The 241,947-nt window shown below is 34.9% G+C and overlaps 20 protein-coding genes and 1 pseudogene across 41 annotated transcripts; 11 read left to right on the top strand and 10 right to left on the bottom strand.

Annotated features, from left to right (window-relative positions):
- Window positions 1-10,193: 10,193 nt before the first annotated feature.
- On the bottom strand, window positions 10,194-14,726 carry LOC117920895 (formin-like protein 6). Of its 2 annotated transcripts, none has more exons than XM_034838585.1 (5): window positions 13,994-14,726; window positions 13,767-13,866; window positions 12,567-12,681; window positions 11,130-12,134; window positions 10,194-10,831 (listed from the first exon to the last, which is right to left on the bottom strand). In XM_034838585.1, the coding sequence occupies exons 1-5, from the start codon at window positions 14,145-14,147 to the stop codon at window positions 10,571-10,573; spliced, it is 1,635 nt and encodes a 544-aa protein (XP_034694476.1). In that variant the 5' UTR covers window positions 14,148-14,726; the 3' UTR covers window positions 10,194-10,570. The 2 variants fall into 2 exon arrangements, with proteins under 2 accessions (XP_034694476.1, XP_034694475.1); XM_034838584.1 differs by having other exon boundaries at window positions 13,767-13,878.
- A 3,904-nt stretch (window positions 14,727-18,630) lies between these two features.
- Window positions 18,631-22,120, bottom strand: LOC117919687 (protein yippee-like). 2 transcript variants are annotated; one of them, XM_034836912.1, is made up of 6 exons: window positions 22,030-22,120; window positions 21,690-21,836; window positions 19,917-19,960; window positions 19,172-19,280; window positions 19,015-19,070; window positions 18,631-18,918 (listed from the first exon to the last, which is right to left on the bottom strand). In XM_034836912.1, exons 2-6 carry the CDS (start codon window positions 21,786-21,788, stop codon window positions 18,837-18,839), a joined length of 390 nt encoding a protein of 129 aa, XP_034692803.1. In that variant the 5' UTR covers window positions 21,789-21,836; window positions 22,030-22,120; the 3' UTR covers window positions 18,631-18,836. The 2 variants fall into 2 exon arrangements, with proteins under 2 accessions (XP_034692803.1, XP_034692802.1); XM_034836911.1 differs by lacking the exon at window positions 22,030-22,120 and having other exon boundaries at window positions 21,690-22,000.
- Window positions 22,121-23,537: 1,417 nt separating this feature from the next.
- Window positions 23,538-27,261, bottom strand: LOC117920453 (mitochondrial inner membrane protease subunit 2). 5 transcript variants are annotated; one of them, XM_034837992.1, is made up of 6 exons: window positions 26,796-27,261; window positions 26,443-26,479; window positions 25,399-25,612; window positions 25,246-25,318; window positions 24,811-25,031; window positions 23,538-24,045 (listed from the first exon to the last, which is right to left on the bottom strand). In XM_034837992.1, the coding sequence occupies exons 3-6, from the start codon at window positions 25,562-25,564 to the stop codon at window positions 23,975-23,977; spliced, it is 531 nt and encodes a 176-aa protein (XP_034693883.1). In that variant the 5' UTR covers window positions 25,565-25,612; window positions 26,443-26,479; window positions 26,796-27,261; the 3' UTR covers window positions 23,538-23,974. The 5 variants fall into 5 exon arrangements, with proteins under 5 accessions (XP_034693883.1, XP_034693882.1, XP_034693886.1 ...); XM_034837991.1 differs by having other exon boundaries at window positions 26,340-26,479; XM_034837995.1 differs by having other exon boundaries at window positions 24,866-25,031; window positions 26,340-26,479; window positions 26,796-27,236.
- A 703-nt stretch (window positions 27,262-27,964) lies between these two features.
- On the top strand, window positions 27,965-29,112 carry LOC117920451 (chlorophyll a-b binding protein CP29.1, chloroplastic-like). Its single transcript, XM_034837990.1, has 2 exons — window positions 27,965-28,531; window positions 28,618-29,112. The coding sequence occupies exons 1-2, from the start codon at window positions 28,028-28,030 to the stop codon at window positions 28,978-28,980; spliced, it is 867 nt and encodes a 288-aa protein (XP_034693881.1). The 5' UTR covers window positions 27,965-28,027; the 3' UTR covers window positions 28,981-29,112.
- A 1,289-nt stretch (window positions 29,113-30,401) lies between these two features.
- Window positions 30,402-31,232, top strand: LOC117920661 (annotated as a pseudogene).
- Window positions 31,233-37,886: 6,654 nt separating this feature from the next.
- Window positions 37,887-42,333, top strand: LOC117919878 (high mobility group B protein 1). Of its 3 annotated transcripts, none has more exons than XM_034837159.1 (8): window positions 37,887-37,991; window positions 39,245-39,336; window positions 39,551-39,675; window positions 39,777-39,834; window positions 39,950-39,994; window positions 40,897-40,977; window positions 41,067-41,150; window positions 42,027-42,333. In XM_034837159.1, the coding sequence occupies exons 2-8, from the start codon at window positions 39,262-39,264 to the stop codon at window positions 42,066-42,068; spliced, it is 510 nt and encodes a 169-aa protein (XP_034693050.1). In that variant the 5' UTR covers window positions 37,887-37,991; window positions 39,245-39,261; the 3' UTR covers window positions 42,069-42,333. The 3 variants fall into 3 exon arrangements, with proteins under 3 accessions (XP_034693050.1, XP_034693052.1, XP_034693051.1); XM_034837161.1 differs by having other exon boundaries at window positions 42,030-42,333; XM_034837160.1 differs by having other exon boundaries at window positions 37,908-37,996.
- A 2,494-nt stretch (window positions 42,334-44,827) lies between these two features.
- On the bottom strand, window positions 44,828-47,951 carry LOC117919877 (E3 ubiquitin-protein ligase AIRP2). 6 transcript variants are annotated; one of them, XM_034837157.1, is made up of 6 exons: window positions 47,661-47,951; window positions 46,695-46,845; window positions 46,486-46,552; window positions 46,084-46,318; window positions 45,360-45,405; window positions 44,830-45,213 (listed from the first exon to the last, which is right to left on the bottom strand). In XM_034837157.1, exons 1-6 carry the CDS (start codon window positions 47,723-47,725, stop codon window positions 45,175-45,177), a joined length of 603 nt encoding a protein of 200 aa, XP_034693048.1. In that variant the 5' UTR covers window positions 47,726-47,951; the 3' UTR covers window positions 44,830-45,174. The 6 variants fall into 6 exon arrangements, with proteins under 6 accessions (XP_034693044.1, XP_034693045.1, XP_034693046.1 ...); XM_034837153.1 differs by lacking the exon at window positions 45,360-45,405 and having other exon boundaries at window positions 44,828-45,213; window positions 47,661-47,947; XM_034837154.1 differs by lacking the exon at window positions 45,360-45,405 and having other exon boundaries at window positions 44,828-45,213; window positions 46,985-47,946.
- A 1,436-nt stretch (window positions 47,952-49,387) lies between these two features.
- LOC117921244 (protein root UVB sensitive 5) lies at window positions 49,388-59,303 on the bottom strand. Of its 3 annotated transcripts, none has more exons than XM_034839081.1 (15): window positions 58,884-59,294; window positions 57,994-58,053; window positions 57,623-57,774; window positions 57,054-57,154; window positions 56,317-56,387; window positions 55,806-55,852; window positions 55,654-55,732; window positions 55,494-55,566; window positions 55,054-55,143; window positions 54,863-54,922; window positions 54,635-54,748; window positions 54,252-54,312; window positions 54,053-54,171; window positions 50,348-50,440; window positions 49,388-50,270 (listed from the first exon to the last, which is right to left on the bottom strand). In XM_034839081.1, the coding sequence occupies exons 1-15, from the start codon at window positions 59,042-59,044 to the stop codon at window positions 50,040-50,042; spliced, it is 1,512 nt and encodes a 503-aa protein (XP_034694972.1). In that variant the 5' UTR covers window positions 59,045-59,294; the 3' UTR covers window positions 49,388-50,039. The 3 variants fall into 3 exon arrangements, 2 of the variants coding, with proteins under 2 accessions (XP_034694972.1, XP_034694973.1); XM_034839082.1 differs by having other exon boundaries at window positions 58,007-58,053; window positions 58,884-58,925; XR_004652310.1 differs by lacking the exon at window positions 49,388-50,270 and having other exon boundaries at window positions 50,355-50,440; window positions 54,053-54,152; window positions 58,884-59,303.
- A 454-nt stretch (window positions 59,304-59,757) lies between these two features.
- LOC117919591 (thylakoid ADP,ATP carrier protein, chloroplastic) lies at window positions 59,758-65,827 on the bottom strand. The gene is made up of 10 exons (XM_034836782.1): window positions 65,402-65,827; window positions 63,990-64,046; window positions 62,527-62,589; window positions 62,353-62,409; window positions 62,163-62,246; window positions 61,826-61,894; window positions 61,635-61,747; window positions 61,368-61,537; window positions 60,938-61,016; window positions 59,758-60,161 (listed from the first exon to the last, which is right to left on the bottom strand). Exons 1-10 carry the CDS (start codon window positions 65,738-65,740, stop codon window positions 60,047-60,049), a joined length of 1,146 nt encoding a protein of 381 aa, XP_034692673.1. The 5' UTR covers window positions 65,741-65,827; the 3' UTR covers window positions 59,758-60,046.
- A 1,604-nt stretch (window positions 65,828-67,431) lies between these two features.
- Window positions 67,432-72,146, bottom strand: LOC117920528 (vacuolar cation/proton exchanger 3-like). 2 transcript variants are annotated; one of them, XM_034838124.1, is made up of 12 exons: window positions 71,707-72,146; window positions 71,523-71,590; window positions 71,387-71,415; window positions 69,630-69,826; window positions 69,314-69,532; window positions 69,035-69,163; window positions 68,778-68,894; window positions 68,606-68,659; window positions 68,386-68,502; window positions 68,179-68,269; window positions 68,031-68,095; window positions 67,432-67,798 (listed from the first exon to the last, which is right to left on the bottom strand). In XM_034838124.1, exons 1-11 carry the CDS (start codon window positions 71,968-71,970, stop codon window positions 68,034-68,036), a joined length of 1,347 nt encoding a protein of 448 aa, XP_034694015.1. In that variant the 5' UTR covers window positions 71,971-72,146; the 3' UTR covers window positions 67,432-67,798; window positions 68,031-68,033. The 2 variants fall into 2 exon arrangements, with proteins under 2 accessions (XP_034694015.1, XP_034694014.1); XM_034838123.1 differs by having other exon boundaries at window positions 67,432-67,937; window positions 71,707-72,145.
- Window positions 72,147-86,184: 14,038 nt separating this feature from the next.
- LOC117919652 (protein N-terminal and lysine N-methyltransferase EFM7) lies at window positions 86,185-91,417 on the bottom strand. 3 transcript variants are annotated; one of them, XR_004652115.1, is made up of 8 exons: window positions 91,303-91,417; window positions 91,143-91,204; window positions 90,046-90,179; window positions 88,852-88,997; window positions 88,173-88,244; window positions 87,642-87,749; window positions 87,196-87,556; window positions 86,185-86,798 (listed from the first exon to the last, which is right to left on the bottom strand). XR_004652115.1 is itself a non-coding variant. In XM_034836859.1 (7 exons), the coding sequence occupies exons 1-7, from the start codon at window positions 91,361-91,363 to the stop codon at window positions 87,351-87,353; spliced, it is 789 nt and encodes a 262-aa protein (XP_034692750.1). In that variant the 5' UTR covers window positions 91,364-91,417; the 3' UTR covers window positions 87,045-87,350. The 3 variants fall into 3 exon arrangements, 1 of the variants encoding a protein (XP_034692750.1); XR_004652116.1 differs by lacking the exon at window positions 86,185-86,798 and adding an exon at window positions 86,845-86,906; XM_034836859.1 differs by lacking the exon at window positions 86,185-86,798 and having other exon boundaries at window positions 87,045-87,556.
- Window positions 91,418-92,021: 604 nt separating this feature from the next.
- On the top strand, window positions 92,022-95,426 carry LOC117920091 (GDSL esterase/lipase CPRD49-like). The gene is made up of 6 exons (XM_034837446.1): window positions 92,022-92,324; window positions 93,056-93,133; window positions 93,283-93,423; window positions 93,504-93,580; window positions 93,669-93,818; window positions 95,036-95,426. Exons 1-6 carry the CDS (start codon window positions 92,214-92,216, stop codon window positions 95,247-95,249), a joined length of 771 nt encoding a protein of 256 aa, XP_034693337.1. The 5' UTR covers window positions 92,022-92,213; the 3' UTR covers window positions 95,250-95,426.
- A 607-nt stretch (window positions 95,427-96,033) lies between these two features.
- On the bottom strand, window positions 96,034-114,492 carry LOC117920090 (LIMR family protein At5g01460). Its single transcript, XM_034837445.1, has 14 exons — window positions 113,855-114,492; window positions 113,441-113,526; window positions 102,617-102,732; window positions 102,342-102,452; window positions 101,970-102,068; window positions 101,717-101,839; window positions 100,556-100,618; window positions 100,399-100,463; window positions 97,307-97,416; window positions 97,102-97,216; window positions 96,943-97,008; window positions 96,675-96,785; window positions 96,518-96,584; window positions 96,034-96,434 (listed from the first exon to the last, which is right to left on the bottom strand). Exons 1-14 carry the CDS (start codon window positions 114,202-114,204, stop codon window positions 96,387-96,389), a joined length of 1,530 nt encoding a protein of 509 aa, XP_034693336.1. The 5' UTR covers window positions 114,205-114,492; the 3' UTR covers window positions 96,034-96,386.
- A 7,722-nt stretch (window positions 114,493-122,214) lies between these two features.
- Window positions 122,215-127,910, top strand: LOC117919773 (phosphoinositide phospholipase C 2-like). The gene is made up of 9 exons (XM_034837020.1): window positions 122,215-122,614; window positions 123,903-124,099; window positions 124,299-124,434; window positions 124,527-124,853; window positions 124,943-125,175; window positions 125,682-125,799; window positions 126,640-126,792; window positions 126,891-126,977; window positions 127,160-127,910. The coding sequence occupies exons 1-9, from the start codon at window positions 122,294-122,296 to the stop codon at window positions 127,451-127,453; spliced, it is 1,866 nt and encodes a 621-aa protein (XP_034692911.1). The 5' UTR covers window positions 122,215-122,293; the 3' UTR covers window positions 127,454-127,910.
- A 6,500-nt stretch (window positions 127,911-134,410) lies between these two features.
- On the top strand, window positions 134,411-139,126 carry LOC117920241 (receptor protein kinase TMK1-like). Of its 2 annotated transcripts, XM_034837665.1 has the most exons (3): window positions 134,411-137,211; window positions 137,797-138,310; window positions 138,644-139,126. In XM_034837665.1, the coding sequence occupies exons 1-2, from the start codon at window positions 134,838-134,840 to the stop codon at window positions 138,303-138,305; spliced, it is 2,883 nt and encodes a 960-aa protein (XP_034693556.1). In that variant the 5' UTR covers window positions 134,411-134,837; the 3' UTR covers window positions 138,306-138,310; window positions 138,644-139,126. The 2 variants fall into 2 exon arrangements, with proteins under 2 accessions (XP_034693556.1, XP_034693555.1); XM_034837664.1 differs by lacking the exon at window positions 138,644-139,126 and having other exon boundaries at window positions 134,412-137,211; window positions 137,797-138,599.
- A 1,531-nt stretch (window positions 139,127-140,657) lies between these two features.
- Window positions 140,658-151,627, bottom strand: LOC117920946 (vacuolar protein sorting-associated protein 60.2-like). Its single transcript, XM_034838658.1, has 7 exons — window positions 151,346-151,627; window positions 150,477-150,628; window positions 147,682-147,775; window positions 142,895-142,966; window positions 142,692-142,803; window positions 142,364-142,524; window positions 140,658-140,869 (listed from the first exon to the last, which is right to left on the bottom strand). Exons 1-7 carry the CDS (start codon window positions 151,412-151,414, stop codon window positions 140,816-140,818), a joined length of 714 nt encoding a protein of 237 aa, XP_034694549.1. The 5' UTR covers window positions 151,415-151,627; the 3' UTR covers window positions 140,658-140,815.
- A 1,157-nt stretch (window positions 151,628-152,784) lies between these two features.
- Window positions 152,785-187,024, top strand: LOC117919583 (testis-expressed protein 10 homolog). Of its 3 annotated transcripts, XR_004652099.1 has the most exons (21): window positions 152,785-153,004; window positions 153,095-153,167; window positions 153,593-153,715; window positions 154,729-154,898; window positions 159,511-159,660; window positions 160,083-160,229; window positions 167,175-167,235; window positions 169,915-170,237; window positions 170,638-170,769; window positions 173,597-173,716; window positions 174,873-174,959; window positions 175,146-175,268; window positions 178,375-178,495; window positions 178,574-178,699; window positions 179,603-179,737; window positions 180,095-180,246; window positions 180,455-180,595; window positions 184,010-184,333; window positions 185,217-185,358; window positions 186,277-186,514; window positions 186,647-187,024. XR_004652099.1 is itself a non-coding variant. In XM_034836769.1 (20 exons), the coding sequence occupies exons 1-19, from the start codon at window positions 152,948-152,950 to the stop codon at window positions 185,325-185,327; spliced, it is 2,676 nt and encodes an 891-aa protein (XP_034692660.1). In that variant the 5' UTR covers window positions 152,785-152,947; the 3' UTR covers window positions 185,328-185,358; window positions 186,277-186,938. The 3 variants fall into 3 exon arrangements, 2 of the variants coding, with proteins under 2 accessions (XP_034692660.1, XP_034692661.1); XM_034836769.1 differs by having other exon boundaries at window positions 186,277-186,938; XM_034836770.1 differs by having other exon boundaries at window positions 153,613-153,715; window positions 186,277-186,938.
- A 7,223-nt stretch (window positions 187,025-194,247) lies between these two features.
- LOC117919941 lies at window positions 194,248-196,651 on the top strand. Its single transcript, XM_034837253.1, has 4 exons — window positions 194,248-194,759; window positions 194,846-195,037; window positions 195,124-195,358; window positions 196,173-196,651. The coding sequence occupies exons 1-4, from the start codon at window positions 194,547-194,549 to the stop codon at window positions 196,307-196,309; spliced, it is 777 nt and encodes a 258-aa protein (XP_034693144.1). The 5' UTR covers window positions 194,248-194,546; the 3' UTR covers window positions 196,310-196,651.
- Window positions 196,652-202,391: 5,740 nt separating this feature from the next.
- LOC117920824 (exocyst complex component EXO70A1-like) lies at window positions 202,392-223,925 on the top strand. The gene is made up of 17 exons (XM_034838471.1): window positions 202,392-202,771; window positions 203,052-203,147; window positions 205,452-205,657; window positions 205,932-206,189; window positions 206,521-206,659; window positions 206,767-206,979; window positions 208,001-208,206; window positions 208,621-208,818; window positions 208,899-208,998; window positions 210,024-210,277; window positions 210,370-210,483; window positions 217,790-218,270; window positions 218,595-218,646; window positions 218,739-218,787; window positions 222,293-223,097; window positions 223,190-223,280; window positions 223,382-223,925. The coding sequence occupies exons 1-12, from the start codon at window positions 202,613-202,615 to the stop codon at window positions 217,863-217,865; spliced, it is 2,019 nt and encodes a 672-aa protein (XP_034694362.1). The 5' UTR covers window positions 202,392-202,612; the 3' UTR covers window positions 217,866-218,270; window positions 218,595-218,646; window positions 218,739-218,787; window positions 222,293-223,097; window positions 223,190-223,280; window positions 223,382-223,925.
- Window positions 223,926-228,753: 4,828 nt separating this feature from the next.
- LOC117921063 (NDR1/HIN1-like protein 1) lies at window positions 228,754-229,739 on the top strand. The gene has a single exon (XM_034838832.1). The coding sequence runs from the start codon at window positions 228,852-228,854 to the stop codon at window positions 229,476-229,478; it is 627 nt and encodes a 208-aa protein (XP_034694723.1). The 5' UTR covers window positions 228,754-228,851; the 3' UTR covers window positions 229,479-229,739.
- A 5,180-nt stretch (window positions 229,740-234,919) lies between these two features.
- On the top strand, window positions 234,920-235,930 carry LOC117921261 (NDR1/HIN1-like protein 10). Its single transcript, XM_034839105.1, has one exon. It carries the CDS (start codon window positions 235,008-235,010, stop codon window positions 235,686-235,688), a length of 681 nt encoding a protein of 226 aa, XP_034694996.1. The 5' UTR covers window positions 234,920-235,007; the 3' UTR covers window positions 235,689-235,930.
- The last annotated feature ends 6,017 nt before the right edge of the window (window positions 235,931-241,947 follow it).

Here is a 241,947-nt window from a genome sequence, read left to right on the forward strand (position 1 = left end):
CCTTGTTATTCCTTTGTGATACATAGTCTGTTGCTAGCCCATTGAGCCTCACATGCGTATTATAGCCTTTCTTTCTTATCGCCTTGCTCACATTCTCACACCGGGACAGGGGCCCTTTAATGTATGCATGCATTGTTTGGGAGTTTCATGAGCCTTGGACCTAGGGCCATGTTTTTCTCATCATCTTTTCCTATCATTGCACCTTTGCATTTTCATCTCATCTTATTGGTTGTGTTATTCATCTCTTCTTTCCTATCCTATCTACTATTTGTTTGTCTCATATTCTCTCCACCCTGAGTGGTGAGCCTCCTCAGTTCATCACATGGAGGATAGTCACATCATTTCCACCATCTATCTCGCGGACACTGGTTTAGAGATCCTTAGTTTGAGAAGGTCATCTTGTCAGAGAGAGTTTGTTTGTTACCTTATCACTTGGGAGTGTGTCCATTCGTTATTGATATCATCTTTGGGGTCCATTTGTTCATGTTCAGGGTACGCGTGTTTGTATATATGTAAAAAAAAAAAAAAAAAAAAAAAAAAAAAAAAAAAAACAACGCAGGTGTGTATTATTTTTTATCATTGAGTATGTATTGATGTTCGGGGGTCATTTTTATCGAGTATGTTCGTTATTGGGAGTTCGTATGTGAGCTCTCTGAGATCCCATGTTATTTGTATTGCTTTGTCATATCTATTTGTGAGAGAGATGAGTGACCTTCTCCTAAGGACTCCGAGTCATTGTCCTTTTCCATCATTACATTCATTATTGATGTGACTTCACTTCATGTTTGATCTGAGTCGATCACCACCTTTCTTCACATATTCATTGTTTCACTGTCGTTTTTATCGTTGCTTGTGATTCATCTCATTTCTTTCACATCTTATTCTCTCCTTACAGCAACCCATCTCGGGTTCGATACTCACTTCGCATCTTCATTACACATATCACTATCAGTTCATTTTGCTTCATTGGTCTCCTTATCGACATCATATTCACGTTAGGCATCCTCAGGTCCATGGCACATGAGATTTACTACACATGTTGCATTTCATATATGAGGGCATGAGTTTTGATCGTTGGGTATTTGAGCCTAGTTTTCCTTCGTTTCTATCACCCTATCACCTTGGCCTACGTTACGTCCCGTGTCTTAAGACCACCCTGAGGCCATGGAATCAAATGTCGTCTTCGGCAGCCTCTACTTGGACAGGTGATTGAGATCTGGTTGATATTTAGATATTGTCATGCTTCTTCTTCTGGGAGTCACCTCTTTGATGTGTAGGACTGATTCAGTTGTGTTCGGATCACCGGGATCGTGAGTTTGACGATGATTGATTTGGTGTCACCTGATTTTTGACCTATCATACCTCTGGTGCCACACTGGGGCATATCCCATTTCATTTGGAGGTTCATGGATCCTCACAGACTTGCACGATCATCATCACTTACTGGATGCTCACTGAGACGTGGACATGACCGTTACCTTACGGAGTCCCCGAGATCCATCCAGCTAGTTCCGCACTTCTCGACGCTTGGATGCCATCATGCCTCTCCATCTGGGAGGTCATCTTGGATATATGTGCATGATTTAGTTATGGATTCGGATGACCAGTATTACATGTTCGACGATAGACGACTTCATGTCATGTTGTTCTTCGGGCCTGTCGCGTTCGATGCCCATACTGGGGCATATTTCCTTTTCGATTGAGATTTATGGATCTTCATGGAGTTGCACACTCATCCCCACTTACGAGATACACATTGACACGATGTTTCCTCCGTGGAGCCTCTCGGGAGTTACCCAGTTAGGCCTGCACCTCGCGACGCTTCGATGTCATCATGCTTTTTTTTCCGAGAGACACCCCTTTGATCTATAGGTCTGATTCAGTTGTACATGTGGATGACTGGGATCGCGCATTCGATGACGGGTGATCTGAGCTCATCTGGTTCTTTTGACTCATCATGCATTGTGTTTGATAGCTCTTATGTGAGCGATATCTGGGATTGATTCGGGAGCATTCTGATTGTGATGGACCAGGAGTTATGGTATGGCCTTACATTGGGGCATACCGTCTCAGAGAGTTTTATTATCGGATGACCATTATGTCGAGGCATACTCTTCTCAGTCGATGACGGATTTTTGAGCCATGTCCATTCCTCGGGGGATATCAGATGTCCTTTTTCACATTGGAGCATGAGACAGGATTGGCGCATTTCATTTGGTGTATTTTACACAGGGGCATACCCCTTTCGGTCGATGATGGTTTTTAGGCATAGTTGTTCCTTGGAGGCGATTAGATTCATTTCACACTGGAGTACGAGATATGACCGGATGTTTTCTTTGATGTGATCACGGGAGCATAGCCCACTCATCATTGTTGACAGATTTTCCAGATGATTGGATCAGGACACAGACACTTATGAGAGCATGTAGTGGAGTTTAGTCATTTTAGGGTTTGCCCTATACTGGGGCATAACCCTTTCATTGGCGGTTGATCTTAGAGATACCAGTTCACATTGGGACATGCTCTTTCTTTAGAGGAGGTCAGATACTCTCTTCACATTACCACGATGACTTCGAGGAGCGGAGATTCGTTTTGGATCAGATGATGCATGATTGGTTATATTTTTCTCATGGATGTTTGATTTGGAGATGCTTACACTGGGGCATAGCCCTCTCATCGATGTTTGATTTGGGGATGCTTACACTGAGGCATGGCCCACTCATCGATGATGATTTTGTGAGATGACAGTTTATGCCGGACACTTACTTTCCGGAGATCATTCTGCACTGAGAGTTTACCCATTCTGAGATGATGCATTCACACTAGGGCATGGCCACCTTGCTGATTTTGACATTAAGGCTCCATTTCGTGTTTATGATTGCTGCTTTCGATGGATCATGGAGTCATTGACACCCTGGGCTCAGTCTTCTCAGCGTACCTAGTTTGATTTGGATATTCACTTATCTTTGTTACGCACCCATACATCCTACATTGGATACCGTTATACTTACACCCATCTTATCAGAGCCTTACACCTTTTGAGCTTACATATTTCATCATCTTACCTGACTTTATCCTCTTCTCTTGATCAGAAGAAGATGCAGACTAGTCTCGGGCTTTTTGGTTGAGTTTTCACATGCCTTTGGGCATTAGGTTCAACATCTTCCGTGATGGTAGGACCTGTTAGATTATTGATATATTTGTGATGATGTACTCATATTGATAGTTGCCATATTGTGTCTTGATTTGTTTACATTTCAGACTTAGGGTTTTGGTCAGCATTTGTTTGATCCCTTATTTTGGTTTTGCTTTGTCAGCATAGTTTTGGTGATGTTTGGTCTTGTTTTAGCGTTTGTTCATTGAGGCTATGTATATCCTGTTCATTGCATCATCATTGAGCATATTCCAGAGTGTCTTGTTTGGTGACATTCTATGTCTTATGTTGGTTACTATCTTACACTGGGACATACCCCCATCCTTGAGTCCACTAGATCTTTTGCGACTTTTCTCATCACTTGATCCACTTCTTGATCTTTGCGAGTCGTCACACTGGGGCATACCCCCTTTAGTGCTTTTCTACTGGGGCATACCCCTATCCTTGAGTCCGCCAGATCTTTTGCGACTTTTCTCATCACTTGATCCACTTCTTGATCTTTGCGAGTCGTCACACTGGGCATACCCCCTTTAGTGCTTTTCTACTGGGGCATACCCCTATCCTTGAGTCCGCCAGATCTTTTGCGATTTTTCTCACTACTCGATCTATTTCTTGATCTTTGCGAGTCGTCACACTGGAGCATCCCCCTTTAGTGCTTTTCTACTGGGGCATACCCCCTCTCTTTGGGTTTACCGTGTCTCGTTTTGATTTCATGGTTGTCAGACCCATTTGTCGATCTTTACGAGTTATCACTTATGGCATCCCCCTATTTTCAGTTTGTTTAGGGCATCCCCTTTGTTTCATATTCACCATCATAGATTTTCATCTATGAGCATTTGTTTCAGATTTCACCACCATAGATCGGGCATCTATGGGCATTTCAGATTATCACCACCATAGATCGGGCATCTATGGGCATTTCAGATTCCACCACCATGGATTTTCATCCTTGGGCTTTCGAGATTATCACCACCATAGATCGGGCATCTATGGGCATTTCAGTTATTTCACCACCATGGATTTTCATCCTTGGGCCTTTGAGATTTTCACCACCATGGATTTTCATCTATGGGCTTTGATTAGTTTTTCACCATCATAGATTTTCATCTATGAGCATTTGTTTCAGATTTCACCACCATAGATTTTTATCTATGGGCATTTCAGATTCCACCACCATGGATTTTCATCCTTGGGCTTTTGAGAGTTTCACCACCATGGATCTTCATCCTTGGGCTTTGATCAGTTTTATCACCACCATATATCAGCTATCTATGGGCATTTCAGATTCACCATCATAGATTTTCATCTATGAGCATTTGTTTCAGTTATCACCACCATAAACTGGCATATATGGGCATTTTTATTGTATCACCACCGTAAGTCTTCACTTATGGGCCTTCTAGTTTAGTGTTTAGAGTCAGCTTTTTGGTTTGGCTTCCAGAGCTATTATTTTTCTTAGTTTAGTGTTTAGAGTCAGTCTTGTCATTCAGAGTCGCGGCTCCTGACGTTCATATTCGCTGGCATTGCACATCATACCTTCAGGGATTTGCATTCCTGCTCGGCTTTCCTCACTTCGTTACCTGGTGCTTATTGCATATTCATCTCGTACTCCAAGGTGGTTCGACCGTTACTCATCTTTGACATTGATCTCTTGGGTCACTTTTGGAGACATCTTAGAGAGAGATTGGGTCCTTAGTGTGGCTTCAGAGGCGCTTTGAGATAGGTTTTCTTTTGGGATTAGAGCCTTTGTGTTCGTCTGCTAGCCTGAATGAGTTTGTGTTTCACTAGTGTCCCTGTGGGGGTCTCCTTGGTTCTTCGGTAGAGTTCACTTCATTCCACTCACTATTCACACTTTCTTTTCATTCCAGTATTCATATTCCTTGCACTCGTGAACTCTACCGAAGATGGGCATATTTGTAGACCTCCTTTCAGGAAACCAGAAAACTATTAGTTTTTTTAGGATTTTTATAGCATGGGAGGAATGCTATTTCCTCATCACCAGCAGCGGGCAACACTGGAGATAAATGGAGGGCCCCCTTTTCCCTATACCCGGGAAATCAGCTGCGGAGACAGGAGCAGCCATGCTGATGGTCAGAGACCCCATCCTTGCTGACGAGGGAACAGGAAATGGAGGGTTGGGCTGGCTGAAGAAGACACCCACAGAAGAGAAAAAAGAGGGACCCGTGGAGGCTTTGCCGAGTTGGTCTCGATCTGGTCAGAGAAGATCACTCACAGGTATGGTTCTTTTCTCTTCCTCTGTCCATTCTTGGGTGATGTTTGTGTGTTGAGGTAAGCATATCCATATATCCCTTCTTAATGGTTCTTGCTTAAGGTGATTTCGTCCTTGTTTTTCGCCATAATATATCTGCAACCATGCTCTAGTTTTGTTTGATGATCTTTTGGTTTCATCCACCTTCACCTAAGCCCAGGGATTGATGCACAACATGAGGTTGTTATGGGTTCCATCTGTTTCGATTATCCATGCTTGGTTTTGCCTTTTTTTTCCTTTGCTCCGTTTGCCTCCATCCTGAAAGCCAGCGTCATGCTTGGAGTGATGCAGAGAACACAACATTGAAGACATTGAAATCTGAGCATCCCATGCTATCTCTACTAACCCTTTGATCCTCTGCCGTCTCGTGTGCATGGAGCTCCATGCGCATGGTCATCCCTACCTTCCTATCCATAGTATACTCCATGTTCATCCATCATATTCCTCTCAAGCAGCCCATGTATATCATATCTCTAAACTTATCCAAACCCATTTTCCTTGTCCATGGCACTCATTCCTCTCGTTCTCGCGTGGCCATGCATAGCCATGAGTGGCTGCCACCCTTCATACCTGCCTCCTCAAGCTTGCCCAGCCAGCTGAATCAATGGCGGCATTGGAGCTCCTCCTCCTCCACTGCTCGTCTCAGAGGCTAGGAGAAACTTCTCCACCGATCTCCATGGTCGCCAGGCGCATCGCTGCGGCAGCAACGCTCCACTCCGGCGGCTGACTCCCTGCCGCATCGCGAAGCCGCCTCGCACCAACGAGCAGGATCGCCTCCTCCTTTCTTCCTTAACCCCGATCGGAAGGCCCGTCTCCTTCGTCTAACCTGAGAACTGAGCCGACACCCATGCGTTGATGTCGCCGCGGCTGTCCAAGACTGGTTCAACCCTTGGCTTCAGCAACCGGAGCAAGCACGCGCGAGTGCGCCTGGGTGGCGGACCTTGAAAGAGGATGACGAAATGTGGGTTCCGCTGAAGACGGAGATGAGGTTGACGGTGAGCTCAAGGACGTGGAGTGTTTAGATGGTGCCCAGGCGGAGGTTGGAGATGTGGCTGTGAGAGAATTTGGTGTCCTTGGGTTTGCTTTCAATTTGGGCTTGAGTTGGAGCCCAACCCAAGCTTATGATGGAGTTAGAGTTAGAGGCCAGTCCAAGATGATGGATATGGGCCTGGTTNAAAATCTGAGTGTTAAAGCCTTCAAGAGGTTTGAATCTTGAAGAAATTGTGTAAAAACCCATTATAACCGGAATCCAAGTGTAAGAAGGTTGGAAACTTGGTTGAAGCTTCAAGTTAGTGGAACTTTCACTGGGTTAGGAGATTGATGAGAGTGGACGTAGGCAAAGAAGTGTCGAACCACTATAAAACCTAAGTTTGAATTCTCTAACTCATCTTCAACATGTCAAAACTTGTGCCAATGAACTTGCTATCTTGGAAGCTCCAATGAATGAAGAAGATCTCATCAAGAAAATTTTTTATGATTTCAATGATGAATATAAAGAATTTGTGTAGGTTATGCAAGCTTGTGAAACTCCAATCATGTGTACAAAACTACATGAAAAATTGTTGAATTTTGAGGCCTTTCTATAAACTCTATCATTTCCGTCATTTTCTTTTTCGATCATTGCAAATCCAGTCAATCGAAAACACTATTGGGTGGCGTCCTCCTATCTTCGATAACAATCTAATGGATTGGCACTTGTCACTCTCCTCGATAACAATCTAATGGATTGGCACTTGTCACTGTCCTTCAACCAACCATCATCGTCGACTACACTTGCACCTCAAGGAGACTAGTCTACATGATTAAGGTGATGGAGTTTGTAGATTATCATTGGCTCTCTTTTTAACTATTATGTTGTAGACTACCTCTTATGAGGAATAAACCTCGGGGAGATTGACTTACATCCCTACCTTACCTAAAATACTACCAACCATATGACAAAATTGAAAATTGATGGTGGTGGTGGGAGGTTGAAAGAAGTTGATAGGTGCCAGCCCATGGGGTTGTTATTGACAGTGGGAGGATGCTACCTAGTGGCGTTTCAGTTGATTAGATTTGCAATGACCGAATTATGGAGCTTGTAAAGAGGCCTTAAAATTCAACAATTTTTCATATAGTTCCCTAAATGTGATTGGCTTGCATAATTTGAACAAATTATATTCATCAGCAAAGTTTTGACACACTAAAGAAATTCAATAACACTTTGAAAACCTTGGCTAATTTTTTAGATGAATTTTCACTTGTTTAATTTGACCACGAGATGATGTAACATATGTGTCACAAAGAATGGTCTATGCCATGTGAGAAATGATGGCTCTAATAATAAACGACATAATAATCAAAGAGAAAGAGTGTTGATGATAGCATTAAGAATCAATTGATCTTGACGAATCTAAAAAGAGAAGGTTAGGTTTGGTAAGGTGACACCATTGACACAAATGGTAGTAGGTGGGCAAGGCTTAGTGCTATCAATATAACCAAGTAGATCACAGTTAATGAAGAGATTGAAATTATAGTTTCCATGTGAAATAGTTCATGGATGTGAGTTTGAGGGGATGTTAAGTGGTAACATTAATAGTGATAAGATCGAGGTGAGGTGTGTTGATATTTTGAATGATTAAGGCATTAATTTCGCCGTTGGCCTTGAATGGAGGGTATAGAGAAATTGACAAATAGGGATAAAGGTAATTGATGGGAAGAATAGTGATCGACAAAAATGACTTTGAAAACAGTAGTATGGTTGGTAGCTACTTTAGGACTTGAAGACCTACGAGCTTAGTGCTCTAATATCATATAAGGAAGGAAGAAGATTAAGAAATTATGACATATTAATAAATATTTATATACAAATAATGTTGAAAGAATAAACTCAACTAACTAAAATTAAAATCACAAGTATATCTTCCACTATAATTCAAACTAATAATTATTATCTTCTATACTAAAGTTAAACTAATAATAGATAAATATTACTATTTAAATTAAGGATAAACATTAACTTTTATTAACAACTCTAACAAGTTTCGAAAATATAAAATATTGCGGGAACCCAATAATTGTATTTTCTATATTGTAGTAGAATAATTATCTCTTATCCATGAATGTAGGTATGGTTAATAGAATAATGTTAAAATGTTATGTATCTTTATATGGATTATTTTATTTTTTGTGTTCTTTCATTAACATATTTATATTAAAGCTTCTCTTGGCACAATAATTGTATAACTTGAATTGAGAATTCTAAGGGAACTAAAGAGAATAAAATAAAATAAAATAAAAAATAGTTGAAGATGGAATGGATTGTTATTTGGTGGGGATATGATAACAAAAAAAAAATGGATCACAAAGAGATGAAAAGATTGATCTAGTATAATTTGTTTAAGATGGAAATAGTTAGAAAATGTTTCAAATTTTTAATTAATATAATTTTTTTTTAAATAATATTATATAAAAGATTTTTTACTGTAATATTATTTGGAACTCAATAATTATTTTATATGTTATAATAAAATGACTATCGTTTATTCTTGGATATAGGCATGGTTAGGCAAATCACATTCAAAACTCTGGTCTTTATGTAAATTAATTTATCTGGTTCTTAAATTAAGATTTTGCATTAAAACTTGGACCGCTCCAACAATATCATCGCCATAGTTGGAGAAGTTGGGCCCCAGTCTCCAACAATACCAGATGGATTACAGTAATAAATCTATGCGTTTTGAGCCAAAATAATATTATTGTTTAAATTTTCCAATCCAGATTCTCAGTAACCAAACAAAGATAGAAAGAACAATAACGAATATTTTTACCCCATTTCGAGAACACGAGAAATTCCGAAAGAAGAAGCACCGGAAAATGTGGTTGAAAAGAGCAGAAAAGAGAGGAAACTTGGCGTTTGATTCGCAAATGAGTGGTTACCATCTTTAGTCTTTGGAGATGAAGGAATCGCCTCCAAGAGCGCAGAGAAGGAGAAAGTAGCTTTTTAATGGACAAAATATGAGACACAGCTACTTTCATTTTAGGGGAAAAAAGCCTCTTCGGGTGTTCATGGATTCGGGAGCGGCACGTGAACGAGACGTGAGAGGCAGTTATTGCTGGACACGTGTCAAGGCTATGACGATACACGACTGATAATATCTGGTATGATAGTTGGTGGTACTTAATCAAGGCGTTTTCTTATTTATAATAAATTAACAATCCCGCAGGGATTTAGGGTTCGGAAATTTATTCTTCAAAAATTATATATATATTTTAAATTTAATATTTTCTTATAAACCTTATATATAAATATTTAAAATAATTAAAAGTATTTATATAAAAAATAAATTATTTTTTAAATAAAAATATAAAAAAAATTAAATTCATAAATATAAAGATTATTTTATCCCTTTTAACCTATTAATTCTTGGATTTATTTTGGAAATTACTTTTTTAAAAGCTTTTGAAACAATGTCTTGACTTATATAATAATTATTTATTAACATTTAATAAAATTTTCAAAGTAATTGATATAACTTCAACTTTCCACTAAACAAAAAATGGAAAGTTATACCCTCGGTCCTGAAAATTAAAAAAAATAATTATCATATTTGGTTATTTTATAAAAAAAATGTTAAATAAAATTAAATATAATTAAAATTAGTTAAAAATATATATATTTTAAAATTATTTAATCCTTATATTGATGAGCTAAATGGATGAAAAAACATGCATTCAATGATCATCCCAAGCTCATTTCGTCTAATGTGGTATATGGTCCTGAAAGGATGCTTAAAAAACTTTAAACCTCATGGAACACATGAGAGCTGCATAATTGGAAAATATAATCAATTAAGTTTTAAGCGATAGCATTCTAGATAGGTTCTAATCAAGAACACTACAAAAGGTGACCCAGAAAAATAATTCAAGAAATACCTAATTGGCTGTTCCACAGACATAACAAAGGATATTGCATAAATATCATATGCAGCTGCAGCCTTGCTGAGATTTCATAGAAATATTGGACGCCTTGGTACCTTCAGCGCCTTTGTAGGTACAGTTTGTCTCTTCAATACCTTGCCAGCTGCCTTCCATACAAAAATAGAAAAAGGCAGGAACAACAACAGCATGCAGAACCAGTTTAAATTTTTGGCCAAAGGTCCCATGGGTCACCCACCTTGCCGGCTGGCCGGGGAAGAGTGTCCTCTGTCACTTCCAAGTTCATCATCTTCTATTTCACTCCCATAAAAACAATGGTAGTTTTCATTGACACTTGGCTCAGAACTCGTAATGCTGCTTGTAGCAAGAGGAGAGCCTGAAACACTAGCTGTGTTGCTCTTTGTGGGCCCTGATCTCACACTGTACATAGAGGAAGCTGGAATATTTGTCATTAGTGGGCGGAGATTGCCCTGAATGCTTCGTCTTATATCCTGCTTAAAAGAAAACCCTGAATCAAAATGTGAATCACTACATCATTGCACAAAATGGCACTCCATTATTGCTACATATAGAACCAATGCAGCTACCTCTTTAGGTAGGGCATAACAATGATATCTTAACTATAGATTGCTCTAATATGAGGTTTTTCTGTGTCAGGTGTGCAAGATCGGTGATAGCATGCAGTAAGGTGAACAATGTTTATTATCCATTTCACTATCCTAATTTTTCAAAGTATTAATTCTTCATTATGGTGAATAGCGTGCCATGCAATACGGAAAGGATGTGTACCATATGCCTCAAAGCCATGTCTAAAGATTTCTTTGAGAGGGTTCTTCCAAAGCCGGAGCTGTCTGGAGCTGAAGAGGACTTCCCAGCTGGATGAGCAGAGCGATGATCATCTTGCTTAGGCGGTGCCAATTTCCTCATATTTACCACTCTTTCAACCATCTTTGTCCCAATAAGGACTGGACTCACATTGTCACTGCCATTGGAATGTGCTCGTCTCATGGCAGGGATGGAGTTCCCATTACTAGAGGAACTACCAAGTGAACCCCGTCCCCTAGAAGGAGAGCATGATTGTCGTCTTGGTCTTGCATCAGAACCAACTTCAGTAGAAGTAGATCTACCACTGGCTGCTCCTGCCCTACCCCTAGATGCAGAAGCTGGCCTTTCTGGCATTGATTTCTTTAAATTTGGAGGAGCATCAAGTGAGAAACCAGGTTTCTCAGAGGGTTTCTGTGGCCTAGACTTCACAATAGGAGAACTGCCACGTGATGGCACTGTGCTTTTTGATGCTGTGGGACCTGACTTTACCACTGAAGAAGAACGACCTGGAGGAGCAGCTACTGTGGGACCTGACTTTGCCACTGAAGAAGATCTAGCAGGAGGGGCAGATGCCCTAGATGCACTCGATGGGGTTGGGGTTGATGATCGACGGGATGGCGTTGCTGATCTTGATGTTGATTTGGAGGCTGTGACGGATGGTCTGGTAGTTGGTGTAGAAGAACGTGCAGTAGATCTAGTAGGCGTGGAGGATCTCACAGGAGGAGCTGTGAGCTTTGTAGAAGGCAATGTGGCCCGTGAAGTAGGTGTAGAAGGTCTTGAGGACTTTGATGTTGCTGGTAAAGTGGGCCTTCCAGTTGGCGTAGCAGGCCTACTTGCCGTTGATTTTGGGCCTCCTGATGACAACGGTCTTCTATTTCCAGCATGAGAGGAGTTCAGTCCAGAGGACATAGCTGGTTGCCTAGCTGCATCATTACTCCTTGAAGCAGGTTGTGGCTGGAGGTTGGGTAGCTGCAAATCCAAGAAATATAGAAAATAGCAATACAAATTAACAAGTTATCGCACTGTAAATAAACTCAAAAGTTCCAAATAATTGTAGTGAAACAAAAATCCCATTGACCACATGAAAAGTATAATTGACAGCCATAATTAGCTTAAGAGGAAAGTGCCAAAGATATGATGCCATTAGTAATAGAAGCCAAAATTACAATATCAATGGAGCTAGTGAAGGCATATGGCACAAGCACAGTAAACCACCTAGTTTCCAGGGCTCAGAAACATCCATGACTGATTGCTCAAAATCAAATAAGGTCCTTACCCTAGATTTCAGAGCACCAGGATGGATATTTGAAACCCCAATCTGATTCATTACAGTCAATTACACTAGTTTCCAAGGCTCAAAAATATCTATAACACGGGACCAGAAGCAAAGAAAGCCCTTACCCTAGATTTCAGAGTAGCAGGACGAGCATTTGAAACCTCAATCTGATTCATTACAGTTTTCTGTGATTCCATCTCCAAAGAAGGAAAAAGTGGGGTACCAGGTGGTGTGAGAAGCCTGAACACAAGAGACTTTCAATGAATACCAATCCCAAGAAACAATTTTTTTGTCAGATTACAGGATCATCAAATAACGTGATTCAGAAACCAGAGGATGTACTATATGCATCTAAATCTGTACGTACACAAAAACAAAGTTCATCTCCAGTAGCAATAATATAGACTACGAAAAATTACAGTATAAACAATAAAATACCTAATGAGTGTTAAAAGTAATGAACCATTGAGGTATTAGACACTTAACAGTGGAAAGTTGCCATAAGAATCACTTCAACTTGGTTAGGGAAACAAGAATTGTAACTGGAAGAGGAAACAGATGATGGAATTTTCCCTTTAGGAGAGCAAGAAAACAACAAGAATTTAGACTAATTCTCAATATGCAAATCCTTTTCTGGGGGAGTTGAATATGCTATCATTTTTAATTTGCATCTTCAAAATACTTCAGAAAAAAGGGATGCTCTTCAAAACTTAACAGTAGAATCTGCTTTCCTGCATCTGCTCATTCTTGGAGATACTGGGTTTACATAGGAAATATGAAAAGTAAATGACATCTCCAAATTTCAATGGAAAACCAGAGTTGGGTACACCTAATACAATGACAGCATTTAATTGATTGAGACATTTGGGTTGTTTCCTTCCACGGTTAAAAAAAGTCCCAAAATAAAATTTCTCAAACATCCAAAAGGATGCCAAGATCCTCACTGCTTTTCAATATCAGTAATCTATGCCAAACGGCTCATTCACTTGCAGCTCAAAACTATATCCCACCCATCTTAACTAAGTTTAGAGTCCTTAATTGATGTCCTATTGTCCTCTTTCATTAGCAAAAAATGTACTCTCTCCACTCTCCGTAACTCAACTGTGACTTGCATACAAAATCCTTGATGCCGGCCTTCCATTATGTAACTACAGTAAAAATACATCAAGATAGAAGAGCACCAAAGAATAAAAAAAAAACCATAGATAAAAAATGGAGACTCACAACTTGTTCATAATCATTGCATACTTTAACTCAGAGATTACCAAAACAAATCATACTATTCAGTTGGCAAGAAAAGAAGTCAGAGAGAGTTTAAGCATTACCAATCGTAATCGGTTCTGTCGTTTTCGGAATCCAGGAACTCATCGGGACCAGTTTTGCGCACAGGCATAGATGACACTATCTTGGATATAGGAGAGACATCTGGTTTGGACCCTGCAGCCATGAAATCATCATTGCACATAGAAGGGGTCCCTATTACTCAAATTTTTTCATTCAATTTGCTCTAATTTAAAAACCCCAAACACCAAACCCGAATAAATACACGTACCCAATGGAGCATCAGGGCTATCAAGAAGGAGAATATCATTCTTCTCCTTTTCGCGTCTCCGCATCTCAAGGAACAACAAGAGCTCCTCATCCTTCTCCTTCATCACCATCCTCAGATTCCTTTCCGGTTGCTCTCCCAGTACTGACACAGGCATTAACTATTCCTTGGACCTTAAAGCTTCGAACCCATCATCGAATCTCCCAACTAAAACTCAAAATCTTGTTTCTACGACTTCTGGAAGCTGTTTTTATTACAGAAATTTTTATTTCAAAACGAACAAAAATCAATTCATAAAACAATAACTAAGAACTTTTTTTCCCTTTTCTGCAGAAAACAATCATTCGCCCACCAAAAACACCATTTGCTTCAACAAATCCGAAACAGAGAGCAGCTATAGATCCAAGATAAAGTTGAAAATTGACTCAGTAGATAAGAGATCCTGGCGATATCGGCAAGAAAGCTTAAAGATATGCCATGCCCAAAACGACACCGTTTCGAACGGAGGAATCAAATGGAAACGAATCAAACGACGCCCACTTGTCGCGTAAAACGGCGGAGCTGAAGGGGAGAGCAGTGGCAACTCGTGTGATATACCCTTCGTTGTTGCCGGATGTTGGAGATAGAGGAGTCGTCCGAGCGTGGAAATCTTGCGTTGGCATTCAAGGGCGAGGCTTCTACTCTCTGGCTGAAGCCATGGAGGGAGTACTCCTCGCTTCTCACTTCTCGGATTTTCAAATTGGAAGGGGAGGTATTTGAAACATTTAGTATGCAGAGCAGCTATGTAACTGACCACAAATGACCTGGAAATTACGGAAATGCCATTCTACCATAAATACGAGGTTCTCCTATTAATTTCACCATTTTACCGCAATTAACTCAAAATTAACTCCCGGAGTTGAGCCGCCCTCACAACCAATGATGGTGAAAGATGCCACTCTCCAACTGCTGATGCATCACATGCACAATTACTTTAGGGCGTGTTTGATAAACCCATTTAATATGCATATATTTATTAAAATGACAACTTAAATTTGTTCTAAAATAATAATTTAATTTTTTCTAACAAGATTTGGTAAAATCTAAATGAAGTTATTAAGTGTGGGCAATTATGTAGTTAGGAAATAAGAGAGGCCCATTCTGGAAATCAGATCAATTTACAAAAAAAAAAAAAAAATTTGAGAAAAGGGAGGTTGGGCATCAGGGCACATGCCGTAAGATTGACTACTCGATACAGAGCGCCACGTGGCATTAATCCGCCCGCAGATTCAAACTTGTTCTTTAAAGTTCAAAACATGCAGTGAGTTCAACGTGGCCTGTCGGATTCCTCGGGATGTACTTCGCCATCCATATCATCTGATGCCCTCCATTTTCAAATTTTAATTTATTCAAATTTTAAACAAATTTAAATAGTATTCAAAATTCAAATAAAAAACAACCTTCATCTTCCAAATCCTACAACATTGAATTTTTGCTGGAGATCAAAGAAATTTCAGTTGAATGAATTCTCGGATTTGATTTTTCAAACCGACACTGTATCTACTCGCCGTGTATAATTTATAATAGCATCTCTATCAAGTAGGTGTTTTCAATCGACCAAGCTTAAAAATTCCTTTGGACAAATTGAGGGCGCAATAAAGAAGGGAACAGTGACATTGATACGGGCATGGCCGGATATGGCCAAAACCACTTCACTTAAAAACTAGAAATAGGCGATATCTAAAATTCAAAGTGGAACCACACCCACATGCCCAGCCATGTGCCGCCCTCAGTGTCCATGTCCCCCATGGCCCATGGACCCCATCCTACACCTGCTCGTATGCTCACTGTGTGTCCTTTCCATAAATCCAAAATCTAGAAATCTTCATGATTGAGGGAGTCGGTGTCAGAGTATATAGAGACAAGGATGTCTCGAACATTTTGCACATGACCTGATATCAATAGATCATATCAGTAAAGGAAACAAACTTGCTTCCTTAGTTCTTTTAGATCGGACGCAACAGGTTTTTCATCAACAGCTTATACGATGAATCATTCAAACGGGAAAGAATTGTTTCGGGCATGACCAGGGAAATGTCGTTGGAGAGTGACTAGTGTAGTGTGTGACAATTGAGGTTTTATTTGTTCCGTAGTACTTGTTCTATTAGTGTTCGTGGTTTGGTGGTCTGTGTTGTGATATTAATCTGGATTTTAAGAATTAAAAACCTTTGTTTAGTATTTGATTTCGAAAATACTTTTGAAATGGTACAGCAATTGACATGACCTAAAAAACCCATCATGAAGAGCAATGAAAAGGCAAACATATATCTCCTAAGTACTAGATTAGCTGGGGATTAAGGTAATTATTCTAAAGATAGCATGTCCTAGGTCACACAACAATCATCACTAAAAAGGGGTCCGCATTGATGGCATATGTTAGGTCAAGAAGAGATTCTAAAGATAGCATATGATTGGTAAAGCCAGAGTCACTTGAAAAAAAAAAACATATGGAGCTCAATATCATGCCAGAAGAAGATGTGAAAATAGAAAATGACAAACTAAAGGTGGCACTAAAAAGGCAATCCAAAGTTGACACAACTTTAGATTCAATGTATCTAAAACCACCATCCATCTCGTAATATAGGAAGTGTGAACAACTAAATTCGATGTATCTAAAACTACTATCCATCTAGTAATATAGAAAGTGTGAAATAAGGTTAATTAGATTAAGAAAAATTTAGAGGGGTGAATTGAGTTTTTAAAAGCTTTTCAAAAACACACTTAATTAAACATTAAATAGAGCATTAAATATAAAGAGATAAGGAAAACAAAGAATGCAAATATAAGGTTAATAGTGGTTCGACAATTCTCGCCTACATCCACTCTTCTTAAGCCCTTTTCGATTGAGAGTTCCACTAATTTAAAACTTCAACCAAGTTTCCAAGTATTTACAATTTGATTTTTAGCTCTAATGGATATTACAACTCCTCTTCAAGTATATTTAGTTAAACCACTTTTGCCTAAGATTTTTAAAGAAATGCTTGGGTTTTGATCAAATATATATTTAATTCAAGAATCGAATATAAGATGATGCATGATATTAAAAAAATAAAAAATAAAAAAGAAAAAACTTTATGTGCGGTATTCATTTTCTCTTAATCTTACATTTCTTAGACTCCTTGATAATTGACTTGATTATCATTTGAATCTATTGATTAATACCTAAAGCTTTTCTTAATTTTAAATTATTAGTATATTAACTATAATTTGTTATCATCAAAATGTGATTAAGAAAATCATTAGACTAATAGAAAGTATCTACCAAAAAAAGATTGAAATTGAATACAGGTGACCCATATAATCAATTAAAACTATAAATAGTAGAGGGGATTGATTATTTACCTTCTTCATCGATCTCAATTGAAGACTTTTTTTTCTCCTCAATTGACATCTTTTGTAGAAAAATCCAAGTTTCTTTTCAGTATAGTCAAAGTGAAAAAAAACAACTTGAAGGGTCAATGACTTCAATTGAAGTTGAATATACACAAGAGGAATTGGATACTACATATGTTTTTATCTAAAACCATGTCTTGGTTAAAACATTATCTAGAATATTAACATGAAACACATTAATAATAAATAAAAGCCATGCACCACCAATAATCTAAGTTCTTCAAATAATTGACTCAAAGTGATGAGGATTTCATCCCAACTAGTTCAACAAGAACTATCAACTCGACTTGATCGAGATGCTAAATTTAGTAAAATATATAGCTATAATGATAATGTAAAAATGTAAAAAGAAATCAAGTATCAGTTTAGACATTCACCTTGACCCAAGCACAAAGAATACATACATTCTTTCACATTTTTAAATGATCTTAATTTTATTTTATTTTACTTTCAAATGGTCCAAAATAAGCACAAGACAACAATCCTCTAAACCTCCTTTTACCATTTTCTGATAAAAATTCCATGCCAACTTGAACACTAGATGAAACCACTAATCTCCTTTCCCCTTTATCCCTTTACCCCTTTTCCCCTTTCCACCTTTCCTTTGTTCTTTGGGTACCACGATCAAAATTTATCACCCCGCTCTTAGAAAACAATGTCTCCTCCTACCTTTAGAATTCAAGATGAAACCACTCTTCTCCTTTCTCCTTTCCCTTATTCTTTTTAAAACAACTATGACTCGATATGAATAAAGAAGAGAGTCTAAACTTTCAAAATTCAAGATAAACCACTCTTCACCTCCTTTCCCTTATTCTTTTCAAAACAACCATGACTCAATTCAAATGAAGGAGAAAATCTAAAAACAGAGCAAGGCATTATTATGCATTACACAATGATAATGAGTCTAAATATAACACTTCAGTTTCTTTGTTCACAAAAACTCCTAAAGAAATCCATCATCTCATTCTCACAAAATTCTAACAATTTTAGAACAAAGCCATGGTAAACTTATCCATTCCTACCTTACCTAGGTGAAGGTCAAAAAGACTTCATCCTGGAAAACGCACCTCCAAACCCACTTCAATGACACCCCCCCTCCCCTCCTTAATATCACTTGCTTGTGAAATTCACGCTATTAATGTCTAATTAACAATAAAATCATGTCTTCATATTTAAGAATTATCCTTGGCAAATAATCTTGTTAGATATGGTCAAAAGGAGACTAGCATTGATGCAATAATGCAATTTGATAATTAACCAATGGAAAATGCCATCGTTCAACCCCCATTTTGTGAGACCTGCAAACTAACCAATTTGAGAATCCGGACTAGCAGGTCCCACAAGAAGGTAGGTGTTTTATAAGAGGATGTACAATTAAAGAAAAATAATCAAATTTTCCAAACTGAATGGCTCATCATGCGTCTTCCACATCACTTCCACCAGCCTGAATGTCCTGATTAACATAGGTGCTTCCATCAGGACCCAACACCTTGAACCTGCTCAGCCACAAAATCTCTCTCAGGCCACCTCAAAATAATAATAATAAAACTAAAGATAAAATAACTTTACCACCACAGATCGTAATTGAATACCTCTCAAGAATAAATTTTCCTTCCTTGTATTGTTGGGACTTCTCATGTGCAGCCTCCTGATTTCGATAATCAAAATTAAAATCCCAAAATAGATCAAGTAACAGGCATGAAGTTAAAAACTCAAGCAATGCAACAGCATTTCTGAACCAGATCTTACATATTTCCATCCAACAATGGAGCCACACCCAACGCAGAATATGTCAACAACAGTGTGCATTCCAGTCATCATCAACCGATCTTCCTTCTCTCCGACTGTGACATTCACACTGACATACATTTCGAAGCAAACTATCAATTAAATGATGCATGTGACTGGCAAAATGCAAGGGAATTTATTTCTTAGACATTGATAAAAGGAGTGAAAACAATGGGATTCCTTTTCTTTTCAAAAAAGAAAAAAAAAATATGGTTTTAAGTTTTATTTTTATTTTTCACACAACCCAGGCTCATCACTTTATTGGTGGAAATCAAATCAATCCACTTTTGCCAACTTCCTGACAAGCTGATTTCATAGTTGCCACATTCTCCATGTTACTAATACAGATTGGGAGAAAGACAAAAGAAATGAAGTCAATCCCCTATTGCCAACTACCAGCAGAGATGATTTCATGGCTACCATATTATTACTTATCAGGATAGGAAATAGTGGCAATTACAATATGTAGTAACATATTTTGGGCCATCTACAGCCATTCCCTCATGACAAGCATCTGATGCTCCCATTTGACGCATCTCCAACTTAAATGTAACCAGGTCAACACCGATGACTTAAGAGAAACAGTTCATACGCATAAAAAACAACAGCACACATGCATACATAATCCCTTCTTGTCATCCCACACTGTAAGAGACAAATGCTAACAACCTACCATAAAAGATGAAAATTTTCATAGAATACTTACACCTTATCAAAGAGATAAGCCTTCCCATGTTTGCTGTGAAAAGCCTGCAACATGAAGATATATGAGCTTAAGTACATGCCTCTGCCAATCCTGACTGAAATGGACACAAAGAAGGATACAAAAAAAGAAAAGGGACTACAGCCCCCAAGGGTTTCAGTTACAGCAGGTTAAAGAGAGAGTACCCTTCTCTTTTGCAATTTTCTGTATTCTAAACTCCCTAATCAGGGAAGAATATGATAGTGAAAGATTGGTTAACGGTTGATTTACACAGGTGTTTTACAGGTGACAGTATCAGAAAACTAAATGGCAATAGATCTCCATTACGAAGAAAAGCTTCATAGGATAGTAATAGTAATATATTCCATCCATATACTCAAACCTAGTTAAGCTAAAATCACAATATTGAAAAGACATGAATAATGTGAAACTGAATATGAACTCATAATCATTTTATTTACCTTGATAGGTTGGAGAATAAAATTCAGGAAGATTTATCCCTATAGATAAGTCATTAGGATTCCAAATTGAAAATCCCATTTTTTCAAATCATTCTTCCTGTCAAAAATTCATATTGTAAAGTAGAAATCCCGGAAGTGTTATTCATTCACCATCATCAGACTAGGCAACTTTCTTTACCACATATGTGAAAAGCTAATCTCTTTTCTGGCAAATTATTGTTAGCACATTGTGACAAACATTTAAAATCAAGGAAATTCAACCATATAATTCTAATCAGTAAAAATAAACAACACTTAAGCCTGTAAGAACTTCAGTTCCAACAGAAAATAGAAGTAAACATTGGTGTCCATAATCAAGAGGGTCAAACATATTGAGCGTCCAATTTGCTTTTATTTTCATATTTTTATGGTTTGAAATTAAAGATAACTCAATAGTTCATCAAAATTCTTTGAGGCATTGGATGCTCCATTCCTAAATTTAGGATTCTATACCATCACCATGTTTTGGGATGTGCTGTTGTACTCTACATCACTAGGGTGCAGATGGTAGAAAGAGGTAAGAAGATTTTTAGGAATTGATAAGCAAGAAAAAGGTATTCAATCACAGCAGGAGAGAGGGAATATAAAGGATTTTCGGAATAAATAAATCAGTAAAGGAGAGATTTTCATAAAATTTTAATTTCCTTTTTCTTTCTAGAGTTTCTCATAACCCAAAAACATAAACAGAAAAATAGTAACAAAACAAAATAATGTGAATGACGATTTACAGTGAAAAAAAAAAAAAAAGAGTTCCAAAAAAAGAAAGAAAAGAAAATCTACTCGAGTCATCGATGACAATTGAAATTGGACATAAAAACAGAAGGGATGGATGAGTTCCTGAGATTGAACTCTTCCACTCACACGATGTATCCCGGATGCAATTGAGACTGCTAAACTAATACAAAATCTTCTATATTAGATGCGATGAAGAAGACTAAACCTTCCTCTAGTTGGATCATTAAAAAGGGAAAAACACATGTGAAGTACAACAAGCCACCAAATTTCAATAACAGATATCGCAGTGAAATTCGCAAAAGGATCACAACAACAGATGGAAATCGGGTTCCTTCAATTTACAGATTTCTGAACAAAAAAAAAATCCTGTAACTGGAATAATCCTCCAGAAACAGAATGGAAATATCAAGATCAACATAATGCATCAAAAAAAGTACAAAGGCAATAAACAAGATAGGCCTTTTCCTGTTCTTTCTGAATTTCCTTTCCTGGGTGTATATAGAAAAGAGAAATATGAAAGGGTGGTGGCATTGGGGGAAACCTTGGAAATAATTTGATTGGCATACGCAAAATGGGTCTTGCAATGCTTGCAGCTGTAGACTCTGCCGCCATCAAGAGTAACCACAAAAAGCCTACCCATTCTCACCCACCACCTTCGTTCAATCGCACTCCCCTTCTCTCCCTTTCCCTTCAAAACCACAAAAAATACCCAAATCACACTGTCACACCAAACAAATACCTCGTTTTGGTCGCTACAACTTATGTTTTCCAAGCAACCAAACAAACCGCGTAAAACGCGGACGATAACGGAAAAAATGGATCATTATCAGGAATTTTTCAAAGAAAAAAAGTAGAAGGAAAAACTGAAAAAGCGATCGTACCGGCGCTGTGAGAGTCAAATTGTAACGTCTTCGCTGTCTTCATTTATACGCCCCACCGACGCAACACTACTTAAACTTCCCATATCCTCAATTAACCATTTCGGATTGTTTTTAAAAATAGTTATTAAAAAAAACAAAAATAAGATAATTCTCACCATTTATTTAATCTTTACAATTTTTTGGAAAAGATAAATTCACTCTTCTAAAGATCAATTTTTAAAAGGAAACGTTTATTTAATGCCCATATAAATATATGAATAAAAATATTACCTCATTTACCTTCTTTTTTTTATTTTTATCTAATTAGAGCAATTGAAATAAACCAATATAAGATATCATTTTTTTTCCCATTTTATCTATGATAAAATCATTTTTCTATGATTTTATTATATTAATTATTTTTTTTTATAATTACTTTATTTGGTTAGGTTTAAGAATAATATACTAAGATAGTGTTTATTTTTTTGTTAAATAAAAAAAGTCAAAATATTTTACTTTTTCCATTCAACTAAAAATAACTCATTAAAATTAATTAACATAACAAAACTAATAACAGATTCATCTTAATTATATTGATTAATATCAATAAAAAATTTTAGTTGAAAAAACCAAATATTTTAATTTTTTCTATTAAATTAAAAAACAAACACCACTTAAGTATTAAGATTCTATACTTGACAAAAAATATTTGAAAATAAATTCACCAATAGATCACTTTAATTAAAATAAATTTTTATCATGTGGTTACAACTTAAGTTAAATTATTTATCTTTTACTTTTAGCTCACTTTTTTATTCTAATTTCCAAGTATATTTTTTAATATATTAATTTTGAAACCAAAAAAATATCTCAAATGACTCACCATATAAATAATGTTAATGATATTTACAAATATAGTTGGGTTAAATTATTTAGTCCCAAAATTTTAAATTATAATAGAGCTTTTATTCAATTTTAATTAGAAGCGGTGAGTTTGATTTCCAAAAAAAGAAAAAAAATTGAGGAAAAATGGGAAGGAAAAAACTAGACATAATGAAAAAGTGAAAAAAAAAATTTAAATTTTAAAAATTATATTTGTATACTACTTCAAACTTATTTAACTTATTTAAATTATTTAAAAATATGTAATTTTCATACTAATTTTAATTATATTATGAAGTATGCTTCCATATTATGAAGCATCTTAAGTTTCATTCCAACTATGACAAATTTGAGGAAAATATGAGAAAAATAAACAAGGAAACTTGGAAAGACAAAGAAAAGTGACACAAAATAAAATAAAAGTTTTGTCACAACAATTTTCAATTTTATACATCTTTCGGAAAATATACATTAAAAAAAATTAACAAAAAAATATTAATGATTATTTGAATTATGATTTGATTCCTTAAAAAAGAAGAAGAAAAAAAAAAGGAAAGAATTTGAATTATGATTTGATTCCTTAAAAAAATAAAAAATAAAAAGGAAAGAAGTTTTGGGGGATGGAGGTGAGCGTCCAAGAGTGGGAATGATATCAAGGCCTCTGGAGGAGCACCCTACCTACAGCACAAACAGCAGCACCCCGGCCAAATCCTCAAACAAATTTTGGCTAATCTACTCATTTGTCCTAAATTTACACTCCTATGGCTGCCTTACAAGGTGAGTGTAAAACCAACATTATCTTTCTATTTCCTGAATCATGCTATTCTTATATTTTGAGCATGCAAAAACCAAATGGGATCGCACCAGGGTCAAAATTTGACTGGGGGGTATATTGTTACATTTGTTACAGTAGACACCAGCTTGTTTTCTTGCTCAAGATAGCCCTCCAGTTCAATGATAGAACACTGCCACAGCAAATGCTCAATAAATAAATTAATCAAGGATAAGTTTTCCGGAGCAAAACAGGAACCTGCAGCTCTAACACAATTAGCCGAAAGAAATTCTGTCATGAGGAATTCTTCTCTCAACTTCCCCTATTCGCTGAGGAGGCCACACAATGTGGGTAGCCCTTCCGCAAGCTAAACCCAAAGGAACCTGCGTTGGCATCACATTCAAGTTACAGAAAACCAAGACTCTGGCTAACAATCACACAGTTCAGTATATATATTAACATAAACAGTAAACAGTGTTGATTCTCTAAAGCAGCTTCCAAGGGGTAAAACTTGATTCCTGGAGGCAAAAACCAACTACTCTATTACAGAAATTAAAAAGAGTGATCGTAAAGTGTCACAGAGAGGTTATCTCTGAAGATAACATAGATAATCAGGAACAACATGGCCTAAACTTCAAACCAATATTAAATTGAGTTGTTACTCACTTACTCTTAATATATTCTTGGTATTAAGATTGATGCAGATAAGCAATCTAAATCATCATCTTTCTATGTGCGCAATTAGTTGAAACAAACACACACCACATTTGCCAATATCGATAGAGAGAACAAATTAAAATCGTCACAAATTTTGTTCTTCCTTCGTACACTAATTCTCTACCAAAAGCCTCATGCAACACCTATTCTCAGTATTATTATGCTAAGTCTACATCAAACTGCACATTTTATCACCATTGACTGGTGCAGTAAACAACCTAAATCAGTATCATAGGCACTAAGTTGGCCAAGGAGTGTGTCTATTTGTGTGTGTCTCAGAAAGCATGACATTGGAGAACAATTATTCAGAACTATTATGCCAAAGTCTACTTCAAACTCAAATGTTTCTATATTTTCCAGTATAGACTTCTAAATTTGTGATCATGCAAATACCGAAATAAAATAATGAAGAATATAATCATCATTTAAACCTCCAAAGCTCCCCTCCTTCAAGTAATATAGGAACATGGTGTTAAGGCAACATACTGGGCCAAAAGATCTTGAATCCAAACTAGAAGCAGAATTGTCTCCCTCAACCCAACAATGCCCCTCTGGAATCCTCAAGACATCATATGAATGTGGTGCTGTGATCCAATCCCCTGGCAAGGCAATTATTCTCTTTATTTGTTTCTCACGGTGATTATTTGGGGAGCTGAAAAAGATTTCAACTACAACATAATCAGAATCAGTAATTAAAATTCCGCATCAATAGCATGCAACACACATATGCAAGAATGAAGAACAGCATTCAGATCATATAAAACACAGAACTCTTGCTGAAATGATATATTATAATGTAGGTATACAAATTATCCAGATTTTTTATTTTAATAAACATGGTAATAGAGCATCAATAAAAAGATTACCGGAATGCTATCACATCACCATGAGAAAACTTGTACTTTTCAAGGCAAAATTTTTCCAACAAGACATAATCATCTGCATAAAAAAGAATGATCATTGCAATTAATTTTAAAACAGGGGCAGAACTTGTTTAAGCTTTCTCTTAACTATGTTACCAGTCAATGATCCCATAAAAGTTCTAGCATTGGGATTGAATGTGGGATGCATGGAGAGGCCTTGCACATGGGCAATACTGGCATATCGATCTGAAATGGTAAGGCCTATGAGCCCAAATGTGAAACACTTCTTACCAAAGTCCCATAAAAAGTTTCGAGTTCCCATATCCAAGTCTCCTCAACCAGATGCATGTCAGGCATAACCCGATGCCATCTGCACCAATCATCAACATCCATTAAAGAAAATCAAGAATAAAAAAAAAAAAAGAGAGAACAAAGGACCAAAATCTGCGATCTCACTGCCACATAGTAATATTCATCAAGCATTATGCATTTTTAACTAGACAATAGTAATCATGGATCTATCAGCCAGTGTCCTTATATCACAAACATTAGCCAAAAAATGTCTACCTTAAGGAATACATGTGTTTTCTTTATTTATCAAATCTTAGTGTTAGCTTCAGTGCTGTTGAGTTAAAATATGTTGCAAATTTTTGTGCTCAAAAGAGCATAATTCTAATATAGTTGCACCAAAAGGATCACCAAAACCTTCAATGAAATTTGCTTGGATGTTAGGAAAAAAGAAAAAAAGAAAAACCATTCACCAATATGCAATTAAACCCAAACAATAATGATCTTTAAACTACTGCAATGTCCATATCCTCTCATAATTCCAATCAAACCCAAGATATTGGGAAAAAAAAACCACTGGAAACCAGATTAAACTATCTTTTGAAATAACTAGCACATATTCATAACTTAAGTTCATTGAGATTTGCTTGCTGCAATATGACAGGGATATAGTCATATATGTTTCCCATCCTGTACGATAAGCCCAGGAAGCAACCTATCCCTGAATGACTACCCCAGAAGATTATATGGAAGTAAATGTTTTTTCCCCAACTATAAGATATCAAACAGGTATAAAAAGATTTAGTTACTTGTACAGTCTGACAACTATCCAGAAATGTATGGGTGATCAGGTGTCTACGTTTCTGGCTTACAACCAAAACCCACAAATTGAAAGAAAACGGCTCACATTACCATTGTACTTTAGCTGATTTTACAATGTAAATGGAACCTGCGTACGAAACCCAATACAGAAAATTCAGATTGAGGGAGTGTGTGGTGCAGAAAATTGTAAAACACAACTCAGAAATTATCATTTACAAAGAAATATGGTCACGTTAATCGACCTCAATTTCCCCTAACAGTTAGGTACCGATTTTTTCTCCCATTTTCTTTCAATAAAATTTAAAAAATAAATATATAAAGAAAAACCTCAGTAAAACACCATTTACTCAACAAAGCGATTTTCTCTCTCAGGTAGAATATGAAGAATCCAGTTTCCAAAAAAAGGAAAAAAGAACCCTGAGCAAGTGTTAGAAAACCTTTACCTGATCCGGAAGATAGAGAGCTGCTATGGGTTTTGCTCTGGGGCACAGTCCTACCATGGCTGTTGGATCGTTTTCCTCTTGTAAGATGAAGCTGGGGGCTGCTGGGCCTAACCCTCCTTTTCAAGGCCCTAGTCCAGCCCATTCAATTATTGGGTTTCCAGCTCAGCCCATCTTAATTTTAACCGTTTTTGCAGTTTCAGATTATTGTAACGATCGCTCTCCCGTGGGGCCGAAGGAGAGAGCGATGATGGGTTGCTTGGCAAAGTCAGAGATGGGGGCCGTGGCGGCAAGGCCAGGGACGATATGGCGTTAGTCCGTGGGTGTGGTCGGATGGGATTGTGGCTGTGGGAAAGAGGGAAAATGGGTATGGAAATATGATGAGGGAGTGATGAAGAGATGAAAGAAGAGAGTGTTGGCAAGGGAAAAGGTGAGCCCCGGTGGAGACACGTTCAGTTGCAGAGGAGGTGGTGTTGCGTTCATCAAAGGCAAAAACGGAAATAATTATAAATCACACTGTTTCTGGGCTGCTAGGGGGATTAATTATGTTATTGGGCTCTTGGCTCAGACTCTGCAGAACTTGGCCACCAATTTCAATTCTTTGGAAATTGGGCTCGAAAATTTTCCCTGTCTTCTTTATTCATTTTTTTTTATAAAAAGTCATAATTATTTCCAAGTTATTAAAATATAAATAATAGAAAAGCCATAAGCATTTTGAAGTTATTAAAATATAAGTAAGATATTGAGTTATAAATATTAGAAATATTTCCTACCATCAGTCAAATATATTTAACATTCAATAATAATTTTAATAAATTATTTTTAAAATTTTAATATTTAATAAATTTTATTATTTAAGTATTAAAAATAATAAAAACTCTCTCAAAATCATTATTTACTCTAAGCATGGGAATGATTGACAAGGTTAATTGGAGAAAGATATTGCATAATAGGTTTACGATGTCAGCCACAGAAAAAGCCACGAAACGTGCAGACCTGTGGTCATCACAAAACGGTGGGTCTCAAAAATCAGATAAGGCGAAGATAAGGCCGACGCTCCCACACCCCTCAGATGGATACGCTCCTCCAATCCAACGGCCACCAAGCCTCACCCTGGATAGACCACAAAGCCTTCACCAAACCAAATATATCCCCAGTCGAGATCCTCACACCACCACAATTCCATTCTCACTCTCTCCAACATCTCCACACCCGCCACTCCTTACACAACAGCCATGGCAACCACCACTGCCGCCGCCGCCGCTGCTACGTCCTCATTCATGGGAACACGCCTTCCCGACGTCCACTCAAACACCGGCCGCGTTCAAGCCCGATTCGGGTTCGGTCGTAAGAAAGCCCCCGCAAAGAAGGCCGCGAAGCGGGTGTCCGATCGCCCGCTATGGTTCCCGGGAGCCGTAGCTCCAGAGTGGCTGGATGGGACCTTGGTTGGAGACTACGGATTTGACCCCTTCGGTTTGGGCAAGCCCGCCGAGTACTTGCAGTACGATTACGACTCCTTGGACCAGAACTTGGCCAAGAACATCGCCGGAGACGTCATCGGAACCAGGTTCGAGGGCGGCGAGGTGAAGTCGACCCCGTTCCAGCCTTACACCGAGGTTTTTGGGCTGCAGCGGTTCCGTGAGTGCGAGCTCATTCATGGGAGGTGGGCCATGTTGGCCACACTCGGTGCTCTCGCCGTGGAGTCACTCACCGGAGTCACATGGCAAGATGCCGGAAAGGTATGTACATATTTGCGATACAGGATGTGTGGTTTTTTGGGTGGATCCTATTACTAATAATAAGGTTTGGTTGATTGATAATTCAGGTGGAGCTGATCGAAGGATCATCGTATCTAGGGCAACCACTTCCATTCTCCATGACCACATTGATCTGGATTGAAGTTCTGGTGATTGGGTACATTGAGTTCCAGAGGAATGCAGAGCTGGACCCAGAAAAGAGGCTGTACCCAGGTGGAAAGTTCTTCGACCCATTGGGATTGGCAGCTGACCCGGAGAAGAAGGCGGTCCTCCAACTGGCGGAGATCAAGCACGCTCGCCTTGCCATGATTGGTTTCCTGGGATTCGCCGTCCAGGCAGCCGTCACAGGAAAAGGCCCTCTCAACAACTGGGCCACCCATTTGAGCGACCCACTTCACACAACCATTATTGACAACGTTTTCTACTCTTAAGCTCTCCCAGTATTTCTCCCTTGTGCCAATATTTTATAATAGCTGAGATGTCGTGAGGTATCTGTATTTTCCATCTTGTAAAGAACGTAACATTCGACCCTTAAGCACAACGCTGTTGCCCTCTATTATCAATTTGCCTTCTACTAAATGGCCCAATGCCATGCTTGCTGTAGCATAGATGGAATTTGAAAACACCAACTAAAATTAAAATTTCAATATTAATAACTTACAATTAACAATCTTGGTCCAAATATTGAGATCCCTTGCATAATTATGGATAACACAACTAATGTGATCCACTAAACCTGAATTAAGATTTTCGATTCAAGTGCTTAACAAATGCAACTATTTTTTATTTTTTATTATTTTATATATATATATATACATAATATTCTTATTTTTTGTTGCAATTAATGTATGATAACTTATCATTAGGTTATATCATACTGTCTGTATAAATGTTTAAAGTCAATTCAGTGTACGATCATTTAGTATGTAATGCTTGATGTTTAGTGTCTACGGGATTTACTAAACTTGATCACAATATAATGCAAATAAAAACAGAAACAATGCAATATGTTTTGGAAAGATAAACTCACTAAATAACAACAGTATGTGTTAGAAATCCGACTTATCCTTTTTCTAACAGACTGAGGGCAAAGACTAGGAAATATACGGGCACGCAGAATTTGGGGGGAGACAGAAGAAAGGAAAAAAAAAACAGAAACAAAGACAGGTAGAAGAAACGAAAGACCATAGAGAGCAGAGTGAAAATACCCGTACAAGATCGCAGCGCTGCTCACTCCACAGGGAAAGGTCTAGAGAGAGAGAGAAAGAGAAAGAGAGAAAGCTTAGGAAAGTTGGATCGAAATTGGGGAGATTTTTCTGGGGTTTGGGGAGGTTCGCTACTACCACCCATTTTAGGGTTTCAGATATTAAGACGGTTTTTTGGAAGGAAGACTTGCGTTACGTTTTGAGTAGACTCCTGTTGTTAGGATGACCTCTCAAAACTTTAGAATAATAATTAAAAAAAAACTTAGTAAAACTTTTTATTCAATTTTTTTCCTTATTTTTTCTCCTCATAATTAAAGAATGAAGAAAATAATTTTTTAATATTTAATTTTAAAATCCTAAATATATAATACAAAACCATATTGTTATGCATTGTACTAAAAGATAAAATTCACTTCTCGCTGATCAAACAAAATCATACGGAACATTTTAGTACCAGCCTTTTCGTGCTTGTTAGGATGCAACTTTCATCTTCCATAGAACACAAAAGTTTGTTAAGTTACTAACTTTTTATCATGGTTTTAAAAATTGGATTGATCAGTCGATCACAGTTTCGTCTGATCAATTAGACTGGAAATAGGTTAAATTGGAATCGCACTGGCTGAACCGGGGTCCGACCGGTGAATCGGATGAACCGGAAAGTTCGATTAATTTTTTTTTTTTGTTTATCAGCATCAAAACGACGTCGTTTTGATGTTTCTAGCGTCAAAACGACGCCGTTTTGGAGGACCTCCTTCCAAACCCTCCCTCTTCAGCAACTGCCACCCACCCCCAACGCGCCGCGACGGGCTCCCACCGTCGGCCGTTTCACCTCAATGGCAGCCACAACTCTACTTACTCCTCCAACAATGGCAGCAAGAGCATCAAGTTCCTCAAGAAGACTCTCTTTCAGACACTAGTTCAATGCTTTCTACCAAGGTCGTCCCAAAAGGGTTTCTGGCCGTGTGCGTGGGGAAGGAGTTGAAGAGGTTCATCATCCCGATAGAGTATCTGGGTCACCAGGCAGTTGGGGTTCTGCTGAGGGAAGCCGAAGAAGAATTCGGGTTTCAGCAGGAGGGTGTGCTCAAGATCCCATGTGAAGTGGCTGTGTTTGTGAGGATCTTGAAAGTGGTGGAAGAGAAGAGAGATGTGTTCTTCCTGCATGAGTTTGGATTGAATGCAGAGAGGGAGATGATTGGTTGTTGCTCATCCTCAGATTGTGAGCTCACACCTTCTCACCATCCTCAAATGTGTAGGTGATCAGAAGATGAGAAGATCAGATCAGATTTCCTCAGATTGTTGCTTGTCCCACCCAATTAGTGATTTAAATTTCAATTTGTAATAATAAATTGGCCGAGAAGAAAAGAAATAGGCACCGGTTGTAGATCGCACAACCCCCCTCCCTTCCCTTCCCCAGCTAGTGGCAGTAGCTGCTCCAACGATTTATTTATTTATTTTTTATTTATGTTTTATTACTTTTATATTTATTATTTAATGTGTTATTTTTAATTAAATTGATCATAATTTTGATAGATATTATAAAAATTTACATAGAATTTATTTTAATAATGTATAAAATAATAAAATATAAATTTATAACGTTATCGATTTAACCGTCCATCCGACCAGTGAACAGTAAATCAATAATTTTTTCGGTTCAATAATTAATTTGATTCTGAAAACATTGTTTTATATCCCTTAAGTAATAAACACTTTACTTCTTATTCGAGGACTCCTTAAACTCAAATTCGTTAATCAGCATACAACTTCTTACTCATCCCCTTCAATTAAAAGTCTTTTTATGTCATTAAAAATATCCAAGGCTTATTATATCAACTAATTGGTGATCCAACCGTTAGTTTTTTTATTGTGGGCATGTGCCTTATTTTATTATCAATTATTAAAAGATAATTATGATGCACTTATTTTGTTATTAATTATCTTTCATTTAATTTAAAAGATAATTATGATTAATAATATTAAATGCTAAAATCCTATTAGTTAGTTAAGGAGATATTTTTTAAAATTATCGTTGATGTTGATGAAACTCAAAAAAGAAAGAAACTCTATTTTAGATTTGATGTTTTTTTTACCCAATATACATACGGTTTTCCATGCATCAAGAAACCAAGTTTTTTCTAATTTGCTATTCTCCGTAGAGAATTTTTCTTGAAGATCAATCTCATGGATCAAAATATGTTTTCTTGATTATTTATTTTATTTATGAAAAATCACAAAGTTCTAAGATTTGTGAATTAGGGTTATGATTGTTTTGCATAAATTAAATAAATCATAACATGTGGTATTAGAGCACAAGATTTACTAACTTTTGATTTTCTTCTAAAGATTATTTTATGTTTATCTTATGATATCAAATCTTTTAACAAGAATATTAAATTTATTGATATTTTTCACTTCAATTGTGATGGTATACCTTTACGAGTTGAAAGGTATGTTCTACCTTTCAAATAATTGACTATTTAATAACTATTATTGACGTGATTTCTTTTGTATCTTATTGTTTATCATTTTTTTAAGTTTGTTTCGGATCTTCTTTTAGTTTCCTCTTGTATATTTGTTGATGAAATCTTTAAGAGAATTAATTGATATATAATAAGATAAAAGTATTGCATGAAATTTTGAGTAATATATACATAAAATGTATTGCAATTATTGTATTATTATTTATGTTTATTTGATATTATGCAACTTAAATATATATTATGAATGGTTTGTTAATCACCAAAGTGACAAAACACTAAAGTTTTATGTCTATTAAATTGCATAATATTATTAAATAAATGTTAACTATCTAATTTGATATCTATATCATGAATAATTTGTTAGTCACCAACGTGGCTACATTAGAAAGTTTTCATAAAGGTCAAATTAAATAAAATTCAATTGTTGATTATTATATGATGCTATATATTAGATGACATAATGATAGGTATACATTTTTTTTTGTCACAAGTATATTGAACTTCATTGATTATAAAATCTTTAGGATTCACCCAAAGGTTGATTAGTTAATTTTATAATTATGAATATGATTGTGGTTAATTAATATACTTTATTTGATATGTTTAATATATCTAAATATGGAGAACATGTCAAGTTAGAGTATATATAATTGTCAATAATAAAATAAATAAATAAATAAAATTAAGCATTAAATTTATTTATTGTTGTACATTGTTGGATTACCCAAAAGAGAACTTCAATGTACAATTATTGTTTATGTTAATGTTAATATTTGAATATGTATTATGTATTTAATTTTATGACTCAAAATATTAATGTATAAGCGGCGTTCTATGTTTGTAGTATTTGTTCCTATTTCTCTTTATTCGCAAGTTTTGTTTGTTTTGAAATATAATGGGTTTAATTCCTTTGAGTAGTGTGAACAAGTCCAATTTCACCTAAATGTTTTAGATCTTGATTTGACACTCCCAACTAATAAGCCTGTTGCTAGTATGAATACAAGCAATATAAAACAAAGGTATTTTCATAAGGCTTGGGAAATATCAAATAGACTAAGCTTAATGTTTATGCAGATGATAGTTGCAAACAACATCAAGTCCACAATTCCCAAGATTAAAAGTGTAAAAGAATATATATATGAAATCTATGGAAGAATGGTCTTAGTCTGACTTTGTTGATAAGTCATAAGCTAAAACATTATTGGGTACATTAACCACCATGAAGTTTAATAGTTCATGTACTATGTATGAGCATGTCATTGAGATGACAAATATAATAATAAAATTTAAATCTATGGAAATTAAAGTGAATGGAAACTTCCTTGTGTAGTTCATTATAAACTCCTTGCCTTCTTGGTATGCCTTTCCAAATGGGTTACAATACTATTAAGGATAAGTGGAATGTGCATAAATTATAGCATATGCTCATTCAAGAGGAGACCAAGTTAAAGAAACAAGGAATTCATTAATTAATCTCATGGATCAACAAACATCCGAAAAGAGACCTAGAAAGAATAATGGAGATGGCAAACAAAGACTACATAAGGTTAATGTGTCATCTACTCAAATCCACAAGAAAGAACACAAGAATGATAAGTGTTATTTATGCAAAAAGCCTAAACACTATTAGAAAGATTGCCTAAAACGTAAGACATGGTTAGAAAACAAAGGTAAGCCTAGTGCTTTCGTATGTTTTGAATCAAATTTGGTAGAAATTCCTTATAATACTTGATGGATTAATTCTGGTTATATCACTCATGTTTCTAACACAATGTAGGGATTCATTACGACCCAAACCATAAATCCAAATGAAAAATTTGAATTCATGGGGAATTGAGTCAAAGTTCCAATTGAAACTATTAGAATCTATAATTTGATTTTAGATATTGGTCGGACATCATATAGATGTTTTTTTCAAACCCTTTATGTTCTTTTTATTTTTAGAAATTTAGTTTCATTGTATAAACTTGATACAACTAGATACTCTTTTAAATTTGGGAATGAATATTTCAGTTTGTTTAAACATAATCATTTCAATGGTTTTGGTGATCTATGTGATGGAATGATTATGTTTAAACAAACTGAAACATCCATTCCCACATTTAAAAGAGTATCCATTTGTATCAAGTTTAGATAGAAAAAATAAATTTCTAGAAACAGAAGGAACATAAAGGGTTTGAAAAAGATTTAAATGATGTTTAGTATCTAAAATCAAATGATAGGTTCTAATGGCTTTAACCAGAGTCTTGACTCGATTTCTCATGAAGACAAATTTTTCATTTGGATTTATGCTTTGGATCATAAAGAATCTCTGCATTGTATTGGAAATATAAGTGGTATAACTAGAATCAATCCACCAAGTATTATAAGGAACTTTTTCCAAATTTGATTCGAAACATATGAAACCACTAGACTTATCTTTCCTTTTGAACCATGCCTTGTGTTTCAGGCAATCTCTTTGATAGTGTCCAAACTTTTTGCAGAAATAACACGTATCATTCTTGTGTTCCTTTTTATGGATTTGGGAAGATGACACATTAATCTTATGTAGTCCTTGTTTGCCATTTCCATTTTTCTTTCTAGGTTTCTTTCCAACTCCTTATTGACTCATAAGATTAATTGAATGAATTCTTTGTTTCCTTAAGTTTGACCTCCTTTTGAATGAGCATATTATGCAATTCATGAACATTCCACTTATTCTTAATAGTATTGTAACCCATTTGGAATAAGGCATATCGAGAAAGTAAGAAGTTTATAATGAACTACACAATAAATTTTTCATTCACTTATTTTCCCATAATTTCAGTTTTGCTTTTATATTTGTCATCTCGGTGACAATATGGTACATAAACAGTCAAACTTCATGGTCATTAATGTACCAATTAATGTCCTAGTTGATGACTTATCAGTGTAGTTAGACTAAGATCGTTCTTCCACAAATTTCATATTTTCCTTTGTACTTTTAGTTTTAGGAATTGTGGACTTGATGTTGTTTGCTATTGTCATTTGTATAAACATTAAACTCAGTTTGTTTGATATTTTCCAAACCTTATGAAAAGACTTATGTTCTATGTTATTTGAATTAGGCATATCAATGGACTTATTGGTTAGGAGTGTTAAATCAAGATCTAGAACACCGAGGTGAAATTGGACTTGTTCACACCAGTCAAATAAATTAAGTCCATTATATTTCAAAACAAACAAAGCTTGTGAATAAAGAGAAACAAAAGTAGATACTACAAATACATAGAACGCTCATACATTAATACTTTGAGTTATAAACTTAAACACATAATACAAATTCAAATATTAACATTAACATAAACAGTAAATGTACATTGAAGTTCTCATTTGGGTGATCCAACAATGTACAACAATAAATATAATTGATGCTTGAATTTTTTTAATTGATAATTATATATACTCTACATGTTTGCTATCTTTGGATATACTAAACATATCAAATGAAGTATATCAATTAACCACGATCATGTTCATGGCTATAAAATTAACTAATCAATCTTTGGGTAATCTTTAAATATTTTATAATCAATGAACTTCAATATACTCATGACAAATTAAAAATGTATACATATTATTATGTCATCTCATATATGACATCACATAATCATGAGAATTGAATTTTATTTAATTTGAAATCTATGAAAACTTTTGAATTTGGCCACTTTGGTGACTAACAAATTATTCATACTATAGATATCAAATTAAATAAACATAATAATTATTTGATAATATTATACGATTTAATAAACATAAAGCTTTAGGGTTCTGTCACTTTGGTGATTAACAGATCATTCATAATATCCGTTGAAGTTGTATGATTTCAGTAAGTATAAAAAATAATACAATAATTGCAATAACAATAAATATTATATATATGCTTATTTACAAACTAAATACGATAAATTATTTATATAACCTCCTTTAAAATATCTATATATATATATATATATATATATATATATATATATATATATATATATATATATATATATATATCACTCAAAACTTTATGTATTCATTATGTGCATATTATGGTAAAAACGACTTCACAATAAAATAAAACAAAACTTTGTAAATAAACCAAAGCTTTATAACAAAAGGAAACCCTTTCACATTAATTATTGAATAGTCAATTATTCAAAAGGCAAAATATATAATCAATTCACAAAGATAGGCCAACACAATTGTAGTGAAGAATATCAATAAATTTAAATCTCTCATTAAAATATTTGATATCATAAAAGAGTAACATGAAACAATCTTAAGAGGAAAATCATAAGTTTGTGAACTTTGTGCTCCGATACCATATGTTAGGGCTTCTTTAATTTATGCAAAACAATTATAACCCTAATTCCCAAATTTAAATTGTTAAGGTTTCTTTTAATTTGTGCAAAACAATTATTACTTTAATTCCCACATCTTAAAATTTTGTGATTTTTCATAGGTAAAGTAAATAATAAAGAAAACATATATTGATTCATGAGATTAATTTTGAAGAGAAATTCTTTGTAAAGAAGAACAAATAGAGAAAACTTGATTTTCATCCCTTGACCCCTTTAATTTGATTGTATGTTTCTTGATGGAGAGAAAATTGCATATATGATAAAGAGATGATTAAATCTAACTAGGATCTCCTTTTTTACCTTTCATCAATGTAAACAGTTATTTAAAAAATACATCATCAATTCACCTATAAGAATTTAACACTTAATATTATTAATCCTAATTATCTTTTAAATTGAATAAAAAATAATTAATAATAAAATAAGGCACGTGGGCCATATTAAAAAAAGTAAAATCTAACAAGGTATGTTGTTTGTGGTCCTGAAAATAGTTTCATCCTCGATTGAAATTGACATTCTACCTTCAAAATTCGACAATTATTATTATTTGCCGAGGTACAACTCCTCAATAGAGTAAAGATAACAATTCTCACCTAAGGATTCAAAAAAAATAATAGAAGAAAGAAGCAAAATCAGTCTTAAGTGAAAGTAGAGAAAGCTCGAAAGACCTCATGAATGACAGAATAAGAGAAGACAGAAGCTTCAAAAAAGGATGTCAAGAGGCTTGGATTGTAATTAATGAATTAAGCCAATTGAGAAGGGAATCACCATCCGATTGAAGCAGAGTCAAGTCTCAAATTTGGTGGTACAATTTGACTCTCACAAAAGTTGAAAAATTAAGTTGTAAAATGTGGCTACAGCTGATTGAACAAGGTTGGTTTGGGCCAAGCAAGGTAGTGCTTCAATATATATGCCCCGATTAAATATTCATTACTTTCCTCCGCGTGCCACTCCCAGCCAGCTAGACAAAAACAAAAACAAAAGAGAGTAGGAGTCGCATCGCATTCTCCACTAAGTCAGATGTGAATGCCAGGGTACAACTAGGGATAGCGTGCATGGGCTCCCACGTGTGAACTTGATGGAGACAGCACACATATCTCCCTGTCATTGCCACCACAGGATCACTTGGCGGCAATTTACCGTCGTCGCTTTATTCAACTTCCCCAAAAATTCAAAAAACATAAAGAAAAAAAGAAAAGATCCCGTTGTCAAACGTCATCAACCGGCAGCAGGCGGTAAAAGAAGTCTCCTCGTCGTTGCGTGGCGACGAACTTCAACGGTTTACCGACTAGTCCGGTCGCCCTATCAAGTCCACTCAGTCGATCATACCCTATTCGATATTCTGTTTGCTTCGGTTCTCCGTTTTGGGTCTTCTCTGTTTCTCAAACAGGTAACGTGAGTTTTTTAAACCTTCAATTTCTCCTCTTTTGAAGATCTGAGGTTTTTATTTTATTTTATAGATATTTGTTGCTTATTACGAAAACTTTTTCCGTTGATTTTTTGGCGATTATTTTGGAAACGCTGGTTGTTTTCTCAAATTATTTTCTTGTTTGAATTATCGGCTTTGATTGTGAAAACTTCTGCTACTTTCTTCTGAGTTCTGATTTTGATTTGTCCTGAATACCTATTTGTTTGGTTTGTAGGATCAATATTCAATCAAATTTGTTCTTTCTTTTTTGTTTTGATAATTCATATTTGATCCTATTTTTCTTTTTCAATTATGGCATCCGTACTTCAAAGTTTCCTGTTCAATATCGTTTTTCTAGCTCTCTCTGTATCTGATGCATGCATTGACCTGTATATATCTTCTAAAATCATCAAAACTGCTAAAGAGGGTGAAAAAATTACAGTGAAAAGCTATGCAAAGCATTAAATTATTGAGGTAACCTGTTCTTGAGATTATAAATAAGTATTGGAAATTTGAGAGGTTTGGTTTATATTAATTTCTTCAATTCATTTCCAAACAAATTTTCTCAAGGCGAAGAATCCAAAATTTCCTTTTTAGTTGGTTGCTAGGGCTGTACGTGTTTCAGGTAATAAAAAATTTCATTCCATATTGTTGATTGTAAGATCAATGGGGAGTGAGCTCGATACTTTGAATGTTACTCAGTGTGTATACAGTATACATGTGTTGACTCTACTGTAATTGGAGTGTTTGATACTATTCCTACTGTTATGCATTGAAGTAAGAAGGAAAAAGTTTTCAATATCAATTTGGCATGGCAGGAAGCGTGAAAGTAGAAAAGAAAGAGTGCATAAGTCCATGAGGATTATATGAGTTATAACATAGAAAATTATGATGAAGAAATCGATATTATTCCTACTTCAACATGTTAAAACATAAATAACAAGTATAGACATTAAAAAATTCAATCTCAGCGATATCCTTAGAGACTAAAATTCACTATAAAATCCATAGAAATGACTAAAAATAAGGGAATAGTGCATTCATACACTTTTAAAAGACGGGAAACCAAACATGAAAAATGTAAAACTTGTTCACATTGGCAATAGGTCTAGGTGACTTGTCCATCGTTCATGTTGATCCACTTGTATATCTCACACTCTGTACAGGGACCTGGAATTGCTTTCAACTAATTCTCATGTGCATTTCTCCAGCTTAATAGTCTTTGTCATTTTCAGGAATTTCTCTTCTAAACATGAAGGCTGCCAAGGGTAAGGGGGCAGCAAGGAGGGACACAAAGGAAGCATTGAAGCCTACTGAAGACAGAAAGGTTAGATTGTCTATATTTTGTCTTGTGAAAAATTCTTACATTCTTTGGGGAGTTTGTTTAGTTTGAGATGACTCTATAAAGCTCTGTTCCTTGTCATGTTCTTAGCTGTCAGTTTTGTGGCTGAGTTAATGAGTTCTATTATATTTGACGGTGGATACGGTGGTTACAGGAATTTTGTAGTTATGGATCATGTATCTCTATTCTTTTCAGAAAGGTTGGGAAGCGAAAGGCTGCTGTTAAGGCAGAAAAGAGTAGCAAAAGAGCGACCATGAAAGACAAAAAGGCCATGAAAGACCCCAACAAACCAAAGAGGCCTCCCAGTGCCTTTTTTGTATTCCTGTATACATCTCCTCCTGTTTCTCAGTCAAGTTGAAATTGCTTCAACTTGTTGCAACTGAATTTTCAGATTTCCCTTGACTTACATCTTGTTAAAACTACAGTGAGGAGTTCAGAAAGGTCTTCAAAAAGGAAAATCCCAATGTGAAGGCTGTCTCAGCTGTAAGAAAGCAATGTTCTTCAAATATTTAGTTTTATAGTTTTTTTACTAGTTCTATTAGATAAATTTATTTTTGGAATAAGAAATTGATTTAGTCACTGCATTTGGCAATTGAAGGTTGGGAAAGCTGGCGGAGAGAAGTGGAAATCCTTGTCTGAGGCTGTAAGTATTTAGAGATTTTCCTCTTCCCTTTCTAAAAGTACTAGCTTGGACACATCCATTATAATGGAGGATCACAAGCCTTTTGAAATAGTTGTCTTCCACTTAGAAATCCAGTGAGGCCCTGGAAAATTTACAGTGTGTTGAAAAGAGGAGAGAAAAATAAAGAATGATGAGAAAGGAAGAGAAGGCTCAGAAGACAAAGGTTAAGGAGTTTAGTCAGCTTCCTTTATGGGAAAAAAAATGGAAGAAAAGAAAAGAGAAAAGGAATGATGGGTTCCAGGAAATTTACAGTGCGTTGAAAAGAGGAGAAAAAGATAAAACAATTAAGTGAAAGGAAGAGAACACTCAGAAGGAAAGATTGAGTATTTTCTTCATCTTCCTTTATGGAAAAAAATTGAGAGAAAAGAAAAAAGAGATGATGGATTCCACCCAAATCCCTTTTCCCATATACTTGTACTTCGTGTATAAAAAGGTGAACCAAATGTATTATTAGAGCTCCAGTGACCAATTTGTTTTGGTCTTGCACCTGCACTGTTTCAGCGACTTTAGCATTCAAAAAGAGATGGTTCTAAGGGTGCAAAGTCCATAATGGCATGGCCAAATAATTTATCACATGCCACATAGTCACATACCACTTACATAGTAGATAGTAGATAATAATGAGTCAGGTTAAAAGCACTAGATGAATAATGGTGTGAGTTGGGATAGGCTTTCACCTTTTGAGAGTGGTGTCATGGTAGAACTTTCCCATGGCTGGTATTGGTCAAGGTACTTGGTTAAGGGAAAGACTGATCTTTTAGTATGTAAGATCAGTAAGCTTTCATATATAAATTGACTCTTATAAAAAATGGCATTGATTCACTGTATTACTGACCTGAAAAATTCTTGACCTGGTTTGGAAGGAAAAAGCTCCATATGAGGCTAAAGCTGCAAAAAAGAAGGCTGAGTATGAAAAAATTATGAATGCTTACAACAAGAAGCAGGTGAACACATGCATAAGCCTTTTTCTCATCAAAGAAATGATTCTTCATTGCTGATATCACTTGCCTGACTTTCTTTTGTGTTATTGCAGGAGAGCACTGCTGATGATGGTGATGAAGAATCTGACAGGTCAAAATCTGAAGTGAACGATCAAGATGATGAGGGGAGTGCAGAGGTAATAAAACTTATCATTTGGATTGAATTAACTATCGTGTTCTTCATGTTACTGCATATGCTTGAGTAGATAAAAATAATAATAATAATAAAAATTTAAAATTTTAAAAATTAAAAAAAAAAATACTTAGATTATTATTTTTAATTTTAACTTCTTGTTTTATGATATCAAACTTGTCAAGCTGGGGTATGTTGGTTGATTATATATATATTTGTGTGTGTGTGTGTATTTGGCATTTCAATGTTAAAAATCATGGTCGAAGCAGTAGTCACTAGTGAAGGATCGTCCATATTACCTATTGAGGAAATGAAATGGGAGATACTGAGATGACATAGGAAACAGGGGTAACTGACAAAGAGTGCTCAAAATGCAATATGTGAAATAGTTTTAAAAAAATTGTGAACCCACACAGAAGCCTATATCGAGGTGTCAAAATGTATGTGAAGCTTTAAGAAAATGTATGAACACATAAATATGAAGGAATTTTATGAGAAAATTTTAGGGCCAAGTTTCTTGACATTTGGAAGTTTCAGAAACATTTTGCATTGGTGAATATTTCATTTTATGATGATTGGAAACACTAGTTGAGGACAAGCTTTGTTGATTTTTTGAAGATAGGTTTCCCATTAGTACTGGGAATGGTTTCACACTTTTACCAGGGACTAAGTTTCCCATCCACATTGGGGAAAAGAGTGGGGGCCTGGCATGACTGGTGCATGCATGTCTCTGAAATTAAACAATTAGGTCAACTATAAAAACTCTACACTACCCCATATCACAATATTGAACCTGTTTTTGTTTTTCCCATTTGACTCATCTGGCTACTTCTCATATTACTGATGCCAAGACTACTATAACTGCCTTGTGTCTCTGAAGCAGGAGGAAGAGGATGAGGAGGAGGATGATGATGAAGACTGAACTTGCATGCTTTCTGAATTGGTCATTCTGGCTGATCCAGTGCAACAATGCTGCATTCTGTATGTTAACACTTACAGTTGTGGTGCTTCTTGAAACAGGAAAAGAAGCACCTTGTGCCATTTTATCTTCTTAAGTTATTTGTACACTTTGCATCAGCTCTCTTCTTTGGTTGAATATAGTATTCTAGGTTCCCACAATGCATGTCCTGGAGTTCTGTTTGAGTTCTTATCTTCAAACGATTAAAGCCAAATACATCTTTTTATCAGGTACAGATACCAATCATGCTGTTACATATGGAGATACTACTAACTTTTGATAGACAACCTTCTAAGATCTTTTTAGCATCTTATTGAACCTTGTTGAAATGCTTCAAATATCAAAAGATGCATGGGCAAAAAAAAAAAATGGAATTGAAAATACTCTGTTTTGTCACCATCCTATGAAGTTGTTGGTAGTTAAAATTTGTGTTGTGAAGTTATTGGTTGAAATTGGTGAATAATTGTTGGGCTCTTGGTGTGTAAAATTTACTGGCCTAGAACATTGGGACACTAACATTACTGCCTCTATAGTTTAACAGAGGGCCAAACTTAAAAGGATTTTAGAATAGATTATGTTCTAGGAAGGTTTATTTCACATAATTAGGGATGTGAAAGAGGCCATGCTTGATCAAAGATTAAGATCTGGATTTTGATTATTGGTAATGGAATATGACATTAAAAAGAGTGCATGGAATATATTAACTGTAAACTAAAGATTGCAGGTATGACATATGAGTAAATGCTAAAGCAGAAAAGCCATGGTGATTGATATTGGCCAAAGACTAAATGAAATAAGCTTGGGGGGAAATATCATTTTGTGAAGTTTTTTAATAGAATTTTTGAGGACTAAAGTAATGTCAAATGCTTGGGAAATGGAGAAAAAACTTAGCGTGCTAAGCATAGAAGTAGATATTTGAAGTGATGGTCAACTGGGTGCTAATTTTGGTTAGCAGGATATAGAAACAAAAGAGCAGAGAAAACGTAAATTTGGTCAAAGGCAGAATAGAAAGAAGGGAATAATGAATGTTTACAGCCAGTTGATTATTGGAAGAGACTTTCCATTGGATTGGAATATATATACGACAAGGAAGAAGGGATGATTGAAGGAGATGTTGGTCTTAGATTTAGAGTTAGATGGACAAATGAAGCTCAATGGAGAGATGTAGATATGATGAGTGGCATGATGAAATATAGAATAAGAAATGAATGCAATAAGGGATGACTTCATTCAAATTGAAGGCATCACTAGGGTTTGGTAAGAAAGGGCAACACTATACTGCTACAATTTATTAGACGAGATGGTTCTAGATGAGCTAAATATTGAAAAGAATTTGTGCAGCTGACCCCCAGATAGTTGGCATAGAACTTTGTTAAGTTCAGTTGAACCATTAACTATAGTATTCTAAGGCATAAAACCTAGATACTTTGTTACTTATGTTGATTCCATGGAAAGTAACCATCGAATAACATGTAATAACTGTACAAAAATTTCAAATACTGAAGAGGACAGATGGACAGTAGGGGAGGCAGTTGTCAAGTCACGGAGATGGTTGGTTGGTTAATAAATACAAAACGAAGTGAAGAAATAACTATTAACAGAGATATGGCAAAGTAGAAATATTGTTGTTATTTTTATAATAATTATTATTAACAGTCAGGTCACAATGCCCTTACAAATTAGAATGAATAGACAGCTTTGGGATTAACCTAGGTATCACTGTTCCCATTGCTCAACTAGTGATTCTCTTTGATCTCCTTGTATGCAAGCTCAGCAAAAACAGAAGCAGTGCTGATGCTTATCTAGAAGTATATTTGATACGTAAGGATACTTTTCTTTTTGTCTTCTTTGTGGCCAATCGTCCATCCTTCTAACTTTTACATGTTTTTGGGATGTTTAATGATTTCATAAATCAAAATGTGAGATGCTATTGTGCATGTTCAGTTGTCTGGTTTTTGCAATCTTTTGATTCTGTTTTGAGAGAGATGAAACTAGTAGAAATGAGTGGAATGCTGTTTCCAGAGGCATTGAATTTATTTTGTCATATATCAACAAAGAGAACTATGGATTACATTAAATTTATGTTAGGAGTGAAACAATATTTTTCAAAACCCTTTTAAGCTCAAGAGAATCCAGTTCCCCATTTAGAAGTTGGTATTGAAAGGTAGACCTTGGACGTTGCCTGTTTTGACTGACTTCATCATCCTGAGTTTACAGGTTGGATTCATTGAGCAATTTGGGGGGTGTTATTTGCTTCTACTGTGCCAAAAATTTGGAAATCTCAAAGAAGAAATCTAACCGGAATTACTACCATTGCAATACTCAATTCATAACATGAATTCCCATTACTTTCCCGATATAAAAAAATCTAAATCCTTAAGGAGTTTTTGGACAGAGTGTATGAGGCCATTTATTTGCGGCTGATGCTGGCACTCTCAGGAGGAAATTAATCCCCTACAATATCTGCAATAGACCCCACTTAAATTTAAAATTTGAAATTTTAGCCTGCCTTATGTTATTGCCTGGTAGAAGAAATTCAATTTCGATGGGTAGAAAAAAATCACAGGCCATATGCAACATGTGAGCAGTCAGCGTGTAGCCAAAGACGATACATGAACGCATTGGCCCCATTGTTCTCCTTTTTACCGGTTCCTTCTAATCTAATCCTTTCACCCGTCGTGCATGCCAACATGCAAGCAATAATGAGCAGTTGGAAATTTGTAAATAGCAACAGATGAATTTTGGGTTGTATTAGCCAAATGTGTATTCACAGACTTCACATTCAAGCATCAAAGGCCGCGGAACATAATTACAATTTCAATGTGTTAATATGGAAGAAATCTTTATGTACAGCCAACCAGGTTTTTTATACACAAATCTGAAACTGAAGAACAGCCCTTACCTGAAAGGAGGATCATAGGACATGAACATAGGATCTGGAACAATTAGAGGTAACTTGTCTATGAACATGAAAAGTCTCTTCAAATTCTCCCTGGAGATTGAAGACAGGTCGTCAATCTCATGGCTGTTCATGTAGATCCACAGGTCACCCGAGCTCACTCTTTTAAGGCTATCCCGACAGAAGGGGCATGACTGAGATCGTGGACGCCTAAAGCAACCAGCAAACATTGCATCAGAATAAACACCAAATTTTTCAGGAAAAAGAATGCAACTAAAAATGAACCACAAAGAAGACATCTGAAACCCAGAATTCAATAAAAGAGTGGTAATCTATGTATGGTACTTTTTTCTTACTGGGGTAATTGCCATGAGACAACTAGAACAGGTGGGTCTTTCCCAGCTGGAAGATCACAGAAAAACCAAATCAAATAACCGAAACAAACAATAAAAAATTGTTCAGCATAATGATTTTGGTAGCTACAGGACAGCGGTATTTAATATGGTTCTAACACGTGGTCTTCTAAATTATTCTCCCATTCTCTATCTGAATCATTTTAAAAGCCAATAATGTCCCCTCCACTGAGGGCAGAGAAATCTTTTCCTTTTGCAGTTTGATTTTCCCTTCTTAATTTTGCATGAAATGTTGCAACGGAATCATTAAAAACATAATCTTAAATAAATGCCAATGATAAATATGTTCAATGGCATTGCTATTTTCATCTCTTGGGATGAGAAAAATATTGAAGTCTAGAGGTTCTGAGCTGTAGACAGTAGATGGGATAACTAACAACATATGGGAGAGAAAATTTATGGGTAGGATTCGAATTCAGAGCTGATGCAGTTGAATATACAGAAATAAGTGCTTCTGCAAAGAAAATATAGACGAATGTTTCTTGTGGTGTTCCTATCAAAGAATTTCAGAAAGAAATCAGTGGGGCATTCACTGAAAAGGGAAATTAAACTAAGGTTTTGGCAGTGTTCTATATCAAATAATAATCAGTGGGGCATAAACTAAGGTTTTTTTAGCCAATATGACAGTTGTAAATGAAATATACAAACTATACACTAGTTTGCTTACCAGTTCCGATAGCATTTCATACACAATGAATGATTGCAATTGGGCAAGACGACCTTGCTGCTTATCTCCATGCAAATGCCACATTCTTCCTCTCTCTCCACATCAACTTCAGAGAGCTTCCCCTTGTCCATATCATCTTTCCTTTTGTACTTGGCAGCACAAATTTCTCTCTGTTTCCTCTCTTCCACATCGGTTATTCCTCTTTGAAGTTGCAACAAAGAGGGAAATATTACCCCTGTCAATGGTGGGGCATACTAGTGAGAATGGACAACTAAAGAGTTGATAAATTTCCTTAGAAGGGCACAAACACAAATCAGAAGAAATAATAATCTTGTTTCCTGAACATGATGGGAAAACTTTTATCTCTACAAAATAATATTTATTTCCACAAAATCTACACACCATAGAACTCTCTTAAACTGGCTTTCCTTTCATGAACAGACATTGTGGTCTTGCCATCCACATACGCCTGCAACAACCCCATCATATAGTCACGCCCTTGAAAAGAAAAAGGAGGCATTAAGGAGAGGGGAGTAAGCATATAAAACAGGGACAAGTTTCTGGGGAGTCGAAGCAACGCTAAATTTGGTGTGGAGGACCAAGTAATTCACCTTATAAATAAGGATTCTAAGCAATCCAAGAGCACCAGCAAGGTGACAATCAGTCCACTGAACAAGAAAAAGAAATAAATGAGCAGCTGGACTATAAGATAACCTCATCTGGAAGCAGGCACCATCATACTCCCTCTGATAACCAGAAGCCCTGGTATAAGTCAAACCCAAAATCAGAAACCAAATCAGAGTTGAAAAAAAGAAAACCCCTTTCTCTGCAAAAGAGAAAACTAGCTTGTAAGCAATAGATCCACATATCCAAATTAAGGAAGAGCCAAAAAAGAAAGAACCTTTAATATGTTGTATAGCACTCGATCAACAGAATGAAAAATCATTAAAAGCTTAGATAGTACTCCAGTGTCCCAAAGTTCGATTTGTGTACAATTGGACCCACTAATTTCCCCACATTGCCTGGGATGGGAAAACGGATGTCCGTTAGCAATCCCATCCAAAATAGAAACTAGAAAACGGATTTTTCCCCCTCGGAAAACAAAGGGCATGAATGTTTCTAATATGTAGAACTTCATAATTTCCATTTGGGTCTGAATCTCAATTGGTTGCTCCAGTATGCTTAAAACCTCAAATTAGGCAAGATATAAGTACACAATCCAGAAGTTGAAACTTCGTTCCAAACAGAAAAGGCAACAGTCGGTCTTACCACCAACCAAACACCTATAAACCCTAAAGATATCCTTCAAATTTAGGCAAAATAATCCCAAGGTGGAATAGATTTGTGGGTCGCAGCAGATTCTCTTTCAACAAAATCAGATATGGTTTCGATCCTAATGAATCTTTTCCACCATATATCAGACAGCTAAAATCCAACAGCATAGAAAATCAAACACAAAATCTCAAAAATAAACGACCTCAACATCCCAAAAACAGAAAATTCAACAGAAACCTCCATGCCCCCAAAGAAAAAAAAAAGGTAGAAGAAGGAAAAAATTGTAGAGAAGGAGAGAATACAGAGTATTGGCATATTGAATATCGGCTTCAAGGGCTTTAAGGGAGTCTTTAAATGACTTGCGCATGGCTACTCTCTCTTCTTCTCCGCAATCCAATTCCCATCCAATCACAACCAACTCATATAATTCAGAGCCCTCAAACCCTAGATGTGTCTTTTTGAGTGTAGAGTGTGGGTGTTATCTACACTGTGAATTGAGAAGAAGAGTAATTGTCGGCGTGGGAATTTGATTACTTGTTTGGCTTCGAGAAAACATCTTCCTTTACCCTTAATGCCCCCACCCTTCTCGGCCTCTTTCTCCAGTCCCATTTTTACTCGCTCACTTGCCTCTACTGTAACTCGCCTGCTGCTGGGCCCCACTTTCCCCACTTGTTTTGTTTTTTTAGTTTATTTAGTTTTTATTTTCGATTACTCCTCCGCATGCTTACGTGTCCTCCTGCCAACAACCAAGATGATAAAGAGGAGCGCTATTTTATGACACGTGGCGTCCATGCACGATTCCTAAATTTGTGACTGTGAGATCTGATTTCATGCGGTCGTTGGGTTTAGTTTTGGACCCCACAGGAGAGCATGAGGCCCATTCCAAGGCCCAATTGCTAAATCATTAGTTCCAAGAAATATTTGGTTAATGATTGAGAGGATGATAGACAGGATTCAGTGTACAAAAAGCCTTTCTTTTTTTTTTCTTTTTTTTTCTTTTTTCTATGATAATTAATGTACCATCCTTGGACAGGAACGACGGAATTTGGGAGGGGGAGAGGCTAAGAAAATAGAAAAAATAAAAAAATAAAGGAAAGAAAGAATCATGGGGGATTGCCAGTATTATACCCCACCTTATCCGATCCGAATAAATAAATAAATGTAGAATTTAAAAAGATTGGTGGCTCAGAGAAAGTGACCACCCACCTACCAGTTGCATGATGAAGAAGAAGAAACCAAGTGAAAAATTGTGCAGGCATCATTGGAGTCAGAGGCAACCACTTTTTGCTTATACCACAAATACTTTAATACATGAATCGTAAATGCTAAGGTTCATGAATTGTAAATGTTAAGGTATCTTAATCTAACCTATCGAAATTTCAAATCTTGAACATTGAGATCTAAACTATTGAAAGTAAAAAACCTGAAAACTTAAAATATATGGATGATACCTTGTGGTTGTTGACCCATTTTCATTATCTAAAAAAAGAGTACTGTTGACTGAACTATATGTTAATAGGTTAGGTTAGGAGGAGCAACGTTTTCAGACCTTGTACATAAATTGAGCCTATTTTTAATTCCAATAAATACCAAAAGTGAAGGCTCTAGATGTAGGGCATATCAATCAGTTTAGCTAATAGGTGGCACTCATAGGCACCCCACTTTGGTGGTGTTTGTTTTTTGGTTGAATAGAAAAAGTTAAAATATTTGATTTTTTCTATTAAGCTAAAAGTAACTTGTTGACATCATCAACATAGTTAAAATGAATTTATTATCAATAGATTCAGATTAGTTATGTTGGATGATATCAACATGTTACTTTTAACTAAATAAAAAAAACCAAATATTTTGACTTTTTCTATTCAATCAAAAAACAATCGTCACTTAGACTCTTCAGTCCAAAAAAATCATCTTCCATTTGACACGAGTGCCCGCCAGGGCCGCCACTCACCACATTTCCATTTGGATACATGGGAAGAAGCTATATCAATTTTATCATATTGATGATACGCACTTTCGAGAGGATACAGACTTTCTGATAAGCTCAATAATTAAAATTAATCTATACATATAACCCATTTAGGCAGAATTTTCTACAACTTTATATAAAAACATTCTAAAGGATTTAGAAAATTAGGTTAAAAGAGAGAGAGAGAGAGAGAAAGCATGGAAGAGTGAGAAACAAAAATATCCTGAATATTCTAGCAAAGATGGGGAAGACTAAAAAAAGATGCAAAATAGTTTTGTAGCTTTTCTTGGGAATTAAACTAGAGGAATAGCCAACAACGAAACTTCCAGAGACATGGAGAAGAAAGATGAACCAAATGGATTATGGAACATTTTCTCAGCAACAAAAATCAACAAAAACGGTTTGAATAAGAGCTAAAAAGGGCACAAGAAGAGGGATTTACATGCTCATTCCGGATTTGAATGGATGAACTAAGGTGAGGAAGGCTAACTGGATTTTTCCACTCGGTAGGTATAAATTGCCATGTTCTTCTTCATTTCTTCCCCCATTTTTTAGTGTGCAAAACTGGCAGACTGTGACATGTAATAGCAGCAGAGCTCCTTGCTCAAACAGCAGCCCAATGCGGACAAACGTTCCATGAGCAAAGCTATCTTGTCTCAACACAAGATATTTTGCCAGGCATAAGATGTTTTGGCAATTGATAAGCAAACAATCAAATAGCACCCACTTCTTCAATGGATTGTTTTTTGGGCACCTTCAGATTGATCTTTTGCAAATCCCATCCAGAGCTTTTCAACTGTTGGGTAAAATCCCCAAAGGACTCCTCCAATTCTAACAAGCTTTGCTCCAGCTGAACAAGGATATTATCTGATCCACACCAATTCTCCTGCAGCCAGTAACTCTGCCATATACTTCGCAGGACTGATAGACTCGTAGCTCCCACCTGTAGAGAAAATTTAGAGTTTAGCTAAATTAGAAGGGTCAGTTTCACATAAAACCTCACAAGTAGTTAGTGTGTACCTTGAATGAAACGAAGACCTCAAAGTCTGTCCCCTGTTGCTTCACCACTAGAATATATTTTTCCTGGGAATATAATTTGAGAAGAGTCCTCACCTGCATTGAGAAAACATGATTAGAAGGTACATATTCCAAATGCATTTTGCATGTTGACTAAGTCAACCATTGATAGGGGTATCATTATTTCTGTTTTATGTCATCCCTTCAAAAAATATGATGCACATTTGCTCATCAGTATCAGTCATTTTGAACTGACAAATTGTTGATAAAAACAGAAAAATGGTAACAGCTAAAATGCTAAAAGTTCTATAGGCCAAGACATGCCATAAAAGGTTTCAGGTTAAATCCTGTCCCCAAATGGTAAACTACATGCTGCAATCATGTAATACCAAATTTGATTCTCCTTAGATGTTCATATTGCACATATGGCATATGCAGACAGTATGAGCTAAGAGCAATCATTTTTTGCATGTGTGATCTTATGTGTTTGCACTTTGGCTGGACAAGAGAGAAGAAATTAAGCATAGAATAAAAGTTATTTCATAGGCAAGCTGGCAAGACAAAAAGATAAAAAATGTCAAAAGGAGACTAGAGGTGGAATAAAATTGAAGGGAAAAACTAATGAGAGAAAATATACCAAGTTTTTGCAAAGTCACTTGCTCAGACTTGGAAGCAAAGATCTTAATGCTAAGAAGTTAGAATAGATTCAAAAGAATTTTTCCTTCTTTATTACACAAGTAAAAGAATAACATTAAAAAGCCTCTAGAAATAAGTCCAATATAAGAAATTCAGGAAATTAGTGGAAGATATGAGTTATATCGCAACAAATGGAGGTGTCAGTCATCAATAACCAAAGAATAACAGCTCAACAGTTAAAAAAATACCCAAAAATATTCCAAGCGATGTATTTCTAGCTATCAGCCATTATGCAGCTAGCAATGCCACATTGGGCAAGCTGGCTGTGCGTAGTGTCCAATGTCCATGAGGTGCTGGGATCACAAGAACACAAAGTGTGGCCAAATTACATGGCATAGATACCCTTTTTTTTTTTTTTTTTTTGATAGGCAAAAGCAGAAATATATTAGAAAAGGGCACCAAGAGGAAAACCCAATAGCATACAGGAAGTATACAAAAGGCCCCTTAAGGCACACACAAAAGAAGAGGAAAAAAAAAAAAAAAAAACAAACCCGACCCTCATCTAGCGCCTAGCCAATCAAAAAAACTAGGTAAAGTAAAAGGACTTTCATTTACAATTGTTTTTGTCCACACCCAAAGATTACAAACAAAAGAATTTTTCAACCTATGAACCGAAAAGTCCTCATTATCGAAAGCAATCCTGTTTCTTTCCAACCAAACCGCCCAAAAAAGGCACAACGGGGCTGCCTTCCACACCTTTCTATGCTTCTTGCCCAAAATAAAGCCCCTCCATTCAATAAGGGTCTCTCTAGCCGAAGAAGGGAGGACCCAACACACTCCAAAAAGGGCGAACAATAATTCCCATAAAGCTCTTGCCTTGGAGCAATGTATAAGAATATGATCAATTGACTCCTCTTCCTCACAGCACAGAAAACATCTGTTAGCAACAGCCCACCCCCTCTTTTTAAGCTGATCCATAGTAAGCACCTTACCCTAAGAAGCCTCTCAAGCAAAGAAACTCACTTTGGAAGGCACACTAGGGTTCCATATCAAACCATGAGGGAAAAGACCAGCTCTTCTTGAAGAAAGATCATTATAGAGTGATTTAACTGAAAAAATCCCATTCGAATTCACCTTCCACATCATTCTATCTTCCATAAGAGGACTAAGCCTTGCACCTCGGATTGTCAAAAGAAGCCTCTCCACCTCCTCCACCTCCCAATCATTGAAGGGCCTAGAAAATCTAGGACTCCAAGCCCCTTCCCCTCCCGAAGTGTCCCAAAACTCCTCTACCCAAGCCTCCTTAGAGGAGGCAAAAGCATACAAGGAGGGAAAAGAATTGCATAAGGCGAGGTTCCCCCACCATATATCTTTCCAAAATTTTACCCTTCTACCATTCCCCACTAAAAAAGCGACTTTATTTTGCATAAAGGCACCTTCCTTCCTTATTTCCTTCCAAAATCCTACTCCATAACTCTCCCTAACTTCTCTAGAACTCCAACCCCCTTCTTCCTCCCCGAACTTCCTACTAATGACGTGCCTCCAAAAGTTCTCCCTTTCAATCGCAAAACGCCAATTCCACTTGCAAAGAAGGGCCCTATTAAGGATGGACAGGCGTCTAACTCCCAAACCCCCCTTCCTTTTATCCATGCAAACGGTATCCCAATTAACTAAGTGAGGCTTCCTCTCCAAAGCACCCCCTCCCCACAAGAAATCCCTTTGAATTTTCTCCAACCTTAGACTAACCACTCTTGGTATTCGAAGTAAAGACATCAAGTATATGGGCATACTTGACAATGTACTCCGAATTAGAGTAATTCTCCCTCCTTTGGAAATAAATTGTCTCTTCCACAAGGCCAGCCGTTTCCGAAATCTCTCTTCCACCCCATCCCAAACAGCCACAGACTTGTGATTCGCCCCCAAAGGGATCCCCAAATAAGAAGAAGGCAGCCTGCCCACTTTACAGCCAGCCTCAAGAGCCAAATTCTCCACTCTACCAACCGGCAAAATTTCGCTTTTGTCCAAGTTGATTCTCAAACCTGATATGGCTTCAAACCACATCAACAACCAGCTTAAGTGGACCATCTGATCTTCAGAAGCTTCACAAAACACTAACGTGTCATCGGCAAACAGCAAATGAGGGACCAAAGCCCCATTCCCACCCCTTCCATTAACCCTACAGCCTGATAGGAACCCTCCCCCCACTGCTCTATGGATCAGCCTACTAAGGGCCTCCATTCCTATCACAAAAAGGTAAGGGGATAGGGGGTCCCCCTGACGCAGCCCCCTTGAACTGTTGAAGTAGCCTTCCGGGGTGCCATTGATCAAAACTGAAAACGTTGCTGTAGAGATGCACCAGGAGATCCATCCAGTCCACTTCTCCCCAAATCCCATGCTTTGCAATACAAACAGCAAAAAATTCCAGTTTATGTGATCGTATGCCTTCTCTAAGTCCAATTTACATAACACCCCACTCTCGTTTCGTTTCAACAAAGAATCTATTGCCTCATTGGCATAGATACCCATGCCACAAGATCATAGGTAAACTCGTAGAATGTGCTAAACAGCTATTGGATCATGCACCAAAAAGATCATTGAAGTTTGGGGCCAGGCAAGCTCAATACCCTTGATCAAAGGAAAATTTAATGCAATTACTAACTTCTTTAAGGCAGCATATTTTTACTGTGACAGAACATTTAAATTCTATTCTAAACAAAAAAAAAAAATACAGCTCTCTGCTCTCTGTCAGAAAGCATATCTATAGCTAATGCACACCCTTAAAAAGGGTGTCTTTAAAAAAAATGACCCTGTTTATTAAAATTCCAGTATTTTTTAACAAAAAATTTAAAAAGAAATCATTGTTTCATTTGATGAAGAAACCTTAAAAAGTGTTGTCCCTTTAAAGAATAAAGCTTAAACGTTAGGAAATCCAAACTACTGATTAAAGTAGTCAATCAAATTGGACTCATATGGCCTGCCTTGTATCTAAAACTAGACAGAAAATTGCTTTAAAGCTTAAATGGCTGCATTAAATTCTTATGCATGCCAGCAGCTCATAAAATTAGGCAATACCTTGGAAACAGGTCTCTCACCACCAATAAGCTCCTCCAAGGACACACCAAAAACGATTCTTGGCTTTAAGAATCTTTGCCATGACAAAATCTTCTCTTTCCTATTGCAATCAACATATCCTGGATCAAGCACATTCAATATTCATTCTAGTAAAACAAAGGATCTAATACAAGCTGAGGGCCAGAAGCAGTATATTCACCTGGGACAATCGAGTGTAGAACGTGTGATTTCACCAATATACGGGCACGCTTTAGGTTTATCTGTCAAATAAAATACAATAAAAAGGTCCATCAGCAGACAAGACAATTTAGACATTTAAAAACTTGATGCCTCCATCAGATTTCTTCTCTCTCTCTCTCTCTTTTTCCCTCCCTCCCTCTTTCTTTTTTCCTTTCTTGTTTTCTCCACTAGCATATCTGTGATTGTTTAAAAAAAAGTTGATTCAAGCAAAATGAAATGATGGCAGGACTCAAACCAAACTTGATCCGACCAACTCTTCCCGTGAAAAGGTTCTACTCCAATAAATCTAAGTCCATATTTTAGAAGAAAAAGAAAATGGAGTTGAATACATGAAATTCTTACACTCTTAAATCGTAGCACTGAAAGAGACTGATAACGTAACCACAGGTGTAGGAGCCGCATGCTCATCCATGTGAATGCCAACACTGGATATGATGTTGCAACAACAGGTGAAGTCTGCAGTGATGATTCTATACCTTAGTCTAATACATTAAATTACGAATTTTATTAATAGCTAGTTCATGTTACCAAGATAATCATAGAACTATCTTGGAAAATTACATAACATACCAACACCATTATGCCAAGAGCAAGGCCTAGCAGCTGAGCAGCTACTTCCCAAACTTCCTCCTGAAACATTTGATCAAACAATCTAGAGCTCTTTTTCTTACAAGTGGAGAATAGACAGATGAAACACTTCCATATTTAGAGGCATCATTCCAGCATAGATGCAGCAAATATACACAGATAAAATAACATACCTTTGCTGCCACCTCTCCTAAATTTCCAGAAATAGCAAAATGGTTTTGAATCACACGAAATGAAGGATCCTTTAGTCCTCTTGCTACAGCCTGTTTAAATATAAACATCGAGTAAAAATAGTAGTAGATCATCCTGTACACACACACACACAAAAATTTAAAAAAAAATAAAAAAATAAAAAAATAAAAAAATAAAAAAATACGACTATCAAACATTTGATCCAGAGAATATTATGCTCCTATAAAACAAAATAACTACCTAAAAGCACTGCATCTTTTTGATACTGGTGATAAATATTTACCAAAGGATGAAGAAAAAAGAAATTGTTCTGAAGGTGAAAACTTTTTAATGGAATGTAGTTCTATAATTCATCCATTGAAGCAAACCGAGTAAAATGCAATGTACATAGTCTGGAAAACAATACAATTAGTCAGAATACCTTGGCAAGATTCCCAAGAGATGCTAATGGCAGGAAATAAGCAGGATACAACTGTGTGCTGAGGTCAAAGATGCTGCAAAACAGATTAATAAATTTAATGGGTTTTTAATAAAATTTCATTATAACTTTTAACACTTTTCAAACAAAAAGTTACAAGGACCTTCCAGCACTGCCAATGAGGTCGGCATACATGCGCCATTGTTTTGGATCATCATCAAAAAGATTTCCAAATTGTCCACCTGGAAAAGATGGCACCTGTTAGTAAGGTGGACAACCTTTTATATCCCTTAGCTCTCTTGATGACTGACAGACCAATAAATAAGCGACCAACAGCGCCAATGCCATCCTTTGAAACCCATCTGTAGAAACAATCAAATAACCGATATTTCAATCCAATGAAAAGATTAGTTTGACATCCAACAATCTCCCTGACTTAATCTATATACAAATTGACACAAAAAAAAATGGACTCCCATCTATGCTTTAAGGTACAGGATGCTTGGCAGTCAAGAAACAAGGATAAAGTGAGCTTAGTGAAAGGATGAATGGGGTGAATGCATTACAAGATGAAAAAAATTCATTTATGATGGTTTGGTCTTAATTAATGATAATTGATGATGACACTACTAAGGAGGAACAAAATGACACTAAAGGGAAGGAATAACTTGCAAGAACTTAAAACTATGTCAGTGTGGTCTGCCTATCCTTCTGAGTTCCTTATAAAGGAGCAAAAACCACAATGAAACTTCCAAATATGAATCAACCACAAAAGAAGAGAAAGGAACAAAGAAATCCATGACAGCCAATGGAAATAAAAAGTCACCTGATGGCAGCAGCAGAAGCAGCAGCAGAAGCAGCAGCAGTGGTTGCTGAAAAAGAACCAACTCCAACAGCCTGTATCATTAGCACATACAAGTTAGTGTAGAATCTATTTGAAGTAGAACTCCACTGAAGAATAGTGTATCGCCCAAATGAAGACAACTAATTTAACATCAACAAGAATGTATTAGAACTGTTCTTTTTTAATATTTTAAACATACCACAAATTTCTGGTTCTTCAACTCCATATAAGCATAGAATAGGAATACTAACAATGAAAAGCAAACTCAAAGGAACTTAGTGGATTAGTTTTCCCACAACATTCTGTTGAATTAATAGTGGAAATATTACATATTTCAATCAGGAAATATTACATATTTCAATCAAGAAATCTTAAGCCTCAACTCAACCATGAGGATATAACCTGGGGTCTAGTAGAGCTGAGTTTTTCATATTTGCCAAAAAATAGGAAATACAAGATCCCAAATCTAAATTCTTTCCTCCATCTTCACAACAACCAAATGGAGGTACATGTATCAAAATGGCATTTTGTGATTAAACTAATGTGATTTAGAAAAAGATATATATAATACATAAAAGTCCAGTTTCACCAAAAACCATGCAGGTGGGCTTCAACAGAAAAACAAAAGTAGTCATAAGATGATTCTCAGACTGATTGACGCAATTATCAACTAGTTCATATATCCTAGCAAATTAATGGCCTGAGTTGGATTGACTTGCCTTTAGGAGACTTGATGTGACCAATGTGTGACAGATCCATGCAGTAACATTGGTGGGGAACTGTAATAACATGTATTCCAAATAATCATCTGAAACTGATCCTGCATTGATGTGAAAAAGAGTGAGGAAACAATCATTTCTAGACCACTATAGAAATCATGCATGTACATTAGCTGCATGGTTGCAAAATCAATTAAATACTCTAACTACACTTGGTTATTACAATCCAAATCTTAATGCTAGGTCAGGTTTTTCTTGTCCCACACCATCAAATAGCCCTCTCGGAAAGTTAAAGACTAAGCTTCAATAAGGAGTCCAGATAATATGTTTAAACGTTGTTGTCATGTTGTGTATAGATATTTTGTTTCACATGAGCCACTTCAGGCTTGCTCTCATGCCACCAACTGCTAATCGATGTATTTATAAATGTTTTTTAATGCATTCATAGCATGTATAGAACAGATATATACCATAATGGGCCAGAAGGAGATGATTGACAAACACATTCCATACAATTAATTTTGAGAATATTAAAATTGAAAATAAATAAATAAATCAAAGTTCATCACCAGGGAAGCCTGCTGGCAAAATAAAGTCTTTAACGATGATAGGAAGCCAAGATAATTGCATATCTGAGAAGCTAGAGCCTTGGACCCTCTCAGTTTTGGATCCTTGTTCCTCGAGGAAGGTTTGTATTTGTATGTCATCGTCTAATATGAACCTGCTTGCAGAACCACAATTAAACAGAAAAACTCACAGACCTGACAGTCAAACTACTTTGTCTAATAAATAGACCTTTACATAAAGTTTCCACACCATATTGAACCCATGATGCAAAAACATTATTCAATTTGCATATTCTATTGAAATTTGAACTCAAAGATGTACTCTAATTGATAAAAAGAATGCCAAGCAATGAAGAGATATGTTAAATAAAGACCTTTTTGCAGTACCATTGTTATATTTCTCCACCAAAATCACATGTTGTGGGCATTGACCTCTGCAACACACAGCACCAGAACAATGTAAATAAAATATGAGATTGCTGAAGAAAGAGACCACTAGCTTGGAAGGAGGAAAAGCACTAAGTCACCTACTATTCTTTGGTTGCCAAGAGTTGTGTAAAGGAAATGAAAATAAAATTTCAAATCTTAAGCTTTTCAGTATTTGAGAAAACAAAGCCAGCTCCCACTTTGCTAACATCGATAACAAACCTTTATATTGCGACTATTTGGGTCAATGACAAATCCTGATATCCCATGGATTTGGGTTTGGCTCCATGGATAAGTAGTATTCACCATTCAGCTCTATCTAAGAAAATCATCTCAATATTGTTTCTGAATACTCTGTGTAACCTCGCCAAACATATCAAATCCTGAACCTAGATTATTTTTTATACAATCAAAATTTAGACATTTAAGGCTTATTTTTATTCTTGGGATGCTATTTTCCAGGAACTGTGGTGGGAATTCCAACCACAGTTTCAAATCATGTTGTGTGGATTCTTCAATTACATAGCTTTCTAGTACCATAATTACATTCAGAGGGATCCGCCTCATTACATCTCTTTTCTTGATTGTCTAATCCATATAAACAAATGGGCACCGAATCCATTTATGTGATAATAAACTTGCTTGCTGAGAAAAAACGTAGGAAAAAAAATAAAAAAACCGACATTTCGTATAGTTTTTCAGCTTTTTCTTGATGGAGTTAGGGGCCGAGTTTTGACATTTTGAAGAAGCCGCCGCCCAAATATGAAGGTTTGCTTTCTCGTTTGTGGGATTTGTCATAAACCGAAACAGAGGATTTGGAGATGGAAATGATGGTTACCTCGTATTATTACCAGCATCCCCTATCTCCTGTCCTTCTTCTGGAGAATCGGAGAGCGTAGAAGAGCAGACAATTCCAAAATCACCAAATTTCCTTCTCCTAATCTTCAATGGAGTCTGAAACCCAGACACCGGAAACGAGAATTGCAGAGCGTGAACCATTCTGAAAACACAAAAACAACTGCGGGTAGGCTTAGGGTTTAAGCAGAAGGGCTTCAACTTAGAGTTATGTTGGAGTTTCAAGAAGCGGTTATCATTAATTCATTATCATCTTCTATTTCTTAACTAGGTAAGGCCCTGTCTGTAGTGACGCCACAATTCTCTCCTTCCGAATCCAAACTAACACCTTCCAAGACTTTATGAATAATGCTAATTGCTTTCCCCAAACAGCCTTTTAAACGTCTTTAAGCATTAAAAATTAGAGGGGAAAAAAAAATCCAACTCTTTCTTTTTTTCTTTTTTCCTTTTTCTTTTAATAAAAAGAATTTAGTCAGCTTCCTTTTTTTTTTTTTCAATAAATTAATAGCGACGTATAATTATCCTCAGGCTTCTTCTTTTCTCGATATATGTCGGATTGTAGGAGGGTAGGGAAGCCGTTAATGGAGCCCACTGGGACCATAAAGCAGTTGATCAACAGCAATAAAATAATGATTATAATGAAAGATTAGATATTGAGGTCCAGGGATGAGGCTGAAAGCTCACTCTACCCCGGTGTTCATTGATTCCAACCAAACCAAGTAATCCACCTACAAGAAGAAGCTTAACTGATCAAATTTTGAAGTAATATCTCAATGCCCAGCATCACTCACGTTTGCATTCTAAATTAATTTAAGGTTGCAGGCTGAGATTGTCCAAACAAACTTCACCACCATGGCTTCCTCAATGCATTGCTTACTTCTGCATGTGAATTTACTATAGATGGGGAAAAAATCCAAGTTGATAAACTTATATATTCGAGACTACCACTAATGATTATCTGACCAAAATATAGCCCCAGGACACCAGAACTGGTGGCTCAAGAATCACTACATATCATCATACAGGGCATTCTCCTTATGGAATATAATACCCATAAAAGAAAATGGTGGGACATCATGTCCACAAAAAATGGTAGTCAAAAAGAAAATCAAGCAAAAGAACCGGCGTGATGAGGAACTGGTTTCTTCAACGACTCTCCTTCTGGTTTTGTTTCTTGCTATTTTCCTCAACAATTCTTTGGAACTCTTTCTCACCAGCCGCAATCAGTCGTTTAACTGAATCAAAGGTGGTAAGCCGAATGCTGCACCAAAAAATTGAGGAGTTCATCAAATAATGTAACTAGGCATTATGCCACTAAACTGCAAGCTCATGATGGGAAATGCTCATTCATGCAGCAAGTAGACTCATCATTTCTGATTAGTCAAGAAACATGGATCTGGAGTTCCCAAGGAAATTACTGCACTTGTTTCCACAACATGGTAGGCAGAAATTCTTCCCCAAGTATGGAGTCAATGCTAAGAATGTTTCAAATATTGAAATCACATAACCCTTAAGAGAGGATTTAAGGTTCCCATATACATATAACATTTTTAACTCCCTTATAATCCTCAACTCCACAAAGCCTTCATTCCGACCGCTGGGGACCAGCCATATAAATCCTTATTCCGTTATTCACCATTCAGCTACATCTATAGCCATATCCTATTATACATTATTAACACCAACTTCTGAGGGTCGGCCAAGAAATGCTCAGAAGTCATGGGCTATCAAAAAAATAGAATGGACAATGCAAAACACCATGATGGAGCACTACATGAACATCCACAATACTGGTTAACTTTCTTTGCTGTTAAGGAAAACCTTATAATGAAATTGTTAAACTGATATTAGCTCAATATATCAACAAAGTCATCATGCAAATCTTTCAAAAACTTGACTAGAGGGCATCCCACAACTAATTCACCAAATAATCTAGACATAAGGTCTGAAGGAACCTAGTTTCAAACTACACCACAAAACCATAAAGAAGGATTTCTAAAAGAGAATAGAGAAAATGGAACAGGAGTTAACATGAACCTGCTGTTTGGTAGGGTTTTCAACGCATTGGGAACAAACCCCCTGTATAATCCAATAAAACCATCCCGTTCCACAATACCTGAGACGATCAGACCAAGTCAGATATAAGCAAGGAGTTATCATTTAAAGCAACATTTACATCTTTGTTAAAAGAACCTAGACTGTTAAAAAATTTATAGCCCCTTCAAAAGGGAGAAACCAGACATGGAAGTTGTGAGGATTATGAGGCCCTAACAACAGACCTAAAAAACAGAGAGAGAGAAGTAGAGATATAAATCAAGAATTGCAAGGATGATTATAAAACTTTTCTCCATCTGGAAAAAAGGGCATAAAACGAACTTATTACTTTCTTAGAGGCTCTTCCATTCAAAACTTATCCATGTTTACAGCTGATAAAATTCATGCTTTACTAGTGATGGCATCTATTTACCTGGAATAGCATCCAGCACTGTTTTGTAAGGTGCACCCTTCATTTGCATTTGCCTTCTAACTGTGTCCAAAGGATAGCACATGACTGTGGCAATGGTAGCTGACACTAAACCAGTCAATAGAGAGCTTTCAGTCCTCTTTTGGTACTTCTCTGGCAAAGACTTCTTCACCCTGATTACCCATAGAAGAGATTCATGTCTCAGATGAATATATTCTGTTTGTGTTCTCACTCACTAAGCTGTAATGGTCATGGGAAGAGGAAGCTCACAAATCAAAAACACAAAAGTTCACAGCAATGTAAGGTGCTATTCCAAGAAGAGAAGGTCCAAGACCCTTATAGAAGGATGCAACTCCTTCCTCTCTTAGTATGTTTAAGGCAACCTGAAATCAGCTCATAAATGCATCTTCACATAACAAGGCCTTCTTGCCATAAACACAATCTGAATCAGTTGATCATACCTCAGACATAGTTTGATGGCCTGGCTCAACTGCTAGCCTTAACCTAAGTACATCTAGAGGGTAAGTTACCTACAAAAAAAATACAGAGCCAAGGATAAAAGTTTTAAATGTATATATAGATTGATAACAGAATGGATAGAAAGAGAAGTGATATGAATAACACATGAAAAATTCCAGACAATCGATGATTATTTGCAAGATAGAATTTATAAGTGAAATATATGGAGTATATGGTAACCAAGCAATAACCACATTACCACCTAGAAAGGCACATTGCAAACCAGTATGTAATAAACTAAGATTCAGCGCCTTTGTTTGCTGTATTTGTATTACTCACAAAAGTGGACGTCATGCCAGCACAAGCACCTGCTGCAAGTCTACCAATAACAGAGAGCTCACCATCCTTTCCCCTAAAAAGTTTCTAGAAATTCATGTGTAAAACAAAAAATCAGAATGTCTCAAACACTAATCATTGAGATCCATATAACAACATGCTAAATGATGCTTAAAGATGGCGCCACCATTACCTTGTAAGTTTCATAAGCAAACAGCTGGACGGCACTGTAAGGTATGATACGTATCACCTGGAACAAATCAAAAGAAATCCTTAAGTACATTCAATTCAATAAAGAATTATCCCAACAATCTTGGAAAAAGATACTCTGAAACAGTGAAGAGAAAAGCTTATCCATGCAAAGGACCTGAGGAAGGTTGCCTTTCCAGTACCCTTTAAGTCCTTCTTCCTTTCCAATCAATGTTATGGCCTGCAGTTCATGTCCAAGTAGGCATCATCATTAGACATAAAAAAGTCATCATCGAGGATGAGTTCAGGGAAAGATAGTTCCTTAACAAGAAATCAGACATGGGATTCAAACGAACAAATATCCCAGCATCTTAATACAGGTATACTGAAGCAATTGAAATTTATCATCTACAAAACCACTATCCATAGTTAATAGAAGCTAAAATAGTCACAAATATATTGCTTTAAAAGTAATATACTTTGTCTGGCAGGCTGGCAGCTCTCTTGTGAACATAGGATACCTATCAATTCTTTCTTCCTTAATGTCTATTATGTTAAATGTTCCAATAAAAAATAATTTGGAAATGAAAAAGATTCCCCACAGAACTCAATAGGAACAACTATCCCCAAAAACAAACCTTTATACCTTTTGAAATGAAGAAATTCAGGATCATTAAGAAGCATCTTTATGCATTTACCAGGGACTAGTACATAGATGACTAACAGATAAGGCAGCCAGGAGCTCTCATAACACCCAACCTATCATCATGTTGTTGGAGTAGACATATAAAACTATAATTTGACAGACATATTCAACTACAGTACCACAATCTGTGGAGAAGTACAAGATCAAGTTGCTGGGCAAATGGAATCCTACAGGTCCTTAAAATATACATAATGGCTGTCAATAAACAAAAAAGGTTCCAGAATAAAAATGAGAATATGAAAGAAAGGAGAAAGGTTTCCAATTAAGAAATTTTCACTACAAGATTTGGGACTAGGAGTGTTTTTCCTTTTTCTGGTAGGCAAATGAAAATATTCATGAGTGCCAAAGGGTGCACAACAGGGAGATACAAAATTAAAACACAAAAAAGAGGGAGAGAACAGAAGAGAAAAAGAAAAGCAAGAAAAACAAACAGGCCACAGATCCAGTTACATAGACACAAAAACCACCTAGACTAAGAAAAGAGCAAAAAAGGAGCATCTAGAATTCAAATCAGAGACAATCTCCACCATCCATACATACAAATACCTCAAGAATATATCCTCTGTCTCCAACAGCACGCTTCCACTCCCATTAAAGTCCCTTTTTTTTCTGCTCCCTCTAAATACATTGGAGCAAACAAGGGAGCAATCCTCCAGGAGAGAATAGCTATATTTATATTCCTATTAAACTAAAATTTTAATTTATTGATGAAGTTGGCTCCCCTATGGATGTGAAATAAGATAGGTCAACATAAATGAGATCCTTGGCATGGGAAATGCTTATGTAGTCAAGATAAAATAGCTCACACAAATTTTACAGTTCAAGCAATAAGAAGTAAGATTACATCATAGCCCATATTACCAAAATGCATAGAATCTGCAATAAATGAAACAATTATGAACAACCAAAAGCAAGAAAAATGAAACATAACATACCTCAATAAAACCAATTGCCTTCTTAGCACTTTCTTCCCCAACTCTCAAGCCATGAGTCTATAAACAGAGCAAATTGATTAAGAATATAGAGTGACATTTCCCTATTTAATTAGCAAACTCTTCATCAGTATCATAAATTTACAAATGTGGTTCCCAGTGGAACCAAAAAGAACAAGCAGGGCTCATCTAGATTATATATACACACATTTAAAAGAAGAGAGCCCATAGACTGATCGCAAATGGTAATTTTCATGTTCAACAGCAAACTATTCCAAATTACAGGAAAAAGCAATAATGATCTACATTACAGCATTTGTTCCCATCTAGTGGGTTTTCACCCATTTCCAAGAGGGGTTATATTTGAACTTTCACCTCTAATTTCCTCTGTTTATAGATTTTACTGGCCAACTTACTCATTGTCCCTAGTAGTTGAACCTAATAAATCTCATGTTATGTATGTTTTTTCTATGCTCTGTATTTTCATATTCTTGTTTTCTCCTTTCTTGCATAGACCACTGTTATTTATATTCTGTTGATGGAGTTTCTTTCCCCCAAAGATTCCAATAAATCCACAATGCAAAAAGCTTATTGCTCTGTGATACCACTACAGCTCAAGTTAAAAAAATACATGAAATTAAAGCACAGCCACTTGGATAATTAGTCATCATAATTAGAAGCAAATGTAACATTAAGGCAAACAAAGTTTTAGATTTACAGGAAATAAATAAATTCCAAATCTCACGTTTTGGTTTATCTAAAAATGAGAACTCACTTCAAGTGACTTAATTTGCTGGGCCGGACTTAGTGGAGTGTAGGTTTGTGTGTTGTCCTATTCCAAATAAACGAGAAACTATATTCAAATTATTTGCTGTTCTTCCTCCAAATTTGGCCAGTAACCAAACGTAACATTGGCCAAGTCAAGAATCCAAGATTCCATCTCTTAATTTTTTTCCTTTTCGTATATTTTCTGCTTGACAAAAGGAAAGATTAGGGAAGCGCAAGATTCAGATTCAATACATCAATTCCATTTTTTCCTACATTTTTTTCACTAACCAAACGGAACAGTAGATGGACCTAGTTGAGTGCGGGGTCGAGTGTTGTCCGATTCAAAAACAACAAACTATATTCAGATTATTTTCTGTTCTTTCTCCAAATTTCGCCAGTAACCAAACGGAAAATTGGCGAAGCCAAGAATCCAATATTTCATCTCTTAATTTCTTTCTTTGTCCTATATTTTCTGCGTAACAGAAGGAAACATTAGGGAAGTGAAAAATTCAGATTCAATCAATCAATTTTTTCCTCTTTCCGACATTCTCACCAACCAAAGGAGCAGTAGATGGAACAATAGCTAGAAAGAAAGTCAATACTCATAAATCATGCATTTGAAAAAGATTACAAAAATAAATAAACACCTGCATGAGAAGCTTGATACGGTCAAGAGGCGCCGTGACGCTCTTGGCCGCCGCTCCGGCAACTGCGCCGGCAGTAAACAGAGAGATGTCTTTGGGCACCAAAGCCACCAAAGCTAGGGGATGCTTGAAGACCTGAGCCGCCGTCGGGGTGGACGTGGGTGGCAGCTCGTTCTGAAATCCCCTGTCTAGCACTGAAACAGAGGCAAAATTACAAGAAATCCCACTGAACCCGTTCTTTCTCCATTGCAATTGCGGGACTGGGCTTCCAACGAGACCGGTGTTGGAAGCTTCAAGGCCTGGGATACTTCGCCAGACTAAAACACCCTTCTCCTCCCTCATCTCTACACAGCCGAGACCTGTAATTTCCAGGGTTTTGGAATGGCAAACTCAAAGATAAGGCACCCAGGAGGAGGTCCCGTTGCAGAGGAAGAGGAGTTGAAAACGTGAAACCAATGCATTTCTCCCTCCTCTTTTATATTTGTCTCTCCCTATGATTTGGTGAATAATGGGCCTACCATATGGGGCTTATTTCTGGGCTCAGATATTCAATGGGTCCTTAATCCCTGTGGGCCCTAGATTTTCATAGTCATGAAATTTTTAAAATTTGATTCGTGTGGTGTTGCATAGTTATATACATATGATTGAATATTTTAGGTATATAAGTCGGCAGTAAAGGCATGGGAAGGCAATAGTTTTTAAGAATATTTGATTCCTCAAAGCTACCATTCCTTCCACGCCTGCTTACAGGGCCAGCCCACTCTCTTCTCTACTCGTACTTTTATTTACCCAATCAAATCAGGCTTAGGCGCCATTTCTCTTGGTTATATAAATGTAAACAGTACGAAGGAAAGAAGGTTCTAGATATAAAACTCATCTTTATGAAATTGGAATCAAAAGTTTTATGGGATAGATTTTGGGAGGGGACTTCAGAAAAGGTTTTTAGGTGGGCCAAACCAAACTGGCCCAATACGGTTTTGTGGAAATATATAAACTGGGCTTCCTCAGCATTCTGGGTCATCTAAGCCCAACACTGAACTGACCAACACCCTTCCTTCTCCTGTTTATTGCAACTTGCAACTAGGGTTTAAATAATACATTATGCAATGAAATAGGGTCCTCTGATTCTCACCCTTTATTGAAATGGATATACCTTACTACTCCATAAGTCCCCTTTGTGACTTCTCCCATATAATAATGAGAATTGTGTTTTGAACCCAATTATGCCTAAAAATTAATATTTGACCTAGAATGATATAAAATGTGAAGAAATCAATATATCTTTCAAAATTATTTTGAGTATTTTCTACCATAATATTTGACAAACTTTTTTATCTTAATTTTTTTTAATAATTATTTTGAAAATTTATTATTTTTAGAAAATTATATTTTTTTAAATATATCATTTAAAAAAAATAATTTTGATATATTTTTAGTTATTTTTTATATACACAATTTTAAATATATATATTTTCTAAGATGTTTGATTTTTAAAAAATAATAATAATAATAATAATTTTATTTTTATTTTTTTGAAAAATGATGTATTTTTTTTTCTAAATCATTAAATTAAATTAAATTTTATTGAGGTTTACAAAAAAATAAAATTTAAATTAGTGTTTTTTTATTATCTTTTTTCTCATAGTTAATAAAGATCATTCTTTTAAAAATAAAAAATTTATATTCTTTTTCTTAATTTTCATACTTCTTGAGCTGAAACGGATTTATACCGAGCAAAGTTTAATTTTTGTACCCACCTACTAAGTACAATTTTCCCGATATAATATTTCAGCCAACCAAAAGGTAGACATGTCTCCCAATGGTGCCCACATATTCACCCATGATTGGAGACAAGAATATTATATCCAGCAAATGACTTCATTCTTGATTTGACCTTTTCAACCCCTCTTCAAATTCACACAAAAGCGCAACCTTTAAACCGCAATAGTTCTAAAAAATTGGAGGAACTCACTGTGCATAGAATATAATGACGTTGGGGACTATGTCAATGTGTTCATTCCCCATGCAAAAGGTGACAAATAACACTGTATTATCATTAGATTTAGATACTTATAGGGGTGCCGCATTAGGAAACAATAATAGAAGTTGAAATCGTTCCAGAATTTTACAAAGATACAGCAAACTCAAAACACCAATTTCCATTTATTGATAATAGAACTACAGAAGGAAAGAAGCCCTGTGCGGTGCCCCGGCCACCACTCTACTAGCATAACAAACCATACTCAGTTACCAACGAATATACATGACCATATATGCTTGTATGCTGGTCTTCTTCATCAAGTTGTAACGCTACATCCACCGCTAATATCCTTCTCGACCTTGGAGCCTCCACAATCTCTAATGCCAAATGTAACTTGCATGTGAACTTCACGCCCTACGCTGCACAAGGCCAATCCAAATGAAAGAATAACAAATATTGCACTTGATCCTCCCATTTCCAATCAAGGGATTGTTGGAAAAATAGCATTACAACATTGCTTTCTTCATCAGGAGAGAAACGACCCCAAAGGGCCAAAGCCTGCATATGTCAAATAGCTCATTCTTCATTACACTTTACTTTTTCCTGCATGTGTGAAAATATATTTGTATATGTTCTGGAGAATGTACTTGCCTATTAAGCACTGACGACTCCTTCGGTTGGCAACTTGATCCCCGGGGTGATGCCATTTCCTTGGTCTAGAAAAAAGAAAGAGGTAAGAATGAGATGGGCGTTGGATATATTCTGATTAAAGCCGAAAAACTTCATTTTATGTACTCACCGGGGGTTGTTTTGGAAACGAAAAAGCAGGCCCCGATAACAACATAGCACAGCAGAAGGACCAATCCTTTCATGTAGTGAGATGATCCATCCTATATATAAATAATCAACAGTACCAGATTTGAGTCTCATTCAACAATGATGAACAACTTCCTCAGGACTTTACATAAAATTAGGCATGTGAAATTGGTGTTCATGAAAACCTAACCTGTAGAGTGAAGGCTGTGACAATTATGGCTAAAGCAAGAGAGCTTGTCTCAAGGAGACTGAAATCAAGATCCATCCTGATGCCCATTATCCAGGCAACCAACACGCATAATGGAACCTGATCAATCATGTTTACACAGTGAGTAAATAATTTTCCAACTGATTCAAAGACAGGTTTGATTTGATCAAGAACTCCCATTTCTTGGGTTGTAAATTCTCACCACAAACATTGCAATTTGAGTTGCAGACCCCAAAGCAACACCCAAAGATATATCCTGCATTTGTGTCCAATGAATACATTCAGCAAGTTCAATATGAGAAAGAGGGTTGTTCTTATTCAAAATAGCTGTTCAATTGAGAAAAAAAAGAAAGAAAGATCACTGCACTACTCACCAACTTGTTCTTAAAGGCGAATATGACTGCCCCAGCATGTTCTGCAGCGTTTCCAACTATGGGCAACAAGATTATGCTGATGAAGGTGACAGAAATACCCCAAGATTCTGATGCAACCTGGTAATAAAAGAAAGAGAAATTCGAGTTAGCTCCACATGAAATTAATCCCAGAAAAAGCTATGTAAAACAACATGATCAGATTTAAATTTGTTGGGATATTTAAAGATAGCTGAATGCCTAGAAAATGTTTTGATTACCTCAATCGTGCCGACAACAAACTCAGATAATAAAGCAATGATAGCCGTCATTAAAATCAGCCAGACAACTGAACTCCAAAATCCTATAACAGGCTCTTCATCAGAACTCACAGTATCATCATCACCATCCTGATCATCAAAGTCACCATAATTAATCACATAATGTAAGGAGGCAGTCACCAATTTCTGGACTCTGCCAAAACCAATTCATACGGTATAGATTTGTTTGTTCAATGCATGGCCTTGCACCTAAGACAAAAAGAAAATGAAGAGAATCACCTCTGGTGCCTCAAACAATTGCCTGTGGGTCCACAACTGGAAAACTAGGTAAGCCAAGTATGCTACGAGCATCACAATGCTGCCAGCTCTTGATAGAGAGAGAGTTGAGTCTGCAATAAGAGCGGCACCACTGGGGTTTGCTGCATACCGAAACATCAATGGCAGCATGTGGCACAACAATCCCAGAAGCAGAAGGAGCGAGTTTATGTCGGATTGTTTCTGTTAAGAGTTAAGACCACAAGTAATATTTATAAATACAAACTTTCACAGAATTAAATTAGGGTTTGAAATTAAAGATAAGTGATTAGGGCTTTACCCTATCATATTTCTGCTCCTTTCTAAGGTTGTAAATGCCACCACAGAAGAGAGAAGTCCCAAGAACCAGAAGAAGATTGGAGAGCACAGAGCCCAGTAGAGAATACTTCACCACTAAAATTTTATTCTTGCTCAAAGCGAATATTGCAATTATCAGCTCTGTGGCATTACCACATGTTGCATTTAGAAGCCCTCCAACTGAAAGCACAATTTCAAGGAAAACATCAAACAACTTCCATCACTGACTGACAATATCAAAGAACCCACTACATTCAAAAATCAGGTTAGCTAAATTTGGCTCTCACTACACCCATTACAAATGGAGACTATTACATTGGGTTTGTACAACCACCGTTTCATTAAGTCCAATTGTAAAACCAATGATTTTTCTTATTATCAATGTAACAACACCCAACTATATATATAGTGTCCAATGTGGACCCAAAGAGACCCTCACAACTTTAAAACGCGGGATCAAACAAATAAACACTCCATACAAAGTTAAACAAGTCCCACATCGGAGTTGAGAATCGACTCTAATACCATTTGTTACGACCCATATCTAATTGTGTGGATATTATCCACTCTTGATTCAAAAGTGTTATGACTTTAAAACGCATTTACAAGGTTAAGAAAAACTTGTACTTGTATAGCATCAAAAACTTTTTCATCTATCCGATGTAGGATATCACAATATAATATGCATAACAAGAGAAATTACAACCCTATAAAGAGTTTGAGAGCAATCATTCTTATGAGGCATTAGCCTCACATAATTTTGTGACAAATAAGATATTAATATCAAAATTGAGATTTGGAAAATCCTATGGACCATAGAGGTACCACATCTTTGATGATTTGAATCATCATATGCTTGAAAAGCAATTTCAAACACTATTTCCAAGGGTTCTATACTCCAAAAAGGTGAGGCATCATAAAATGTCCTTAATAGAATAACATACAATCAACCGGAAGGAAGTACGTGATGAAAGTGCAATAAACCCTAGGGGAGCTTTATGATCATTAAAAACTTAATCCAGTATTAATACTGAGAAACTCATCTAAATTCCAATCTATAAATAAATTAATCAACGTAGTTAGTTTAATATCCAATAATTTGATGGGAATGAAATTTTAGAATGAGAGTTTCATTGTAAATGGATCTTTCCAACGTCTGGTTTTACATGATAGCCTATGGTTTCATTCATTTTCATTCATCTCCACTCATTAGTTATTCTCATTCACTCTTCAAAGAAAGGAAATTTTTGTTTGATTATAAGATAAGCGAGAATTTCACCTCTTGTAGCATTGCTGTGAATGCTATAAAACAGGAAACAACGAAATCAGAATTTCCTTCTCTTTTTTTTCATGTTAGAAAAGTGGAGGAAGAGAGTAGAAAATGACTTTTTTTTTCTTTCAAATTCATGTTTTGCATTCTTTGATTAGTAAAAAGGATGAAAAATTTTGTTTGATGGCCAAGAAAGTGAGGAAAGGGAAGCAACAGGAATAAAAATATCTTTTTCAATTACTTTGATTGATGAGGGAGAAAAATTGTTATCCAAATATCTTAATTCATTTCCATAAAACATTGAAATGAGAATTGGACTTGTTCCTCTACTTTGATTCCTACGCATCCAAATACAGAAATAATGTTTGAAAAAACGGGTCCCCACCCTCTTCACAGAGAAATTAAAAAGAAATTTGGGCCCCAATCTTTCATTTCAATTTGATCAAGCAAATGAAGGTTCCATGATTTACCTGTTGGACCAGTATAATATGCTATTTGCCTTCAATTTGTCACGAGAAGAAAGAAAAAACAATGTTAGATCAATTTATGTGAACAGAAAACGAAGAGCTATAAAACTAAATAATTGAAAATCAAACATTGGCTTACTCGGTCAGAAAGCCAAGCCGTTCAGCAAGCGGGGTGAGTCCAAGCAAGCTCAGACCGAAAATCCAAGGCTGTTCCAGAAAACAAACGTAAAGAATTATTAATATCATACGGGAATTCCAAATTCGATTCATCCTTGGATTAAAATCCAGAATGACAAAGTGATGAATATCAGTCGAAGACTTACCCCGGCAAAGCCGTAGTACTGGGCGACGATGGCAAGCGGGATAGCCGGAAAGAGAACGGAGAGCTTAGTCCCGAGGATGACCTCCTGGAGATTGGCCAATAGCTGCCTCACCAATCCGCAGGGAACTTTGTTGACAAGGGAGAGATCGGACTTCTTCCGAAGGGAAGAAGAGGACATGTTGTGGGCGGTCCTTCCATGTTTAATCTCCTTGCTGGAGCCCTTGAGGTTGCCGTTCTCCATCTGCCACGGCTCCTGAGACGCCATTCTTAACTTACCGGTGCAACTCTACTGCTGTTTCTGCCGATAATTAATCTACAGAATAGATAGCTAGTAGATAGATTTCCAGCGCCGTTATCTTTGTGCTATACAGGTGTGAGAGACATCATGTTTATAAATAGGAGCGCATAGCGCCCGTAGTATACTAAGCCTAAGCTAACTTCCAGGAAGCTTCGTCTTTTTTGGTTTGGTGTGGCGGTTACACAGACTACAGAAAATGTAACCTACGGTTTTGCTTAAAATTCTTCCTTTTTTATCTTCCGGGTATAATGCAGGCGGAGGTGAATTTCTTTATTTATCATTTTTTATTTAGTTCTTTCATTAATTCAATACCACGACAACAGTGTCTTCACGTCACTTCCGTCCTCTTTACTCAAGGAAAAACACAACGGCAACATTTATATAAATATATTAAGATAAATTACGTTTCCAAATTTAACTACATGTAAGATAAATACTAAAAATAAGAACAACTTATCATGCTGTCGTAAGGTGTACTGCTGTACCCACCACCCCCTTTGTTTCTTACTTTACACTTGATTAATATGGACACCGGCCCGCGGCTATAAGTGTTTTTGATATGGATGGTTTGACTGTAGAGTAAAAGCATTTATTTCCATTGGAGTCATTGGCCCCGACACGAGAAGAAGAAGTAAAATTATTTTGAAAATCTGCTTAGCACAACATTTTTTATACATAATTATGAAATGATGAATGGTGAATCATATTTTGGCTGTGTACACGTAGGATTTATTGTACGTGTGTCCTCCACTCATGTGACAGCTCTGCCATGATACATTAATCTTTAATATTTGTTTTGATTAAAATATTTTTGACTGTCACACTTAATGCTGATTAAAAATGGTATGTTTTCAAATCACAGTTGGTTGCCAATATTTTATTGTTGAAAAACAATACATCAGCCGTCAAATCTTGGTTGCCGATTGGGTGGATGATTGAAGAAGAATGGAGAACCTTGACGAAGGCTGAATTGATGAAGTAGAAAACAAAGAAATAAAGAGATAGCGTTCACGTGGGACTAGTGTCCATGGGAGTCGAACAAACTCAAAGAAGCCAAGCTTCACTCTTTACCCAAGCAATCAAAATGAGAAGATCCGGTTCACGAAGCAGACACAGAAATAAAGTTAAATTGTCACGTACGATCCTTAACATATTCCCGTTCTTTCTTCCAAATCATTGCTTGGGTAATCAAGACGTTCCAAAGGACTACCATGTTATATGGTTCGCTAACATAAAAATCACTCAAATCATATTTTTGGTAACTTGTTTTTAAAGTTTTGTCTTGTTTAGAAAGAAAAGTTATCTACGGTTCCTCTTTTGTCCATCGACATTCACATTGTGAAACTATTCATTCCGTCCTCCGATGTCGGTAGACATTAACATGGTGAAACTATTTATTTCTTTCGCTGCAACATAAAACAAATTATTTTATTACTTATCTTATCTTAAATTTAACTAAACATATATAGGGTAAAACTAATCTATCTTACAATGTTCTAAACCCAACTCACATTCTTTATTGGTGGATGAACAATTCATAATAAACGTAAGTTATTAGCTCTCGTCGATTACATCCATACCCTTTGTACACATCATTTGTCACTCCTATCGATTAAATGATTTCATGAAATGTTCAAATCGCGACAATGTAAACAGTCTACCACCTGTAATGTATCATCATCGTATATTTTATCTCTCTTTAATATAACATATATCAATTCAAAGTTAAAGAGAAAATTCATTTTCTTAAAATAAAAAAATATTGAAATATATTATAAATTTTATTTTAAATATTAAAAAAATAACATTTATTTTATTTTATTTTTTATTCACTTTACAAATTAAATATAAGTATAATATAATATATGTAATTGAATATGCTATTTTAAAATATCATATTCATCATATTTGATATCCAAATGTATCACATCTCATTAAAAATTATATCCTAACTAATAGAATATGATATCATATTATAAACATATCTTATCCTATCAACCAAGCTAATCTTAGTTACCCATAATTTTGGTCATTAAACTCAAATCATTTACGTTATGCTTAGACCTTTCTATCTAATCATGAGATTTACTATTATGGTATGGTTGCGATATTTTCCTAAATTTAAGTTAAAATAATAATTTAAAAAACAATAGCAGTATTATAGAATTTTTATTAAATATGAAAAAAAATCAAAATAATTTTTTTTATAAAAAATAATATTTGCTTATTTTATGTACAAGTTTCTTTAAAACCATAAATTGTATAAATAAAAATAACTAAACAAATATAAAAGTTATCACTGAGTTTAAAAAAGGGTTTTTGCTCTCTTATAAATCTTAACAAAAATAGGGCAATTGAAGTCATGAAACATGATCATTCAAAAATTTAGATTTCGCAATAATTAAAGGATTTAACTTAATTTGGAAATAATTGAGGAAAAATTTGTAATAATTTAAAGGGGATTGAAAATGGACTGAGGGTTCTTTCTAATCATTAAAAAAAATGTTTCAAAAAAAGAAAACCATTAAATTATGACAAGAAAGGGATAAATAATTGCCCTATTTTGAAAATAATAGGAAATTTAGCAATAATTTTTAAAAATTTAATTTTATAAAAGAAAATCAAAATTACCCATCACTGAATATCAACATTACATAATATGATCAAATTATGGTATCAATTGATGTTAATATGACATATCACTGTTGGTCAATGTTTTCAATTAACACAATGCACAAATCAATATACCGAATGCTTCTTATTTTTCATGCCTCAAAATACATATAGAGACATTATATAATTGAGAAAAAGTGGATTTATTGAATTCTTTATATATATATTTCAAAAATTTTAAGGAAAAATTCTCCACCAAAGACTATTAGCATGGCATGATTTGAGGAGATAGTTGTATCAGTTAGTAATCATTGTATTGTGTACTTTCTTCTAATGATAAAATGTTATTTTTTAAATAAAAATGCTATATAAAAAATAAATATTCCAAAATTGGGTATATTCATTATTTTCATTTATAAAAAATAAATGCTTTTTTTTAATATATATGCCCTCTTTTTTTACTCCCAAATAATTCACTTTTTGGTCTCCACCTAAGATAATAAGAATATGACATGAATGTGATATACAAATTTATTTTATCTTTTTGCTTTTATTTGTTATCATTAATCACACATCCTAAGTATATATTCATACACTTTATTCAAATTAACTAGTATAAAAAAATATAAAAAATAAAGAATAAAATAAAAAACAACCGCAACAGTAATACGAGTGAATATTTTATTATTTTTTTAAAATTTTTAAGTTTTTTGATTTTAATTGTATTTAAAATTTAAGTATTTTGGTTTTAATTGTATTTTAAATTTTTTTAAATCTTATTTTATTGTTGTTCAATATTCAGATGTTTGTTTATAAAGAGAAAAAAATCCTAAGTCGGGTCTTAAAAGTGAGATTAATTCTTTATAATTAAGCATCTATAGATCTCTATTTATGAATTGGTGTTATTTATATAACAAGTAAAAAAGTCATTTCAAAAAATACATCTACAAAGTTTCACCTTTTCGGTTCTTAATAAAATTAAACTTCATAAATTTCTTTTTTAAAAATGAAATAGCATGAAAAATCATAAAAAATTTGGATCATAAATGAATTTATTATATTGTTTAAAGATTAGACAATTATAAAATGAAAACCAAAATAAATTAACCATGATCAAATAAAATAAATTTTGTCTAATAGAAACTTTAGAATATTTTATTCAGATTCATCTAATATTCATTTTAATATATTTTTAGTTCTCTAAATTAAAAACTAAAAAAATAATTAATTAATTAATCTTAATAATTGAGTAGACATTTCACCGATAAATTTATAAATCTAAATATGCTCCTCCACATACAAATCACTTAGTAATAAATGAAATTTAATTTATAAAATTTTAAGATATGTTTGGACATATTTTTTTACTTGTTTATAGAAACTATTTTCTATTATTTAACTTAAAAACAATTTTTAAAAACAAGTTTCAAAAAATATGGTCAAAACAGGTCCATATTTTTATTTTGTTTTTAAAAACAAATGAAAACAATTTCTATTCATTTTCTAAAAATTGTTCTCTATTTTACTTTATTTTTTAAAAAATATTTTTAGATAAAAACAACTATACAATGTTATAAATTTTTAAAAACGGTTTTCTACTTTTGAAAATAAAAAACTAATTTTAAATGAAACGATCAAACAAACTCTTAATATTTTCTCAACAACTAAATATAATTATAAATTCTAACTACTATCCAATTTCCTATTCCTAACCAATAATATAATTTATTATTATAATTAAGTTTGGTATTTTGGGATATTTAAAAATATATTAAATTATTATCATTGGTTATTATAATGCATGCTGAAATGAATCATTAATAAAATAAAATAAATTTTCATTGCCGCTAAATGAATGGATCAAAGATAAACACTAAAAGGGGTAAAAATGACTTTTCATGAGAAAGATATTATAAAGTTTTTGCATTATTCATGATAAAGACATTTACGGCTATTCTTCATGATAAAGACATTCACGGCTATTCTTCGTTCTAATTTCTAAGAGACTCCACGTGACACAAAAAGACAAAAAAGGGGCGCCTAAATTTCTGATATCCAACCCTACATGTCCTGAATAAAAATATTAATAATTTTTGACATTTCAGGATATTTGTTTTAAATTAAGCCTGAGAAGTTGGGGAAGCATATGTAGTATTGACACGTAATCAAACAACTGTGCTAATCTAATATTAAAAAATAATGGCAGTCCTAAGAAGGTTGGCAACAATCAAGGTGTGGGTTCAATGATTAAGGGATACAGGGGAGACATCCTTGTAGGTGCCCTATCATCGTTTGCCTTATTTTAGAACCTTTCCTTATATATATAATTAAATAGTTTTCCATGTCATATTTCTATTGGTTTAATAGGATTTGGGATGAGATTGTGTTTGTTTGCATTAATATGATCATTTTCGAGTTTTTTTTTTCTTAATGGATGATTCAGAGTTGTCACGGACGTTTGGTTATCGTATTCATCATGGTACAAATATCTAAATTGGATATTTTTAAATACTTTTTTAGATTTATTATCAATATTAAGTAGAAGCTTAAAATTTGTATCTATTTTTCGTGATATTACGTATGGATTAGATATATTATGATGAATTTTTTAGAAAAAAATTATGTTTTCCACAAAGGAATTTGATAAGTGAGATTACTGAACCCCACTTAAACCGTTCTCATTATTATTTTTGAAAGGAGTCTTTATATTTTATTGCGAGGAAAAAAAAACTTCAGTGAGAAGCTTCGGAGAAGCTACCAACGTACAAGAAGAGCGGTTATGGCGGTTGTCCTTTTCTCATTTAGTACATTAAAAACAAATAAGAATAAAAGGCCAAACTGCTCCACTCCGGTTCTCAATTAGGGCATATTCATGCTTACCATTCATGCTTTAGGGGTAAACAGGTGACACGTGTAAGAAAAACCAATTTGGGCTCTCCAATTGTACAGCTGTCTTCATCTAGCCGGCGTAGCATAGGAAACCATGCAACCCGCGGCTACGCACATTTAGGCCGCTCCGTCCCTGCCAAACAACTGGGAGAAAGAAGTTTCCTTAAAATAGTAACACTAATCCATCTGGCTTCTGAGAGCGCCATTTATATATATATATATAAGTCCACCGATCGTCCACCTGATTTTGCCGACTAAATTTTCGGTATTTTCTTAGAGAATTGTTCTGAGGTTAATTACCATTTTTCTTCTTTCTTCTCCTTTTATTTTTATTTTTATTTTTCTGGCTCTGGAAGTGGTAAAAGTAAGTTTAGCGCTGGAGGTAGATTCCAGGGTTTAATTTTAGTTTTAATCACAGGGCAGTTTGTTAGAGTTTCTAGTAAGGCTTATGCTTACAGTTTTTACCATCTCTAAGTGTATTAGTACTTCGTAAGAGTTTCTAATATGAACATTAATCACAACACCTTCCCTAGCTTTCTTAAGGATTCTTATAATAGGTTTTTTTTTTTCATGAAATTTTCTTGATAATTTTTCAGGTGAAGAGTACTTAGATGTTGGGATGATCTTGTCTGGAAAATTAATTTTGAAAGGTCAAAGAATTCGAGGAAAGGTACTTTTTTTTTTCTTTTTCTTTTAAGGGTTTTCAAAAGTTTATTTGGGAGTAATTTTGAAAATATTTGAAAGTATTTTCTACTATCTAGAAATGATTTCTTATAACGATTAAGGATTTAATAAACTTACGAAGGATCATTTAATAAATAATTCTTTCTAAAATTGTTTTTTATTATTTAATAGTAATTTAAAAAAATATTTCTAATATTTTTAATACTTAATTTTTTTTTATTATTTAAAATCATTCACTATCAAACACGCTTTAAAAATATTATCCAAAGAAATCACCCAAGAGACTTTTAAATAATGTACTATCTAAGAAAATCAACAAATTGGATATCAAAATAATTTAGTCACACAAATTATGACTAATACTTGTTTAGGAAACTCTCGCTATCTAGTATGTTAAAAATATGTATATATTTTAAAATATGCTAGTCCTATTCATACCTTGAATTTTCTGGTGTCCAAACAATGTAAAGTTATCTAGTATCTTTTTTTTTTTTTTTTTTCTTTTTTAAGTAAAAGAAAGAAAAGATTAAAGTCTATTTCATCATGTGATTTAAAAATGGTTTTTTATTTTTAAAAATAAAAAATTTGTTTTTAAAAAATTTCTAATACTATAAATTTTATAAAAATAAAGTGAAATAAAAAATAATTTTAGAAAATAAATAAGATTTATTTTTTACTAATTTTTAAAAACAAAAGAAACATATAACCCATTTAGTCGTATTTTGTAAAATTTATTCTTAAAAATTGTTTTTAAATTAAAAAATAAAAAATAATTTTTAAAAACAAATTAAAAAAAAAATGACAAACCGGGGCTTGCTAACTTCACATGAATGCTACCATAGATTTAAATTTAAATGTTTAGTAAATTGAATGTGAATTCATTATGCCATATCATACATTATAGTTGCCGTAATTTTATATAAATATAATGTGTAGGTTGTTGATTGAGACGCAGAAGTAAAAGGCGTGAAGGAGAAGTGATCCACATAGCCCAGAAGATGATCGCTCGCTTTCATATAATTTGTTTTTGAAAGGCAACCAATAATCTACCCTCTGGCCTCATATGATTACACAAGAAAATAACAATAATGCAGTTTGAATAATTTTTCACGGACAAGAGTGCGTTTGAAGATACACAAATCCTGAAGATTTTGGACGCCGTCCCATCCCAATCTGGGATACATAACCAACAATTCAGCATCCTCAACCACATCCAAACACGGTCCCCACCTGCATGTGCCGAAGCCTGAAGCCTGAAGCCTGAAGCCTAGAAGACACCGTCCATGAAGCTTCCCCCAAAATATCTTGACAAATTAAAAACACAAAAAAAAAAAAAAAAAAAAAAAAAATCTCTACATGTATCACACATAGATATGGGTATAACAGCATAGCTCCATAATTGACAAGAAGACAAGAAGAGGGAGTCGTATCCAAACGAAACAAAATCCTGAAATTGGTGCTTCCGTCCAAAGCTATCCTCTGCGTTGCATACTTGCATGTGCCATCACCCACGCACAGTGGCTTGCAATTTCCGCGAAGTTTCTCCCCTCATACAGGCTAAAATAGTCAGGTGTCGCCATGCGCCGCCCGTTTTTGCTTTTCATCAAGTTGGCGGTGTCATAATGGAGTAGAATTCCGTCCTCTTCCGTGGCTTAGGACTTAGGAACATGTTACTTGTCAGTGTGATAAGCATGCTAGTGGTGGATGGGTGGTTAAGATTTATATGAAAGAAAATATGGGAGACTAAGAATTTGGTTCGTAGAGAGATGGCTGCTGCGGCACGGAACTAGAGAATGTGGTTCGGCAGTGAAAGGGACTACAAGTACGGAGGGTTCTGTCATTATATGCACCCAACAAGTGTAGTAAACATCGAATCCGTACGCATGTACTCTCACAAAGTTTGTAGAACAGATGTGAGTAGATGAGTGGTGACTGGTGTTCTGCGGAGGCAAGTAGGTGTGATATTTTTTGTTGTCCTTGGGAATTTCTGACCGGAAAACAGTAACGTCACGGAAAATAATATATATGGTGGCTGGGTGTCAGTGGTGGGACTGATTCAATGCTGATCCACAATTGCAATAATGTATGTACGGAACAGCTTTAGAATTTGGGGTCAAAATGGCCTTTCCTCAAATAAAATATCATCTTTACCTACTTTGACGTGAAATTCTCTGTTATAATTCAAGATATGACTTAGAGTGAAAATTGCTTGACTAAGTGTGAACTGAAATTCTCGTTGTCATTCAAGATATGGCTCATGTGACGTACTATTTTTACTTGATTCCTTGGGTTTAGTCCTTAGTCCTTACTTTTGGATACTGGAGAGTTTGGAGGGAAAATGTACGGCACAGAAAATTCAAACAAAAAAAAGTGAAAAAAGAAAGAAAAAAAAAAAATAAAACAGCATTTTTACGAATAGGGTTTTTTCTTTTCTTATTTGAAGTATGTTTAGTTATTTTGTACGTAATATTATGAGATATTTTAAATAACTTTTATATTATATATGAGCATATGATATTTTTATAGAGAAAAAAAAGAGTTAAAATAAACTATTTTTTATATTTGGATTTTCCAAATAAAATTTTATTTATGAAAATAAGTAAAAATCATTTGACATAAAATTTTCATATTATTTGTAAAATAACATTCCTTTGTTGAAAATAGTTAATCAAAAGTAAGAGTCAAGCCATTTATGGCATAAAAAAACTCGATTCAATAAATAAAATTTGTTAGGAAAAACATGTTTAGTTATTAAAAACTGTTTTTTTTTATTTTATTTTAAAGAAGAGAAAATAAGATGTTTTCGGATAATATTTTTAAATTGGTTTTTAAAAATTGTTTTAAGAAATAATTATATAAATATGTAAAATAATTAAAAATAAAGCATTAAATATAAAAAATAATTTTAAAATATATTTAAAAATATTAAAAATTAATTAAAAACATTTTAAATTTTCAAATAGACTTTTATTTTTATAACTTTTAAAGATTATTTTTCAAAGGATTTTCGAATATTAATCTGACACTATGTTTCTTTAATTTCACTCCTCACTTATCAAAGGAAAATTAAGGAAATGATTAGCATTGCTGATCGGACCTTCCTCGTTATATTTTTTCTTTATAGAGAGATAAAAACTACTTTAACCTTTCCCAGGGAAATAGATTCCAAGTCTACCAGCTGGAAGCTGTAAAAAAGATCCTTCTTAGGGCAAAAGCTTCTTCCACTCTCTAATAGGGAAGAACTTTTCAAAACAAAAAAGTAAAAAATTTATTTGAATAAGTTGTTTGTAAAAATAATTTTCTTTTTAAAGTTAATTCCAACTGTTAGTTGTTGCCAAATTCAAGAGCCAAGATTAAGTTTGGTCTTGATCTAAGGACTAGAAATATAGCCGTATTTTTAAACCTAATCCCAATGGCTAGCTGCCAAATCCAAGGGTCAAGATTAAATTTGACATTGATCCAATTTAATATCAAAAATCATATATACACATATCAATTATTTTCAACAAGACAACTTTAAAATATTTATTATACTTCTAAATTCATTTATAAGAGTTTGTTTTATATTTTCATGACTTTTGATCATTTTTTTATCTATCGATATTTTGTGTCAAAATATCCATCGATATATTTTCGATATATTCATAAAATCAATATACCGATATATATCCATCATTACTGATACTTTTATCATTGGGTGTGCATACTTTTATCATTGGGTGTGATAAGATCACTTACTGTAAATTACTTGCTTGAAAGAAGATTTATAAATTTAGTCAAATCTAGAGTTAAGATAAATTTTTTATTTATTTTTAATAAATGTATTATGTTTCAAGGAATAATTATTCTCAAATAAATATTTATCATTATAAAAGTAGTGTTTAAATTATTTAATAAATTTCAAATATTTGATAAAATTTTTAAATATATTTTATATAAAACTTTTAAGGATGGTTTCATATAATTTAGAGTAGGTTTAAAGTCCAATGTTTTTAAAAACCACTTGCCTACAGGGTGTTCTGTTTTTTTTTTCTTTTTTTCTTTAATAAAAAAGGAGAAAAATTAAGTGTTTGGCCATATTTAATAAACATTTTTAAAAATTTTAAAAAGTATTTGTGGAGTTGAAAAATTACTTATAGTGTTTTATGAAGAAATACTTGATAAGTGATTTTCCTAAAAATATTTTTACTAAAAAAATTATAGATATAAAATAAAAAATAAATAATTATTTTTATTAAAATGGTTAATCATAACTATTATTATTATTATTATTATTTTGTTATCTAATAAACAAACACACGTTATTATTTGTTATGTTGGTGAGTATATAAAACACTGACATATTTGGCCAAATATTTTGATGCACATTTAAAAATGAAAATATAGTGAAAAGTAGTTTATTTATATATTTTTAGATAATTTATACAATAAATTTTAAAAATAATAAAAGAATTAATCTTTTTATTATATATATCTATCTATTATTTTATTTTCCTTTTTTGAAAATAGATAACTATTTTTGAAAATCAAAACAAAAATCCAACCTTTTAAAAAAATACAAAATTTAAAAAATATTTTTCCCTAATTTTAATTTGGACTATAGTTATAATGTAAAAATAAATAAATATAAATGTTGTAATAAAATAAATTCATGCATAACCATAAAATATATAGAAATTATTTTCTTATAATTTTTATCAAATAATTAAAATCAAATATAGATATAGCAAAAAAAAAAAAAAAATCATTATTAGGCTATTAGCTAGCATGTGTTGCATGTGGAACTAAGGGTCTCCAAAAAGCCCGTGGCCCGCGGCCCGGCCCGTCCGTGGGCCCGCCACTTAAAAAAAAAAAAAAATATATATATATATATATATATATATATATATATATATATATATATATATATATATATATATATTCAAGAAATAGAAAATACTACATTAATAAAAATATTCATTGCTAACTATTTTATTCATTGAATATATACATTACATTTGAAAATGTGAGAAAAGTTTACATCACTACAAAATAAATACATCCCAACTAGGTTGACACCTACTTATTTGTCAATCATTTGTACTTTTCAACCACAAAAATAAAAATAAAAATATGACATACATTTAGTAAAATATTTTAATCATTATCTCTTGGCGGTGATGGTGAACTATCGCAAATCCATGAAGATCTTGATGATTTTAGTTTTTCCATATCGACAAACATATTTTCTTCTTGAATAGAATCAAATATCCTTTTATCTGCTATTGCCTAGTCTTTCACACATATATTTGCTTCAATAGAATCCGGCGCTAAGCTACATTGTTTATCACTAACTACTCTTCCACCTGCACTAAAAGCAACTTTTGATGCAACTGTACTCACATGAACTATTAGTACATCACGAGCAATGATAGAAAGCACAGGATATTTGTGTTGTTGTGATTTCCATCATATTAAAATATCAAAATTTTCATCATCTTCAAATGAAATTAAATCAATAATAAGATATCTATTTAAATCAGTTGTATTGTTTGGAGAACTATTTGTTGTCTTCTTTCGACTTTTTAACATTTCTAGAGTTCCTTTATAAAAAGATGAAAAACTTGTAGATGTAAGTGGTAATTTAATAGAACTAATATCATCACCATATTTTTCTTTATAATAGTTATATAAATTATATAATAATGAATTTATTTCATTTTTAATTTCTTCAATTTTTATTTGGTCATTAAAATAAATAATTGTTAACCATTCATCCAAAGCTTCAAATTTCAATATAGGGTCCACAATTAAACCAAGATAAAAAATTAAAGGTATTTCTCCCCAATATTTTCTAAATTTTTCTATCATTGCAAATATTGCATCATTAAATATATCAAAATTTAAATATTTTTGAAGTACAATAAAAATATTAGTTATTTGCATAACAACTCGGTTTGAAGATGGATAATATACACCACAAATTTTTTTTGTTGAAGTATCAAATAATTCAAAAAGATCTCTTAAAAGATCTGCAATATGCCAATCATAATCATTTAATACATCAATATCTGCTTCACAATAATTGCTAATTAATTGTATTTCATATAGTTCTACTACTTTTCTATATTTTATAATAGTTTGTAAAAGTTTATAAGTGGAATTCCATCTAGTGGGCATATCCAAATTTATATTTCTTTTTTTCATATTTAACATTTTACAACAATAAAAAAATAATTCATGTTTTGCTTGAGAACTATTAAGACCCGCAACAATGCCTCTAATTTTTTATAATGTATCATCAACGTGTTTTAATCCATCTTTTACAATTAAATTTAAAATATGTGCACAACAATGCACATGAAATTATTTACATTGATCTTCTTTTATTTGTCAATATCGTTTTAATCTAGATACTGCTGCATCATTATTAGAAGCATTATCTAATGTTATTGTAAATATTTTATCACGAATTCCAAAATCTATAATTTCATCATTTATTAAAGATGCTATATTTTTACCATTATGTGGAACATTTATTATTTTAAATGAAATAATTCTTTTATTTAATTTTCATTCATTATCAATATAATGAGCAGTTATACATAAAAAACCATTGTGAGTTAAAGATGTCAAAATATCAAATGTTAAACAAATTCTTCCTTCAAAATTTGCAATTTCAAAATTTTTTATAAGATTTCTTTTAACTGTATTTCCAGAGCAACCTTGAAACTGAGGATTAACAGCTCGTTGCATTGTTCCTGTAAAATCATGAGTTTCCATGAAATTGAAAGGTTGTTCTGCTCTTATTATATAACCAATCATTTCTTCACGACAATAGGATTCATCATAAGAAAATGTTTTTAAATTTCCACTTTCATCTTTACCTAATTACATATAATTTCTAATATCTACATTATTTTTAGTTTTACAATTTTCATGATGCCTTTTTAAATGACTTGTACCTGCATTTGAACCACCATTAAGAAGTTTGTTACAAATTTTACATTTTGAATTTATTTCTTTTTTATTATTTTCTAAATTTATTTCTATTCTATAAAAAAAATTTCATATATTTGAAGTAAATTTTTTGCTATCACATGCATTAGATGAAGAACAAGAACCACTTGCCATAATTATAATTATTGATAAAAATATTATGCTAAAAATAATAAATGTAAAATTAAAATGTAACAAATAAATAAAAGTAAAGGTGAAGTATGTTACTAAATTGGAGAACCGAAGCAGAAATTCCTTCAAATTTGAACTCTTTGAACCACCGATGCTTGTTTTTCACCACCAATAATATTGAATAATTTGAGACAGAATGCAATAATTGAAAATATTGTGGAATGAGAGAGAGCTTAAGAGTTGAGAGAATAGAAAAAAATTGAGGGTATTTAATATTTATAGGGAAATATTAAGATTTAATTTTTTTTTTTTAAATATTATGACCGTTCAACGGTCATAATATTGAATTATGAGTGACAGGCATGTTCAACGGTCACATGACCGACTCACTTTTATTTTTTTTCAAAAATCATACAACATTTCTAATATATATATATAACTAATGCAAAATACTTACACAAAAGAGGGCTAGCTTAGTTGGTGGCTAGCTCCCTTATGGATCCATAAGGGAAGGGGTTCAAATCCCTTTCCCTTCAAAACTGAAAACTATTTTAATTTTTACCCAAGCCTGCCAGGGTAGCCCTCCATCCGACCCGCCGGGCAGCCCGCCCAGCTTGAGGGCCCACGGGCTAGGCCACGTGCCTTAGATATACGAACGGCCCGGCCCGGCCCATTGGAGACCCTTATGTGGAACAAGCCTGGGATATATAAAGGGGTGAATTATCAAAAATCCTACCTTTTGTTTTCATCATTTAGGTGCGGATAATTGACCGTCTTCCATAATTTCAGTTACACCTTTTTTTCCCCTCTTTTTCCATTAATTTGATATGCAAAACGAGTTTGGTTGGGAAGATGCTATTTGTGGATGTGGGTATTGTGGTAGAATGGCTCAAAATCAAGTATGACTAGTATAAAATGGCCTGCATCCCTAAATAGTAGTTGAAAACAATGCAGGGAGTAGAAATTGGTAGAGATGGTTGATATGCACAGCACGTACCTAATTAGAATGTGACTTACCTGTTATGTTATTTTGGTTTCTCAACCATATGGCTGATGCAAAGCGCAAACATCCAAAAACAGCCCTGCAAATCCGGACAGAAGTTCATTACCAATAACTGATGCAGAAACCATGGAGATGTGGTTGGTTTATTGGCCTTTGGAATTTGGATGGACTGATAAGTAAAAACAACCCAACTGACAATAATGTTGATAGAGGACTGCAATAATTTCTGTATGGATGCAAAGCGGGTAGGTCCTCTGTCCTCTTGCAGCAGAGATTGGCTTTGCCCCACATCCTATTGGATATGAGTGATGATCTTGTCAATTCATAACATTAAAGAAGAAAAAGGAAGGGAAGAAAGCATGAGAACCAGAGAAGCAAAGGTGAAAGCTGAACAGAACCCAAGATATTGAGAGCTATTTCAGGAGCCTAGGGTTCCCCCACGACCCCTTGATGATTCAGACCTTTGAGAGGGGGACATCGTCAGAGATTCCGTGACCTGCATGAAATGCCAAACAGAACTTACAACCTGACTAATGCAGATCCCCAAATTATTCCAGCAATCACAGGCCCCAGTGGTTGCAGTTGGTCCTCATGGAGCTTACACCTTTTGATCAGACACTATGCATCAGAGACTGTTAATCCATCTATAATTATCATACCATAGACAGGAATAAGTTCCCTGACAACCACAATATGGTAAGGAACAGCACGAGGTTATTCCATTTGGGAAAGCAGGAAAAGATATCAGAAAATAGAGAGATTCCATTCAGGGAGCCAAGAAATAATAAGAGAGTAATATATTTAGTGTTTCGGATCAATTTCACATGCAGGCCACAGGCCACATACAGAAGCATTCTGTAATGATAAAAACAAGAATGAGAAAGAGGACTCACAAAGTTAATGAACTGCAGGGAAGATTCAGACTCCACTCAAGTTGGTATGAGTTTCTTAACTGGGTACTGGCTTCAACTGTGAAGTATCCACTTGCTTAAGGGTGATTCAGACTTCAAACAAGTCAGACAAGTCAAGAGGGTCATGAGTGTTACAGCTAAGTGCTGGCATCACTGGTTAATTCTTCCATTGCTGTTCTTGCAGTTGCTTCTCTAGGCGTGATGCAAAAAACACGGGAACCCATGTGCTTTACTTCAAGACCAGCATTCTTGCAACCAGTAAAGAAGAGTGACTCATCCTCCTTTCCAATTCTGCGTCTCCAACTCATTAAAAATGCTGGCCGGGGCAGCCCCTCATATGTTTCTGTGGCAAAAGAAATATATAAATCAGCAAAGATGATAAGCTCCTGTCTGCTAACATAAAATTATAGAAGCAGCTTGCATTTTACCATTTTTGTGTTCATTCTCCATGATTGGAATTGCTGAGTCATCTTTTGGTTTGTAAAATTTGAGGAGAAAGGAAAGAGTCTTTATCAAGTTTGGGTACTGTTTCACATCTACAAGCAGCAAAACAGATAAACATGTTAAAACTTTTTCCCTTTTTTTTTTTCTTTTTTCAGTGCAATTTTTTTGGTGAGGAAATGGAAGTCAGAGGAACTTGCAAGCTAAGTTTTGGTGAGAAAGAAAGGAAGCAGCTGTCTTGATTTTGCCTTCTTAAGAGAAAAAGCAACTCAGCATGAGAAGACCCTATCTGTGCTTGTTCAATCAATAAAAAATCAAGCTGAGTTTTGCCATCGCTGCTTCCAAACCTTCTCTTCATTATGCCATTGACAATCTTAAATTCCAAATCCAGAATATGAATTTATAGTCACTGGCAGTTATCTCAATCACACCATTATGGATTCAAGTCACATTTTTCCCTGACCAATGAAGTACACTTTTGTATTTGTAAAAGTTGATATTGAGAATCAGGTGTTTACACAATAAGATATCACTTGCAATAATCAGGTCCCAATCTGGGTCAGCAATTGGAAAGTTGTCTCCCCATGAATCTGAAAATATAAGCATGTTGCTGATATTAGAATCCTATAAATAATAATAATAATAATATCAAGTGAAAAACAAGCAAAAAAACAAAAAAAAAACAAAAAACAAAAAAAGTGAAAAGACTTGAGTAATTTGCTTTGGCAACTTAAGCCAAAACATTAACCAAAGTATAAGAAATAGAGTCATTTGAGAAATCCGACATAACATTTGCGATTTGGAACTCCTCTTACAATGTAAAAGAACTTGTGCTTTGGCAACTTAAGCCAAAACATTAACCAAAGTATAAGAAATAGAGTCATTTGAGAAATCCGACATAACATTTGCGATTTAGAACTCCTCTTACAATGTAAAAGAACTTGTGCTTTGGCAACTTAAGCCAAAACATTAACCAAAGTATAAGAAATAGAGTCATTTGAGAAATCTGACATAACATTTGCCATTTGGAACTCCTCTTACAACGTAAAAGAACTTGTGGATGCTTTCTGATAAAGAAAGAAAGTGGCATGGCTGAAAATGTCTGATTCCAACAGCACATGCAATGATTGCTTGGATCTTTTCTCCTGGGCAATTAACAAGACAAGAATCACATAAAGGGAGGAAAAGAGAACTCACGCTTTATATGAGGAAGGATAGGTGTAATTCCATTCACCCGGCAGTTATAAGCTATATTCTCTTCAATTTCCTGGTCATTATAGTCTGAAGTTGTGATGTCAAGTTGAAATGATTTTCTTAGAAAAATGGCTAAAGCTCCAGTGCCACTGCCAATCAATTGGAGAACAAACAATCAGCAAAACAAATTTGGCATAAACCTTGAATTAGCCTTCAACTTTTCTACCATTATACAGATCAATTTGAAACTCTGAACTGGGAAAGAAAAAAATCCGAGGCTTTACAATATTCTATCACCAATCATTAAAAAGAAAAAAGAAAAATAATACAGAATGAAGTGTTTTGAGGACTAAGAAGGGTAAACAACAATAACTTTGGGCCATTATTTCTAGAAAAATACTTGAGTTTAGCACCTCAAGGAACGAGCTCCACTTTGGACATCAGGTCTCCAGAAAAGACTTTTTAAAAGGGTGCATTGGGGTGACTGTAGCAGGTAATTTTTTCTTTCTCTTAGAGGTGGTGAGCTAAATCTGATTTAACTGAGATGGAGATCTGCCTTCTGGATGAGCTGTCACAAGTCTCAACTTTCCTTGTTTTCAGAGCTCCATAAATAAGCTTTAAAATAGGTTACTCCTACACAAAGCAAATACCATGAGAAGGAAGCCTTGACTGCTCTAAAGGCCATTAAATCTCTGGCTGTTTAGAGGGATGGATACAAGTGCCCTGGATGGACCCAATTTTCTTTATCATGGACTAAGTTAAAAAACCAAGTAAAAGTCATCCCTCAAAATTATGAAATGTTCATGAGGCATATATCTCACGCATTGTGTCACCTTATGTCTTAGATATGCGTTTCATAAAAATCAAACATAAAGGGCCCTCATCAAAATGTAAGACTCAGGCACAAATTTTTATATTCATTCCCAAATGTTGCAATATTTTATTTAAACAGCAAAATAGAGTTATAAAAAATACTTTAAAAACTTTATTTTGTATTGACTAGGGATAGGTACAGTTGCAAGAGGGCAATTCAAGTTCTAGTAGCAATGGTAAAAGAAGGAAACAATGGGATGCGACCAGGAATCATGAATAAGATCATATAAGGAGAAAACGTGAATCCATACTCCAGCAATTTTGGAGAAATAATTGTGCTAATAAAATAATCTACAGCTTTAACATACAACCAACAAAACATGCCTGCCCAATTCAAAGCTGCGCCGTCCTTCTATCCAGGACCGATGCTGAACTAACCATTCTGCAAATGCAAATGTCCCTGGCCAGAGTAAATTAGCATTTAGCTGGTGAAAAGAAAATTCTCGGATCAGCAATTCCTGCAGTGGGAGCCAAAAGACAGATGTAAAGAAAGCCATTTTATGCTAAAATCTACAAATGAGTATTGAAGAACCAGAACAAGCATTTTGCTAAAATATAAAAACAGAAACAATTATAACAATCTCATCAACTGCATCACTTTCTTTATCACAAGGAATCTACTAGCACTGCTATCCAAGACCAAGGAAAATCACAGATTCATGACCCCTCATGACAAGATTCTAACTCCAGACCTGTTCCTGTGCAGAAGTGCCTACCACCTGAGAAAAACACCACCCTTCTACTAGACAATCACAATTTGTTTGTATAGAACAACAGTTGCTCAAAGCTATGCTTCACAAACCCCCCTACTCGCTAATGGCAATTAATCACTATGAAGCTCTTTTTCCTTCCCATCCTCCAATTGTCTGGTTCATTGACAATGCATAGGTCTGTTTCACTTCTCCAGTATCAAAAGATAGCACAAGGCAGCTTCAACCCGTCTTATAAGGTCTCCTACTCAATTCAGTCCATCTGTCTTAATTGGCTTTACATTAAGTGAATTGGATTCATCTCCAAGACCTCAATCCTTGATCATAAAATCCAAGGTGCCAACCCTTTAGAACAATTTGCATGATTTAAATCCTAGCCGATCCCTTCTATACCAATTTTAAAATCTACTGACACTAATCTTGTAAACATAAACTCTGATACTGGATATTGTGTATCACCTCTCCCTCCACTAGAAAAATCTGCTTGGCATGAATCAACCAAATCATAATAGTTAAAGTGGTAAAAAATGAACATAAATTTTCGTCATTGTTCCTAAATTGCACAAATTTTTCCCACTTCTTTTCAAATAAAACCAGAATTACTGGAAGTAAACGATCTCAAACCGAAAATTAATTATTGTGTTACCATTATCTCTCTGGTGACAAGGACAGTGGAAGACCAGTAAACAAATACAAGAAGAAGGAAGTTACCGTTCCAGGAAAATCGTGCTTTCTTTCGACGTAGCTCTGCTGGGTCTCCATCTTATCCCCATCTGCAAACCCAATATACTCATTATTACATATTGGCCTATGGAATCAATCATCAATCATCAATTAATGAATCAAGAAGAGAAAAGAGAGAACAGAGTACCAGAATCGCAGCCCTCATCGTCTGCAAAAAGCGAAGAAGGGGAGAAGAGCGCAATATCCATGTCTCTCCTCGTCAGAATTTTTGTTATAAACCCTAAACCCTGCAAAACCAAGCCACAGACCTCACGTAACGCACGTGCTATGCTTTTATAAACGCTTCCCATTTTTAAAGGAGATGGGTCATGGGCCTACCAGGCCCAACCTCTTAATGGTCTTGCCGCATTGGTCCGAATTAATAAAACCAGCGTTGAACCGTTTTCAAACAAGGGCATTGCTTGCAGGTTTCGTAAATTAATTATGATTAAAAAAATAATGCATCCACTTAGGCTAAAAAATGTTATAAATAAAAAAATTATTGTATGAAAAATATATTAAAATTAAATCTAATTAAAATTATTTAAATTAAATAAAATGAGTTTGAAGTAATATATAAAAATAATTTATTAATAATTCTCTTTTCTTTTATTATTTCTCTAGGAAACATAGCCTGTTTGTTTGGCATTACGATGCTACCTAAGTTTAACCAGAAGGTCTCAAGTGGGCCCAATCCAATCACAAATAAGGGGGTCGTTTGATTCCGTTCTCTACGGGCTGATCATGGGCTCCTGGTGGGATGATGTGATGGGCTTAGTTGAACGGCTGATGAAGAAGGACGGGTGTTGTCAGCTACAGACGATTATTACAAATATACAATCCAATTCCAAGTTTCCAACGTGATAAGGATTAAGGAGGGCTACCGCCGGACACAGGTGATGGCGCCTTGGTCAGATCGAGGGGAGAAGCGCCTGGCCTGACAGCAGTAAAATCAACCAAATTGCCCCTGCGTTTCCTCCTCATAGATTCTCACGCCCCCTCTTACGTCTAGGTACGGAGCAGTAACTCAGTGCGGAAACAAAAGCGGAGGAGAGAGAGATGGTTGGGCCACCGAGACCCCAGTTTGTGCTGTTCGGTTCATCCATAGTACAGTTCAGTTACAGCAACCAAGGATGGGGCGCGATTCTCGCTGACCTCTACGCCCGTAAGGTATTCTTCTTCTTTTCGTTTTTTTTTCTTCTTCCATTGATCTTTTCCTCTGTATTTATTCCATTAATAGGGTTGGCGTCCCCGATATCATCGAAGAATTAGGTGGCTCTGATTTCATTTATTCTGATTTTTATAAAGAAAATTCCATTTCATTCTACGTGTGTCACTTCACCTTCCACTTTTGATAGTCTACAGTGCCGGTGTTGTTGGTGGTGGATTCCACACGTCAGAATCTGACTGGATTTCCATGAATTCCTGAATTACATGATTATATCCATATTGAATGGAGAACCCACAAATGAGGACAAAAGTTTGTGAGAAATTGCAAAAGTTTGCTACAGTCTACAATTCATTTATAGGCCAAGTTGGTGGCGGCGGTGGCGTTAATTCTCACTCTCCATCTGGCTAATATTACTATTCCAGATAAAGGGCATATCAGGGCAGCCATGACCCAGGGCGTACTTGTCCTACTTTTCCCTTTGTCTTCATTCAGAAATTAATCAGAAGTTAAAAGAATACTCTTTATTTTTTTGGTTTATGTTGCAATTTTACTTATATTTTGAAATATGTCTGATTCCAGAAACACCTAGACCGCTTGATCCAAATTGACTAATTAAGAGATTAAGATGAAGCTAATACTCAAATCAATGTGAAATGGTCAAACAGTTGTATGAAATGGGTGTTTGATCCTATGTTTAATACGACTGATTTTGGCGTGGAATTGTTCATAGGCGGATGTAGTGTTGCGTGGATATTCTGGGTGGAACTCAAGGCGTGCTCTCCAAGTTCTGGACCAAGTGTTTCCAAAGGTATTGTATATCTGGTTTCCCATCATCATCCCCAGTCCACACCATACAGGTCATGTTGTTTGCCAGTGGGTTGTTCTTGAACAGCTTTCTTCTGGATGGATTTTTGGGTGGACATGGTACTGATGTTGTGCAAATATTCTAAAATACAGGATGCTGCTGTGCAGCCATCTTTGGTGATAGTCTATTTTGGTGGTAACGACTCGATGCACCCTCACCCATCTGGTCTAGGCCCCCATGTACCACTTCCTGAATATGTTGAAAACATGAAGAAGATTGCTGTTCATCTCAAGGTAATCTCTTTGGAAAATTTTCTATCACCTGAATATGTCATTTGGGAGTAGATTCTAACACAAATCTGAAACATTAGCAGAGCCTTTCAGAGCAAACACGCGTTATCTTTCTTAGTGCTCCTCCTATCAACGAGGCACAAATCCGCGAGACACTGAGGTGTCCTAATGCTGATACTGTATTTGCTTACTTGGTTTTATGTAGTAGTATATTTCAATTCTAAAATGGCTACTTCATCTGAAACTAGTGGAAGACTGGGGACCCTGGGTCGGACAAATGAGTGCTGCGGAATATATTCAGAGGCTTGTTTAGAGTTGTGCAAAGAAGTGGGCGTGAAGGCTATTGATCTTTGGACTGCAATTCAGCAACGGGATGATTGGTTAAATGTTTGCTTCACGTAAGTTTGCCTTAGTCTCTCAAAATCAAGAAAATAACTCTCCTTCAAAAGCCTCTAATATCATAGATATTAAAAACTTACCATACATGATCTACTACAACAATACTATACATTCTTTTATAAAAATCTATAGATTATTTTAAAGTGTATACAATACACGAAATGATACGATTAATATTACGATAGATACATCTTAACTATTTTCTATAATTTTTTAAAAAAATTAAATTAAATTTATTTTTATTAAAAGAATTTATTATACCAATTGCTTAAAATATACTAAAAGATTAAAAATTAATTATAGAAAGGAGAAATAGGTGAATTGATGTTATATGAAAAATTACATTCTTATTGTCAAATATTATATTAAAAGTCAAGAAATTTATTTTTATAATGAATATTTGAGAATTTTTATTTGAATTGTTTAAATGTTGATAATGGAAAATGATGTTAATTAGAGAATGAAATTTTGTACTTATTATATTAACCTTTTTTTTAATTTCTTTTCCACCAAGGAAAAGAAAGGACAACAAACCTAAAAAGTTGCAACGGTGAAAATGACATATATTTATATATAACACTATAAGTATATATATTTAGTTAGAATTTGGAACTAAAAATTTAAAAAAGAAAATTATTTTTGTGAATTATACAATAAATCTTGTACATATTTATTTATTTATTTATTACTATATAAAAAAACTTATAATACATAATTGATAATACATACGGAAAAATAGAAAAACAATGCAGATACGTTACACCAAATAACAAATTGTAAAGCATATTTTGTGGTAACCAGAGAGATCCCTTGTTGATGGCCTGAACTGTTTGAAGATTTGTCTCATTAAATGATTGGGGGAGCGACTTCTTCGGATCGTAGTGGAACGAGGTTATTGCATTTCATGGGTTGTCACCTAGAAAAGTTTAGAACAGAATGGTGTTATTGGTCCATCAGATGAACTAAATGGAAAATAAATAGCTTTAGTGTCATCACTTCTTTTTTGGGTGAAACCATAGGAAGTATCGTTTCCCTACTGTGACAAGAAGCGACTATCTAAGAAATAGCTGGCCTTTGCCATTTGTATAGAAACTAGATCTATGGTGGTGGAGTGCCTTTTATCCTCAAATATTCTATCATCGTTAATGTTAAAAACGAAAAGGAAAAAAAATTATGCTTTGTTTAGCGAGGACTGATCTGTGTTGAATGTGTGCAGGGACGGCATCCATTTGTCAAGTGAAGGGAGCGAGGTAGTAGTGAAGGAGATACTGAAGGTGCTCGAAGAAGCTGAGTGGGAGCCCAGTCTCCACTGGAAGTCATTGCCTAGTGAATTCGATGATGATTCACCCTATAATCCTGGTAGTCCTGTTGGCAAGACCACCCTCAAGGTTGCTGACATCAACTTACACAGGGAGATAGAGTGGGACTAAGGTCCCCTATCCCAGATTGTTTGTCGCGTTCAATGTAAGCATTCTACCTGGCTTTACAGCTGGTGCCATAAACGGGAACCACCTCTTTTTTGGATTAAAAGTTGCAATGATATCTGTTATGGGGAATAAAAGGGCTTTCTTGAAAAAATAATAATAATAACTACACCTCGGTACACTGAGACTGGACCACTTGATCCATGGCGCAGTGATGTTATACATATTATGGTAAGAGTTCAATAACCCATCAAGAGGTTTAGCACTCTCAAAGCGATGGCGATATCAAATTGCATCCTGAGGTATTACTGATTGACGTACAGGATGTACCATCAAACCGTAACTGCTCGAACTTGCTATTCCCAAACTTAAATCAATCAACTTTCAAGTCCAGCCAATCTCCTCCATAATAAGTTGTCCTACAATTTAGACCTCTGCAAATCCTATCATTGCCATCCAACCTGCACAATTTTTTCCCATCAAGCCAGATGTAATTTGAACTTTTATAATAAAAGCGTGAATTTTTCTTAGGCTTTATCATAGTGACAATTTAAATACTGCAGTACTGCTAAATAATTATGGAAGAGGAAAGTTGGAATCTGTCTTCTCAACATTAAATGTGCAGTACAGGGAATTAAGAGCATCACGACATAATTTTTAGAGCAAAGTGGTGAAAAAAATTTTGAACAAGAACTAACAATTGTTTCACAAGCTTCTCACGTGGAACTATTGATATTTTTATCAACCAAATCGGAGAATCTAAGCAGACTGAAGACATTCAACACACAAATACATGAAAATGAAATGCTGATCATAAAACTTCTTGTTCTCAAAGATTATATTACATTGAAGGGCAACCCAAAACCCAGTCCCCATGTTACACGAGATATCTCAATCACACGCCCAAGCAAATGTATAACATAAATCAAACAAGGAACAATACATGCATGAAGTGAGGAAACTTCCACACTAGAGCGACTAAATTTCATCCGGATGATTTGTGCCTACTGTAGACATCTCAACATTAAAAGGAAAGAAGGGGGCCATACACATCCGAATAAGAAATTCTCTCCGGAATAAAGATAAAACTGTGAACTACAAAAGCTCCAGGTGGGTGTGTGCTCTCCCGGGCAAAGATACAATTCAACTGGACAGCTGGAACCTGCCACTAGGTCTTCTTCTTCTCCATCCCTGAAAGTTCCAAGAATAATGAAAATTGGCATTGGTCTTTACGATCAGACTACACAAGAAGTACCAAGTCAAGTATCACTTACAAAGGCCGCATAATATATGAAGGTCAATCCGGCAAGAACAATAAATGCGATTTGAAACACATTATACCTGCAGTTCAACAATGGGCATACACAAAGAAATCAGTAGACCATATCTCCAATCAGAGGACATCAGTAGACATGAACAATTGTTACCGACTTGTATAAATATTTAATTCCTCTGAGAGATTCCAGTGTGTGGCCAAATATTTCCTGTGCAGCAGTTGCTTGAGCATAGTATCCAAATGCTGTGGCACAGAATTGAATCACACTGAAATAGGAGGAGCCAACAACAATGATTATAGATAAACATCTACCAAGGTCTGGAAATATATTCTACATAAATTAACAGTAAGAGTCCCCCCTTGTGGTGCTGGTCCCAACCCAATTATATCTGTTAATGAATTTAGAGGACTAAACATGCAAACCTGATGGAACACAGGAGAATAAGTCCCACATTAAAAAGAAAGGAGTTCATAAGAGTGGCACCCCACCTGCCAAAGAAAGTTGGTTCAGTAAGCAATCACCAAAAGATGACAATGACCAACCAAACATAACAAAATGGCAACACCAATAATTTTCATTACTTCATGGGATGGATTGTAATGAAAACTAATCTAAGTCCAAGCATCATTGCCCCTGCAATCACCGCAAGCAGAAGGTAGAAGCAGAAGAATGCAAATGCTGCAGTACCCAAAAGACCTGACGAAGAAGTACAAGATACATCTCAGAATAAGATCATCTAGTGAAAGGAAATAAAATAACAGAGATAGCAAAAATCTAGAGCAGTACCCCAGACATCATCTAGCTTGATGAAAACCTCATTTAAGAAAGGAGATAGAGGAGGATCAATCAGCAAATATATGACGATATGAGCAATCCAAGCCACTGAAACAATCAACCTAATAAACAAACAAAGAGAAATGCAACTTGTAAAGGTCCTTCAGAGAATAGACACATAGTAAATAAGAAGTAAAAACCACACCAAACTAGTAGGTGAGCTACAACAGAAAGCATACACTTTTTTTCTGGTACATAAGAAGAGCAAAGATACATGATAAAACAAAAGGTCAAAAGAGGGAAATTCTCAAATCAAATCAAAAGGAAATTAGGAGTCCTCCATTCCTTCTAACCATCATTAAATAAATTCATCAGAAAGATAACACATGATGTTGCCATCAAGACAGACAACCCTCAACTGCACAGCAGAGATGAAGAACATAACACGAAGTGCCTAAACGCCAAAAGGGGAACATGTGTATGTCTGATTAAGAGAGATTCAAATTCCTCAACTGTGCAGTAAGTTTACTGATATCCAAGATTCTCTTTGTAGCCAAATGAATGTAGTGATGCCATTATGACTAGCAATATGTTATTTACAAATTCAATCCAGAGAACTCTACATAACATCCTTCATTCTTTTACATGCTCTCCCTCTCTCTCTCACACGCACAAAAGAAGCTTCCTCCATTTATCACACCACAAATCTTAAAGGTTTCCAGTCACATTCATGGACAAACATCAACACACTTGCAGCTCTAAATAGCCACATTCACACAGATGAGAGCACAAATTGAAATGCAATCAGAATAAGAGCATATGCATATTTCTTATCTCAGAGTTTAATCTGTAGTCCTCAAAATTACTAAAAATTAAATCTTATGAAACACAAACCTTGCTATTATTCCATCAGCCTTATGTCTCTAATTTTATGTTTACATTTATAAATGCAGGTCAACAAAATGATCTTCTAATTTCTTGTTGGCCATGAAGCTTTTCATGATTATAGTGAATCTACATCTTAACTCTCATTTAAGGCTCTAATGCTTCTTTCCATGCTAGAATCTTACCAAGTTAATGTAAGTTTCATGTTCAAAATAAAATCTTTCAAAAATCAGGATAACTGTAAGTCACAAGTTACATCCACATAAGATTGTGTTTTTGTATGGGAAGCTGTTTGGAGGAAGATTTTAATTGTAGATATTTTAATGAAGAGGGGATGGAGAGCGGTCAACAGATGCAACCCTTGTCAAGACAATGAAGAATCAATTGATTATATTTTGATTCATTGTGAAAAGACGAGTGCTATGGTCATTTTTCTTTGCAGTCTCTGGCTTGAGTTGAGTGTTTCCAACTTCTATGAGAAATCTCCTCTTCAAGTGGAAATTTAAGGGGCTGGATAAGAAGGGAAGTGTTGCTTGGCCTATGGCTCCCCTTTGCTTGTTTTGGTGTATATGGAAAGAGCATATCCGAAGGGCTTTCAATGAAGAAGAGTTGTCACTTCTCAGATCAAAGGTTGAAGGCGTTCTTCATTAAATCCCTAATTGGAGTGTTCTCATGCTTCATTGGAAATGGAAAGCCTCTCAATTATGGATTTATTAGATAGTCTTCCTTGTGGATAGCATGGCTTTTTTGTATGTCTTTGGCCGTTTGTGCCATGATGTTTTGTGTATACTACATGCATACATAGGGGATGCCTCCTCTCTTTGGTGCTTTTTTAATACATGTCCTTGTTATCTATCAGTATATATATATATATATATCTAGAGAGAGAGAGAGAGAGAGAGAGAGAGAGAGCACTGCTGAAGAGAGAGTAAAAAATGCAAACCCTACCTCCATCCTAAACATTCAATAAATCTAAAGATGAATCCCACATCAATATGTAGTTAAAACTGTAAACAATAAGAGCAGAGTATTTAAGTGCTTCTCACCACCATGTCCGATTTTCCTTACCCTCAGGACTTCTTCTACTTCATTCTTTCCAAATGTACCATATGAAGCAAGTCTCCACAACCTCCTTCCTCTCCTTCCTATAAAACTTGTTCCACCTCAAAACTCTTTCACAGGCCTCGGAAGCACCCATGAAATTTCAAAATAGACCCAATAAAGCCAACAAACTTCGAACTAATCTATAGTGAATGAAGCTACGGTTAGCCAATTCCTCATCATATTTACAAAGACAACACTGGTTAGCAAAGGACCACCCCCTTTCCATGAGATGGTCCATAGTAAGGATTTCCTCCCCCACAACTTCAACAAAAAACTGACTTTAGATGGTGCCAAAGGAGATGAAAAAACGTCAACATCTCAAATTCAAAAAGCTATAGAAAGGTTTAACAGAGGAACTACAATTCTTCCTTGTCATCCAAACCAACTTATTGCTTAAACACAATGTATACAAATGTACCAAATAAAAAACAAAATCACTACCAAGATAACCAATCTCCATACCATCCAAAAAGTCCAAAAACTACAAACATCATGCAGCCAAATCCCCACTCACCCACATAAATAAGGTCTTAAGAAGTACATCTTTCATCACCAAGCTTGATTGCTCCTTACTTCAAAGGTTCCCTTACTATGCTCTTTCCAAGTGGTCCAAAAGAGACAAAGGAATCAACCTCCATAATGGTTAGCCCTTAGTTCCCCCAACATCACCATGCCAACTTAAGAGAACATTCCTAAATAAGCAGTGAGGAACCAATGAAACCATGTACAATGAAAGCATCTCTAACTGAATGTGGAAGTGATCAGTTGACTCATTATCTTCAGTGCAAAGGCAGCACATATTTACCATACTCCACCTCTCCTCATAAGTTTCTATGAGAGTTTTTCAGTTTTAAATTTTCAGTTTTATTATAAGTAACTTTTTTTTCTTTACGTATTGTTGCTTCTAACAATCTAACCACATGCTGTTTTCTCATAGTTTTTCAGGAATCTGGTCTTCTAAATGTCATTTATATATAGTACTGTCCCCATGGATAAACACTAGTTTGTGAAGTAAAATTGAATAGAAAATGAATAATTGTGAACAACTATTGTAAAAACCAACTTTGAGGATTACTTTTTAAGTTTTCATGTGAAATATCAACAACTACACTCACCCTAAAATACCCAACACAAGTTTTGCCAAGTAGCCAAGGACGGTCAAAGCCCATGTAGTCTCAGCCTGAAAGAATTAGGCAGGGAAATTAGTAGAAGAGGTTGAAATATCAAAAGAGAGTTTATTTGATATAATCAGAAATGTATCTCAGGATCCACCTTTTCTCCCTGCGGGTACATCTCTTCTAAAGCCTTTACATCATCTTCCAACTGAAGCAACTCCTGAAAAATTAAGAAGCACGAAATAAGTTCCCATAATCAAAAAAGGAAACAAAGGATCAGCCATGAAACATCAAGTTTTTAGTAAAAATATATATAAGCACTCCCCCCACCAAAGATGAAGAAGGCAAGGGAGAGAACAACAACGAACCACCAAATCTTAAGTAAAAATACAATATAAGTTCTTTCTCCTAGAGAGAGAGAGAGAGACAAAAAGTGAACCACCAAATTTTAAGTAAAAATACAATATAAGTTCTTTCTCCTAGAGAGAGAGAAACAGAACAAAAAGTGAACCACCAATTTTTCAGTAAAGAATCAGTTCTCACCCCCTTCCCCAGCCACACACCCGTATAAGAATTTCAGGTGTAACCCATTAGACAAGAGAAGCAATAATATTAAAGGGCTTTAACAACGAAGAACAGTAAAACCAAATTAACTAAGAATCATGAGTTTTCCTACAAGGAAAAACCTGAAAAAATCGAGCAGGGAATTGATAGATATGCAGCAATTCAAGAGCCTTAAGTAGCACAAAAATATTAAAGTTTTTGGGATAAGAAACAAAGGTGGAATGAGGAGCTGACATCTTTCAAGGACATAAACTGCATTTAAGTCTTTGGTTTCTCAAGGACCCTAACCTGATATGAGGTATAAATTTAAAGGCAAATGACCACCAGAAATAGACTTCTTAAAAGATTTTTAGTAAGAAAAACCATCACAATTATATGATATCTAATTTGGATAGCTACTCAAATTAAAACATATAAATAAATAAATTGCACCATCAAAAAATTTTCTTTATTTTTCAGGTGGGTGAAATCCACCAAATAAATGAGGTGTATTGTATTTGATTATCATAATCTAACAAATTTATCAATGGTTTACGATATTGTATTTTCCAAATAACAAAGTTCTGCATTAGAGAGCTTATAGAAGCCTAAGCACTCATACTCAAGAAATCCCATCTTAGAATCTTTGAAATTGAAGACGAATAAAAGAAGAAAAACTGATACTCGAATGAGAAACAAACTTTACGCATTTAACCAAACTGATGACTGAATGTGATCTGAACTTTAGACAAAAGTAATCAAAGGTAAAATATACCTTCTCTACTGCCTTCACATTTTTACGCCACTTTCTACCCTTGGAACCACTTCTTTCTTCCTGATGGAGCGCATCAGCCGCTTTCTTCAAGTCTCTTGCCTTTTTACCTAGTTCAGTGGCTTCCTACAGGATATCAATGACAACCATCCATAAGTGATTGAAACATACAAATATCCATCATCACATAACCAAAAATATTTAGATAATTTCAAATGGATACACGATGCACTATTAAAAAGAAAAAAAGCAGCACCTTAATATACTGTGAACGTGTGATAACAGCCTTGGGACGCCGAATGAATGAAAATATAAGTCCCAATGGCAAACAAGCAATACCAACCCCTCCAAATATCTGGATAGAACATCAAATGGAAAAGTAGTGAATAAAATACTTTTATAAAAAGAAAAAAAAATCCAGATCTAAAAGATAACTTTCCAATTTTATCCTATCTCACACAATTCAATGTCACTACTCACCTCCCAGTAGAGGATTCTTTTTTCCTTAATACAATTCCAAAAGAAGCAGAATACCACATTTAAAATTGTATCTACATTTAAGGTAAGTGTAACAAGAGTAACTCAGAACATTAAATAAAGGATTAAGGGTTTGCAAGAATGAACATACAGAGAAAAGTACAGATCCGACAATGGTAGCAAGAGCAACAACATATTCTGGAAAAGTAGTGCGCATTGTCCATGTTTTCTCAGATGAAGCACTTGCAGAATAAGCAGAGCACTGAAAAAAGAGAAGCAAAGGCACAGGATAAGGATATTTATATTTGTGATGACCAAAAATATGGCAAGAGATAATCTCAAAAGGGAAATAAGAACGAGGTACAGAAAGTATTATCTCCTGCAACAATGGAACTTCAGAGATAATCAAATGAATGGAAATAGAACCTGGTGTGTGCCACTTCCAATACATTGTTGGCTACTGGAAAATTCCCATGACGTTGGAAAGGAAGTTGTGGATGAAGAGAGGTGCCTAATAGTGAAGTCCACCTTTCCGACTAGCCCTGATCACCAAGTAAAAAATTCAGTGAGAAAAGGTTCAAGGTGATCCACACAAGTAGACGATGTTATTGTCACTGACCGACACAAAGCAAATAATCAAAATTAAAACACTTAATAAAACAAAGATCTAGCAAAGGGACACTTTCTATTGTAACTAGAGAAGTACAAATTAACAAACAAAACATTTATAAAGGCATAAAAATAGGTGATCCAATAATTCTTTTAAAACCACATATATTGATGTGTTGAATTTACGTCCTCAAACATTAAGGATATCATGACCTCACCTAGCAAAGTGACACTTTCTATTGTAACTAGAGCAATATGAATTAACGAACAAAACATTTACAAAGGCATAAAAGTGGGTGATCCAATAATTCTTTTAAAACTACATATGCTGATGTGTTGAATTTACATCCTCAAACAATAAGGATATCATGATCTAACCTAGCAAAGTGACGCTTCCTATAGTAACTAGAGCAATATGAATTAACAAATAAAACATTTACAAAGGCATAAGTTGATGTGTTGATTTTACATCCTCAAACAACAAGGATAACATGACCTGACCCTGATTTATTTCTAAATTTAATCTTTTTTCCTGAACTTCATTACACCAGTACGCATTGCCTAGATGCTAGTTGCTGAATGAATAACTTATTTGCAGTTTGCAGATGACACTATCTTCCTTGCTAATGCCAAAGTGGAAGAGTTGCATAATCTTAAGCTTATCTTGCTGATTTTGAGGGGCATTTCAGGACCTAAGATCGATCTAGACAAGAGCACATTGTCAGGAATTAATGAGACAGGATCAGACCATTACATTGGCTTCATCGGTAAAATGTAAAGTTTCATATTGCCTTTTAACCTATTTAGGTCTTCCTTTAAGGGGGAATCCTCATGTTAGAGTCTTGTGGGACCTAGTCATAAATAGAATTTCAAGGAGGTTGGATGAGTGGAAAAAAGCATTTTTGTCCTTAGGTGGAAGAATAACTTTGATTTAGTCTTGTTTGTCTCACATTCCTAGTTATCTCCTTTCAATGTACAAGATTCCATCCTTAATGATGACAAAAATTGAGAAAATGCAAAGGAATTTCCCTTGGTGGGGGTATAGGGAGGAAAGAAAGACCATCTCATTAGTTGGATCCAACTATGTAAACCAAAGGTAGAAGAAGGGTTAGGGTTTAGGAGCATTTCTTTGAGGAATAAGGCCTCTTAGGGAAGTGGTTGTGGAGGTCTCCTAGGGAGAGTGCCACTCTATGACACAAGGTTCTCTTAAGCATCTATGAAACACATCCAAACAGTTAGGACACAAACATTTTAGTTAGGTGGTTGCGTCATTGCCCTTGGAAGACCATTGCTCAAGTGTTTCAAGATTTTTCTATTCACAATTGATTTTTGGTTGGGTAATGAGACAGAGATCCATTTTTTGAGAAGACTTCTAGTGAGCGGAACAACCTTTGGCTTCTTGATTCCTGTATAGAGTCACATCAGCTGAAACCGCCCTTGTTTCATTTATCCTTAACTTTCTTCCCCTTCATCTTGGAACCTTTACTTTCAACGAAACCTTACTAATTCAAAGATAACGGATCTTGAAATTTTGATGCTTATTTCAATCATGTCAACCTATCACTATCTTCCCCAAATGTAAGCATCTAGTCCTCATCACCCTCCAACTTATTTTTTGTCAAATCTTTCTTCTTAGCTTCATCTAATCAATCATCCCATGTTCTCTTCCCTCCTGCAATTTTCATATGGAAATCAAAAACTCCATCAAAGGTTAAGGCATTTGCTTGGTTAAAGGCCATAAGAAGGTTTTGGGTCGCCTTAAAAGGGAGGGGAGATGGGCTGGGTCATTTAGGCCCAATAGTTATTGGGAGCCCAGTACCCACAGGGCCAAAAGTCTTTTTAAGAGAATGGGTATGGGCTGCTTTAAAAAGGAGGGGAGATGGGCTGGGTCAACTAGGCCCAATAGATCAAAAGAAGTTATAAAGGGGTCAGCCCATGTATCAGTCCTAGGGCTCCCTTCCTCTGCTGCTGGGGAGAACAAGGAGGAGCTCCCGACGCCAAGGTGTACCAGGGATTTCTCGATGCAGGAGGCGCCGGCGCTGGGTCAAGATCGAAACGCCCCGCCGTGGAAGAGCTATACATCAGGTATGTACCCCACCTCGACTATTCTTGGGGGGGTCTCAGGGGAATCGTCTGGCCCTTCTTCTTCTCCTCCTTCTCTTCCCGGGATGGGGGATTCCATGGGGATATCGCAGTCAAGGCAGCTTGAGGAGACGACTGAAGACCCCCTGGAGACTGAACTGCCGCTTTGCATGGTTCTCAAGGATGGACGTTCCTTCTCTCTGCCAGGTAATGAAGGGGCCAGTTGCCAAGAGGGAGGGATAGGGGCGGTATCCCTTCGGTCTCGAGAAGGTGAGGTCCAAACGCCACATCTTCAGATTATTGGAGTAGGAGAAAAGGAAAACGACAAATCCCCTTGGATAAATAAGAAATTCCTAGGCTTCTGCAAGTCGGTGGGGGTCTCGATTGAAGGTTTTGAGGAGGATATTTTAAGAATTCTCAAGGAGATTGAGAATAGGAGATGCTTCATTAGAAAGTCTAATGAGAAAAAAAGAAGCACATTGTCGGGTTCAAGGAAGGAAAGAGAGTTGAAGAAGCTTGTCAGCACCATTAACTATGATGGAGTGGCTGGAAGAGAGACAGAGAAAGGGGAGTTGGGAAGGCAAATGACCGTGGTTCCTTATGAAGCTTAGAGTACTGTCCTGGAATGTTAGAGGCATGCATGACCCAGATAAAAGGATGGTCATCAAGTCGATGGTGAGAAAACACAAGCCAGATCTGGTTTGTCTTCAGGAGACAAAGATGAAGGAAATGTCTGATAGGGTTGTCAAGAGTGTGGGAATTGGGAGGAATTTAGGTTGGGTGTCTTTAGATGCTAGGGGTGCTGCAGGTGGGGTGCTTGTAATGTGGGATAAAAGAGTTTTGGAAGGGTTGGAGGTCGAAGTGGGGTCTTTTTCTATCTCTTGTCGTTTTAGAAATTGTGAAGAGGGCTTTGTGTGGGTTTTCTTTGGGTTATATGGTCCGAGCAAAGGAAGGGAGAGGAGGGAGTTGTGGGAGGAGTTAGCCGCAATCAAGGGGTTGTGGAATGATCCCTGGTGCATAGCAGGGGATTTTAATGTAGTGCGGTTCCCAACTGAAACGAGCAATGGAAGGCAGATGTCAACTGCGATGAGAGGGTTTTCAAGCTTTATCGAAGAGTTTGAACTAGTTGACCCACCTCTGGGGGATGGAGCTTTCACTTGGATAGGAGGGGAAGGAGGGGCCCTTAAGGCTCGGTTAGATCGTTTTCTGTTCTCAGGAGACTGGGAGGAACAAGTGACCGGGGCAATGCAATGTCTTCTGACTAGACCTGTTTCTGACCATTGTCCAATTCTGTTGGACTGTGGTGGGGTGAGAAAAGGTAAAAGCTCGTTTAGGTTTGAGAACATGTGGCTAAGGGTGGAAGGATTTATGGATAAGGTTAAAGAATGGTGGCAGTCTTACATTTTTAGGGGGAGTCCAAGCTTTGTGATAGCGAAGAAGCTTCCGGCTTTGAAACACGACCTGAAGTTGTGGAATAAAGAATCCCTTGGCGATGTTTCAGTTAAGAAGAATGCAGCCTGGGAGAAGTTAAAATATTGGGACAATTTAGAAAGTCGTGGCTCTCTCTCTAAGGAAGATAGGAGGAGTCAAGGGGCAGCCAGAGACGAATTTAATCATTGTGCCATCCTCGAAGAAATCTCTTGGAGGCAGAAGTCAAGGGCCCTTTGGCTGAATGAGGGAGATAGCAACACCAAGTTTTTCCATCGGATGGCTAATGCTAGGAGAAGGGGAAACTTTATCAGTAGCCTAACAGTTAGGGGTATTAGGCTGAGTAAAGAGGAGGAGCTTAAAAAAGGAATTGGGTCTTACTTTAAGTCTATGTTTGAGGACCCCATAGTGAGAAGACCAGAAGTGGAGTCTAGTCTATTTAATACTCTTGATTCCTTGGATAATGATATTTTGGAGAGGCAATTCTCGATCGAGGAGGTGCTCAGAGCTCTCTCTGATCTGGGGGGAGACAAGGCGCCAGGGGCGGATAGCTTTATGCTGGCTTTCTGGAAGACCTGCTGGCCTGTTGTTGGGGGGGAAGTGATGCGGGTCTTTGAGGAGCTCCACTCGCAGAATGTGATCTTTCGAAGCCATAATGCAACCTTCTTAGTGTTGATCCCGAAGAAAGAGGGGGCTAGTGATGTGCAGGATTATAGACCAATCAGTCTAGTGGGGAGTCTTTATAAAATTATTGCTAAAGTTCTAGCAAATAGATTGAAAGGAGTAATGGGAAAATTGGTTTCGAATAGTCAGAATGCTTTTGTAGAAGGGAGGCAGATTTTGGAAGCTGTTTTGGTGGCTAATGAGGCGATAGACTCAAGGAAGAGAAGTGTTGGGACAGGCTTAGTGTGCAAATTGGACATTGAGAAGGCTTATGGCCACGTAAACTGGAGGTTCCTCATGTCAGTCTTGGAGAAGATGGGTTTTGGTCCAAAATGGCGTAAATGGATTTTTTGTTGCATATCGACTGTGAGAATGGCAGTGTTAGTGAATGGTACTCCCACAGATTTCTTCTCAACGTTTAAGGGCCTAAGGCAAGGTGATCCACTCTCACCTTACTTGTTTGTGTTGATCATGGAAGCGCTCAGTAGTTTAATTTCAAGAGCTGAAGAGAATGGTTTTATTAAGGGCTTCAAGGCATCGGGAAGACGGGGAGAAGGGGTGTCAGTCTCCCACCTATTGTTTGCTGATAATACTCTCCTTTTTTGTGAGGATGATAGGGATCAGCTGATTTTTTGGAAGTGGGTTGTTATCTGCTTTGAAGTAGTTTCAGGTCTAAAAATTAATTTGCAGAAAAGCGAAATTATTCCAATTGGGGGAGTGGAAGAGGTGGATAGAGCTGCTGCAGTTTTCAGGTGTAAAGTGGGGAATCTCCCTACGAATTATCTAGGCCTACCTCTTGGAGCAACCCACAAGTCGTGTAGAGTTTGGGATGGGGTAGAAGAAAGATTCAAGAGAAAGTTGGTTATGTGGAAAAAACAATATCTCTCTAAGGGATGTCGTCTTACCCTCATAAAGAGTACACTCTCAAATCTTCCTATCTACTTCATGTCTCTTTTTGTTATCCCAAGGAAAGTGAGACTCAGATTGGAAAAAATTCAAAGGGAGTTCTTGTGGGGAGATATGGAGGAAAGAAGGAAGATCCATTTGGTGAGATGGGAGGTTATTTGTAAAGATAAGAGGCATGGAGGGTTAGGGTTAAGGTACTTGAAGGATTTCAATCATGCTTTGCTCGGAAAATGGCTATGGAGATTTCCTATAGAAAGGGAGAGTTTTTGGAGAAGAGTCATTGTTGGTAAATTTGGGGAGGTACAAGGTGGGTGGACCACTAGAGAGGTGAGAGAGTCTTATGGGACGGGGCCTTTGGAAAGACATTAGGAAGGGTTGGGAGGAATTCTTTCTCAGAACTAAGATTCATATTGGAAATGGGAGACGAACTAGATTTTGGTGGGACATGTGGGGAGGAGATTCTAAGCTAAAGGATCTCTTCCCTTTGCTGTTTAGAATTGCAGCTAATAATTCTGCAATAGTGGCTGATCTGTGGGGAAGACAAGAAGGTGGAGGTGGGGCTTGGGAGGTGCACTTTAGAAGACCCTTTCAAGATTGGGAGTTAGAGGAGGTGAACCGCTTTTTGGGTTACATTTCTGCAGTAAGGGTGCAAGAAGGGGAGGATTTTCTGGTTTGGAAAATTGAGAGAAAAGGAACGTTTAAGGTAAATTCTTATTATAGGTCTTTGAAGGAAGACAATAGCCCTTTATTTCCAGAAAAGGAGGTTTGGGGTTCGTATGCCCCTTTAAGAACTCGTTTTTTTTTGCTTGGGAAGCAGTTTGGGGTAAATTTTCCACTATAGATATGCTAATGAGGAGGGGTTGGTCTATGGCTAATAGATGCAACCTGTGCAAAGAAAATGAGGAAACGGTGAACCACATCCTAATTCATTGTGGTAAGACAAGGGATCTTTGGAACTTATTGTTTTCTTCGTTTGGGGTGGTGTGGGTGCTCCCGGATTCGGTGAGAAATTTGCTTCTTGAGTGGAAAATGAAAGGCATGGGGAAGAAAAGGAGTGTAGTTTGGAAAATGGTGCCTATTTGTCTGTTTTGGTGTATTTGGGGAGAGCGAAATCGAAGAACCTTCCTAGAGGAAGAGATGACAAATACGAGCTTGAGGAAACTTTTTCTTCGGTCCTTGCTTGAATAGTCTCAACAATTTGTGGACTTGGACTTGGACTATCTCTCTTTTCGGATTTTGTTGAGTGATAGGGTTGTTGTTTAGCTAATCCTTATTAGACTTTATTTTTCTCTTGTTGCCTTTTTTTGGGCCTTCTTTGTATACAGCCTGTGTACTTAGGGAGCGCCCCCTGTTTTCTGGCGTTTTTTTAATCTAATGGTTCTCTTTGTCTATCAAAAAAAAACTTACTTCAAATGAAAAGGTCTTTCAAAGCGCTTAACCCAAATGTTTGCTCTTTATGTATGGGTAGTGGAGAATCAATAGATGACCATTTTTCATGCTACCCAACAACTTTAGAGTTATGGTACAAACTATTCAAACTAGACAATTTGGCTTGGGTTCCTCCTAGAAGTGTTAATGACATGTTGATTATTTCTTTTAGGGGTATAGGGACACTTTTATAGGCAAAGTGCCACGAAAAATTGTTTGTCTTTCATTGATTTGGATAATTTGGAAGGAAAAAAACACAAAGATCTTTGAGGACAAGTGGAAGTCTACCGAAATGATATGGGATCTACTCTATTTCTATTCCTCTTTTTGAGCTTCTACCACTACACCTTTCTAGAGTGTTCCTCTCAACATAATTCAACTTGATTGGATATCAATGTATAGATCCAAAGGGTTAAAATTGCATTGTTGAGTTGTTCTGATGTATTTTGGGGAGGATTATTTTTTTCTCTATTTTTTATCAAGTTTTGTATTATAGGGAAGGATTTCTCATCCTTCTCTTGAATCTTCATTTTTAATGAAAATGTGTTTGTTTCTAATTAAAAATAAAAAAACCTTGTCACATTATATATTAGTTTTCATTATGGATGTAAACAAGGCGGGGTCAAGGTCGATCTTAGGAAAGGCTCCCCCATTCCTATCCTTGTTCTCACTTGTAAATTTATTTGTTATCCCAACCCTATTCTCCATCTTAAACTAGGAGGGCAAGGATAAGGAATCCTCGTTTTTTTTTTTTCTTAATTTCAAAATTTTACATTTAGTTTATAAATTTATATATATATATATATATATATATCAAAGTGGGGTGACGACGAGAGAAAGGTGGGGCAAGGAATAGGGTTCCCATCTCCAATTCGAGTTTTTAAAGTTTTCCCTGACCCCGACCTTGATTATTACCCCATGTCCCCACCTTAATGGGTTTTTTGTCATCGCTAGTTTTCATGTCACTCTTAGCAAGAAATAATATTGACTATTTAACTTTTTACATTTCTTTGGTTTTTCTTTTGATAGGCAAAAAGAGGGCATGTATTAAAAGCGCCTAAAATGAGGCATAGCAAGTACGCACGAAGAATACAACCAAAGCCCAGTAAAGGTGAAAAAGTAAGGAGCAACAAACCCTTTTCCTTACTTGGAGCTCAACTAATCTACAAAATCTATCATAGACAACATGAGGTCCTCCATATACACTCTACCCCAATACACAAAAGCATACATAAAAACAGATTTCATAGCTTGGTCGGATTGTTCAACTTCATTAAAAGCTCTTTTGTTTCTTTCCTTCCAAATAGACCACAACGAGCACAAAGGAACTACCCTCTATTCTTTCTTTCGTTTTTTACCCACAAAAGAGTCATATCAACCAAACAAACTCCTAATTGAGGAATGCAAAGCCCACTTCACTCCAAAAAAGGAGTAGATCAGGTTCCGTAACATTCTTGCTATGGGGCAAAACAAAAGCAAGAGGTTTATTGTTTACATTTCTTTGGTTATAAACAAAATTCTTGACAAGAACCTAAAATTATAATAAAAGACTAAGCCATCCATGTATTCCAAATCTAGCCTGCTTGAACTCCAAAAAAGAAAAGGTATAAAAAACAAGAAAAAGAAAAATAACAATCAAAGAAGGAGCTATTGCAGTATAAATTTAACATTACTTGTAACTTTGTAAGTCCGATAGCATCAACACAAAGTTTCAACTGCCAATCTTGTTTTCAGCCTATAAATCAAGTTAAAAGATTCTTTTCGTAACCTCTATGAACCAAGAAAGAGAAAAAAAGACAGAAATTGAGAAGGAACTCAAGGGGGGACACAATGGTTTAGATCGAAACCAATGATGAAGTGAGTGATATGTATCTATGTCTACAAACACACACACACACACACACACACACCCATATATATATATGCAAAATATTATCACAAATCGGTTAATATGCTCACCAACAACCAATATCTAGAATATTAGCAATTTGTTAAACTGCAATAGAAGTATGTAATAAACACTACTCAGCCACATGCAAAGCATCTTGCAACATTCCAAAGGGTAGCTAAATTGCTTGTCATCCATTTTTGGGTATGCCTTGTGGTCCACTTTTTCTCAACTAGGAATTTTCCGGGGTGCTCCATTCCTAAATTATAGATGTTTTTCCTTTCATATAGAGGCCTTTATCGCCTAGTAGTAAAAATTATGGAGGCTGGTGGGCAGTTTGTATAAAATCCTAGCTAAAGTTTCGGCATAGAGACTAAAGAAGGCAATGGGTAAGGTGATCTCCAACTCCTAGAATGTTTTGTAGAGGATTGAGAAATTCTTAATTTATGGTGCTGATAGCAAATGAGGACATGGATTCTATGTTGAAGAGCAATGCTTGTAAAGTATTGTGTAAGTTAGACATTGAAAGGCGTATAATTATGTCAACTCGAATTTCTTAATCTGAGTTCTTAAAAATATGAATTTTAGCTAGAAATGGATAGGATGGATTAAATGTTTAATACCTTCTTCAAAGTTTTGTGTGACTGTTAATGGTATCCTATTTGGTTCCTTCCAAAGCTCCCAGGGCCTTGAAGCAAGGGGACCCTCTCCCTATTTATTTGTGGTAGCAATGGAGGCCCTTAGTTGTTCTCACAAAAGGGCTAGGGAGGGTGGATACCCCTTATGAGAGTTAGGTTGAGAGGTTGGGGGGAGGAGGTGTTCCATTTGTTGTTTGTAAATGACACTCTCATTTTTGTGAAGCTTCCCAAGACCAATGGTCCATTTAAGTTCATTACTAATATGGTTTGAAGTTTTGTTGACCTAAAAACAAACTTAGATAAGAGCAAATTGATTCCTATTGGTACGGTGGTCCATGTTGAGGAGTTGGTCTCTGAGCTATGATGCAAAAGAGAAGAGCTTCCGTCTACTCACCTAGGTCATCCCTTTGGATGCTCCTTTTAAAACACTGGTAGTCTAGAATAGGGAGGAAGAAAAGTTTCGCAAAATGCTCTTGGTCTTAGTGTGGAAAAGGCAATATATCTCTAAAGTGGGATAGACTTAAATTGACAAGAGTACATTATCTAGTCTTTCCATATACCTTCTAACTTTATTTGGTATTTTGAGGAGAGTCAAATTGAGGCTGGAGAAATTTTAAAACTGAATTCCTCTAAGGAGTTGGGCGTTGGAGAAAAAGATGCATCTTGTAAAGTGATTGATGACGTGTATGGAGAAGAATTTTTTTTTTCTTTTTTTTTTTCTTTTGGGAGGGGGGATGTTGGTATTGATGTCTTTCTTCCTTGAATAAAGTGCTTTTGTGCAAATGGAGTTGACGATATGCAACTAAAAAAGGAGCATTTTGGAAACAAATCTTTAGTGGCAAATATGGGAAGGAAGAGGGAGCTTAGTAGTCCCATGAAGCGAGAGATGGATATGGGATTGGGTTATGTAAATCTATGAGGAATGATTGGAACACTTTCCATAGAAGATCTTCCTTTATGGTGGGTAATGAGAGGAGAGTAAAGTTTTGGAAGGAAAAATGATATAGAAATAAGCCTTTGTATGTTTTCTTCCTTTCTTTATATGCTTTAGCCATTTCAATAAAGGCTGGGATAGCAGATTTATGGAATCAAATAAGTGAGAGGGGTCACTGGAACCCTTATTTTTCTAGACTTTGCAATGATTTGGAATTGGACAATGTAAAGGAATTATTTTCAAGGTTGCAATGAGTGGTAAAATATGTCACCTAATCATCTCAAAGAAAACACAGAAAACCAAAAGGATGCATGGAAAAAACTATTAAATAGCAACTAAGACATACAATGAAACTATAAGCAGGCAAAAACAGCTGAACATGATAACAGCAACTGAACTCGAACAGTTGGGATAAAACTTTCAACATCTAAAAATATGAAGAAGCTACAAAACCAAACACCTGTTCTTTCCTACTAAACACACGGTTGTAAACAACAACTCTGCTGATGCTCGTGCTCGTGAGATCATGAAACATGTAAGTCCTCTCTAACTGTTAGTTAAACGCAATGAATATAAATCATAGCCCTGGTCAATATAGACTGCCATTCAGCACAGTCAAAGCGAAGCCCTGGAGAAAACTTCTCATAAAATTGAATATAAACATAACAACTAACCATATAGAATGCCAAGCACAAGAGCACAGACGATGGCTGTAGTGATGACCCATAATAAGGCACTTTTTATCCGCTTGCCAACGCTCCTGCAAACAAAACCCAGTACTTTTCAAAAAATAATAAATAAGTAAATATGAAATAGAAAAATGACCAAAACAAAAGTAAATTCGGTTCCGAGAAAACTGAAGAAAATAAGATGAAACTAAGGTCTTGCATTTTTCATCAGCGTCTTTTAGTAACAAGAAAACCCAAAATTCATTAAGCCTTTAAGAATCAAGAAGTGGAAAAAATAAGGATTGGATTTTAAATTCGTTTTTCTTTTATTTTCCTTCAGTCTCGCAGCAACCAATCAACTCTAACAAAAGGAGAAATACGAAATCTCAACAATATTAATAGAAAACCTAAAGTACCGACTTGTCCTGGTCTCCTTCGTAGTAGAACATGGCGAAGGGAATAACAAAGAATACGAGTACAGCATCAACAATGTAAATGGCGAGCCACAGATCCCTCATCGGCAGGGTAAAGTTACATGCGCCATTATATATCGCATGCCGACAGGCTTGCCGATTGGCAACGTCGGCGGGAAGCATGAGGATTGAAATGGAGGCAATGGAGAGCCCCAAAACGACAACGAATTTGGGAAAATAAGCCTGGTTTGCATCGTCGGGATGCTGGTAATTCACGAGAAGGTAGATGTTGAAGAGGAAGACGAGAACGCACACCACTATGGCCACGATCACTAGGGCCAGATTGAAATCCCCCATCGTTGAAGCCCTCGAATTAGAGAGATTAGGGTTTCTTTCTCGACGATGATGGTTGTACGGACTCAAAAGAGAGGGATTCGTAGATCTGGATTTTTGAAAAACAAGGGAACAAGGAGATCAGCGTGTGAGGCTAGGTGTAATTACGGTTTTGTCCTTGGGGACTGGGCTTCCCCTGAGAAGAAGAGAGGAGGGCTTGGGGTTTGAGGTCAATTCACGCGCTCCGTGTGAGCAACAACGAGAACAGCCTGTAAAACCGAGGCAAGGTTTTTTACCTCAACCTCCCTTGGGCGCGTCTCGAATAATCCGCGGCGAAGGGAAAGTAACTTAAAAGAACAAACGACGCCATTCCCACTTTTAGGCAACGGGAGGTTCGCCCAAAGTTTTTTAACCTTTTTTGTCCACTCACGCGGTCACAGCAGCTAGTATTGGTTGCAGTTTTATTTTTAGTAGTGAATACATACAACATGCCATGACGCTATTGGAAAAAATAATACATAATATATTTTTATTTTTATTAATAAAAATTATAAGTACTACTACCATAAAAAAAAAAAACAAAAATAATAAATAAAGTAAAATTTTATTTATTAATAAAAATTAAAACAAAAAATATAAAACATAATAAAAAAATCAACTTATTATCAAATTTTCAATTATGGATACTTTTTCTCATAGCTAGCTCAAGACATAAGAGGCATGATGACTTGACATCATCCTCACCTTTCTTCGACTCAATTTGTTTAGGATTCCAAACTCAAAGGTGACAACTAAATACTAGGGGTGCACTTGTTGCGAAACTTAACCCAACACCTTATGGCACGAGTTGATGATTGTCATGTACCACATGTGTCCGTATTTTTGAAGGCACCCATTTTTATTCAAGATGATTTACAATATGTCAATTCCTGATAAGATTATTCATTTTGCATCGAATTAAACCATATGTTTCATCGCTGGTAAGGTTATTAAAATTTTTACAAGAAAAAATACTTAGAAATAATAAATAATTTGTTATTATATGAGAATATTTTATATAAATAACTAATTACTTAATTACAAAACATACATAATAATAGGTAAGTCCTAATAGATAAGAAAACATAACAAAATATGTATATATATATATATATATATAAAGAAGAAAAATGTAAATAAAATATAGAAAGAGAATATTGTAATAATAAATTATAGATGAAAAATTAATTACTTACAACAATAATACAAAATTTTTTAATATATATATATTCTAATAGAAAAAAATATAAATAAGTTATTTGGTATATTAATTCATGGTATTTTTATATAAAGGAAAATAGGCATATTGATTAAAGTTATTTTTTATATAGAAAAAAAAAAGCATAAAACACTTGGTATATATATTGATAATAAATAATAAATAATTTGAAATTCTTTATAAAAATAAATATTATATTAAAGAAATATAAAAAATGAAATTCAATACTTTAAAAATACAATTAAAGCTTTAAATTAATTGATGAGTAAATAAATGATTTCAAATTTTTATAAAGAAATTATATATTAAAAAATATGAAAGAAAATCTTTAGAGAAATATGGAAAATTCCTATTTAGCTAGAATATTTTATCAAGTGGGATAAAAGAATTCCTCAATAGAAAAATAACCTAACATTAAATATGACTTAATTGGGGGAAATATATTTAATAAGTTTTGTCATACCCACCTTATATTAAAGGTAATAAAAGAGAAAAGGTGAGGAAGAAAATAAAAAAGATAGGTTGGACGACACATTTAGTAAATAAAATTAAGATCTTATTTGAAATTTATCTTAAAATTAGTTATCTTGTCTTTGAAACAAAATATAATTTTTAAATTTAAAAAAAAATATTTCATAAACTTTGATCAAAACCAATTTGTCAAAAATTTGCTTTAAAAACAAGTTGCAGTTTCTAAATAAATTTTATGTATTTTTAGTTGGTTTTTGTGAAGTATTCTTAGTAATAATTAAAAATATAGGGAATATTTTGAAAACTTTTACCTAAAAGGAAAAAGCTAATATTCAACCACCCTCATCCCTTCAAAACATGGTCATCATCCTAAAACCATTCGAATGCATCACCTGAAAATGCTTGGATTAAAATCAACAATTAAAGGATATGAGAAGTTAGCCGACACAAATAAGTTTTGTTCATGACTCATTTCAACAACTTTATCACGCCTAGTAGATATAGAGTAAGTTAAAAGTACTATTTTCATATTTAAGATTCTAAACTAAATTTTACTTTAAAAATTGTGAAACAAAACTGATTAACTTAAACAAAACACAAAAAATGAGAGTGAATTGAGTTAATAAAACTTTTTCAAAAACTAATTGAACTAAACAATAAATAAATTAATAAAAATAAATAAAGAGAAATAGAGAGATGCAAATACAATTTTATGGTGGTTCGATAACTCCCACCTTTGTTCACTCTCCTTGACTTTCTTTCTAAGTAAGGGCTTCACTAGTTCAAATCTTTCAAAGTAAGCTTTCAAACTTTATACTTTAATTCAACAACTTTACCTATAATGTACAAATCTTTTCAAGTTCAAAACTAACTTGAAGCTCTAAACAATCAGTCTTTTATCAAATAATGAATTATTAAGCACACTCACCTAACTTAAAGATAACTTGATACAGAGGAAACTAAAATGAACACAGATGGGTGAATTAGAGATGATCTGCAAGTGAATAATCAATGTACAATAGAATGAGAGCTTTAAAAGAGAAAAACGAGTAAGTAGAAAATTCAATGAATGTGTTATCTTCTCAATAAACAAACATAAACTCTTGATTTATAAGAAGGCAACCTTGGACATCCAAAACAATAGAAAAATACCTCAATTGATTGAGCTTTAATTCAACTGAATTAGTTGTTGAACATTAAATGCACTACATGTAATTGTTAATCTTTTATGAGTTTTAACCGACCCTCAACAGGGCTTTAACCAAACCTTAATCTGAAAAAGGTGAAGCTTCGATTGGGAATACAAACTTTTTAAAAGAAAGAAAAATAGATTTTGAGTCTGGTGCGAACCTTAACCAAAAAATGGTAACTAGTTGAACTAATTTAGGTCCCCTTTAGACTGATTTGACCTAAAGTGGCTAAAAAACCTTCATTTATTATCCCATAACTTCCCAACACTTAAGCAATACCTTTAAGGAACTTTGCAACTTAAATTGAATTTGATTTACCTACAAAATTTTAAAATTAACTAAGTTTCAAATAAAATATGGACATCTACGTTTGTTTTTAATCTGAGTATAAAATAATGTATGAAAAATATTTATATTTTAAGTGCACCCAAAGGGTTAATCTTACAATATTTTTCCTAAACTTGATGAGTCTTCATGCATCCATATTTTCACTTTCCTTTAATTTTTTTAAGCGAAATTGTCTTTTCTTTTTATTTTCTTGTTTAAAACTTGAAATTTAACTTATTGAAAATGTTAGTTCATTTAACTTTGTTTTATGATCATCAAAATGTACTTGAAAGAACTCTTGAGCTAATAAAAAATAATTGAGAACTATTTTTAATCATTGTTTTCAAAATTATTTCCGAGCATGCCCATAGATTTCTTGCAACCGTTATACTATATAATATTTGAAAATAAATTAAAAAAACATAAAAAAAATAAACTACATATTAAAATATAAAATTACATTTGCAAGACATTTTCCATCTAAGATCATCTCTTTCATTACCATTAATTTTTCATTTGTGAAATTATATTATCTATATTGTATCACTCTATTACATTTTTTTTCACTTGTAGGATTTTTTTTTCTATTACTTTTATTTTTTTCATCTATCAAATCTTTTTCATTTTTTTTTAAATATATGTTATTTTGTTTTTTAAAGTTATTTATGATACTTGATGGATTAAAAAAAATAGCAAATGCAAATATGACATAAAACATACTTTTTTCTAGAAATAAAATATAATATATCATCCACTTCACCATTATCATTTGATAGAAGTTTGTAAATAAAAAATATTTTTTTATTCATTAAAAAAGGTTTATTTTTTAAAAGACTCCCTTTCTTAAAAAAAAAAAATTGAAAGATATTTCATACATTTTGAAAACATTTGGCTAAATTTTGAATTTATGAAAAATGATCTTGTAGGTATAATTATAAGTTCTCTTGGTTTGTCCAAGTATCCATCAGTCATTGATTTCTTTACTTAAGTCATGACTAAACCAATTTATTGATCTATATGTTCGTCAATGACCTATTATAAAGATGATTCTATCAAGGTAAGAGAGAAATAACAATCGACATATGTTTGTTTCCTTATACTTTCTATTAGTACAACATTGACGTTTGCTAATCTAATATAGAATATTGGTAAAAATATGTGGTCAATCGAGTCAAAGTTTACTTATTTTAGCTCATAAAATGTCTTCCTGATTCCATTAACATCATATATCATCAAATTAATATTTATTTTAATTATTTTTTGAATTGTTTCATTTGTACCAAGTATTTTTAGTGTCTCTAGTTTTGTCTCTCTTCTTGATAATATGATATAATATAAGTTAATATTAACTTCTAGATGATATACAAAAAATATGAACTTATCTTATATTTTTAAAAATCATATAAAAAATTATAAATTCTAGGTAATAATTTTTTTTTTAATCCTTAAAATTTTAAACCGTTTTCAAAGTCATTATATTTTTAAGATAAATTTCAAAAAGTTCTATTCGTATGAACAGTACTTTTATTTTCTAATTTAAAATAGAAAATAGCACACATACTCACGTATATAGAGTTTCCAATCAAAGTTATTTTTTTTCTAAAAAAAAAAAAATTCAATCTAATCTCATGATGAAAATATTTGTCAAAATAATGTGTCCATACAATATCAAATTAAACTTTATTATTATTATTATTATTATAATTATTCATTTTAAAATCATAGTTGGTAATTATGGTTTTATACACTCAAAATATATATAAAAAAAAAATCACATGACTGAAGATGTTATGAGAAAGACTAATTGACAAGTATTTTTTAAGATGGCCTACTTCCATTATTTTTTTCTTCAAAAACACTACTTTGACATTAAACTCCATAAATATATAACATGACACCTTATTTTATTTATTTGTTTATTTACCGGGTTTGGTTCAATGTTGATTCACTTGAAGAGAAAAGACAATAAGGATTAAAAGATATATTTATAAAAGAATATTAAAAATCTAATTTCAAAACAATTTTTTGTAATATAACACAAGAATGAAAATATTGATAATGATGAATATATTGTACTTTGATTTTACGAATATATCGGAGATGTATTGGCCATGCAAAATATCGGTGACATAAAAATTAATGAAAATTCTAAAAATATTAAAAAAAAAAACTTAAAAAATTATATGAGAAGTAAAAATAGATATTTTAAAGTTATTTTTTTTTTATAAAAAAATTGATATATATAATTTGTCATATTTGATAATAATATCTTCTACATCGATAAAAAAATATAAATTTTATAACTATACATTTATTATTAAGTTGCATTATATATTGTTTTATAATGATACTATGATAACATGTCTAATTTTAAAATATATTTAATATTAAAATTATAATCCATTTTAATTAAAATGTATTCAATGATATCAAATAAATAATAATGTATGTATATTTTTAAAATTTTTATATTTAATAAATATATAAATTATATAAAAAAGAATTATTAAGAAAATTATGTTTTTATGTTTTTTGTAATAAATTAAATCAGATATAAAAATAAAATTATTAGAATTAATTTATTTAATAATCGAAAAAAAAATCAAAAAATAGATTAAATATCCAAAAATATTGATTAAATATCAGTGCGAAAAAATTGAAAATTCAGGAAAATATAAGTAAAACCGGAAATATCAATTGATGGACATATTTTCCTAAATTTTGTATTGGGATCCATGGACTTTAAGTTGAATTATTTTTCTTACTTCCTTATTTGAGAGGTTTTTTGCAAGATAAAGATTCTCAATCATGATTTTGACAAGTTCAAATTTAAAGAATAAGATGGATACAAAACTATTTTTTATAATTATAAAGACGTTAGACAAATTTAATAATAATTAAATTATATAAATCATTATTTTCAAAATACAAATCAATCAATTTTTGTTTTTTTTTTTTTTTATATAAGGAGGGAAGGTAGGAAAAACATCAAAATCAACTTCCTTTGTTTTTTTTTGTTTTTCCTAACTTAATTTGCATTCTTTGAGCTAAATATATTTCCAGAAAAATTCCATACCAACATACAACAAAATAAACCAAAAAGAACCTGAATAAATTGAGGGGAAAAAGAGGGGGAGAATTGCATGCCAGCATAGCATTACATTATGGTGTTGCTTGTAAACCTAAATGTTAAGGCTTTGACGGAGCTTGTACCACCCTTTCTTCCAAGCGCCGACGGCCTTCCATCCATGCTTGGTTACAGACTTCACCTCTTTAATCCTTTCCTTCACCTGCTTCTCCACCTCCCCCATTGCCCGCTTCAACCAGATCTTCACATTCTCTCCCTTTTATATTCTTCCTTTTTGCCCTCCTTTCTCTCTTGCATCGAACCTGTGATTCCACCACCTTAACTTCCTTTCCTTCCCCGTCAACAGATTTAGTTTGAGTCATCCCTTTCTGATGGGATACATTTCCGGTTCTTCTGTTGGGACAGCCTAATTTATTCAGATCTTTCTATTTTTTATCTTTAGCCTGATTGTAGTGCAACAATGCATTCCATCATCCAAGTTGGAAGCCAAATTTGAAAATTTAATTTTAGCCTTTGTTTGTTAATTAGTTTTTTCTTTTTTGGACTTAATCGGTCTTACGTGTCACTTTTTTAATACGAGTAAAATAAAAAAAATTATAAAAATTTATAATATTATATTTATTTTAATATAATGAAAATTAAAATTAAATGGTTTACGACAGGATGAGAACAAGTTGAAAGTGTAGAGCCGTGTTGAAATGGGATGTTATGGCCTTAATTATGGGAGAGTGATTGATCTTAATTCTTAACCATGTAGTAATGGCTTACAAGGCATGTGACATCTCGCAATACGTCAAATCATGAGACCTCGTTTTATTTTGAGAAAGGAGAAAACTGATCGATGGTCCCCTGGTTGGTGTGAAAAGGGGGCTTTCATCAATGCAACTCATTACTAATTTTCACTAATCCGCACCCGCCCTACCCAAAAAGATTGAGCTTTGAACCTGTCCCTGTTACCAGCCTCTTCTGTCTATATCAAATTCGACATTCCAGACTCCTTGAGAAAAAGTGATTGCAGTACTCTGTACTCCAGATCCTTCAACCATTCGGTTACTACTTTCCACCGACAAGGAGAATGGGGTCCATGAGACGCACTACTCCAACAGTAACTAGGACGACGGGGGAATAAATTGATCTTCTCAGTCAGCAATTGAACTATATTTATCAAAATGGCAGCCGCCCTTATGCAATAAGATGAGGGAGGTTGGCGCATCCTGAAAGTGAGATGAGACTTGAGGTGAGGTCTGTTAGTGAGTCATTCCCCTTCGCATCCCTCTATTCACGGCTCTAATCACTCCACCACAGGACCACCACTTTGATAAATACCTTATTGTTTCTGACCTGTTCTTGAATAACATATTTGAGAGATGTAAACTGATCTGGGTAACGACCAAAGAGAGAGAAGTCTTCCAAACAGATCTATTATATTAATGCATTAATCACGATGAGCATGAGTTCACATCTTATAGTCAACAGATTCAGGTGGAATATTAAAAACGATGACGATGATGAATAAAATAATAAATAAAAGAATTAGTTAGCACTACATGTCATAAAGAAATTCACCAAACGTAAGATCCAACAGCCGAATTTGTCATTCCTTTAGGGAGATATGGGGCCCATCGATTTGTCTCTCCTTCTCCCATGGAGCCAACGCAACATGTTTCCTATCTCTCTCTCACACAAGTCAAACAGAAAAGTTGTGTCGTCTGTGGCATCATCAGTTCAGTACTACTTGGTAATCTCGTCTGCAGTCTGCACTGTGTAAGCGAGCCAAGCATGTCGAAGCAAACTTACAGAGTATGCTTCTGCTTCCGTCGGGGGTTCAAGCTTAAAGTTGCAGAAGCTCCTTCCGAGATCAAGGCTCTATTCAATGATTACTCGGAGGAAGGCGTCATGAGCCTTGAGCAGCTGCAGAAATTCTTGATTGAAGTTCAGGGAGAAGATGAAGCCAGCATGGAAGACGTGCAAGGCATTATGGATTCTCTCCATGAATTCAAACACCTACCCATCTTCCAATTACGCAAGGGCCTCAACCTCGAAGCCTTCTTTCGCTACCTCTGTCATGACCTTAACCCCCCCCTCTCCCCTCATAATACGGTAATTTCGTCTTCTTATATTACCATTTTTATGTATACATACATACAGAGATGGAAAAAGTGAAAGGTGTATGATAGGTTGAAGGCCAAAGCTACTTAAAATGGATAGAAACTAGTTTTCATTATTTCCTTTTGATGATTTTTCCCTTTTCGTGTTGCCAACTGGTTGCAGCTTTCTTTGCTAATACCCTAGTTTTTACTTTTACATGCCATCATCTGCCTACCAAACCCACTTTTTCTTCTTCCACCATTAATCCCCTTTCATTTTTAGGGAAATGTTAGGGTATCAGTATTATCAAGAAATTCGGAAGTTAAACATGTATGATGAAATCAGGCCAATGAACGAGGCTATAAATGAATTGATTAAATTACAAGGTACAAATAACAAATAAACAACATCATGGTTCACACAAGATACAAATAAATGAGATCCTGAGACTTGAAAATTCATACATGACACTACCTATTAATGATATCTTCTTACTTGGTTTTAAAAAAAAGTTTATATTTTGTAGTTAAAACCTCTTTTTTATTATATTCATTTTGCTAAATTTAGCCGGTTGGCCGGAAGTTAAAGTTCAAGGTTAAAAACATGACCTTCTCCACACAAATTCATGTTGGAGAGAAGTATATCTTTGCCATATTTTTTTTTTACTTGAATTTGATATAAATTATTTTTTTTTTAAATGTTTTTAGGAGAATCACTCATATAGTGCTTCTTCGTGAAACATTAGAAGCGATTTTTTATTTTTTAAAGTGTTTTTTTAAATTTACAAAAAACTTGATTTTTCTTTTAAAATAATTTTTATAATAGTAGTCCTTTCCAAATGTGGTGCCAAATGGATTTTAAAAGGGTGTTTGACAGTGTTTCCATTTTAAGTACTTTGAATGGATAAAGTGTTTTATTTTATAAATATGTTTTGAAAAATCATCTATCAAGCTCTTCTTGATTTCTACTTTTTAAAAGTGTTTTCTAAGTTTTTATGCGTACTTGGTTTTTCTTGAGAATGCTTTACACTTTACCAACTCTTTAATTAATCAAGTGCACTTCCCTTGACATGGGATCTACAGTAAAGTAATCCCCCCTCTCACTCTGAAAGGAATGCAAGAGAAAAGCTTGTACAAGGTGGCCACATTCCAACTACACAAGAGGAGAGGTTACGAGAATGACAAGTGTTACTTACATTAGGTCTAATTTGATTCTGATTTCAGAGTTCTTTATTATGCTATCTTGATTCCAATGCCACTTTGTGATAAAATTATGTGGGAGCTCATCTCTTCCATTTCAGGTGCACCATGACATGAATGCTCCATTGTCCCACTATTTCATATATACAGGCCACAATTCCTATCTAACTGGGAACCAACTCAGTAGTATCTGCAGCGATGTTCCTGTCATAAATTCACTGCAGTGTGGTGTAAGAGTTATTGAACTGGATATGTGGCCAAATTCCACTAAGGATGATATCGATGTCCTTCATGGAAGGTATTGTGTTCTCATGCATTACAATATAGCCAAATCAATGTATTTCACATTTGACAATAATGATCTAATACAAGCTTACAAAATTGATCAGCATATCTCATAATTGTATTGTATTAGCTCATTTTGGCAGTGAAATTATATTTAAGATTTTTGTTTCCTACTCTATAATTGTAAAGATCTTTTTTGGTCAAACATGTAGGACATTAACAACCCCGGTGAAACTCAGCAAATGCTTGATATCTATCAAGAAATATGCTTTTGTGGCATCTGAATATCCTGTTATAATAACTCTAGAAGACCACCTTACTCCAGATCTTCAGGCTAAAGTGGCTGAGGTGAGTTGACAGTACTTTCCATTATGAAATTGAAATGTGGGTATGTTTCTAAAATTTTCCATCTCTGTGACTGAAAGTAAACTGATTTCTAGATGGCCACTCAAATATTTGGAGATTTGCTCTTTTCCCCTGAATCAGAATGCTTAGCAGAGCTCCCTTCCCCAGAATCATTGAAGAGGCAGATTATCATCTCAACCAAGCCACCAAAAGAATATCTTGAAACAAAGATCAAGGATAAGGATGAAGGCCCACAGAAGGAAACCGCGAGTATAAAGAAGAAGGACAATGGCTCACAGAAGGCAACAAAGAGTGCTAAGAAGAAGGATAGTGACTCACAGAAGGCTAAGTATCCTTCTGAGGATAAAACCTGGGGAAAGGAAATCTCAGATCTTAAAGACGAACTTGAACCCTTTGATAAGGTACTTCCTGGGAATTAATTTTGTTGCACAATATAAATTTAGTAAACATAGTGCCATGCTTTAATTTCTGAATGATCATTTGCAAAAAGGATGAACCAGAGGAAGGAGAAGACATCAATGAGGAAGATATGGAGGATTGGGATCACAAGTTGCAGCAGAGTGCTGCTCCTGAATATAGGCGATTAATCGCAATTCAAGCTGGGAAGCAAAAGGGTGGAATAAAAGAGTGGATAAGGGTGCACCCTGATAAAGTTGGACGCCTTAGCTTAAGTGAGCAAGAGCTTGAAAAGGCAATCATAACTCATGGGCAAGATATTATCAGGTTATCTGTCTAAGATTTTCCACAAGCTTGTTTTAATGAGACTTTATGAATGTCTTTGTTTCCTATATTGTTGTGACTTGCTATAGCATGGGCATTTCTCACCATGCACAAGGTCTTAAACTTCATTATCATTAAATATCTAGCACTAAGTAGATAGTATTAGAATATAAGATTTTGAAATCAACTTAGGCTAGATTTTAGTCAGAAGTGGAATTGATTCATGGAAGCTGATACATATACTCTGCCTAAAAACAGAAAACATTTATGCTTCTGTTGTGCAGATATTTCTGCAATAATATGTTGGTTCTCATTGATAACAAGAAAATTTAAATTTAACTCAGAGGTGTCTTCAGTATCTTCTTCCATCTGTTTCTTGTTGGATTCATAAAATGTTTAAACCAAACAAGATCAAGCTTGTTAGTAACTATTGCATGTTTTTACTTCCTAACCACTGGCTAGTCGATCAATCTTCGCTAGTTTTTGATTTGGTGATTGGCTTGCTATAGATTTACCCAGAGGAATTTGCTGAGGGTCTTTCCAAAAGTCATGCGGGTAGACTCATCAAACTACAATCCACTAATTGGGTGGATGCATGGAGCTCAGATGGTTGCATTTAATATGCAGGTTTGGATTTCTTATTTCTTCAGTTCCCACACTCAGTCCATCTTTATATACCTCCTAAGGTTACTTATCGTTCAAACTGTCGATTCCTGATTAGTATCTCAAAATTCAAGCCTGTTTTGTTGAGCTGTATAAACATTATATTTCTGCTATGCTTATCTTACTATGCATTATTTCACCACTGCTCAATAATAACATTTTTATCTTCTCTTTCAAGTATAAAATGGTTTGAAAGGGGAATGAATTAAGGTGTCTTTGCAGACTAGTTATCAGGAGTTTTTAATTGTTGAGTCAGTACCTCTTGAGGTTTTGGCACTTTCACTTTTGTAGTCTCTGTGATTAGCACAGCTGCTTTCATATCCCAGGTAACCATTAAAGAAAGCCAACTATTGAGACAATATAATAGGTGGTTGCTGGTAAGATATTTTCTCCTTGCTCTTATTGACAGCATCTCCACATCATGTGGTCATTACTGGCTAATCATTTTCAAAAGAAACGAATTGGCTAACTATTTTCAAGAACCAATTGGGCTGGTTCTATCAACATGCATCTGGGGTTTGAATTCAAATTCAACCAACAGAAGCTTCTAAAAGAATTCATATTACCATGACTTTAAAGTCCGTTCACCAAAATGTTGACTCCCAAAACACAGAGACTCCCAATTAAACGAGGATTTGAAGTTTCTGAAAGAATATTAAGCACCAGTGATGCATGATACATTGAAAAGATTCTTTTTCAACATTGTCCATGTCCCCTTCAATTCTATGTTCTGTTTCCTATAATTTTAGATTGGGAGGAAGTATATGCATATAAATGTACTGAATTGATATGTTCCAATAACAGGGATACGACAGGCCACTTTGGTTGATGCAAGGAATGTTCAGAGCCAATGGTGGGTGTGGCTATGTGAAAAAACCAGATCTTTTGCTGAAGGTTGGTCCCCACGACAAGGTCTTTGATCCAAAAGCAAATTTACCAGTGAAGGCAACTTTGAAAGTGAGTGTAATATTGCCTAAACTTTTAGTCATATTTGATCGTTTGTTCTCCCTGTCCTGTTGAATTTAATCAGCTGTAGCTTTGATGTTACCTAACAGGTTAAAGTATACATGGGAGAGGGGTGGCACTTGGATTTCCATCACACACACTTTGATATATATTCCCCACCAGACTTCTATACAAGGGTATGATCATCACAAGGTTTTCCAGCTAAAATTAAGTTGATATTTAGTTTGCTGCTTTCCATTACTGCTAAATTTGCCTATGCAACTAGTTGTTTCAGTCTTTCTATATCTCTAGAGACCATGATATTATTATATTGGGACTCAAAAAGAACAGATGTGCTGTAAATTACCGATATTTGCAGGTTGGAATAGCCGGGGTCCCAGCTGATTCAGTGATGAAGAAAACAAGGGCAGTAGAGGACGACTGGACACCAACCTGGAATGAGGAGTTTGAGTTCCCCTTGACCGTTCCCGAGCTAGCATTGCTTCGAATTGAAGTTCATGAATATGACATGTCTGAGAAGGATGATTTTGGAGGCCAAACATGTCTTCCTGTGTCGGAGTTGAGAACAGGAATCAGGGCTGTACCCCTTCACAATCAAAAAGGGGAGAAATACAACTCTGTAAAGCTACTCATGCGCTTTGAATTTGTTTGATAGTGAGTGGTGCAGCATTTTTCTGGTTATCCAGCCACCATATTGCTGCTGCCATTTTTCTGGGTCTAGAGATGTCAATCTAATTGACGTCAGTTCTAAATGTGGGCTGGATTGGATTCTTTGTGTTTATATGCTACATGTGTCCTATATGTTCAGTTCTAGATAGGCATAGCCTCTAGATACATGCTTCGGATCTCAAACTTTAACCACTAGGCATCTTTTGGTGGGACATTGGAATAATGATTGGGGTTATAGAGCTTAAAAATGCACTGTTTTTTCTGCTTTTAATAGGTGCAACTTTCAATAGTCCCAGTTTGCAGTCTGCTAGTCCAATCCTATTCTTCTATAAATGAGATTTGTCAGTGATTCCCCACAAAGAATCCTCCTGAAAATCAAGCCATTCTCCATAGGAGAATTGTATAATCGCCTCAAATGCAACAGTGACTTTCCTTCTCTAGCTCCATTTCCCAGAGTCTGATTTTGCTAAACCAGATGGAGTTATTGTAATTATTTAGCCCACAGCTCAACCCTCTGGGCCTGGTTGGACACCTCCATCCCTCAGGGGTTGGAGTGTAAAGCATATCTCATCAAGCCATCTCAATCTGGACTTGGACGTACTGAACTCCTTTTCGAGAAGTCACTGTGGATTGAGCCCAGTGGCAATAGTGGTATGGTGTCAAATTCAAACTGTTTAATTTTGTATAAATGGTTTGCCACTGAAAAAGGGCTAGTGTCTCATTCAAGAGAATGAGACTATCCTTTGAAAAGTATTTTTAAAACAGTTCTATAAAAGTCAGTTTTTGAAATTTGTTGTTTTGTGTCCCATGAAATAAAAACTTCTTTGAAAATTTTAAAAGTTTTTGATTTGTTTTTAATATTTCTAAATATGTATTAAAAATAATTTTTATATATAGTATTTATATAAGCATTTTTGAAAACATTTTTTAAAAAATAAGTAAAAATAATTAAAATATGTTATTTAAAAACACTTTATTTTCAAAAAATTTAATAATAAAAAACTCCTTTTCTATTTTTTTTTAATTAAACGTTTTATATTTTGAATAACAAAATATCATTTTTAAAAACATTTATCAAACAAGCCTAACTGATTGGGATTTTGAAATCAATAATAAGTAGCAATATGAATGAATGGATGTTCATTCAGTCTGGATACATCTCCAACACAAATACAAAAACACAGAAGGGTAGTGTGGGTGTGTTTGCTGGCTTATTGAAGCAGCCTGTCCCAGGTCCCCAGCCATACTTTCCAGCGGCTTCAAATTGCATGTGTCTGTGTTTAGAAAAAAACAGAATGTGGATGAGACTTATCTCTTCAATAATTAACAAAAGGACTTGTGGGCTTGGTTAGCAAGGAATCTTGCCTCACATGCATGCTTTCTTTTCTTGATGTAATGGCCCATTGGCCCTAATGGGTGTTGCTGTCTCAGTAAAACTTTGTTGAGATTCTCTCTTCGGTCGAATATTTGTGTTACTATTCCACTTTGTTATGGGATGGAATCCAAAACCAGAAGAATCCATGTGGGGGAAATGAGAATTAAGTTGAAAATTCTTGAAATTTTGGAAATTGCAGGCCACATTGTCATGGGAGATATCCTTTCCCCCATACCCCATCGGAATTTAAACGGAATGGGCAGATACCCATTTCACACAATAAAGAGAATAGCAGAAAAAGGATAGTGGGGTCATTTATAATTCCTCCTTGCATCAATTGGGTGCTTAATTTAATACAAATAAATGATACCAAAGATACGAAACAAAATGACTTGTCATCGAGCTTGAAAGAAGAAAATAAAGGTATTTCCCACATCGACTAAGAGAACTAAAAAGTTGATGTGGATGAAACATAACGACTCAACTCGATATCAGTAATCAATTCATATATGATCGTGAATATTAGAAGAAATAATTGCAAATCAAATCATATGATAAAGCCACTAAACCTATATGATGTATTTTTTTTATTTTTATTAAAAGAGCATTGTGAAAGTGAAGGGAGGGGCCACGACTTTTTCCAATTTCCACTCTCGCTACCATAAAAAGGCCAACTATAAGATAGGGGTGCCCATTTTGTCTCCCCTCAGCCAAAAAGCCCACTTTGCACCGCCACAGCTTACCAAATCTGAGGAATCAATTGACAATAAATTAAAAAATCACAAGAAACAGATTCATACGCGTCACCTTCTGGAACAGGGATGTATAATGCTAATACATATGGAAGGTTTGATTTTGATGTTCCATTCAATACGTCCAATGCACAAAACAATAGAATATGCCTGTTTAAGTAGGTTTTGTCTGCAGGGTTGGTAGTACTTAAAGAAAAATATTCAAGTACGCTTGTCCATTTCTCGAGAAAATAATTTCCTTATTGACTGGACCAAAAATAGTTCCCGAGAAAATTCATATTTACTGAAAGACTGGATTGATTTTTCTTCCCCCCCTGAAAGGATTCTCATGGGTAGCTATATGGCCTATATTGAAGCTTTAAAATATGATTTTTAATGGTCTCAGGGGACGGATACCAAGAAAATGAGCTTGTTTGACCAGAAAGAGACTTTGGACTCATCTTAATTCTTAAGTCTAAATCAGGTAGCGAAGAACAAAATTATTCACGCACATGCAATAAAGTGGGTGGGTGTGAGTAAGGATTTTTCTTTGCCGACATATCAACTTTACCTAATGCTTTTACTTTTACAAGCCTTATACTAATCAACATGTTAATCGATTAATTAACACGTTACCTCATTTTTCCTTTTACTTTTTTTAATTCTCAACCTAAGCAATCTTTCTAATAAGAATAGTCAATAGATTATTGTCTATTTTAATTTTATCCCACTACTATAATCTTATATTTAGTTTCGGGAAGGTGGCAAAAAATTAAAAGTATGTTAATTTTTTTTTTATTATGAAAAATATAAAGTAAAATCAGATATAATGAATAATAGTTAGGTTATGTTTGGTCGCGGAAAATACTAAGGAAATAAAAAAAAATATAAAGGAAAATGATTTTTTCATATTTGGTTGTCCTATGAAAAATATAAAAGAAAAATAAAATATAATTAAAACTAAATAAAAACTTATATATTTTTAAATTATTTAATCTTTATATTGATGAGTTAAAATAAATAAAATAAGTTTGAAGGAACAAAAATAATAATTTATCAACTTTTAATCTATTTTTTATTTTTCTTCTTTTTTTTTCTTTCTACTTTTCCTTTATATTTTATTTCTTTTGCATTTCCCCTCAAATTTTATGGGAACCAAACATAGCCTATAATTTTTTTAAATTATTTAATTTTATATAAAAATTTAGTTTGAATAATATATATTTGTTATTATTTACTCTCAAAATTTTCAAAAATCAAATATATAATTAAATTTTATTGTAATAATTAATATTTTTGTATTGAAATAATAATGTTAGGATTTTATTTTTTTATTTTTTTATTCAACAAACACCTTACCCAATACTCAAGTAATTTTTGGAATGCTTCAATACTTAGGTTTCATATATTAATATGCTTGGATTGTGTTATGTGAAATCAAGGTTTAGTTATTTTTTATTTTGATGATAACAAAATAAGGTTTAGAACTAATGATTATATTTCAAGTGTGATTAGGCAAGACGATTTTCAAAGTGGCAATCACAAAGACAAATCAAGTCAAAGAGAAATCATGAAGAAGAAGACCACCTTAAAGAGAAGAGTTTTTCAAGACCCAAGCTTTATAAGATCTCTTTGTAAGGTTGTTGGTGCACTAGAACTTTCATGCATTTCACTATTTATTTATGCACCAAAATCATCAAAGAGTAATATTATTTTAAATATCTTAAGAATTGGATGATTTCATGTTTTCAACTAAAACTTTATGTTAAATATTCTTCAAACTTGTTTTAAAAGGTTTTAAGTCGAAAAAGGTTGGGTGTTGAGCCAAAAAATGGCTCAACCGGTTCAACCGATGGACCGATTGTGCTCGTCTGATCGAGGGAGGTCAAAAAGTTTTTCTTTCTCTCCCAATGGCTTTCTCTTCCCAGTCAAGGTAATTCTCTTCCCAATCGAGGTAATTCTCTTCCCAGTCGAGGTCCGGTTAAGGCTAACGGTCACCTGTCAAACATTTAATGCTAACGCCTAGTCAACCGGTCGACTCTTAACTCGATCGGTCGAACCCCCAAACGGGTAGTTTGACTTTTCTCTTCTATAAAAAGACTCTAATCTTCATTGTTTAAATAGCTTAACCTTCCCAACCCTTTATTAAATATATCTGAGCCTTGGAAGAGTGTTTTTGAGTATACCGTTGTTCTAGAACTTGCATATCTTTTGTGCACCTTTCAATCCTAGTTTTCTTGTATCAATTGAGCTTAAAGTTCTTGTGTTAGGATTTTTGTGAGATCTTTTATTTGTAAATCCTTAAGAGGAAGTTGTTCAAAAGTGGGATATCTTTTAAGAAGTGTAAAGGGTGCTTGGAGTCAAAAGTTCAAAAGGGTGAATTGAAACCATAATCCAATTGTATAGTTTGAAGGCTTGGTTTGGAAGCCTTGATTTTAGTGGAACCTCAAGCTTAGGATTGAAGTTAGAGAAGAGTGGATGTAGGCCGGGTTGTGCCGAACCACTATAAACTCTTGTATTTACATTCTCTCTTCCCTACTCTTTTAACTTATATGCAATTATATTTATATTACTTATTATATACTTGCATATAATTGTCTCTTCATTCACATAGTTTAAATTTACGAAAAGAGACCATCACCCTATTCACCTCCCTCTCTAAGGTGATTATCATAGGTTGGATTAACCTCATATTTCTAACATGTTCTATAATAGTGTAATTTGCTTTTATTATTCCTATTTGCACGTACCATATCCTAAAAAACCTTAAAACAATTGTAATCTTGTAAAAAAAAGAAAAAAAAAAAGAAAAAGAAAAAAAAAACGCGGAAAGCATAGAGAGACATATTAACCGTCTTTGCAAAAGCAATTCAAACCATAAAGAACTTTAAGAAAGAAAGGCTCCCTTCTCATGCCACTTATTCACAATCCAAGATACCTAGTCAATGCTACTTCGACCGCATTTCCACTTATTCCCGGACAGACTCCTCAGCTTCTCTTGCTTTTAGCCTTTTTACCTCCACCATTGTTTCTTACCAAGCGGAGGGGTATGGATTCTATTTGAGGTTCTTTTGATGTCTACGAAAGGGATTGCAAAGGACCTAAAATGGTAGCAAATTAAATTTAGTAAAATTAGGATTAAAACCTCTCAATGTTTCATTTTACTCCTCTCCTTAATTTTAAAATTATTAAAATAATTTAATATTATAATTTAACGTTAAAAATAATTTTAGATATTAAGTAAAAATAAATCATTTATTTTTATTTAAATCTAAAATTATATTTTTTAAAAAATAAAAAATGAATATAAATTCAACCACTAAATTATTTTAAACCATTAAATCCATTTACCAAACATCCTTATCTTGACCTAATTTAATCAAATACCTTATAAAAAACAAGGTTGAAAGACGACTATAATGGATCTCACCATGGACTTCAACGAAAATAAAAATATTATTGTAATTTAATTATTATATAAATAAATAAATAAATAATAAAAGATGCGCATGGATGATAATGGATTGGGAATTAAGTAATAAAAAATAAAAATAAAAATAAAAAGAATGAAGGGGATAGAATACCCTTAATTTTAAATTGGAGATGCGTAAGTTAAGCTAGTGGGGATGAGTGCGCGAACAGTCTTCATGCCCCCCAAACAGCCGCTACTTTCGCATCACTCCTCCCAACGTCCCCCTCCTCTTACTTTTATTTACCTCTTTGCCATTTCATAATCCTAATATATTTTCAAAAAAGATAAAATAAAAAATAAAAATTAAAGGGTTACACGTAACATATTATTTATCAAATGATAGTAAACGTGGATTAATCACTCATTATTTAATAAAATTTAAACAATGATAGTAAAAATGAGTTTTTTTTTTCGAGTATCCACTTCATTTTATAATATTAAAATAAATTTAAAATAAAAATAAATAAATTTAAGATATATTTCAATTTTGCTTAACCTTGAGGGTTATAAAATTTAATATATATATATATATATATATATATATATATATATTATTTATAATATAATTAAAATTTTTAAAAAAATTAATCAAACTTAAATAAGATTACTCGAATCTCTCCCATTATCAACCTTAAATTTAATAAATTATGATTGATTCCAAAAGTGTTTTGTCATGCTAGGGTCATGATAATGCAACATTTATATTAAGAAAAATTTATTAAGAAAATGGCTTATGTAATAAAATTATGAATTATTATTAGGCAATTGAAAGAAAAATAATTTAGAGGGCATGGGGGTTGATGGATGCCCTACATGTTGCGTCAATGATGCAATGAAAAAGAGGATAAAATCAGTAAGGACAGATGGGTCACACATCTCCCTACTCCAATAATAATGCTCACGGGAGTTTTCAAGTAGCTCGATAAGTAACAATTGGCGGCAGAAAATGATAAATTAAATTAAATAAAAATATAATTATAAGAATATGATTTAAATTTCAATTACGGAATATAAGGAGAGGGACATGAAATTCAAGGATGGGTCTAGGTTAATCGCACAAAACAAAAGTGGGTCATCAAATAATATTAAAATTTACAGTAATCCCTTGAAAATGGAATGACAGGTTCCATCAGACAGAAACAAAAACCAGGTCACTGATTTCCACATGAAGCCAAGAAACTTCCCACTCAAGACTAATTTCAAGATTATGAAATTCATTCATTATTTATTTATATATGGAATAAATGAATAAATGAATAAATATTGTAATATGGGGAGCCCCATCGATCATGGAACCAGGATGGATGAAAAGACAATGATACCCTTCTAGTTAGTGATGAGAGAGAGAGAGGGGAGGATGTGTGAGTGAGGACAGCACTGGTGCTGGATGTGAGGTGAGATATGAAGGAATATATAGTTCCAGGAAATTGAAGAGGGTGCAGAGATAAATTTCATTTAAGTCTCATCGGGGAAAATTTTTCCAGTGTTTGTCTTCTGGGTTGAGTATTTCTCATCAGAGATCCACCTTTCACGGTGCTACTCATAGCTTGGAGCTGAAGTTTGAGGGGTTTTGTTATTTTATGCGATTTTGTACCGCTAGTGAGAAGAAGCCTCTGGTGCCTCATCATTCTTTTGAGGTGGCGTTGGGCTCTGAGTTGTGGGTTTTCTCACTTGTTCATGGGAGTAGTTTTGAGGTGGGTATTTGGAGGAAGGGGCATTGGAGGTGGAGTGAGGTTTTCTGTAGTGCTAGTAGCCTAGTACTTGGGCTTTTCAATGGTTCTGATCAAGTATGGTGAAGCGTCACAGATCTGCCATGGAAGCTGACCAGACAAAGCTTGTTTTTGGAGTGCTTTTCTCTCTTGTTGCTGTGGTTTTTACTGCAACAGACCCAAATGACCTTGCAATTCTGAACCAGTTCAGAAAAGGGTTGAAGAATCCAGAGCTCTTGAACTGGCCTGAAAATGGTGATGACCCATGCGGTATCCCACGCTGGGATCACGTCTTCTGCAGTGGTTCAAGGGTTTCTCAGATTCAGGTTCAGAACCTGGGCTTGAAGGGTCCTCTGCCTCAGAACCTCAACCAGCTCTCCATGCTCACAAGTCTTGGCCTTCAGAGGAACCAATTCAGTGGCCAATTGCCATCACTCAGCGGCTTATCGGAACTGCGGTACGCTTATTTCGATTTCAATGAATTTGATTCCATACCATCTGATTTTTTCGATGGTCTCGTCAATTTAGAGGTTCTAGAACTGGATAACAATAATTTGAATGTCACTACTGGATGGTCCCTCCCGTCTCAGTTGCAAAATTCAGCTCAGCTGAGAAATTTGACGTTGGTAAATAGCAATTTGGTTGGTCCTTTGCCGGAATTTTTGGGGAACATGTCGTCGTTGGCAGTATTAAAACTGTCAATGAATACAATTTCCGGTGGAATTCCAGCTAGTTTTAAGGACTCCAATTTGGAAATTCTTTGGTTGAATAATCAGAAAGGGGGTCAGATGACAGGTCCTATTGATGTGGTGGCAACAATGTTATCTCTTACCACACTGTGGCTTCATGGGAACAAGTTCAGTGGGCCAATTCCTGAGAACATTGGAGATTTAACTTCTTTGAAGGATCTTAATCTCAACAGCAACCAACTGGTGGGGTTAATTCCTGATAGCTTGGCAAGTTTGGAGCTTAACAGTTTGGATTTGAATAATAATCAGTTGATGGGTCCAATTCCAAATTTCAAAGCTGTCAATGTGTCCTATGATTCAAACCTATTATGTCAATCTAAACCGGGAGTTCCTTGTGCCAAGGAAGTAATGGTCCTCTTGGAGTTCCTTGGTGGTTTGAATTATCCTAACCACCTTGTTTCTTCCTGGTCTGGTAATGACCCCTGTGAAGGGCCATGGTTGGGATTGTCCTGCGCCGACCAAAAGGTTTCCATCATAAATTTGCCTAAGTTTGGTTTTAATGGTACCTTGAGCCCTTCTCTTGCAAACCTAGAGTCTCTTTCTCAAATTAGACTTCCATCCAACAATATAACAGGTCAGGTTCCCACTAATTGGACTAGCTTGAAATCTCTGACATATTTGGATTTGAGTGGCAATAACATTTCCCCTCCATTTCCAAACTTCAGCAAAACAGTAAAACTTCTCCTATATGGCAATCCTCTATTAAGCAGTAATCAGTCTACTACGCCAGGAAACAGCCAGTCATCTGGAGGTTCACAATCATCCTCTGGCTCAGCTTCACCAACCATGGGATCAAATTCTGGCACCAGTGATTCGTCTGAAGAACCAACCAAAAATAAAAATTCCAAAGGGCCCAAGTTAGTTGTAATTGTAGTCCCTCTTGCGAGTTTTGCACTTCTTCTTTTTCTGGTTGCTCCTCTTTCTATTTATTACTGTAAGAAGAGGAAAAATACCAACCAGGCTCCTAGTTCCCTTGTGATTCACCCAAGAGATCCGTCTGACTCAGAAAATATGGTTAAGATTGTAGTGGCCAATAGCAGCAATGGAAGTGTTTCCACACTGGGGGCTTGTTCTGGAAGCAGAAATAGTAGTGGGACAGGTGAATCTCATGTCATTGAGGCTGGAAATTTGGTCATATCTGTTCAAGTTCTTCGAAATGTAACCAAGAACTTTGCCCCGGAAAATGTGCTTGGAAGTGGAGGTTTTGGTGTTGTTTATAAGGGAGAACTGGATGATGGAACAAAAATAGCAGTGAAAAGAATGGAGGCAGGCATCATTAGCAGCAAAGCTTTGGATGAATTTCAGGCTGAAATTGCAGTTCTTTCAAAGGTCCGGCACCGTCATTTGGTATCTCTTTTGGGGTACTCTGTTGAAGGAAATGAGAGGATTCTGGTATACGAATACATGCCTCAAGGGGCTCTCAGCAAGCACCTTTTCCATTGGAAGAGCCATAAATTGGAGCCTCTATCTTGGAAGAGAAGGCTAAACATTGCTCTGGATGTTGCTAGAGGGATGGAATATCTTCATACTCTGGCTCATCAAACCTTCATACACAGAGATCTTAAATCTTCAAATATCTTGCTTGGTGATGATTACAGGGCGAAAGTTTCAGATTTTGGATTGGTGAAACTCGCCCCTGATGGGGAGAAGTCTGTGGTGACCAAGCTTGCTGGGACATTTGGATACTTAGCACCAGAATACGCCGGTAAGCATTCTATTTTAAGTACTTTTTTAATCTGCATTGCCTTGAATTTTGAGACTAACACTGATTATAGCTTCATGAATTCTTGATGCACTACACACATGTAAGTTATAAGAATTCCTGGAAAGGATTTGTGCAATCATTCTCTAGTGGTCAGATACTAGGATTTCTAGAGTTAGCCACCTTCTCATAGACAAAATGCTGAAGTATCTGTTTTAAGATTTGATATATGAGATGGAACCTTGATGAAACTTCAAAACTTATTTGATTTTAAGTCATTTCAATATTCCAACAAACCTTGGTTGTCTGTGAAACTTTTTGTTGCTTGATAAAATTTTCAAAGAGAGGTTTGAAATTTGGAGCAGAGTTTCAATTTTGAGCAGGTTGACGGTTTTCATGCCGAAAATGAGATTTCAAATCTTGATTTACATCTCTTAGCTAGGAAATCATGTAATTCATCAGTATGTCTGAAATGTCTGAGATGTTTATGCTGTATGCCAGAGTACCACACATTTTTAGCCCCTTCCCATTAGTTGCATGTAAAATATTGGACTAACTAACTCAAGACATTGAATGCTGATTGTTCAGTGACAGGAAAAATCACAACTAAAGTGGATGTCTTCAGTTTTGGGGTTGTGTTAATGGAGCTATTGACTGGATTGATGGCACTAGATGAAGACAGGCCTGAGGAAAGCCAATACTTGGCGGCATGGTTCTGGCACATAAAATCTAACAAGGAGAAGTTGATGGCTGCCATAGATCCAGTCCTTGACAAGAAAGAAGAAACATTAGAGAGCATCTCCACTATCGCAGAACTGGCTGGGCACTGCACAGCGAGAGAGCCGACCCAACGACCTGAAATGGGCCATGCAGTGAACGTACTGGCCCCTCTTGTTGAGAAATGGAAGCCATTTGATGATGACACAGAGGAGTATTCTGGTATTGATTACAGCCTTCCCCTGAACCAGATGGTGAAGGGATGGCAAGAAGCAGAAGGAAAGGACTTCAGCTACTTGGACCTAGAGGATAGCAAGGGGAGTATCCCAGCAAGGCCAACTGGATTTGCAGATTCCTTCACTTCAGCTGATGGTCGATAAATGAGGTATTTTGTGGCATTCCATTTATCACACCATTCTTCGGTAGGGTCATGTAGATAGCACGTCATTTTCTTTGTGGTGTTTGAGAATTTAATGTACGTGGTAAGGGTGTTTGAATTAAGTTGGGGATTTGGAATGGTAAGAGATGCCATGTTGAACTTTGATCATCAGCTGTGCATGGGGGTGTAGATAAAGAACCAAAAATGGAATGTGAACTGCTTTATCTGTTGTTCCTGTATGGAATCCTGTAAATTCCTTATCCATCCATAATTTCATTTCTCTTTCTTAAAACCACAATTTTTTTTTTTTATAGAGATTGTGTTGTAATGATGATGCAGGGGGGTAGTGCATGAGAAGTGATATTTGGGTGGAATAGAGCTGAAACCTTAAATCCTCACCTTCCCAACTGGACCACTCTCCCAAAATTATTTGGGCCAAGCAAACATTTCGGTTTTAACAACACATGACATAGACATGGATAAATATGGAAAACTTTTGTGATGTTGGAGACACGCGTAACGCAAAAGACACAATGACACGACGCCCCGCCCCATCTGGTAGTTAGCCGTGTCGGCACTGCACTGGTGTATTGGCACATCACTGGACCGTCCACTTCATTGGGCCCAATGATAACGAGAGATCCTAAGAGGATGCATCGTGTATGGTAGATAACTGTGAGGAGTGGTGGTCCTGGTCCTGGTCCTGCTGGAGGTCATTTTCATTTTTTTCAGTAATCGTAATGCCGATAATCACGTAACTAATATCATATTTTGTATTACCTGATGTGACTACGTGAGTTTTCAGATCTGTTGGTTCCTCCATCTTGCCATTTGCCTTATTTAGCAGCTTCAAGACACCGAAGAGTATATTTATTAGGGTTGTTGCTCCGGTGGGAGTTGTTGCATACGTGCAATGCCGATTCACATGCCGCACTACTTTTGACAGTCCCACCACCATCGATGGAGCTACTGTTGCATTTCAAATATTAATTTCCACCAAACACTCAAATAATAATAATAAAAAATATTTACGTTAGCATTTTGAATTCATAATTTGATATTCTTATTCATCCAAGGTGCTCATAAAAGGAATCAATCTATATCTTTTTCATGTCAAGATTTCGTATCTTCTTTTTCTTTTGAAAGTGAAGAGATTTAATTTGCTTTATATATTATATTACATTCACCGCCCACAACCACCATGCAATTTGGTCATCAAATTTCTGGGCTCCCAAGTTGATACCCAAAGGACCCACACACAATACACATAGAAACTCTTTGGAAATATTTTGACAGATCCTCTCTCTTAAAAGGATCGATTGGCAGCCTAATAATTTTTTCAGGCTAGTGAGAAGGAAATAAAATAGGAGTCATAATATTAAGAATTTTATTGAAGGTTTTACAAAATTATGGAACGGGAATGAAATATATGTTTATCATAACACCCTTATTAGGAATGTTTTAAATTTAATATTTAAAAACCAATAAATTATAATAAAGAAAATTACATTACAATTATATATGGGGATGGTAAAATTTGATATAATTCGTCAATACAATTCAACATACTTTTCATGAATTGGATTGAGTATAAATGGATTTAGGTCAAATTTAGATTGACTTATATGATCTGTTTAATAAATATGTAATTTTTGAGTCAACTTGTATAACATAAAACTTATTTAATAATCCCATTTTAAACCTAATTATATATATATATATATTTAAATAATTTGGATTTTATTTTTATTCAACTTCCTTCATCATGGGACATGAGAATTGATGAGAAAAAGAATGATATATGGATTCCCGGTATTCTTTCCTACAGATTAGCCATGAATTACAAATTTACTTTTAAAATGGTGTACTAATCAAAGATGTGTGCAAAAATTTCCATTCATTTTAATTTATATATACACAACTTTTGCGTCAAAAATTGGCTAACATTTGCTTCCCATGCGAGGCCAAGTGAGAATTTGAAGCTCTTGTTTAAAAATATTTCTCTTAAATTTAACATTTGATTTTTATTTTCTTAAAATAATTTTTGTGCTTGAAAAATATTTTAAGATTTTTTATATCACATACAAGTATATGATACCTTCGTCAAGAACAAACAAAAAAACTATTTTTCATATTTAAATTTTCAATCAAAATTTATTTCTGAAAATAATTACAATATTTAAAAACTGTTTTTTAATAGCTATTTTCAATGCTTTTACGTTCTCTCGCAAAGTAACGAGAACGGTCATGTAGCGCCAATATTCTTATTATATATACTGTTGAAACACAGCTCTAAAATTCCTCCGGATCATTATTTCAAAAAAAAAAAAAAAAATTCCTCCGGATCATAATGGGCCACAAAACAACACATTGTGTCTGACATTGCCTAGAACTATTACCCCCGCACGATGGGTATGGCAGGCAATTCTCAAATATCAATCAAATGCTCCTTTGTACAAGACATAAAAATATATTTCTGCGTGTTTCAGTTACATCCCATTGGCAGCCTCCCTAATCACGAAGTGATGCTCGGGGCACTGATGGTAAACCCAATTCATCCTCAGGCTGCAAAGGAATCATAGTTTGGGTAGAAAAAGTAAGCATCATTGAACTCATGGCACCATAACTTAAAACAATACAAAGATAAATCTAGTGATATAAATGCAGTAAGTTAGCAGTCTATAAATGCTTGAACATTTTATTTAGTGCATGGGTAATGCGGCCATTGGGAACATAGATATATACAATATGCAATTTTCTCAACTAGGAAACTAGTAACAGCTAATAAGCTGATCTCAGGAAAATTCCATAGGCATAATTTTCAAAGAATTCAAGACAAGATATTTTTACATCAACTGATCTCTGTTTAAAAGAGGAATGGGGTATAAACAGTTCTATCAATTGGACAACTTGGGTGATGAGAGCAAACTCATTAAACCAAAATCATAAAGCCCATTCCTGGTAGTCTAATACATTAGATTAAGAAAAAATGTATATGTTTTTCTAGATGATTAATCCAGTTTGATCTGCCTTAAAATTCTAGAGGGGAGGGAGTTATTACTAGAATAATTCAGTACTTCTAAAAAAATTGTGAATAACAAATTATGCAATCCAAGGAAATAAAGGAAACAGTCAAAAAACAGGCTTCCACAGGAAAAGGGCAGGCAATTTGCCCGGATTCCGTTTAGTCGATGTTATGTAAATAATTTTTTCGATAGGCAATGATGAAATACATTAAACGAGCCTAATAGTGCAAAGTACATCAGAAGTACACAAAGAGCACCAGTGAAACAACAAAAACGAGCCAAAGAGCAACCAAGGCGGGATTGCATAAAAGTTCTTTGAGCTCAACTGGTGATGCTTCTTTCTCAGTTGGCATTCATTCCTACTAGATCCTAAATACCATCCTATATATTAATTTATAGGATCATAGGTACATATATTTTCTTTATTTTTCCTAGTTCTTCCTTTTCTACTTCATCTTTCTTTTCCCTACTTTTTTGATAGGCAAGTGGATAATAAAAGTGTTAGCTCAGGTCAAGGACTGAATATGCATGACATGAGAGCTCAACTGGTCATGCTTCTTTCTCAGTTGCCATGATTCCTAGCCACTAGATCCTAAATGCCATCCTATATATTAATTTATAGGATCATAGGTATTTAAGTTTTCTTCGTTTTCCTAGTTCTTTCCTTTCTCCTTCATCTTTCTTTTCCCTACTTTTAATAGGCATGTAGATAATGAAGTGTTTAAAGCTCTGATTGAGGACTGAACATGCATGACATGAGAATATACTTAGAATAATTACAGAAAAGCCATAGTGTAAAAGAATAATTTTGAAAAGTATAGGCTAATCCACTATCTCAAGCAATATTTCTTATAAGTTGAAGATTACATGTGAAGTTAATTTTTTGTTTTATGTTCCTTTTTACTTCTCGTCACCGAATATTCTTACCAAAATTTTTCTATAAGAAAGGGCTTGAGTAGAGCAAGTTCCTCGAAAAATTTAAGCAAGTTAACATGCAATAGTTTCTAGACAACAGGTGGAGGACAAAAATTACCCGGGCATTTTGTCTGCTGGGTGGAACTGGACCATGTCCAGTTGGTGCTGAAGGCAAGCTAAGTTCTGCATCCAAATCAGGTTCCTTATCAGGTTGAAGATAGGCAGGCACTCCTGTGGACTCAGTCTCCATTCCCATGTCTGCTTCCAAGGCATCAAGCTCTGCAGGGGAAAAAAGAGGGACATAAAACAATAAATCTATAAAATTAAAAGAAGGGGGGAGAACCCTTTGCTGACCCTCGTGACAAGCAAGGATACTGAAGAAAATGCAACATTCTCTTAGCATCCATTCCAAAGTTCCATGACATATGAATACAATTTAAGCATACCGCCCATGAGGTCATCCTCATCAATGTCATCTGGCACATTGTAACTTCTGCCAAGGGATTCTTGAATTTCTGAGCTTACATCCATCAGGTCCATCATCTCATCTTGCATGCTCTGAAAACAAAAACAATCAGTTGTTCAGTTTGGCGGTCCAGATGAAATATAGCTAGCATGATGCATAGAACCTCGGTAAAGCAATACAGACATCTATATCATCAATCTTCACAGTCTTCATCATTCCTTTCAACTCCTTGTTTGCAGCTTTCAAAGCTGTCATCTGAAAAGAAGCATAATAATTAGATTCAAAGAAACTTCAGCCAAATGAATGAAAACCGCAAAATAAAAATGCATTTGGAATAAAAAAGAGATTAAACATTAAATAAAATCAACAGCGATAGGGGAATGTGGAATAAATGTGTTTACATTATCCTCACAAAAAAGAGAGTATCGTCTACAAACAATAGGCGTGAGATTTGAATCCCTTCTCCCCTCTACCCTCAATCTTGAAGCCCTTAATGAAACTTCCCTGATCAGCCTTCGCAATTAAGCAGTAAGGGCTTCCATGACCAAAACAGAAGGATGAGGTGAAAGAGGGTCCCCTTGCCTTAAGCCTCTAAAGGTCAGGAAGGACTCTAAGGTGGTGCCATTGACGAGCATTGCCAATCTCACATCAGAAATGCATAAAAGGATCTACTCTCTCCATTTAAGACCAAATCCCATCAGTTCTAAGACTGAAAGAAGGAACTTCCAGTTTGCATCATCGTAAACTTTTTCTATACATAATTTGCAAACTAAACCAACATTGGAGCTTCACTTCCTCAAATCAATTGTCTCATTAGCAATCAAAGCTGCATCAAGAATCTGTCTACCCCCACAAAAACATTCTAATTGTTTGACAACACCTTACCAACCACCCTTTTCAGCCTATTAGCTAGGACTTTCGCTAGAAGTTTTTTTTTTTTTTTGATAGGTAAATTGTTAGAATATATTAAAAGCCCTAGGGAAGGACACAACAGCGTACAACTTTCACTAGAAGTTTATACAGACTCCCCACAAGGCTGATTGGCCTAAAATCCTTCACATCACTTGCCCCTTCTTTCTTAGGAATAAGTACCAAAAGCATTGCATTGAGGTTGCCAACCATGGATCCTGTGAATGAAATTCCTCAAATAGCTGCATCAATTCCTGACCCACTATAGGCCAACAGACCTTCCAAAAATCCATCAAGAACCCATCTAGTCCTATAGAGCTTTATCACACCCGACTCTAAAAGTGCTCTAGTCACCTCATCCTCCAAGAAAGGCCCCTCTAAGCCCTCTCTATCGAACGAATCAATGCACTTGAATAATTCTATTGCCAAGTTAGGTCTCTCACTTAGGGATCTTCAAAGGCTGCTTTAAAGTAGGAGAAAATAATTTCCTTAAGCTCCTCCACTTTTTCCAATCGGATGCCACTGATAGTAAGACTACTAATGAAATTTCCGTTTCACCTTGCATTAGCCATACAATAAACAAATTTAGTGTTCTTATCCCCTTCCTTCATCCAAAAGGCCCTTGATCTCTGCCTCTATGGGGTCTTAGCATTTCTACTTTAGCCCAGGAATTAATCAACTCCAAAGCAAAATCTTTCCTAATTGAAAACCTACCACCTTTTTATTCCACTTCTTTAAGTCAACTTCCAACACTTTAACTTCTTAGCAAGCACAAAACTAGCACTACTTCCAAAATTATACTTCTACCACCACTCTTTGATTCTATCCGCAAAGCCTAAAACCTTTAACCACATGTTTTTGAATCTAAACAGGGTTTTGCCTTTTTCTCTCTCCCCCACAATCTAGAAAAATAGGAGACTGATCAAACATTGGCCTTGGCAACAAATGTTGCAACAACCCTAAAACATGCTCCTCCCAATAACTGAAAAACAAAAAGCAGTCCAAACAAGCTTGAATGATCCTCCTTGCCCTTTACTCCAAGTGAATCAACCTCCACCTAGGGGTGAATCTATGAGCTCAAACTCTTCAATAAAGCTGGAAAAATATCTCATAGCAGCCAACATTTGCCTACAATTGCTCGTCAACTGGAAAACGCAGCACATTAAAGCCGCCGGCTAAACACCAAGGCACATCCCACAGCCCCCTAATCGAGGCTAGCTCCCTCCTCTCCTTCTCCTTTGGGTCGCATGCTTAAAGGGAGCATTTAAAGAGTCAAGTGTTTATAGTGACAATAGCACTAAAACAACACCTAATTTTTGGATTTCAATAAGTACGATATAGGAAGCTATTTCTGAACATAATAACAACACAATCATGATGCATATACATATAATGACGTTTCCCAATAAAGAGTGAGGATTTGACGTAGGTTGTAATGTGTCAAAATTCATAGTTTCTACTGCATCAATATTTTAAAGGAGCATCACAGTCATTATTCAAGAAGATTCTATAACCAGATCATTCTAGCAAACCAATGGTGCATCCTAACACCAAAGGCTTTGATGCTTCTCAAAAACTGATCTTTAGCAAGCAAGCCAACAAGATAAGTGCCAAAATTTGTGTAAGCAGCAGCATTTTCCTCGGTCTAAGCTATAGGATTGGCCAGACAAAGATAATAAGATGAGGTAAGATATGTCCGAAATGTAAACACCCTTGGCTTGCACGAGATAATTGAAGAACGTGAGGCTTGTGTCTTGTTCCCATCTTTAGCAACCAGGTAGCTTTGCCCTTGATCTTCCTTAGTGTGACACTACAACACTTATAGTGATATTTGATACAATGTTGCGACATTAAGCAACGAGTGCAGAACGATGCACCAATAAGCCAGTTTTTTTTTTTTTTGATAGGTAAAACAAAGGAGTATGTATTAAAAGAAAACGCCCAAACAGCGTCCCAAAGTATACAGGAAGTATATAGTGGCCACCAAAAAGCTTAGCTAAGAAAGGGAGGGAAAAAACAAAAATACATTACCTCCCCTCATTTACAACCTAACCAATCAATGAAACTAATAAGTGACCTAGAATCCACATTTACAAACGCCCTAGTCCATGACCATAAATTACAAACAAAAGAGTTTTTCATCCTTTGGAACGATAACTCAGCATTATCAAATGCAAGCATGTTCCTTTCTTTCCAAACAGTCCAAAAAATACATAAGGGGACAACCTTCCCAGGCTTTTTGCAACCTTTACCCAAAAAAGACCCTTGCCACCTGAGAAGCATCTCTCTAACCGAGGAGGGGAGGGCCTAAGAAATCCCAAAGAGAGTAAACAACAATTGCCAAAGACTCCTTGCCCTTGCACAATGGAGAAGAATATGATCAATGGTTTCTTCTTCAAAGTGGCAAAGAAAGCATCGTTTGGCAACAAAACCCCCCTCATCTGGACAAGGTCCAAAGTTAAGGCTTTCCCCCAAGTCGCCTTCCAAGCAAAAAAGGTCACCTTAGGTGGCACAAAAGAACTCCAAATGATGCTCCAAGGGAACAAAAAATGGTCATCGGGTTCCAACGCGGAAAAGAGGAACTTGACTGAAAACTTTCCACTCTTCGAAACCATCCAAAACATCCTAACTTCCTCATCCCTCAACACCCTTTTTTCTTGAATAAAGGGTAAAAAGTGTTCCATACTTTCCACCTCCTAATCATTAAATGACCTAGAAAAACGAGGAACCCAACCACCCCAATCAGCTATTGAGTTCCACACATCCACCACCCACACGTCCTTAGTGACAACGATGGCAAATAAGGAAGGGAAGGAAACACATAGTGGCTCGTCTTCACACTACTTATCCTTCCAAAATTTCACTCTTTGACCATTACCCACTAAAAAAAAGATTTTGCTGCTCAAAAGATCCCACTCTTTGCTTATGGCTTTCCAAAGGCCAACTCCATGACCATCTCTCACCTCACTAAAACGCCATTCCCCTTCATTTTCACCATACTTCTGGCTAATAACTTGCCTCCAAAAAGCCCTTTTCTCATTGGAAAAGCACCGGCTCCACTTACAAAGGAGGGCTTTGTTCATCGCTGAAAGACACCTTACGCTCCAGCCCCCTTTCCTTTTCCTAGAACAAACCATCTTCCACCTTACTAAGTGAGGTTTTTGCACAAGAACCCCACTTCACAAAAGAAAATCCCTTTGAATCTGCTCTAACCTTAAACTAACCAGCCTTGGCATACAAAAAAGCGACATGAAAAAAAATCGGCATACTACAAAGGGTACTACGAATCAATGTAAGTCTCTCACCTTTTGAGATGTACTATCATTTCCACATGGCTAACCTCTTACGAAACCTTTCTTCCACCCCATCCCAAGTTGTCACAAATTTATAATGGAACCCCAAAGAAAGACCCAAGTAAGAGGAGGGAAGAGCGCCCACCTTACAACCTAAATCCAAAGCCAAATCAAGCAAATTCTCCACGTTTCCCACAAGAATTAACCCACTTTTCTCCAAATTGATTCTCAAACCCAATCATATCATGCAATGAATAATCCAACTAGGCCAAGCCAAAAAAATCTATGTTTAAATATTTGGGTTTTTTTTTTAATAGGTAAATTTTTGTCCCCATTGGGACTTGAACCTGGAACCTCCCACAAACCTTTCCCATCCCTTACCACTTGAGCCAAGCCTCAAGGGCTTAAATATATGGCTACTAAGCACATCATGTGATGAATCATCCAAATGGACCACGCCCAAAAGATGGGGGTTCAGATATATGACATTTATCCCATAATGGCAAGACAGATCACCCAATTTGGTTGTGTATCAAGTTATGTACAGTTGAGCCTTTGATGCAAACCAATTCCCTAACTGCATTTTACTTGTGTACCCAGTAAGCTGTGTATTCTAAGTTCTAACTTTCTACTAATACATTTTTTTATAGGCAAACAGAAAGTAGTAAGCACCACCTGAAAAAATGGGGGGAACCATCTATAGATACATATATACATACACAAATACTTGTGTGTGTGAATCATCATCACAACAATTAGCACACTTACAGTTTGCTGAGCATCTTTAATTCCTTCAGCCGCAAATGAAACTTGGTCAAGGTTGAATGTTTGGTTGTAAAGCATGTCACGCTGTCCTTCATACCTGAGCAAAAGCATAAGGAGTGACCTTAAATTGTGGAACATAAAATTAATAGAAAAGGAAACTTTGTAGGGAGAGTGGAGGTAGACCGTAGATATTTTTAAAAGAAATACTACATTCAGTTGCTGGAAAATTTGAGAAAAAATGTGAGGGAAAGAAAATAGAGAGGAGAAATTAAGGTGAAAGAAAATAAAGAATAGATTTGAAGTCAATAGATTATTTTATATGCTACTTTAAACTCATTTAACTTATTTAACTCTTCTACATGAAGATTAAATAAGCTAAAAATATATAATTTTCTAACTAATTTTACTTATATTTTATTTTCTTTCATATTTTTCATAATAAAACCACACATGAAAAAATAATTTTTCTTAGCATTTTTTTCTTTTCTTTCTAATTTTCTGAAACACAACATGGCATAAAGTTAGAACATGGGCCTTTGGCAGTACCATAGCTAACACAAATCCCAAAACTAACTGATTACTACTCAAAAACCACACATTTTAGATACTAATTTTCATGAGTTTCACACCTTTTGAGTAGTAATTATGCCTAATATGCCCAAGTAATACATTGCTACCCTGGCAAGAGATACTAATGGTTCTTTGTTGAGTTTTGGAGATATTTTAAGGTGATTTTTGAAGCATGGAGTGACAAATGGAAAATGGAATGGAGAAGGGTACATAATGTGGATGAAGAGGAAGAGGAAATACACTTGGACCAAGCTTTGGAGCTTAATTGAAGGTGGTGGAGATGGATTAAAAATGAAGAAATGGGATAAATTGCAAAGAGGAGTCGGAAAAGCATGTTTTTCAATTTCGCATGACCATGCAAAATTTTCGCATAGTCATGCGAAATGAAACAAAGTAGGCTTGGTTGCAGCACGTAAGGGAAATGTGAAAAGTGATTTCGCATGACCATGCGAAATTTTCGCACAGTCATGCGAAACGCTCCAGTAAGACGAAAATGCAGCTGATGGATTTTCCACTTCGCATCATCATGCGAAATTGCTGAGGCTCATGCGAAAATGTATTTTTCTCCAGATTCCTTGATGAAGAAGCATCCGGAAGACCTCTAAAATGATGCCAAGTGTCCTTTTGACCTTGGCCTATGAATAGAAACGTGATTGACTCATTTAAGGATTTTTGGATGCATTTTCTAATTGTAGAACTTTTCAGACTTCTCTCTATATAATTCTCTATTTTCCTTCAGTTTCTCTTATTTTCTCGGTAGCCAAACATGTCTTGTGAGATCAAATCTCCAAGCATGAGTGGCTAAATCTCGTTTTTCTCGGAGGAGGGAGGATCTAGAGGCAAGATCTATAGTGAATTAGAGAATTGAGCTTGAATTGCAAAGGTAATTTGATCCAATTGATTGATTAATTGAAATTTGGGGATTTTTCTCTTTAAATTGTCTTAGATGATTACTACAATGCAGGTTAGGTAGATTCATCAAATTCTTAATGCTAGATTTGATGAGATTGAATAGTTGCATAGTATGAATCATCGGAAGATAATTTAAGATGAATTGAATATATGATTCCAATTGATCTCTTGGATTAGATTACCTAATTTGAAGAGAAATTAGATCTAGACCTAAAGCTAAATAAAAAATCGGTTTAGATGAAAATTAGATCTCAGCACCTATTCACCATGGAAATTGCTTTCTAGAAAATCCTAACTTCGAAAATCTCACATCTTATTAATTTTCTTCTCTTTTACACTTCATTTTCATTTCAATTTGAATACATTGCTATCTTGAGATTTTATCATGCAATTTCAAGTAAATTTCACTTGATCACTATCATTTCTTATCATCTCGTTCAAGCCTTAATGACCAAGAATAATCCATCCTTGTGGACAATACCTAAATACCACTATACTACAGTAGTTTGTACTAAAACCACTTTTTGATCTGGTACAAATTGCTATAGAATAGTGAATTAGGTTATAAATTTTGTTTTGATCCAACAAACTACAAAATCCGAGCGATCACTAACAATGGAACTAAATGCTGTCAAAGTCCACAAATTGAACCAAGTAAAACATGAAATCTCCTAGATGTCTTAAGCAATGTGCCATCCTGAGCTACTATCCTTTTTATTGAGATCATTAGAGAGAAAGAGATAGGTGATTGAAAGCCATAATAGAGCTTTATGCATAAAGCGTCCACAAAAATAAAAAACTTCGCTCTTGAATGCCCATAGAGATACAGAAGTACATGAGAAATAATGAGTTGCAGAGGATTGTTAGTCATTTTCTGCTAATCATGAAGGTCAAGTTCAATGATGTAGAAGCAGACTACCGGTTTTGCATTAAACACAAGAATTGGCTGGCCCTCCCTGTTATGAAATTTCAGGCAATTCATTGTATAACAACATTGTTACTGAAGCATGCCCAAAATTCACTGGCTGAATCCTTAAATCGCAACTTTTCCACAAGTATAGAAGCATTGACATACAGTTTTATCATAAATTCCTGCAACAGATGACTGAAAGCCTGAAGTGTAAACCAGGTCCTTAACACCAATGGTTTGCTTACTGATACACTAGGGGCTCCAGCCTTGATGCCTAAAGTTGGGCACCTTAACTTTCCAGAAGATCCACACCCACCCTAAAAAGGGGGATAATGGGCCTCAACAATATAAATCATGTTCCCAAACCAAATAACTTTAAAGTGATAGAAGGGAAAAGAGCACATACATCCTTTTTTGCTTGAGAACCCTCATGGCCCTAGCTTTAACAGCTTCTTGAGCAGGACCAGGTCGTGTTCTCTTTATCTGTTCTTTGTATTTGCTAAGCTCGGCATCAAGCCTTGTAATCTTCTCATCCACAGTTTCACCTCTTTTATTAATCTGCAAACAAACAATTTTAGATGAAACTACATCTCAAATGAAATATCTGCAATACCTGTCTTGAGTGCACGCCTTGTAAGATGAGCAAATTGAGAGGGCAAATATATAGCAATCAACATTACAAACGTAGATGTAATCTTCAACATTAAAAATACAAGAGTCCAGAATGTGAGACAAATGAGCATAGGACGCTCGGTGGTAAACACTGATGCAGTTTCTATGCAAGATATGTGCATACATCATAGATGAAATATATATATCATCACCATGATAACCTTGTCATGAAACCATTGTTATGAGACAAGTTCATCACCTTGATCAAACCATAACTTGAGAGGGTTATCAGCACAGATATTTCACTTTTCTTATTTTTATCTTAGAACTGTTCATGATTGCGTTGGTGTATTTTGGCTTGGGTTTGAAAACTTCCGTTTAAACTTTAAATACGCAGACTTGCACCCATAAAAATTGACCGACACCTACCAATTCTCCAACCAAGATTTTCAAATTTGCCCTAATTTTCCACCAAAAATTGTGATAACCAAAAGTGAAATGGAGTTTCAGATTACAAATCTAAAAAATAGAAATTTTGGGAAGTTAATAATAGAGGAAACAAGCCAATACAAACGAACTAGTAAATTCAGGCAAGAAGATAGAGAAAGAAATTAAAATTCGTCAAAAGAAAAAGAAAGATCAACATGAATCAACAAAACGAACCCTATCGGAAGCATCTTGAACTGAAGGAGGGGGTTCCTTCTCTTTCTTCACTCCGAACACCCGTTTCATCTTCTTCTTCCTTGATCCGACTTTCGATCGATCTACACAGATCCCTCCACGATCTCTTTGCGCCTAACCAAGCTGTTTCCTCCTATATTTCTTTGTCCGCGAATAAGCTTCTTCGTTTGTCCCGTTCCAAAAACGCGGTTTTGATCTAGAGTTGAATCCTCAGACAAGATAGAATCGTGTTTAAAATTCTTTCCAGCCTAACTTAAACCCCTTAGTAAATTAAAAAATAAAATAAAATAAAATAAAACCATATTTTTCCTATCCACGTTTCAAAACTGACTGCGTCAAAGACAAAATAAAAGTTGAATCTCTTCGGTTCCGTTTTGACATCAAAGATTTTGGCGGACTTCAAAATCGTTGAAATCCACAAATTTGAAACTTATTAAAATTCATAAAATTTGCTGGATGTCGGGAATCTTGAAGTATTTTTCCAAAATTTACGATTTGTTAGTAAACTCTGTGGGATGTCAGGGATCTAAGGATCTTATCGATTAGTAACTTAATTATATGTAAAATGTTAAATTAATCACTATATATTAAAAAATATTTTATAGCATTTAAATTGATTTAAGATATTTATAAGACTTGATGAAAATTAATAACTTACTTAATAAGCTTTCTGCCAATAAATATATAATAATTTTACGTCCACTCTCTATTTTATTTCTTCCAATACTCTTTCTCTTTATCTTTATTTTATAAAATTTGACAATGAATAAATTATTATAACTTACTTAATAAGATTTCTACTAATAAATATATAATAATCTTACATATTGTATGTTCCACTTTGTGGTATTTATTTATTTATTTTTTCAATACTCTTCATCATTATATTAATAAAATTTGAAAACGAATTCTTAAATTGATTTTATTTATGATAACAAAAATAATTTAGTGGAAGAAAGTTTCAAAATTAGAAGTTTTTGATAAAATATATATACATAACTCATTTAAAAAAAAATTCATAAACTAATCTTATTAAAAAATAATGTCTCGTTTTTGTCATACGAATGTTCACATCATAAAATTACAGTGGGTAATTATGATTTTAATTTTTTTTAAATGATTAAAACTATAATTATTAATTATGATTTTAAACTTAAAATTAAAGTTATGATTAAGGACCATAATTTTAATCACTTAAAAAAAAAATCATAGTCATTATGATTTTATGACGTGGATGTATACGGGATTTTTGAATCGAGTTTAGCGTATGGATTTGTCTTTTTTAAATGGGTTACTTTTGTTCAAAACTCCATAATGGGAGCATTGCAAGGGTGCACCCCAGTGAGTAGAGGGTCCGTGAATTCCGAAATTGCCCTTAGTCCATGCTACCGTTTAAATTCCAAAGTTGCTTTGCAGAAGAGAATAGAGGTCTGTTTGGGGGCAAGTAACGTAAGCTGTGGCGGCACTCAAAACCCTAACACGGAAGAAACGGTCCCAATCTCACAGAACAGAATTTATTCGTTTGTTTCTCGGAGGAGTGCAAGAAACACATCCAGTTGATTCTTGGTTTGGTAAGTGGTGAAAATGGTGCGAAACAAGGCTTCATCAAAGAAGCAGCAAAAGCGTGGAGTAGACTTCAAAGTAATATATCTGAACACTTATATTTCTCTCCTGTTTGAAAATTTCAACGTTTCCAAGATTAATCTGACACTGTTTGATGGATTTCCATAGAAAATAAAGCGGAAGATTGGTAGGAAATTGCCACCACCGAATAATGCGACAAACACTGAAATCAAATCCAAAGGTAGTGGTCTTCGTACTCTACTGGTTTTTTTGGTTATTATTATCGACGAATCTGTGTGTGCAGATACGTTCCTTTTGTCTACTTGTCGAGGGGAAAAATCGTAGTTTAATTTTTTTCTTTCAACGAAAGCAGTTCTTCTTTGTGGTTTGAAATATAGCGTAGAGCCTTAAAACAAATAAATTTTCAATAAAAAGAATTCTGGAACTGTTTAATTGAAACAAGCAGATGGTTAATTTTTTCTCAAAACGAACCAAAGAGACATGATAATTTTAAAGTTGTGTGTTAAATCTTCTACCAGGAGGAAAACAGCCCTAGAAGAGGTTTTTTTTTTTTTTTCTCCCTTCCTTGTGTGTTAATAGATGGGTTTGTACTTGTAGTGATACGGTGTTGTTGATGGCGTTTGTTCTTATGTGTATTCTGAGCAGCAATTATCCTTCCTGAGCAGAGTGTGGCATCAGAGAAGGCAGGTTTAGCCGTGAGCAAGAAAGGTTTAACATTAAAAGAGCTTCTTCAGCAGACATCCCACCACAACCCAAAAGTTCGAAAAGGTATTTGGTTCTTATTGCAGAAATTTATATATGTATAAAGATTTGCCTTCAACATTTTGAAGAGTGATGATGAGAATATGCAAATGAAATAATGACTTGTTCCTTTATAAGAAAATTAAGAATGGAAATGAAAAATTGATATTTTAGATTTCACTGTTTTGACCGTGAGGAAGCACAAGGCTTCACTCAGTTGAGTTTAATGAAGTTATCTGACTCAGTTGAGAACATTAATGTGGGAACTGGACCAACTTAAATTTAGGATTTAAAAGTTGATTAGCTTTTCATTTACTCAGTATTTTTAAGCATTGAAATGATGGGTTGACAAATATAATTTGTTTGATTTTGTAGTCAGCTAGAGGCAGGCATTGTTGCCCAAACGTCTCTATAAGGGGACAAAATTCGGATAGGATTATAATAGCTGAAAACTGTTAGCTTCTTTAATCACCAGTACATGCTTCATTGTGGTGACTATCCTTGTCTTAATCTAATCCGCCTTGCCACTCATCATACCTATCATTTAGATTTTTTTTGATAGGTAATAAAAGGGCTTGCATTAAATTTTATTATTATCATCACTGTGCTCACATATGACACAGAAAAAAAATGTGTTTTGCTTCAGGTTGTAAATTTGGCTGATGGTATAATTGCAAACAACTGAACAAATTAGCATAAATTTAGTGTTATAACAAAATGCATTCCGGCTTATATTATATAGTATAGATATATAGAGATAGAAGACCGATAGATTCTCCATTGTTGCTTCATTATTTTGACATGGCCATTTACTGAATTCATTATTTGTTAAAAAATGCAGACATGCTAAATTCTTTTCATTTGAGAGTGGCTTGAAAGCAACTCTATCTTATGTCCTTGTTGTCAGATTATATATATAGATGCGATCTTTGTGTACTTCCTGTGTACCTTGTTGCACTCTTTCTTTGGTGTGTGTTTATAATATCTCATGTATATACATAGAGAGAGAGACACTAATACAAAATGTTTTCCCTTTGAAGATGCATTGATAGGTATTAGGGATTTATTCCTTAAATATCCAGCAGAGCTGAAGTTGCACAAATATGCTGTTATGGAGAAACTTCGTGAACGCATTAGTGATAATGATAGAGTTGTCCGAGAGACATTATATCAACTTCTTAAGTCAGTCGTTTTCCCCGGCTGTAAGGAGGTAACTCTTGTTATCTTTTCTTCTTTAAACCCTCTCAAACGAGAACAGGGGCTTGTTCAATATTCTGTTAACACTTTCTCCAATGTCCAAACAATCATTAATTTGTGTTGGTATTTCTAAAACACAAGAGATGACAACATATACATGCATGTATAATAGGGAGTTTAGAAGTTGTAAAACATGTAGAAAGTGGGAGAGATAGGGATAGGTTATAAGAGTGTATTGAAAAGTAGAAAAAAAAAATGTTGAGAATGAGGGAGATATTTTAGGAATTGGTAGTGATATGGCAGACTTTGGTCTATTTTGCTTTATATATCTTTAGAAAAATTATACTTTCAAACCTCCTTTTGGATTATTTAACAAATGCAGTTCCCTTAAAAAATAATCCCTCCCACATGCCCTTAAATAGTACTAGCTTACTTATTCCTAAAATACCCCACTCATCTACTTCTACCCAGCCATTCTCCTTACTAAATGTACTTTCATTTTTTTTTTTTATAATTCCATTAAAATTGTCTCTAGTTCTCAAAAAATTTTAAATGAATATTAAAGTTATATTTTCCAAAAAAATGCATATTAACATGTTAGAAATTTAGCAAAGAATTATAATATTTTATAAATTCACATAAACTTTTTGAGATGAATATTAATTTATAAGGAGTACATACAAAATAAATGGATAATGATTTTTCGTAGAATATGAATACTGACATGATAATAAAAATACAATTCATGTAGTGGCTAAAAATGAATGATAATGGTTAATAATATTTATTTAAAACAAATTATAAAAACAAGCATGATTAATTTTTTTAACGTGTCAATAAACTAAGTTATTCTATTAGACGAATGTATTTACTATCCAATTGCTGATAGGGTAGTCTGGAGCATTTTGATTTATAAATTCTATTATTAATTGGCTTGATTTTTAAGTTTCAAATTATTTATAAAAATTACTAGACTTGTTAATGAATTCAATGCATTAAGTCTCACTTGATTTGAAATCCATTTACTTTGTGAGAAAATGCAGAAAAGTATAGTTATGTGCACAAGAGAAATCGACATAGTTATCCTAGATCAACTTTGATTTGGGAAATTCTGATATTAATTGGCTCAAATTTTTAAAAATTATAAACTCATTAACAAATTCAGCACGATGAGTGTGTTTGAATGCAGATGCACTAAAGGTTAAAACTTGGCTAAAGAAATAACTATGTTCCACCCTTTGTTCCTTCATATTCTACACCTTACCTATATATATACTACTTCATGATCAAACTTGTATTATTACAACCATTGAGCATTATTTCTAACTCACCAAATAGGTTTGTTAGGTAAATGAATTCCTAATTAAGCCAGGCTTGGTACATTGTATTTGTAAATGACTTTAGGAAATTTTAAAATAATTTGAAACTAAAAAATTGAATCAATTAATATTAGAATTTCTTGGACTAAAATTGGTTCATAATGAATTCTTTAGTGCACAGAATTATACTTTTCCAAAATTTGTCACTAGGCAAATGGACTACGGTCCAATCAAGCAACACCTTGATGCTCATTGGGTTTTTTAATGAATCTAATAATTTTAAAAATAATTTAGAGCTCAAAACTTGAAACAATTAGCACCAAAATTTTTAAGAACAAAACTAGTGACTAGTATAGAATGTCTCTATCGGTTTCTCTTCTGTACACAATTATACTTTTTTTGAATTTTCTCACTAAACACATAGACTCCAAATCAAGCGAGAGTTGATGTATTGAATCTATCAGGAGTCGCATAATTTTTAAGAATAACTTCAAACTTAGAGATCAATTTAATTGATACTAGAATTTCTCAAACCAAAATGGCGTGTAATACTTTACTAATAATTAGGTAGTAAATATATATATATTTATATATAAATTTGACTATTTATATGTTTAGAAAAAAATAAGTGTGTGTGTTTTTATAATTTAAAATATTTTTATTTATTTTTAACAAAAATACAATTTATGACCTTATTAAAATAATTAATATTTGTATTTTATAATATTTAGTAAAAAAAAAACATTTAGCTTAGTTGATAAAGCACAAGACTCTCAACCTTATTCAACATTTACTTAAAAAAAAAAAAAATCTTAGCATTAATGACACTTATCATTACATTGATCATTTTAAAAAATTATTACCCATTTATTTTGTATTTACTTTTTATAATTTAATATTTATTTTAAAATTTTAAAATGTTGTTATTGATTTTTAATGAAAAAAATATAATTTTAATATTCATTTAAAAAGTTGGAAATTATAGAATTATTTTTAATGAAAGGTTAAAAAAAGAAATGAAGTGGGTTTTTAACAAAATCCTTCAAGGTAAATGGAATTGATGGTTTGCTGAGGATAGAGGGGTTTTATGGAAGCAAGTTATAAGTGGTAAGTATGGGGTAGAAAATGGAGGGTGGTGCTCCAAGAAGGTAAGAGAAAGTTGTAGGGTAGGGTAATGGAAAGTCATTAGAAAGGATTGGAATCTTTTAGCTAGAAGAGTTGTTTTATCAGTCAACAATGGGCAAAGATGAAATTTTGGAAGGACAAGTGGTGTGGTGATGAAGCACTGTGTACTACCTTCTCTTCTCTTTATGCTATTGTTGATTCTAAAGAGGATTGGGTGGCAGATGTTTAACGCCTGATAATTGAAGGGGGTTGTTGGACCCCTCGTTTTTCTAGGCTCCTAAATGATTGGGAAGTGGACTTCGTAGAACAATTTCTTTTGAGTTTGCAAGGGAGGAGTGCGTGTAGGGAAGAGGAAGATAAAATAATTTAGACAAGGTCGAAAAATAGGAAGTTCTCTATTAAAGCCCTGTACTTGACTTTAGAGTAAGAAAGTATGGTGTCATTTCCTGCTAGTGTGATTTGGAACTCTTGGGTTCCTTCAAAGGTGGGTTTTTTCGCTTGAGAGGCTATTTGCACAAAGGTGTTAACTTTAGATCATGTAAATAGGAGAGGGTGTTTTTTGGTAATCAAATGTTTCCTTTGTCTGGTGGAGAAAGAGTCCATTGATCACATTCTTATTCACTATGCCAAGACAAGGGTTTTATGGAATCTTTTGTTCTCCCTGTTTGTGTGCTTTTGGTGCTTTTGTCTTTGATCAAAGAGACTCTTTTAGGATGGCATGGTTCTTTTGTGGAAGAAAAACTAGAAAAAGGTATGGCGGGCAACTCCATTGTGCTTATTTTGGACCATTTGGAAGGAACTCCTTCCTTCGTAGTTTATGAGTTTGGTCTAAGTTGTTTTTAGATTTTTTTTTTGATAGATAAAGTTGTTTTTAGATTTTGGTCCTTCATCTATAACAGAAGTTCTAGACTGGTTGGGTTCCTTTTGAAGGGGGCGTAGTTTTTTGTTGGTCCCTACTTTTTTGTTGGCACTTTTAAGGCGTTCATTGTATAATGGAGTGCTGTTTTGGCGCTCTTTGTTTATAATACTCTCTTGCTTTACTCATTAAAAAAAGGGAAGTGGGTGCATTTAATGTGGCGAATGGGTGTGTGAAGTAGATGAGAAGGGCATTTTGGGAATAAGTGAATTAGATGGGGCTGCATTTGTTAAATATTTCCAAATTAACAAATGAAAGCATAATTTTTTCTGTATCACTAGGCTTTACCATTTAACATAAATTTCCACTGTGATAGTACATTCCAAAATTAGCTTGTTGAAATTTCTTTTGGATCACTTTGCCTTATTCAATTTGCCAAAAACTAATAAATAAAGTGAATTATTTATTTTATTTTATTTTATTTTATTTTACTGTTCCAAACATTGTTTTGGGAGTGTATGTTTGCTTGTTGTATGTTTAATGATCATCCATGTTTATTCTTGATTTCTTCTCTCATTTTGTCTGAAATATGCTCATAGAAAAACAAACCTAGAAAGATGACAATATATTTTTTGCTTGGTATTTCATTGCTCTAATTGACTGTTTCTTTTGTTTGCATTGAAGAACTGAGACACACTTTTGAAATTATTAAGGAAGAAGCTGCTTAAAGTCAATAATTTTGCTTAGGTACATTGGAGTTATTTTGCAAAATGCCAAAGAAGCATATCTTCATAAGGTTTTCTAATCCAGGATGATAGGATATCTTGGTGATGAATATTTCCTTATTTTCATGGATATGTATAATTTTTTCTTAATAGGCTTGTTTATTGATCTCTTGACCCGATATAATATTGTATTTACTTTTCTATTAAACGTTTAAACAGAACCCTGAATGGCTAAAGTACCCCTTGTTGTGTAGTAGGTTGAATCTATAAAGGAACTTATCAGAAGAAAAAAAAATGTTGAATCCATAAAGGAATTTTTGAAATAGAAAAATGAGTCCTTTTGATTTTCTATCTAAATCTCAAAATTTCATCTGATTGAAGAATTGTGCTCTTTCCAATATTGGTTTAGTTTGTATTTCTTTTGGATAGTAAGTATTATGTCATCAGGTTCCTCTATTATCCTCATGGAATCATGGATCATATTTTGGGCGTATGTCTGCTTCTGTCATCAATTTGGCTTTGTAATAATTATTGTGAAGAATTATTGTGAAGAATTATTGTCATTTTAGTAACACACAACTCTTTGTTTTTCATGTACAGGATAATCAAGGGCCTTTCATTTCCATGATGATGGCTTACATTTTTAATGCAATGACACATTTAGCAGTTGATGTTAGGTTGATGGCTTTCAAATTTTTTGACCTTGTTGTCCAGCACTATCCACCTTCCTTTTCCTTGTATGCTGAAAAGGTATCTCATTTTGTACTCATTCTGAAATATTGTGTTAGTATACATTTCTTTGTAATTCCAAAATTCTTGTCACAGTTCCTGTTCTCTTCAAAGAGATTATGTACCTTGTGGTGTCTAAACTTGTTCAGTCCTGGCTCATTAAGATTAAAGCTTGGAATTCAGGCTTGGGTCTGGTCTGATCAATTAAAGCAAGTTTGAAATTCAGGTTTGAGCTTGGTCCAATTAGATATAGTTAACCAATGAGTTTAAGCAAGTTCCATAATGATCTGGGTTCTAGTTGCTGTAATATGCCGTCTGGGACGATATTATGGAATATTCTCTATGTTGGTTTATTTTTCTATGGCTCTTGCTTTTATTATAGGTGTTAACAAATCTGACTTCCAGTTAATTAATTCTTCTACTCATATGTTATTTTTCAACAGATTCTCCAAAACTATGAAGATATTCTACAGAAGAACCAATTCTATTTGCAGGACAAGGGAAAGCTCAAGAATGCTCTTGCTGGGTTGGTGCGCTGCTTGACACTGTTGCCATGTAATACAAGAGAAGTTGTCTCATCATTTGAAGAGGTAGCTCTATTGTTGCTAAGTACCAATTGGTTTGCACCGTCTATTTTGTATTTTGGTGTCTCAATATCATGGTGGGAAATTGTTCATTTATTTTTTGGTCTTATTTTCGTTAATGGTTGATTTCTTTTCTCTTGAATTACTTTTCATTGTTGTTCTTGTGCTTATTGTCTTTATGTTTTTATTTATAATGTCATGAAATTTACCTATCAAAAAATTTATAATTTCATAAAATTCTATATCAAATCACTTCTAAGCATGCTCACAGGTCCATCACAAATAAAACAATGTACATATAGTGACTTATCTTTCATGGTATTTATTGCTGGCATGAAAATCTGTTTGAAATGAATGTGTGGATATTATTTAAAAGTTTTGTTTACTAAACAGGTTTTCTCAAACTAATTTGATCTTGGCCTTCTAATTTTGATTTTGGGAAAATGATGCTGAGAAGTTTTACTGAAAATTAATTTGATGAATTTGTATGGGATTCTTGAATTTATTAAGCAAATGAGCAGTGTGCTATGCGGTGATTGCCATTTGTAAGGCTTATTTTTACAAGTTGCCAGTCTTGAAATTATACTTTCTACTATATTTCCTTGTCCTTAATTTAATAAATTTGAGGATTCCTCATCCTTCTTCTATATATCTTTATCCTTAATTTAATACATTTGTTTTTGATAAAAAAAGTATACTTTCTACTGTTACTTCTTTTGTATATATATATATATATATATTTTTTTTTTTTTTGATAAGTAAGCACATATATTAACAGAAGGCAAAAAAGCCGCAAAGCATACAGGGAGTATACGAGGCAACTATGGCCTCCCAACCAAAAAGAACAAAACACCCCAACCCCTAATTGGAGGCTAACTCCAAGAAGCCTATAAGGGAGTTCGACTCCACACCAATGTACAATTTAGCCCAACCTCAAATATTACACACAAACGAAGTTTTTAACTTCTAAATGGCTAACAACCCCCCCCCCCCCCCCCCCCCCTCTAAATGCTAGCCTATTCCTCTCCTTCCAAATTGTCCCAAAAATGTACAGCGGAATGGACTTCCACAATTTTTTCCTTTTTTTCCCCACAAAAGAGCCCTTCTAGCTACTTAGAACCTCCTTTACAGATTCTGGAAAGGCCCACTGAACACCACACAACCCAAGAATGATATCCCACAAAACTCTAACGATTGTACAATGAATTAAAATATGATTAATCGTTTCCTTCTTATCACCCACACAAGAAACAACGGTTAGGAAACTGCCACCCTCTTCTCTGAAGCCTATCAAGAGTGAGAACCTTTCCCCATGCGGCTTCCCATGAAAAAAAGCAATTTTGGTTGGAACTCTATCCACCCAAACATTGCTATAAGGGAACTCGACGACAATAGGACTTGCCAACACATTGTATGCTCTCTCTTGACTCTAAACAGCCCGTCTCCTCCTTCCTTCCAAATCACCGAGTCTTCCTCCAAAGTAACTCTGTATTCCCTCAACTCAACCAACAAGTTGCCCACCATATCCAACTCCCAGTCATTAAAGGCCCTTAAAAACCTTAAATTCGACCCTCCTTGACCAAAATTCTGATCCCACATTTCCTCCACTGTGACATTCCTTTGGGCAGCCATGGAAAAGAGATTCGGGAACCTTTGGGACAGCACATTATTCCCGCACCAAGGATCTGTCCAAAATCTGATTTTATTGCCTTTTCCCACCTTGAACACCATATTTTCCCAACACCAAGCAGACTCCTTCAAGATCTCCTTCCAAACCCCTACTCCAAACACCCCATTTGCCTTCCTTGTCCTCCATCCAAAGTCCTCTTGCCCATACTTTGCCTCAAGCACCTTCTTCCAAAGATCCTCCTTAGCATGCGCAAACCTCCATATCCATTTGCCTAGTAAGGCTTTGTTCAAACAAGCAAGCTTCCTTAATCCTAACCCTCCCTTTTCTTTATCCGTGCACACCACCTCCCACTTGACTAAGTGTGCTTTTTTCCCCCCATTGGCCCCTCCCCACAAAAAATCTCTTTGTAGCTTTTCAAGTCTCCTTGCCACTGATTTTGGCATACGGAACAAAGACATTTGATACAAGGGCATGCTGGCCAACGTACTCTTTATAAGAGTGATTCTCCCTCCTTTGGAGATATATTGGCGTTTCCAAAGGGCAAGTCTCCTCACCTTCTCCTCCACCCCATCCCACACGGAAATGGCCTTATTAGACGCCCCTAAAGGCAGCCCCAAGTATATAGCAGGCAGCTGTCCCACCCTACACCCTATTTCAACAGCCATCTCGTTCACCCCTTCCACTTCCTCTACCGGAATAACCTCGCTTTTGTCCAGATTAATCTTTAACCCTGAAGCCGCTTCAAACCAAAAAAGAATCCAGCTCAAATACGTTAAGTACTCTTTCTTTGCCTCACAAAAAACTACTGTATCATCCGTAAAAAGTAAATGAGATATATTGACAGCCTGCCCTCTTCCTCGCCATATGCTACACCCAGAAATAAAGCTCCCTTCAACAGCCCTCGTGATAAGCACACTTAGCACTTCCATTCCCATGACGAACAAGTAGGGGGAAAGAGGGTCCCCTTGACGTAACCCCTTCGAACTTGAGAAGAACCTAGTTGGCACACCGTTCACCAACACTGAGAACTTGGTAGTGGAAATGCAACTCCACATCCATCCTAACCATTTTGGCCCAAATCCCATCTTTTGCATAACCTTCAACAAAAATTGCCAATTGATGCTATCGTACGCCTTCTCAATGTCCAATTTACAGATTAGGCCTTTCTCTCCCCTTTTTTGCCAAGAATCTATTACCTCGTTTGCAATTAGGGAGGCGTCAAGAATCTGTCTCCCTTTAATAAAAGCATTCTGATCAGGAGATACCACTTTTTTAAGCCTGTTGGCTAGCACCTTAGCCAACAATTTGTACAATCCCCCTAGCAAGCTGATAGGCCTATAGTCACCCAGGTCCTCCGCCCCGCCTTTCTTCGATAACAAGACCAGAAAAGTATTATTTAGGCTCTTAATGAAGGAATTCTGCTCATGGAACTCCTTGAACATATCCAAAACATCCTCCTTAACAGTCTTCCAGCAGCTTTGCCAAAAAGCCACCGTGAATCCGTTCGGACCCGGAGCTTTGTCCCCATTCATCCCCATTAAGGCTGCATGAATCTCTAGCTCAGAAAATGGGAGCTCCAAGGCTTCCGCTTCTGATTGACTAATCTGCTTCAGCAGTAGACCCCTTATATCCGCCTTCCAACCCGAGCTATCAGAGAGCAACTGCTGATAGGCATTTGCAATCCCTTCCCTCACTTCTTGTTCATCTGTATGCCTCACCCCGTTTATCTTTATTTTATCCAAGACATTGACTCTCCTATGGGCATTAGCCATACAGTGGAAATACCCCGTGTTTCTATCCCCTTTCCTTAGCCATAATTCCCTTGATAACTGCCTCCAGTGGATTTCTTCCAGCGACACCCACTTAGCATAATCCTCCTTGGCTTCCTTTTTGCGGCATAATTCCTCCTTTATTAAGCTTCTCTCCCCTTCCATTAAATCCCAGCGCTCCACTTGCTGAAGGGCTTCAACTTTATTTCTCTCCAAACTTCCGAACACCTCCTTATTCCAGATTTTTAGATTTTGTTTCAACCCCTTCAGTTTAACAGCCAACCTGTAGCTAGGGCTGCCTCTAACCACAATCCCTTGCCACCAACCCCCTATCAGGTCTTTGAATCCCTCAGCTTTGAGCCACATATTTTCAAATTTGAAAGGGGAAGGACCTCTTCTTAGCCCTCCCCCCTCAAGAAGAACCGGGAAGTGATCCGAGGTTGGGCGGGGAAGTCTTCTTTGAGATACCCTACTGTACTAGTCAAGCCAACTGAGAGTTGCTAGAAATCTATCCAACCTGGCCCATGAGTAATTGTTGAGCCCCCCACTCCAGGTAAAAGATCCCCCTTGCAAAGGGAAATCAACTAGCCCTAAATCATCTATGATATGGGCAAATCTCCTCATAGTTGAGGTAATCCTCCCATTTCTACTCCTTTCAGAATGGTACAGGATCGTATTGAAGTCACCCCCTAAACACCAAGGCTCCTCCCACAATCCTCTAATTGCCCCAATCTCCTCCCACAAGCACTCCCTTTCTTCTCTGGAGAAAGGGCCATAGACCCCCGTAAACACCCAGATCCCTCCATCTCCCACATTTCTGAATCTGTAGGAGATGGAAAATTGGCCCTCTTCCCAATCCAAAATCTTCAGCGATCTTTTATCCCAGCAAATCAAGACACCCCTTGTCGACCCCATAGCATTCAAGACCCTCCAGTCTAGGAATCTCCCTGGACCTAAGCTTCTCACTACCCCTTCAGTCATAACTTGCATCTTTGTCTCTTGAATACAGAACAGATCCACCTTTTGTTTTTTGATAACGGACTTAATTACTTTCCTTTTGGAACTGTCATTCACTCCCCTCACATTCCAACTCAATATTTTTAAATTCATTGGGCAACTGCACTCTGGTTCCCTCTACCCTGAATTGGGCCTTTCTTCTTAATATCCCCCTCATAATTAATAGAACACTCCAGCCTCTTAAGCTCCCTTTCAAATCTTGAATTCTCCAGCAGGCCTTTACTGTGTATCTTCTCCCTCCTTTTCCTGATTTTGCCCAAGAAACTCAAAATTTCCTTCTCCAACCCTTCGGTTGAGAAACCCAGAAAATGACTGAATTTAACCAAACTATTCTCCTCCCAATTAAGCTGCTTTTCCTTTCTTCCCTCTTGGGCTTCAGTCTGGCCTAAAGTCCACCCTGAATTCCTTTCTAAGGGATCGACACTGTTGACCTCTACCAAGTCCCAACAGCCATCCCCTCTCCCGACGTGCTCTTCTGCATTTGATCTTCGTAACCCACTTCCTTCCTGAATGCCCTCCCTTCGCGCCCCAGAATAGTCGTAAAATTCCCTCTTCGGAGTTCGACCAAAATAAAAGAAGTTAGAAGAGGAGGACCCTTGTGCCCTCAAACCCCCCAAATTCATAACTAACCCATGCCTCGCGGCTTCTTCCTCTAGCACCCTATCTGCTATTGAGTGGTGCAAGTCCGGCTGTTGCCTTCTCCCAATTTCTTCCTCTCTGATACTGACGAACTCTAACTCCAGGTTGCCACTCTTGCTATGGCCGGTGATAACAGGGAGGCAGGCTTTTAAAAGGAGCCCACTATCAAAATGATGGGCCTGAGACAGGATAGTCTTCTCCTTATACGAAGAGGCTAGCCCAGAACCTGCAGCCCACCCCGAGCTCCTGGGACGCGAAGGCCCAAACATAACCCCTTTTGAGGCTTCACTCTCTAAGGGCAAAGAAAGCCCATCAACTCAATTCGAAGCCAGACTTGATGTTGAAGGCCCAGCATTCGGGTAGGGCTGTAGCAGCAGACCCGCTTGAGCTTGGAAGCCCATCGCATCGGAGCCCACTTCCTGCGCCAGTCGTCCTGTCCCATCCACTGACTGGCGCTGCTCCTCGAACCCTGCACACACCATCTCTTCCACTCGCGACCCGGCGCGTGCATCCGCATCACCCCCTGATCTCCCCACTTGGACTACTCCACAGCCCGTGCTTCCACCCCGCTTCCTACCTTAGCGACGACACCGCCTCCCACCATAGAGTTAGGAAATAGGTTACCTCCTCAACCCCTATCTCCAGCTAACAAGGGAGATTCTCGCCATCCGATTTTACTAATATCCTAGCCCACTGTAGTTCCTCCATACTCTCCGTCTGTGTGTCGATGTCTAGGAACCCACCGCACACATCCCCCACTCTTCTCAGCACATATGGGACCCATAGCGAGATTGGGAGACCCAAGATCCTCACCCAGACTTCCTTTCTTACCTCACCTTCTTCCAAACACCCCGACCTTGGGCTCCATCACGCCAAGTCCAACTGAACTCCTCTCACCGCCCTTTTACCAGAGATGAGGACCCGCCTTGCTTCTTCCACGAACTCAAACTCCAATAATGCCCGTCATTTTCCCATGCTTGCCAAACCCATCTTGCCTTTCAACCCCCAGGACTTTGCCATTTCCCAACCCAAACTTTCCAAGTCCTCCCCTTTTGCATCGCTAGGGATCCAACTACCAATCAAACAATGCTCCAATCTGCTAAGATTTCTATTTATTTCCTCCCGTTCCACCTCCACTCGAAGGGTGTTAGAACCCTTATTCCACGATCCCTTCATCGTATCCGCAAACGATCTTCCCAATACCCTCTCTTCTTGTTGTTGCTCCTTTTTATCAAAACTATTATCCAGCTTACGAAGGGCCTCCACCATCGCTAGCCAACCCCCCTTATCCCCTCTGCCCTTTGGGATACATATGCTGTATCTCTTCTTCTCCGAATCGACAACCCCTAATCGCAGGAAACAACCCGCACTATTAGCATCGCGCACCAAGGAGAAACTTCTCCCCATCTCCTTCCAACCCTTTTCCCATTTTCCTTCCTTCACGTCCTCAATGCACTGATGCAGACCTTCCAGGAAAAACCCTACACTAGCCAACCCCATATGAACCCATGACGACACCCCTTTCTTACTTTCCATTCTGATTACTTGAGGTTTTCCTCCCCTCTCCACCATTTCGACCTCAAAGACCTTCGACTCCACCCCAAAGCTGCTCATCTTCCGTTTTCTCCGATTCTCCGCGCGATTGACACTCTCACCACTGGCACTCTCTCTAACTCTCTCGCTCTCTCTCATCCCAAGATTTCACCTTCTTTTGTATATATTTTATTATGCTCATAACCTGCTAGTTAAGCATTCTGATCTTACAGGCACATGCACATCTTTTCTCTGCATAGATAAAATCACATGTTACGTATATTTATTATGCTTGGGACTGGTCTATTTCTCATTTTAACTTTGTAGGCACTTCTTGGTTCCTAATACTTGTCTATTTACTAGAATCTTGCTGGGCAAAGGGTTTTGCATGCTTTTGAGCCTGATTTGCCTAAAGATCCTGCAGGTATGTTGGATAATCTTCTACCTTATGTCTATTTATTGCCTTTTATGTTCCATTTGATGTAAGCATCAGGTTTCTTGGGTCATGAAAATGCTTGAGAATTTGAATTCTCTGTTTTCATATCTAACTATTCATTAAAGTCAGAAAAGCTGTTAATTTTTTGTATTTTTTTGTGCCCTTCAAATGAAAATAAGCTGTTAAAGTTCAACCCTGCCAAATTCAAGAGGTCCAAGTCTAACATCAGTGGCAATTTTTTAATTAAGTATAGAAAAGACAATTTCTTTCCCATAGGGAATCACTGAACCGCAAAAAGAAAAAAGAAAAAAAAAGACTTTATATATTGGTCTTTTGATCTCAACCTCAAAAGCTTCACTTGGTTAAAGATGAACGGACTCTTCTCTTTCCAATCATACCAGAATATAATAGGGGTTGTAGTTTCCCTCATCTTCTTCCTCCTTTTACAAATAAAGCTGCCATGCCAACTGGCCAAAGAGCTCTTCATAGGAAAAAGGTTACACACTGATAGATTCCAATATAGCAGAGAGGAGCAAGGCCTAGAGTGAGTGAGCCATCTCACAATGATCAACCAATTTTTACGCTGCTTTTTGACACCCTTGGCGCTCCTTGTATACTTCGTGTGTACTTGGTGCGTCTTTCTTTGTGCTTTTAATATATTTGCTTATTTGCCTACAAAAGAAAAAAAACAGCACCAAGTTACCAGAACCCTGCCTCTAGGAATAAGAACTTCCCAAGTGAAAATGCTCACCTCCGAAGTAGCACAAGACATCCATGCCCAATAAGATGAGAAAAGAGAGGCAGCCCTAGAAGAGGGCATTGTGAAAGTAAAAAAGATGCACCCAGGAACAACCTCTCCTTTAAATCAAAATCTGTGTCATTTCTCTTCCTAAAACAAAGCATACCCTTTTATTCAACCAATTAATGAACAAGAATTGGAAACTTATTGTTGTTGGAGCTTGGTAGTAGTTCCTTCTTTCACCATCCAATACTTGCTAGTTTGGGGGCCCCTGAATATTGTAAAAATTTCTTTCTCAGTTGTGCTACACTACTTCATTTTGGCAACTTCTCATGTAAACCCAAAGTTTTTAAAAGTGAAAGACTAGGCATTTTTGTGCCTGTGAGGTGATGTGTAAGCCGCGAAGCATGAGGTGTAAGCCTTTTAAGACCCTCATTTTTATAATTAATAAATATTTTAAAACAATTTAAATATATAAAAAATAGAATAAATGAAAACCTGATATCAAGTCATAAAAACCATACTGATAGTTTTACACTTGCACAAAAAACCATAACTAAGTTACAAAATAATAAATAGAGTCAAACACATAGATGTAATCGACTTCAAAAATAATAATAAAACATAATTGACTAGAAATATTATAGATATAATTAATCAATTTTATTTATTTTCATGATTTGTCATTTGAAAAAACAAAACTAAAATTAAAAATAAAAATAAAAACAAAATATTTTCAAAATTTAACAAAATAATTTTTTTGAACAATGTCTTAGTGTATTTCTTTTAAGGAAAAAAATAACAATTAAAAAATTAAAACAAATAAATAGAAAATAGAAAATGGCAAAAAAAAAAGTGCAAACTATGGTTGTGGTGAAATAAGAGAGAGAGAGAAAGAACAAAAGTGAAAAATAAATTAATAATTGTGTTGAGAAAACTAAGAGAGAAGTGGAAGTGTTGAGGTGAGAAAAAAAAACAAAATAAAAAGTGAAAAAAATATAAAAAGAATAAGAGAAGTCGGAGTTGGGGTAGGTGAAGTCATGCGAGAGAGAAGTGAGAGGACCATGGGAGTTGACCAAGAGAGGAGAAAAGACGAGGAAGAGGAGAAGATGAAGCCTTGTCAAGATGACAAAGGGGCTCTAGAGTGAGAACAATGCCTCCGAGGTGATGAAGAGGAGTGGGCACTTCCATTCGAGTGAAGTTGTCGTTGGAGAAGAGATCAATCTTCAAGCCGCCAGAGCTATAGAGAGCTAGGGTTTAGGTTTTTCTTTGTTCGGTGTGTTAGGGTTTTGGTTCATCTTCAATTTTGTTTTTTGTTTTTTTTTTTTTTTTAATTGGCCACCTCAACAACCAAGAGGCTTATGCCTCAAACAGTGGGGTGTAAAAGGTGTACCCAAAGTGCACCTCAACAGAGCCTCAAGCCAAAATGCAAACACCTTTTGTGTGTAATATTTTTTTCACAATGAATTAAGACGTTTTGAGGATGCTTGCCAACACCTTTCAAAAGACTGTGTAAACCCAGGCAGTATGGTAGAAATTGGCTTGAAATTTGGACTATCCATGATGGAGTTGAATCTGGAATTCCAATAGAACAATGATCATTTTATAGTCCCTAACTTGTTAAGACAATGAAGATATTATCTTTGATTGCTTGTGTTCAAGTGAGGCATTTCCTCTAGATTGTTAGTTACTGAAAAAATTAGTGTGAAGTTTCATTTTATCAATGTGGCTTGCTTTGTGAGATTATAATGTTTACCTGCTCTATTCTTGGCATATGGGTAATTGGTGTACCTATATGTTAATGGTTGAACGGCACATTCTTACAAATTAAGTGATATTTTACTGATGATTTCACATCTATATGGGTTTCCTTAAATTAGGGGTACTATCATCATTCCATTCCCAACTCCTTTGCTTTGTTTGTGTAGGATTTGATCTCATCATCAAGAAGCTAAGGGACCTCGTGCCGGTTTTGATCAATTGTTTCCATGAATTCATTCCATTGGTTCATGCTACCATGCATCTTGATGCTCAATCATTCGACTGTATGCTATATATACTTCAGAGCATAGATCTTGCAGTCAGGTTCTTTGTCTATGGGACTGGCAAGTCTCAACCAGGATTATGCTCATCTATACACCCTTATGAAGGACCAGATATGACCATGTGGGATCAAGATGTCTCACCTGTAGTATTGAAGAAGTTGCTAGTTGTATTTCCCCTTAACCCAAGACATGACCTTTCTGAAAAGGTACAACGTTTCTGCATCTTTTGCAAGTATATCTTTGCTCCTAAAGAGCTGCTTTTAATTTCTAAATTTCTCTCTCTCTTTTAATCAATGTCAGTCTTCTAATATATTCATTTTTATAAATTAATACACATAATTTCATATCATGGAATAACATTTCCAGACTTCATTGGTGTCTTGCTGTGTCCTTGACAACTCTTGATCCCAGAAGTTATGGTGTTTCGGTACAGCTGCCTAATTAGCAGCTATATAAGATAGCGCATTTCTTTTCTAGTAGAATTTCTCCTGAACATTGGCGTTCTTGCATTCTCAAGTATATAAGAAAATTCCTTCTTAATTGTGCTTGCTGTTGTTGGTGCTAGGAATTGTCTAATATATTTATTTATTTTTTTCTGCTTGGCAGGATGGCGATAGATATTTCATCTTGAACGTCATGATTACAGAAATATTTTTACACTTAAGTGAATGGAGCTATCCTCCTCCTGATTTGTTGGAAATATTTCTAGAATTCATAGAAAATGCACTGTCTGGAAAGGTTTGATTCTTGGACCTTTATGTTCTATGGGAGTTTGATTTTTTGTACCTTCAAAAATTTATTCAACGATTATTGGTGATGATGAGCTGAACATTGAAAATTGAGACAATCAGGTTCTAACAATACTTTCTGATATTGTGTTTGTTATTCATTCCAGTGTTCCAATACCCTGAACTAGCATAAAAAAAGGATATACATACCAATAATTATTATTTAGGAGTAGTTCAAAAACAGTAACTTATGCGAAGATCTTTGTAATGTTGAAAGTGCAAGTCAGGTTGTCTGCTTTTGTGGGGGGAGCTTCCAGCAATTTGGTTAGAAGTCTTTCACTGGTAAAGTCAAATTTTGAGAAAAGAAGTCTGATATATAAAGAAAAAGGCCTAACACCAAGGAAAGTTAAACGGCCCTCTAGTTTCCTTAAGAGTGAAGATATCCCCATGTGGTCAAAGTTAACGTCTTCATTTTGGAGCTTATACGCACTTGCAGGAAATTTCCATACCAGGAGCTTATATCAATATATAGGTCTCCTTAGTATATCGGAGAAAGTTTATCCACCTCTTCTTTTGATTAGATCTTGTAAATTTGGGAATGATTCCTCATCTTTGACTTGTAAATTTGGGGAAAAAAATGTTTGTCTAACAAACAAATTGATGAATCTTTGAATCATTAAACCCCTGTTCTTTGTGAGTTTGTGGGTTGTTTGATATGCAGTAAGATGTGGGAAAGAGAGCAGGTTTTGGAGCTTTTGGGTTTTCTTTTGTTTTTGGGTTTTTGGTGACTGGCAGAATTTACTTGATTCCCTTGTGATTATTGCGTTGTATCTCGTGAGATTTTGGTATAATTCATCAATGGTTTCTTTTATTTGTTCAGTTTTTGGATTGTATTTTCCTTTTACCAATATATGGTTGTTGACAAAACAAGAATAAAATCTTTGTAGTTGGTCAAACCCTACCTATCTGAATGTAATGATTTTGACTGGCCCTGTGCTTGTATTGCCCAAACTGTCTTAGTTCAGAAAATTAAGCTCTGGTTGGGCATAACAGGTTAGAAATCAGGTCCGATCAAGATTGGATTGAGCTTGTATTAATTTTTAAGTCATCTCAACTTGCCAAGTTGCAGCTCTGGCTATTCCCAATCTTCATTAGAATTTCTTAAAACATATTGAAGTGGAACCTCTTTTAGCTGTTTTATTACCAATAATAAAAGGAGACAAGGAACAAGTAAAATCACAAGATTTTTCTATTTCTTCCTTTACCAGAACCCTTAAAAGTGGCACAAAAATGAAATTGAGTGTCTTAAGCAGGAATCAAACTCAGATATGCTTTACTTGGCTCCCATTTGGAAAGAATAAAACATGAATATAGGAAAAAGATCACTAGCCCATTGCATTTTTTTTGTTGGGCATGATACATATGTCTGGGAATAGCATCATTTTTTGCTTCTCCTAGCTTGAAGACTCCTTGCTGCTAGGAAAAAGTACAATGACAATTTATAAAAAGGTTCAATGGTCTTTTTTGCTTCAATGGAAAATGTCTGGACATAGCAATTTATTAGGTCTCCTAGCTTGAGGCATATATTAGTGTTATGGTGTACAACCAATCAAACCAAGGACCAACTTTTTGGAGGAAGTCTCTTTCTACATCACTTTTTGAAGGAATAAACCATGTTCCTATTTGGTAAAAAACTGAAAATAGAATTTCATGGGGTAGTTTTTTCATTTGTTTCTCCCTTATCCCTACTTCTCCTGAAAAGCTGAAGTCCTTTTCATTTTTTATTTTTTTTGGTCTTTTTATCCTTGTTTTATGAAAATTTTCAGAAATCTGTATGGGTGGCTTAAATGCATGTGGGAAAAATAGTAAAGGATAAGGGATGCATGCGGCTTAAATGGCCTTGCTGCTAGGAAAAAGTACAATGACAATTTATAAAAAAGGTTCAATGGTCTTTTTTGCTTCAATGGCAAATGTCTGGACACAGCAATTTATTAGGTCTCCTAGCTTGAGGCATATATTAGTGTTATGGTGTACAACCAATCAAACCAAGGACTAACTTTTTGGAGGAAGTCTCTTTCTACATCACTTTTTGAAGGAATAAACCATGTTCCTATTTGGTAAAAAACTGAATAGAATTTCATGGTGTAGTTTTTTCATTTGTTTCTCCCTTATCCCTACTTCCCCTGAAAAGCTGAAGTCCTTTTCATTTTTTATTTTTTTTGGTCTTTTTATCCTTGTTTTATGAAAATTTTCAGAAATCTGTAAGGGTGGCTTAAATGGCCGTGTGGGAAAAATAGCAAAGGATAAGGGATGCATGCGGCTTATGATTTTGGAGGAAAGAACAAAAGAATGATGCTTTGTTAGAATTTGCAATGACGTGTGATTTTGTAATTTAACAAATATGTGCCTCAATGATATAGATCGGTAGTTACTAAGATAATAGTCAAATAAACTTCTTTCTTACTAGGAATAATGTTTATAAATTGTTGAAGATGATTTCTTGCATGGTTTTTTTTGGAAGATTTCATTTATTATTAATATATTTGGAAGCAATAGTCAAAATAAGAATTTAACAAATATGCAACAAAAATAAAAAATCAAGACTGTAAAGAGTGGGAAAAACTTAAAAAGGAAAAATCATTCAGCATTATATTATGGATGACTTGTCCACTCTTTTAGGATGATCTTTTGCTGTGTGTGTTTTCATGAATAATATTTGCTGCTTTGAATAATCCTATGAATTGCTGAAACATTTTGATGTTTTCAAGGGAAAGGTAGTTTTTGTAAATGGTTGATACATTTGACTGAAAAATTACATGGTGTTTATTGTTTGGCAGACTAGCAGTGCTGCAGAGTCCGGTAAAGCATTTCGTGAAAAGCATTTACTTTCACTTCTTCCTTTCATTCCCAAACTTGTATCACGAGTATCAAGAAATTGGAGTTTGCGTATTCTTCAGGTTCAATTCATTCTTCTTGGAATAAGTTGACTACTAAGGGCTTGTTTTTAGTGAAATACTGTGATCTAATTCTCTCTCCCCTAAGGATGAAAATGTCGGTTTTTATAGATATATCAATAATTGAATTATATTGGGATATATCCAGAAATATCAATGGAAATTTTTACAAAAAAATATCAATATGTTGAAAATTAATCAAAACTCATAAGTATGGTAGGGAAAATACCAAAAAATAATAAAGTAATAATACACATATTAATGTTGTTTTATTGAAGAAAATGATGAATGTATGATAAAATTTGTAACAATTGACAATGATATGTAAACCTTAAAACACATTAATACTAAAATGATGGTCTATTTAATTTAGTTTTATTCAATGATATAAAAAAAATGATAATATATGTATGGTTTTTTTTAAATATATTTATACTTTTTGGTCTTTAATTAATATACAAAAGGTATAAAGAAAACATTGTTACAAAAATTATCATGATTTGGAGTTTTCATATACTTAACAATCAATTAAATGAAATTTAAAAATAAAATAATTGAAATTTATTTATTTATAAAAAAATTTAATTTAATATCTTGTTTTTCTCATGCATATTTATATATGTATATTTATTAAAATTAATTTAATTAAAGCTAAAGTCTAAGTATAAAATATATATGGTTATGTTCTTGCATATCTAAAATGGCCAAGATGCCCTGGTTAACATCTCATGGTCTTCTGGGTAAGACCCAAGTTCAATTCCTCATATCGTGGCTCTCTCTCTCTCTCTCTCTCTCTTTTATTTTGTGATTTTTTTGTGATTTTGTCCGATATTTGGATGGGTTGACCTATGTCGACCAGTCAAACAAGGCAATAAAATCTTCGAAAATTCAGATAAAATCAGGATAAAACCAATAATATCCAAAAAATCGTTGATAATTTTAAAAAATCGGTCATAATCTATATCCTACCCATATTTTGCTTCAGTGAAGCCTGATACACGAAATATCACCTATTTTTCGCAATATTTTCGTCCATGCTCTTCCCTATGATCAGTGTTTGTTCAAGCACTGCTGTGGTTGTATGGTTCTAGTCTTCTATTCTCCAAGTTTTATTGGTTCCTAAGCGAATAATGCTAAATAATTAAAATTTTGATTACAGGCATTTACTAAAGCTTTCAAGGACAGCAATCCAGAGTCTTCAGTGAAATTGGCTTGCCTTTCTATAATAGAGGAAATGCTAGTCCCTGTAAGCTAGTTCTGTACTTTCTCAGAAAATTTGTTTAGATTGCCTTTGTATTTATGAGGAATAGTAAAATGAATAATTTATGTATATAAGAATGCACCATTGCCTCTTTCCATGTAATTAACTCAATATTATCATCCCTTTCTATCCTTCCCATTTATAATTAAGGATTTTCTGTTCATATCACAGAGACATGGCATCCCATCCCTAGATGCTAGTGATCCAGAAATATTAGGACATCAGACGACATGGATAAGAGAGCTGCCTTTGTTGCTAATCATGTTGGGTGATAAGCACCCATCATATTCCAAGGTATGTGTATATTTATTACCTTTTTTTCTTGGTGTTGTTAGGTGTTGATGGTGGTGTGGAGGAAAGTAAAAGTTTTTAGTGACAAAAAAATGACTTTATAGTATATGGAAATCTATAAGAAAGTGTCTTGACTGACCCTTTTCAAGGTGATTAGAAATGTGCTACAACCATAACCGTGTCTCTCCTGGAAAAAAAATTGGCCTTTTCCTTTGCAGCCTGAGAGATCCAATCAAACTCTTACATCCCATCCTTGATCTGAGGAGCAAGCTTTCCTCATGAAGCAGATTGTTCTCCAAGGGGCTGAAAACTTGGTGACCATCTACTTAGCGATTGTTAAGCAATCTCTTTCTTCCTTATTAGTCTATTAAAGCCAGAATGATGAGCTTGTCCAATTTCTTTGAGGACAGCAATGGCCTTGGGGTCAAATGAGTTAAAGCCCTTTGGCTTTGAGTTTGCTAACAACATTCCTCTCATAATCTCTAAGGATGACAATTATTTTATAACCTATAAGGGGAAATTAGGGCTCTACTTATGAACACTGACCAAAACTGTGCTTCTCATTTCTCTGAGCCACCTCCCAATCTCTCATATGACCAGAGGTGTAGTGCCTTTAAATTCCATTCTAAACAGTGTTTAGAAAGCAGCCAAAAAGAGCAGTCCTAATCCAAAAAAATATTCTTTAATTTCTTGTCTTTCATATGGTTGAAACAAAAGCCAGAAAAGCGCATAGCATCTATATTTTGCATTCAGGTTACCAACCTTTTGAGAAGGGCACTACCTGGGGATAGAGAACACATGTGTGCCTCCTGTTTCTTTAAGTGACCTCCCAGTGCTTCATAGTGCACAGAAATGGAGCTCCTTTAGGTTTTTTACTGACCAGAGCCCAAAAATAAGCCATAAAGAGAATTCTATCACATATTAGCTCACTTTGGTGAGTGCTTTTCTAAAAGATTCTGTAATTTCTTGCCTACCATGTGTCTTAGATGAAAGCCAGAAATTTGACCACAATATTTTCCCCCAACTGTGTCCTAGATGTTAGCTTTTTATTTGGGAAGTAGCTTTTTTATTTGGAAAGCTATTTAGGAGAGAATTCTAACTCTGGATCAACTAAAAAGAAGGGGCTGGTTTTTACCAGGCAGGTGCTATTTGTGTAAAGGGGAAGAGGAATTAGGAAATCATTTGCTTCTTCACTATCCCATGGTAGCCATGATTTGGCAGCTTATTTTTGCTCTTTTTGGTATTCAATGGGTTATGCCCTCTTCAATCAAGGAAATCTTACTTAGCTGGCATGACTCTTTTGTTGGGAAGAAAAGGATAAAGGCGTGGAATGCGGACCCTTTGTGCTTATTTTGGACCTTATGGAAGGAGAGAACAAGAGAGCCTTTGAAGATACCAAATTGGCAGACCAAGATTTTTTTATTTTTTTTTATAGGTAAATTTGTGTCCCTATTGGAACTTGAACCTGGAACCTCTCACAATCCCTCCCCATTCCAAATTGGTGGACCAAGCTATTTTATGGTCCTTTTTGTACAATTTTTTGGAATAGGTCAGGGTGCATGTAGGTTTTAGCTCATGGTCTTTATTTGATTTCATCGATTGGTTGGGATGTAAGTAAGGTGACGATCTTTTTGTTTTCCCTTTTCTTTTTTGGCCTTAATGCCTTGTATACATCATGTATACTTTCGGGTGTTCTTCTTTAGGCACTCCTAAGACAATTGCTTTTACTTATAAAAAATAATATTTTTTCCCAATTGTAAGCTGCTAAAGCGTGGCTCTTGCCATGAAGCAAAAGTAGAAAGGCAATCAATGAAGTGTTCACTTGTCTCACTACTCTCTATTCATAAGAAGCAGATGTTGGGGACAAATTTTCTAGGGCCTCTAGTTTGAAGCATGTTGTTACCATTCACTTTAAGAGCAAGTGCCCACGCCAAGTACTTACCTTAATAGGAAATTTAAGGAGGAAATCTAAGGATCTAGTATCCATGGTCTAAGCAAAGAAAAATGAGATGAGGTTGTTATTTTTAGGGGAACAAATGTAATCAACAATGGAAGAATGAATATTGACATCTCTTAGAATGTTAAGGAGGGATGATAGATTGGAAACTGCTGTATCATTGATATTTAAAAAGTGGAAATTTTAATAGTCAGATCCATTAGATGGAACCATTGGAAGTCATTTTTAGCACTGGAATGATGATATAAGAGAAGGGGGGGAGAAGTGTTGGTGGAAGATTTATCTTGCTGATTATGTATCACACATTCATGCAGGATGACAGAATGAAGCAAAACCTTGAAAAACAAACTTCTAGAAACATTGAGTTTCTCTTGCTGCCAAATCTAGAATCCAACTATGGTGTTGAATTTTGCACTTAATCTTGATAACTAAATGTTAGAAAACCTTCGCTTCCTTGAGAAATCTCTAACCACTTTCCTGTGAGATCCACAATCCTTTTTTTTTACAAGTAAAAGCAATTGTATTAAGAAAGCCTGATGTACACCTGAAAGTATACACGTGAGATCCACGATCTTTGGGGGTTGTATTACACAATTTTAATACCTATTAATGATAGCATGCAATATACATCTGACTACATGGTATCCCTAGTCTATCTGTTACTTCTCATACCCGTCAGCCACTTCAACTAGACCCTGAAATGAGTAAAGAAAGTAGATGAGATTTAGAAATGCTTCAATCGTTGGGCTTAAATCTTTTCAAGACAAGGGAGCTCTCTATGTAGCTCTTGCTTCTTCGCAAGGTTCAAGGCAAAAAGAAAGGGCTGAATCACAACTTACTTTGACTTTCTTCTCACTGAGGTGGTGAGATTTTTTATATTATCCCTCTCATTTTCTTTGTAATTCTGAATCCTAGGGATCTTGTTAGAGATTTAATCCTTGAGATCTTTGAGTTAGGTTTGATATTTAAGAGGCTACATTCCTTTTCTACAAATCATAGAACTCTCAAGATTGATGCCTAAAAGTATGCTTGTGGTCATATTGGTCCTCAATTCTCAACCAACCTAGGATGTTAGAGAGATAACATAGTAACTTTATCATCCATCTTCATCACGTGCTTTTGTTCTCCTTGCAATTTCCATTCTCATTGCAGGTAGTGTTGCACCTTCAACTTCGCCTGGGGCAATGTGCTCTTTTAAATTCTGCTGTTGCACAGGAATATGACAACATGCAATACTCGCTGCTTGAATTCTACTGCACTTGTTTGGAAGAAAGTAAGAATTGAATTGTTTAAAAGTATTATATTGATCAAGTGCATTTACTTCTTTGTCACACTCTTCCTTATGTTTCAGGAAGCATGTTTTATGGTCCTTTCATAAAGCTTGCCAGAGATTCCCAGGAACTTTCTGTCTGTTGCCTTTACTATTTCTCCCATTTGGATTCATCTCTGCTCAAGTCAATCGCTTTTTGTTGTCTATGTGAGTACCATGTGTATGATAATTAAAAACTCCACGAGTTGTGTTTTTTTTTTTTTTTTTTTAAATAGAATCTTAGAACAGAATCCAGGTCTCTTCTCTTTGTATTTAAAACTAATTTTAAACATGAATGCATAGGTTGATTTTTATTTTGGACGATCGTCATAGCTGTTAGATTTCATGGATAAATTGCTCAAAGTACCTCAATTTAGAATTGATGATTCAGTAGCCATATTTCCTAAAGTATGCTGCATTCCTTTAGTTTGCTGTCTTAATACAACTACTAACTCATCCTCACCATGGTGAAAGAGTATGTTTTCCTTTTCTTTATGGTGATAGAGATGATTCTAAGAGATTCTGACATGAATATTTGGGACATAAAAAGTAGTTGGAGAATTATTTGCTTTGTAGGAGATAGTGGTGGACCATGGATTGTTTTCATAGAGCGAACCTGAGGACCATGAATTTGCTTTGACATGAACATCCATGGATTGTTCTCACAGGGCATAAATGCCTTCACTTGTTTGTCCTACACTTTGAAAGACAACTTTGTTCCAAAAATTGAGGATGAATTATAATTCCTAACATTTTTTTAGTTATTCAAGGATAAAAATTTCTTTGATGTAGGTGCAATATGCACATTTAGAAAGTAGCAGACTCTATGCTTAATGTCAAACAATTGGAGATGTTTAGGGAGCCCCCTCTCTCCCTCTCTATACATACATACATATATATGTGTGTATATATTTATATAGTAGTTGGTAATTATTTGTATATCATGACTAAAATAGGCTGAGAATGCTTCTTCATAAAATTGTAAGCATGAAAAGAAGAAAAAAACTATGCTGTTTTTAGCACCTGTTTATCAAACCTTTTGTATACTTATTTCTTGCCAACTTATTGCAGGTGATGATTTGGAACCATTTATGTTATTTCGAATAATAGAGGTTCTGCATTCAGCATATAAAGCTGGGCATATTCAGATTGCCGATCATATTAGTTTCTTCATCACTCTACTTTCACGATTCAGAGTTTTTCCTGGTATCCAGCCCATTCATTTTCTGGAAAAATTTAGTAGCTAACATTTGGTTTCTCTTCTCTCTGTTAGTTACCCTTTTTGCAATTTTCTTTTGTGGTTGAACTTCCATAAAACTGGAGTGCATTTGGTCCTCATATGCAATCATCCATATCTATGCATATAAGGGGTTGTGAGGAAACATATATATATATATATATATATATATATATATATATTATATATGAGGGCAATAGGTTGACTGTGACAACTAGTTTTATTACAAAAAAATAAATGGCATCATATATGAGCGAGGTTCTTATTAGTCAAGCTGAGCCTGAGAGATATCTTGCAAGCTAAAAATGGTCTTTTTATCTCTGCAGAAGAGATTTATACGGTTATGGAGGGTGACAAGAAGATGTCAAATCGTGGGATTTTCAAGTCAGTTACTAGTGTTGTTTCCTCTTGCCTGCTGCAGATGGGTGAAGATTCACTTGTTTTTCAGATACTAGAGGAAGTTATACTTGATCAGATGGTAAGTTGACATAATGCCTGTATCTCATCATGCATATCTTTCATTTCATGCATGTATGCTACTTTTTATACTTCTGGCAGCTTTATGTTGGCTGATTTCTCCTTTATTTAGTGAGAACTCTCCAGCATTTCCTTTGGACTACTGATCGGCTTGTTAGGAATTTTCCTATGGACATGAAGCCCTTATACCAACCTTGTTTTTATTTCAGTCACTCAGGCCACCTATAGACAACATCTGTGCTATGCTTAGAATGCTGCTTATACTGGATTCCAGACCCACAAGACTTTCTGATCAGAGTGTTACCAATCTAAGCAGTTTCCTATCAGGATACCTGATTGATGTTGCATCTGTAAGTTTGTCATCTAGAATCTGCGTTTAAAAAGTTTACAAATTGTTTCTCTTTTTTGTCACTGTATTTTTGAAAAGTCTTTCACTTTCTTTTTTTTGTTAAATCTTAAATGTGTGGGTGTGTTATGGTGATTTCTTCTTGGATACTTATCTATAAGTAGGCCTCACTTAGCTGGAAAATCTCAAGTCCCCACCATCATACTTTGTATCCTTCCAAAATCTCCCTCTACCCAAAAACTGAACCATGGACGTCTGAGAATATCCACCCAAATTATCATCACAAATTTTACAGGGGCATAGAAGAGAAAAAGTGCCTCCTCTATTCACGACAACTCCAAAATTCAATTATCCCATCATCACCACTCACAAACCCCTTAGCATTAGTGCAACCCACTCTAAACAGCAACCTGCCCTAAGGCTCCTAAACTTATATTGAAACCAATTTAGATTCTTGTAAGCACAACCAATTGGGCCTTGTAAGGGTGGAGGAGAAATGGAACGACCTCCCTCTTATCCACAACATTTGCCCTCTTAAATTCCATGAATTAATCCTAAGTTTCATTGTCCAATCATGTTTGGGTTCAAGCAGCAACAGCACCTGCCTCAACCTTCAAATCACCACCCTCATAATTCACTGAGCAGGATGGTTATGCAATTCTCTGTTCTTGCATGAACCGCCTCTCCCCTTCTTTCATAGTGTTAGAGCCCTATTGCCCCACCTGGATTCTATGTCTTAAGCATGTCCATACTCTCCTCCATACGCTTTGATCAACAGTTACAAATACCTGTTGAATATCCCAAATTTCATTTTTGCCTGTGGTGTAGGAGCTTTCTGCACACCTTTTTGAACTCCTGATCTGGATTGCTGGAAATTCCACCAGGCAGTATAATAGATACCATGTTCATGTCAATAGGAGACAACACAATACCACACCAATCTTTCTCCAACCACACCACCATATTCCTCACGCATTTTAATGGGACTCTACCATGGCCCATCTTGCAAGATCATCTGCAATAGTCACCTCCACTTCACTGCAAGCTTTCCTTACCTACATTCCCAGGTGCATCCAGTTGCTCCAATGCTTTTCTGACCTATAAGGCCCGCTCATCACCCACCAAACTAGAGGAAGAAGACCCCAGCAGACTTACCTAAGTTAGCAGACTCCCTTTCACAAAGATAAGTGCTTACTGCTAATTAGTGTCATCACCTTTAGCTCCTCCACACCACCTTCACCTCTCATCCCCATAAAGGGACCAAAAGACCAACATGATTAACTCACAATTTCTTTGCCTGGGCATCATACTGCCTCCTGTCCAGTAGAAAAGACTTGAGGATGTCATGCTCTCTGCTTCCATATGTTCTCCCTTCTCAGCCTCCATGGGAGATATGAACTTAAAAATTGCCAGCCTGAGGAGGTCAAATTCACTTCCTTCACTTTATTACAATCCACCTTCAAAATTTGAATTACTGCCAATGGGTTGCCAAACAAAAAACAAACACCCCTACCACCCAACATCTTCTCATCTACATTGGCCTGGTCTTTAGTATCTTACAGTTGTCATTTAACATCCTAAACAATGCTCAAAGCCCCCATGGACCTTAGCTGCTACACTGCCTTCAGACACTGTTGAAATTCCCCACTTCCAGTTCCATCCTCCACACGCTTTGAATGTTTACCAGAAAATCCCAGATTATGCAGCCTGCTTGGCTAAGAATATCGACTCAGAAAATCTAAGCTATCTAGGAAAATAACAAAATACCTCGTTATGTCCTCTGGAAACACCAAGCCGGGCAGATATCAACAATTTCCATTTTTCAGCTCTCTTCCATCAAGCTTAAGATCTTTAAATGACACATATCATTTTTTCATCCACAACAATAATCCAAACAGTTCAAAAGTCATGAGAGTCCCCTAGAACCTAGTTTGTTCCGCCTTTAGTAGCCTTTTCCCATATTCATGATCTCCCCTTTAATTTTTCCTTGCCATTGTTTTCATAATTCCTCGTTTTAATCTTAGCTGCATCCCAAATATTTCATTTCAGTTCAATTTATGCTGAAACCTTTAAATTATAAACAGCTATCCATATTTCTGACTTTATTGCTTACATCTAGTCCAGTTTCATCAGGTAGACAACATGCACCACAGGACCTCATCTTCTTTTTTTTTTTTTTTTGATCAATAAGCAAAAGAATTGTATTAACGAAGAGGCACTAAAATAGCGACCCACAGAATTACAGTATAGAGACACTCACCCCCTTACAATTGGACCCAAAACAAGAAGGAAAAAACAAGAAACCTCCAGTTGTGCAGTTTAGTTCATCCATTGCTAATGCAAAACGCAAGCATCTGTGCAGTTAGAAAATGGCATCTCCCATGAGTTGATCTCTCAGGTTGTATCCTCCAGTTGTATGTGCTGCCCTTCATCAAATTAATAAATCTAGTTATTCTATTTTCTTTTTTTTTTTCTTTTTTGATCAGTAAGTGTAATATGTATATTCAAAAAGAGGCGCTAAAGAAGCGACTCAAAAAGCTACAGCATCGAACAACTCACCTCCTTACAAAAGAACCCAAGCCACTATGAAAGCACAAAAAACCCTCTCCCTTAACGCATACACACCCATTCCATAAAATCTATTAAGGTCGAAAGACCATCTTTTATCCACAATTTGGTTTCCGACCATAGTAAATACACAAAAGAAATTTTCAGCTTTTGGATGGACAGCACCCCATCCTCAAAAGCAATAGAATTCCTAGCCTTCCAAATAACCCAAAACAAGCATAACGGTCCTAGAAGCCACACCACCTTCCTCTTCTTGCCCACAAAGGAGCCTCTTCAACCTATGAGAGTTTCCTTAACCGAAAGCGGAAAAACCCAAGAGACTCCAAAAAAAGAGAGTAGCAAAGTCCACACCTCCCTTGCTCTTCCAAACACCTATTAGTTACACTTGTCTTGTTATATACTAATTTTGAAACATATAATTTCCTCCCTGCTATATCTAATGGATATGGACACAGGTATGAGATGCACAGATTCACTGACCTAGCTCAAAAAGTAGGACCATAGATGTGGAAAGGACACAACAATATATTACTATATGCTTACTGGTCTTTCCTCTCTTTTACTAGTCATATTCTTGTCTTTTGTGAGTTTGATCTCTGTGCACTGCACTATATAGACGCATGTCCAGCAGTGTGAGGGGATTGTACTTTCCTACTTAGTATTCACATGGACATGGGTCCTCTTCGAAGGCAAGCATGCTACGGGCATCCTGTTTTTGTTTACATTTCAAGTTTAAGTAGTTTTTTAGTTGTTTTGAGGATTTGTTTTGTGTTCTTTGTAAATTGTTGCTTGTCAATTTGCCAGCTTAATGACTTACCAATTTTAATTGAAGCTCTTCATCCTGATGCAGGGCATTCCAGAAGATGATGGCAAGTCCACCAGTTCCATTCATGTCGACACATGCCATTATTATTTCCTACCATGCTTTTTACTGTTCGCAAGAAGTGAAAAGTTTTTAAAGCTCACCTTGGATGTGATGGGCTCATTGATAACAGAAAATGGTTCATCACCTTTTTCTCCTAATTGTATTCTAAATGCCACTGACCATACGAATAGGATAAGAGCTATTGTTGAAATCCTTATATTGATGCACAAAGATGTTAAAATCCAGCGAATTCTTTCTTCATGCAAATCAGAGATTGACCATATTTTGCAGAACATGCTCTTATTACAGGTACGATTTGTACATTAAGCCATGCAATTCCATTTAGTTGTTTTTAGTTAGTTTGTGTATTCAACTGACCTGTCTGGTCCAAGCATCATGGATTTTTTTCAAGGTTAAACCAGGCAGCCAAAGCCTGCACTATAAATGCGATTTTATCACGGATGTCATAGATTATTTATATTTAATATGTAGAATGTGCCAAATTGAAATGCTCATTAACTATCTTTTGGCAGAATAACTGATTGGCCTTTATACTGTCCGATCTACCTGATCTAATATGACTCTTTAACTCTCCAAGGATTGCTGTAAAAAGGAAAATGAGTCAGAAATTCAGAGTAAAGATTACTGTGACAATCACAAGCTTCATTGTAATGAAATTAGCCTGTTTATTGTTTGATCATTAACATGCTGAATACTGCTGTTATGATTAGATGTTTTTTCCCCTCAAGATAGGGTAAGAACTTCAGAATTGGACCCCTTATAATTCAGACCTAATTTTATATTCACAAGCCTTCACAAAATACCTTTCAAATTCGATTTGACCTCATAATCACTAGCCTTATATGCAAGATAGTCAGCAATTTTGTTGCTATTTCTGTTGAAAATATCAATAATGGTTTTATAATCCGATTATATGATAAATACCAATCATATCCAATTATATGATATATAGATCTACTTTCCTTCTTTTGATCACACTTTACACAGCAGATTTTGTATGTGAGAAGGATTTCTCTGTTTTCTCAGCCTTCTTTATATTTATTTTCACTGGAATAAAATGGTTGTTTCTGATTAATATTAACATATGCACACACACACACACATATTATACACGCTAAAGACATGTTGTCGTGTGTAAGTAATAAATTTCTTGACATCATTGTTACCGCAGGCTTCAAAAGGAATGAAGATGAGTATCGAAGAAAGGCACAATACACAATGTGCATTTGACCGACTAAAGTGCATAACAAGTACACTACCCAGTGCGACGCCAATAATCTAAATGAATTTTTGGAATCCAATAAATTGGCCTAGTAAGTTATCTATCTTTCATCTGCTTTTGTTTCACACATTATTCTTCATTTAAAAGAGGTGAAAGGCAAGGTGGTTGTGGAGGTTTTGGGTTCTGTTTCTCATGAGAAAGTTCATGATCCAGGGAGGGGGGATGATCAATTACAATCTTGCTTCTTTGACTCTAAAGGGCATTCCAATTTTATGGTCTAAGATATCCTGACGCTACTGTACAGTATGGGCAAAGGAGTCTATAATTCAAACTAGTCATTGGCTTGTGCAATGTTCATGAAACTGTTTTCTTCAAAACAGATTGATAAAATAATATATTCTATATCAACTAAAAATGATATTTTTCTAATAGGTATAACTAGAAAGTGATCTGAATTTTGTTTGGCTCTTTAATAAATGATCTCTTTGCCTGTCAAAGAAAACTATGGAGTGACGTAAGGCTGCTATAGTAATGAAACTGTTTTTATTTCTGATCAAAAAGTGAAATTAAAAAATAAATAAATAAAAGGGTTTTAGGTATAGGAGAAAATTAGTTGCTATACCCTTTGTGGTGGTTTTGATCTGTTATGGAAAAAAATGATCCCTTAACTTTATGCAGCTGTCTCTTCTGACTCTTTTATCTTAAAAGGGGCCATGTGCTCCTTGGATAGCGGTGGTCTTTCTTCTACTAAATCCATTGGCTCTCCCAGAGCCTGGGTTCCATGTTGGATTCTGTTGGGTGATTCCTAGTGAGATTCCATTGGTGTTTGGGGTTGCTTTCTGGGTTTTTTCAGCATATAAGTTTTATTGTCCGATGCTTCTAATGATACGCAATAACTTGAACCTATACAGTAGAATGTCCGTTGAAACATTTCATCGAGTATTTAATACAATGGTTTGTAACAGAAGTGTGACTAATTTTCTCTCATTTTTCTTGTGCCTTCTTTCAGCTTTGTATTTTACAAGAATGGAGAGAACATGGAGAATCGGATATGTTGTTGGCAAGATGTGGAATTGGGATGTGTTGTTAAATCAACTAGTATGCGTCACCATAATCTCAAGATGACAAGGTGAATTCACTCTGATTCAACTTATCCGAGTCATGCCAGAATTATACCTAGTGGTCTTCAATCACATGCTTGTATTCTTCAGAGTCAAAAGTGAGTGCAATTTTGAGCCGTAGATAAGGTAATCATCCCCCTTTCTTGGCCTTTTCCTTGGTTTTTTTCCTCTCCTTTTCTTCTGCATGGCAATTGCCTACGCACTTCATCATATAGTTGAGTTATAAGATATAGACTTATAGTTGATGAGATTTTGTAGAAAATTTTGGAATTGCCCCAAACTGATAAGATGGCATGAGGTTGAATGCACACAATTTTGGGAGTTGACTCATAAGATAAAATGATTCAATGGAGTAGACGTATTACACAAATTTACCTCTCCGAGTGAATGTTAATAAAACGCACCAACAATTGAGCAATATTTGGTCTTCTAATTATTCAGTGATGTTCTTTGTTGTTGAAAGTCAAAAGAACAATTTATCATCCGAAAATCTGTTGATTGAAAACCATTTGTTTTCAAGACTAGTTATATTAGAAAGTTGATTGTAGTATGGGATCAAGGACTATTATTGCCGAGGTTGGGTGAGTGAGATTTTATGTATTGACCCTTTAAGTTCATATTTACAGATTCTCATTACCTCATTAAGCAAATAAGATGAGGGATGGATGATACCTGAATTGCCTGATTCTTCTACAGCTCCAATACCCGATAATATTTTTAAAGCGCCTATCATTTGTGATGATAAACTTCGGCAAGCACTCTTCTTACAGAACGTGTGCTTGTCAGAAAAATTATTGATGGATTTAATTTCCAGGAGGTTTGAGCGTGGCCCAAGTATCTTTTCAGCTGCAACACCAAAGTCCCTATGGGCCATTATGCATTTAATCCATTTTACCCAAACGTCATATCATCAAGATATACAAAACGGTGCCGTAGAGGTTATTTTGATAATATGTCTAAATACAAACTTCCATATTTTTTTACGGCCGAAGTGATTTGCCCTCACGCTTGAGAGAAATCAAGGAATGGTAGGATCAGACCATGAAATATCGGAGTATTCAATTAGTTTGCTAAGAAAAACACAAAATGAATTTTAATATTTTACCATCTGATTAAGTCATCCAAAAAAAATCATAAATGTACAAATGCATGCAGTAGGTGTCCGCTTCATGATGGTATGCACTGAAATTCGCATTAGGTGAGACCCACAATTTCATTTGACATTTGCCATAATCATCCCTTAATGAAAATGACTAAAATGTCTACATTAATTTGCATCATGGTCCATGCTTTCCGTTTTATATGCTTCTGCAAGTAAAGGGCATTTATCTTTACAGGCCTCGCTCAACCAGGTCCATATGCAAATGATGGTGGAGCTCACTTAATTGTGTGTTACACCGCTATCCCCCAGCCAAGCAAATTGGGCCCACCAAACATTCATGGCTCACTTATTCTTAGGTAAGCTGGTGGTGTACGACTTCCAGGATTGGCCTTCCCAGCCTAAAACCTCCCATTTGATGATCAATTTGTTTGCTTTCAGGAAAGCATAGTCCAGCCAATAATGTGCCTGTGTGCATGGTTCACCTCAAACAAATCCCGAAATTTGCCAGGTCTTGTTTTACATTAACCAGCCGTCACCCGTTGCCCTGAAACTAACTTCTTTAGTGACAAATTTGAACCTGAATGCAAACAAGATAAAAAGCTAGTGAGAAAGGCAAGTGAAAAATAACAAACCAAAACTAAGAAATCAAGTAAACATATAGCAGAAATATGAACTGCCATGCCTACATGCTTGAAACCAAGGCCATATCAACAGATCAAGTACGTGAGCTGGAACATGATTTGAGTGATGAAAAACAAATGATTATGGGTGTTATTTATTCTAAGATAACATCTGGGTCCTGCATTTGTTCCTACTAGACAACAATTTCCAGGTGTTATTAGTAGTAATCCCAAATGTCAAGAAAACTAAACAATTTTCACATTAATGGCAACCCCTTTAGGGTCTGAAAAGCTTTGGTCCACGCAACCATTCAAGTGAACCATTGAATTCTGAATTCCTTGCATTGGAGTGAATACAATAGAGAACAATATCAGTTTCATCCTTAATCAGGTTTTTTAAATTATTTAATGAGAGCAAAATTTGCAACAAATAGATTTTGGTAATATAAATACATTAGTCATAATTGTATTCTCCTGAAAAAGGGATACTCAAAATGTTACCAATATGATCAGGACACCAAAAGATTAACTGGACTGGAAATTGAGAACAAAGAAAATGAAAAAGAAACCGGACTGAGGAATAGAATAGAAGCTTAATACAAATTCCCAATGCAATTTAGAAGATTCTATGAAATGAAAAACTGTAATTTTTTTCTGAAATGGCATATGCACTTGTTTGCCGTATCAGAGTAAAGCAAAAACTACTACAAAGTAGCTAATCTGTCATCCGAAAAATAAGAACTAGAGGACAAACAAATCTAAATATACAAACCTCTGCAAGAATTTCTACTGAAAGAACTTCCATTTCTTCTCACAATCCTGAGACTGGTGCAAGCCTTGGATGTTCACCTTACCAACACATCCCTGTATCAGATTCATCCCATGAAGCCATTAGTATGTAACTGAAAAAAAAAAAAAAAAAAAGATACTGTATTAGATTCATGAAAACGACCCAAGGAGCACAACCAATGAGGCACCCTTTATGAGATTGTTAAATTTTGAATGGTAGCCTTTCATTGTTAAATTTTGACTCCCTTGTATTTCATGCAAGGAAATGCATTTGTTCCCAAAAAAAATAACCCGGTCAACACAGGTTTAAGATCAAAGTATTGCTTTAAATTTCAATTGTTTATGATAAATAAGAGTGTAGAAATCAACAACCCAAAATTTTTTCCATATTTTCCTTCTAAAAACAAACTTAAGATTAAGAAGTTGGTGATGCTTATGTTTCACTCATCAAAGGACCAAAGAAAAAGAAAAAATTCAACCTCTGGTTCTTGCATCCCAAAACTATGCAACTAAAATATAATTGTGTGAATAATATAATAGAACAAGGGCTCCCCCTCCCCTCCCCTCCCCTCCCCCTCCCCTTATTTTTTTGGTCTAAGCTTTGAAAAGAGTGGAGGGACAGGAATGCCAATTTGCTATCCGTCTGATCACTAACTTTTGTAATACATCTATTTATGGTTCATACGATGGTGTCTGCATATCATACAAGGTTGTTGTGTTGTAACTCCCAGCTAAACTTGGTATGCCAAATTTTGGCATTCATGTCCCTTGTGCCAAACCTCGTCGACTCATGGAAACACGTGTAAGCTCTCAGGCCTCTTTGGAGAAACCAACCTCAGCCCACCATTTCCATCATTTCAGTTCAATGTTGTTCACTTTTAGTAATTTCACCACAACACGCAATTGCTTTCCTTTCATAATTTATGTTGTAATTTAGCAAAAATAGTGATAATTTGATAGAAATCATCCCCTCTTCTCTCCCCCTCTCCTCTCGAAATCAGTATTTCTATATATATATATATATATATATATAAAGAGAGAGCGCTACCTTTCTGGACGAGCAAATGAGACAAACTCCTCGTTTCTTCTACAACCTTCTGGAGGAACTTCCATGAAAGACGATGAAAGGGATCCAAAGCACTGCGAGACTGAGTGGTATGAATGTGAATCGATTCAGATGAGAAGGGCAATATCGTCACAAAAAATTAATATGTGACGATAAAATAGCGAACTAGACGCTACTGCTCGATGAGTGGATGACTTGGGAAGCAAGCAACTAATGAGAGTAGGAGCCTTTGAAGCTTCTTTCGTCATCTGGTTTATACCATAAAAATCAGATTCACGTTCCGTAAATACCCCACCGCCTTAATTTAATTACTATTTCAGGTCTAAAACCCCACCACGCCTCGCGCCTTTTATAAAACCCTTTCTGTTGCAATCTTTCCTTGTTAATGTTTTCAGCCGACGGGATTCGCCGTGGTCTGCAGGTAAGATGATGGAGATCAACGCCGGGGTCTCTTTTCCGGTCGTCTTCTTCGATGGGGAACGGGAAATCAACATCGGAGACGTCGTTGTGTTTCCGTCGATGGAGTTTAAGAATTTCCAATCAATTCTGAGCCAGAAAATTGGAATCTCTCCACACCAGATCTCCATCTTCCTTGACTGTCAGAGGAAATCGCGATCATCCATGGAAACACGTCGGAGAATTCCTATTACCGGTAAGGTGAGTTTCTCTGCAATTCTTCGCGAGAAGGATTGCTTCTTTCTTGTGGTCTTGAAGCGATCAAGGAGAGAAAGAAGGCGAAAATCAAGACTTCTTAACGAAGTGGAAGAAGAAGAAGAGAACTTCACGACACGGAATACAGTAGCGCCGCCTCAGAAACTGCATCTTCTCCGGCGAAACCAAGAGACAACCGATCAAACATTTTCAGGCTTCGTTTCGCCGTATTACGATCAGATTATGCCTTCGGACGACCTGTTCGTGGGATCGCAGTTTCTAAATTATAATAATCGTCTCCAGAATTTGCAGATTCAACGAGAGAAGTATTTGCGCTCTACCAATTTGTATTCGATACCGAATGAGAACTATGACTTCCCGGTGACGAATAATCGAATCGGAAGAGATGTGATAGTGTGCGAAGAGTGTGTGAAGGCGATGACGATGGGGAAACCGGTTCCCTTCCACTGGTGCGTGTACGACGCCGTCACTGTAGGGTTCCGATCACCGGCGGGACCGATTGCGAGGCCTGTCAAACGTTCCAATTAGGGTTTGAAGGTCCACGTTTTTATTTTATTTTATTTTGTTATTTTGATGATGATGATGATGATGATTTGAATTGAACCCAAGGAGACTTCCGATTTAGGCTTTCTGCTTAGGAACAGGAAACAATAGTGTTGGGGGGTGGTGATGGTGGTGCGATGTGGCATACGATAAGGAAGGTATACCACACGCGATACCACATAGATTACAGAAGATACTAGGACTAGGAAATTATACAAGTGTTGATATACGTGTATGAAAAACGCCCTTTGGGAAAGGGTCCAAGTTGACAGATCTTTTTCTGTATTTTTTCTTTTTTTCTTTGGATTCTTGAGAGAGTGAGAAGCTTTGCTTCATTGCTTGAAATGGTGAGACACACCACTTGGAATTGTTTTCCACCCCATTCCATTTTCAGGATCGTAACACTACTTTGGGATTAGGCCCTATAGGAATTTAATTCCCATTGGCGTTTTGATTGGAAATTTGGTATATGAATGAATTGTCATCGTCTCTTTTCTTTTCTGGGTTCATGGCTTACTATTTTTACTTGTATTTTAATGGAAATGTTGTATTTTTTTATAGTTTTGGTCATATTTTATTTTGGATGGTGGTGGTGGTGGTTGTTCTTGTTATTTGTAGGAGAGGGGCCTTGTCATGGATGACTAATTGGAAATTATTGGTGTTGGTTGGGAATTATATTATTGGCACCTTAGAATTTTCAATTTTTGATATTTTTTGTGAAGATTAATTGTATTTTTGTAGTTTTTGGGTGTCATCAAAACCTGAAACAGTATGGGATGATTATTGCAATTCTTAGATGTTTACACATATAATTTAGAATTTTTCTGAGGGAGGCACATGGCACATTCTCTATCACAGATGAAATAATGGCCACGGATGGGAGGAGTTTGTCAGAAGATAACTTAAGACTAATAAATAGAGTTGTTAAGATGTAAATTGTTACTATCTGTGTGAAAATAACATATGCATGTGGTTATTATTATGTGTACAGGCTCTTCTTTAGGTCTTAATGATGATAAGGCATATCAAATAGGAATTTTCTGCAGTCTACTTAATTGGTAATTACCAATTGCCTTGAAAACTGACTTAAAAGAGTTCGCACAGTAAAATATGATTTTGACCTTTTTCAAAAAGGATACAAGGATCGAGGGATAGTGATTAACATTAACAGCACTGAAAATTAATGAAGATTTTAAATAAATAAAAAATTAGAACTCCGAAACATAATTTATACTCATCTTAGAAAAATTTCTTATATTTTTTAGCAACTAAACATATTTAGAGATCCTAATGATTATCTAATTACCAATTTCCTACAAATTATGTATTAATCATTATAAAAATTTATCATAATTATAAATTATGATATCTTGAAATATTTGAAATAATGTTAAATTACTATTTTTTAATTATTATTTTTAAAATTAAAATAAAAACAAAATATAATAATTATGTTTATAAATGTTTTAACATGTAAAAATAAATAGGTTTAACATTTAACACTCGATGGTATTCTAATATTAATAAAAATAAATAAACATTTAATGGTAACTTATAAAAACTACCTTACAATTATTTTTTATTTTTTTTCTCAATTTCTTATTCCTCACATTTCCCCTTCCTTGTGCAAACCATTAAGGCTATGTTTTGGTAGCAAAAAGCATCAAGAAAAAAAACATTACTTTTATCAATTTTATTACAAAAACGACAAAAAAAAATAAAATATAACTAAAATTAGTTATAAGTTTATATATTTTAATTATTTAGTCCAATGAGAAAAATAAGTAGAATAAGATTAAAATTTTATATAAAAATATTTTATTAATTTTAAATCTATTTTTTTATTAGGTTATGTTTTATGAGTTATCCAAAGTTATGTTTGTTTTTTAAAATTTTTGAAGGAAAACAAATAGTAGGAAAAAAAATTAGAAAATATAATAAATAAATAAATAAATTTAAAACTAATAAATTATTTTTATATATTATTTCAAACTAATTTCACTTATTTTTTTTCATTATATTTAAAAATAAAATATTGTAATATGTGTAAAGTTTTAACTAAATTTAATTTTATATGTTTATATTTTTTATAATTAAACCAAATTCGACAAAAAATCATGTTTTTTTAACTATTTTGTTTCTTTTCTCACTACCGTTTTGGAGCCAACACATTCTCCAACAATATAAATTTTAATTCGATATTCATCTTAACATTCAACACCAAAATAATAATAATAATAAAATAAAAAATCATTTTTTTTTTCAAAATTATAGATATAAATTCATTTTACCGTATTTTTCTTATTATTTTCCAAAAAGTATTTTAATATCAATCGTGTATAGTAAAATTGGTTTAGGTATATGCTTAAAAACACGTGTTAATATTTTTCCCACTGAAACGTTAGAAAGTGTTTTTGACGTTGAAAATCTTAACACAAATACTAACATTTTAGTTTGGGAAGTGTTATTAAAAATGGGTTTTTATTTTTTATAATTAAAAAAAAAACACATTTAACAAAATTTTGAATTAAAAATAGTTATTTTTAAGGATTTCTTTACAAGACATTGTTATATAAATAATTAAAAATTATTTATAAATACGATTTCAAAATTACTTTTTTGAGACCTCTTTACGTTAGTAATGAAAATCCTGATTTTAATATTATAAGTAATCAGTAATTATTAGAAATGAAATCAGAATTTTTTCTTATTTTTATTTTTAGTATAAATTTTTTTGGAATAATAATAATAATATGTTCGCATTACATTTTCAGAAAACAAAGTACGCCATTGGTTGGGTTTTTGAATTAAAAAGCAAGTTGACAACTGTTGAACCGCATCTTCTACCAACCAAGGGTCTATGCCAGTCGACTGTACATCACGTGCATATCAACGACCATAAGAAAGCAGGTTTCAAGCCAAGATTGGCGAGTGGGGGCTATTTCCTACTCGAGAGCGTGCAGAAGGCATGGAAATAAGACAGAAAGGAGAGGGGGGTTTTGCTGGGGGTTTTTGAAGAGCCAAAACGGCAAAACGGGCGAGTTAGTGGAGATTGTAGAGCGCCGAGGAAATCGCAGAGGGGGAGTGGTCACGTGAGTGCAGTACTCTTTCTTTCTCTCTAGCGAAGATGAAAGAGACTGCCGTAGCGCGTATTCCCTCTCTTATTTCTGGAGAGAGAAAATCGTAACGTCATTTTGAAAGCTGAGCGCTCTCTCTCGGTTCTCTCTCTTTAGCCTCCCTCCGTTCCCCAGATGAACATTTTGGTTTCAAACCCTTGAAATTCCCTCTCTTCTCTCATCTTCTTTTGTCTTCTCTCGAAGTTGGGTTTTGCTAGGGTTCCAATCCTTTGTTTTATGCTTTTTAAAAATGGCGGAGTTTCCTCCAAATTTGGATGATGGAGAACTATGGCTTCCTTCTGATATTTTCCCAGAGGAAGTTCCTTCTAAATTTGGGACCCATCACTTGCCTTCTGAGTTCGCTTACATGAGCGACATCGCTCGGCAATTTGCTGCATTCACTTTGCTTCAGCCGCCCCAGACCCATCCTAAACATCCTCTTAACTTGGCACCAAGTTTGGAGGTTACTCTCTGTCCCTTGTGTTCTCTATTTTAACTAGCTTCAGAGGATTTGCATTCACGTTGATGCTTTTATTTGTGGGTTTGCAGCGGTTGAGACCGATGATTAGGTATGGGCCGTATGGCCGTCCCGGTTGTAGCACCACTGTTGCAGTAACTGGAATTGGTGACAGCCCTTGTGTGTGTGACAGTCCTTGTGGGTGTGACTGCCGACTCCGGAGCTGCTGGGACGGTGGTAGGCCGTTGTACGAGTACCGCAATGTGAAACCGCCTCAACCCCAGGTAAAAAAAAGGGGAAAAAACTGCGAAAAGGACCGTTTGTGTTGAGTCATTTCAAAGCTTTTCACTTTTTCAGCTTTAATACACAGGTCGATAGCTTTCTGCAAACAAGGACTTTGGCTTTGCAGAGGCACCAAAACCGCTTTCAGAACCGGTCTTTGCCGTTTCAGAGAAGCGGGTCTGGGTTGGGTGGTGGTGGTGGTGGTGGTGGTTTTGGTTTTGTGAGAAAATATGGAGGGACAGGTGTGTTTCTTCCCCGTATTTCATCCACAACCACCACTTCTCCAAACCCCACCGCCACTGATGACTCTAGAAAGAAACAAGGTGAGTTGTTACCGTTTTTCTTTCTTTGGGCACTTTTGATATATTTGGTGTGGATATCTGCGTTTTCCGCTTTAGGTCTGCTATTATGTCTTTTGTTTATTTTAGTTCCCCATATTTTATTGCTTTTGCTTGTCGCCTTTGTCTTTAAAACATAGAACCAGCTTCAAATTCTTTATCTGGGTTTTGCTTCGTTGGGAATCTGGAACCATTTTTCTTTTCCTTTTTTTATCAAAAAGAAAATTACTTTCAGACTTTAGGAGGCATTTATTGTGGTGAACTGTTGTTGGTTCCAGTCTTCTTTCAGTTTTTTCTTTTGTAGTTTTTCAAATCTCAGTCAAAGAAAGCACTAATTTGCAACTGCTCAATTCAGATGCTTGACAGTTACTATGTTCATAACCTCCTGTTTTTCTTGAATTTTGTCATTTATTTCGGTTATAGTTTAATATTTTATTGGGTCTGGGCATTTCTGTTGAAATTGTTTTGTCCATCTATCAATATGAGCCTGCTGCCCATGGTGTGGTGCCAATGCGGCTTATTATAATGCTTAACAAACCAATGGACTGAAACATATCTAATAAAACTTTGTCGCCTTTCATTACAAGTCTGATAAAGAAGTCAGTGAATCTAATTGACAAACAAAATGTCTTTAGCAATCTATATGGATTTCTTCTTCTCTTATTCCACATCTCTTTTGTTGATATCATTATTCCTTGTCTATGTTTGCCTGGTCCAGAATATGAAAAGGAACAATTTTAAGGATAATTTGCGATATTTTGTTTTCATTTATCTTAATCTAAGGATGAAACATTGGCAGGCATGAACAATTGGCATGGGATGCAAGTCAGTTTACCGAGGAAACCAATCATGAATGGCATTGGTGGGGGAAAACAAGAGGAGTGCATCCGCCAGCTTCCTCCTGAGCTTGCCTTGCCTCAAGACTGGACCTACTGAGTTCCTCTTCTTCCTTGTAAAGAGTTACTCTAGTGGCTGTGGAACATAAGGAAATAAGAGCTCTAAGCAGGACAGAAGTCAAATAATCATTTGGGTTTTGTGTAGAACTAATAGAAATTACTATTAAAGCTGAAGTGGGTAATCCTTTCTTTTAGTAAGGCTATAACTTTGTAGAATAAATAATGGGTTTGAAGCTTTTTGTAGGAATTTGCATTGTTTCGTTATTTACATTACTGTCAGCCCTCGGAAAACATTGTTTCTGCCCTATTGTTTTCTTCTTTGTGCAGTATTGAATGCTTATAGCTGGAATAACACAGCACTGCTAAAAGGACTATTGCTTCTTGTGTTGGGCTTTCAGTTGGTGAATCCATGAAAGGCACATTAATGACTCTGCTGCAGTCATGGAATGTTAATTGAAATCTGCCAACCTTTAGGAAATTTTTGTGTGTAATTTTCTCAAGGCAATTTTCAGTGGTGGGTTTTTTGGGTTTGGAATCATTCATAGGGTATTGATGATTTTTTCCCTCCAAGCAAATGGTTTGAATTGTATAGTCTTTACAGCCTGTTCACAATACCAGCTTTTATAGGAAGGAAATAAATGAGTTACTCAGATGCCAACTCGAAACCAACCTTACGATGAAGTTGAAAGCTTATGAATAGGGAAGGGTATTTTGTGGAAATTTTTATTACACCAGTCCGAACTTTATGAATTGTTTTTACTTCTTTGTTTCTCTCTTCTAAGGAAAATTGATGAATGCCCTCCCTCACTTCAACTGCCTTCATTCTCATCCTATTTATGCGCTTGAAGCAGATACCCAATTCACTTAATATATGGTGTGCCCATCCATCTAAACCTAATATACCTTAACTACTACCCCATATGGTTTTTATGGAGCAGTGTATTTTTAAAAAATTCATAATATAAAAAATGATTCTAAATTTATGATATCTTTGAATTTTGAATAAAATGGAGTTTACTTTTACATTCAACTCCTTTTTTGAAATGGGTGAATTTAATGTAAAAAAACGAGTTTAATGTAGAAAATGCAAACTTTTTTTTTTGAAAATATGAGTTTAATATAAAAAAAATTAAGTTCAAAAGAAGAGTTCAATATAAAAAGTTTTAAAGTTAAAAGGAAATTCATTTTCTTAAGAAAAAATAATAGAAAAAATAACGAGTTTATAGTACAAAAATAAAAGAAGTGTTGAAAAGTTCTGTATTTTTATATTTGTTTTTAAATAATTATATTTTAATAATATTTTATTTTTTTAAATCCCCTATTCTCAGGACGGTCACATGAATGTATTTACAAAAAAAAAAATGAATTGTCGTTGTCATTACAATTTTTTTAAGAAAATTAATTTATTATATAAAAAGGAATGTTTTAAATTTAAATATAATTATTTCTTTAATTTAAAGAAAATATTTAAATTATTTTAAAATTTTATAAATATTAATTTAATAAAAAAAACTTGCTATTTGAATTTACATAAAATTGCATTTATTCGCTTCCTTTTTAAAAATAATAATAAATGAAACATGATTTATTTTATTTGTAGATATGAAGGGTATTTTTATGTACAAACGTCGTGCGCACCTTTTAGTTGTGTGGGAGGAGGAGACCAATGTGCATAATGATGACTATTGTCCATCCAATTATATCAATGATATGGCATAAAAATACATCATTTTCATTTTTTTCAAATATATATGTGATGTAATATACAAAAAGTTAAATGATTAAATTTAATAAAGAGTAATGTTTGTATGTATGACTATGTATGTTAGTAATTTCATGAAATTGAAGCTTTCAGTTTGAAGGAAATATATGTTATTCCCTATTTGTGGGAAGATTTCATCTCTTATTTAGCAATCTTCGATGAGGGGTTTAGTAACATTTTCATATCAATTTGGTAATCAGATATTTATTTCTATACTTCTTGATGGATGATAGCTTAAGACAAATACATTTCATCTGGTCTATGAGAAGATGATTATTACATTAAAGGACTCGTCGATTATCTTTATCATCCTTGTATCGAGTAAAATCATATTTATCACAATATATGATAATGATCATACGATGACATAACTAGTTAGTAGAATATTTGAGTTGTTAAGTCTAATGTTTAAATAAAGTTATACATGTATAGAAAATAATCAATTTGTTTAGGATGATTGAGAGAGCTTTATAGTGATGTTACCATGTAGACGAGTGATAATAGGGTCCAATAACTTGCTCAAGCTACACTTACATATCTATCTCATTAGTTAAGCCTTATGACACAACGATATGTCAAATCAATTGTTGGATACACAACATTACTTGAGATATAGTCATAAACATCAATATTTCTCTTATATTACATTATCATGCAAAAGAAGAGTACTTTAAACTCTCGTAGGGCTGGGGATATGGGTATATCCAATATTTGGATCTCACCAAAATATATAATTTGTATGATACGTTAGGATTGCTTTTGCCATCTATGCAAGAGCGATTAGATGTCCTATCTATAGATGATATAAGACATTGTAATTCATATATTTTTTTCCCATATATATATATATATAATGTGGTTGAATCTATTGTTCATGCATTTTTTTTAGTTTATTTGGGATCCCCATATATTTATCCAATTTAGTTATTGAGCCACAAATTATATCAGACTGGTGGATATGGTTGAGTAAGAATAGCAATAAGACGAGTCTTTTAAGTTTGTTTCATCTCAATTACATATATAATTAAATAAAAAAGAATTTAATTCAACTTTTTTTTGGGTTTTTTTAACACAAAAAAAATTATTTTTTAGAAAACAAAAATTATAAAAAATTACAACATTTTTTTACTTATAAATTATAATAATTTTAATAGAATAAAAATCTTTTAAAATAAAAAAATAAATGGGGCTAAGCAAGTTGATACGAGAATTTTCACTATCCACCACGATTTTCACAATCCACTGTGACTTGCTTGATTTATTTTTTATTTTTGGATCGAGGACGAGAATTGATTTAAGTAATTAAGGTGGGATTAAGATGGAAGTGACATGTTTTGTTGTCATCTTTATAATTGATTCCTATCATCCAAATAGAGAATTGAGGTTATTTGGTTTGGTACCGTCCAAAGCAAGAGCACCATTTTCACCTTTTAACAATTATGAATGCATACTTTGACTAGATCTAAGATCATTTGGATGATTGCATATCATATGGTATCATGTATGGTGTACTTGTGATGTATTCATTAGATTCTGCTCTTTATTATATGCATTAATTCAAATGGGTCTCACTCATATGCGTACAAAAGGCCATATTGAAGTTAGTGGCTATCCTATTTCAACAGCATGTATAAATAACCAAGCACATCGTGCAACTGTGGTTCATACCTTAGAGACATGAAATTACATAGAGATTTAGAAATTGTTTGGTAACTGTCTTTTAAAATAATTTTTTGTTTTTTAAAATGAAAAAGTAAAAAAAAAAAAAAATGATAATTAGAAAACTATTTTTTGTTTTTTGTTCTTAAATATAAAAAAATAAAGTGTTTTTAAAAAAACATCTTTTAATTGTTTTCAATTTTTATTTTTTTTATGTTTTATGAGGATTATTTTAAAAAATAATTATATAAATATGTAAAATAATTAAAAATAAAGTATTAAATATAAAAATTATTTTTAAAAATATTAAAAATATTTCAAGTTCATAAACAAACTTTTATTCTACAAAACATCGTAAAATAGTTTTTAAAAATTGTTCTAAAAAATTATTTTAAAAAATAGTTATCAAATAAGGTCTTAACATGGATAAACTTATACGAAAGCATGGAACATATTGATAAATTATTTTGGTCGCCTTTAGGGATGACAATTGAGCGGGTTTGAGATGAGACACTTTTATCCCATTCTCATCTTAATCATATAATTATTATGAAATAAAAGCTAATTAATTAAACAAAAACACTCAAGAGGAGGGTGAATTGAGTTTTTAATTTTTTTTCAAAAACTATTCTCAGGTTTTATTGAAAAAAATTAATAGAAATGAAGAAATGAGAGTTAAAGAGATTGAAAACTTGAATTTCATAGTAGTTCAACCAATTTCGCCTATATCCACTCTTCTCAAGTTTTTTTCGAGTGAGGGTTCTACTAATATGAAGCTTCAATCAAGCTTCCAAGTCTTTAGAATTGGATTTCCCGGCTCTAATGAACACTACAATCAATCCTTCAAGTTTATCTACTACTTCAAGACTAAGCATTCAACGTTACTTGAATAATAAAGATTTAAAGCACTTAAATCTAGCACAATTAATAAACAAGTACATAAAAGACTAGAATGAACACAAAGGTGCACTAGAAATGAATTGCAAGTGAGAGTTTAATATACAAATAAGAGAATGAGAGCTTTGAAAGTGAGAAACAAGTAGGTAGATAGTTTAATGTAGGTGTTCTCTCATTAATAAATGAATAAGAGCTCTTTATTTATAAGTTTTTAACCTCAAGCATAAAAAAGTACACCAATAAACTTTTCTCAATTGAGTTTCAATCAACTGGCTGACTAGTCATTAGACAATTAATGTTTGATAGGTAATTGTTAGAGATTTGACTAGAACTTGACTAGGAAGAGGTACCCATCGACTAAGAAGACATTTCTCTCGATCGGGAGAGTAATCTTTTTGGAAGAAAGAGAAAATTTTTGCACCCCTCAACTGGTATTTGATTGAGAAAAGGTAACTAATCAACCAATTCTTTATTTGGTTCAGTGGGTTCAGCCTATCCTCCACCTATTGGACAGATTTTGTTCAAAAACCTATCTTTTTCCATCTTTAATAATTTTTATAAAACAAATTTGAGAAGTTTTTTTTATTGAGGTTTTGGATTAATACTTGAGTTTATAGAAAAAATACGATTTTTTAAGTCTAAAATGAGTATGAAAAAGATGCATTTGTGAATTAAAATTCCTAAGTGTGCCCAAGTGATCACCTTACATTGAGCCTCTATGGTTTGAATAATCTTCATGCTCTTTTGAACTTGCATCTCTTAGATCGTTAACTTGATTTCTCATTTGAATTTTTTTATTAATACTTGAAGTTTATCTTGATTTGATATGTTAGTATACTAAGTTTTCATCAAAACATAATTAGGGGAACCTTTAGACCAACAATTATTTTTTATACTTGTCCCAAACCCAAAATGGGATGGGTAGAAGGATTCTCATTAAACATAATAATCTTGTTCTTGGCACACCCCATCAAACTATATCTTTGATGTACCTCCAACTCTAATTGGTCATTTTCTTTCTCAGGCTTTAGGTTTTTTATTTTATTTTGTAAAATAAGTAATATAAAAAAATAAAAATTTTGATTATAAAAATTAAATTTATGGTATATGAGTTATGCATCTCCTATATAACTTAAAATTAATATAGATATAAAAAAAATAATAAATAATATATCTCACTATTCATCCTATAATATGTTTAATCAAATATAGAATATGTTAAGTTATAAAATAACTAATCATATCTCATAATCAACAAAAAAAAATAGTATAATATTTCACTTCTTATTCTATCATACTCTATATCCCCAAAACCAAAGATAGCTAAAGAGAGAGGCATATGATTGTAAAGAAGATGATATGATGAGGTGAGTGTTTAAAATTGTAAATATGATGATATGAAGATAAATAAATAATTGATGAAGAATATGTTTAAGAGTGGTTTTAGAAAACGTTTTAAATATTTTTAATATTTAATTAATAAAATATTTTAAATATTAAAAATATTATATAATTTTAAATGTTAAAAATGTTAAAAAAGGCTTCTAGAATCATGACTTTAAATTTTGATTGTCCTTCTATTAGGTTTTTGGTAGGAAGATGGTTTGCTTTAACATTAGAAGTTACAATGATGTTTCAACTTTGACGCCACACGTGGCGTTGGCTTAGCCGCTTTGGTGCTGTAATCGACTAGTTTCTTTAGTTGAAAGTTTAAACCATGTGTTCAGTTACGGCCACGTGGAACCAGCATCCTCGTTGCATAAACGCATGCACTTTCTTCCCCGGTCATACCGGACGAGTGAATTTTAAGGAAGGTTCGATGTTTTAGGAAAGTTTGAAAAAGCATCGAACGGGATTCTGAGATTTTGAATTCCCTTGATGAACAAAATCGATACAATTTAAAAATCACGCAACAAATCAACCAAAAGAGAAATTCCAAAGAATCCAAATCCACTCAACCCATCCAAACAAAATAAATTTACAAAAACGACTCACATTTTGGAATTCACTTCATCAATCTCTGCGATGGGTGTTCCTCAGGCCATGCAAACCCTAAGCGAGAGAGCAGCATTCACGAGGGAGTCTCTGCAAAAGAGCCAGACCATCACGGATAGTATGGTCGCCATTCTCGGCTCCTTCGATCACCGCCTCTCCGCTCTCGAAACCGCCATGCGTCCCACTCAGGTGTTTCTTCATTTTCTCCTCGTTTGGTTTCCGTGAAAATTTCAGGAAAGGACAAGAAAATGGAAAGAAGATTGCGGGCTTTATGAGTTCTGTTTTTTTATTCTCACAAAATTTGGGTGGAAAAAAAAACAAATTGTGGAATCTAGGGTTTGCTTCCGTGTCCATTCGATTTGTGGGTTGAATTTTTTTACGGCGACAATGAAATCCGCCTGACTGCTTGATTTGAATAAAAAATTGTTAAAAGTGTTTTGATATGTTAATTTGGGTTTGATTTTGGTAGATAAGGACGCATTCGATTAGGAAGGCCCATGAGAATATAGATAAGACACTGAAGGCGGCTGAATTGATACTGGCCCAATTTGATCTCACCCGCAAGGTTGGTGTCTCTTTCCGGCTCCTGTTTAAATTGATTTTATGTCATTCTTGATTTCAGTTTGTCATGTTGTGTATATTTTAACATAGTTGAAATTATTATGAGCTAATGAATTATGCTTATTGCTTAACAATTATGTACAATGATGAGAAGCACTTCCAGGACTCTGCTTTTAGATTTTCATTCATCTGGTTTGTAATACTCGATCAAAAGATTTTGCATTTCCCCCCTGTTCGGTTAACTGAGAGAACTCATTAACATTTTATACAAAATCACATGCAGAGACAAGTGTTAGGTTCAAAAATGAGTTGCAGATTGAGAAAATAGCCCATTCTATAGCTTGGTGGTATATCTATTTCATGCTTTTAATGTTTATAAATGAGACATAAATGGGGGTGAGGCCAGATAACAGGAAGGTAACTTCCTTATAGATTGTGGTTGTATCACAAAAGAGGGAACCTTCTCTATCTGTTGGGTGATGGAATCAATGTTTTGAAAACCGGACTTGGTAGTCTGACCGGTTGTACCGTCTATTGGTCTTCTTCTTAATCTAGGTAGCCTCTTTCAGCTGTTTTGAAGTTGAACTGGTCAAGAACTGACCAAACTGGCTAGCTGGTTTTACCAAATTTGGCCGTTTTTACCAAAACTGTTCATCTTGGATCTCTTGTCTAAAAAAGAGAACTACTACAACAATTGGGCTGCACACTCTTTTAAATATATTATGATCTAGATTCTCTTTATTATATTATGATTTAAATAATATTATCTACCAGCTTAATAAATCCATATAAAAAATATGAAAATTTTGAAATAAATATGAAATTTATTCACACTTATTTATAAGATGATAAATATGAAAATAATTTAGGTTAACGAATATGATAATTTTTAAGATGATAGAATGTAGAGTATGTAGTTGTTGAAATCTAGATTAAATAATTAAAGTTTATTTCATTTTGGATATATCTTTCTAATAATAAAATATTATAATTTGATCTATTAATATTAAAGATAAAAAAGATGAGGAAAATCTTTAAGTTTCTTAATATATATATGCCATTAAACTAGAAATGCAATTGACACACAGTGTATAACTATACATGGTCTATTAATGGGAAATGTCACACATTGGATAGGGGAGAAAGTTTCTGACGTTATATATGTATATGCTCCTCTTAACCTTGTAGACGTGTTTTAAAGTTATGAGGACCCCTTTAGGTTCAAAGCAGACAATATCTACATGGTTGGGTGTGAGTCGTTACAAATGGTATCAGAACCGATCTTTGATCTCAGAGGGGGTTTGTTTGGACTCATAAGGGGTGTTTGTTTGTTTGACCCTATAATCCCATGGGATACAACGAGAACGTTGTGTCTGTATAAGGAAGTATTTGTAATGTCTTACATCGGATAGGAGAGAAAGTTCATGACATTATATATGTATGTGTTCCGCTTAACCTTGTAGACCCGTTTTAAAGCCATGAGGATCTCTTTAGACCCAAAGCGGACAATATTTACATGGTTGGGTGCAAGTCGTTAAATTCCCACTAATACACCATGTGTAGTTATACACCATGTGCCAACTACATTTTTGGTTTAATGGCATATACATATTAAGAAACTTAAAGATTTTCCTTATCTTTTTTGTTTTTAATATTAATAGATCAAATTATAACTTAATATAGTTATTTTAAATTTTAATAATATATAAATTATATATTTATAATATGATGCTAATGTCATGGTTTGATTGGGGTTGAACTACTTGTCCCACTAATACACCGTGTGCCAACAACATTTCTGGTTCAATGGCAAGTTCAATTCTGAGAACATTGTTTTCAATCACCTTGGACTATGCTATTTTGGAAGTTTGAAATAGGTTTTAACCAAGAAGTTTGAAATAGGTTTTAACCAATGTAAGGCTTCTCTATTCATCAAAATTGTGGACCATCCCAGTCTTTCCCCATATCTTTATGCAAGCCAAAAAGATTGCATAGACTTTTAAACTAATTAATAAACTAAATGATAACTAGAGTTTATTGTTTTTATTAAAAAAATGTAGGTTGTGTTTTTTTTTTTTGGTTATTGGAGGGTGTGTTTTGTTGGTTAGTGGAGCTATTAAATTATTGTTATCTGCCAGAAGTTTTTGAACATTAAGATAGTGTCAGTCTTCTCTTCTCTGAATACTTTGATTTTTCCTTATTGCGTGTGGTGATTAACATCCATTATGTATGGTAGCTCCAAAACAATACTTTATAGCACATATGATCTGTTTCTCTATGTTGATCTCAATTTTTCTTCAACTTTTAGGCGGAGGCTAAAATACTGAGAGGGCCACACGAGGATCTAGAAAGTTACCTAGAAGCAATGGATCAACTGAGAAGCATTGTTCATTTTTTCAACTGTAACAAAAGTTATAAGAGCAATGCTGGAGTGCTTAATCATGTCAATAACTTACTTGCAAAAGCTAACTTAAAGATAGAAGAGGAGTTTAGACAGCTCTTGACATCTTACAGGTTTGTTCTTTTGCATATACTCAGTGTTACTATTATTTATGATTTCTTGGTTGGAACCCTGGCAATCTCATTCCTGGAAGTATTGTGCTTTACAACAAATGTTTCCTGACATAAATTTTCTGAGATGAATGGAAATTGGGTTTTTTATTTATATTTTGTTTCTTGTGCATGAAACATTTTTTGGACTTTTGGCAAGTTCTAATTCTTTCAATCAGGGTTGAGTAACTGTCTTTTCATTTGTAGCTGCTGAAATTGTATCTCTTTTGGATTTCAGCAAACCAGTGGAACCTGATCGCCTTTTTGATTGCCTCCCCCACTCTCTACGACCATCATCAGGGTCACCTGGGCATCAGGGTGAAGCTACTGGCAAGAATCCTTCTTCTACCAATCACTCTGAGCACAACAAAAGCTTAGAAACTGCTGTTTACACTGCTCCAACTCTTATTCCACCCAGGATTCTGCCATTGCTGCATGATTTAGCCCAACAAATGAGTCAAGCTGGTCACCAACAACAACTCTACAAAATTTATAGGTGAGATTTTTTATTTATTTTTTATTTTTTTAACTCACTGTTTCTGATGCATTAGCATTGCCCAACAATTTCTTTTCCTAGTATCAAGGATTTTTATTTTTTACACACACACACACATATAATAGAAATATATTTGAGAATTGTCATCATCGAATCCCACTTCAATGCTATTTTTTGTTTTTATTCTATCTGTAAGCACATGGTAAGCAATCTAAAGTGATTCTTGTTTGTAGTTATCATTTTAGTTTTGGATAGGCACTTTGCCTATAGTCATCATCAATTTCTTCATAAGCTGGGAAAATTGATAGTTAATATGTTTATAATCATGCAGAGAAACCCGTGCTTCAGCTTTGGAACAGAGTCTCAGGAAATTAGGTGTGGAAAAACTTACTAAAGATGATGTCCAGAAGATGCAGTGGGAAGTTTTGGAGGCTAAGATTGGAAATTGGATTCATTTCATGCGGATTGCTGTAAGGGTTTACTAGGAACTGGATAGGATTATTTTGTGTGTGTGTGTGTGTGTGTGTATATGTATGTATTTTCTCTTAATCCAGCCATTTCATCATGCTTGTAACAGGTCAAATTGCTATTTTCTGGGGAAAAGAAAGTCTGTGGTCAAATATTTGATGGTGTTGATTCTCTCAGGGATCAATGTTTTGCAGAAGTTACTGCGAACAGTGTAGCTGTGCTCCTTAGTTTTGGAGATGCTATTGCCAAAAGCAAGAGGTCCCCTGAAAAATTATTTGTTCTCTTAGACATGTATGAGATAATGCGAGAACTTCATTCAGAGGTATGATTTATATAACTAGTTGCATAAACACTGAATTATGGATACTAAACTAGCCAGCAGATTGGAAGTTGATTTTGGTTATGTGAAGTTTTAGTGAGCTGCTTCTAAGGTTTCCCATAATTTTGGAGGAAAAGCTTTGTTGCAATTAATGGAACCTATATGAAACTACTTGAGCTGTCAATAGGCAGACAACATAAAACAATTTTCATCATTGCTTAGGATAGAAAAATTGCACTTTTTCCCCCAATACCACTTGTCTCCTATTCTTAAAAATTGCAAGGTGCACCTAAGTTGGAAAAGTCTCCTATGGCTTAGGCACGAGGTGCAGCACAAGGCATGCACCTGAATAAAGTGAAATGCGAGTTATGATGTATAGCAATTTTATAAATATGATCCAAAATCCAATCCAATCAACAAAAAACTTGAGATTTCAAATATTTAAAAGAAGCATTCAACAAAAAAGTAATGAAATAATATAAACTTCAATATATAGTTAAAAATTTCAAGAATAAAAGTGTTTAAAAAGGAAAGGTAAAGTAGATGAGGTGTGGCTCTCCTACAAAGTGCATGCCTTGGCAAGTAAAGCACTATAACTGGGGATTAGTTTTGCCCTGAGCCTAGGCATGCTTTAGGCATGCCTGTCGCAACTATTTGTAAATGAATAGCATAAATAAATGGCTTAAAGGGTTTTAACAACAAAGATCAAAATTCAGTTTGTTTCATCAATGGACTATTAGCAGATAATGCTTAATTGCTACTATGTTTTTATTCTCTTTGTCGGTTGTAAAATGAATTTGAGTGATTCACGGTCACACCCACAGATATATACACATATCAAGAAATCACTCTTGTTTGTTATTCATAATTGGTTGTTCTATTAAACATAAAGTGTACTTTGGGAACAGATGCAGATTGATATACATATGCATTGTTAAACTAATGCAGATTCTGTTTCTTCTTCTTTTTTTCCCCTCTTGGGGTGTGGGGGTGGTATTGGTGTTCATGTTGGGGGTGAGTGTAGATTGAAACAATATTTGAAGGTCAGGCCTGTGTCGAAATGCGGGAATCTTCATTGAGTTTGACAAAGCGGCTAGCTCAGACAGCCCAAGAGACATTTGGTGATTTTGAAGAAGCCGTAGAAAAAGATGCCACAAAAACTGCTGTTCTTGATGGAACTGTGCATCCTTTGACAAGCTATGTAATTAATTACGTGAAGTTTTTATTTGAGTAAGTCTATATAACTGTGCTGTCCATCTCATGCTGTTGATCCTTTCATAGACAGAATCTAGTAAAAGCATATGTTGCCCTATTATTCCTTGATATGTTCATCCACTTCCAATGAATTATTTGTCTTGATAGATTTTGGAAATGTTTCTCTGGTCTGTTGAATTATTCCTTAAGGTTTGTTTTTTTATTTTTTTGGACTTATTCCTCCTGACTAGTTCGTTCATGGATTTGAACATTCCAAATCCATTAGTTTATGTTTTCAAGCGTTTCAGTACTCACTTTCTGTTTTCTAATGTCATGTTATTGCATCTATTCCCCTGTTTGGGTTAATATGCTTATATAGCTCTATTGCACTTTCATTTGGTAATGTCTTGTTTCCAGAATATCTGACTAATGGATATCAAATGTGCACAGCTATCAATCGACATTAAAGCAACTCTTCCAAGAGTTTGGCGAAGGGGATGCTGATGCTCAATTAGCATCTGTGACAACACAGATTATGCTGGCTCTTCAGAATAACTTGGATGGGAAATCCAAGCAATATAAAGATCCTGCATTGACTCAATTATTTCTTATGAATAACATTCACTACATTGTCAGATCAGTGCGAAGGTTTGTTCTTTTTAGCTTGATTGTTGATCTGAATTTATGCTGTGTAAATAGTTTCTCCTTTTTATTGTTCTCATCCTTAGGTCAGAAGCAAAGGATTTGTTGGGGGATGATTGGGTGCAAATACACCGAAGGATTGTACAGCAGCATGCAAACCAGTATAAGAGGGTATCTTGGGCAAAGGTTTTGTTCTTTGACCAAACTTGATATAAAATGTCCATGATTTGTTACTATTTTTCCAGTGCAATTTCTTTTTCTTATTTAGATGATGTTTGTTTTTACCCCACCATTCTACTAGCTTTATAGATGTGATGTGTACCTCTCTATTCCTGGAATATGATCTTTTGATCCTGTAGAAATTTACTTCTCCATCGCTCACTTAGAACTGTCATGATACTGTTTGTTCTTCACCAAGGGTATGGTTGACACACACAAAAGATTCTTCTGTCTTTCCCTTATTATCTGGATTCTGTTGATGAGTAAGGGATGAGGGACATGCTGGACACTATACTGCCACAGACGCATAAACATAAGACATTTATCTTTCAAGTGTCTATCTTATGCACATGGATTAGTAGGCTTTGTTGATAGAGCAGCATGATAATTATTGTGGCCTTCTATATGGTCTGGATTTTTTGAATTTAGAGCTTGCGTACATTTATGTATGTTAACTCTTCCCCAATACTCATTATATCTTTGTATGCACTTAACTAGTTTCATAGACATCTTGATACTGATCTTCCTAAAAATTAAGCTTTTTTGGGGAATATAATTAGTTCTGGATTGAGAATCATTTGGCAATATTTGCTGCTTACTCTTATGGTATATATCTCTATAAGACAAATTGCTTATAGTTGTAGGTTGTTGGAAATTGTTTGTTTCCATTGAATAAATTGCAAGACTATAAATTTTAACCATTGATTGGGGACAGCAATGTGATAAATGTCATGCTGTATTACAGTTTGGACATGAAACCCTTGTTTTGTTCATGGTCCCTGATGTATCTTGATATTCAGCTATAAATAAATACAAGAGGCAAATATTTGAGAAAGCCATTGAAATGTAGCCTTCTAAGATTGTGTTGTACAGATCTACATTATTGTTTCTGATTAGCATCACTTCAAATATATGCTTGATTTTGTCTCACACTTCTGCTAGGAAAGTTAAGTATCAATCATGCTAAGCCACTGATATTTCTTGCTCTACAGATTCTGCAGTGTCTGTCCATTCAAGGTGCTGCTTCATCAGGTGGTGGTGGTGCGATTGCAGAAGCTGGTAGTGGCAGTGGAGTTTCAAGAGCGATGGTGAAAGACAGGTACAAGACCTTCAACATCCAGTTTGAGGAGCTTCATCAAAGGCAATCTCAATGGACAGTTCCAGACAGTGAGTTGCGAGAGTCATTGAGGCTGGCAGTTGCTGAAGTTCTCCTACCTGCCTACAGATCTTTCATTAAACGTTTTGGGTATCTGTTTTCTCACTCTCGTGACCTGTTCTTCTAAAATTCCTGTTGCTTCCTTATCCCTTGATTGTTCAAATGTGGTTTGGGTGTTACAGGCCTATGATTGAAAATGGAAAAAACCCGCATAAGTACATCAGATACACTCCTGAGGATCTTGAGCACATGCTGAGTGAATTCTTTGAGGGGAAGACCCTGAATGAACTAAAGCGGTAAATATACTCAAGAACCTCTCAGTCCATGTGATGGCTAACACTGTTTTATTCTTTGTACTATGATGTGATCAAATAAAAGCTGGGGTAGCCCTTCCTTTCCCACTGAACGCTTTTATTAGTGTTCTGAAGTTCTGTTGTTATTTAACTTATTCTTATTTTTAAACTGCTGAAGTATATTTTCTAGGTAACTTGAAGTATGAGTTAGCTATATGGGTTTATTCTGGTAGATTTCTTTGGGCAGAATTTGGGTATATCCAAACTTAAGGCATACCCCATCCTGCTAAAAATTTGTTAAGATTTGGAAATAGGGTAGAAAAGAAAAAAATAAAAAAAATATATATATATAAATATATATATGGGAGAAAAGTCATGTTTTTGTTTGATTATGGATTAAAATGGGATGTAAAAATTGATGAAAATTTGATGCATTTTGTAACTCTTCATTTTATTCTTAGAAAGTGAGAATTTAGGAGATGAGTATCGGAAATTTTAGCGAATTCAAATATAGCATTTATTTTCTATCTTGTTAATTTTGCATTTATATTCTTTTTTTACTGAACCTCCTTTATCTTTTCTCTTACATATACTAAAAATAAATACAGTGAAGAAGGGAAAAAGAATTAAGTAAATAAGATACGAGTTCAAGAACCAAAAAACCATCTTTTTCCATTACATCTCACCATTCAAAAAAGAAAAAGTAGAATTTTAACCTAATTTCTTTTTTGGAATATTAAGCAAAGCAAAATGGCAATGAAAAGAGGTTTATGTTTTATATTCTGTCTTTCATAACCCTGAGTACATATGTTGGTGTGTGTAAATTTGTGGCCTCTAGATGCAATATAGTGTGCCTTGTATGAAAAATATAAATGTTAGCCCAAGGCGTTCTCCTAATCAAGTTTTGATGATAACAAAACAAGTCTAAAGTTACTAAGGGTTAAATTAAGTTAATTGCTTCAAGTTTTCTTGAAAAATTAAAGAAAGTTCAAACAACTCAAATAGAAGATTCTTGTTAATGGAAATTTGAGCTTATTGAAGACTTAAGAAGGCCTAGGAACAATTGTAAGGTTGTATTTAAAGATGATGTGGAATTTAAATGATTTAATCTTGTTTTCTATATCATCTGAATCAAAATTTCATCTTCTACTTAAACTTTTTGAAGAAAGGAGTCATCACTTGAACATTTTTTTATTTGGTAGTTATAACTTGAACTGTTACTAACAAATTGAAAGGACTCACAATATATTTTAAATTTTGAAAATGACCATGTTCATGTTACAACTTGCAGTATAAACAATTTGAAAAGCTTAAAAGATGAAGTAGATTAATTCAATTTTTTTTTTGGTGATCGTGAATGCTTCCTAATTAAATTTCCTTTTTGTAAACCATTTTAATTATGCTTCCAGGTGCAAATAAAATATCTTCTGCTACTAATAACAGGTTCTTATAGTCATGATTCAATAAATGTTTGTAGAGACCTAGTTCCTTTTGAGGAAGTGGATTGCAACATGGCCAGTGATGTAAGAGTAACTGGTGTTAGAACTGATGTTGAGGCAAACTGTTCCTGTTATGCACATGGTGCCAAAAAGAGAGTTTGGGAGCCTCATTGTCTTCACTGAGGTCTAAAGAAGTGAAGGAAAGCCATCAAATTGGCTGCCAGTTAGATTCCAACTGGGATATTGTTTCGGGAAATGGTAAAATAGATAATGCATGCTTTGCTGGATGCTCCTTGGGAGCTACTAGAAATGAATCTTTGGCTGAATTTTCCCTAGGGATATTCTGGCCAGGAGCTATGTAGAGAAGAATGTTGAAGATTGTAGGCCACTATCAAAAGATCAGCTTGGTGCACTTGAGTCATTAAATATTTTAATACACTTAAGCTTTTAAAAATCGTCCTTTCTTGAACTTAAATCGATCACATCTTCATAAGGTCAGATGATTTCATGTTTTTTTATCAAACCCTGATTTTAATTCTTTCAAAATATGCATTAAAGGGTTTATATGGTGTGAAAGATTCTTTCCCAGAGGTTTCTGACCTCGGTCTAGCCTTTTTTCTTTAGTTAGAAACTGGTCAAGACAGGGAGGAATTGGTTGAGCCAAAAAGGCTCGATCAGTCTAGGTGCACAAAATGCATCTCTAACTTCTAGTAGCATTTTTTAACTGGTTACGGTAGGAGGCTCAACCAGTTGCTCAATCGGTTGAGGTCTAGAACCTCAACAGTCACCTGCAAGTACATTTAATGTACAATTGCCAATGAACTAGTTGAACCGATTGCTTGACCAATCAAGCCCAAGTTATGGGTTCTTGGGTTTCAGAGCTACTCACCTATATATTGAGTCTTTTAAGAGCATTTATGAACAAGAGATTTTGAAATTGGGATAATTTCCAAATGGATTTTGAAATCATAACTTGAATTTCCAAATCATTTCGAAATGGTCCTTCAGCTTTGTGCAGTTGTTTTCAAATGACCCTAACTTCTTCATTTCAGCTCCGATTTATGCACCGTTTGAAGCATTGGACTCCTGACTTCCCGAGCTTTGAAACAATGTATAGCATGCCCAAAATTGACCTTGGGAAGTGCTTCAGATTTTACCTTAAACTCAGAGTATGTGTTGCTGCCAAATTTTGAATTCTAAATTTCCATGTCAACTTGATTGCATTTGTTTCAAACCTCCTCCATTATAGTTGCTTGCCCTTTATCTCACTCCATAACATCTGTTGCTAGTATTTCATGTCTATGAGTTACTCATCACGCCCTTGCTTGGACTCGTCATGGTTCACAAGTCCTGAATCTCTTTTTTATGCATGTTTAACCGCTTCTACTTCCTTGGATGATAATGAATTTTATACTCATCATTTTTTTCATCCCTTAAACCTGAATTAGGCTCAAAATAGAAGTTAGATCCATAACTAGGGTCTTAGCGTCAATTTGATTTAAGTTGGATGATTTGAGTTTTTTTATATTCCATAAATCATGTCATATATGTGCTATTGAAGCACATATTTTGGCTCCAATCGGGTCTCAAGTTGTCTCCTCGAGCTTGGTTTTATTGTTTTACTAAAGCCGTAAAGAGGTTTGGTCACTCTCAGTGTCAATTTAACCATACTCTATTTGTAAAACACACACCTGAGGAAAGAACTATCGTTATCATCGTTTATGTGGATGACATAATTTTGACCGGAAACCATAGGGAAGAAATAGGCAAACTCAAGAGTTTTCTTACCTATGAATTCGAAATTAAAGACTTGAAGAGTCTTAAATATTTTCTTGGGATGGAAATTCTAGATAAAAATAGGTATTGTAGTCTCCCAACATAAGTATGTTCTAGACTTGCTAAAGGAGACTAGGATGCTTGGTTGTAAACCTACAAACACATCTATGGACCACACTATTAAACTAGGAATTATTGAAGGAAGTTCTCTAGTGGATAAAGGGAGATATCAAAGATTTGTGGGGAAACTCACCTCTCTCTCACACACAAAACCAAATGTTGCTTTTTTAGTCAACGTAGATAGTCAATTCTTGAACAATCCAATTGAGGAATATATGAAAGTTGTGTATCGTATTCTAAAATATCTCAAAATGACTCTAGGAAAGGGACTTTATTTCAAAAGAGCACAAAAAAGAAACATTGAAAAATTTTCAAATGTAGACTAGGATGGTTCCGTAACCGATCGAAGATCAATCTCAGGATATTGCACCTATGTATGGAGGAATTTGGTTACTTGGTGAAGCAAGAAATAGTCTATTGTAGCTTGGAGTAACGCAAAAGTAGAATTTAGAGCTATGACACATGGAATTTGTAGAGGAATGTGGTTAAAGAGACTCTTAAACAAGCTGAAATTTTTAGTAGAAGATTCTATAAAGATGTTCTGTGACAATCAAATTGTCATAACTATTGCTAAGAACCGGGTTTATCGTTATTAGAAGAAGCATGTAGAAATAGACCGTCATTTTATAAGGAGAAGATAGAAGAAGAGACAATTTAATTGGTTTACACTCCAATAGCTCTCTACATACCAGACATCCTTACCAAGGCACTTTCTAGAACCAACTTTGAAGATTTGAGATTCAAGTTAGGAATAATCAACATTTACAATCTAGTTTGAGGGGATGTGTGGAAATTTAGAATTTACAGCTGGGTTAACAACCATGTTATCCCAAATGTTGTTGTTTTTTTCAGCGATATTTTGTCGATATATCGTGTATGAGTGTAGCTTGACATGATAACTGGCATGGATATCTCGACTGAGGGAGAGATCATTTTTTCTTGCCATTTATTGAGGGTTTTTTTGGCAAAGTTCCAGATTTGCACCAAAATTCAGATATATCAACAATTTTCAGCCACGTTAGCATGTTGCATCAGCGATATTTTTCAGCTTTTACTTAAAAGTTTTGAAATATGGGCCTGAAGTAAGAGACACACCCATTTTTTTGTGACAACTGATGGAGCCTAATTTTACATGTGATGATACTTGGGGCACCAACACTTCAAATATGGGAATGTTTTCTCTTCACTTTCATGCAAGTTGGGGAATTGATCTTGAGACCTTAAGAATGAAAAGGTTTGTCCTTGCCACCAAACTAACTATACTTTGCTTATACAAGCACATATTAAAATATATATATATAAATTACTTAAAATAAAAAAAGAGTTAATTTTAATTATGTCTTTTATATAATAATTAGATATAAGATAAATATAAATTTATAAATAAAATTATCAATATTTTTAAATAAAAAATACTAACATATCGGCATTTCTTTTATATCATTTGAATATCCAAACTAAATATATTATCATTTTAGTTTTTATGTATTATCAAATTCAATATATTATTGTCAAATGTTATAATTTGTTTTATCAATATTTTTTATTAAAGTTTCCATCAATAGTTCCTTATATATCCCGATATATCCATAAAATCTAACTATTGATATATCCATGAAAACTGATGTTTTCATTCTTGGTGATAGTTGTGACACAACTGTGTTGTTGTATTTCTAATTTTAACTTACTCCCTTATTTTGTGAGAGATTTTTTTCTCCTAAAATCAAGAATTAGATTTCTTTTCTAAGGCAGATGACCTCAATCATTTGTGTATAAATATCGGTACTATAATCAATTTGCAATATAGAGAAAAAGTATTTTTTTTTCCCCTCAAATTTCTATAGTTTTTATAGATTTCTTGTAGAAGTTTAGACTGTTATGATAGTTTTAAATGTGTGGATAGTTTTCTTTTCCTTCCATAGAATATGGTATATGAAATGCGCAAGTTTTCTATCTACTTTTGGTATAATTTGTTTATATGGATATGGATTAACCATGTAGTACCACCTACGCTATTTCATCAGTACTAGTGGAACATGGTATTCACTCATAGCTGCCATCAACAATTCATTCCACTAGCCAAATCACCCATATTGTGCCATCAATCACAGGTTCCTCAAGCATGTTGAAGTGTCAATTATATGTCTTATAGCATACTGTCAGAAATGTAATTATAATAGGAAATTATTTTGTTGAGTGTTTTTTCTATTAGTTTTTCTTTTTAATAGTTAAATTTTTTTTCCATTGGGACTTGAACCTGGTAGCTCCCACAAACCCTCCCCAACCCTTTACCACTTGATTCCAGCCCCAAGGGTGAGTGTTTTCTCTATTAGTTATTACACTGTCGAGGACATTTGACTTAAGATACCATCTTGTAATGTAAACCCATCTTAAGTCCTCTTCTAGTTCTTCCTAATACATTGAGCATTTCCCTTTTCCACTAGATGCAGGTTTTTGGATTCTGCATGAATAATGATTGGTACCATATTTGACCTTAGAATCCTTCCTCCCCATCTACCTGCATGATTTAAGGATTAGAGAGTGCAACTGTGACAGTTTTGTGCTTTCAGTGGAGATGCTATTAATGAAGTTGGTCCGCACTAGTAATAGGATGACCAATAAATGCATTTTGGGGTGAGGTCAAATTGAAAACTGAAAACAAATCCATCTCTGGCAGCTGTCTTGCCTTACTTTTGCCAAAAAAGCACCCATTTCCATGCTGAAGCACCAGCTACTACTGTAGAGGGCCTAATCTTCATACACTATGTGAGCAACTTATAATCATTGTTTCTGTTTCTGTTTCATTGTAAATAAATTCCTAATATGATATGGCAATAATTTTGTTTGTGAGTCATATTCTAGGCAATGAAGATCACATGAATGAAATGAAGTTATTACGAAGTTAGAAAACAGTGGTAAATATAAGGTTATCTCATGTTATAATATATGTGCACACAAATGCATTTTAATGAAAAAGTGACATATCTGATAAAAGAAAAAGGAAATCTTTTCCCATTGCCCCTTCATCCATAGTCCTTTTCTTGGAAAATAGCAATGCGTTCAGACCAAGCATAACTGAGTCATATCTTAAGTTACCTATATATGTAGATGCATACACATTCTATTTTCTTTGGAGATGTTTTGAATCTCCAGATCACTGAAACTCTCTCTTGCTTTTGGTTGGTGCTCTGAGCACCTTTTTGCTGCCAACTCAACAAACACTAACAAGATGACAAGATGATTTTGATGGTTATTTACTAAGCTTGCAGTAAGATAAGGACTTTTCTTTTTATTACCTTTCCTTCCTATTTGGTCTGTGATTGACAAGGAAATAAAGATAGTTCTTGATTATAATCAGGAGTGTCTTTTTCCTTCTTCAATCTCATACTATGCTTTATTCTTCATTTCTATTTGCCTCTTTTTGACCTAAGAATCTCTCTCTCTCTCTCTCTCTCTCTCTCTCTAGTGTGTTTTTTGATTTCTAATGAATATCACACTCTGAGGAGAATGTCTTGAAGCTGAATGCCTCAAGTAAAAGGGATGATTCAAAATAGACAATTACTACTTGAAAAGGCTCTCATAAGAAAAAATGCATATCAGAAGCAACGTCAAGGACACTACACTTATAAATGCTTTACAATAATATTAGCTGGGAAAGAAGTGGCATCCACAAAGTGGAAAGCAAACAATTTCTGCCTGATTTTGGATGCAGAAAATTTGGTTATTTTTTAGAATTACTAGAGATGGTGTCATTGACAATTGAGGGAAAGGAAACACTGGAGAAAGCAGCTTTACCTAGATGCTTTAACTGCTAGCGAAACCAAATACTCAACCATATGATGTTGCTCAGGTGAATGCTGATCTGAAACTCAATATGACCTGATAATTCTTAGTTCCGTCTTATCTATTGTCCTGCATTTTTTTCCTTTTTATAATGCAAATTGAATATTCTTTGTTGACTGATAATTTGATAGATGTCTGACATGTCATGAGAAAACACCTGCTGAGAGATCAAGCAGGAGAACAGAGAGGATCCATGCTGTGCTTTGACCTCAAGAACCGAAGGAGTTTAGTAGTCGGGAGTTATTGAAGAAACCAAAAGAAAATTATGGTGAGAACATGGAAGAAAAGCATAAGTTGCATGATTCTAGGTTTCATTGACAGGACACGATTATTAAATTGGAGAAAGAATTAGAGGCTAAGTTATTTACACTAGACATATAGCACAAATGGTTAAGTTTTCTTAATCTGTAAAAAAGTGATAATATCCTTATAAATGTCTCACATTTGATCTCATGTTTAACTAGTAAATTTCAAGAAATTAGTTATAAATCTTCCATTGAGATGAAATTATATTGATAACATTTTGCCTTTATATTTGGTTTGCTGTAGAATTACTTTTTATATCAGAAGTTGGTGGAAAAATGATATTTCTCTTTCTGGGATAAGGACATGGTAACATTCTCCCAACTTCTGCCTTAGATCCTTTGGCTGCTTCTGTGTTTAACTGATGTTATGAATGATGTAATTGGGGAGGGTAAAGTAAATTGGATTGTAACAATAATGACACAACTTTGGCGCTCTCTCTCACACACAGATGCTCGGTTGCTTACTCACTCATATGTGCATGCTCACATGCACAAATAGGTTTTTAAATGTTTAATGCTATTATATTTGTTATACACATATAACTAGTTTGTTTTAGAATTTAATTTTACTAATAATTGTCTCTCACGTGCTTGTCCAATATTTATATATATATATATATCTGTATCTCAGGCACACATAATTAGGTTGATTAAAGGTTTGTTGCTACTATATTTGCTTTGAGGTAGGTTTTCTTGGCCTTCATCTTTGTCCCTTAGCACCTTGAACTTGAATCAAATCACTCCTCCCACTCTAATTCATTTTTTTCCATTGCAGCCCACATTCAAAATACCAAAGCCTTGCAAATTGAAGGTGATAGACCCAGGTAAATCTTTGCACTGATTCTGTTTCTCATTAATAGTGAGTCTCTGTCATCCATCACTACTCAAAGAGGTTCATATGTTTTGCTTTTTCTTCAAGTTTCATATTGTTATAGGGTTTTATTTGTTCAACTTAGCCAAAATTTTCACTTGCTTATTCTGTTAGATTCTTACATCAATGGAAATTTCTGAGTGAAAGCATACTCCGCCTGCTCAGCTTGCCACTTGGGGCAGCCACTTCACTCACAGATTAGCATTTCAGGTTAACAAGTTAATAGCTGTGTTCCAATCATGGTTATTGATTTTGAACTACTTCAAGCAGGTTAGCTTTCAGTAGTAAACCTTATTTGCTAGAGCCAATGGTATCATAATATGTTAGATTGCAAATTGTAAGCTTTGCTGAAGGTGTCTTCAATGCTGGATGGCTTCTTTGTGTGCAGAGACCAATACAGGTCTGAGTTCGCCAGTAACTCTCATTTGAAAGCAATCGGGGCTATGGCATCATCATAGCCCTCTCCTCGATTAAGGACCATACTAAATTGCTTAACATAGTCCTGTACACTTGCCCTTTCATTCATTTGGATATTAAGGAGGGAAGAATCCATGTCTCTTCTTTGCTGAAAAGAACACATATGTTGAGCCACAATTGTTGTGCACAATTTTTAAGAAAGAAGAAATAGACCTGCTCGAGAGATTATGGAACTAAATGAGGGGTGGGCTTTGCAGACTTGTTGGGAATGCATTGCAAAGCCCTGCATCAGGATGATGAGCTGACAAAAATGCATTAAATGGTCAACCAGGTCTCCCATGCCATAATATGGATGGAATTTTGGAAACACAAACCCGGTTGGGATTCTTGCATTAGTGAACAAGCTGTTGACTAAGCCCCGAATGATTTGACTCACAAATTATTGTCTTCTTCCCATTCATAGCATCCTTTGAAGTTCATCCAACTGCTCTTCAATAGTGCCTTTTTCCTTGAAGGTATGAATAGCCTCATTCCTTACCAACATATCTTCTTCCAAGGTTGGGGGTGACTCTTCTTGGTGAGATTGATTTGTCTCATGCAAAACGATACTGTCAAGGGAGAAGTAGAACTATAGAGTGTAACAATGCTTGAAGCTCTTAATTGTCCTTAGCCAAAGTATCCCCTATTTGAGATAGAGATTGCATTCTTTGCTCAAGCCGGAGTTGTTGTTGCTCTAGCCATAACTGTAGTCGACAAAGAGGCTCTTCCCCTGAAGGGCCCCTTCCATTGTAGTGTAGGGATGCAACTTGGCTAACCCGACCAACTTGAGGTTTGAGTTGGCATGGGTAATATGTGAAGGGTTTGAGTTAGAAAAATACCCAACTTGAGGATATCAGGACGGGTGAAACCTGAACCCATGTTTTATTTAAAATATGAAAAATATATATAAAAAAGGGATGACAGAACTTTATCCTTTACCTTTTACAATTGTAGGATACTAATAAGTTTATCATTTTTGTTTAATTATTTAAATATTTTTAACTTGAGTTTAGAGTTATTATTTATATTAAATTAGCAATTAATAAATATATTTGATAGCTTTAAGACATCTTTGGCATTTATGGTTGATATTTTATAACTTCGAAATAAATATTTTATTTAGCGAGAAACTCTATTATAGGTCTTTTAGTTGCCAATATGTATGACAACTTTTAGAAATTTGAGTTGTCTGTGGGCTTAGCATGGGTTGAGAATTCCCGAAAACTATTTCCAAATCTCCAACATTTTCAAAAAATTTAATTGAAAGTTGTCTTACAATTCCAATTGAATTTTAAAAGTTGTTTTTTGCCAAAACATTTTTCCATATTTATATTGAAATTTTGTCTTCAATGGACAACTTTTAATTGATGTTATTCCAATTGATATTATAAAAAATAAGGTGGTAGATTTAGAAATAATTTTTAAAATATCAAATTTAAAAATTTTTTTTTTTTTTTCAAAAATCTGATAAACAACCTCAGCACATGATAGCCTTCCAATCCATCCTACTTAGAGTGCTATGGGTGTTGTGGTTGGGATGTCACTGAAATAACCTCCGTCCTCTCTCATTTTTGCGGCCGGTGGTTATTCTCACTGATGGTGCCAAGACATCGAGTATTTTCTCTTCTTTCTGCTCGATTTTATAGATATTTTGGGAACAAGTTACCAAGTGGTAATATTATGGGTAATGGAGTGAGAGTGGTAGGATCAACCACAGTCAGCTAGATGCCCATATCTTTGACAGATGGTATTCCTCAACTATGTCGGGTTCCTAGCTTTGTACCCCTTCTATCTAGTACCTACATAAATTCTAATTTTTTACAATTTTTATTGAGTTCTAATATTAGTCAATTTTTAAAGACAACTGATGTAAAAATATTGTTACCAAGTTTAAGTATCTGATGAGAGGTATTTTTTGTAATTTATTTTGAAAGGCTAATCATTTTAAAAAATAATTTATAAATATAAATATATTATATAACCATACTTTTTATGTAAAAATTATTATATATTTTTTTTAAAGTATCTGTTCTATTTCTATTCTTTTAAGACCTTTGCTTCTTAATGATTGTCCACTGGACTGTTAGTATTTTAATGAAATTGTTGCAGCTCTTTGTTTCCTGGATTGAAGAATGCTATTAATTGTCCAGGTTTTGGTCTTTATATTTTTTTTCCCTTATGTGATGGTTGAATTTTAGGTATATAGTGTGCATGTTTGCATATTTTCATAATTGTCAGAATAATTCTATAATTTTTTGTTTACATGGAGTCTATCTATACCATTTTCATGATACCAGAAAATTTCTAAGTTGCCCTCGTAGTTGGTATATAATTCACATCTCTTTTTATAATCAAAATTTAGTAGCTCTCAAAAAAGTTATATTTATTGGCTTATCTTCAACTTATGTTTTTTATTTTTATTTTTGGTTGGGTCTTCCCATATTCTCATGTGTTAAGCCCTTTTTCTTCTACTTTACCTAGTAAAGGTGAAGGCACCTTGAGCACTAGGAGATGGGTGCTTTTACCACTCATTAGTCATTTCCATATTAAATATAACAATAACCTGATGCATGTGGTTCTGAATCAGATGTTTATGTAATGATTAGCAAAGCAAACACAGTAGACTCTAATCATTGCTACCTGTGAGACTATTTGTTCAAATAATTACGAATAGGAAGCTTAAGCCTCACAAGACACAGTCCTATTGCTTCACTAGATGAGAAAACCTTCCTTGCTATATGCAAGCCAGTATTGGAGCGGCTATTTGTCTACTAGCCAGATTCTTCAAGACCTCGAATTCTAAGATTATAGGTTTGGCAAATAAAAAGAGTCTACCTTTGGATATGTCATTCATTAATTGACAGAAGTATGCCTTCCATACAAGGAAATATATGTGTGTGCATATGTATTTAGAGATATATATTACAGTTGCAATAAATCTTAGGCATATTGAAAACTTTTTAACTTGTGTTGAATTTTTTATGTGGTTACTTTTGTTCCAGATTAACAATAAGAAAATCTGTGCTTCATGATGCTGGTACTCTTGTTGGTATGTATTTCCAAGAGTCAAACCTGTGACTTCCAAATCTTATGAGAAGAACATGTTAAATTATCAAAGTTCAGCTATTTTTTCTTCTTTTATATATCTTGGGGACAAAAGGAAGTGTTTGTGCAACATAGTGTGCCTTCCTGGAAAATTTGCTCGTTTTAAAATATCATTGATAGTATGATTATATCAAGAAACTATCTTTTCAACTTATAGCAAATAAGAGACATGAATCTCTTTCTTTTATTTGTTACACCTATGATCCAATCTTACATGGAACATAAATCACTAGCATATCAGACAATGGAGCATAGATTGTTATGATATGGGGAATGGAAATGAGTACACAAAACAGTATATAAACTGGAACGTGGTAAATCGGTTAGGCTTAAATGGTCCATCATTTGGTTATTAAAAATTAGATTGCTGTAAGATAGTTAAATGCAATAATACCTTTTTTTTCCCATTTCTATAGAAGGGGCTATATGTTGGTAGTTCTCTCTCCTTTTTGGCAACTTTTTATTTTTTCCTTTAAAATGGATTGACCATGTAATGCCACAAAACTACTTATTTCATATTTCTGTTATTCTTTTGGTATGTTATAACTGTTGATCCAGTTTGCTTTAAAGACTTGTATCCTCTTGCATTTTGTTAACTATTTGTAATCTTGTTTTGTAAAATTCAATGATATATGAAGGATGTATGGCACATTTGAGATTATATGATCAATATCATTGGTCAATAGGATCACCTCTCTTAAGGTTTAGTTTTTGACCTCTTCAAGCTTGTTTTCTAATTGTTCATTTTTCTTAGTTCTTTTTTGAAACCTTAAGCCCGCTTCCTTGTTTTTCAGCTAGTTTCATTTGGAAATCTACATCCCCACCTAAAGCAAAAGCCTTTTGTATGGTCAGTGGCAAATAAGCAACACCAACAAGAAGCTATAGGTGAGCAGGCCTTATAAAGGTTTTTGCTTAAATTGTGTTTATGTGCTTGTGGCATGGTGAATCAGTTGGTTATAACTTTCTTCACTGCCTATTTGCTTTAGGGATTTGTTATAAGTTGTTTGCATAGCTGGGATAGACAGGGTTTCTCAGAATTTTGACAAATAGGATGATTATCTCTTTTAAGGAGTTTGGGAGACTCCCTAGAGGTGGAATTCTTCGGTAATTGGTGAGCCTCACTTTGATTTGGATAAGGTCAATAATTTTGTCAAGAATTTGGTTGATTTATTTTCTTCTCTATGACTTTATATTTTTGAAGCTTTGAACAGGTACTCCCTTGAATCGCATTTTGCTATATTGAAACGAAGCAGTACCAAAATTTTTATAGGAGTGAAGTGAGTTGAGCATGTACATGTTTGTCCTGTATAGGGAGTGTATGTATGGAGTAAACTTTTATTCTGAGGAGATTTTTTCCATTGATTTATATGTGTGTGTGTGTGTGTGTGTGTTTGCATTTAATGGTTTGTTTAGTTGTCTGTTTCACAACAACAGAGACAGGTTTCATCTTGAAGAATACTTGCTGCATGTATTACTGAAAATTCCAAGTACCCTATTTCTTGAATAAAATTGAAGGAGATATTTTTTTGAGGGCTTGATCAGCATGGAAACAAGTATCTTTTACTAGCTTTATGGTGTGGTTGTGAGCAATTAAGATAGGATCCGACTGAGATGGTCCAGTTTTAGTCTGGACAAACCATTTTGCCCCAGGTTTCGCTTTTCAAAAGCCTAGGTTTTGGAAACTGATGTGCACCTTGTAAATTCTAATTAGTATATTGAACAACTTTGATAAGATTCCCTCTCACAAGCAAAGGGGGCCTACTGTATTGGACTCCATCAGGCTGATTAAGACCCCCAGAATGGACATTAAAAGAGACGCTTTCAACTTATTGGACGTCATCTCAGTATTTTAGGAAGAACTTACTTTTTGATTGCAAAAATGAAGAGGACCTTGTTCAAATGCATCAGTAGAATGGCCAAGTTGTGGTGTGAAGTCTGTTTGTAGAATATGAAAAATATTCGCCTTTTCCAGTGGTTTTTAAGGACAAGCCTATGGTATATGGTAGAGTTAAATCTCTTTAAATATGGAGGAGGTAGATTGCCTTGAAATCATATAATCCCAATTCATTCTATTACGGTAACTTTCGGGCATAAAGTTACTTTAAGCGTGGCTGAATTAATACCACATGTCCTGTCCTGTTATAGTGTCAAAGAGATGCCTAAGTTTGGTTTGCTTTCAATTCCATAATGCCCTTGAAAGTGACATTTATATTGAGACGTCCTAATGGTCATTTAATATTTTTTATTTTTCCCCTTTTAGGTTTTTTATTGTTGAACTTGCTTCCATATGAAATACTGAGACGGATGTGGATGTCATTGTTGTGAGCTCCATCTATCTTCCTTGCCTTATCTGAACTCATGTTGCTGTTACAAGATTCCCCTAACAAGGCTTTCTTTAGTTTAGACCATCTAATGTCACTAAACAAAGCCTTCATGTGGTCCATTCTTGATTTAAATTTGAAAATCTTGCTGGCATGATGAGAGATGCAATATATTATATATTTATATATTTATATTTATATTGATGTAAAGCTTCCTCTGTATACTTGTGTATTTGGATTTCTTAAAATTCATTTCTTTGCTTGCCATGACTTCGTTTTTCTTACACTCTATTTGTTATTTTTCTGCGCTGGATGATTTCCCATCATCCAAACGGTCTTTTCTCCCTCTGATATTTTTTTTTTTTTTTATAAAAAAAATCTCCTCTCCCCACGCTTTATTCCTTCTACTTTATAGAGTTTTATCTCTTGCACTAGCACTGCTCATGGAATTTGGAAAGTGAGCTTGATACAAAAACTGAGCGCGTGTCCTGTAATCCAGCATTGTGGGCATCATCTGTGCGATGGGAGTGCACACCACGCGCAGACCTTGAAAAAACGAGGATATACTGCTCTGAAAATTATGCGGATGTTAGAGGTTCAAAGAATATCCTGTAGGGACTTCTTATGAGTACAACGAGGAAATAAGACTCGAGTCTGTGAAAGCTAAGCTTTTGGAATCCCCCTCCTAGGGATATACACCCACCACACGTCTCTTCCCACCGATAATCCTTAGCTTCTACACGCTGGTTAGCCAACCTTTCTCCAATCTGTTCTGTCGGAATCGGTTCAGAATTTGGCGGGGGTTCTCTGCACCTGCCATGTGTCTCACTACTCCCCAAAACCTAATCATTTTTCACTCGAGGGCATTGTGGTAAAGAATGACTTCGGGGTTTTGACTAGTCATACGAGCATTGAATTCTCACTTTGATCTATGCTCCCATTTGTCCTGTAACTATTCACTTCCAATAGTTTCATTGGCCGTGACAATAACAATTGATTTTTAACCAATTGATGGAGAAAACTAATCATATGCTTAAAATAGACTCTATACAATTCAACAGTTGGAGTGCGACATGCATAACTAAATGGGCACTGCCTTTTTAAAAGGTCCCCCACCATCTAAAACAATATGACAATGTCCATGGACCAAAGTGTGTGATCAATTTGGTGGTCTTGCCTTGGAATATTTTAGGTTGAGCCGGCTTGTTTTCTTCTAAATTTTATTTCTCTTTAGTCTAGCAATCTCGACCACTCTCAATATCCAATTCCCAAGTTGTATAGCCAGCCATTATAAACGATAAGGACCAGGTGGCTCCCACCTAAATTATTCACAAGCTGTTTGCCCCATTTCTCTTGTCATATTGTGCCACAGAGAGATGTTAAATTTATTGATTTTAGATTACTCAATCATCATGATTTAATTGTTGGCAGTTCCCAAAATGTCATCCAAACATGATGGATTAGTAGAACAAAAAAAATAATTGTAAAAAATTAAAAGTAGACTCTCCCCGATTTGCAAAGTAAACGATGGTCTCCGGTTGCATCCATTTTATTTGTGGAAGGTGCAAATTGTGTTACGAAAGTGGGGGTGAAGGAGAATATGATGAGAAGGAAAGTAGGTGGAACATCGCTTTTAATAATTGAGATAGAGAAAGAGAAGAGGATGAGACAAGGGCCTTTCTCTTCTTTTATTACACTATTATTATGGTCGCACTCTCTTTGATCATCTCCTTGTCACGAATTTGAAATTTCTTCCATCTCCCTTCCTTTTCACTCTTTATCATGTTAGGAACTTAGGGCTTAGGACTTTAGTTTCCACCGCCCACTACAACCTCCTCTCAAATCTTCCGACACCAACTCTTCAGTTACCCACCTAGAAACTATCTTCTAATGAGACCTACTTAATCTTTCTCCTACTGTCAATTGAAATCGAAGGTAAATTATTTGTTTATGAGATAAATTGTGTCTTACGAAACTTCCAACCAATTTCATACCAACCACTGTTAGGCCACTTGATATGGGTCCCAAGTGACTCGCGGTCAACATACTCTTCTTTGAAATAAACCTCTTTTTCCCAATTTTGACTAGTCAAATTCACATTCAATTCAAGTACCACCTAATAAATTGAAATTAATTATCCTCTGCTTTTTATTTTTGTTTTTGTTTCATTACAAAAGAAAAAAAATTTGGCCCTTGTGCACATTGGAGGCGATACAGCCCATGTAGCTGGAATATTTATTCAGTTGATGCAAGTATTCTGACTTATTGAATAACTTTTACTCTTAAATATTAATGCTCACTTACCCTTTTAGAAGAAAACGATCATCTTGAGACTGACAAGAAAGCGAGATCAAAATTTCAGCCTGTTTATGCTGTGGCAATCATTCGACTTTGCTGAAAATGATTTCTTCTGCCTAATTTTTTGTTATTAGTATGTGGAATGAATGAGTGGAGAGCAAGAAAAAATTTGCGCTTTCGTGTACGTGTACTGCGTTTGGAATTGATCATAGGTGAGGCCTATGAATGTATCATTCTAGATGGAAATTAAGTACAAGTACAAATTAAGAGAAAAGTGGAAACAAAAGAGTGGAGAAACGCTCAAGGCCACTTAATTAAATAAGCCCACAATTAAGAAAATGCAATTGCCTTAAGATAGGGCATCCCTGAAAATATGTGACCCATATGCCCCTTCATTCTCTCTCTTATAGGCTGTATATCAAGTTCGGTTAACTTTTGGATGCTACTGCGTGTATATTCTAGAACATCAAAATGGTCGGCTGGGTGAGCTGGGATCCTCTGGGTGATGATAAAGTTGGGTCCAGTCATGGCCGCGACGTGTTTTGATCTAACCTATTCAATCTGACATTCGACGGTCATCAAGCTACATGCGCTTTGAACCACTTCATTCAGCATCATATAAAGGTAAGCCCGTCATAACAAAATAACACCTTTAGGAAAGTCAGGATGCCTTTATTTCTTAGGCACTTGAAAAGTCATAGGCCTTTTTCATCCATTGAAGTTTGCTCATTCATTCATGATTTATATATATATATAAATATATAGATTTTTGTGTGTCGTAGGACCTTTATTTAACCAGAAAGTTCCCACTTATAAAAGGGAAGGTGCCCTTTGTTGACAAGGTGCCCTCAACCTCGGTCATATTATTTGATTTAAATTATTGGCCTCGCCAGAGATTGTTAAATTATGGATTTTTCCTTTATAGCATAGCACCTATCAATTTTAATTTCCAAATCTCACCCTCAGTGCGAAGCCATCAGCCATGAAATGTTGATTGTTTAGCCTTCTCTCTTCTTTTTTAATATAAAGGTGAATCCGATCATAAAGCAGAAGGGAGAAAGTTGTGGACATATTCAGAATCTGTCCAGCATACCCAGCCATAGACGCAGGCTTCCAATGTGTTGTACATATATGTTGATATATACAGAGCTCATTACTCCAAAATAGGCTGCTCTTCATCTCGATCATCTCCCTTGCTTAAATTTTAGCTTCTCCAATTTTTTATTTTTTTTTTCTAAATTATTTGACCCCATATTGACATGGAATAGTCAATTTGTAACAAGTGGCAAAGTCGGGAATCTCGAGGTAGAGTTTGGAAAGAGCAAGATTTTCACCCTGAAAACGCGGAAGGTTGGATGGAGTTCCTTTATTTCATGTGTGACTAATCCCCATAGCCCACATGTTCACTCTGATCTTATGCTATTATATTTCCGAAGGCGGTCCCGGAATTGAAAAGACTCCTTCATCTACCAAATTCAATGTCACAAAAGAATATAATAAAAATAAATATCAAAATGCATCTTAAAATTTTATCATCTACAATTCTCTATTTTTAATTTTTATCAATAAAATAGATGTCAGTAAAGGAGTGGGAAGTCAACTATCTGAAGTTAAAACAAGTCCTGCTCTTCCGTATTCATAATATATACGAATTTTATTTATTCATTTATTTATATGGTAACAGATGATGTGAATTACAAATACAAAGCGTTCGTCACACGGAACTTCTCACACAAAAGCAGAGGCCACTCCACTCACTTCATAATTCATTTCTTCTCCTCCTCCTCCTCCTCCTCCTCCTCCTCCTTTCTCCCTCTCTTAGCTTCCTTCTCCCACCATGACTTCTTCAAAAGACTGCGGCAACCATGGGCACAAGCACCAAAAGCTGAGGCGATGCTTCGCCGGATTGCTTATCTTCTTCTTCATCGTCCTCCTCGTCGTACTCCTGGTGTGGGCAATCCTCCAGCCCAAGGACCCACGCTTCGTCCTCCAAGACGCCACCATCTACGCCCTCAACGTCTCCAACCCGAATATCCTCACCGTCAACATCCAAGTCACCATCACCACCCGCAACCCCAACGACAAGATCGGCATCTACTATGAGAAACTCGACACCTACGCCACCTACCGCGGCCAGCAGATTACCCTCGCGTACCTCATCCCCCCCACCTACCAGGGCCACAAGGAGATCATCACCTGGTCACCTTTTCTCTCCGGCACGGCCGTACCCGTGGCTCCCTACAACGCCATTGCACTGAATCAGGACCAGTCGTACGGCGCCCTCACCTTGATCATCAAGATTGATGGACGGGTGAAATGGAAAGTTGGTTCCTTCACATCAGGCCGTTATCATCTTAACGTCAAGTGTGTGGCGCCTATTACTTTCGGGGCCAGGAGCAGCGGTGTTGTTATCGGTAACGCCGTTAAGTACCAGATGGCTTCCACTTGCAGCGTCAGCGTTTGAGCTTCTTCACGCCGTTAGTATTATTTCTCTCCCTTTGTCCTCTTCTTATTCCTTTTTTTTTTTTTCCTTGTTTTAATTCTGTTTCTCTCCCTTGAGTCTCTAGTCATACGTCTTTTGAATTGTACATTTTGCTAAGAATAAAAGGGGAAAAAAAATGGAAAGCAAAATTGCAATGTTATTGTATAACCGTGCTATTGTAAGATTATGAATTGTGCAATAATTATTTCCAAGGGGTGGAGGGTGTGCTGTCCCTTTCTATCATTTTTCTATGGTCGCTTACTTCAAGAAAAAGAAAATTAAAAGGATGGGGGCACCTGTTTTATTTTAGAGTGACTGGTTGATGTGAATAGGACGGGATCCATTTTTCGCAAAATAGAAAGTCCAATTCATGAACACACCTAAGTTAAATTAGGTGTTATCTTCAAAGTGGATAGCAGGAAAAAGGGTCACATGGGGCTATTAAATCCCTTTTTCGCAATTGGAGGAGATGGTAAAAGTTTCCAATATCTCAATATAGTAGAAACCCAAGCCTCACCCATTCAACACAAGAATTTTTTCTTTGTTTTAGAGAGAGAGAGAGAGAGTACCCTTAAAAGTAATGTGAAGGTCGTAGCTGGTGTATGGGTGTTGCAATCTTGGGCAAAAGGCATGAGTAGTGGGTTGTGGGTGTTGGGTCTTCAACAGTTCAACACTCGTATGGCTTTGGTGGCTGTCCTTTTCGCTTCTCACCTGCTCTACCTACTAATAATAATTGCTTTGTTAGAAATAGACTTTTTTTAAAAAAATGTCTACGATCGACGCTCCTGCTTTTCTTTCCCCAGTGTCTTTTAGAAGATGATGTCGGTCGAAGATCCCACGTGTAAGAAAATTTAAGTCCACCCAGTGCATCAATCTTCAACATAATCTCATATTGCCCATCTATTTTTGAAGTTTTGTTTTGTCTGGGAGAATCATGTATCATATGCACTTCCATATCCATGCTTATACCCACCCCACTCACTCCTTTTTGGACCTGTGATAGCTCGACCAGCAAAACATTGGGCTTTAACTGCTTATATTATGGGCTGGGCTGGACTGGGTTAGGCAGTTTCTGCTACATCAAATCCCATGCACTGAAATCGTATGTTGTATTGTATTATATTAATTTCCACAAGTAATGAATTGATAAAATCTCTTACTCAAAAGGCCACAGCAACAGCATTCACCCATAATAGATGAGACAAAAACAAATTTTGGTTTCAATGTTGAAATATTGTGGATTTATTTTAGATTAATTTTTTGTCTAAAAAAATTTATGAAATTTAATTTCTAAATTTGATGAGTTATGAGACAAAAATAGTGATCATTTGTAGTAAAATGTTGTTTCAATTTTGGAATAGTGTGATTTTATTTTAGATTAGTTTCTTATTCAAATGAAAGTGATTTTAATATTGTTCATCTTCTTTTTTAGTTACAATTTATGAGAAAATTTTATATCTAAATTTTCTTGAGAAATATGATAGAAATTACGTTTTCTAAAATTTTTATTTTATTTTATTTTATTTTTAAGATAAAAGCTATCTAAAATTTTTTAAAATGAATTTGATTTTATTTTATTTTATGTAAGAAATTACGTTTTAAGTATTATAATAAAATTAAATTTTGAAAAGACAAAAACGAAAAGAGAAGAAGTGATACAAGTTAAAAAAAGAAAAGAAAAAAGCTCTTTAACTTCTTTGTAATTTTTTTTTGTTAAAAAGAAAACAAATCTTAAATAAATTGGTTATATTTTTAATTTTTTATAACCAGACCTACAAGTTGGACCCAAAAGGCCTAAGGTCCATGAACTGGAGTCAGTTTAGGAGCTTGCATTATTAACGCCCAAAGATCGGTCCAGAACTAGGCCAGACTAGGTATAGTGGAGCACTGTATGAGCAGGCTGGGCCTCTCTGCCAAATATGAAAGGGTACACCAGACTTCAGCAATATGTTTACCCGATCTCAAGATTGGCCCAAAAGTAGGCCCATTCCTACATAGCCCATGGTCACGATATATATATATAAAGGCTGTCCCACATATGCGTTCAACAACACCGGTCAAGGGCCAAGGCACCAACCATTGTTGGACCGATCAAGGGCAGACACGCTTATACAGGAGTTTTGATCCAAAATGGTACATTTAAAAAAAAAAAAATTCATAAAATAAACTTGTTTCCAAAATAATGTTCAATCTTTGTATTACATAAACTGTCATATTGTAAAACCATAATTGGTAACTACGATTTTATTTTTCTAAAATAGTTAAGAACTGTAGTCACCAACCACAACTTTAACTTTAAGTTTAAAGCCGTAATTGGTGACTATGGTTTTGAATTCTTTTAAAAATGGTCAAAGTCGTAATTATCAACTGTGATTTTAATTTTATATATATATAACTTTAATTTTTTAAATAAAAATATTATATTATTTTGATTTTAAATAAACTTATTTCATTATTTAAAAAATAATAATATATGAAATTAAATAATTGATATTTTTATTTGATATAAAAAATATGTATTTTTTAATTTTATTAAAACAATAAGCACTATATTTAATATAAATATATTTAGTTAATTATATTTATTTAAAACAAATAAATTATGAAAGCCGATTTAAAAAATAAATAATATAAATCATTATATTAATTAATATTTTTTTATATACTATATATAAGTGGTATATAATATCACATGTATATAAGTTTAATTTAAGTTTAAAATTTATCATATTTTAATTTAAGTTCATGATAATAATTTACTTATATATTTAAATAAAAATATGATAAATTTTAAATTTAAATTAAACTTTTATATATGTGTGATATTATACATCACTTACATATAATACATAAAAAGTTATTAATTAATATAATAATTTATATTATTTGTTTTTTTTTTCTAAATAGGCTTTCATAATTTATTTATTTTAAATAAATATAATTTATTATATTTTATTTATATTTAATTTTTATTAACTAAATATATTTATATTAAATATAGTGCTAATTGTTTTAATAAAATTTAAAAATATATATTTTATATCAAATTAAAAATATTAATTATTTAATTTTATATATGATTATTTTTTAAATAACGAGATAAATTTATTTAAAATCAAAATAATATAATATTTTTATTTTAAGAAAATTAAAATTAAAACTGTGGTGGTGATTATGGTTTCTATTTACAAAAAATAAAATCATAATCACCGATTATCAGCCAATTTTACATGGTAACCTGAAAGACCCATTACCAGGATTTGTGCGCCATTGCGACACGTGTGGCGCGCCTACCGACTTTGACTGATAAGCCACGAGAAATGTTAGGAATCTTCTAATTTGTCCTCTACGGTTCATGGCATGAAATATTGGGAAACCTTCTAGTCTTTCATGTGAAAACGAAAGCTACGAAGTTTCCTGGGCAACTTCCCATCCACAAAAATTGCGTTCAAGATTATCATGAACTCCTTCCACCTCACCCACCCCTTTTTTAATTCAACCCCATTTTCCAATTTTACGTGCCATGACTTTATCATACCATTAATCAATCATATTTTAAGAAATGCTGCATTGTTTTTTCAAGTTAAATGATCTCACGTGTAGACAAACTGATAAAAAGGCAATTGGATTACGCAAGACTTATGCGTTAACTGTTTCATAAGTAAAAGAATTTGGCTACCCACCCGGCTTCGACAATGATTGGTTTTGCCTATTTTCTATCTCTCCTTTTGCATTCTAATTTCCGTGAGCTTCCATGGATCTTTTTATCCAACTTCAAAAATGTTGACGAAATGAGAAATGAGTTTAATCATATATAGGGTAGAGGAAAAGTGGAAAAGCATTGTAGACTGTAGAGTTGCTCTCAAAGTTTGTTACTTCCTGCGTGTTCCTATGACTTTCATTATAAGCACGAAAGAATAGGATTTACTATTTGCCCATTTAAAGTCATTGAGGTTAACGTGTCATGACATCACTTTGAGTTCTTACCAAAATTATTGGAAGAAAATGTCTTAATAAATAAAAAAATAAAAAAACCTACTAAAAATATCTAATGGAAACAAAGTAAAGTGTTAAATAAATCTACTAAATTAACATTTGAATTCTTTTCTGAACATTAATCTCATTCCAAGTGTCTTTAATTTTAATACTTTTAAATAATTTCCTTTAATTTATATAATATATGTAATATTACCTTTATATAATATTAATTACATTATCCTTTAATTCTAAAAATGCATTTAATAATGATGGTACGAAGTTTTTCTAATTTTTTTAATATGTAAAACAAAATTTATTTTAGAAATATTGTAAACATTTTTTTAGAATGGTTGTGAAATACACTTTAAAATACATTGAATTATGGATTTTAATTATATATTTTATTATGCTTGATGATTTTAAAAAGAGGCCAACATTGTTTGTTTTGCATATATCTTCATGATAGAGGAAGATTTTTTCCATGTGTGACTCTAAGATCATAAAATGAGGTGACATTGGTATGACAATTAGAAATGTTAAAAAATACAAATAAAAATTTATATATGTAGTTTGGCATATCGGGTTGAATAAAAGGTAAATTACATGATGTTAAAATTAAGTCTATATCAATTACTTATGTTAATTAATTTTAATAAAAAGTGTAAATATTGCAAATACAAATAGAAATGAATGTAGATTATTTCACCAACCTCTAGTTTGAAAATAAGTATTTTTAATTAATTTCTCTATAAAAGTCAAATAACATTTTCCCCATTTCTTAATATTTTTCTAATGGAAAATAAGCCAAAAGGATCTGAAATCAAAATCAAGTAATCAAATATGCAAAAAGTCTAGTTAGACCGCAATGCTTACCATATTTTAAAAGCTGGTAATAATTCTGACAGCCTAAAATTTCTAGATTTAGTAAGTTCACTTGATAAAAATAATGTCTGTGCTCATGACAAGGCATATTAAATCTAGCACACAATTCCCCCAAGTCTAATCACAACATTTGGTAATGAATTCATAATCTTATTCGTGTATGTATGATATTACTTGAAGAGAACAAATTCGAAATTCCAAAATGCGACACATCAGGCGTGACCAAATCAGCAGATTGATAAGAAAAGGGAAACAAATTAATACATTCAAAATTTGACACATTCCGTGTTAGAAGTTACTAGAAAGGAAAACACGTTATGAACAAAAATCATCATGAAATTTTGTGGTGTCAGCCGAAAAGGACCCCGTGTAAGGAGTCAACGGATGCCTGGAAGTATCCATGTTGCATCGCTACCCACGCACAAAGCAACCGCGTTGATTTTAAGCCTGATACCGCGGCCTCAGTCGTGTTCTTCCCCATTAAAGAATTACACCTGCGCCCTGGAGTGCTTGAAATTATCCTCACCTCTTCACACCATTCCCGGCTCTATATATATTCGCATTCATCTCTCCTAATTTCATCGAATCCCATCTACGCATCTTTCTCTTTTTCTCCACTGCGTACTTGTTTGTCTGTTGTAGTCTTATACCATGGCTGACGTTGAGAGACAAACATTGAATAAAGGCTACTATGGCCCCTCAATTCCTCCAAAATCACGATCCTACCACAGCCACGGCCGAGGCAGCGGATGCGGCTGTTGCTGCTGCCTCCTAGGCTTTTTGCTCAAACTCATTGTCACCGTCGTTATCATCGTAGGGATTGCAGTCCTCCTCTTCTGGCTCATAGTCCGTCCCAACAAGGTTAAGTTCCATGTGGTTGATGCCTCCCTCACCGAGTTCAACCTTACCAGCGACAACATCCTTCAGTATAACCTTACCGTCAATATGACCGTCCGCAACCCCAACAAGCGTATTGGTATATACTTTGATCGCATCGAAGCCAAGGCGTACTATGAGGACGCCTTGTTCGATTCTGTTGAGTTGGAACGATATTACCAGGGCCACAAGTCAACTCATACCCTGAATCCAGAGTTTAATGGGGAGAACTCTGTATCGCTTGGAGCATCCGAGCTTTCGACTTTCAATTCGGAGAAGGCTTCAGGAACTTACAGTATTGATGTGAAGCTGCGTCTTCGGATCAGGTTCAAGTTGGGAATATTGAAGATTGGTACGTTCAAGCCCAAGGTTACTTGTGATTTGAAGGTTCCTTTGGATTCTGATGGGACAAGCAATGGTACTTTCCAAACCACCAAGTGCGACGTGAATTTCTGATCATCTGATTCAGGCTCCTGCTCGCCTTCCTGGCTCTTTGATCCACTTCGTTGTTGATTTCTTTGATTTGCATATTATTCTTTTGTTTATGGGTACACATAGCATCACATATCGTTTTCTTTCCATTTCCCTCCCTTTTGTAGGGATGGTTTAGACGTGATCATGTTGGTTTCTTCTTGTTCATAGATTATGCCATTTTTGGTTATATATATGTTATGTTATATTTATGAGTTTGGTTATAATTTTTATTTTTTTCGGTTAATCTTCGCTGCATTTTTCAATTTGGTATACACGTCGGGGCAAATTTTAATTATTTGGTGAACTGCTTCTTTGGTTCGTCGGTAAAATATAAGTGGACGAATTTATTAATAAAACCTGATTTTGTTCTTATTCGTTACATGGAGAACGGTGCCAAATGCTCCTACGATCAACTTGAACGAATGATGCGTGACTGATTCAATGTTGTGACTACGTGGGCATTGTGTCGGTGAAATGCAACAATCCATAATCTATTCAGATAAGAATGGTGGGGGGCCATAGAAGGGTCTCGCAGATGACATCTAGTCAAGCCTCCTGCTTTGTCCAAAAAATTTAACATTTATAATTGAAAAAGGAAATTTATATAAAAGATTTCAAGTTTAGAGTTCAAAATTTACGTAAAAGACATTATTTTTCTTTAATTATATTTTTAAATGCTAAAAGAAGTTTTGAACCTTTAATCATCTCTTTCGATTATTCAAGGGGTTTTTCTTATTTGTAATTTTAAATAATTTATATAATTATTAATTATTGTAAAGCTTACGTTTTCATATTTTTGAAATATTATTTCTCATTATCAAACACTATTTTCTCTAGATTATATTTTTAAAGTTGAAAACTGATATTGGTTAAAAGAAGTTTTTGAATATTCAATGTTATTCATTTTTATAAAATTTTTAAATAATTTATTATGTATTATTATATAATATCATGGGTTGTTGGTTTAGAAAACCACTGTACATTTCAAATTTGAGAACTTTGTTGTCGTTTTTAATTTTTTTCGTACGTTTCACACGTGCGCTTCGGATTCCAGAACATGGACTTATTTTTTATTTTTAAAACCAAAAATTTCTATATAAAAAATATAAACTTAGTTAATTTTCTATCTTCATTTTTATATTATATAATAGCGGGTGGGAGTGGAAATGTGATTTGACTTGCACAGCCAGACTAAGCAAAAAAAATAAAAAAAAGTTCCAAGAAAAATCTGGCTTCATATGGGAAACTTAGGTTTTAGGTTATCAATATCAAAATAATAGTATTTCATACCTCAGGTTTGCCAATTTCAAGATCACGATGCTAACCTCAAAAATATTTTGGGTCTCATGCACTTTGGACTGAGTTGTTTTTTAATTCCCAAAATGCCCCCCTCCTTCGATCAGGTCAACCTTCACAAGTTTAAAAAAAATAAAAGACTAAAAATAAAAAATAACTTAATAGCAGAAACCTTCTTTCTTCGTTTATTTCTATATGTAAACCCCCAGTTCACTTTTCCTTCTTATCTTCTTTATTTCCCTATTCCTTTATACACATCTAACTAGTATAAACCATAATGGAAAACCAGTCATTTTCTTCATTTTTCCTCCTAGTGTGTGATATGGTAGAAGCTGTGCATCCTTGGGTGCCTCTGCCTACCACCAACGCCACCCACCACCATCTCCTCACATCCCATCCTTTTCACCTCTCTTATTCGACTTCCTCTTTCTTTACGCCTCTATCATTCTCATCCTAAGTACTTTCTCTCACTCTCTGTTTCTATTTGTATATGATTTGAACGATAGTGATCTAGGGCTTCAATCTACAATTTTTCTTTTAAATTTTTTATTGCTTGAGAATGATATCGTAATTTATTGTAATTCTAAGGTTTTCTTATTGATTTTTGTTTTTTTTTCCATGCCAACATGCTTCAACTTGATTGGGCTTATCTGAAATTTTCAGCTTCATGTGCTCAATTGCTGAGAAATTTGTTGAAATTGAAAGAAATATAAAGTTTTGACATTTTCAGGGATTGAGTTGGGTGAAAGTGAATGACTGAGTTTATCTTTGTCGAATAGTTGTTCATACATCACTAAACTAATATTTTGATCGGAATCATTGAGCTAATTGTTATTGTGTTAATTAAATGAAGGATTAAGCTATTTTCCAACAGATGTTAAGCTTGTAGGAAAATTTTACATCTTGTTTTTTTTTTTTTTTTTTTTTCTTTTTTGTCTTATATGATGCTTTGTCTTACATGAGGAAATTTTAGGGAAATGATTTTCTACAAGTGAATGAGAATCAATGGAATATACACTTTTCACTTATCTAATCAATCAAATATAACTAAAAGGTTTAGATTTTATTTTATTTTCTATTCTTTTCCTTGGTATCTTAGCAAATAAATAAAGAATTAGGAAGATTCTTTTGATAGATTTGTTTTTCCCATGACTAAGGTGTGGTTTGATGCACTTCTGATTTTTCATTTTTAAAAATATAGAATAATAGCAACTTTATATAAAATTTAAGAACTCTAATACAAAATAAATAAATAAATAATTTATTTTATATTTTAGGTTCCTTAAACTGATTATTTGTTTTAATGCTTCTTAATCTAAATTGTTGTTCCTGAATTTTAAATAAGAAAGGTATACAAGTTGATTTTTTTTAATGGAATTAAGATTTGAAATAGATTAATGTTGCAATTACCAAAAAATTGAGTATTACATGTCCAATCATGGTCCTTATTTTGTGCATGCATTCCCCTAAAGGAGAAATTTCTTTCACTTATACCTTTCAAGTTAGCAAATAGATTGTCATTGTTTAAGCAAGAAACAAATGGAGTTGCCTTCTCCAATCACCAGGGTTTTTTTCTATTGTGAATTGAGTTTCTTTTCCCAAATTCTTATTATTGATAATGGTAATGAAGTTTATAACTTGTAGAAAATAAGTAGAGTTATTCAGTGCTCTTCTTTACCAATGTGTCTTGCTAGGTCCTTCTAGTTGCATGTTTTTTAATGCATATTTTGTTCTTAAAACTGAAAACAAAAGAAAAATATTATGGTACAGTTAAGTTTTTGGAAACCAAAAATGTGGAAGGCTAGTAAAATAAAATAAAAATCACAAAATAAAAATATAGAACAACATCAGCTAGGCCTTTACTTTTTATGGACTCTATTTTAAAGTCTGAAATGTAGCCTTGGGGATTTATAGCTTAGTGGGTCATTTCTCTGGTTTTAGAACTTCACATTTGAACACAATTATATTCTTTCTATTAATATATGAAATAGTTCTACTAAGTGAAGAATGTGGCTTTAGTAATTCCATAGCAATTATAATATTACTTTATACACTTGTCTAGAAACTAATATTGGCAGCTTTGTACCATAAAGGGAGCTTGCAAACAAAGTTGCCAAGTAAACCCTATAATTTCATTCATTTAAAATATATATATATATATATATATATATATATATATATATATATATATATATATATATATATATATATATTTAGGGATTTCATTATATGTTTTCATTTTTTAAAATTGGGAATTATTGCAGAATTACTAGATTATGAAAAAAAAATCGTGCTTGACTACATTCTAATTAAGGTGAAAAATGATGAATTGATTAAGGCAATAAGTGAAAAGGACAAAAAATTATTTCACAAGATGGGAATTTAATATATTGCTATAATTTTTGTTCTTAATTTATTTTTCTCAACTATGCATTCTTGTTGAAACTAACTTTCTTAAGATGGTTACCCTTAGGTACTTACTTTTTCAATCTTAGGTATTGTCTTATTGAACCTTGGGTACTACCTTAGTGAACCTTAAGTACCACCTTAATGCACCTTGGGTACTACCTTAGTGAACATTAGGTACTACTTTAGTGAACTTTAGGTACTGCCTTAATGCTCTTTAGGTACTACCTTAATATTCATTAGGTACTACCATAGTGAACATTGGGTACTACATTTATGAACCTTAGGTATTTCATACATGAGCCTTAGGTATTTCATTCACTTCCATCTTAGTTTAAAGATGAATTGATAAATGTCGAAATTCTTTACTCAATGCACAATTTCCTTAATTAAGCATGAGATTATTATGTTCTAATAGGTTATTCGAGAGGTTCTTCTTAGGTACTACCTCAATGTATTTTAGGTACTACCTTAATGCATCTTAAGTACTACCTTAATGTATCTTAGGTACTACCTTACTGCATCTTAAATACTACCTTAATGTACCTAAGGTATTACCTTAGTGAACTTTAGGTACTACCTTACTACACCTTAGGTACTACATTAATGCACCTTAGGTACTACATTTGTGAACCTTAGGTATTACCTTAATGAAGCTTAGGGTAGTTTGTTCGTGAACCTTGGGTACTAAGTTTATTGATCCTAGGTAGCTCCTTCCTCAACCATAGCACAATTTGTTTAGGAAAGCATGGATTAGGATTTAGGAATACATAACTTTGACAAATTATTTTCTATTTTTGTTGTAATTAAGTGTATATAATATTCATGTAATCCCTAAGATTAATCAGAAAGTTTTTATATCCATTTTTTATTTTATTCTTTTCAACATATATTAGAGCATCTTATAAAACATGTGTGAACCTTGCCCAATTATTTTTGTTTGTGCAAAGAAAAAGAAGAATCGAATGACAACCAAAAAATCCAATATCATTGGTTTTTTTATTTATGAAGTTTAGTTTCCCCTTTATTTGAGGTGGCTTGGTTTCTTCCCTTGCAATTAAAGTAGGTCAAATGTTTAAGAGATGTGAGTTTTCTCTTTTTACGCTTATTTGCTTCAGGGTTGATTTTATTCATTGTGCCTAACATATAGTTTTCTTTTATTTTAGTTTTGATGGAACTTATGTGCTTTCTACGACTTAGATCATACACTCCTTGTTAGCCACTTTATCTAACATATATCCTCTTTATTTTCCCATACATGTCAATGTTTGTAGTGACGACCCTCATTTTGTTTCTCACTATGCAACCTGTAAATCAAAGGCAGCATCTTTCTATGTGCTTTGACAAACTTATGACAAATATAAATCAAAGCTTGGACTCAAAAAATAGGGACAAGTTCGCTAGAATCTGACTAGATTCAAGAATGAATTCTGCAACAAATAAATTGTGACATCTTTCACACAACAACAACAATTTTATGCTAGCAAGAGGCATTGTTCATTATTGAAGTGCTTAAAACAACCTAGTTCTGAATAGACTGCCTCCACTGAGTCCAATTTAGCTACAATGGGAAGAGCATTCATAAGAGTTTGCAAACAGAAATTGGAAAAATTCTAAGGGGTAGATATGTTTCCAAATTTTAAATAAAAATACAACTAGATTATGTTAATTTACATTATCTACTAAGAAGATATGTAAGAAGGATTTTTAATACATAAATAAAAAGAAATTGATAGATAAAATAAACTTGTCATGAGAATCCTCATGCTCCTACAACTTTGAAGGAAATTTAAACATTTTTTTTTTCACAAATTAAGTAACTAAGATTCACAAATGAAGTTTTGAAAGTTCACATAGGTAGTACCCAAGTTTCACTAAGGTAGTACCTTAGGTTAAGTAAGCTAGTACCTAAGGTTCCTAAAATACTAAGATGATGTCCAATAAAGTAAAAATATCTTTTTTAATGTCCATTATGGGGGTTTTAATTGGCCTAATGGAGTCCAATACAGTAGGGCCCCTCTGCTTGTGAGAGGGAATCCAATCACAGTTGTTCAATATGCTAATTAGAATTTGAAAGAGGCACATCATTTTTTAAAACCTAGGCTTTTGAAAAGCAAAACCTAGGCCTAAATGGTTTGTCCAAACTAAAACTAGACCATCTCAGTCGGATCCTATCTTAATTGCTCACAACCACACCATATAGTTGGTAAAAGATACATGTTTCCATGTTGATCCAGCCCTGAAAAAAATATTCCCTTCAATTTTATTCAAGAAATAGGGTACTAGGAATTTTCAGTAATACATGCAACAATTATTCTTCAAGATGAAACTTGTCTTTATTGTTGTGAAACAGATAACTAAACAAACCATTAAATACAAGCTTACTCTATATATATACCAATGGAAAAAAATCTCCTCAGAATAAAAGCTTACTCCGTACATACACTCTTTATACAGGACAAACATGTACATGCTCAACTCACTTCACTCTTATAAAAATTTTAGTACTGTTTCTTTTCAATATAGAAAAATGCGATTC

This window comes from Vitis riparia, chromosome 8, assembly GCF_004353265.1.
Source record: "Vitis riparia cultivar Riparia Gloire de Montpellier isolate 1030 chromosome 8, EGFV_Vit.rip_1.0, whole genome shotgun sequence".
Taxonomy (NCBI): Eukaryota; Viridiplantae; Streptophyta; class Magnoliopsida; order Vitales; family Vitaceae; genus Vitis; species Vitis riparia.

Excerpts from the sequence above, each read along its gene's own strand:
- LOC117920895 (XM_034838584.1), bottom strand. The coding sequence starts at position 14,147 with ATGCCTGTGTCAGTACTGGGAGAGCAACCGGAAAGGAATCTGAGGATG. Across the intron at positions 12,682-13,766 it reads GACAGAACCGATTACGATTG|GCTTCTCACACCACCTGGTA; the intron begins GTAATGCTTAAA and ends TCTTGTGTTCAG. Across the intron at positions 12,135-12,566 it reads CTGCTACTCTGAAATCTAGG|CTACCCAACCTCCAGCCACA; the intron begins GTAAGGGCTTTC and ends TTGGATTTGCAG.
- LOC117919687 (XM_034836912.1), bottom strand. The coding sequence starts at position 21,788 with ATGGGTAGGCTTTTTGTGGTTACTCTTGATGGCGGCAGAGTCTACAGC. Across the intron at positions 19,961-21,689 it reads CCAATCAAATTATTTCCAAG|GCTTTTCACAGCAAACATGG; the intron begins GTTTCCCCCAAT and ends TTCATGTTGCAG. Across the intron at positions 19,071-19,171 it reads CCATTGTTGGATGGAAATAT|GAGGCTGCACATGAGAAGTC; the intron begins GTAAGATCTGGT and ends TATCGAAATCAG.
- LOC117920453 (XM_034837993.1), bottom strand. The coding sequence starts at position 25,564 with ATGGGAACTCGAAACTTTTTATGGGACTTTGGTAAGAAGTGTTTCACA. Across the intron at positions 25,319-25,398 it reads TTTTATGGGATCATTGACTG|ATGATTATGTCTTGTTGGAA; the intron begins GTAACATAGTTA and ends TTTTTTATGCAG. Across the intron at positions 24,046-24,810 it reads GAAGGAGGGGAGCTTTGGAG|GTTCCTTTGGGTTTAGCTTG; the intron begins GTTTAAATGATG and ends ATGCCAACGCAG.
- LOC117920451 (XM_034837990.1), top strand. The coding sequence starts at position 28,028 with ATGGCAACCACCACTGCCGCCGCCGCCGCTGCTACGTCCTCATTCATG. Across the intron at positions 28,532-28,617 it reads CATGGCAAGATGCCGGAAAG|GTGGAGCTGATCGAAGGATC; the intron begins GTATGTACATAT and ends TTGATAATTCAG.
- LOC117919878 (XM_034837159.1), top strand. The coding sequence starts at position 39,262 with ATGAAGGCTGCCAAGGGTAAGGGGGCAGCAAGGAGGGACACAAAGGAA. Across the intron at positions 39,337-39,550 it reads AGCCTACTGAAGACAGAAAG|GTTGGGAAGCGAAAGGCTGC; the intron begins GTTAGATTGTCT and ends CTTTTCAGAAAG. Across the intron at positions 39,835-39,949 it reads ATGTGAAGGCTGTCTCAGCT|GTTGGGAAAGCTGGCGGAGA; the intron begins GTAAGAAAGCAA and ends TGGCAATTGAAG.
- LOC117919877 (XM_034837153.1), bottom strand. The coding sequence starts at position 47,725 with ATGCGCAAGTCATTTAAAGACTCCCTTAAAGCCCTTGAAGCCGATATT. Across the intron at positions 46,319-46,485 it reads CAGTTTAAGAGAGTTCTATG|GGGTAATATTTCCCTCTTTG; the intron begins GTGTGTAGATTT and ends CACCATTGACAG. Across the intron at positions 45,214-46,083 it reads ATGAAATGCTATCGGAACTG|GCGTCCACGATCTCAGTCAT; the intron begins GTAAGCAAACTA and ends TGGTTGCTTTAG.
- LOC117921244 (XM_034839081.1), bottom strand. The coding sequence starts at position 59,044 with ATGGTTCACGCTCTGCAATTCTCGTTTCCGGTGTCTGGGTTTCAGACT. Across the intron at positions 56,388-57,053 it reads TCACATCAAGTCTCCTAAAG|GCTGTTGGAGTTGGTTCTTT; the intron begins GCAAGTCAATCC and ends CTAATGATACAG. Across the intron at positions 50,271-50,347 it reads AGGTCTTCGTTTCATTCAAG|GTGGGAGCTACGAGTCTATC; the intron begins GTACACACTAAC and ends TTTTCTCTACAG.
- LOC117919591 (XM_034836782.1), bottom strand. The coding sequence starts at position 65,740 with ATGAGGGAGGAGAAGGGTGTTTTAGTCTGGCGAAGTATCCCAGGCCTT. Across the intron at positions 62,247-62,352 it reads TTGCTTATGAAACTTACAAG|AAACTTTTTAGGGGAAAGGA; the intron begins GTAATGGTGGCG and ends ATGAATTTCTAG. Across the intron at positions 61,748-61,825 it reads GCCATCAAACTATGTCTGAG|GTTGCCTTAAACATACTAAG; the intron begins GTATGATCAACT and ends AGCTGATTTCAG.
- LOC117920528 (XM_034838124.1), bottom strand. The coding sequence starts at position 71,970 with ATGGCGTCTCAGGAGCCGTGGCAGATGGAGAACGGCAACCTCAAGGGC. Across the intron at positions 69,533-69,629 it reads AGGAGCAGAAATATGATAGG|AAACAATCCGACATAAACTC; the intron begins GTAAAGCCCTAA and ends AACTCTTAACAG. Across the intron at positions 68,503-68,605 it reads CTCAAATTGCAATGTTTGTG|GTTCCATTATGCGTGTTGGT; the intron begins GTGAGAATTTAC and ends ATGATTGATCAG.
- LOC117919652 (XM_034836859.1), bottom strand. The coding sequence starts at position 91,363 with ATGGATATTGCGCTCTTCTCCCCTTCTTCGCTTTTTGCAGACGATGAG. Across the intron at positions 91,205-91,302 it reads CGATGAGGGCTGCGATTCTG|ATGGGGATAAGATGGAGACC; the intron begins GTACTCTGTTCT and ends TTGGGTTTGCAG. Across the intron at positions 87,557-87,641 it reads GGAGAATGAACACAAAAATG|AAACATATGAGGGGCTGCCC; the intron begins GTAAAATGCAAG and ends CTTTTGCCACAG.
- LOC117920091 (XM_034837446.1), top strand. The coding sequence starts at position 92,214 with ATGGTTGGGCCACCGAGACCCCAGTTTGTGCTGTTCGGTTCATCCATA. Across the intron at positions 93,581-93,668 it reads CAAATCCGCGAGACACTGAG|TGGAAGACTGGGGACCCTGG; the intron begins GTGTCCTAATGC and ends ATCTGAAACTAG. Across the intron at positions 93,819-95,035 it reads TGGTTAAATGTTTGCTTCAC|GGACGGCATCCATTTGTCAA; the intron begins GTAAGTTTGCCT and ends GAATGTGTGCAG.
- LOC117920090 (XM_034837445.1), bottom strand. The coding sequence starts at position 114,204 with ATGGGGGATTTCAATCTGGCCCTAGTGATCGTGGCCATAGTGGTGTGC. Across the intron at positions 100,464-100,555 it reads TGTACCCGCAGGGAGAAAAG|GCTGAGACTACATGGGCTTT; the intron begins GTGGATCCTGAG and ends TAATTCTTTCAG. Across the intron at positions 96,585-96,674 it reads GGAATTAAATATTTATACAA|GTATAATGTGTTTCAAATCG; the intron begins GTCGGTAACAAT and ends GTTGAACTGCAG.
- LOC117919773 (XM_034837020.1), top strand. The coding sequence starts at position 122,294 with ATGTCGAAGCAAACTTACAGAGTATGCTTCTGCTTCCGTCGGGGGTTC. Across the intron at positions 122,615-123,902 it reads CCCTCTCCCCTCATAATACG|GTGCACCATGACATGAATGC; the intron begins GTAATTTCGTCT and ends CTTCCATTTCAG. Across the intron at positions 126,978-127,159 it reads CACCAGACTTCTATACAAGG|GTTGGAATAGCCGGGGTCCC; the intron begins GTATGATCATCA and ends CGATATTTGCAG.
- LOC117920241 (XM_034837665.1), top strand. The coding sequence starts at position 134,838 with ATGGTGAAGCGTCACAGATCTGCCATGGAAGCTGACCAGACAAAGCTT. Across the intron at positions 137,212-137,796 it reads CTTAGCACCAGAATACGCCG|TGACAGGAAAAATCACAACT; the intron begins GTAAGCATTCTA and ends CTGATTGTTCAG.
- LOC117920946 (XM_034838658.1), bottom strand. The coding sequence starts at position 151,414 with ATGAAACGGGTGTTCGGAGTGAAGAAAGAGAAGGAACCCCCTCCTTCA. Across the intron at positions 150,629-151,345 it reads TTCAAGATGCTTCCGATAGG|ATTAATAAAAGAGGTGAAAC; the intron begins GTTCGTTTTGTT and ends GTTTGTTTGCAG. Across the intron at positions 142,525-142,691 it reads TGAGGATGACCTCATGGGCG|AGCTTGATGCCTTGGAAGCA; the intron begins GTATGCTTAAAT and ends TTTCCCCTGCAG.
- LOC117919583 (XM_034836769.1), top strand. The coding sequence starts at position 152,948 with ATGGTGCGAAACAAGGCTTCATCAAAGAAGCAGCAAAAGCGTGGAGTA. Across the intron at positions 153,005-153,094 it reads AGCGTGGAGTAGACTTCAAA|AAAATAAAGCGGAAGATTGG; the intron begins GTAATATATCTG and ends GGATTTCCATAG. Across the intron at positions 173,717-174,872 it reads GGAGTTTGCGTATTCTTCAG|GCATTTACTAAAGCTTTCAA; the intron begins GTTCAATTCATT and ends TTTTGATTACAG.
- LOC117919941 (XM_034837253.1), top strand. The coding sequence starts at position 194,547 with ATGGCGGAGTTTCCTCCAAATTTGGATGATGGAGAACTATGGCTTCCT. Across the intron at positions 194,760-194,845 it reads ACTTGGCACCAAGTTTGGAG|CGGTTGAGACCGATGATTAG; the intron begins GTTACTCTCTGT and ends GTGGGTTTGCAG. Across the intron at positions 195,038-195,123 it reads TGAAACCGCCTCAACCCCAG|GTCGATAGCTTTCTGCAAAC; the intron begins GTAAAAAAAAGG and ends TTTAATACACAG.
- LOC117920824 (XM_034838471.1), top strand. The coding sequence starts at position 202,613 with ATGGGTGTTCCTCAGGCCATGCAAACCCTAAGCGAGAGAGCAGCATTC. Across the intron at positions 203,148-205,451 it reads AATTTGATCTCACCCGCAAG|GCGGAGGCTAAAATACTGAG; the intron begins GTTGGTGTCTCT and ends TTCAACTTTTAG. Across the intron at positions 210,484-217,789 it reads ACCCTGAATGAACTAAAGCG|ATGTCTGACATGTCATGAGA; the intron begins GTAAATATACTC and ends ATAATTTGATAG.
- LOC117921063 (XM_034838832.1), top strand. The coding sequence starts at position 228,852 with ATGACTTCTTCAAAAGACTGCGGCAACCATGGGCACAAGCACCAAAAG.
- LOC117921261 (XM_034839105.1), top strand. The coding sequence starts at position 235,008 with ATGGCTGACGTTGAGAGACAAACATTGAATAAAGGCTACTATGGCCCC.